At 38.6% G+C, this 243,793-nt stretch overlaps 5 protein-coding genes and 1 long non-coding RNA gene across 6 annotated transcripts; 4 read left to right on the forward strand and 2 right to left on the reverse strand.

Moving 5' to 3' along the window:
* The first annotated feature begins 92,153 nt into the window (after nucleotides 1-92,153).
* On the forward strand, nucleotides 92,154-92,756 carry LOC134661934 (uncharacterized). The gene has a single exon (XM_063518186.1). It carries the CDS (start codon nucleotides 92,317-92,319, stop codon nucleotides 92,746-92,748), a length of 432 nt encoding a protein of 143 aa, XP_063374256.1. The 5' UTR covers nucleotides 92,154-92,316; the 3' UTR covers nucleotides 92,749-92,756.
* A 2,030-nt stretch (nucleotides 92,757-94,786) lies between these two features.
* On the forward strand, nucleotides 94,787-95,991 carry LOC134661568 (uncharacterized). Its single transcript, XM_063517697.1, has one exon. The coding sequence runs from the start codon at nucleotides 94,804-94,806 to the stop codon at nucleotides 95,989-95,991; it is 1,188 nt and encodes a 395-aa protein (XP_063373767.1). The 5' UTR covers nucleotides 94,787-94,803.
* An 11,653-nt stretch (nucleotides 95,992-107,644) lies between these two features.
* LOC134660889 (seizure protein 6 homolog) lies at nucleotides 107,645-202,232 on the reverse strand. The gene is made up of 12 exons (XM_063516742.1): nucleotides 202,119-202,232; nucleotides 179,485-179,670; nucleotides 162,414-162,626; nucleotides 133,351-133,588; nucleotides 132,780-132,974; nucleotides 125,781-125,992; nucleotides 123,123-123,299; nucleotides 120,303-120,482; nucleotides 118,368-118,547; nucleotides 117,295-117,569; nucleotides 116,764-116,954; nucleotides 107,645-108,012 (listed from the first exon to the last, which is right to left on the reverse strand). The coding sequence occupies exons 1-12, from the start codon at nucleotides 202,150-202,152 to the stop codon at nucleotides 107,682-107,684; spliced, it is 2,412 nt and encodes an 803-aa protein (XP_063372812.1). The 5' UTR covers nucleotides 202,153-202,232; the 3' UTR covers nucleotides 107,645-107,681.
* LOC134661520 (uncharacterized) lies at nucleotides 120,733-122,683 on the forward strand. The gene is made up of 3 exons (XR_010097965.1): nucleotides 120,733-120,871; nucleotides 122,184-122,393; nucleotides 122,508-122,683. It is a non-coding gene; the product is annotated as an uncharacterized LOC134661520 (long non-coding RNA).
* Nucleotides 138,819-142,952, reverse strand: LOC134661570 (uncharacterized). The gene is made up of 3 exons (XM_063517698.1): nucleotides 142,772-142,952; nucleotides 139,325-139,751; nucleotides 138,819-138,837 (listed from the first exon to the last, which is right to left on the reverse strand). Exons 1-3 carry the CDS (start codon nucleotides 142,950-142,952, stop codon nucleotides 138,819-138,821), a joined length of 627 nt encoding a protein of 208 aa, XP_063373768.1.
* Nucleotides 202,233-210,599: 8,367 nt separating the features above from the next.
* LOC134660892 (SET and MYND domain-containing protein 4-like) lies at nucleotides 210,600-242,734 on the forward strand. The gene is made up of 18 exons (XM_063516750.1): nucleotides 210,600-211,037; nucleotides 211,899-212,157; nucleotides 213,393-213,573; nucleotides 218,663-218,807; nucleotides 220,098-220,250; nucleotides 223,607-223,738; nucleotides 225,333-225,414; nucleotides 225,934-226,053; nucleotides 227,265-227,330; nucleotides 228,428-228,554; nucleotides 229,655-229,751; nucleotides 232,249-232,306; nucleotides 233,235-233,357; nucleotides 236,526-236,679; nucleotides 238,646-238,783; nucleotides 239,046-239,125; nucleotides 241,364-241,440; nucleotides 242,542-242,734. Exons 1-18 carry the CDS (start codon nucleotides 210,883-210,885, stop codon nucleotides 242,732-242,734), a joined length of 2,340 nt encoding a protein of 779 aa, XP_063372820.1. The 5' UTR covers nucleotides 210,600-210,882.
* Nucleotides 242,735-243,793: the final 1,059 nt, after the last annotated feature.

The raw sequence follows: 243,793 nt of genomic DNA on the forward strand, positions 1-243,793 counted from the left end.
ATACGATTTTTATTTTTTTATTTTTATAAGTCCTAATTTTTTATTTATTTGGCAGGCTGAGAGAAGAGAAAAAACCGATTATTATATATTTTTTTCATATTTTTACGCATATTAGGATCGTTGAAAAATGATGCCAAACTCAAAAATTTATCAAAGTAACCCCGGTTTACGTATATCAAAATATGGCAGGTGTCGCTAATTCGCAAGCAGTACTAAAAATATAAAAAACTTGAAAAGCCAAAATGATGTACTTCAAAAAACATTAGGACTCATTATTTTTTATATAATGTATAAAATATCCAAAGAACGTGTCAATACTCAATCGATTTCATAGTTTAGCAAATAAAAAATAAAAACTGATTTTTCTTTTTATTTATTTCGCAAACAGCAAGCATTTAGGTCATAATATTCAGTAAAATTATATCTTATAATAATATAAATAAACCTGCATAAGAATATTTGAATTTCAACCAGGGGTGATTTTACTACGGGATTCCGGCCAGGGCCTTTATCCACACCTCCTGGGATGGAGCAAACTCGCATAATACGCTTTTGGGACCAAATGAAGGTAAGGTATTAATAGTTATTTGTACATCAAGAGATCAAAGTTTGATATTTCTTCGAGTGCTTATTTTGAGTCCCGTGCAAACGACAGATCCAATAGTAGATTCACGAGCGTAGCGCGTTTTTTGTAAAAAAAACCCATTGTAAGATACGGTCCGAATTGCGGATACTTACTATTTGTAAACTAGTAGAGATTCTTAAAAGTATAATTACATATTTATTTTACGTGATATTCTGTGTATTTTTTAAGTTCGTTATTTTAATCGTACAATAAATTACGTAAAATATAGTGTTTTTATCAAATCTTAAACTTTATTTTCATTAATTAATTATTAAGAATTCATACTCGTATGTGTTTTGGAACGATGCGTTCTGACGTTTTTCGGGGGTCTATTATAAAGCGTCAATATACCGTTGAATGTCGTTTGAACTTTTTTTGTCTCTTTCTTTTTGCTAACGACGTGAAAGCGACAGAGATAATAGAATCCAAGTATTTCGAACTTGTATTAGATCCCGCATGTTGAAATGACATTTGAATATTAAGGTCACTTGAATGTAATTTTGTCTCACTCAGTGAGCAAAATGCGATTTTGCTCACTGTTTTTAAGTAGCAAAGTACCCTTGTTCGAGCTGCTGAGGTGAAAAATGATTTGCAGCTTAATGGGAACTAATTCCTCAATACGCTTTTTTTTGGATCTAATTTGACAGGCCTATTAGATGCTAAAAGGCATGTCCTTTTTTAACCAACTTCCAAATCTCAAAAGGAGGAGGTTATCAAATTCGGTTGTACCTACCTATGTTCTTTTTTATGTTTGTTATACGATATCTCCGTCATTACTGGATCGATTTTGAAAATTCTTTTTTTGTTTGTATGTAGGTATATGCATACAGATTACAGAAACCCCCGTTTTCCCCGTCCCGTTTTTTTCAAAACCTACCAAGTTCTGATGTGGAACTACTGATGATGATCAGAACGGAACTCCTCAATGACGCATAGTTCACATTTGGCGATTTGTCCTCTTTTGTTAAGCATGTTAAGTTTTTAAGCCACATTTTTCTCAAGCTTGAGTTCTAATGATAGTAGAAAAATCGGTTTTTTTCTTTTGAAGGTTATTTAAGATATTATTGATCTCCTCTACAAGTTTTCACCCCATTTTTTTACACCGTTAATGGATGATTTCGGGGATAAATCTATTTTAGTTTATCCTTTCCCACAACTCAAACTATCTCCATATCAAATGTTATTTAAATCGGTTCAGTGGTTAAAGTACTTTGAGTGTGAAGAGGTAACACACAGATAGATAGACAGACAAACTTTCGCTTTTATGATATAATAAATATGGATATATTGTGTCGTAAAGCACTGCCAGTAAGATTGGGCTTGGCGCTGCCCTTTAGGCGGAGTAGGTCATTTTCTAAGGAGGTCACATTCGAGAGGTCACGTTCTGAGGAATTCACTTTCTAAGAACGCCACTTTATGCTAAAAAAGCTGAAAGTGGCTGCAGAAAACAACATCCTAAAGTGAACTGCTCTGCCTAAAGAGCGCTGCGCATAAAATGTGAATGTGTTATCTGCGATATAAAACCCTTACTCCTCTATATACAGGACGTCCTTGCTCCTGAGTAGGACGGCTACCCAGTCTCTGTCGGGGCGTCTTTCCGTGTCTGCCGCCCAGGGCTCGTAGCCGACTTCATGAATAGTCTCGTCTAGAACCAAATATTGTACTTTGGTGGTACAGTCATAGAGAAATATAAGTAAAGAAAGAGTGATAAGTGATAACTCATACATCGGTTTTCTTACCAAAACGCGAGTTATTTCGTAGTCGACTTCATAGATTAGTATAATATGTTATTGGTAGACATCTAAGGTCAAGGTAGTGGAACTATCGTATCGCTACTTGACACCAGATGGCATAGTAAGTAAGTAAGTAAGTAACCATTTATTGTCAGATTGTGCATGTCAGTTTACAGATTTTACAAAATTATTTGATTAGTGAGTGTCACAATCAACCAGTTTACGGTATACATAAGTTTCGCTACTGACGAAAAATACGTCTAATACAATTTACAACTAATATTATAAGCAGAAGGAGTTGAAAATATAGTATAATACTTATAATATTAGCTAAGAGTTGCTATTGAGTTAGTTGCGACATCTGTTGTCAACTAGCAGAACTGATAATGTCCCCTACTTGATGTGCCGAAACTGACTTGACTGCAGTTAGGTACTCTTTCTTTACTTATATTTCTCAATGGTACAGTCAGCGTCAATAGTAGCGGATGAAACAACGCGCAAAAACTATCTGATATTTCGGATAACTTTTCTAAATATAAGTAGATATAGGTACTTTAGGTACAGATATCAGAACAAAAATCAAAATTTTGTATTTTCAGCAGAGGGCATAAACGACAACAGGTAGAGCTAACAGTAAACAATTTGCCTTTAGCTTCGGTCACATCTTATAAATACTTAGGCCTTTGGCTTGATAGGTCACTCAGTTGGGGCAAGCATATCAATGAAATTACAGAGAAAGTACAATGAAACCTTAATGTCTTATACAAGTCTTAGCTGGTAAATCATAGGGCCTACATCCTTAGCACTTACGTAGAATATACATCGCGCTAATTAGGAGCCGAATCGATTATGCTAGTTTTTTATACGACAACAGTGCAAAATGGCGCACACAACACCGTGACATATAAGCACCATGGCATGGTGGTGACATATAAGCTAGATAAAACACAAAACAAGGCGCTGAGGATTGTAGGCGGCTTCATACGAACCACCCCCATCCATAGTATGCAAAGTGAAATTTGCATTCCACCTTTATTTGTCAGGAGGCGATTTCTTGCAATTAAGTACCGGCTGAAAGCTCTTTCCACTTCAAATAACGAAACCAACTCTCTGCTACACAATTTAACTTTGCTCAATCAGAATAGGTACTGGGTGAATAAAAAACCGCCTCTTCTAGTCACCGCTAGTAGGGATGTTGCAGATGAAACCATATTCTCATCTGACCGCCTACAAATGTTTTCTCTTAACACAAATACAAATAATTTTCCATGATGTATTGTCTGTTGGTGATCCCAAATAAATAAAATAAAATAAAAAAATAAAACACGTGGGTATCAAATAATATAAATGTGAATACTCTGGTTTCCTCCAATTTAGACTGTATAAGGGACTCTAAAAATACTTATGCATATAACTGTCTTAAATATATCTTGGAGGAGTTATGTCAAAAGTATATAAGGATTGGCAATTTTTATACACAGATGGGTCTAAGAGTCCGCTTGGAAAGGGTGCTACTTTTTATGACACACGTAATCCTTTATACAGCATAACATGTTTAAGGTTGTAGGAGATGTTTGTGTGATGACAGTAGAACTGGTCGCAATCTCGCAAGCACTTTCCTATATCTCTAACAGGCGAATTAGAAAAGTAGTAATTTGTGCAGATAGTAAGAGTGCATTACAACATATTTCACGATCGATTCGTGGACACAGAGGGGTACCGACTGTTTATGAAATTCTTGAAAAGATCCTTCTTTTAACACAAAATAATAGTGTAGTACGACTGCAATGGGTTCCTTCTCATATAGGATTAACGGGTAATGAGAAAGCTGATCAGCTAGCTAAACGGGCAGCAGTAGACGGAAATGAAACGGTCATCAGACCGAGTTATTTAGAAGCTTTTAGTCGCTATAGGAGCACAATCCATTTGCTATGGAAGGAATACTTTAACGAACGATCTAAAGAAAAGCGGCCAAGTGCGAGTCGGACTCGCCCATGAAGGGTTCCGTATTTAGGCGATTTATGACGTATAAAAAAAAACTACTTACTAGATCTCGTTCAAACCAATTTTCGGTGGAAATTTACATGGTAATGTACATCATATATTTTTTTTAGTTTTATCATTCTCTTATTTTAGAAGTTACAGGGGGGGGGGGACACATTTTACCACTTTGGAAGTGTCTCTCGCGCAAACTATTCAGTTTAGAAAAAAATGATATTAGAAACCTCAATATCATTTTTGAAGACCTATCCATAGATACCCCACACGTATGGGTTTGATGAAAAAAAAAATTTTGAGTTTCAGTTCGAAGTATGGGGAACCCCAAAAATTTATTGTTTTTTTTCTATTTTTGTGTGAAAATCTTAATGCGGTTCATAGAATACATCTACTTACCAAGTTTCAACAGTATAGTTCGTATAGTTTCGGAGAAAAGTGGCTGTGACATACGGACGGACAGACAGACGGACAGACAGACAGACAGACAGACAGACATGACGAATCTATAAGGGTTCCGTTTTTTGCCATTTGGCTACGGAACCCTAAAAAGGGATTTGGTACAAGGCCATTGCAATTGAGCCTCCACGGATTCCTTGGTGCCTTAATGCTGACATGGGTCGGAACTGTCGTAACAGCGCATAGATGGATAACTGGTCATGTGCCCCTCAATAAATTTAGGTTTCTAATGAAGCAGATCGACTCTCCTAACTGCGACATCTGTGGATCAGTAGAAGATGTCTATCACATTCTTATAGAGTGTAGTAAAAATCGCGCCCTTAGGGAGGCGCTCATAACTTCAGCCAATCTAATGCCATATGACATTGGTGCCTTTATACACATACTCAGTCATCCAACATCGGACACGGCACAAATGGTTTTTAGATTGGCTGGAGTTATGCTAAATAAATAGATTTATTTTATTTTTATAGATTTAAATTATTTTAAATATTCACTGAATTTTGTAATTTTTGGAAGTACCTACTCATAAGAAGCGGACCATAGGGGCGATATGTACAAACGTATAAAGGTCCTGTTAAACAATAAATTAAAAAAAAAATAACTTAATACTAAATTAGGTACGTTAAAACTAAATGGAGAGCCTAACGAACTAGTATTTTTTCCCAAAACCTAAAATAAATGAAGTACCTATCACTAAAAACCAAAAAATAAAATATAATAAATAAAAAAGAATAAAAAATTAAAAATAAACAAAAAGAAAACCAAAACAAAATAACTTAATATAATATCTTTTTTTTTTAAGGGAACCGCCTTCAAAAAACCAACCCACTGAAAAGCACAAAATAATTTTTATATGGCACCCCTATACGTGTCCAGTCCCTATCCCGTCGTAAAGGAAATTTCTGCCAAAAAGTAATTAATTCCTAATAATAAGAAAATTAATAATCATTCGGGTAATTTTTTGAAGGCGGTTCCCTTTAAAAAAAAAGATATTTACAAATTGAGGATTTGGGAACCATAAATATCATAATTAAGAATTGATATAAAGTCTTAGTCTTTCTGTAATATTCACCATTACTATGAAAATCTCTAAATAAAATACGCGTTTGCTTACTTAAGGTGTTGCGCGTTAGTATGGAGGATTCAAATCCTGCGCCCCCGATGAGTTTACGGTTTCCGAATTGTTTACTTCGTGTTTATTTAGTGCTATACTTATTCGACAGTCAATATAGAAAGCTATATTTGTGTGTACTTCAATTTTTAAAAAGTCAATAGGCTTTCTTATAAAACGCCTTTTTGTACATACCGCGGTAATCAGTGCCGATTTTAATGGGCTCGTTAATAGGGGTACTTACTGTGACGTTTACACAATAAAAGTGCAATGCGAACTACCTGCAAGTCGACATTCTGTTGTCAACTGTCATGGCGTGCAGACGGGCGCAAAGCACATGACTGACCAACTGAGTTTTATTTATCACCTTGTAATACAAGGGAACCTAGACGTCACACTTACCTTATGTGAATTTTGTTACTTGTCCAATCGGCTCCCCGTTTACTAGAATTGGCGTTGCATTCCGGGCGTGCAGGCGTATCTTAGCTTTCGCAATCCTTCTCTTGCTGCGGCATCGACCTGGTTATAGGTCATCGACTGCAGATGGTCTTGTGTTGTGGCGAGTAAGTAAGCACAGGTCATCAGCGGAGTCAAATATCTTCAATGGTTTTGCCACTGAGCCACCCTTGCACTGGCCCTTTCCCCTTGACTGATAACTCTGCGCATCACATCGTCCAAGACAATCAGGAAAAGCAATGGTAGCAGCAAGCAGCCCTGTTTGACTCCAGCAGTGACGGGTATCGGATTTTACAATTGGCCCCTGTGCATTATTCGGCAAGTTTGGCTTATATACAAAGTTCTTTTATACTTGTATAAAAATAAACTTATTTAAAATGTTCATGGGGGAGACTAAAGCTCACAGACTCCGTTGGTTTGGCCATCTTGAGGGAATGGTTGAAGATCGGAACGTGAGAAGAGCATACCTGGGCAGCCCAGCAGGAAGATGTCCTGTCGGATGCCCCAGGTATCGCTGGTGTGATATGGTGGAGGCGGATCTGCGTGAACTTCGACTCAACAATTGGCGAGACCGAGAGTAGTGGCGCTGTCTTGTGTCCAAGGCCGTCTGATTTTAGGTCGCTGAGTCAGCGGAGTAAGTAAGTGTTCAGTTTTAAACCAGTATGGCTGCCACCAGTTTGACACTGACATAACCGCGCGCGCCCTCCCCCCGCCTCCTCCAAATCATCATCGTGTTTACGCATCTCGTCATCGTGTTTACGCGGATGTCGTCGCCGGTCCGAAAGTCGCATCGAACCGGGTTAGTGTACCTGTAAAGGGTACTGAAGAGCGAGCGGCTCCCAAGGAGAAGCTCCCTGTTGCCAGTGTGGATGAGGAGAATTTCACACTGGTATCAAGAAAGAAGAAGACGCGCACGGCGCCTCGTAAGACTCGGTGTGGTACCGCCGAACCGGCTAATTCTGGCTTGCGGATTGCTACACCGAGTAAGGCGCTGTACGTATCGCGCTTGCATTACACCGCCACGGCTGCTGGAGTGGTGGAGTATGTACATCAGAAGACCGGTTACACGCTGAGGGTGTTCCAGCTTCGATCGCGCCACTACGTGCACTTCAACTATTTTGTGGTGCGCGTGCCGCGACCGCTGCAGGGGGCCATCGAGTGCGCTGACTTCTGGCCGAAGGGTGTCGTGTTTCGGAGGTTCCGGGGCAAACTGCCGAATCCGACACAGGAGCAGCCGATGCAACGGAGCCACGCCGTTTTATCGACTAAATAACTAGTGTTTAGTTTTAAGTTTATAAAATACATATGTATGTTAGTCTGTAAGGTATTTGTAATACGGGCCTTGTTGCCTGAATTAAATTTCTAAATAAAAATAAAAAATAACATAACACTAGCATGTGCGTCCTCCTCTCGTACTCAAATATTAGTGCCAGCGAGATGTGTACGAAGTAAGTTACGCAGACGTTATCGAATATGTCAGTTTGACACTGCTAAGGCTGTCGTGGTAAGGCTACAGTTTACTGAAGCAGCGGTCGATGGAAAAAGTAACAGTATTGATTATAAAAATATTTCGGTGGTAACAACTGAGAATAAAAATTCCCACTGATAACCAACAAAGTGAGTTGGTTGGTGGTTACTAGAGTTAAACCAAGAAAAGACTGCGACGATTTTGATAGCACACGCAGTGCAAGTGATATTTTAAAATAAAAATATGACGTAGGTATAAAAATAATATTTGCACGAAGGCTGGATATGGACTCGACACTCATATCGCCTTTATAGATTTAGAGAAAGCCTTTGATAAAGTTAACTGGAGAATAATAATGAGCATATTGAAAGAAGTAGTAATAAACTATAGAGACAGAAGGATTATCTACCAACTTTACAAGGAGCAGGAGGCGTTAATGGAAGTGGGAGAGGAAATTGGTAATGCAAGGATTAGACAAGGAGTGCGACAGGGGTGTCCACTTTCACCTTTAATATTTAATATACGAAAAACTGCTGAAACCGACAAGGGAGGGGTAAAATACAATGGGGAGAAAATACATTTTATACGATTTGCAGACATAGCAGCGTTTGCAGAAACTTCAACTCAACTAGAACATCTAATATTAACAATGGACACAGTGTTTAACGAATTAGGCTTAAAGATAAACGTAAAGAAAACCAAAACTCTTACAACTTCAAAACGCAAAACTAGTCATCCTCCAATAGTTCTCAACGACACCCCAATTCAGCAGGTTGAAAGTTTTAAATATTTAGGCAGTTTAATTACCAGGGACTCCAAGTGCACACCAGACATCGTTGCAAGGATTGCAATGGCAAAAAGAGCTTTCAACCAGAAGAAACAACTATTGAAATCCCGTTTGTCATGTAGAACCAAGAAGCTACTGATTAAGGTGTACATCTGGAGTATTGCCCTTTATGGAAGTGAAACGTGGACAATGACCCTAAGAGATAGAAAGAGAATGGAAGCATTTGAAGCTGGAGAGACAGGATAACGAATGAGGAGGTGCTAAGAAGAGTGAATGAAAGGAGAGCCACCCTGAACACCATTGCAAATAGAAGCGGAAAAATGATTGGATACTTAATACTACACGACCACTTCTTTAAAACTATCCTGGAGGGGCGGACAGGACGCAAGCGGGGTAGAGGAAAACCCAGACGCAGCTTTCTAGACCAAGTGAAAGAAAAAGTGGGGGTCGTGTCGTATCAGAAAGTCAAAGAGCTGGCGCAAGATAGGGAATGCTGGAAGATACTCCACCGACAAGAGAATGACTCTTAAGTTAATGATGATGCACTGCGTATGCTATCAAAATCGTTGTTTTTCTCAGTTGTTTTTAACAATATGGCGTAAAGGCAGCTCGGGAGTGCTATCCGCGGTGTAGCATTAGGTATGTTACGGGAATTGTGTGACACTTACGACGATGAGTATGAAACACGTTATCGTCTTTCTCCTCCCACCGGTCAAAGTCCGTATAAAATTTGAGTGATTTATCGCGGACCAGAGAATGGACCAACTCTCTGATGACGTCGTGCTCCGCCTCGTTGTCTATAACCAACAACTCGGCCCCGTCTTCGTTGCACTGTGCTCTTGCATCGTTGAAATCTGATTCTTTCTCCATCGCCAAGCGGTAGCAGCTGCCCGTTCGGCTGATTCTGTTGATCCATTCTGAAATTAATAAAGACTGAAATGTCGGTCGGACAGACAATACAAAATAAGAAAAACTAAGAAAAATTTTGGCATTTATTCGGAAAAAAAAATAAAAATAGCAAATTTTTATTTTTTATTTTTTCAAATTATTTATATGAAACCATATAAATTAAATATCAGAATAGTTATTTGTACAACAAGTGATCAAAGTTTGATATTTCTTCGAGTGCTTATTTTGAGTCCCGTGCAAGCGAAAGATTCTATAATAGATTCACGAGCGTAGCGAGTGAATCTAATTTAGAATCTTGAGCGTAGTAAGGGACTCAAAAGCGCACGAGATGTAAATAACTTTGATCTCGTGTAGTACACAACATTTTTCACCTCAGCGCAGTGAGAACATACCTATTAGACAACTTGAAAAATTTAATCCTTCTTCATCACTTAATACCTGCACTCATGTTTTCTTAAGATATACAAACAATTTAGTTTAATTACCGCAATGGAACACAAAAACAAAACGTAATAATAAATTCCAGTAAAATAATATAGAAATAACCAATATTAACTGACACTTCAATCGCCAACTTTGACAACAAAAAAAATCTTTGTAAGATACGGTCCGAATTGCGGATACGTACTATTTGTCAACTATGGTAGAAATTCTTAAAAGTAAGATAATTAATTTTGCGTGATGATCTGTGTATTTTTTGAGTTCGTTATTTTAATTGTACAATAAAATACCTAAAATATAGTATTTTATCAGTTTTTATGAAATCTTAAACTTTACTTTTATTTATTAATTATTAAGAATTCATACTCGTACGTGGTTTGGAACGATGCGGTCTGAAGTTTTTCGGGGGTCTATTATAAACCGTGAATATACTGTTGAATGTCGTTTTAACTTTTTTTTGTCTGTTTCTTTTTGCTAACAGTGTGAAAGGGACAGAGATAATAGAACCCAAGTATTTCGAACTTTTATTAGACCCCGCATGTTGAAATGACATTTGACTATAAAGGTCACTTGAATGTCATTTTGTCTCACTCAGTGAGCAAAATCGCATTTTGCTCACTGTTTTTAAGAATCAAAGTACCCTTGTTCGAGCTGCTGAGATGAAAATGAATTTATCATCCTCGAGTTACACGAAAATGATACCAAACTTGACCAAATAGCAAAACTTCATTTTTTACAAATTTCGGGGGGCACTCCCTTTTTGCATCAAAAATTCGATTGGCTCCCCTTCTTAAATCAATCTGTGAGTCAAAAGGAGCAACTCTGCAAAAGGAAATTCCATCATCATCATTTGCCGTAAATCGCACTTTTTTGTCATGTGCGCCAGGGACTAAAAGGTGATTTTGGAAGATTCTTGGATAGTTTTTTTTATTATGAGTATTAGTTACTATAGCTCCATTTTAAATAGGAATACATTATTTTTGTGGCAGTTGCCTTAAAATCCCATCTTACCCCCCTTTCATCCCTTCTCTCCCCATTCATAACCCAACTCTCCCCGCGAACCCTACTCACCCCATTTTACGGTATTACAAGATGTTCTTATATTTAGTTAATTACATACATGGACCCTACTAGGGCGTGGCAACATTTTAAAACCATAATTAATCTACAGTATAACTAAGTATAAAATATATAAAGTTGCACACAAACATAAAATAAAGATGCGGTTTGGGAATACTTACTCGTATTTTTAATTCTGTATTCGTTCCTGTTGTATACGCCGCATAGGCTGTCATAATTTTCATCTGAAGTGAAAATGTTTTCGTTAAGCCCTTGCTACACGGTCGCCGACAAGCCTTCTAACCGTCTGTCCTTGGTCTGACCTTGATCAGTTTTGGTCAAATTTTGTTGGAAACAAGTGTCTACACGGTCCGTCCAGACCAAGGCCACGCGGTCTGAGGGGCTTGTCGGCGACCGTGTATAAAGGGCTTTAGTTAGCAAAGCAAATATTCTCCGCGCATAAACAAGGACATACGACGCGCACACGTGAAGCAGTGCCAAATATTGCACCCTCAAGTTGGGCCGCTGAAGTAGGTGGGCACGGCCCTGTACGTCATGCGGCGACTAGTGTGACAAGCCCTCACGTTTGCCAATCCAATTACCACTACAGTATGGCGCCGCAAAGCGCCACCTACTTCAGCGGTGTACATAGCGGCTCCAATATTTGCACACTCGCGCGTGTTCCGCATCCCCTTGTCTACGCTGTGAGCAAACGGTTATTGATTGTAGAACAGGTGTGGTCTAAGAAATAAGACAGCTGAACCAGATGGCGCTACACGACGCCGCATATTGTGTAGCCGATGACTTGCCAAACGTCAACTTTTGACAGTCAGAGTTAGCGTGAAGGTATTACACATGGACACAGTAAAGTGTCAGAATACGCGTGCACGGCCTTACTGCCCGTGAGTGAAGGCAGTGTGTCAAATTGTAAGCATCCGCCGTTTATAAACGGCGTCGTCAATTTACAAACTTACCTTTTGAGAACCGCTCCGACGTGGTTTTGTCCTGATGAGGTGTCTTCGTTTGACGACACCTTAAGAGATACAACGGAAACCATCTTGAACGTGTTCTTGTCTGATGACCAGTGGGTGCAACCTTCTTTGCCTGTACGGTATGGTGGCCTGGGTGTACGACGCGCGGGGGACGTGGGCTTGCCGGCCTTTCTAGCATCAGCGCATGGGGTGGTTGACCTTGTCTCTAAAATGTTATATCCTATGGCTACCATTCCTTTCGTTAATGATGCGCTGGCAAAATGGACGGATCAATGCCCAACTGCGGTCGTGTCCGAGGCCCCACAAGTGCAGAGAGCGTGGGATGACGCTGGTGCCAGAAACACACTGGCTCGTCTCTTGGGTGCTGCCACGGGTGTGGAGTTAGCAAGGCTCCGATCGGTGTCAAAGGCAGAAGCGGGAGCGTGGTTACAGGCATTCCCTGCCCCTCACCTGGGAACACTCCTCGATAGTGATTCGATGCGTGTGGCTGTAGCTCTTCGCCTGGGGTGCGATGTTTGGATATCTCACAGATGCATCTGCGGCTCCACGGTGGAAGCTAATGGCCATCACGCATTGAGTTGCGGCCGCTGCGTCCGGAGGGCCCTGGTATCCGCTAACATCCCGTGTGTTTTGGAACCGCCGGGCCTCTGTCGCACCGATGGCAAACGGCCGGACGGCTTAACCTTGGTGCCATGGCAGAAGGGGAAGTGTCTACTGTGGGACGCCACGTGCGTCAGCACTTTCGCCGCCTCACACCTCAGCCGGACAGTGCAGACAGCCGGAGCTGCGGCGGAGTTGGCGGCGTCCAGAAAGAGGGTAAAATACTCTGTCCTTGAGGCGAAGTATTATTTTGTACCCCTCGCCTTCGAGACAACGGGGTGTTGGGGGTCTGACGCCATTACTTTTATAAGGGAGGTGGGACGTAGGATAAGGGAGAAGACCCCTGAGGCTCGCGCGGGGTCGTACCTGGTGCAAAGGTTGGCCATCGCTATCCAGCGTGGTAACGCGGCAAGTGTAATGGGCGCCTTTGCACCCGGTACAGCTCGCGGAGGTCTATTAGAGTAAGATTTTATTTAGTTAGATATATTTAAGTTATTTATTTATTGTGTGTGAACTGTCCTAGTTATATGTTAATTTTAATGTGTGTATTTTGTGTTAGAATGTGTAATGGAAATTTATAATTTGTAACTCATTTAATAGAAATAAAATTATTTGTCTATACTATTTACAAATGGCTTCTCGTTTGAAAGTTGCCGAAGGCATATTGTTAGTGCGCTCAATAGTGTCAACGTAAACGTGATGGTTGTCTGAGGGTGACCATGGTTAATTTGATGTTTTATAGGTTTATATTAACTTTTATACCACCCCACCATCCTCACGCGCGTTTTAACCGTGGCCCCACTGATTTGACCCACAGTGGGTCCACGGGTATTTTTTTACCCGTTGTCCTACCGTTCTAAATAGTGCTTGCCAGTGGGTCTACGGGTAATATAATTTTACCATGGTCACACTTCACTATTTCTTTTCCAAAAACATTTCCTTTACAACTTAACTAGGCGGAGCCCCGCGAACTACCTACCTACCTACGCTTTTTGCCCCAAAGTGTAATGTTTTCACGGACGGCACACTAAAGTCGTGTCGTGTCGTGTCCAATGCGCGCAGCAACATAGACGCATTGATGATCAATTAATTTAATTAATTGCGAAATTAGCGCGGCTCGGCCGCAGCTAGCGAAGTGACGCGATGAGTGCCACCGGACAGAGTGCACCCATTGTGAACGAGCTCCTCGCCTTTCTGCAACAGAAGCTGCTGCTGGAAGGAGTGATGGATACGGTGTCTGCTGTCCAGATCTGTTCGTCGAGTTTTTCTGTCGAAGATATCTGTGCAGCAAAGAAGGTGCTGCACGAGGCCCTCGGGATCGCCGGCACGTATGTACCTCACCGGAGAGGAGATGAAACCGGGAAGAAGACCCTAGAGGACATCATCAGAGTTCTGAGGGAGAATGAAGACCGGATACCGGAGTTTGCGATGACGGGTGCCTCCAGCCTGCTGTCCTATATTCCGGATCATGTCGACGTTAGCTGCTTGTTGAAGGAAATCGTGGCCCTAAAAACAAGTCTAGCGGATGTCATTTCGAAGTTTGATGCGGCCCAGGTCACTATTACCGAGTTACGCAACGAAGTCATCAGTTTGCGAAACATTGCCCTTACTCGGTCGGCGGCGTCGAATTTCAAGTGCGATGCCCGGCAAGCCACGAGCGCCGAGTCGGTCAGTTTGCGAGTTGCTGACACTGTAAAATGTGTCGCCTCAGCTGTGTCGCCGCGCGCGCGCCCTCCCCCCGCCTCCTCCAAATCATCATCTCGTCATCGTGTTTACGCGGATGTCGTCGCCGGTCCGAAAGTCGCATCGAACCGGGTTAGTGTACCTGTAAACGGTACTGAAGAGCGAGCGGCTCCCAAGTTGCCAGTGTGGATGAGGAGGATTTCACACTGGTATCAAGAAAGAAGAAGGCGCGCACGGCGCCTCGTAAGACTCAGTGTGGTACCGCTGAACCGGCTAATTCTGGCTTGCGGATTGCTACACCGAGTAAGGCGCTTGCATTACACCGCCACGGCTGCTGAAGTGGTGGAGTATGTACACCAGAAGGCCGGTTACACGCTGAGGGTGTTCCCGCTTCGATCGCGCCACTACGTGCACTTCAACTCTTTTGTGGTGCGCGTGCCGCGACCGCTGCAGGGGACCATCGAGTGCGCCGACTTCTGGCCGAAGGGTGTCGTGTTTCGGAGGTTCCGGGGCAAACTGCCGAATCCGACACAGGAGCAGCCGATGCAACGGAGCCACGCCGTTTTATCGACTAAATAACTAGTGTTTAGTTTTAAATTTATAAAATACATATGTATGTTAGTCTGTAAGGTATTTGTAATATGGGCCTTGTTGCCTGAATTAAATTTCTAAATTTCTAAATAAATAAAATAAATAAATCAATAGGTAGGTAGACTAATTTTCGTTAAGGTTAGGTTAGGTTAGGTCTTTAGGTAGCTTCAGATGCAGAAATAGGAACCCGCAAAGCGGGGCTCCGTCTAGTGAAGTTGTGAAGGAAATGTTTTTTAAAAGAAACAGTGCAGTGGGACCATGGTAAAAATAAATTACCCGTAGACCCACTGGCGAGCACTTTTTAGAACGGTGTGACATCGGGTACAAAAAATTCCCGTGGACCCACTGTGGGTCAAAGCAGTGGGACTACGGTGGGACCGCTTGGCGGGGCTCCTATTTCTGGGCGCTTTGCCCTTCGGGCATCCGAAGCTACCTAACGAACCTAACCTACCTACCTACCTACGCTTTTTACCCCAAAGTGTAATGTTTTCACGGATTTCACACTAAATCAATAGGTAAGTAGGCTAATTTTCGTTAGGTTAGGTTAGGTCGTTAGGTAGCTTCAGATGCAGAAATAGGAACCCGCAAAGCGGGGCTCCGTCTAGTGAAGTTGTGAAGGAAATGTTTTTTAAAAGAAACAGTGCAGTGGGACCATGGTAAAAATAAATTACCCGTAGACCCACTGGCGAGCACTTTTTAGAACGGTGTGACATCGGGTACAAAAAATTCCCGTGGACCCACTGTGGGTCCAATCAGTGCGACTACGGTGGGACCGCTTCGCGGGGCTCCTATTTCTGAGCGGTTTGCCCTTCGGGCATCTGAAGCTACCTAACGAGCCTAACCTACCTACCTACGCTTTTTTCCTCAAAGTGTAATGTTTTCACGGACGTCACACTAAATCAATAGGTAGGTATGCTAATTTTCGTTAGGTAGCTTCAGATGCCCAAAGGGCAAAGCGCTCAGAAATGGGGGCCACGCGAAGCCCCGTCTAGTTAAGTAATCTGTTGTGAAGGAAATGGTTTTTTAGGGTTCCGTACCCAAAGGGTAAAAACGGGACCCTATTACTAAGACTCCGCTGTCCGTCCGTCCGTCCGTCCGTCCGTCTGTCACCAGGCTGTATCTCACGAACCGTGATAGCTAGACAGTTGAAATTTTCACAGATGATGTATTTCTGTTGCCGCTATAACAACAAATACTAAAAACAGAATAAAATAAAGATTTAAGTGGGGCTCCCATACAACAAACGTGATTTTTGACCGAAGTTAAGCAACGTCGGGCGGGGTCAGTACTTGGATGGGTGACCGTTTTTTTGCTTTTTTTTCTATTTTAGTGATGGTGCGGAAGCCTCCGTGCGCGAGTCCGACTCGCACTTGGCCGGTTTTTTTAAAGAAACAGTGAGGTGGGACCATCCAAGAACTCCAGATTTTATGGACATCCCAGCGTTTTTCATAGTTTTGATGTGCAGCGCCACGCGTGCTAAATTAAAGAACTAATTTGACCAAAATGCCGCGGCAAATTACAAACGGCGCTGTTAATGTCATAACTCAGAAGGCATTTTACAAAATGCGGACTTTTTATAATTTGCCTTCGGCATTTTACAAACGGCGTCGTCATTTTACAAACGGGAAGCCGTTTGGTAACGGCGGATTCGTACAAAATGCCTGCGACATGTATATGTTCTGGCAGTTTGTTCGTGTCGATATAAAACACTTCGACGCAGCACACAATGTGCGGCGCCTTCAGCTGGCACGCTCGGGGCACGAATATTTCTTACACTATACCTTTGCTACTATTAATAACTAATGCTGAGTTTGGTAATGGTATGATCGGGATGAGTCTCCTATTACTGTCGCCACACTCGCTGCGAGCGAGACAGCGGCTGTGGAAATAGTAGCGAGAAAGAATTATGAATAAATGCAAATCAAATAACACTAATATACTTACCTATCAGAATCAGAATGTTTTTGGTAAACGCAATGGTATTTTACATTAAGTATTTTAAAAGAACCCTGCCTGCCTACTGTTGTGTGCCCTACCTATACCTAATACGAGCCTACCTAACAACCCTATAATACCTAACAATCCTACCCTACCCTACCTAAATGTACCGATTTTGCGATGGTTATTATATATACAATTTTTAAATAAGAAAGTGCAAAAATGTATTGTTTTAATACTTGTTTGCACTTTTACAGGATTCTGTAGGAACTAAAATAAATAGTCTTAATACTAGGTGTATTACATACCTAGAGCAGTAAAGTGAGACATGTGTCAGATCACACCAAATTCCACTAAAATGTGATCTGATGCTTTCTTATGTACTGGCCGAGGTGTGTATACTATTTCTCTGTTCGACGGAACCGGAAACCGGCAACTTCACTTAGGGTTTAATGTTGACGTTTTCCGGCCGGAAAACAGAAAAAAGCGGCCAAGTGCGAGTCGGACTCGCCCATGAAGGGTTCCGTATTTAGGCGATTTATGCATGATTTATGACGTATAAAAAAAAAACTACTTACTAGATCTCGTTCAAACCAATTTTCGGTGGAAGTTTACATGGTAATGTTCATCATATATTTTTATTAGTTTTATCATTCTCTTATTTTAGAAGTTACAGGGGGGGACACACACATTTTACCACTTTGGAAGTGTCGCGCAAACTATTCAGTATAGAAAAAAAATATATTAGAAACCTCAATATCATTTTTGAAGACCTATCCTATAGATACCCCACACGTATGGGTTTGATGAAAAGAAAATTTTTGAGTTTCAGTTCGAAGTATGGGGAACCCCAAAAATTTATTGTTTTTTTTCTATTTTTGTATGAAAATCTTAATGCGGTTCACAGAATACATCTACTTACCAAGTTTCAACAGTATAGTTCTTATAGTTTCGGAGAAAGTGGCTGTGACACACGGACGGACAGACAGACGGACAGACAGACAGACAGACAGACATGACGAATCTATAAGGGTTCCGTTTTTTGCCATTTGGCTACGGAACCCTAAAAATACATCACTTACCTGTCTTCTGAAAATAAATAAAGAGAGCAAGACAAGGTTTGCCATTAGTATAAAACAGTATGTTGTATATATAATACATATGTAGGTATGCATATACAACGTACTGTTTTAAAAGTACTTTTACTCTTACTGTGCCGCTCGCGACATCGCAAAAGCTAAAAAAGTCAAGTTAATGACAAAAAATATTTTTATGTAAGTATCTGAAAATAAAGTAGGAGTCTACTGGCCACGGACCATCTCCAATATTAAATTATGGGAGTTGACCGGACAAAACCCTTTAGCTAAGGAGATACTTCTGCGGAAATGGCGCTGGATAGGTCATGTTTTACGAAGGCCAAACAACCACATATCCAAGCAAGGGCTGACTTGGAAAATTCCCGGAAAAAGGAGGCCAGGTCGCCCACGTACCACCCGTACGGTTACCATCAGTTTGTCACCGACATAAACGCCGTCGAGAACGTAATTTACTTTCTATACATCCCGTTTGCACTAATATGCGAGTGCGAGCGAGATGTATAGAAAGTAAATTACGTTCTCGACGGCGTTTATGTCAGTGACAAACTGATGGTAACCGTACTGGAGGCGCACAGTGGAAAAGGAGGCTGCACCAATTGGCCTCGGCTGGGCGGAGCTGGGGGAGGCCGCGCTGGACTGCGAACAATGGAAATCCCTTCTGAGAGCCCTATGTCCCTGATGAGGGATAACAGGATACCATCAGTCCATCATCATCATCATCTGAAAATAAAATATTAGTTAAGTAGTTGATTTGATATCGGTAATATCTTCCGGCCGTCAACTCTCGACCATCGTTACTTACTCGTCTCCTATTACTTACTTAAGTACAAGTGATGCTTTGTAGGCAGCACTTGCATATACCTAGGTACCCAGTACCTATTGTAATTACTAAAAATAATTGCTTTTGATATTCATTGATTGGATTTATAATTAAAATCTACAATATTCAATCACATAATCAATAAATCCTTTTTATTATTTAATCAAAACCAAACATAAAAATGATTGTAACTATATACTATTTTCAATAATAAAAGCTGATTATTTTTTTAACCGACTTCAATTTCATAGAAGGAGGAGGTTCTGTATTCGGGTTAGGCTATTTATTTTTTTATGTACGTTCACCGATTACTCCGACATCCGTGGTCCGATTTGAGTAATTCTTTTTTTGTTTGAAAGGAGCTACCTCCAAGTTGGTTCCATATTAATTTGGTTCTGTTCTGATGATGGCATCCATGAGGAATTGAGGGAACTCCTCAATTTTTAAAGGCACATGCATGGTGATTTGGGAGTTTTCTTAAGCAACTCGAGCATTTTCTCCCGAAAACCACCAATTTGATGAAGTAGACCTGATGATGATGATTGTTTTGATGATAATGATGATGATTTTTTTAAATATACTATGTTCAGCGATTAATCCGGCACCTGTGATCCGATTTGAGTAATTCTTTTTTTGTTTGGAAGAAGTTACCTCCAAGGTGTTTCCGTATTATTTTTGGTTCTGGTCTGATGATGGAATCCATGAGGAATTGAGGGAACTCCTTAATTTTTAAAGGCACGTGTAAAGTGATTTCGGTGTTTCCTAAAGTAACTCGAGCATTTGCTTCGGAAAACCACCAATTTGATGTAGTGCGACTTAGCCTTACCATGAGTTCGACACTACCCCTGATCAGTAGCCATATCACAAGTTTGGCATTGAAATATTAGCTATTAACGTCTTCGTAACTTACTTTTTATGCATCTCGCTCGCACTAATATGCCAGTACGAGCGAGATGCAAAGAAAGTAAGTTACACACACGCTATAGAATATATTAATGTCAAACTCGTGGTAAGCTGGTAAGGCTACTGATCGGGGGTTAGGGATTAAGGGGTCAGGGAATGGCGGTTGAAGGGCTGTTGCTTCAGGGTCGAGGGGTTCCTGGATCAGGGGTTGATGCGCTGTGAGGTTGAGTGATCGGGGGGGTTGAGGGATTGAGTCAGTGGCGGGGCGGAGGATGGATTTAGTGTAGTGATAGTGACAGGAATTATAATTTCCCAGACGGACTCGAGAAAATTCCTGATTACATATTTATTAAAGTAATAGGTAGGTACACGAATTTAATGTTAAACGTGATCTTGTTTTTCATTCATGCGTCGCGCTCTTAACAATGCGTTAAAACTAAAAATGGAAAAATAAAAACTTTTTACAAAAAAAAGAAAACCGACTTCAAAAAGGTTGAAATAAAATATTATCCTTTTTGAAGTCTATGCGTTACCAACTGATATGTTTGAAGTCGGTGCCAAGCCAAATTTTGTTGCATACCATGATTTTGGTGCGATTCAATAATGATGTACGTTGGATTGTCACCACGACGGCATAATGTACATCATATATTTTTATTAGTTTTATCATTCTCTTATTTTAGAAGTTACAGGGGGGGACACACACATTTTACCACTTTGGAAGTGTCTCTCGCGCAAACTATTCAGTATAGAAAAAAAATATATTAGAAACCTCAATATCATTTTTGAAGACCTATCCATAAATACCCCACACGTATGGGTTTGATGAAAAAACAAAATTTAGAGTTTCAGTTCAAGTATGGGGAACCCCCAAAAATAATTTATTTTCTTCTATTTTACACAGAATACTTCTACTTACCAAGTTTCAACAGTATAGGTCTTATAGTTTCGGAATAAAGTGGCTGTGACATACGGACGGACGGACAGACAAACAGACAGACAGACACGACGAATCTATAAGGGTTCCGTTTTTTTGCCATTTGGATACGGAACCCTAAAAACCGGCCAAGTGCGAGTCGGACTCGCGATCCAAGGGTTCCGTACATTAAGTCCCACTCACGCTTGACTGCTCATTTCTAATAGGTTATTTTGGCTAATAACTAAATTACGTAGCAGTATAGCACTTACGCCGATGCTAAGACGTTCCTGTACCGACCTGTACCACATCCGCATCCGCATTAAACTCCGCATCGATTTTATGCGGATGCGGATGCAGATGCGGATGTTGAAAATAATGCGAAAGTTCCGCGGTTGCGGATGCGGATGCGGATGTTCGCAACATCCCTGCTCTTGATATCTATCATAGGTACCTAATATCTGGGTGACCGAGCTTCGCTCGGAAAACATATAAAAACTCGAAAATGCGCGTTTTCCCAGAGATAAGACCTAGCTAGATCGATTTTTCGCCCCCAAAAACCCCCGTATAGCAAATTTCATCGAAATCGTTAGAGCCGTTTTCGAGATCCCCGAAATATATAGGTATATATATATAAATAAATCTATCTAATCTAATACCTTTAAATGAGCAATTCTTGTTTATTTATTTATTCATTTATTTATATATATATATATATATATATATAGGGGATCTCGGAAACGGCTCTAACGATTTCGATGAAATTTGGTAAATGGGGGTTTTCGGGGGCGAAAAATCGATCTAGCTAGGCCTTATCTCTGGGAAAACGCGCATTTCCGAGTTATTATATGTTTTCCGAGCGAAGCTCGGTCACCCAGATATTAAATAAAGGGCGACGCAGTTTAAATTATTTCAATTTTATTGGCACCTCAAAATACCTCAAAATACCACAAATTGTATCAAAACTTTATTAGTTACTACAACAGTACAGTGCAGTTATTATTGTTGAAACTTTGCGATAAAATCTTTTCCTTTGACTGAGGTAACCAAAGCCATTAACCTATGATTCTATCCGAAAGAAATCATGCCTCTTATTGTTTTAACTCATACTACAGCTGGTAAGGGATGATTACTTTGTTAAAATCAATGACCTTTTGTTAAAATATCGATCATGCTTATCACTACGTATTTTAAATTCTCGATGTATTGATTGATACTGAGTAAAGTAAAATAAACAACTATGTTAAACAATTACGCTTTTTTATTAATTTAATGAATTAAGTTTTCGAAGTGTGTACCACCGTTATCAGCACAATTAGTTAGGTTTACAAAAGTGTTCTTTATTTCTTCGGAAGCCGTTCGAATTCTTATTAATAATTCTTCTCCAGAGTTCACTGGTGTTGAGTATTCCTTATCTTTCAGAGTTCCCCATAGAAAAAAAAACCAATGGCGTTAAGTCGGGTGACCGGGCGGGCCAGGTTAGGACGTTGCTTCCACGGCCAATCCACCTCTCAGGGTATTGTTCGTCTAGCCAATTTACGAACTTCTAGACTGAAGTGGGTCCGTCGTGCCGGAACCACATAGTTCTTCGGGTTTCCAAATCCGTACACAATGTGAATATCCGCTAAATGAGCCGGAGGATAATGCGGCATGGCGAATATTATTTATTACAGTCAATGAAATTTTTTTTTTTTTTTGTTAGAATGGCTTTAATGAAATTTTTAAGATTTTATCTTGCGTGACAATCAATAATAATATGAAATATGTCATTTTATTGACATCAATTTCAAACTATCAGCCAGTTATCGTGAAGGTAAATAGTTTGCACTCTCGCGTTTGAGAACAGAACAAAATTTCGGTAGTGAAACCTTTTTGTAGGATAGATACCAAACTGAATTAAGTGAAACTGGCTAATAACCATGCAGTTAATAGTGCGTCTGCGTGTAAAATTAGTTGGTGGCTACGTCACGCATAAGGGTGTGTTAGAATTGAGATTTTTTAACTTGTGATTTGATTTAAATAATTAATATCTGTTAAATTATGGGTTTTTGGACTATATGTTATATAACTTTATATACTCTAATTGGCTCTAAAATCGTTGGTTTAAATCTTTCGGGTTATTAACGCCCACGGTGTATATACTTTTCGGGCAGCAGTTCTAACCTAACCTAATTCATAATATTTTATTTGCAAAAAAAAGGAGTTACAAAAGTTGATTCATTATATTTACAAAACAAAAATGGTTAATAGTAATTAAATTGATAAATTTACGTGAGAGATTTTTTTTGTAGGATATAGTAAATATACAGAGCTTAATTAACATGTAATTATTATGTACACATTAGTTGTTATATTATTAAAAAAAATATTTTTAATAAAGAAAATTATTGGGAGCAGGTTTTGGTGTCAAGCTGGGAGAAAATATAAATACATAATGAGCATACAGTACCTATATTAAAAAATCTCGAGTGTGGGAATTCATGTTATGATATATTTTTCTATTTTAATAATAAAAATAGTTTGGATTTATTAAAAACATATGACATATTTTGTCGAGATTTTTTTTTATATATAGTATTTGCAACATAGGTTATCACATCTCAAAAAATGCCTTCATGTAGAGCTCTCATACATTATGAACTGTGCGGACCCGACTATTTAGAAATAAGGAGTAGGTGCATGTAGGACTAGTACTAAATAAAATCGATTGGCATTTATTTAACCGGTCAACTAATTAATCGAAATTGGATAGTTTAAAAAAATAGACATGGGTACTAAAATTTATAGTTTGGCAACAAAAACGGAGCCTTAAAATATATCAATATGAGTTGTATTTTAATGCAGTTACAGCTTTTCATTATTTTTAGGCGGGTACCAAGTATTTATTTGGCAAATGAATTATTATATTGGAGACTATTTATGAAGCACATAAAAGAAAACGGCTATCTATTATTAAAAAATGAAGTTCTTTTAAAATATTTTGTTTGGTCATTACACGGTCAACCTAACACGCTCCTCCTCGCTTCGCTCGTCGTTGCACCTATCTGTTGACCCTGGCAGAACACAGTGGTAACTATTGAAATTAGTAATTAAAAATTGAAAGATCTAATAGTATAGGTGTTTCATGATTAGGAATTTCGACTATAGGTAAGTATACTGACCATTGCGCATTGGTAAATTAATTTGAGATGTTTTGTGTGAAAAGTGCCCAATATTCATTATATTTAACTGCTTTCGTATTAAAATACTGCCTAGCTGAAACGATATGCTGAATATGATTACTTAGGTGTGAACAACTTGAAGAGAACCAAACTTTATGAACGCTTTACAAAATTAGTTGCCAACCACAGACATAAAATTTTCGCGCTCGCGCTTGACAGACAGCTGAAGTGTGCGAAAGGGAAGCCATCACGTATATGAACATCCCATGAGTGCGAAAGAGTCAGACTACAAATGAGAAAACGTGACCATTTTTGAGTTTGACAACGGCCGCGGACGGCCAAGAGCGTATCACCGTAATTTTAAATTTGAAAAATATAAACAAATCAAGAAGAAAACTATTAAATAAAGTAATACAGTGAGGATGGTGTTTCGTAGTGTGCCGGATTGCAGTGTCACGGGGTTAAATAATCCAAGCAAATACTCATTTCACATGTAATTATGATATTCCGAGCGAAATTTTCTTAACGATATTTTGTCAAATTAACAGCATAAAGAGTGTAAGGAGCCGGTTTGTACAGTTCATCATAAGTTTTTCTTCCGTTGTGTGCTAATATTTTATCATATTAGTCAATAATTTAGAATATTTTGTGTAAAAACATAAACTGTTACTTTACGCTAGGGCTTGACCAAATTTTCATATGACAGTATCGATAACTCGTCGGTATATTAATAGTGACTGAATATTTTGATAGCACACGCAGTGTAAGTGTTATTTATAGGTACGTCATAACGTCGTACAATTTTGACGTAACACCTGCACTGCGTGTGCTATCAAAATTGTTGCAGACTTTTCTTGATCTAACTCTAGTTAAATTTTAGCCGCTTTTCCACGGCTTTGCCGCCAACATGCACAAGGAAACACATATACACCCAACTTATTCGCCCCCGAACACCCCCATATAGAAAATATCATCGAAATCGTGTATGGTATCTATTTCAGTTTATAATAAAAAAACACATTTGAATGAAAAGTAGTCTATAACGCAATCAAACACCGATAGATTATTAATATGTTGTAACACTTGTAACATGACATCACTATTTTTGATCTCACATAGACAATTGACGCACACACTTGCAATTCATTTTTGGTCGCACTTTTTAAGTTTGACAGTTGTTCTATACATTCTATTTCTATGTTGCCAACTTATTATTTTAGACGCCAACTTATCACTTCAAGTTCCCTATAATTTTTTTGGGTGGCTTGACTTTGCTGCCAGTTTTTTTGATAATACGATGCTCATATTTGAGGCTAATAAAATTTTTTTGGCGCTAAAATATTAATGCACATACAAATTATATTATTATTTGACCAATGAAAGTTCCCGTTTAATATTAATAATATAAAAGAGTCCCAAGTCGCATAATGCTCCACTGTGAGGGACTACATTTCCCTACAAATGTGATACAGTGGTAGCTAAAATTGATAGTTTGCCTACCACTGTATTAATAATATCTGTATGTAAATGTATAATGTGTATATGTTGTGTTTATGTGAATTATGTGTAATGCTTGCTTGTATGTTTGTTTTGTATATCTATGTGTGTAAACCACACGAAATAAATATTTTTGAATAAAAACTTTCATCTCCTTTTTAACTTAGGGGTTGAATTTCTCAAAATCTTTTTTAGTTTCGGCTCTGCGTTGGTAAATCAGTCAGTCAGTCAGTCAGTCAGGACATGTGCATTTATATGTATACGATAGTATATAGATAGATTATTTTATGCATTTTCCGGTAGTGAACATATTCCGTTAAAGTTGATTAAAGTTATTAGATTTATAATTCAATTCTGAGTTTAATCATCATAAAAGCGTTATTGTTGTTGGTTCAACCTACGTCCAAGTGCTGACACTAAATGCACTGTGTGATCCTATCATTCAAGATGCTTCTCTTGTTTCTGGTAGTCGCGTACGTCTGCTCCCGTGGTAAGTATAAATAATTTAATATAATGTAATATTTCCTTTATTTATTTGTCTTCTTAGGTTAGGATATTGACAATATAAATAAGTATAAACTTATAGTATTTTATGCAACCGTTGTTTAAGAGAGGTCAAAAAAGGCGAGTGGCGTGAGTTACAATTTGAGGCGAAGCCGAAAATTGTTAATAAAGACGCCACGAGTATTTTGTGACTCAGTTAAATAACGTAGCATACAATACTTTTTCTACGACCAAGCACTTATTTTGAAATAAAATTTAAAATTTAACAAATATTTTTCGTCGTCAAGTGGACACCTACGGTATCTACCTAGTTTTAGTCACTTCTTTGGCTAACACTGATATTTCTTCAGGCGTAGACACTAAGTTTTCGGATTTTATCCATTTTAACTTGAAAGACAAACTGTTTTTTAACACAAAAGAAGTTTTTATTCGGAGAATGAAGGTTACAGACGGGAAAAGAATGAATGAATGAATGAAATAAAAAAAAACATGTCTATGGTTCACTCATTACACGAAGTACCTATGGAAAAAGTGCTAAAAAGATACTGCGTGTATGCACAAATGCTTTTTTGGGAAACAGACTAAAGACTTGTCTTGACAACTATAAGGTAGGGGTTTTAAAGATGTGTGCACGACCCTTTAAATGACAAATAAAAGTACGGGAGTAGAAAAAAATATAAAGTACTAATTATATTTAATTTTTTATATTTTTTTAATTTCCGCACAGACTAAATATAATAAAAAAGCATGCGTCTGTAATATTTAGAATTATGAGCCTAAAGCGGTTCACTAACTCCCACGTTAGGAGCAAGTGTGTGAAAGGCACTCATTGCGAGAGCGCCAATAGTCCGAGGCTGAAATGATGCCTTTCACCCGAGTTAAACACTCTACTTTTCATTTCAAATACGAGATAAGTAATAAATAAACTTCACGTGTTTTTTTTAAAGCATGAGAAAGTAGAATTTTTATAGTACCTAAATCTTGAGAAATACTTTCAATTAACGTTATTTTCAATTAACAAAATTATCGTTATTTATGTAATGGGGAGTTAAATATCAGAATGGAAATTGTATAACAAATCCATTTAAACCTACATTTTTAAACCTTTTAGAATAACAATGACGCTCTTTCAGAGCATGGGAAATAAATATGTAGTAGATTGTTAACCGTGAACCATTTCAGCCGAGATATTTTGGCGCTCGAACGAAGAGCGCCAAAATATCTCGGCTGAAACTTGTATTTAATATTTTTTCTACTCCCGTACTTTTATTTGTCATTTAAAGGGTCGTGCACACACCTTTAAACCCCTATCTTATAGTTGTCAAGACAAGTCTTTAGTTTATTCCCCAAAAAAGTATTTGTGCATACACGCAGTATCTTTTTGGCACTTTGACGATACTTCGTGTAATCACCACTTAAAAAATATTGTATGGAATACATTGTTGCCAACCTAATTTTAATTGTCATTTCTGACAGATGAGTGAACCATAGACATGTTTTGGTTAATCATCATCATCATCATCAATTTTCATCTTCATAGGGCTGTATCTCCTAAACCGTGCGTCCTAGCGCAAAAATAATCAAATTTTCGTTCCCCTTTAAAGAACCCCTAAGTAATATTTAAAAAACACGAAAAATAAAAGAAAATTTAAAAAAAACAAAGAAAAATGTTTATGGGTTGTATCTCCTAAACCGTGCGTCGTAGCGCAAAAATAATAAAATGTTCATTCCTCTGTAAGAAACCCCTAATTAATATTTAAAAAAAAAACAAAAAAGAAATAAAAAAAAACAAAATAGTTATTTTCGATACAAGTTCGAAAAAGGGGAATTTCGAAACGAGTGGCGATAAATTAAAACACGACCAAAGGGAGTGTTTTAAATCGACACGAGTTGCGAATTACCTATTAGCACGTGTAACGAACAACGTTTTACAGTACATATGGCACTTTAAAGTTTCGACATACGCAAGAAAAGTGCTATTTTACGCACTAGTGCGGAAAAGTAGCCCCATATGTACTGTAAAACACTTTATAATGCTGTATCTCCTAAACCGTACGACTTAGCGCAAAAATAATCAAATTTTCGTTGCCCTTTAGGGATCCCCTAAGTAATATTTAAAAAACACAAAAAAGAAAAAAAAAAGAAAAAAAGTAAGAAAAATATTTATAGGGTTGTATCTCCTATACCTATACCGTGCGTCGTAGCTCGTAGCGCAAAAATAGTAAAATTTTCGTTCCCCTGAAGAATCCTACGCACTGAACAACCTATCACATTAGGACCTGAAACAATCATAATCATCCATTTTTATTATTATTTCATTGCATTTCAAAGTGCTTGGTCGTAGAAAAAGTATTGTATGCAACGTTGTTTAACTGAGTCAAAAAATACTCGTGGCGTCTTTATTAACAATTTTCGGCTTCGCCTCAAATTGTTACTCACGCCACTCGCCTTTTTTGACCCCTTTTAAACAACGGTTGCATAAAATACTATTTTAGCATACCTACTGTGTGCCACAGGAGCAAATAGGTTTACAGGTTTAGAACGTGAGGGGAATCGGCCGCGGTATTCGGAAAACAAGATCCGTTGTAGAGAAGAGAACGATACGATATGTACTATTAGTTATCTGGTAGTTTAGATTTCAACTAGATATCTTTTGCAGCTCAATTCGGGCAACCAATGTCACTTTTACGTTAAATTATTGTATTAAGATCGTTTCAAAATCGTTTTGAGATCTTAAAATACATAACGAGACGTTTTAGACATTGTGGAAATCGTTCAATTAATCGGCCAGTTAAATTAAGGGTTTCACCTCTGAATGAGAGATAATACGCTGTGATAGCTAATGGAGTGGACTGTATTGTGGGATGATGAGATGATGGAAACACGTTATATAATAAATTATTTTAATTAATAAACAAAGCACAAAGATGTTGATATTATCACGGTGACAGGCAGACTAACCTGACAATTATAAATCAAAAGGTTTTACAAATAATATATGTTCGAAGGAGGTCGCGCGCCAGCCAGTCGCCAACATACCGGACCCCCAGTGGAACACTAACCACTGGTGGCTACTGGCTGAGGCGCGGCCTCCATCAGGATAAGTTTCCGGGCCGGTCTGCGCAGCATGCCCCCTCTGGTGTGGACGTCTGCCACGCGGACCGCTCCGTCGGGTCCTAGGTAGACCTTTGCTACCCTTCCTAGTGGCCACAAACCACGAGGAAGGGCAGGATCGGCGATTAGCACCACGTCACCCTCACTAAGGTTCAGCGAGTTGTTGTTGGGTCCCCTTGTACGTAGCATCGGTAGGTACTCCCGTAGCCATCGTGCCCAAAACTGATCTGCTAAGCGCAGGGTTCTCCGCCAGTCACATCGTCGGGATAGGTCTGCGTCTGTCAGCGACGTGGTCCATGGAACGACTGATGAGGAGCCGAGGATAAAATGGAATGGCGTTAGCGCCTCTGGTGCATCTGGGGAAGACGGGACGTATGTAAGTGGCCTGGAATTCACTATCGATTCAGCCTCGAGTAGGAGTGTTGTCAAGACCTCTTCCTTCAGTGGTTGATTTGTTAGGCAAGATCTGAGGGCTGCTTTCACTGTCCGCACAAGTCGCTCCCATGCGCCGCCCATGAACGGGGATGCCGGTGGAATGAAGCGCCAGTCGATTTTGTGATTGGTGGCGTACTCTACGACCGAGTTGTCATGTAGGGAGCGCAGTTCGCGAGAAGAGCCAACGAAGTTAGTCCCGTTGTCGGAAAATATGGTGGTGGGCGATCCTAGGCGAGCAATGAAACGTCTGAGGCTCATTATAGCGCTGTCTGCAGTGAGTGAATTCACGACTTCGAGGTGAAGCGCTCTGGTTGTGAGGCACGTATATAAGGCGATGTATCGTTTCTCGCTCCGTCGATATAACGTTACCAGGATCGGGCCAAAGTAATCAAGACCTACGTGGGTGAATGGTCTTTTGTGGTGGTCAAGACGTTCTGGTGGTAAGTTGCCGATCTGAGGTTGTATAGGTTTCGTGTTCCATCTCTTGCACTTTAAGCAAGCGCTTGCTACACTACGGATGGTTCCTCTGGCTCTTAAGATCGAATATCTTTGCCGAAGTTCATTTAGGACGAGCTCATTAAACTGATGTGCGGCTTTGATATGTTCGTGGAGGATCAAGAGTCGTGAAATGTAGTGGCGGCCGTCGAGAATCATGGGTGATTTCATCTCGTCGTTCACTCCCGGTGCTGAACTTATGCGCGTGTTTTGTCGCATTAGGCCTTCTCCATCAAGTGTAGGCGCCAATTTATTAATTCGAATATTCTTGGGCACTGGCTTCGAAGATCGTAAATTCGTTAATTCTTCAGGGAAACTCTCTGCTTGAGCTTGACGGACCAACATCTTCTCCGCTTCTATCATGTCTGACGCGTGAAGCTGGTGGGGAGACGTGGTGTTGTCAATGTAGAGTTTGGAATTTTGATCTATTGGTCGAGACAGTTTAAGCCGGAAAAGGCGTGCGCCCTGGAGAAGACGGGCTGTGGCACGTAGTAAACGTAGCCAGGAACTAAAACGCGTTGGGTCAGGTAACGAATTCGAGAGTGGGGTGTCGAGGAGCAGAACCATCAGATTAGATTTTAACTCAGGGTCTGATGAGATCTCTCCCTCGTCAGTGACGCGCTCGGTCGGCCAAGTGCAAGACTGTTCAACAAGGAACTGTGGGCCGGTGAACCACCGATGAGTTGCGGAAAAGTCAATTCTTTTTGGTTTTGTCGCATCGTCAGCGACGTTGAGAGAGGTAGGGATCCACCTCCAATCGGATGGATTGGTGGTTTCCAATATCTCTCCCAACCTGTGTGCCACGAAAGGTTTAAACGCGCGAGCGTCACTCCGGATCCACTTTAGAACAGTAGTTGAGTCCGTCCAGAAAATGGTTGCGGAGGGCTCAAAACGGTGAGCTTGCAAAATTGTTTGCGCAAAACGCGACGCGATGAGTGCGGCTTGTAGTTCTAATCTTGGGATGGAAACCGGTTTCAAAGGACAGACTCGGGCCTTACTACCGATGAGGGCTGCCGATACAGAGTCATCGCTGTAAGTGAAACGCCAATAGGCGACGCAGGCGTAGGCTTGTTCGCCACCGTCGGCGATTACGTGCAGCTGGACGTCCGACACGTCTGACCTGACCATGTACCAGCGAGGGATTTTTATATTGGCCGCAACCTGCAACTGTGCGAACCAGTCTTTGGATTCGCTTACGTACATTTCAGGTAAGTCCGTGTCCCAGCCAACGCCTGCCCGCCATAATCTTTGGATCAAAATGCGACCCCAGATGACGACCGGCATTAATAAACCAAGAGGGTCATAAACTTTCATGACGTTCGATAAAAGAATGCGTTTTGTCAAAGTGCTGGTTGGTATCTGGGGTACGGCGCGAAACCCTAGGAAATCTTGGCGTGGGTTCCATTTAACACCCAAGACGCCGACGTCACTACTGGGAGGCAGGTAAACATCAGAAGTTGCGTCACTACGAAGTTCTTTCGGGACAAGAGAGAGTGCCTCTGGATGGTTAGACGTCCACGCTCGCATCTCGAAACCACAATTCTTGTGCACAGTGACAACGTCGACGGCTAGTTGAGCTGCGTCAGCAACGTTTGTGTGGCTCCCAAGGTAGTCGTCCATATAGTGGTCGTCAATAATTGCTTTGCAGGCGGCGGCATAGTCGACTTCGTGCCTCTTCGCGTTTTTGTTTTTGATATAGAGGGCGATGAAAGGACTCGAAACTGCGCCAAAAATCATTGAAGACATGCGGTATTCCTTGAGGTCGCCGTTCTTGTCACGCCAGAGAAAACGTTGAGCATCCCTATCCCTTGCGGTAATCTTAATCTGGGGGAACATCTCCCTGATATCGCCATTCAAGGCTACCGCACCTTCTCTAAAACGGAACAGGATGTCGAGTAGGGGAGACAATAGGTCAGGACCTTGCAGAAGCAGACTATTGAGGCTTACGCCTTTTGTTGTGGCAGCCGCGTCATGGACTGCTCTCAGCTTCTTCTTCTGAGGATGATATACGCCAAAGATAGGCAGGTACCAGCGAATGGAGCCATCTGGGTTGACACAAGAGGCATTTGGTGCGGGTCGATGGTGGTAAGTCTTCGAATCACACTCTTCGGCATAGCCCTTACTGATTATGTCGTTTATAAATTGTTGAAAAGCTGCTGCAAACGCTGGGTCCTTTGACATCTGTCGTTCGAGGGCCTTGAAGCGTGAGAGTGCCTGTGGGTAGCTATCTGGTATGATTTTCGGTAGCCCCTCCTTCCAAGGCAGGCCAACTTCAAAATGGCCATCGTCAAGTTGATGAGCGGATGATTCCATGATGTCTACGGCCCGTTGATCCTCGTTGTTCTGACGTGGGGCCTTTTTTGTGATGCCCAAGGCGTCGATGTCGTATTGGCATTTTATAAGTGTATCCAAATCTTCCGTGACGTGATGGATAAATTCAAAAGGCTTCGACGACAAAGAGTGTGCGCCATGGAGTACCCAGCCTAATAAGGTTTTGGAGGCAACAGGGTCGTTCTTTTTTCCGCACCGCACTTCGCGACTTATGGATATATACCAATCAGGCGCGCCGATTAGGACGGTGGGATAAGTACCGTCATGTGCAAGTTCGTTTGCTACACCTGACAGATGATCGTAATCCGTGATATTAATCGTGTCTGGATATCGTGCGCGAAGCCCTAGGGGTTCCACGGCTCGCGCGTGTTCGATTAGGTAGCGATCGGGTCGGTTGCGACCGCGTATATAAAAGTCAACATAACTTACGTCAAGTTCCGCTTTCATATTACAAACACCTTCAATGTGAAGACGCTCCGAGCAGGTTGGCTTCGCGCCGATGCGTTTTGCCACTTCGGCGTCAATGAGAGATGACACGCTGCCGTCATCTAGCATCGCTGTTGTCTCGAACGCGCCGTCAGGACCCTCGACTATGACCGGAACCACTTTCAGCAAGCCGCGGGGACGTGGGCGTGAAGTCGATGGGGAGGATCCTGTTGCATTAATTGAACAATCAGTAGTATTCGCAATTTTGTCGGAAGGTTCGATTTCAGTATTTATGTTGACAGGACATTTAGGGTTGACAGAGGAAGTTTGAAGACAGATGCTCTGACCGCTTGGAGCTGCGCCGAGATTGGCGTCGGATGTCCCTGTGCCGTGGAGGAGCGCGTTATGACGTCTAGGGCATCCGTCGACACCGCAACGTTTCGCGCGGCAATTGTTCCACGTGTGTGGGTTCGACTTGAGACAACGGTAACACACTTTAGTTTCTCGGACCCAGCGCCATCTGTCGTCAAATGTGAGCTTTAAAAAACTCTTACATGTTTTTATCTTGTGAGATCCTTGTTTACAATATGCGCAATGCTCAGATGTATTCCCGCTAGATACCGTAGCATGTATTGCTTCCTTTTTTAACGGGAACTTCGGAGCATTACGTGGCACATTTGAATGCATTGGTGGCGTCGGCGTCTTAATCGTACTGTCAGCAACAAAATTATATTTTAATTGTTTGTCAGCCTCGGCTAAGAGAAATTGTGACAACAATTCAAGTTTTGTTAGACTTTGTTGCTCTGGCGCGTGAGCCGATGCGTAGTCTGTAAAGCGAGATCTAGTGTGCTCACTCATTTTTACCAAAATGCACCGAAGGAGCTCTGGAGACGACAAGTACTCATTTTGTTTGAGTAATGTGAGCGTTGTAATAAAATTTCGCAATTTATTTGCTAGACCATTTAAGTCTTGAGGAGAACTTAGCTTTGGAGTGTTGCGGAGGTCGGCGATCTCGCGGGCGACCAGAAGCTCCGGACGGGCGTACGTCTGCTCCAGGGCCTTCACGATGTCGTCGGGGGAACCGCAGGTCCACATGAGCGACGCGACGGACTGGTACGCTTGACCGCGGACTGCATGGTTCAAACGATCTAAGTTCTCTGCAGCTGAAAAATTGGATTTTGTTCTTTCATAACTACTTTTAAAAGCCATCCATTGTGAAGTCTCACCCGAGAACGTAATTAGCTCGGGCTTCTTTGGCCTGTGTGAGAGTGCGTTTATCGCTTGGGAGAGTTTTGTAATGGGGTCCGAGGAGGAATGTTCAGATGATACTGGTAGTCGTGGTGCCACTGTGTCGTAGTTATAAGTTAAGGCGGCTTGGGTAGGTTTCAAAAGAGTTGCTTGTTTGACATTTGGCACGTTGAAATATACCGAGTTGGCGGTGGCGGCCGGCTGAAAATGAAGTCCTGGAGCGTCGCTCGAGGTGACAACCGGTGCCTCACCAGGCATATTTCCATGAGTTGCTGTAGTCATGTTAGCATTCTGTTCAGATACCCAAGTTGTAGTGCGCCTTTCGGCATCTCGATCAGAAAAATACGAACTACGAGATTTGGCTGACTTATCTGAAGCTTCCAGAGCGGCGATTCTTGCTTGCAGCTCTATCTGTTCCGCCTCGAACTCGAGATTTGCGAGCTTGCGCTCGCGATCTTCTTGTTGACGAGCAAGTTCGCGCTCGCGCTCCACTTGACGCTGCATGAGGTCCGCTTCAAAAGCTAGCTTCTGCGCGCGGACGGTCGCTGAAGAGCGCGTTGACTGTGTGCGCACGGTATGTGATTGCTTACTGTGAACACTAGAAGCGCTTTCAGTTGGTGCCTTGACATCGCCTTGTGCGAGCGTAAGTGAGCTAGTTCGAGCATTTGGGCGTTCGGCAGCGGGCTTAGGTTGTGCCACGCTGGTTGCAATGTCGCCTGTTGTTTGTATGTTCGAACTACCAGGCAATGCCGAAGCACATTCGTTATTCGTGGCTAAATCCGGCCGGGCGCCGCGCGGTGAACGATCACGACGTTCGCGCTGCATCCGGTCGGATTCCGTAGCCGTCGGGTCTGCCTTTGTCTTACTACGTGTTTCCACCATGGTGAAAAATGTACGTAAATAATGTAAACAATGTTTTACAATGAAATGAAAATTTACAATGACTTACGTGAAAAAATTTGACAGCTGAATTACGATGGAAATGGTAAAACTACGGCGAGAATGGACCAAAATGATAGCTAATGGAGTGGACTGTATTGTGGGATGATGAGATGATGGAAACACGTTATATAATAAATTATTTTAATTAATAAACAAAGCACAAAGATGTTGATATTATCACGGTGACAGGCAGACTAACCCAGGGGCAGGAAACTTAAACCTTATGTATGGAAATCAGCGCTGTATCCGCAGTAGCATCATGTCACTGCAATATTTCCTCACCTGATGCTTCCAAATGAATCAAACAGATGGCGCCACCGCGGAAAAACATGTGTTTAAAAAACTCGCATCCAACCCATAATTATTAAAAAGAAAAAAAAAATTGTCTTTGCATTTTTGACACAAATTCCGTTTCAAGTATAAAACGTTTAAAATTTTCTGTAATTTAAGTACCTCACATTTTTTATATCGTTTATATTAGTTTTAATATCATTTTATTTATATGAACATAATATAATCGTTTTTATTAACAACAACTAACTAAATAGATTCGCCAAGTGCCCTACGTGAAAGGAAACGTTAAAACAAAAAAACATAGTAACCGTCAAACTATAAAAGTCAAACAGAAAACTTAAATTTTCTGAAATTATATATTAATAATTTAATTTAATCACTATAAATTGATGAAAATGTGTGCGCCTGGGAGAAAAAAACGATACTGCCTTATCGGCTGTGCGAATCAAAACAAAATTACTCCAAAACGCGTCAATTCTTCGTGGCATGTGCTATAGCTAGTCAAATTTACGTCCAAGTGTGGTCTAAGTTTTAATAGTGGATTTGTTATATTTCGAACTAATTTACTATAAGTGGTAGCCGTAGAAAATATATTTTTTATGGTTTGTTATGCATGTAAGTAATGAAAAATAAATGCCATTTTTATACATCCGTGTTTTTACTTTTGCGACTAAAGTATTCTTTGGTGTGAACATTTATAAAATACTAAATAAATAGGTTGTAGTAAATCGTCACTGCATGAATAGGTAATTAGGTATTACATAATATATTAGCGCTTTTTCCTTGACCGTGTACAGTGTACTACAATGAGGTGTATTCATTTTTCACGTGATTGCTTTGCAATAAGGTGAAAGAATGGAAACCTCAAATTTGTAGTTCACTGTAAACGGTCAAGGAAAAAGGCGCCATAGTTTTATTAGTATGCATGTGTGCACTGTGCACGCACACATACGTAAAGGTTAGTTTGGTCAAATTCCGCTTGGAGCGTTTGTGTAGACGTTTTTTGACATTTATCGCGAGTTGGCTCTCTTTTACTATATATAGTTATTATACTCTTTGGACTAACCTGACAATTATAAATCAAAAGGTTTTACAAATAATATATGTTCGAAGGAGGTCGCGCGCCAGCCAGTCGCCAACACGCTGGAAACTCGTACACACCTTCGTTATGACGTATTAAAGGTTCTCTTAGAAGTCAACGCATATATCGTGTGCGCGTCAGAAGTTATTTAAGGTCAAAGGTCATAAAAATCGGTTTTTTGAGGATATCAAAATTTCTATAGCTCTCATGATATTTACATGTAGGTAGGAGTTGTAGAGCATAAAATTTGCGACACGTTAGGTATGAAACATTTTTTCATGCAATTAGCCGTTTTCAAGATATACGACATAGAAGGCGCGGCGGCCAGCCAAACGCACTATGAAACGCAGAAGGTTCGCTGGTAACGTCTGTGAATAATACGTTCTATTTGTGTCCGCTGTTGGCAGATCTTTGAAATAAAATAATATAAATTAAACATTTGGGTTTAATAGGGATTATCACACATGTTGAATTTTATAACAAAATCTAGTAAAATAGATAGCAAATGAGCATTTATCACAATATTGTGGATCTTAAAAAAAATATGGAAATAACACAAAAATACAGCACCTGAAAGTTTCAAAATTTAAGTTTTTTTTTAACTTCCAAAAACTAAATAAGTAATGATACCATTCGATACCGCTGCGGGCTCAGCACGGTTCCATTTTTATCGACTATCACTATGCCCGTCACTTTCGCACTTACATACTTGTTAGAACGTGACAGGCATGGTGACACATGATAAAAGTGCGACCGTGCTACTAGGGCTGGATACCGCACATTTTATCAAAAAAAAAGATTGTATGGCAACTATATAAGTACAATATTTCAACGACAAAATCGCAATTTTCTTGTTTAGTTCATAGGGTCACTTGTCGAACATTGAAACAATCGTACACAGTGAAACTTTGCGATATCTCGGAAACTAGGTGTTATCAGCTAGTGCCGTCTGTCAAGCAAGGGCAGGCTCAGGAACCCCCAGCACCTCCCCAATACGCGAGCGCGCCTCGGAGAAGGAGCACGTTGCTACGAGCGTTATTGTGAATTCGTGCGACAAAAGTAATATTTTTCATTTATGTTTCGCAATTTTTTACCAAGATATAGATTATAGAGTCTAGTTTGGCGTTATTTAATTTTTTGTTGTGTTCTATGTGTATTAAAGTTACTTTGGAGCTAAATATTTTTAAATTTCTTTCAGTCTTTGGTGCAGTTTTTTTAATTGTTTCAAAAAACACCCCCTAGTCTCACAATGAAACATTTTTATGTAGTAAACAATGAAACATGATGTTCACTGAACACCAGTATTAGTACACAATGAAACAAACTCATAATTTTTTTAATTAATTAAAGACTATGTGCGAAATTTGTGAAACTAAAATACCATGAAAATTGATAATAATTTGTCTATCATATGACAAAATATAAGATACTTAACTTTAGAAATGGCTGACATAGGATAGTTTATATGTTGAATGTTTCATTGATAGCAAGGTTAAGGTCACATGTCTAACATTGAAACAGTCGTTTATAAACACTATGTTGCAAGAAAGTGTATGATATCAAGCATGGAGATGCTTAAAACCCTCCCGTGTCCACCTAGTTGGCAATCATGCTCCGTGGACATAAAAGGCGCCTTTCTCGCAGCATGCCGTAAGTGCCGACCAGATTTTCGATTCACAATGAAACTTAGGTGTGTGTACAATGAAACAAGTCTTTCGCTTTTAGATATTTCAGCAATCTTATAACGATTCCATATTTCGGAAACCTTTTAAATAACAAATTTCAGCCTACCACTATGTTCTCCTTTCCTTTCTCATTAATTGATTGAAAGAATGTATGTATTAATGTAACTTATTTATTACAACGTTTCAATGTTTATTAAGGATGTTTCATGGTAGACTATATATATTACATCTGTTTCACTGTAAAAATTAGAGTGTTTCATTGAAAACATGCACAAGTACACAATGAAACAAAACTCATTTTTCAAAAAAAGCTTTATAATACAGAAACTGTTAAAAATAAGTAGAAACCAAGAACGCCATATAATAGCCAAATAAATTGTTTATCTTCATACGAAATATCACACTCATAACTTTAAAAATACCAGAGATAGGAAGGCTTGAACTTTTAGTGTTTCATTGATCAACAACTAACCCTACTTAAAGATGGACTCTCTGTGACCTTGACGTCACGGTCACATATCGTTTAATTGTTCAGGGCGTTTCGCGAGTAAAGTACGACTGTCGGACTCACAGAACAAGTAGAATGGCGATGCGAGCAGGGTACGTGTCGCCGCCGGTTATGAGCAAACGCTCGCATGCTAGTACTCGCCCGCGCTGACCGAAAAAGGTAAACATGCCTTTTGCGCCACAATAACGTTCAGATTAAGAAGCCAGACATTAAATGTGTCTAAAGGAGGCGTATCCATTCACCAGGCACACAAGTTTTTACTACCGTTGCGCGAGAAATGTGGAAATGTGGAGAGGAACGAGCGGCGACACCGGTTCCGATACTAACTACGCGCGATAGCCGTTCTAACCTCTTTAATAATGTTCTGTGGTCGGACTTTAACTATCATTTTGGACTTTTGTATTGCTTTTAATGCAATGGGTCCCATATTATAGACATTTGATTCTAAAAACAAACCTGACTGATTGATACCATAAATGAAAATTAGTCATCTAGCCTATTAAATTGACGAAATATGCAAAGAGACCAAAACACTATATGTGAAGCAATGTAGTTGAAAGTATCGAAACGACTAGCGCGGTCAGCGGCACCAAAAGTTAAAATCCTCTAATATACCTAAGTAAGAATAGTCGCATTAGGGATTCGCCGCTCTATCGTGCGCTGACGCTGCTCAATGCGCTCCTGACATCGGCACCTGAATGTGACTGTGTACCGTGAATGTCTAAGGTTCTGCGAGTTGATGGATGGCAGGCTGTCCAGCACTTACGAGTATGTTTAATCTACATTTATTGTCTTGTTATAATTATATTTCATTGTGTTTGTATAGGTACTGTGTATTTTGTAATGTTTAATTTCTCGTAATTTCTGTAATGCCGTGTAAATATATTGTTAAATAATAAATAAATCAATATCTAAATAAGGAAATATCGTATTGCAGATGTGAGCGTTGTCGACGCGGCGCCAAATCGAAGACGATTTTATGGTGTACATCCTATTTTTGGTCGTTTAACCCCTTCGCCGGAAATTGTTAAGTTTGTGGATGATTTGGATCATGATGTATTCGGGTAGGTAATTTAGTTATAACAATATACTTATATTCATTATAACCATGTAATGCAACTATTTGGTACCTAGTCGAGACCAGAGGGCTTATCGCCAACAATTTAGCATCGACAACATGTAATGTTGTCCACTGGATCGCAGCGAGGCAGCAGAGCGGCTAGCGAGATAACCAATAGGCAGATAGTAACAGTATATTTCATTACCCGTAATAAATAGAAGATCATAATAGAAAAAATGTTAGTTTAATTCGCTTTCTTTACTTTCCAAAAGGGCCCCAAATTCTTATGTGCCCAGGGGCCCGAGCATAGCTTAAGACGGCCTTGGAGATAACAATCTATCAATATGAGTTTAGAGCAAATTGGCTGCGGCAGACATACGGGCAGTACAGACTCGAGCGATCCTTCAAGGGTTCCTTTTGTACCTGTTTGTACAAAAGGAACCCTTACGGTGCGACTCTGTCGGTCTGTCCGTCTGTCTGTCACATCGCTAAATATCTCAAGAACTACTTAAGCTATCGATTTGAAATTTGGAATAGTTATGAAGAACGTTAACCTTAATCATAGATTAGTATATGTTATTACTGTAATAGATAAGAAACTCTCGGACATTTCACGTTTACGTCTCTACTAGTGCTGCCCCTAGCGGACCTGCTCTCAACTAATGAGATTGTGTATACAGAAACACGCACACATGTACACACACACATACGCACACATGCACATACCTGTGGGCTCTTTACCCTACAGGTAGAGTCTGTTCGGAAAGAGAAGAGTCGTGAAATGTATTGGGCCCCATACATTCCACGACTCTTCTCTTTCCGCACAGACTCTAACAAATTTATTATTGGAAACTGATTTATGTAGTAATCTTTGTCGTTCGTTGCATTTTCACAGGAAACTACATAAATCAGTATTTTTTTTTCAATAAATGAATGAAAACCGACATTAGTTTAAGTATAATATATAATATAATAAAAGTAATTATTTACATACGTTCACAGTAACTAAAAAGCGGCCAAGTGCGAGTCGGACTCGCCCATGAAGGGTTCCGTATTTAGGCGATTTATGACGTATAAAAAAAAACTACTTACCAGATCTCGTTCAAACCAATTTTCGGTGGAAGTTTACATGGTAATGTACATCATATATTTTTTTTAGTTTTATCATTCTCTTATTTTAGAAGTTACAGGGGGGGGGACACACATTTTACCACTTTGGAAGTGTCTCTCGCGCAAACTATTCAGTTTAGAAAAAAATGATATTAGAAACCTCAATATCATTTTTGAAGACCTATCTATAAATACCCCACACGTATGGGTTTGATGAAAAAAAAATTTTTGAGTTTCAGTTCGAAGTATGGGGAACCCCAAAAATTTATTGTTTTTTTTCTATTTTTGTATGAAAATCTTAATGCGGTTCACAGAATACATCTACTTACCAAGTTTCAACAGTATAGTTCATATAGTTTCGGAGAAAAGTGGCTGTGACATACGGACGGACAGACAGACGGACAGACGGACAGACGGACAGACAGACAGACAGACATGACGAATCTATAAGGGTTCCGTTTTTTGCCATTTGGCTACGGAACCCTAAAAAGAAAGGCTTAAGCGCGCTTCTGTGTTTAAACAATCTGCGAAAAGTTATTCATCTCGTCCTCCTGGTCCCAAAATGTGGTTTTCTCCATTAAAATCTCATTTATTTCTCTGCACCAATTATTGATGAAATATGATGCTTCGTTTTAACATAAACTCACTCATAAACTTCGCCAACTCCTCGCCATTTTTTTTCACATGAAAGCACACAGCATCGGCGCGGTTCCATTGCTTTTCTTTCGTCTTGTCCGCGTTGGTTTATGTGTATGGATAAAAGATCAATTTAATACAAATCACAAGGTTGGCTTTATATCACATATAAAGAAATATTGGGAATAATATACTTCTATTAAAAACAATTTTGAAATAATTTAAAAATTTCCTGTCAAACCAAACGTCAATCAGTTTTTTGATGTGAATGACACTGGCTACTGTAATAAACGCCATTAATCAGTTTTTTTTATTCGTCAAATACGGCAATCTGTCATTTTACGGTGTTTGCACTAGGTACATGTTAAAAAAACTACCTACTTACATTTCAAAATTAATTTGTTTCCTAGTTCATTTGCAACGTAAGGTTAGTAACTATCTCAAAACATTTTTTATTAAAGTATATTCTTCTAGATTTAATTAAATACGATTAAGTTACCTGCTTAAATATTTGTTTGGTATATTTTGTTTTCTACCATCTACGTACAAGAATTATGTCTAGCCACACTCAGCCCTCCTTATGCTAAAAGGCGGTATATCAAAAACGAATTAATTGGAAATTGAACTGTATGATTTAAATTTTAAGGTACTTGTTTGCATAACATTTTCAATGCAGATACCGCTTTTTAGCTAAGCAAGGCACCACGGCTGAGGAATAGACTTAGAGCAGTGTTTTTCAAAGTGTGGGGGGTCGCGGCATTTGTCCAAGGGGGTCGCGAAGCTCAGCTTTGAACGACACTTATGGAAAGCAGATTTCATTTTTTTTTAACTTAAAAAAAGTCCAGTCCTTTAAAATTTAATGGTCGTTACGTATGTACGTTACATATCAATAAAACAAAACATTATTAGATAGGTAATCTGTATTTATTAAACAGTTAAATAAATTGGGATCTGTTAGGCCAGTCAAATTAGATTTTTTCCAGGAATTAATTCCCAGCAAGCTGGAAATCGTCGTAATACCTTCATTTGGTTATTATAAATTAGTATAATCCGAGTTTGCTCTATTCCAGGAGTTGTGGAAAAATTGCTACTCTTTTTCAGTTTTTTGCTTGTAGAACAAAAACGGTACGTCCGACGGAAAATTTGCTCTAATCATGATAAAAATTGATATCTGAGGATCCGAAAAGCACCCTTAATATGAATTAGTACCTATTCAAACATTGTAAAAAATGGCCGCCACTTTGTTTTTTACTTTTTTGGAAAATCGTGTTAAAATCCGAATCCGTGTCTGATCCACAACAACCCTTGCTGGTATAGTGACATTCATTTTGACGGTGGGTTCCTTCTATTTCGAGTGGTTTTGTCAATCCAAGGTAAAATGTATCTCTGTAAGCCTTGCTTCCAATATTTATCCACACCTCCTGGGATGGAGCAAACTCAGATTATTCGCATTTAGGACCAAATGAAGGTATTAAAATGATTTGCAGCTTGCTGGGAATTAATTCCTCAAAACGCTTTTTTGGATCTCATGAACCGTGATAGAGTAAGACCAAAGAAAGTCTGCAGCGCTAGATTAAAAGTAGTTTTTAAAAATCAGTATGCGACAACACCACAGAAAATGGATTAAATAGTCTTGATACTTATGAAATTTCTACCAGTCAAGCGCTGGTGGCCTAGCGGTAAGAGCGTGCGACTTGCAATCCGGAGGTCGCGGGTTCGAACCCCGGCTCGTACCAATGAGTTTTTCGGAACTTATGTACGAAATATCATTTGATATTTACCAGTCGCTTTTCGGTGAAGGAAAACATCGTGAGGAAACCGGACTAATCCCAATACGGGCCTAGTTTACCCTCTGGGTTGGAAGGTCAGATGGCAGTCGCTTTCGTAAAAACTAGTGCCCACGCCAATTACTGTATGCACAGCTTAATTTTTATGGTAAAATAAATTTCATTCCAACAATAGATGTCACTATTAATATGTAGACATATACTAATATTGATAAATAATATTGGGAGAATGTGACATTTGGCTTCATCAAAATTAATAAGCTTTTGTAATATCCGCGATGGCGGTAAATAGGTACAGAGGGCCTACCGCGAACACCGAAGTTCTCAATATGCGGGTATCTTTCTCTTTTACTACCATTAAGGCGTAATTAGATTGACAGAGAAATTGCCCGCAATTTGCGAACTAAAGTTTTCGGAAAAACGAAATAAACCATTAAAACAATAAACATATATTAATAATAAATTTTAGCTTTAACTAGTAGGTACCTAGGTACCCATGCCGTGAGCATAAGCATGGAGTTTGTGGGTTCGAGCTCAAAACCCGGCTAGTACCAATGAGTTTCTCGAAATGTTAGAGGAAGTTCATAAGTAGGTATGCCTATACCTATTAGGTGTGTTCAATTTGCTGTGAAACCTTAGTCTAAACCAATATTATAATATCTAAGTAGGTACATATGGTGAAGTATTAAGATGTTTCATTCCACTTACCCGTCATCAACTCCAAATTTTGTAAACATTGTCGTTTTTCAGCTTGAATCGCCTCGTGCTGACTTTTTACAAGTGTAAAATTATTCGTCATGCGGAAAAGTAACTCCCGCACGCCGGTTTTGTAAGGTTTCACCATGTTTATTCCGTTCATCACAAAACACAAGGAATATTTAAACGATTTTGACAAACACATACCATAGTGCATGACGTTTACTGACTGCTAAAAAACATTGCCATATGTAGTTTTTTAATTCGCTGTCAAATTATTGCGCTGCAGACTTTCTTTGGTTTGACTCTAGCTAGACAGTTGAAATTTTCACAGATGATGTATTTCTGTTGCCGCTATAACAACAAATACTAAAAACAGAAAATACTTAATAATTATTTAAGTGGGGCTCCCATACAACAAACGTGATTTTTTTGCCAGTCCGACTCGCACTTGGCCGGTGTTTTTTGTTTTGATATCGACCATTGATGGACTGTGCGGAAAGAGAAGAGCCGTAGAATGTATGGGATCCCATACATTTCACGACTGTTCTCTTTCCGCACAGACTCTATATAGATAGAAAAACGTAGAAAAGGGGATTGGGGGTCGCGAAAAAAATTTATTGGTCATAAAGGGCCGTGACACCATAAAGTTTGAAAAACACTGGTCTACCGAATAAAAAAATTGACTTTAGTATAAAACAAAGTCGCTTCCCGCTGTCTGTCTGTCTGTCTGTATGCTTAGATCTTAAAAACTACGCAATGGATTTTGACGTGGTTTTTTAATAGATAGAGTGATTCAAGAGGAAGGTTTTTTGTATAATTTGTAACCCGTGCGAAACCGGGGCAGATCGCTAGTTATGTATAAATGTGAGTCTGTAATGTTTTTTAAGGAATTTGGTTTTAAATCTTGGCAAATATTCCACAACAAATCTTAAATTAAACATGCCTAAATAAAGACATCGGTTGTCGACAAACGATTGGCTAGCCTTAAAAATACTATATTGTCTTATAGTGCTATTCCTACACTCTTACAGGATTCGGCGGGGTAATCCCGCCATAAGAGATGGTAGTGATGATAGTGGAGAGAGTACTACGGCGGCCATCGTGGACAGCAGCGAAATATTTCGGCCCAAAGATATACATCCTAATATAGGATTCGACCAATACTGGCATGGCGGGGATTGGGTGTACCGGTAAGATCGGCACTGGGTCTATATGTAGGACCGGCACTGGGTCTACAGGTAGGGCAGGCAGTGGGTCTACATCTACAGTAGCACCGTCCGAGCCGACGGACGGGTGTCGCTGGACAGCCAACATTCATGCCAACCTGGGCTTCGAGCAGTACTGGCAAGGCGGCGAGTGGGTCTAAAGGTGGCAGGACCGGCATAGGTCAACAGTCTACAGGTAGTACCGGCACTGGTAGGCAGGTATAGTTCGTTTTTTTAGCATTAGAAAAAAAATCACAAAAAACTGAGAGAGGCTGTGTCAGTGCGAAGGCCGAAGGCCGAGCTCCGTGTAGGGCCGAAGGCCCGAAACGTCCAGGATGCCAGTGCCTAAACACATAACAATAGTATAAGTATCTAAATGCGAAGGCCGAAGGCCGAACTCCGCGTAGGGCCGAAGGACCGAATAGTCCAGGTCAGTGCTTAATCACAGAACAATAATATACGTGTCTAAATGCGAAGGCCGAAGGCCGAGCTCCGCGTAGGGTCGAAGGCCCGAAGCATCCAGGATGCCAGGGCTTAAACACAAAACAATCGTATTAGTGTCTAAATGCGAAGGCCGAAGGCCGAGCTCCGCGTAGGGCCGAAGGCCCGAAGTTTCCAGGATGTCAGTGCTTAATCACAGAACAATAATATACGTGTCTGAATGCGAAGGCCGAAGGCCGAGCACAGCGTAGGGCCGAAGGCCCGAAGCGTCCAGGATGCCAGTGCTTAAACACAGAATAAAGTATAAGTGTCTAAGTGCGAAGGCTGAAAGCCGAGCTCCGCGTAGAGCTGAAGGCCCGAAGCGTCCAGGATGTCAGTGCTTAATCACAAAACAATCGTATAAGTGTCTAAATGCGAAGGCCGGAGGCCGAGCTCCGCGTAGGGCCGAAGGTCCGAAGCGTCCAGGATGCCAGTGCTTAAACACAGAATAAAGTATAAGTGTCTAAATGCGAAGACCGAAGGCCGAGCTCCGCGTAGAGCCTAAGGCCCGAAGCGTCCAGGATGTCAGTGCTTAATCACAGAACAATAATATAAGTGTCTAAATGCGAAGGCCGAAGGCCGAGCTCCGCGTTGGGCCGAAGGCCCGAGGCGTCCAAGATGGCAGTGCTTAATTACAGAACAATAATATAAGTGTCTAAATGCGAAGGCCGAAGGCCGAGATCCGCATAGGGCCGAAGGTCCAAAGCGTCCAGGATGCCAGGGCTTAAATACAAAACAATCGTATAAGTGTCTGAATGCGACGGCCGAAGGCCGAGCTCTGCGAAGGGCCGGAGGCCCAAAGCGTCCTGGATGTCAGTGTTTAATCTCAGAACAATAATATAAGTGTCTAAATGCGAAGGCCGGAGGCCAAGCTCCGCGTAGGGCCGAAGGCCCATAGCGTCCAGGATGCCAGTGCTTAAACACAGAATATAGTATAAGTGTCTAAATGCGAAGGCCGAAGGCCGAGCTCTGCGTAGCGTAGGGCCGAAGGCCCGAAGCGTCCAGGATGTCAGTGTTTAATCACAGAACAATAGTACGAGGGGCGTTCAATAAAAAGTGAGAATGAGTATGTTATATACAACTTTTATTAAATGTTATTTTATTTTTCGACATAGTCACCTTTTAGCATAATACACTTAGTATATCTTTTTTCTAAACTTAAAATTCCATTTCTAAAAAAGGTTTCATCTTGAGTACTTGAAAAATCTTGTATTGCAGCGACTACCGCGTCGTCGTCTTCAAATTTCTTGCCTCTTAGGTATTCCTTCAATCTCGGAAATAGGTAGAAATCACTAGGGGAGAGGTCTGGTGAATACGGAGGATGCTTAAGGATATCGAACCCAGCATCACGTATTGCAGCCATTGCAACGGCGGACTTGTGTGCCCGTGCATTGTCCTGATGGAACAACACAATTTTCGAGAGTTTACCTCGCCGTTTTTCACGGATCTAATTGCGCAATGTTGCTATTTGTTTGGCATATAAAGAGCCCGTAATAGTGGCTCCATGCTCGAGATACTCAATCATTACGACCCCTTTACCATCCCAAAAAACAGAGCCCATGACCTTACCGGCAGATGGGCCCACCTTGAATTTCTTCGGAGTTGGAGATGATGGCCTTTTCCATGTCATAGACTGCAGTTTCGTTTCAGGGTCGTAATGATGGAGCCATGTTTCGTCCATTGTTATAAATCGCGCCAAAAAAAGTTCCCGGTCTTGCTGTATCAGGTCCAAAGCTTCTTGACAAATCTCGACTCTAGTTTGTTTTTGCGTGTCAGTAAGCATTCTGGGTACCCAACGCGCTGATACCTTTTTCATACCCAAGGGTTCATGTAAAATATTATGCACGCTCCCCGTTGAAATCTTTACATTTTCAGCAATAAAACGAACCGTGACACGACGATCCGCCAAAACTAAGTTTTCAACTTTTTTCACAATTTCTTCAGTTACTGCTGTAGTAGGGCGTCCGGAGCGGGGGTGATCCATGGTCGATGTTCTTTCACGTCTAAATTCGGCGCACCAACGTCCGACTGTCGAATACGGAGGAGCATTAGACCTTAAAGTGTCCCGTAAATCTAAATTGACTTGGTCCATAGAAAAAAATTTCAAACACAAGTATTTGATAACGGCGCGCAGTTCAATTTTCTCCATTTTCGCTAACGTACTCAATAGCATCGCAAAGAAATCGCCGTATTTTTTTTTTAAACAAAGAACAGTTAGTTTTTTTTTTCATGGCAATCAGCTAGGTAGATTAGCTTTGTCGGCCAGTATTTACTTTCCTAATATTTAAAGAGTTTGCATCTCATTCTCATTATATATTGAACGCCCCTCGTATAAGTGTTTAAATGCGAAGGCCGAAGGCCGAGCTCCGCGTTGCCTCGAAGGCTCGAAGCGTCCAGAATGCCAGTACTTAAACACTGAATAACAGTATAAGTGTCTAAATGCGAAGGCCGAAGGCCGAGCTCCGCGTAGGGCAGAAGGCTCGAAGCGTCAATGATGTCAGTACTCGGCCTTCGGCCTTCGCATTTAAACTCTTATACTATTGTTCTGTGTTTAAGCACTTACAGCCTGGACGCTTCGGGCCTTCGGCCCTACGCGGAGCTCGGCCTTCGGTCTTCGCATTTGAACACTTGTGCTATTGTTCTGTGTTTAAGCACTGACATCCTGGACGCTTCGGGCCTTCGGCCCTACGCGGAGCTCAGCCTTCGGCCTTCGCATTAGCTGTCCACACCACGTTTCACGTCAACCATAGCGGCTGTGTCCCTGATACAGCCTATCTCCATTTTTAACCATATTGTAACTGTATTTAATTAAATGTATCTTTCCTTGTCAGGAAGGCGGAGCTGGACCGCTGCAACACCTCCGAATACTGCGGTGTCTTCAGCAAGTAAGTTGCTTGCGGTGAACAAATACGTATACCTACAAATAAAAGACTTATTATTACAAAACAAGGTGGTTCTTAGCTATGTTTGATAGGAATCGATTCAGCAGTAAGTATCAGCTCTTTTCCCAAATGATAAGGCACTTTTAGTACCGTAAAATGTGGTGAGTAGGGTCAAAACTGAAATTCAAACCTCGATAACATTTTATTTTCACATATGAAAACTGAATGATGTAGGTATATAATAAGTGTTCCGGACGTTTGTATTTTAGTTTTTATTTTATTTTGGGTAGTTCCATTTCATAACTTTGACGATAAAGAGGAAAACCCACCTCACCCCGTAGTGCCTCGTATTTGGGGTGAGAGAGGATACAAAGTTGATTTTGGATGATTGTTGGATCGATTTTAAATTGGAATACATTATTTTTGTAGCAGTAGCCTTAAAATCCTTTCTCACCCCCCTCTCAAACCTTCTCTCCCCATTCATAACCCACCTCTCCCCGCGAAACCTACTCACCCCGTTTTACGGTATAAAATTGTTTTTGCACCTCAGCAGCTCGAACAAGGGTACTTTGCTACTTAAAAACAGTGAGCAAAATCGCATTTTGCTCACTGAGTGAGACAAAATGACATTCAAGTGACTTTAATATTCAAATGTCATTTCAACATGCGGGGTCTAATACAAGTTCGAAATACTTGGATTTTATGATCTCTGTCCCTTTCACGTCGTTAGCAAAAAGAAAGAGACAAAAAAAAGTTCAAACGACATTCAACGGTATATTGACGGTTTATAATAGACCCCCGAAAAACGTCAGAACGCATCGTTCCAAAACACATACAAAAATGAATTCTTAATAATTAATTAATGAAAATAAAGTTTCCGATTTGATAAAAACTGATAAAACACTATATTTTACGTAAATTATTGTACGATTAAAATAATGAACTCAAAAAGTACACAGTATATCACGTTATAGTATTTTATGCAACCGTTGTTTAAGAGGGGTCAAAAAAGGCGAGTGGCGTGAGTAACAATTTGAGGCGAAGCAAAAATTGTTAATAAAGACGCCACGAGTATTTTTTGAATCAGTTAAACAACGTTGCATACAAAGCTTTGCCCCTAATACCTAGGAAAATATAGTTTGGCCAGGGACTGTCTCATTTCAAACATAGACAGAGAGAAGCATATTATATTTGTCTTAGGCTAGTACTAACACCCAAAAGAAATCGATGAGTAGAGTTTTCTTTGTTCATATTTACTGGCAAATTGGGTTTGCTCGGTATAGTTAACTCTCCGGATTTGACGCTCTCTTTCTGGTTTCCTACCTTGCTTTGTGATATTGATATGGCTCAAAATAGATTAGCAAAAAATGAACAGTAGGTAGAATCTGTGCGGAAAGAGAAGTCGTGAAATGTATGTCGCCCAATACATTCCACGACTCTTCTCTTTTCGAACAGACTCTACTATCGGGATTGTTTATCCTTGGGTGTTATAAACTCCTTAGAACGTAGTTGGTTATATCCTCTTTGCTTAGAACTACTGATATCTGTGACCAAGACATTTCAGTGCAGTGACAGATTTGACGTGCGGTCTGCAGCCGCAGTTGCAAGAATACACCAAATGCGCGAAAATCACCATGCTGCGTGCAGTCCGGCTTGTCATTCATTTTACTATGGAATTTGACAGTTAGACCGACGCGTTCAGGCCGCTGCAGTAGTGTCGGAGCAGTAGTGCAGCTGCGGTCGGAAATACGTTAAAATGACCATATTACATGCAGTCGGTATTGTCATTTAATTTACTATGGAAATTGACAATCACACCGACGCGTTCAGGCCGCCGCAGTAGTGTCGGAGCAGTAGTGCAGCTGCGGTCGGAAATACGTTAAAATGACCATATTACATGCAGTCGGTATTGTCATTCAATTTACTATGGAAATTGACAATCACACCGACGCATTCAGGCCGCCGCAGTAATGCCGGAGCAGTAGTGCAGCTGCAGTTGGAAATGGAATGTCACCTTAAGACTTTCCGGTCGGTGCTACATCTATTGTCAAGTAGCAGTACTGATAGTTCCGCTACTCGATGCTAGATGCTAATAGTCTTTTTGGTACTAAAACTGATGTATGGAGTGAGCACTCTATGTATTTTTTTCTCTATGGTTATGACTATAAGGTTAGCAACAATGTATTTTTTAAGTGGCCATTACACGAAGTACTTATTGTAAAAGAGCCAAAAAGATACTGCGTGTATGCACAAATGCTTTTTTAGGGAATAGACTAAAGACTTGTCTTGACAACTTTAAGATAGGGTTTTAAAGATGTGTGCACGACCCTTTAAAAAATGACAAATAAAAGTACGGGAGTAGAAAAAATAAATAATTATACTTTTAAGAATCTCTACAATAGTTTACAAATAATAAGTATCCGCAATTCGGACCGTATCTTTCAATATTTTTTTTTTTACAAAAAAAAAAGTTGCCGATTCAAATGTCAATCAATTGATGGTCGTTGTTTTCATATATTACCTATTTTACTGAAATTTACTACGTTTTGTTTTTGTGTTTGATTGTGGTAATTAAACTTAATTGTTAGTATATCTTAAGAAAACATGACTGAATAGGTAAGTGATGAAGAAGGATTACATTTTTCGGGTTGTGTAATATGTTCTCACTGCTGAGGTGAAAAGTTTTGTGAACTACACGAGATCAAAGTTATTTATATCTCGTGCGCTTTTGAGTCCCTTACTACGCTCAAGATTCTAAATTAGAATCATTCGCTTACACGGGACTCAAAATAAGCACTCGAAGAAATATCAAACTTTGATCTCTTGTTGTACAAATAACTATTTTTTGCTATATAGCGATAGCGTAAGGTGTTTTTAATGTAATAGTTATTTCAATAGTCGCTAAGTCGCTATGTTTGTTCAATAATATGTAACATTCGGGCTAACTGCAAAGTCAATCTGGCATGAGCTTAACTATAGCAACTATTAGGCTAAGCAGGGTAGGAAGTGATTGTTTGAGTGTTGCAGGGACAAAGTATGTGCGGGCAACCACGACTTGACGGCACATCATACTTTCGATAACTTCTGCGAAGTGGAAGACGCCAATTGCAGGGACGGCACTGTCAGTGAGTGCCGCAGTACCTTCAACCGCGACCTCACCCCACCACACCTGCGACGTGTACAGTAGGGTGGAGCGAAATCCAAAATTCTTGAATATAGCAATGGAACCCCTCTAAAAGGATGTCTATTTTTTTATTATTTAAGGGAAAAAAAATAAAAAAATATATTGGTATATACTTTTAGCCCTCTACTTTTCGATTATATATAGCAATATATGTATATTTTTAATTAATTTAATATATGCTTATTTTTTTATAAGAAGTTTTATTCATTAAATAACATCTTTTTGTTACTGATATACTCGATTCCTATACTTATTTTTGTTTATAACGTATATTTTTATGACACGGTAAAACCACGTAAATCGAAGTTTTATGGAAAAGGCCCTTTAACCCGGATACTGTGCACAAATTGGAGCTTACAACTAATTACAGAACCGTGAACTATTTTGAACGTGATAAGATAATAAAAATACTACTAGTAAAAGTAAATATATGCCTAACATACGTGTGAACATGACCCAAAAAGGGCGTAAGCAACGCCGAAGGGCAAAATTTGACGCTCATTTAAACACATAAATAACCCATTTTTTGCAGTAAAATGATACTTTTCGTAATCAATAACACCGTTATTTTGCCACAAGAACGTCTAAAAAAAAATAACTCATATATTTTTTTTACACTGTAGCATTTTCCTTGTTTTGCATGAAATTGCTGTTTAATATGAAAGTTTGAAATTTTATTATTTCATAAATATTGAAAAAGGCACAAAATTTTTGGTAATAACTTATTATATGCTTATTAAGTATTATATAATTTCATTAAAATGTACACATATTAGTGAAATAGTATATTTAAATAATTGATGAAAATTTACCTTTATTAATTTCTTTAGCGGCTGGGTAGAGGGCTAAAAGTAGTGTTTATTTTGAAACTTGATATAATCACTATAATCTACATGACAAACTGCAACTTTTTGTACCGGTTCCACATTGATAATCAAATTTTTTTTTTCCCATACAACGACGCTCCACCCTAGTGACGTCACCAGCCGCAAGGACGGCACTGTCAGTGAGTACCGCAGTACCTTCAACAGCAAAGTAATATTTTAATTTTATTAAGTAATTTTACCTTGCTATTCACGCTATTTAAACTTAACAACATTCGAAATACATTGCGTTTTTGAATAAACCTTAAAGTATTGTAAATCAAAACACAATAAATACCTATTTATAAATATTTTTTAAAGTCGCTTAACGTATGTTGGTCAGTTTGAGGAGTTCAGTTCAGTCTACAGTCTACGGTTTATTTATTTTGTTACTGCTCAACGCTCCTGTTAGTGGCCCAACCCTATGTTTAGTGTATAGCGCGAACGCGTATACTCGTAATGCATGCTAATATCGAAAATTACGCGCAACTATTTCTGTCACTCTTATTACGCCTTAATTGCAGTAAAAGAGATAGTTACTCGAAATTTTCGATATTCGATGTTCTCGATGGACCCTCTGGCCCCTATTTCACCACGGTGACAGATGCGACAATTGTCGACATCCGCAATTGTGGTAACCGCTTACCATCGGAGGGGCGGTGTGCTAAACTAAAGTAATAAACTCCATATAAATAAGTACTTATTTTGTGAAGCTAATGCCAATTGTCATCAAACACGACAATTGTCACGAAATTCCAACACAGAACACATTTCCTGTCAATTCTTAGAAATCTTGTGACAACTGTCATAAACATCGTAAAAGATTTTTTTTCCGATATGATAAAGTTTTACTCATACTCATAATCATACTCATAATCTTTATTGCATATCACATTGTATCTTAACCTATTTATTTTATTTATATGGAGAACCAACAGCTATAACTATGCTAATAACAACATCAATAGTGACACAGAGCCAATTATAGGATCTCACATATAGCAACATGTTAATATTTAACATTAAGTTAAATAGCACGCACAATGTTACATGGGCACATGCAATAATATGTTGGCAACATTATGTATTAAATACTAAAACTAATTACTTAAGTTGGATCAAGTTTCACAATCAATAATTCAATGACTACTTAACAATTTATATTTTTACATACGAGTAGCAAACAGCAACTGCAGTTATTATGACCAATTAAACAACTTATAGTGAGTATGTTGGACTCAAAAACTAGCACTTGGATAATATAATATCTATATAAACTATATCTACTTCGGGCTCGGGCATACATACCTACCACCTGTCAGTCTTTTCGCTTAAAGCAGCTTGTCACCAATTTACGCCTCGCAGAAGGAATGGAACAGTTGAATATGTAAATATCTAGTTCTCTTGTCACATTATTTAAGCAACGACTGGCTCGAATCAGAAAACTATTTTGCCTATATTTGGATGAAACACATTTAACTGAAAGAGGGGGGAAATGACGTTTAGACCGAGTAGGCGTATTAAATGAAAGCTTGTGAAGCAGTTCGGGGCAATCCAGATTACCACTCGTGATATTGAGAATTAAGGTGATGTCAGCTATCTCACGACGCTTATGTAACGATATTAAATGGTGTTTTTTACAGATATTATAGTAGTAAGTTGAGTTATAAGGGCATTTAAGTTTAAAGCTAAGAAATTTTAGAAACTTTTTTTGAATGCGTTCAATTCTATCAATGTAGATTCTATAGCAGGGATTCCAAATTTGAGAAGCGTATTCCAGTTTACTTCTGACTAGGGAGCAATAGAGAACTTTCAGCGTCTTAGCTTGAGTAAAATGGGCAGAGTTGCGCATTAGGAACCCCAATGATTTTAGGGCACTACTTACAATGTTCTCAATATGGATATCGAAAAGAAGTTTTGGGTCATGTATTACACCCAAGTCTTTCATGAAGCCAACCTTATTTAATACTTGGTTTCTAAGCGTATAAGTAGTAGGGATCTGGTTACGCTGACGTGTGAAAGTTAATGAGAAGCATTTCGATGGATTTAAGTCAAGCTTATTAGCTTTACAATATTCATCAAGTCGCACCAGATCTGCCTGGATAAATAAAGAATCATGATTTGATTTTATTTTGCTGAAAATTTTCACGTCATCTGCGAAGCATAGGAGTTTGGAGTGCATAAAGCAGTCGCTGATGTCGTTAACAAATATATTGAACAGCAACGGTCCGAGTAGCGACCCCTGAGGGACTCCGCTCGGTACCGCTACCCATCCAGACATATAATTGTTAACGACAACAGCCTGTGATCTGTTATCTATATAAGATGAGAACCATCTTAGTAAGTCACCATGAATCCCTAGCTATGTCGCACAGCTTCGATAATAATATGGAATGATCAATTCTGTCAAAACACTTACCGTAATCGGTATAAATTACATCTACTTGAAAGCCACTATCCATTGCTTGAGTGACATAATCATCATCATCATCATCATCATCCTGGCGTCAATCCCAGCTGTGCCCCCGCGCGGGGCGCGAGGACCCGGGGTCCGCCTTCCGACTCCTTCGTGTCCACTTTGCCCGATCTTCGGCGTCCCTGGTGGTGAGTCCGTTGGCACGCATGTCCTCCTTAACGACATCAAGCCATCGCTTCCTGGGCCGGCCTTTTCTTCCCGTACCGGGAGGAGGCGGCATGGCCAGGCATTTGTTACCCACGTAACTTGCCGGTCTGCGCGAGACGTGGCCATACCAACGAAGGCGGCACTCTTGCAGTTTGTCAGCGATGTCACGGACGCCAAGACTACCTCGGATGTGGGCGTTTCGGACGCGATCCTTGCGTGAAACTCCGCACATCCACCGCAGCATCTTCATTTCCGTGACACGCAGTTCCTGCTTGTGCCGCTCTAGTAAAGGCCAAGTCTCGCTGCCGTACAGAAGGGCAGGTCTAATGATGGTCTTATAGACCTGTCCCTTCAATTTAATCGGCATTTTGGGGTCACAAATAACCCCAGTCATCTCCCGCCATTTGACCCAGGCAGCGGATATTCGGGCTTTGACGTCGCTGTCGATGTCCCCGGTAGTGCTAAGTACAGATCCTAGGTACTTAACTTGATCCGTGCGGTTGACCATGTCCCCGCCTATGCGGACGGGTAGAGGATCTGTACTATTGCAGGCCATGTACTCTGTCTTCGCCACATTTAGTTTAAGACCGCCGTTCTCTAGCGACCCCCTCTATCTGTTCACCCGCTGGACAAGTCGGCCCTTATCAGAGTCTGTCAGCGCGATATCATCAGCAAACATGAATAGCCACGGTGGCTGCTCATGGTAGTCTCGGATGCTGGCTGACAGGGCGTCTAATATCACGCTAAACAGAAACGGGCTGAGCACAAGCACAGAGCCCTGATGTACTCCAACGGTGACAGAGAAGGGGTTGGTGTCACCAACAGCGGTCCTGACTATTGAATCGGAATCGCGGTACATGTCCCGGATAGTGTCAATATAGGTCTCAGGTACAGCCTTGGACCGCAGCGCCCACCAGATCATCTCACGAGGCGTGTTCTTTGTTCTGTATCCCTCCATGAGGATCCTCAGAGCAAATACAGGGTCCATCGTTCCGCACCCTGGCCGAAACCCATACTGACATCCCGAGACTGTACACTCCTGTCGGAGCCGAGCATCGATTATGCGCTCAAAGAGCTTCATGGTGTGAGACATAACCTTTATACCGCGATACTTGCTACACTCCCGCACCGAGCCCTTACCTTTGAAAACTGGAGTAATGATACTCAGCCTCCACTGGTTGGGTATCTTCCCGGTGAGGAGTATGCGGTTATAAATATCCGTGAGTATGCTCACACCCCGAGAGCCCATCGACTTCCACGCCTCTTTACGAATCATAACTTAATGCCTCATATTAATGAAGCTACAAGGCAACATACTTGCATTGATAACATAGTAAGTAATTTCAAAAGTGCTGTAGGCAAAATACATCGTCTTGGTCTGTCGGATCACGACACTGCTCAATCCGTTTCGATAAACACGAATAAGGACTTCATTGTTAAAGCATGGTACATAATAAAACGTGACTTTAGTGACGAAAATATGAACAAATTTATAAATTACATTTATAGCCTTAGTTTTAATGAAGTTTTAATGGAAAATGATACTAATAAAGCATTCAATATATTTCATGATTTACTAGTACTGTTGTTTGAACAATGTTTTCCTGAATATAGAGTAAAACGATACAAGAAGGTAAATAAGATGTCATGGATTACAAGAGGAATAAAAAAAAGTTGTAAAACCAAACGAACGCTTAGATATAAATATTACAAGAGCAAAACTGAAGAGAAAAAACTGTACTACAATAATTATTCTAAATTATTAAGAAAATGCTTGTTTGAACTTCAGAAAAATTGTAACGATCAGTATATAGGGCAAGCGCAAAATAAATGTAAGGCGACATGGAATGTTGTAAATAAAGATATAGGTAATTCTAAGAATTCCGCACAAATTGATAAGATCTCATTTAATGCAAATTTTATTCGAAATGGAACTGACATTGCTAATGCATTCAATAATTATTTTATAAATTTAACAAATATTGACATTAATAATACTAATAGTAAGAATGCTACGAATCAGACTGTATGTGACCTTATCCATAACAGTGTAAATAGCATGTTTTTAGAACCCACGACCCCTCAGGAGGTATTCAAAATAATAATGTCATTACGCAACACCAGTTCCGTTCCGCCACCATATAAAGTAAACACGAAAGCCTTAAAGAATGTAGCTAGTCATTTGATGGTACCGTTATGTCACATTATAAATTTATCTTTGGAGCAAGGCGTATTTCCGAACAAATTAAAATTCTCTGTTGTCAAACCACTTCATAAAAAAGGAACAAAAACGGACATGGGCAATTATAGACCTGTCACATTGATTCCTGTCATATCTAAGATATTTGAAAAAGTTTTCTATGCTCGATTACAAAAGTTTTTAGATAAGAATAAAATTTTAGCGATAGAACAGAATGGTTTTAGACCAAATAAATCTACAGCACTAGCCGCCTTTACTTTAATAAAAAAAGTTATAAATAATATTAATGATAAAATTCCGACTGTTGCTCTCTTTCTAGATATGAGCAAGGCATTTGATTTTGTGGATCACAATGTACTCTTAAAAAAGTTGAATTGTTATGGTGTTCGCGGTCCGGCGGAGAATTGGATAAAGTGTTACTTGTCTAACCGTGTACAGGTTACACAAATAACCAAATTAAATGAAGTAACAAATACAATGGAAGATTTTGTTTCTGCTAAAAGAGTAAATAACGTCGGAGTACCACAGGGCAGTATTTTAGGACCCCTATTGTTTATTATTTACATAAATGATCTGCCTCGTGCAATCCAACATCCTACAGTTATGTTTGCCGATGACACAACCATCATAGTAGAAAGTCAAAATGTAGAAAATTATAATGATATAGTGAATAACGTTTCAGAAGAAACCTTAGAATGGCTAACAAGAAATAACCTAACTCTAAATACTGATAAAACTAAATATATTTACTTTCATACCAGGCAGGGGAAAGATCTAAAGTTTAATATAAAATGTAATAGGAAACCAATAGAGAAAGTAGGGTGTCAAAATTTCTTGGGTCTTTATGTGGACGAGTACTGCGAATGGAAAGAGCAAGTTAAGGCAGTCTGCAACAAAATTAATAAATTTGTATTTGCAGTAAAAAAAATTAGACTTGTAACATCACATAAAACTGCCCTGTCAGTTTATCACGGATACGTGTGTTCTGCTCTCAGATATGGAGTTGTATTGTGGGGCAACTCAACTGACATATCAAAGGTTTTCATAGCTCAAAAGCGCTGCATAAGAGCGATATTCGGATTAAAGCCTTTAGACTCATGTAGACCTATATTTAAACAACACAGGATTCTAACGCTCACATGTTTATACATTCTGGAGGCATGCACTTTTGTAAAAAAACAAATGGAATTGTTTCTGATTAAAGACAATAATAATAAGCGAACAATTACACAAAAACCTTTGAACATGCCAGTAGCAAATTTGAGCCTATTTAAAAATAATTCCTATTATATTAGTTAGGGAGGCGAGGTAGCTAAATGGCGTAATTCAACGGCGCCGTCGAGACCTATCAAAATCGAAAGATAAAATAATTTCGAAAAGAAAAGCTCGTATGGCAAAAACCATTTTAGCGGTGGGTTTGGCGTGTACGGTTTTTCAAAAATGTTAAAAAAAACAGTTACTTGGGCATTCTCGAGCGCGTCAGATATTCATACTACGTATGCCCCGAGTGCCTCTGATAACAACGGTATACTAATCTGCCGGTTTGCGTGGTGGGGGTAGGCATATAAAGTAGTCAAAAATGCAAAAAAAAAAAATTTACTCGAGCGCGTCAGATTTTCGAAAGGGGTGTTAAGTAGGCCCCAAGGAAGCTTCCTTTAAAAAAACTGACGATTTCGGCGTGACGATAAGTTACGATGAATTTTTGAAAATGCAAAAAAAAAAGTTTTTTTGAAATACTCGAGCGCGTCAGATTTTCATAGGGGAGGTTTATCTCGGTATCCTGAAAGCATATTTTTTTAATCTGACAAAAATGTTGGTGGGTTCTCTTAATCTGACCGGGAGTTTGAGTTTTTATGATGCTTCAAGTCAAAAAGTTTTAACTTTGGACAAAAATGTAAAGAGACCTTTTTTGTGTAAAATAAAATTACCTTTTTTGTTTATTTAAATTTTTTTTTTGTAAAATGTATCGTTCGCGACTTATATGCCGCAACGCGTTCTTAGGAAGACGAAATGGCTCCTCCACACTTCCGGTCATGCGGAAACCGGCAGATTTTGTATTTTTAGTAAGTTTTAGATTATATTCTTCAAAATAAAAAAATAAAAAATCGCGCTCGAGAATGCCGGATTAACGTTTCTTTTTTTACAAGTTCGCGACCCTATAACTCGGCGGCGTCAAGGACTTATCGTCAGATTAGTTAAATTTAGTCTTTAAACACTAAAATCAACCCCCAATATCTTAATCTGACGCGCTCGAGTATTTCAGACTATCCATTTTTTTTACTAATCTGATCGTCTATCCTAGGCGCGCGTCACTACATATAGAGCTAAATACAACTTTACAAGGTTGTTCTATTAGGTCTAAGGTATCTCTCATATCTTAAACTGCCACGCTCGAGTATTGCCGAAAATTCCCCTATTCGCCTCCCTAACTATATGCTAAGCAAAATTTATAATATAGTGCCGAAATCTATTACTAGTTTAGTTGGACATAAATTTTATATAAATCTTAAGACATGGTTAATTGAAGAAAGTTACTATTCATTAAATGATTTTTTAATAAAAATAACTCATAGAAATTGACATATTCATTACGTATTCTGACATTTAGTATTAATTAGTGGTCAATATGGCTCAATTGCTTACAAGCAATACTATATTATTTATTATTGCTTTATTTCTATCATTTATATAAATTTAGATTTAATAATAGCCAAATTATTAATGTATTTAAATTCATGTTTTTCTTGCACTCAACTCTTAGATAGGTATATTAATTGTATATAAGCTTGTGTACATATTGCAAGAGATTTTATAGATATATATAAGGTGTATATTTTGCATGCTGCAATTCAGCTAAATGTGTGATACTTTGCAATTTGTAATATTTAAGACCTTTTGTTAACCACATTTAACGCAAATAAAGCTTTACTTTACTTTACTCTATAGCGATTCCGTCGGCTCCGACAGCTTTCCGATTCTTCATGCGGCGAAGGGCCGCCTCGACTTCCTCTGGCGTTATCGGTGGCACTAGTCCTTGATTCGGAGGGAGATCCGGAGGCTGCACCTCTTTGTGCTGGTTATTCAGCAGGTTGTGGAAGTAAGAGCGCCATCTCTCCTTTACCGCGCGATCCTCGCATAGCAGGTTACCGTGAGGGTCATTTACGCAGCGGCACATGGAGATGTCCTGCGCCGCTTTGACCCTCGATCGTGCCAACTTATAAATGAACTTCTGCCTCTCAGACGACTCCAACTTATCGTAGTGCCCTCTGCGCAAGTGGTTTCGTCTGGCTCTGGCTACAGCTCGTTTAGTGGCACGTTTGGCATCCCTGTATGCCGCGTGGTCTTCTGGAGATCTGGACGCTTGCCACTTTTTAATGAGGGCTTTTTTCTCCCTAGTCTCCCTCTGGACTGTGGCGTCCCACCACCAAGTCTCCTTGTCAAGCCTGCGACCCCCTTTAGACACCCCCAGCATCGCCGCCCGTGTGATGGCTGCCTGAGTTCTATCCCAGATTTGCTGTACGGAATGGCCATCCGTCACAACACTGAGGTCGTTGACAGCGGCAGCAAACTCATGGGACTTGGTTCCTTCGAGCAGCCACCAACGGGTTTGGGGACGGCACTGCTCCCGGTATGTGCCTCGGGGCTTGACGAGCAGGTCCATCACAAGGACTCGGTGTTGGGCAGTGAGACTCTCTCCCGGTATGACTTTACAGGTGGCTACTTTGCCGATATAGTCTCTCCGAGTGAGAAAGTAATCGATCTGAGTGGCGCTCCTCCCACTCCTGTAGGTGATCAGATGCTCGGATTTCTTTTTGAAAAACGTGTTCACGACGGCTAGATCAGCAACCGTACACGTCCGGAGAATTTCTTCCCCTTCGGGGTTACGGCTCCCGAAACCAAAACCACCGTGAACACGCCCAAACTCCTCACACTTCTCACCCATATGAACGGTCAGATCGCCACCCACAACAACACTCTGCGACAACGGGATGCTACGCAGCAGTTCACCGAGTTGCTCCCAGAACATCGCCTTGTCCGCATCGCTACAACCGGCCTGTGGGGCGTAGGCACTTATCAAATTGGTCACGACCCCTTCGATAAGCACCTCCACAACCATAAGGCGGTCGCTTATACGCTTTACGTCCAAAACGCTATCCCTGAACTCCTCAGAGAGCACCACCCCCACGCCGTTGTCCCCCCTCGGAGAGCCCGTGTACATCAGCTTGTATCCGTTCCCGATGTTCCGGGACTTGTTGCCTTTCCATCGAGTCTCCTGCAGGAATGCCACTGCCACCCTCCGCCTGGCGAGTACGTCGGCTAGCTCGCGGGAACGCCCGGACAGCGTGCCAAGGTTCCACGTGGCAAAGCGGACCTTTCGGGCTAACGTCTTTAGCCGGGCCCGCCCTTGACCCGGTAGCCCTCGCCCACTTATCGCAGGGGTAGGGCGATCCCCCTGCGCGCCGTTATGCGGCGGCGCCCTATCCGTGGTGCGTTTTCTTCTTCGACTTTCCATTTTTGTTTGGTGTTTTGGCTTTTTACGCGCGGCGACTACCATCTGACCCGCGCAACCCGGGCAGAGCCGGGGAAAGCCGTTTCGCCATAGCCTCGTCCGTCTGTCAGCAGGGGGACCGCGAGCAGGTGAGGTTGACTTGGGCCCAGAGGATGGTGGTAGGGCCCCAAAACCCCCCACCACTTCAGTGACATAATCATTTAGAATAATTAGATTGGATACAGTAGATCTACGCTGAAGGAACCCAATACCCATGTTGGTTAAGGTTAAAAGAGTTCTTTAGAGTTTCATATACCTGATTATAAACAACTTTTTCTAATACCTTAGCTAATATGCATAGTTTAGAAATAGGCCTGTAGTTTACTATGTCGGTTTTAGCCCCCTTTTTATGGACTGGGGTAATGTAAGCCGACTTCCATAATGAAGGAACAGTGCATTCTGAAAAAGAACGTTTAAAAAGTAGCACAATGGGTACAACAACAGTTTTAGCACAATTGATTAAAAACTGCGCTGGTAGGTCGTCTGGACCAGCTGACTTGGAAGGGTCTAATTTTAATAAAATATTACTAAGTACTTCTGGGTTAACTTCAAGGTGAGACAAGGTAGCTGTGGAGTTGACTCTAGGGTTACTAGTCTTTGGATTTAGGTTACTAACATTTGTATCACTTGGTGTCGAAAACGTGGTTAGAAAGTAGTCAGAAAATGCAGTGCATATCTTGGCACCAATGTTAACAACTTTATTATCATATTTTTAGCTATTGGGGATACCATGGGAACCAGAGCGCGATCTAATAAATGACCAAAACTGCTTTGGGTTTTTCACAATGTTTTCCTCCACCCGACTCATATACGCATCAAAACACTCCTGTTCAAGTTTACGAACTCTGTCTCTTAAAACGTTATAGGAAAGTAAGTCTGATTTGTTTTTATATATCTTGTATTTTTTTAAATATTTATACTTTTCTTTTATAGCCTATTGCATAGAATTGTGTACAACATGACACCCTGTAGGGCACAGCAAACAGTTTATTCAAGAGGAGATCGAGTTTTTTGTACAAGATTATATACTTAAATGTTATGTATTGTATAGGGTACTTTTTTAAATAATACAATGATGGTGGCAAATAGGAGTACGGCCCGCCCGATGATAAGCGGTAACCGTACCCCATGGATGCCAGTGACGTCATTAACAGTGATGTTTTATAATTGTCGGACCTGTCAACGTGGTGAAATATAGGCCTGGTTTATTAAGCAAATTCTGATAGTACGATCGAAAGTATTAATTTATGACCGATTTCTTACCTTGTCACAGTGACAAACAATATGAAAGTCGCTAGAGACATCATACTACTTAATTGTCGTTGTGACAAGGTACAAAATGGGTTCGAAATTAATATATTTGAGTGTTCAGTTGCTTTAAGTTAAGTGTTGTTGCAGCGGTGTTCACGAACACGTCGGAGCTTACAAACTCCACTATAAGGTGGTACCCCGTGACCACGTCGGGGTATATTAACATGAAAATATCGACGTCAAGAGAGACCTGGTTTGTGCTCGCCCGGAGCAGAAACCTCTATTCCGCATATAAGAGGGTGGTAAGTGGCGCTACACGTAGAACACACACATGCTCCGAGGGGCAACATACTAAGGCTTATTATTAATCGGGCAACTAAAATATTAAACAGGAACTTTCATTGGGCATATAATAATTGAGAAACCATTGGTGCCCTTACACGACGCGTCATACACGACGCGCGTCTTTGTAGTTTCCTTCTCTTCTCGAATAATTGCATGGTGGGCTAAGTATACACTCTTCTTTGTATGTATTTCTTCGGTTGGTACCTTTTCCATGTGCTTCTGTTCAATATAATCATCAATCACCTTTACATATTCTTCTTTGAGCTTTGGCATTTTTAGAAATCTTCTCTCTAGTTGTATTAATCTGTACTGTGCTATTTCTCTTGTATTTCCTTCACATGCTCTTGGTACTTCTGTCTTTAAAGGTAATTTGACGATGTATCTTCCTTCTTCATTTCTTTTGTAGGTACTTTCGTAAATTCTTTCACATGTTTGTTCTTCTTCAGTTAATGTTCTCTTTGTATCTGGTTCTACCTCCCATATAGTCTTCAATAGATCATCAACATCGACTTGATGATGCATCGTAATGAAACATTTTTCTTGTATACTTGTATCCGTCTCTCCATTATCTCCAAACAGGATCCATCCCAAGTATGTTTTCTGAGCACATGGTGTACCCGGTGGACCCTTGATTATTGGTGTACGAGTATCTTCTTGAATGATCTGCGCATATACTTTAAGTCCAAGGAGAAGATCTACTGGACCTGGTGTGTTATAAGTTGGATCGGCCAGGTGTAGATTTTGTATGTGAGACCAGTTGCTTGTATTCATGGTTTTCATGGGCATTTGAGTGGTCAATTGCTTGGAAATCACATAGGCTCGAAGCTGTATAGAATACGACGTTTGATATTGCGACGAAACCTCTAATTGAACCACTTGATTTGCGTTCGCCTTTATATGCCCCAATCCCGTTATGCTTGCTCTTGTTGACTCTCTTTTAAGTTTAAGTAATTGGGTCGCTTTCTCACTAATGAAATAGGCCTGTGAGCACGGGTCGAAAAGAGCTCTCAGTGCAATGGTGTGACCTTGCTCACTCTTCACGTTTACAATCGCAGTTGCTAACAAGCCATCACTATGACTAGCTGTGTGGTGTGATGCAATTGCCATGGTAGCTTGAATTTCTGTTTCAGTCTCGTTGACCTTGGGGAGCGTCGGCTGGGTCTTAGTATCTTGTTCTGCTGTTTCCGGGCTCTTGGTCACATGGACGAGTGAATGATGGCGCTTGCGACATATACGGCATGACATGGGCAATTGACACTTGAAAACCGTATGTCCTGGTGCTAGACAATTGTAACATAGCCTATTGTTTTTTGTATATTCACATCAGCGAACACCGTTGCACACAAAGTATTGTATGCAACGGTGTTTAACCGAGTCAAAAAATACTCGTGGCGTCTTTATTAACAATTTTCGGCTTCGCCTCAAATTGTTACTCACGCCACTCTCCTTTTGACCTCTCTTAAACAACGGTTGCATAAAATACTTTTTCTACGACCAAGCACTTACTTTGAAATAAAATTGTAAATTTAACAAATATTTTAAATTGAAGAAGTAGCAAAAATGGAGGGTACGATCGGGAAAAGAATGAATGAATGAATGAATGAAATTAAAAAGGAACATGTCTATGGTTCACTTAATTGTCAGATATGACATTTAAAATACGGTTGGCAACACTGTATTTCATTCAATATTTTTTAAGTGGTCATTACACGAAGTATCGTAAAATCGCCAAAAAGATACTGCGTGTATGCACAAATTCTTTTTGGGGGAATAGACTAAAGACTTGTCTTGACAACTATAAGGTAGGGTTTTAAAGGTGTGTGCACGACCCTTTAAATGAGAAATAAAAGTACGGGAGTAGAAAAAATACTACAATCAAATCGTTATTCAATAGACAAAGAAGATTTTGGGGGGTAACAAGTGCCGCGCGAGACAACGATAAATAGGCTTATCTTGTTTTATTAAACAACGCATTAAATTATCGAAATGATTAAATAAATTATCTAGAAAATGCTCTTGCAAAATATAAAGCTCGCTTCTGCTTCGGCTTCTGTTAATAATGTAATTTGGCTGTGCATTAATATTTTAGAACCGAAAAATAAATATATTAGCCTCAAATTTAAGCATCATATTATTTAAAAAACTGGCAGAAAAATCAAGCCACCCAAAAAAAAATAGAGAACTTAAAGTGATATGTTGACGTCTAAAATAATAAATTGGCAACTAATATTGTAAAGCGATCATAAAATTTAGTTGTCATCTAGTTGTCACATCACATCACATCACATCACACCTAAGTACCGTAAAATGGGGTGAGTAGGGTTCGCGGGGAGAGTTGGGTTATTAATGGGGAGAGAAGGGATGAAAGGGGGGTGAGATGGATTTTTAAGGCTACTGGTACAAAAATAATGTATTCCAATTTAAAATGGAGCTAAAGTAATACTCATAATAAAAAAAATCGATCCAACAATCTTCCAAAATCACCTTTGTATGAGAAACCAACGCACCCCAAATAAGAGGGACTACGGGGTGAGGTGGGTTTTCCTGTTTATCGTCAAAGTTATGAAATGGACTTACCCAAAATAAAATAAAAACTAAAATACAAACGTCCGGAACACTTATTATATACACCATTCAGTTTGCATACGTAAAAATAAAATGTTATCGAGGTTTGAATGTCAGTTTTGCGCCTACTCACCCCATTTTACGGTAATCAACTAATCATAACTGAGCATGTCGTTTCTACTAATAGGTAGTATTTTAACACGAAAGCAGTTAAATTTAATGAGTATTGGTCACTTTTTACACAAAACACCTCAAATTAATTTACCAATACGCAAAATAGTCAGTATACTCGTACTTATAGTCAAAATTTCTAATCATGAAACGCCTAATGGCCATTATACCATGTTAGATCTTTAAATTTTTAATTACTAATTTCAATAGTTACCACTGTGTCCTGCTAGAGTCAACAGATAGGTGCGACGACGAGCGAAGCGAGGAGGAGCGTGTTAGGTTGACCGTGTAATGACCAAACAAAATATTTTAAAAGAACTTCATTTTTGAATTAATAGATAGCCGTTTACTTTTTAAAATGTGCTTCTTAAATGGTCTCCAATATAATAATTCAGTTGCCAAATAAATACTTGGTACCTGCCTAAAAATAATCAAAAGCTGTAACGGCATTAGAATATAACTCATATTGATATATTTTGAAGCTCCGTTTTTGTTGCCAAACTATTAATTTTAGTACTCATTTCTATTTTTTTAAACTACCCAAATTCGATTAATTAGTTGACCGGTTAAATACGTGCCTTAATTAAATAACGGGAAATAATTTCCCACTTCATTCTAATTTACGAAATATTTTTTATCTTTTTAATGGCAGCACTCAGCGATACCAACCATACAGATTTAAAAATCTTAGTAACATTTTGAATTTTATAAATGGCAACACTTTTCTAATAGCCGCCATTTGTGACCATACGTCAGAGTCAATGTCAGTTGTAGTGATTTTTTTTCAATAACAACAGTTTTTTTAGAGTTTTGAGGTTAAGTGCGAAAAAAAATCTGGTAAGTGCATACACTGAATACTATTATAAACAGAGAGCGAAACTCTGGTGCTGGTGACGTCATTATGACGTTAAGTCGCATATAGGATGTTTTTTTTAAACAACACCTCAATAGTGGTTTTGGCCGAATACCGAATACCGAATATTCGGCCCCTCTCTCGGCCGAATACCGAATATTTGGCGACCGAATATTCGGCATGACATGCGAACATTTTGAGTCACAATTATTATGAAAACTGATCGCTAACTAAGTAAACAAAGCTCAACGTTAGATGACGTTTGCTAAGATATATTTTTGTTGAACAGCATTAATGAATAGAGTCCAACAAAACAGACTCATGATAAAAATAAAATGTTTTTTAATCAACAAATGCTCAAAAAAGGGTCTTCGTATTTAACAACTTAACACATTCTAAAATTTCTAAATATACCTACATCATTTTTGGTTTTTTTTATTGTGCAATTTTTCTTTTTAAGTAGGTGCAACAGATATTCGGTATTCGGCCGAATAGTAGGCAACATTCGGCCGAATACCAAAAATTCGGCATAGTGGCCGAATACCGAATAGTTGCCGAATATTCGTGGCATCTCTAATAACAACACTCTGTATTTAGCTTGACGTCATACGTTTGTCATCGGCACCAAAGTTTCGCTTTCTGATCATAAACTAGACTTATTTTCCCTGTGTTTTGTTTGAAAAGAATTGTGACAACGATATGATTTTAAGGTTTTAGTAAGTGGGAAATTATTTCCCATTGCTTGTTCCTGAACTTACGATTTACCGTAAAACGGGGTGAATAGACACGATTTTCAACTTCAAGGACGATTTTCACCAAGAATCCAAATGATCAAAGTAATAATGTTGACATCATGATTTGAGTCTTGCTTAGTTCTTTAATTCTGTAGGTATACTTATTTTTAATTTCATTTCAACCCGCTGATTTTAGAGAAAATCAAGAAAAACTACCCGATTTCGACAAATCGTAAAACGGGGTCGATAGACACGTCATATGGGGTGATTAGAAAAAACGGTCAGGGCGGTCACAAACTTCAAATTGGTTTTTATTAGGATAAAAGTAAATAAATAAACTGACTTTCACTAAATCACTTTTTTATTAATCAACCATAATAATTAGTAGTCACATACTCATAAATCGTATGACAATTGTATGTAAAAAACCAACTTAGCTTACACTAGAAGCATATTCTTTAAGTACCTAGGTACCTATTATTTAAGGAGCAGTGATAAATATTCATATCATAATACATAAAATCATAATGAATAACTATGATAAGAAAGTGTTCAAACTCAAAACTCATATTTAATACCAAAATATATGAAACATTGCTAAATTTTATACTTTATGTAACGGATAACGGGAAATTATTTCCCACCGCAAAACCCCCCTTTCCCGCCCACTCATATTTTTTAAATATATTTTTTCGTAATCTACGCACCCAAATTACCTAAAAACCATTCTTACTTTTCAAAAATCTCATAAAAAGTGTTCCGTTTGATTAAGGGTTAAATAAAATGGCCCTAATATTACGTTGCCTACATCCATAGTTATGATATTTTTTATTGGGCTATGCCGCCACTGGGACACGCGATAATATTTAAGGTACAGTTATATATTATTTTTAAAGTTTATAATACAATGAATGAAAATATATACATATCTAGAGTCTCCTCCTATGGACTTCGAGTTTTAGCCGTGGGACGTGGGACAGCAAAAATAGTAGTTTATGCAACAGTGATATAATAAGGGTTCTTAAAATTCAAGGGTCGAAGTTACAAAACGAGACGTAGTCGAGTTTTGTAAAAAAAGACCCGAGAATTTTAAGAACCAATTATGAGCTGTTGCATACATTACTTTTTCTATGACAGCTGCAGCAAAAAAAAAAAAAAAAAGAAAAAAAAAAAAAAAGTTATTATTAAAAAAAAAGAGTTATTATTAAAAAAAAGAGTTATTATTTAAAAAAAATTGAGTTATTATTTAAAAAAAAAAGAGTTATTATTGTAAATGAAAACATACCTCTTTCAATCAAGATGATCGGAACTTGTATCTTTAAAAAAAATAAAGCAGTTGTATTATACTCGTAAGATGACTGCTAGCAGTCATCTTATGAGCCTATAGACAAATCATTCAAATGACATTGCTTTAGATATCACTGTCAGTCATTTAAAGTCCGTCAACCAAATCTTGTCAGTAGTAAAAGGCGGCAAATTTGAAAAATCGCGGGTTAGCAACACTGTGTTCAAATAATTCCAAAACGCGTGTCATCTGTGTTTTATCTGTGGAATGTGGATCGTGAATGACAGCCGTCACCTTATTTGTTTTCATTCTGAATCGTTTCTGTTTCAAGAGATATTTCTGCTGTCACCATTAAATACCAATACATTAAATAAGAATAAGCAAAGCTAAGGGGCCTACAATGTACAATCATGCTCGTTGATGGTAAACATTACTGAAACAAACAAACAAGTACTGGAAGAACTCTTTCGAACTTTTAAGATTATGTTCAGTTTTTTTTGTTTTAGGGTTAAAAGGCATAAATAAAATTAAAACGTATGCCTAAATCTATCCAACAAGACCATAAATTGTGTCCTGGAAACCGTCCATAGGCCCACATGTCTAATATTTTCAGCAATCAGTTGTGACTATTTACAAAGGTAAACCTTTTAAACAGTATTAAGAGCCTTGATTATGTCGCCGTTCTTTCGCAATATCTACCTAATCCATACATGTTTGTTGCAGGATTAAATCTTGCCCAATATAAGGCGTTCGTAGTAGGTAGTATCTCTTCAGACAATACTTACCTATGGCGGTTTATGTACGTGTACAACGCAACCAAGTCGAAAAGTGACCCTTATCTTATTTACCTTTAAATTAAATAAACACCGAAATATCAGTTGTTTTATTTTTAATATGTATATTGTACAATATATACCAATCAAAAAAAATACACAGGTATGTCATATTCATCCAGAACAGTACACTAATTTACATTAACAAGTGGCATATTATATTGTAAATAACAAATATATGCACTATCTAATTATCTGCATTTTGATATGATTTTATTTTAGTAAACTTAGAAGACATAGATAGGGAACAAAGAGAATATAAGCACTACGATAGGTAGTTGTTTTTGATATCTTCAAATTTGTTCATCATTTTGATTAACATTGTTTTAACATCGCTTTTAAATTGTCCGTCCATCGTCCATGTTTCAATTTTTTTCAATAAACCGCGAGTGACAATTTGAATTGACGTACGCAGGGCGCGCTCAGCGGAAAAAAAAAATCTTTTGGTTCGATGTACATTGCTGCTTTTCTTAGCGCAATACTGCTCTTTGAGTGTTGCCCTACTTTAGTTTGCTTTACATTGCTACTGACAAGATTTGGTTGACGGACTATAATTGACACATTTAAGTGCTGGAGTAGAAAAAAGCCTATTTGAAAACTGACCCTTGTATAGTATGTACTTGATCTACTTTTACTTTACCCGTTTTATTTTGTTTTAGTTCTTTTACGGATATTCATATATGAAATATGATACCTACCGAAATGTGTGGAATGCGAAGCATACAGCGTGGGTGCGGCTATACAAGAACGACTATGTCGCGACAGAGGGCAATGCAGAGGACATAAAAACGCAGACTGCGTACCGTGAGTATTGAAATTAGAGTCTGGCTAGCCAAATATTGTTGACAGATATTTCCTTAACACTGATTTAAACTTTCACGATTTTTACACATTATTAAATTGTACAACCACCACCACCACGGGGACAAAGCCGTCCTCGAAACGTCGGAGGTAAATCTTAAAACTTGGATACGCGATTAAGTCCCGTTGTACAATTTAATAAGATATTTCCTTGTTGTATCACCAATTGTCTATGATTAAAAAAAAAAGCAAAAAGTCAGTTGTCGATTCATTCAAATTGTTTGCGGTTTATAGGGGGTTTATTTGAAATAATAATAATGTGTATACTGAGTGAGGTCCGCAAAGTATTATTTAAGCTCGTAAATAATTACGACAATGTGCGAAGTTGACGTGTAGCGATGTCTAACGAAAAACTGCAATGTTTACAAGTCCTAAATAAATGTAAACAAATTGGGAGGTTGGTGCTCTATAAATATTTTGATACTTCTAACATTTAGCATATTTGGCATAAGTAGTACCTACTTATGTAAATTTTTTCGATCTAGGTCTTATTTACACTACATTTCATTTTTCGCTTTGTTACAATGGTAGGTGAGACATATGTGTTTATCGTTGACTGTAATAGCTGCTTTGATAGTGCACGACACCTTGCACTTTGTGACTATGCGATGAAACTTGGCACAATTGATTCTTAGCTGGTCTTGAGTTGATAGCTCAGATCATAGAAGTAAGGAGATTTATAACGAAGCATAATTTCAACGAGACTCGGTGTCTCCAACTGTGCCCCACCACATCTTGAGGGCGTGGCCAGACAACCAACTCACGCGCTGTGATTGGCCGAACCGCGCGGGGTAAAGGACAAGAGCGGCGACGCTAGAGAGTAGGACAAGTCGATAAATTTACAACAGCTATCGATATTTTGTATTATGTTCTAAACATGACTTTATTGTTTTGGCATTAAAATGTTTCGAGTAATAATTGCGACTTAATTTATATACCTTTAAACATTTGACCTTATTTGCGAGCTAAGATTTTTAAGGTACGATTAAGGTAAGTATTCCTTAATTATACCTATATTATTCGATAGTATATAATCATTTATTTACAAACAAGATATATACAGTTGTATTACTAAAATAATTTAAAAACTAGCTTAAATCTAAAATAGGCCCTTGAGGCATTGTACCAAGGATGCTGGCGACATTTCCTCACTGTATACTGTAAACGTGTATTTTAAATTTAAAATGTTTTTATTTACTACTTACCGAGACGAACACTTGACGGGTTTTCAACATTGGTATTGCCAAATCAAAAAGTCTGCGGCTTTTATTATGTAATTGGAAACATTTTTCTTGAAAAATGATCCGAACAAATAACACTTTTCTCGCTCGGAAACCAGTTAGGGCCTCTACCTGTAGCATCTATCCATTTTTCTTTATTACTGAGATTTTTCGGGAAACTGAAAAATGACAACGATTTTTTTGTATGGAAAATATTTTTGCAAGCACGAACATATTTAGTCATACCTAGTGCAGTTATTTAAATCGTTGCTAAGAACCTAACTTTAATACCTATACTTATAGGTATAAACTACAATGTAATAAATAATATTTAAAACAGTTTTTTCTTTGACGTACCTACCTACTGCATTTTTATTAAAAATGAATAGGTTAAATTAAAATTAAAATAACAGTAAAATTTTAATTGAAAAATAATTACTTCCATACACACTATATCCAGATATTTTTATCGATAACGCTTAAACCTCAATTATGCACGAGCGCCACTCTAGTTCCTTGCGGAAAGAAGGGAACCGGTTAGCGGTCGTACCAAGAAACAATAATGCCGTTGTGGATATCGTTAGCGGCTTAATGCATTGCGCCGTTGCCTAGCACACTACAAATAGTTTTCCATGCTAAGCCGTCAATGTAGAATGCATATTCAAATTGCCACGCGTTTGTTTGGCAAAATGGTCCGTCTGAGTAAAATCATATGTCACTGGATTTATTGTTTAAAATGTGTTGTTTTATTGACTAATACGTAAAAAAATGTACTCACATGTGGTATGTAACTCCATGGTCCCTATATTTTTTGCTAGAACTCCTATTTCTACACGAATCAACGCTACAAACCGGCATTTTACGTAAATTGACGAGCACATTTTTCTACGACTGCTAAATTGCGACTGTCTTACCGGTCTTACGGCGGAAAGAAAAATGGTCAGCCTGACCATGTTGCGGCGACACGCGCCACGCCTCCGTCAGATATCTAGTACCTTCTATGATCTGAGGTTGATAGAGACCGGGAGCTATCGAGAGCCACCGCCCATTTAGTGGGGGGAGGGGGGAACGTCGATGCTGCCGCGCTTCAATTAAAGTAACATTTCTCTAAAGCTAAAGGTATTAGGGCATGTGATATACCATTTTCAGATAAATTAAGGATGAGGAATCTATTTATAGAACAGAAACAATGCACTTTCTAACAAAAAATGAATAAAGTCGAAAAGACTATAAAATAGTTTTTTTTTTATAATTACCAATTTTTTCAAAGTTTATCAGAAATCTCAAAACAAAAAATATAGTCGTAATAAAGCTACACTTATCTAGTTTACATAAATATATAGTTTATTATATAAATCTGTTGAAACATGGGAGATAAAAAATAATATTCAGCGTTGAAGCCGCGGTCCTGGGTTCGAATCCCAGTAAGGCATTTATTTGTGCGATGAGCACAGATATTTGTTCCTGAGTCATGGTTGTTTTCTATGTATTTAAGTATTTGTATATTATATATATCGTTGTCTAAGTACCCACAACACAAGCCTAGAGCTTACCGTGGGGCTTAGTCAATTTGTGTAAAATGTCCTCTAATATTTATTTATTTATTTTATTTGCATTAAAAACTGTGGCATTTGATGTAGTGGAACTGCTGATGATGATCAGAACAGAACTCTTCAACGACGCATAGTACACGTTTTGTGATTTTGAATTTCGATTTTCACTTGGACTGGGCCCCGGACTCCGGACTCGGACCCGGACCTTGACCCGGAAAACCACTATGATACCTAAACTAAATACACCACTATGATTACAATAAAATGTATACATATTACCTAATAAAGTATAAGTAAGCGCCATTAAGTGGGTTAGGCTAGTAGTTAGTTAGAAAAGTCGGTTTTTTTCTATTAAAGATTATTGCATATCTATTACAGTGCAGCACTTTAAAGATTCTTTTGTATGGTCCTATAAGAGTTCTAAGAGCTAAATTATAGAACTTAAATGCTCTTTAATCTTATAGAACCAAAACGCTATTTTATTATCAGGCGGATTTCATGCAGCCGGTGGATTAGGACTTATACTCCCTAGCTCGCTACGCTCGTGATTTTATAGTTTTGAAGATTGTTTAGTTAATAGATACCTACTTGTCTGAATTTCCAGATTCGCTCTATTATTGCGCGGGGGATGATTCTAACATAATGCAAATGCTGATAGATCGAAAAGTACACCAGTCGAGACTAACCTGGAATGAAAGCACTGGGTTCGTCGAGTTTCAAATGATCAACAAGGACGGCACGTTGTGTGAGGCTGATGGTGGCCACATAAAGCATAATTCCACAGAGCATAAATTCCCCATGAGATACATCGGGCTGGTGGGCGGCAACGACACGCACCCCACCTGGTGGGAGCTCACGGGCCCCGGTAACTTGCTTTTGTTTTCAAATAGTGGCCCCATTAAAGGGCGTTTAGGGGCAGGTATGTCCAAGTGTCAGAAAAGCTTGGTGTGATAATGTCCATCGTCAATTAGTCCGAATGAAATAAACTAATAACGCCGTGATGACGGAAAGTCCAGTGAAACAATATCCATTTGTCAATAAGTCCGGATTTTATCACAATCTAGGTGTCACAATGTCCAAAATGTAAAAAAGTCCTCATGTCATATTTCCCTTATGTTAAATAGTCATGGTGTCAAAATGTCCAGATGTCATATTTCCTGTATTTCCTGGTTAAGGTAACGTTAACATTAACAGGACTAATTGGCAATATATACTTGGTCAACCAGATCTTGACAGTAGAAAAAGGCGGCAAATTTGAAAGATGTAGGCGCGAAGGGATATCGTCCCATAGAAAATTAGAATTTCGCGCCTTTTTTACTGACAAGATTTGGTTGACCAGCTATAATAGTATCATGGTTTTTATTTTCATGATTACATATAGGTTTTCAAGCCAAGTAGGTACATTGTACTTTTCAGTAAAAAAAATTGTTCCATAGTTAAATTGGTAGCAGCGCCATTTTTCTCATATACATAAATATTTGTACCATTTTACAGGAAAGCGAACATTTTGACGTCTGGACATTTTCTCACCTGGGCATTCTGTCACTAGGGGATTATAACATTCGAACTTTTTGACACTAGGCATTATGACATCTGGCCTTCCTGGAAGTGTCGAATTATAACAGTATGACTAAATGACAGAAGGACATAACGGCACCTAGACTTTCTAATCCAGTAAAGTTGTCGAATAATCCAAGTTTGTGACCTCGAAGCCCGAACGTAACTTTGTCAAAAAATCGAAAAAAACCGCGAAAATTTAGTTTTTTTTAGATTTGGACGATTATAACTCTAAAAGACCAGTTTTTAATAGTACCTTTTCAGGGCGTTTTTAAAGAAGACTAAATTTGCTACAATACGATAGTAGAATAATCTCTGTAGATTGAATAGTTTCCGAGATAAAGGCTAAGTGAGTGCAGTGAGTATGCACTTTTGCCTCAGGCGATGCTGCTTGGCACGATTGTTCCTAAGGTCAAACAAAGCCGACATCATAAATAAGTGTGCAAAAAATCAGGGATGGAATCAAAAGTCGTCAAAAATAGATTGAACAGCTCCCAGAGTCAAAAGATAGGTTTCATTTTTGAATTAATAGATAGCTGTTTTCTTTTTAAAATGTGCTTTATACATGGTCTCCAATTGATATAATTATTTATAATACAGTAATTTTATAGTACATTTAGCGTTAGCGTCAAATCCGTTAGTTCTGATTTTTTGCAGACTTATTTATGATGTTGACCCAATGAATAATCCAAGTTTGTGACCTCGAGCGCCGAACGCAACTTTGTCAAAAATCGAAAAAACCGCGAAAATTTCGGTTTTTTTTTAGTTTTGGGCGATTATAACCCTAACGGACTAGTTTTTGATAGTACCTTCCTTAGAGGTTTTTAAATAAGACAAAATTCTCTACAATACGAGATTAGAACTGTCTCTGTAGATTGAACAGTTTCCGAGATAAAGGCTTTCAAAATTTAGATTATTTTGAAATTGAGCTCGTAAGCTAAGTGAGTGCAGTGAGTATGCACTTTTGACTCAGGCGATGCCGCTTGGCGCGATTGTTTCTAAGGTCTAACAAAGCTGATTTGGCCCAGTAGCTACGAGATCGTACCGTGCCTACCCCCCAAAAAGGGCCCCTCCCAAAGGGTCGGATCCCCAGCTCCAATCTTAGCTATATTTCTTACTGCTCTTAGCAACTAGGGCAAGTTATATATGATTTTCATATAATGTAGGGCTTCCTTATTCTATAAAGTATCACTTCAAAGCAGGCAGACATACATTTTTTTTGTATAAATATGAAGCGGATTGAGTGACGATTTCCATAGAAATGTAATTATGGCCAAAGTCAAAAGTTAGAAATCTTTAAAAAAAAGCACTTAATTTGGCGTTTTAAAAGTATGAATATAATGTTTTCATCCCTAAATTATATGAAAATGATATATAAGGTGCCCTAGCTCCTAAGAGTAGGAAGAAATATAGCAAAGATTGGACCTGGGAATCCGACCTTTCCTCTCCCTTTTTGGGGGGGTAGGCACAGTACGATCTCGTAGCTTTTGGGTCAAATCACCCTTGTTTGACCTTAGGAACCATCGTGCCAAGCGGCATCGCCTGAGTCAAAAGTGCATACTCACTGCACTCACTTAGCTTACGAGCTCAATTTCAAAAAAATCTAAATTTTGAAAGCCTTTATGTCGGAAACTGTTCAATCTACAGAGACAGTTCTAATCTCGTATTGTAGAAAATTTTGTCTTCTTTAAAAACCTCTAAGGAAGGTACTATCAAAAACTAGTCCTTTAGGGTTATAATCACCCAAATCTAAAAGAAAACCGAAATTTTCGCAGTTTTTTCGATTTTTGACAAAGTTGCGTTCGGCGCTCGAGGTCACAAACTTGGATTATTATTTGGACCAACATCATAAATAAGTCTGCGAAAAATCAGAACTACCGGATTTGACGCAGAAGAGCCACTTTACAAAATTCTACAATTTTACTGTATTATTAGTCGCCAAATAAATATTTGGTGTTTACCTGCCTAAAAATAAACAAATGAGATTTAAATACAACTCATATTGGTTTATTTTAGGGCTTTCTTTTTGCCAATCTATTCATTTTAGTACCCATTTCGGTTTTTTTAAACTACCCAAAATCGATCCTACGTGACTTAAATGTTTTGCTCTTGTTAGATACAGGCCACACCTGATATCTTCTGGGCTATGAACAGGCTGTTATAAACGGACAGACGGACGCACGACTGATCCTATATGAGGGTTCCGCTTTGGCCCTGTCAGGTACAGAATCCTAAAGAAGCACAATTTTAATTGTCTTTTCTGTTTTGCAGGCATTCCCAGAGGTGAGTTGACGAAAGTTTTATACAAACGTACCTAATTTTAATTTTTAACAAGCAGAAACGTCTGCGAACGATGCTATTAAGCTTAGAATAAATTTAAAAGTAGAAAAATTACTGTCTTGGGTGAGACTTGAACTCACGGCCTCTGGGTCGATACTCCAGCGCTCTGCCATCTGAGCCACCAAGACCTCATCCATAGCCAGCAAATCTTTTCACCATATTATGGGTCAAGGGGACCCTAGCGACATCTACCGTTAGAGTGTTACACTTCTTAAACGGCTACCGGAGTTCCAAGTCATATTGGAAATTCACCAGCCCTAGTAGCACGGTAGCATTTTTATCGTTTATCACCATGCCTGTCACGTTCTAACAAGTATGTAAGTGCGAAAGTGACGGGCATAGTGATAGTCGATAAAAATGGAACCGTGCTGAGCCCGCAGTTACGATGTGCTACCCATACTAATTTTTATTTTTAACAAGCAGAAACGTCTGCGAACGATGCTATCCAGAGGCCGTGAGTTCAAGTCTCACCCAAGACAGCAATTTTTCCACTTTTAAATTTATTCCAAACGTACCTACTCCTCCTTTTCCTCACTGGATATTAATATTATTGAAAATATTATGAATGACACAATTAGTTGTACTTATATCCACCACAGCTATGCCCCTGCGTTTTATTTTATTCGAATTTTTAAATATTAGGTACTTATAATAGCATTTAATTATTTGTATGAAAAGTGCCTCCGTGAAGACATAGAGAAAAAACCGGCCAAGTGCGAGTCGGACTCGCGCACGGAGGGTACCATCAACAAAAAATAGAGCAAAACAAGCAAAAAAACGGTCACCCATCCAAGTACTGACCCCGCCCGACGTTGCTTAACTTCGGTCAAAAATCACGTTTGTTGTACGGGAGCCCCACTTAAATCTTTATTTTATTCTGTTTTTAGTATTTGTTGTTATAGCGGCAACAGAAATACATCATCTGTGAAAATTTCAACTGTCTAGCTATCACGGTTCGTGAGATACAGCCTGGTGACAGACGGACGGACGGACGGACAGCGGAGTCTTAGTAATAGGGTCCCGTTTTTACCCTTTGGGTACGGAACCCTAAAAAATACATAAAGTGCTCACTCCATACATTAGTTTTAGTACCAAAAAGACTATTAGCATCTAGCATCGAGTAGCGGAACTATCAGTACATGCTACTTGACAATAGATGTAGCACCGACCGGAAAGTCTTATGCTGTTGAGATAAGATTTTCCGGTCGGTGCTACATCTATTGTCAAGTAGCAGTACTGATAGTTCCGCTGCTCGATGCTAGATGTAGGCACTGAAATTAATAGTCTGAACTGATGTATGGAGTGAGCACTCTTGTCTTACTATATTTCTCTATGGTGAAGACGAGGAGCAAAGTGAAGCGCGCACTACCGTCACATGGGCGAAAGGTGAACATTTATTCACGCTTCATTATTATTTTTTTAAACAATATTAGCCCGTAGCATAGACTAGGAATCCTCTAGACGGAGTTTAGAGCAATTATTTCATGAAACCGATGCTGCCAAAAATACGGGGGTGCGGGGGGACGAGGTGAGCGAATCCCGTGCCGTGATTGGTCCGTTCATAGACACGGACCAATCACGGCACGGGATTCTGACACTTTTGACTCGAAGATGGAGTAAAATTACCGTATATAGTGGCAGAGGGGGTAGCGTTACTATGCTCAGTCTAGAGGATATCTTGTCTGTGGCCCGTAGTAACGAAACGGCCAAGCCACATATTTTGACTAAGGTGTAAAGTTTGTGAAGTTAGGGCTTGTAGAGTTAGAAGCTTGGCTCTAATAGAGATCTGATAACTTTTTGACAGTGCAAGCCTTGGAGGATATAATCAAACGGAGACGCCATGTCTGTAATTTTCTGTACAAAACAGTCTGCCGATTTTTGCGGGGGAGGGGAACGTCAAATGTATGCGTAACGTAAAAATAGCCATGTCAGATAAACGTCAGTCCATACATTGTGTATGACCGTTGGTCGCCTATTTTCGACAGAGGGGAAAGCCTGTTAATGGCTACTCCGTTTAGTTGTATCCTCCAAGGTGCAAGCAGTGGTTTCGTGTGTGGAAACATTTTAAATAAAAAAAACCGGCCAAGTGCGAGTCGGACTCGCGTTCTAAGGGTTCCGTCCATTAAGTCCAACTCCCGCTTGACTGCACATTTGCACGGACCTATGTGCATTTTTTGTCAGACATATCCTAACTAAATATGTTAATTTTATCACAATTATAATAACTCTATTGGCGAAAGTGTTCTCAACATCTTTATTTATATGAATTTAAAAGTGGAAAAATTACTCTCTTGGGTGAGACTTGAACTCACGGCGTCTGGAGTTCAAGTGTCACCCAAGACAGTATTTTTTCCAATTTTTAATTTATTCTGAGCATAATAGCATCGGTCGCAGACATTTCTGCTTCTTAAAAAAATAATTAAATTGTATGTGTATATATATCTAGTCCAGAAGTAATTTATTAATGTTATCTACAACCAGAGCCCGTACCATGAGTCACTGACAGTGTCAAAACTGACATATACGCTATCCAGAACGTAATTTACTTTCTATAATACATCTCGTTCGCACTAATATGCGAGTACTAGCGAGATGCATCGAAAGTAAATTACGTTCTCGATGGCGTTTATGTCAGTGCCAAACTGATGGTAGCCGTACAGAAGCATAACAACTTATCAGAAATCATCTAATATATAGTAGGATAACTGGGCTATTCACAGGTATTTTTAGGGTTCCCTACCTCAAAAGGAAAAAACGGAACCTTAGGGTTCCGTACCTCAAAAGGAAAAAACGGAACCCTAATAGGATCACTCGTTTGTCTGTCTGTCTGTCTGTCCGTCCGTCCGTCCGTCTGTCACAGCCTATTTTCTCCGAAACTACTGGACCGATTAAGTTGAAATTTGGTACACATATGTAAGTTTGTGACCCAAAGATGGTCGTGTAACGTAAATAAATGAATTTTAAATATGGAGGCCATTTTTGGGGGGTAAATTAGAAAATTAAAAAATAAAGTTTTTCTAACTATATCGTGTTACATATCAAATGAAAGAGCTCATTGTAAGAATTTCAAATGTATTTTTTTTATAATTTTAAAATAAATAGTTTAGCGGTTATTCAAGAAAATAAGCAAAAAATGACCATCCCCCCCCCCCCCCCCCTTATCTCCGAAACTACTGGGTCTAAAATTTTGAAAAAAATACACAAAATAGTTCTTTACCTATAGATGACAGGAAAACCTATTAGAAATGTGCAGTCAAGCGTGAGTCGTACTTAATTACTTAGTCTTTGACCCTACCCCTACTGGTTTTTTTTAATGTTCTCTCCGAAACTACTGGACCAATTAAGGTGAAAATTGGTACACATATGCAAGTTTGTGACTCAAAGACGGCCATGTAACGCAAACAAATGAATTTTAAACATGGGAGCCACTTTTGGGGTGTAAATGGGAAACTTAAAAAGTAAAGTTGACAAAAAACAAATATATTGCATTGGGTGTGTTTATCGACCTCAAAAAAGCATTCGATACTGTTAGCCATGACATCTTACTCAATAAACTCAGTAAAATAGGAATAACCGGCACCGCCTACAATATTTTTGAATCTTACCTCAAAAACCGACAACAGGTAGTTAGGAGTGGAAATCACCAGAGTAAACCTCAAAACATCACATTCGGTGTGCCACAAGGCTCCATAATCGGACCACTGTTATTTAAAATATACATTAACAATATACATGAGGTAGAACTCAATGGTCACTTATCTCTTTACGCTGATGACACTTGTCTCTTTTATTTTGGCGCCTCGATCGCTGACTTGATTACTCAAGCACAAGAAGATCTTGATAAATTATATTCCTGTACGGATATGATGGTCGTTCTTGTCTACGTGACAGCGTGATAAAACGGTGTCCGTCACTTTCTTTCCCACGGTGTTAAACAGTGACAGTTATTTTATCACGTGGATAAAGATGGATAAAGCTATCCATAATAGGCTGGCTGGTTTCGTTATAATCTTCTTACAGTGAATACTTCCAAAACATCTTACGTTATATTTAAATCGAAAAATAAAAAAATACCGTCACATTTGCCTCTTAAAATCGATGGAGAAATACTACAGCAAAAAACAACCGAAAAATACTTAGGCCTTACATTAGACACCTTTCTAAATTGGACAACACACATTGAAAAAGTAAGGTCAAAGCTATCATCGCTGTTAGGCTCACTTCGAAATATAGTACACTGCCTTCCGCATCGAGTACGCCAGACAATATACAACTCTCTTGTCAAACCCCATCTAATGTATTTAATTGAAATCTGGGGTAATGCATGTAAAACGAATCTAAAACCACTTCAAATTGCGCAAAATAAAATCATAAAAATGCTTTTTCATTACGACTACCTATTAACACCCAGTAAACAAATCTATACGGAAACAAAAATTATGAATATTAGACAACTATATACCTACAGTACATGTATACTAATAAAAAAAATTCAAAGTAATATGATTAATAGTCAAATCACATTTATTAAAAAACACAAAATATCCCAACGCAATAGCCGACGAAAGGATCACATTGTTCTGCCACAAATAAAAAGTGCTCAGGGTAAACAAACGATAACTTTTGCAGGAGCACAGTTATATAATAAATTACCTGATACTATAAAAAATGCACACACTTTCAAAATATTCAAAAATAACTTAAAACACCATATCCTAAATGACGAAAGCCTTCTGATTAATAACTGACCTACTGTCTTACTGTTCCACTATGTACACCTTGTTTGTGCAACTTGCCCGTTGCAATTTTATGCCTACCTCATTTTTAATGTGTAATTTCTGCATCTCTCGATCTTATAGTTACCTATGTATGATAATTCCGTGAATTACAAAACATGTAATTCTAGTGATACTCACGGAAGAAAGAATGGGCGCGCCGAGTGATACTGCATGCTTAGAAATAGTATTAGTACTTAGAAATAGTAATTATAATAATTATTGTTTTCAATTATCGTATTATAATAATGCATGTTTGTCGAAGCAAACATTAAATATTGTAAAATTTAAAATCTTTATCTACGCAATTTATAAATAATATAAAATTTTATGTACCTATTCATCAAATGTTATTAAAAAATGTTTCTCATATAAGTGAAATGTAAATTTCTTTTTCAGAAAATAAAAAATTCTTTAACCCGAAAGTTTTTCAAACTATGTCTTGTTACAATTCAAATGAAAGAGCTCATTGTGAGTAACTCAAAAAAAATTTCGGTTATTTTAGGATAAATAGTTTAGCAGTTATTCAAGAAAATAGGCAAAAAAAACCGGCCAAGTGTGATTCGGACCCGCGCACGGAGGGTTCCGCACCATCAACAAAAACAAGCAAAAAAACGGTCACCCATCCAAGTACTGACCCCGCCCGACGTTGCTTAACTTCAGTCAAAAATCACGTTTGTTGTATGGGAGCCCCACTTAAATCTTTATTTTATTCTGTTTTTAGTATTTGTTGTTATAGCGGCAACAGAAATACATCATCTGTGAAAATTTCAACTGTCTAGCTGTCACGGTTCGTGAGATACAGCCTGGTGACAGACGGACGGACGGACGGACGGACGGGAGTCTTAGTAATAGGGTCCCGTTTTTACCCTTTGGGTACGGAACCCTAATTACCATTCTCCCCTTTATCTCCGAAACTACTGGGTCTAAAATTTTGAAAAATATACACAAACAAAATAGTTCTTTACCTATAGATGACAGGAAAACCTATTAGAAATGTGCAGTCAAGCGTGAGTCGAACTTAATTACTTAGTCTTTGACCCTACCCCTACGGGGTTTTTATTTAATGTTTTCTACGAAACTACTGGACCAATTAAGGTGAAAATTGGTACACATATGCAAGTTTGTGACTCATAGCACGAGATCTTAGGTCCACCACCTTGCATTTTGGAGACAAAGCAAACCGCTTGGAACAGGTGTTCCTGGGGGTGATGCCTCCGGCGCGCCTCACTCTAAATTTTATATCTGCATACATCTAGCAACTATATCAAGTTTGTTGTCTTTTTCGTGTAACTCGAGGATAAGGAATTCATTTCTGTGACTAAATTTTCACTCACCCATACAAAAAATACGAGAAATTTATAATTCATAAAAAATCTTTACACTTTTTTTTACGAAACTCCTCTACAGAATTAAAAGTATGGGGATTTGCTCTAGAAAAAAAATACCTGTGAATAGCCCAGTTATCCTACTATATATAATAGTAAACTTATCAAACATTTTTCTTTTATAACTCTCTTAAAAAAATGTTTTGTGTCTCACGGCGTACCTGCATTGTAAGAGCGGTAAGCAGCTTTTAGGATTTTTAAGTATGTTTAAATGATTTCTGATAAGTTGTTATGCTTCTGTACGGCTACCATCAGTTTGGTACTGACATAAACGCCATCGAGAACGTAATTTACTTTCTATGCATCTCGCTCGTACTCGCATATTAGTGCGAACGAGATGTATTATAGAAAGTAAATTACGTTCTGGATAGCGTATATGTCAGTTTTGATACTGTCAGTGACTCATGGTACGGGCTCTGGTTGTAGATAACATTAATAAATTACTTCTGGACTTGATATATATACACATACAATTTAATTATTTTTTTAAGAAGCTGAAATGTCTGCGACCGATGCTATTATGCTCAGAATAAATTAAAAATTGGAAAAAATACTGTCTTGGGTGACACTTGAACTCCAGACGCCGTGAGTTCAAGTCTCACCCAAGAGAGTAATTTTTCCACTTTTAAATTCATATAAATAAAGATGTTGAGAACACTTTCGCCAGTAGAGTTATTATAATTGTGACAAAATTAACATATTTAGTTAGGATATGTCTGACAAAAAATGCACATAGGTCCGTGCAAATGTGCAGTCAAGCGGGAGTTGGACTTAATGGACGGAACCCTTAGAACGCGAGTCCGACTCGCACTTGGCCGGTTTTTAGGGTTCCGTAGCCAAATGGCAAAAAACGGAACCCTTATAGATTCGTCATGTCTGTCTGTCTGTCCGTCTGTCCGTGTATGTCACAGTCACTTTTCTCCGAAACTATAAGAACTATACTGTTGAAACTTGGTAAGTAGATGTATTCTGTGAACCGCATTAAGATTTTCACACAAAAATAGAAAAAAAACAATAAATTTTTGGGGTTCCCTATACTTAGAACTGAAACTCAAAATTGTTTTTTTCATCAAACCTATACGTGTGGGGTATCTATGGATAGGTCTTCAAAAATGATATTGAGGTTTCTAATATCATTTTTTTCTAAACTGAATAGTTTGCGCGAGAGACACTTCCAAAGTGGTAAAATGTGTGTCCCCCCCCCCCCCTGTAACTTCTAAAATAACAGAATGATAAAACTAAAAAAAATATATGATGTACATTACCGTGTAAACTTCCACCGAAAATTGGTTTGAACGAGATCTAGTAAGTAGTTTTTTTTTTAATACGTCATAAATCGCCTAAATACGGAACCCTTCATGGGCGAGTCCGACTCGCACTTGGCCGCTTTTTTTTTCTAGAGCAAATCCCCATACTTTTAATTCCGTAGAGGAGTTTCGTAAAAGAAAGTGTAAAGATTTTTTATGAATTATGAATTTCTCGTATTTTTTGTATGGGTGAGTGAAAATTTAGTCACAGAAATGAATTCCTTATCCTAGAATTACACGAAAAAGACACCAAACTTGATATAGTTGCTAAGGCGCGCCGGAGGCATTTCCCCCCATTTTTGAGTTACTCACAATGAGCTCTTTCATTTGAATTGTAACAAGATATAGTTTGAAAAACTTTATTTTTTAAGTTTCCCATTTACACCCCAAAAGTGGCTCCCATGTTTAAAATTCATTTGTTTGCGTTACATGGCCGTCTTTGAGTCCCAATTTGCATATGTGTACCAATTTTCACCTTAATTGGTCCAGTAGTTTCGGAGAAAACATAAAAAAAAAACCCGTAGGGGTAGGGTCAAAGACTAAGTAATTAAGTACGACTCACGCTTGACTGCACATTTCTAATAGGTTTTCCTGTCATCTATAGGTAAAGAACTATTTTGTGTATTTTTTTTTCAAAATTTTAGACCCAGTAGTTTCGGATAGAAGGGGGGGAATGGTCATTTTTTGCCTATTTTCTTGAATAACCGCTAAACTATATTTGAGATTCTTACAATGAGCTCTTTCATTTGATATGTAACACGATATAGTTAGAAAAACTTTATTTTTTAATTTTCTCATTTACCCCCCAAAAATGGCCTCCATATTTAAAATTCATTTATTTACTTTACACGTCCATCTTTGGGTCTTAAACTTACATATGTGTACCAAATTTCAACTTAATTGGTCCAGTAGTTTCGGAGAAAATAGGCTGTGACAGACGGACGGACGGACAGACAGACAGACAGACAGACGAGTGATCCTATTAGGGTTCCGTTTTTTCCTTTTGAGGTACGGAACCCTAAAAATATACATATGTACATGGAATCATACAAATACGTAGCTCTTTCAGAAAACATATCAAATTCTTACAAAAGGAAAAGAAAATAAAGTTATTAAAAGAAATGGGAAAACATATTATACAAATCTGATTGATCATTATGACTTACCATCACTGCTACCACACAAAATTTCAAGACTCTAGGACTTTAGGAACCAAATTTTTTAGGTTCAGGAAGTAGTCTGTATTTTCTATGACACGAATTTCATATGGCTCGGACGGTGAAAATTAAAGTATCTGTAAAATCCATGTAAAATCTAAAGTATAATAGCTAGCCTAATAAAATGTAGTATTTTTAATAAATCTACTAACTACATGGTATCCTAAAAAAATCGGCTCTCATTATTCACTCCCAAACTAAGACGGCTCTAAAATACGACGAAACGTGCCGAGAAAAGATATGCACTGCCTTTTGCTGTGCATTTCCCTAGTCTCGTCTTGGCTGATTATAGCCTAACCGAGTTGGTTTTGCCCCGATCCATATAATTCGCTCGTTTTATAAAATTATGCTATTCATTTTGTGACAGTTAATTATTTCATACTTGAATTGCGGATTCATTATTATGCGCAATAGGTAAGTGTTATGCTTTTTTATTATTATGCCTGTTTAATTTCAATGTTATGAACAATTATATTATGCCAAATCTGTTATGCGAATTCATAGTATGACAATTAATGTTAGGCGTATTAAGGACACCCGTTTTTCGCTCCTAATTTTTACAATACCTACTTAATCAAAAAATCCAAAAAAGTACTAGTTAATATCCATCAAATTATAGAAAATAGTTTCCATAATGTCAATATCCAGAGAGGAAAATGGGGACTATGGGCCCGAATCGGATTTTGAAATAGACATCTGTTAGATATCTTTTAGACATCGCCAAGATACGATAACGATGTTTAAGAACTAACCTGTCAAATTTGACATTTGCCCGATTCTGGAGATACTCTTGAACGATTTCCACAAGACATGGCTACATCTTTTAGATATCTAACTCTATCTAACGTAAAAGTGACATTGGTTGCTCGAATTGCGCTGCAAAAGAGAACTAGTTGAAATCTAAACTATAACGTATCTAGAATGGATCTAGTACGTGTCGTCTCTTGTGAATATCTTGAAGTTCGAATCAGGCAGTATTACATTTGTATGGAGTAATGGCCGTCCCCTAAGACTCTTAATTTGCGACTCCACATTGAGGCTTCTTCTTCTTAGCCCTTTTAGATCTGAGAGATGTAGGCCTCCTTCAATGTTTGCTATTCTCTTCTATTTTGCGCTCTTTGTACTTACAAAGCGTATAGTAGTCATCTCTCTCTCTCTCACTCTTCCACACTAGTGACAGTTGCGTTGGTTGCGTTTCATTCGCTAGCGGAGCGTTAACGATTGCACGTTGGTTCCGCACCCATGGTTAGTGTCGTCCCACCAACACGTTTTCGGCTTTTCTACTAGGCGTGACTCTTCCAAGGTCAGGGTCAAGTTCACTCTGCCAGCTTCACGCACCTCGCCCGCACACATTGCACATTACGGGCCACACGTACCTACATCCTTAAGTTTCACTATCACAAAGGGCACGAATTTTTAATTTTGATTGGGTCAAATAATGGCTTTTGAAAAACAAATTATACCCAAATTGGAACTAGTAGGTACAGTATTTTATGCTAGTGTGCGTAAAGCACCATAAGGTACCCAAAGGTTCATTCACTGACGCTTTATTCAAAATGTTTTCTTTTCCCAAAAATGAAAAAAAAAAAAAACCGTCAACCGCGGGACATACTTCATAGCACTGGCGGTTCACGAAAAAACGCTGCAAATGGTGTTATATGTATGAAAATCGGTACGATTGATCTTTAGGACATCTGAAACAATTTGACCCGAAGCACCAACAAATAAAAAGTTATGACGTTAATTTTTTAAATTTTACAAAGTGTAATACCTAATAGCCCTACCGAATTACCTACTCAATACGAGAATAATGTCATTCGGGTAAAATAAGAGTAAGTATTGAAACTTGGTTTACATGTTCCTTTGGTAATGTCTAAGCTGTAAGTAAGAAAAAGTTCTGATGAGTGCGGGGTGGAGAACTCGGGGAAAGCGGGGGGCGTTAAAGGTGAGTTTTTTCAAATAATTAATTACATAGACAATTTTTACTACGACTTATAGATTCCGAGATATAAGCAACTTTCTGAAAAATCCGTTAAATATTTTGTAAAATTGAAAGATTATAAAAAATAACTAAATGTAAATATTTTCGAAATTGCTTTATTAGGGTTAGATATGAGGATATTAGCTATAATTTGAGCTATATTTTACAAAAAAATATTGAACGGTATTGTATCTGGAGAAGCCCAAACTTAATATGTTTCGAAAATTATTTTTATTATAATTTTTGAAAAATTACTGAAATGTAATTATGTGATATATTTTTAGAATCGGATCAGAAAGCCCTTTCGTTTAATACCACACACGATAGGTTTCTAAACAATTTTGTTTTAAATTCCATACAAAAAAAAGATGACTTCATAACTCCTCTCGTTTTTTTTTTATTTGTTGGTGCTTCGGGTCAAAATGATTCAAATGTCCTAAAGATCTATCGTACCGATTTTCATACCTTTAACACCATTAGCAGCCCTTTACTGATTTTCGCCGTGTACCGCCAGTGCTATCATGCTAAACGTTGCGTCAGAGGGGAGGGGAACCCAAGTAGCATGTAAGTGTCGGCAAAATCAATATACCAGCCAATTTAGAACTTAGAGTAATTTAAGGGACGTATAAGGGTGTCAGAAAAGATTTAAGCTGTATAAAAGGTATTTTACGGTTATTATACAGCTCAAGCTATATAAAAGCATTATAAAGGATACTGCGTAAGCATGAGGTGCTTTATCAGAATATAAAAAATCTACTATAAAACTTTAGGTGTTGTGTGACACTACAAGCTAATTCTATCCTTAAAGCTGTATACAGGCTGTATTGTAGTATCACTTGGCACTTGTAGCTGTACAAAAGTGTCTGTCAACTCCGTTTTAAAACTTTAAGAGTTGTGAGATACTACAAGCTAATTTTAGCGTAAAAGCTGTATATTGGCTGTATTGTAGTATCACTTGGCACTTGTAGCTGTACAAAAGTATCCGTCAACTCCGTTTCAAAACTATTTCTTATGGCGTAATTTTACTCTCCTATAAGTATAGTAGTTGTATAACTTCTGCCTATAAGGGTATTATAAAACTAAAAGAATAAATGATAGGTATAGTACAGCTTTTTTCTGTGTTACTGACAGAGCCGATTAAAGCAATTTTGTGGCGTAATTTGACACTCGTATAAGTATAGTATAGTTTTACGAGTTCTCACTGAGTGTAATATAAAACTGAAGGATTATACCTTATGTAAGGAGAACCAAAATACAGCCAAACGATTAAAAATATTCTATTTTAAAGCTGATTTGAATCCAAAAGCTATAAAAGTTACTCCACTAATTACATAGTAAAGCTACTAAGATCATAATGCTCTCCAACTATCTTTTAGGCTGTTTAAAAATTGTCACCATTTTACAATGAATAAAAACGTATTTAAAAATGTAATTAAAGAAATACTTGCAAATATTTAGCAAAAACTAAAGCCGTTTTAAGATTACCAGCTTAAAATAAATTGACTATAATGACTATAGCAAAAGACATTATATTTAATAAAAAAAAATACATTCTAACCTTAAAAACAAATTCTAACTTAGCAATTTTTTTTATTTTTCTTGTGTTTCTCTTGATTATTTTGCAGGCGCGTGAATATTTTGCCGGTAAATATACACAGGTTCACAATAAATATTAATCGGCACTTAGGTACCTATATAATATCCGCTCCCAAGGTCCTTTATTCATATTTAAAGTCCCTTACTTATCATCCACTTATAACATTTGTCGCCATTACAAATATTACGAATGAACAAGAAGACATTTTAGTTTCTTAAATTATTTTTATTCTCTTGTATTTCTTTTTAAAAACTTATTTACAACTTATATTCTTAAATCATACTTATAAGATATTATCTGTAGTGTTAAGGTTTCCTTTACAGCTATAATACAGCTATTATACAATTTATACAGCTTATATACAGCTACTCTACAGCTCCAATAACGCGAAAAGCTGTATAATTTGGGCCCTTTTTTAACTTATAAGGGCTGTATAAGCGCTTATACAGACTTTGTACAGCCTAAGTGTACAGCTTATAGTATACAAATAAACTTATATACAGCTTTTATACAGCTTGAAATGCTACTTGGGAAGCTAGTGCGCGTAAGTGTTTAAGGCCTGAGTGGACGCTCGAGTTGGTCGTGCAGCGGGGCGGGGCGTGCGGCGTGCATGTTAAACAAATGCAAGCGTATAGGAGCGGCCTTAGTGCACGCTGCTCAAATCACCTGAGAGCCCGACGCCACGCTGCACGTCCCGCCGAACGCTCCGCGTCGAGCGTCCACTCAGGCCTTACACTAAAGCACTATACCCAAAGGTATCATAGTACAACCGTTTCAATGGAACCGGATGTACTTGATTAGTTTGTCTTCTCCATACATTAGAACATAAGTTAACCGAATTAGCAGTGACGTGTTCGCATCGACAGGCTACCTGCTGGCGTACCGTGGCAAGTGCCGCGAGGACATCCCGCCCATTCCAACGGAAACGCCCATCAAACTGCGCCAGGACCTCGACATCGACATGTACAACTTCGCCGAGCGCATGGACGAGTTTGGATACAACTACTCGCGCGTGCCCAACGACACTGCCTTCTACCACGATGAGGACTACGACCACACCTACACGCCGCCGCCTAATACGACAAAGCATAGGAATCTTAAATAAAATAAAAAATAAAAATAAAAGGAAGCTTTTATTCTTGATTAATTTCAGTTTTATTGTAATAATCGCTTGTTCACAAGAAGAAAATATACGATATATCTTTAAGTGTAAGGCCTGAGTGGACGCTCGAGTTGGGCGTGCAGCGGGGCGGGGCGTGCGGCGTGCATGTTAAACAGATGCAAAGGTATAGGAGCGGCCTTAGTGCACGCTGCTCAAATCACTTGCGAGCCCGACGCCACGCTGCACGCCCCGCCGAACGCTCCGCTTCGAGCGTCCACTCAGGCCTTACGCTTAGTCTTGCCTCCGAAAATTGCTATCTGACAGCCATTAGAAAAAGTCAATTCACCATAGAGTACAACCAGAGAGTTTATAGGCTAGATGCATAAGACATGGTATGACATAAAGCTACAGTAGAATCCGCTTATAATGACATCAAAGGGAAGTGGTAAACACGTCATACTAAGCGGACCGAATTAATTTCGAATCCCTTTGTAAATTCTAATGAACTATTTGAGGAGATTAACAGGTTTCACTAGAGTAAAAGTGGTATGTAAAGAACCTTATTTGCATTATCTTACTACTTCAGGTAATTTGCGTCAGTTTTACGCCTTAATTTTCCCACACAGTGGCCTCAAACAAGAGCAGTGATAAAATTTATGTAAAAACTGTCACTCTTTAACCTTTTTGCAGCTTATTATAATTTTGCGTGTTTTATTTTTCTCTTATTTCGTTAAAATGGAATAAGATCTATCAAATGAATCCAATTTTACCGAAATCGGTTAATGGGCTGATGAGTAATTACTAAATGAACACTGAAAATAGGGGTCATTTTAGCGCCTATTGCGTCGTTTCTAGCGTAGAATCAGCGCCATCTATGTCAACGGAACATGCATTTCCGAGTAATGGCTACTTTCCTCTATACACTGATGTTATAACTACACATATAGATATTACAGTTACAGAGATATAAGCCACCGCGCCATAACACTTTTCGTTACACTTGGTTTTTGGTCCGGCACCTCTACTACGGGTTTTTAAAGACGTTTCACGTCAAAAAATCATAAAAATAGTGCTTAAAAAACTCATTCAAACAAAATTAAAACAAACTTGATAAGTTAAGCCGTTTATGAGTTATCGCTAAAAGTCTTCCCTTCTTATTTTATTTAAAAGCCTGGCAACCCTTATTTGTGACCGGATTTTCGCAGGCAGCCCTATGCCACTGTATTCGCAATAAGATTACCATCATTTTGAAGTATAATTCAAGCGTCAGATGAGTGCAATTATCGATAAAAAGTCACCTGTTTAAACACGGCAACCACAAGTGACCGGAAAAAGATAGGCAACCTAGTTGATATATGTTGTACAAGTTGTATACTTTTCATTGGAACTTATTTCGTTTGTCAGACAGATCGGTAAAATTTGAAGAAAAATTTTTTTTTCAAAAATAATTAAAAATAGCCTTGACCATATTTCTTTAGGCAACCCTATTTATTTATGTTTAGGAACATATTTTCTTTCATAACATGTAAGTTTCATCCGTCAGACATATCGGTGAAGGTCGACCATATACGCCGGATCTCCTACTATAGTCGGAGCAAACACCTACAAAGGTGTGGATCATTTTTAGGTACCCTGGTTGCACAGTAACTGATACCAACCGAAGGGAGGAAGAGATAGATATTCGAATCCAAAACGCCCTAAGATGCTCGGCAGCCCTCCATCGAGTCTTAGTGTCCAAGCTGATCAGTAGACCGACCAAGATTCGAGTCTACAAAACTGTAATTAGACCAATTTTGATGTATGGGTGTGAAACTTGGACGCTGACTCAGAAAGAAGAGAGCAAGCTCTTAGTGGCGGAGAGGAAAATCTGGCGGAAGATTCTGGGGCCTATCAGAGAGAAAGATGGAACTTGGAGGCGAAGGAAAAATAGGGAGCTAGAGGAGCTGGTTGCGATGCCCAATATAATTGGCGAGATCAAAGCCACACGACTCCGCTGGCTTGGTCACCTGGAGAGGATGGGGGAGGATCGTGCTGTGAGAAGAGCGTATGTGGGGCACCCGAGTGGAAAACGTCCGTCTGGGCGTCCCAGATACCACTGGAGTGACGAAACCCAAAAAGACCTGTCCGCCCTCGGAATACCCAACTGGCGCGAAGTGGCACAGAATAGGGCAGAGTGGCGCTCTCTTGTGTCAGAGGCCAAGATCCTCTTTGGGTCACTGAGCCAGTGATGTATGTATGTATAATATTTCTACTCAGAATCAGTAGCTTTCTCCATTCTTACTGAGAAAAAATGTCCCCAAGTGTTTGGTGCATTTGTATGAAATTTTGGGGACACTTTTTTTCTCGTATTAGGGTCGAAAGAGCTCGTGATTCTGACTGGAAATAATACAAGAAATCACAGTTCTGTGTAATGCAGATTGGGGGTAATCTTCATAAATGAAGTTATAGTAGGTACAAATGCAGTACCAAAAAAAATTACTTAGTATGTTTTTTTTATATTTTTAATCATCAAAATATCAAAATCATATTTATTTAGATCAATTGTCGTATTAGTTCGGCAAACGTAAATACGTTTCAAAATTGGAACTTTACGGTTACCATCAGTACCCCGAACTATGAGTCACTGACAGTGTCAACACTGACATATACGTACCCATGTAATTTACTTTCTATAGTACCTACATCTCGCTCGCACTAATATGTCAGTAAGAGCGAAATGCATAGAATTAAGTAAGTTGCGTAGACGTTAGCGTATATGTCAGTTTTGATACAGTCAGTAACTCGTGGTAAAAGTACTGTTGACGCTTGACGTTTACGTTTGGAATTTGACACAATTCTAGGGATTGACCACAGACTTGTCATTCTCGCGCTCGCGCTTGACAGACAGCTGAAGTGTGCGAAAGGGAAGCCATCACGTATATGAACATCGCATGAGTGCGAAAGAGTCAGACTACAAACGAGAAAACGTGACCATTTTTGAGTTTGACGACGGCCGCGGACGGCCAAGAGCGTATCACTGTAATTTTCGATTTGAAAAATATACACAAATTCGGAAGAAAACTATTTGATAAAGTAATACAATGAAGATAGTGTCTTGTAGTGTACCGGATTTCAGTGTCACGGGGCCAAATAAACCTAGCAAATACTCATTTCAGAGGAATAATGATATTCCGAGCGAAATTTTCTAAACGATATTTTGTCAAATTAACAGCATAAAAAGTGTAAGAAGCCGGTTTATACAGTTGATTATAAGTTGTTCTTCCTTTGTGTGCTAATATTTTATTATATTACTCAATAATTTAAAATATTTTGTGTAAAAACATAAACTGTTACTTTACGCTAGGGCTTGACAAAATGTTCAGATGACAGTATCGATAACTTGTCGGTATATTAATAGCTATGTAATCATTTCTTCACAAGACATAATTAAGATATTAACCTTGATAACCGACTTCAAATAATAACGATTGTTATACCCTTTTTGAAGGTGCAGATGTTTAACAGTAAATTTAAACTTCACTTTCCAACTTCCAACACAGTAAGAGTTAGACTAAGATAAGGCTGTAACGATTTTGATAGCACACGGTGTGCAGGTGTTATTTTATACATCATAATGTCGTAGAATTTTAACGTTTAAAATAAAACATTTGAAAAAGTAGTCGATAAAGTAATCAAACACCGACAGATTATTAATATGTTGTAACATGACATCACTATTTTTGATCTCACATAGACAATTTACGCACACACTTGCATTTCATTTTTGGTCGCACTTTTGAAGATTGACAGTTGTTCTTGTCTATTCTAATTCTATGGGATTGACAGAGCAATCTATGCTGGCGCCATCTGCTAAATACTTTGACCGGCCAATCCCATTGATTACCGAATCTTAATTACTTAATTTTTATTTTAGATCCTTATATAATTCTAAAATATTATTGCAGATAGGTAGGTACTATTTTAATGTTTATGGTTCAACAAATCACATCCGTTTGCGTAAAACATAACCAAAATGATAAAAAAACCAAGGTCGGGATTACTCGGGATAAAGTATTTCAAATGAAAGCAAAAATAAAAATACTGCAGGCCCTCTATTGGTATGTAAATTGTATGCCATGTAATATTTTGGGACATGTAAGTTATGCTTAATGATACATTTGATTAAATAATTGTGATGTTTTGTCGATCTACCCCAAGTCAGTATTAAACTAGTGTTGACTGAGTGCGGTCGTTTGTCTTTCACGCCACATAGCCTATTCCTATACTACATCTTGGCGACGAGGATGGCGAATTTCGTCGGTAATTTAGGAGTGTTTGATCACAAATCACAGGACTGGCAAATTTTTCACAGCCGACTTAGCCAATTTTTGTTACTGAATAGTGTAAGTGACGATGCAAAAAAGTGCGCGGTGTTGCTAACTCATTTCTCCGAGGAATCATATAGATTAACAATCAACTTATTGCATCCCAAGAAGGTGGAAGACGTAAAGTTTGCGGATCTAGTGAAAGTACTCAATGAACATTTTACTCCGAGGAGGTCGACGTTCGCTGACCGAGCGAAGTTTTATGAGGCGACCATAAAGACCGGCGAGAGTCTCGAAGATTGGGCGGCTCGGCTAAGAGGGCTCGCGGTGTATTGCGACTTCGGGACGGCGCTGGACATCTTTTTACGTGATCGTTTCGTGTTGGGGTTGAAGTCGGGTCCTGAGCGTGATCGGCTTTTCGAAAAGGATTCGTCAACGCTAACCCTGGCGCAAGCGCTGGAGGTGGCGCAGCAGGCGGCGTGCGCTCGGGCAGCGCGCGCCAACGTGGCGCAGGCGGAGCCGGTGCAGGTGAAGGAGGAGCCGGTATTCCGCGCCAGCGCAGGCCGCGCTGGCGGCGCTCGCGCTACTTCGGGCAATGGCGGCGGCGACGGCGCGTCTTTGTGCTCCGTCTGCGGCCGCAAGAATCACGATACAGCAAAGGGCCGGTTTAAGGGGTATCGGTGTCAAAGTTGCGGTCAAAAAGGGCATTTGAAAAAAGTATGTGCGAAAAGGGGCAGTGGCGGCAAATCTAGGCTTCACTGCATACAAACGGAATCGGACGACTCCGATGGGTGTAAAGAATGCGAGGTTTTTAATGCAAGAAGGTATGTCGATAATTATAAACCTATTAAATTGCCTGTTACTCTTAGTGACGTACAAATTTTGATGGAACTGGATTCCGGTTCGGGAGCGAGTGTTATTAGTGACGAACTTTATTCAAAGTTCTTCAAAAAAAGGAAATTATATAAAACTGATCTGTCAATGTGTCTTTATAATGGCCATAAGATTTTACCGTTAGGATATTTTAGAGGGAGAGTTTGTTATATGTCAACCGTCAAACATTTGAAAATGTATGTAGTTCAAAACGGCGGTCCTCCCTTGCTTGGCCGCGACTTCATGGCAAAGTTTAAAATTCGGTTGGTGTGTGACAATAACAAATCAATGTGATAAATCAAAGCCTTCGGTGTATAATAGAATTACTTTTATTCACGTCGACACTTCTACAGTAGGTACACAATCGTAACAGTAGCCCAAGTAATTGATGTTGCTGTTCCAAGCTCCATAGCGAGAATGAATCTCCTCGGCACCCACCACGCTACTATACGCTTTAATAATTTAAATCTGCGGGTAAGCCTGGAAGGTCATTCTCGCGACTACCTTCATTAATTCGATTACAAGTTATCGTTAACACAAATTACATTTTAAATTACTATCCACTAGACATAATATTTTATAATCATCGGGTAGGTGAGAATAATGTTTTCTCCACCTACCGGCCGATCAATTTACAAACAGGGTAGATACAATTAACGTCTTAACGTTCTACCTACTCATTTTATTAATTTAAATACGCATGAATTACTTTTTATTCGATCAACTATCATGAAATATCACATTAACTATAACCGCATATCGATGAGTTGCCACAATTACTTAATGATTTTCCAGATGTTTGGAAAGACGAGTTAGGGCGATCTAATAAATTTGAGGTCGATTTGTTTTTGAAGCAAAATTCGGTACCTAAGTTTTTCAAACCGCGCTCAATACCTTTTGCCCTGAAGGGTAAAGTGGAAGAGGAACTGGATAGGCTTGTCAAAGTAGGTATTTTAGTTCCGGTTAACTTCTCAGACTACGCGACGCCTATAGTACCGGTCTTAAAGTCTAACGGTAAACTTAAAATAGTTGGAGATTATTCGTGTACTTTAAACAAGGATTTAAAAATTGATAAATATCCTTTGCCAAGGATAGAGGAAGTTTTTGCCAAAATAGGGGGAGGGGAGCATTATTCAAAATTAGATTTAAGAAATGCCTACAATCAACTCTGTTTATCAGAATCATCTCAGATTCTAACAACCATAAATACCCCTAAAGGATTGTTTAAGTATACCCGGTTGTTGTATGGCCCCGCCCTGCTACTGCTTGGGAGCGTATTCACATTGATTATTGGACGTAGTTACAGGTAAAAGATCCAATCCACAAAAAGTTGAACAAAAGTTATGGCAGTTTAAAGTTTGAATCGGTATTCCTCTATACTGGTAGATATTTTTTATACTATGTGTTTGGATGAAAAACGAGCCAATTCGCCTTTTATATATTTATACATACATTGTTCAGTTTCATGCAACATTTGTCGAGATATTTGACCAAATGTGGGTTGGATCCTTTTCATAAAAATACACTTTTCATGGACTCTCGTTTTTTTAAAAATTATGCATTAAGGATCCATTCAATAAAATTGGATAAAAATCATAAATATATTATTATTAAAAACGATTGAATTAATTATTATGTATTATTTTACCATAAAAAATGAAATTAGTTTTGCTAAACAGTATTAAACCTAATAATGATCACAAAATTTCTTAAAAATTACCTATTACCGTTGTAAATTTAGAGTTCATAATTAAAATAAGTCCGATTCACGCTTGACTGCACATTTCTAATAGGTTTTCCTGTCATCTATAGGTAAAGAACTATTTTGTGTATTTTTTTCAAAATTTTAGACCCAGTAGTTTCGGAGATAAGGGGGGGGGGGGGATGGTCATTTTCTTGAATAACTGCTAAAATATTAATTCTAAAATTATAAAAAAAAATTATTTGAGATTCTAACAATGAGCTCTTTCATTTGATATATAACACGATATAGTTTGAAAAACTTTATTTTTTAATTTTCTCATTTACCCCCCAAAAATGGCCTCCATATTTAAAATTCATTTATTTACGTTACACATCCATCTTTGGGTCATAAACTTACATATGTGTGCCAAATTTCAACATAATTGGTCCAGTAGTTTCGGAGAAAATAGGCTGTGACAGACGGACGGACAGACAGACGAGTGATCCTATTAGGGTTCCGTTTTTTCCTTTTGAGGTACGGAACCCTAAAAAAAACATAATTACTGTCTCACGATTAAATTTGTCAATGCGCAGCAACACTATGACACGAACAGTGTTGCAAGTTACCAAAAAGAGAACAAATTACCAAAGTTTGTGACTTTTATAGCCATTTCCGTCAGTAGAAAAAAGCGGCAAATTTAAAAAACGTAGGCACGGAGCGTTATCGTCCCATAGAAAATTTGAATTTCGCACCGTTTTACTGAGAAAGTTGTTTGACATACTATGTATAACTTGCTAAAAACGTAGAAGACGAATTCAAAATATATTTAATTATTTTTGCGTGTTTTATTATTTATAAATGATCAAAAACGATTCATATGTTTAAAATCCTATTTTATTATTTTAATGATAATTTAACAGTTATAGCTGGTCAAACAAATCTTATCAGTAGAAAAAGGCGCGAAATTCAAATTTTCTATGGGACGATAATCCTTCGCGCCTACATTTTTTAAATTTGCCACGTTTTTCTACTGACACGATTTTGCTTGACCAAATATAATACCGCGTTGGGTCGTTTTTATGTTTACCGTTAAATAAAAATTGTAAGTAGTGTCAATAAAAAAAAATGGTTTGGGTTGTTGCACATTTTTACAATTATTGCATATTGGTCCAAGCCAATACTTACAGTAAAAAATTAGCAGTGAGGACTTGATCATAATAGTTAAAAATAATGCCATTAGAATTTAGAAAGGAATCTTAAAAATATAGCTGGTCAAAGTGATCAAGCAAATCTTGTCAGTAGAAAAAGGCGGCAAATTAAAAAAAATGTAAAGTCAGACCGTGAAAAGTCTGCAGCGATTTAGATAGTCCACGCAGTGCAAGTGTCATTTTAAACGTCAAACTTACACTGCGTGCGCTATCAAATCCGCTGCAGACTTTTCTTGGTGCAACTTTAGACGCGAATGGTTATCGTGCCATAGAAAATTTGAAATTCGCGTCTTTTTCTACTGACAAGATTTGCTTGATCAAGTATACCTACATGGATTGGCTTAAAGGGGTCGTAAGGGGCCATAATTGTTAAAAAAAATACTTGCATGGATCGTTTGTGCTGATCATTATCACACCAAAGTAGAATAGACAACATCTCTTAACTTAGTGATCCAAGTGAGATGAATTCTTTTTGCTGTTTATCTAAAGGATTTTAGTGTAGTAAATTTTATTTCTCAAAAGGATCCAAATGAATTGGATCATTTTCGTTAATAATATTTAGGATAAAAAGTGTGAATTACATTTTCTAAAAAATGATCCAAGCAGGTTGGAATTCTTTCGATAAAATAAATGTGGAGCAGTTCCGTAATTGATCGAATATAACTAAAAGGTTCCAAGAGAAATGGATACTTATTAGCGAATATATATTTTAACCCGTCCTACATGTGGGATGGTATCCCATGTTGATTAAAATATGAAAACGCAGTGTAAACTGGGCCTGTTTTTGCTGAGTGAAAATAGACACCATAGAGACCTCTCTGGTATACTTAACTCATGTTTTGGTAATTTTGTGGATTGGATCTTTTACCTGTAACTACGTCCTTTATCTATAGGACAAAAGGTATATTTAGTCGTAATTGACGCGTTCAGCAAATGGTTAGAATGTGTTAACATGGATTGTGGCACCTCGACGAATGCACTAATATCGAAATTGAAGTATATTTTTTCTAGATATGGACTTCCGTGTACTATTGTTTCGGACAATGATGTAAAAATTTGTTCTTCGGAATTTAATGCTTTTTGTAAAAATAATGGCATTTTGTATCTCACATCGCCTATTTACCACCCGTCTAGTAATGGGCAAGCCGAAAATTCAGTTAAAAGTTGTAAAAAAATGATTCGAAGTATTTTATTGTCAAACAGTAACTTAAAACAACATGATTTAAATGAAAAATTATTAGGGTTCCTTTTTGATTATAGGAATACTATCCATTGTGCTACAGGGAAAACTCCAGCGTCACTTATGCTGGGACGCGATTTACGATGTACTTAGATTAGATTTAGTTAAACCGTGTAAGTTTACACGCAATGTTGAGTCAGATAATCAATTAAAGCTAAGTAGATGTTTTGAATTGGGCGAAACAGTTTGGGCTAAGTGTTTTAAAGGTCGTAAAGGTTATTGGTCGAAAGCGACAATATTAGATTGTATAGGTAACCGAATGTTTTCTGTTAAATTTCAAGATAACGATCTTATCGCGAAAAGGCATATCGATCAAATAATTAAATATGTAGGAAATAAGAACCAATCGGAATCTATCGAGCCAATTTCCTTAACGCCGCCTCCCTTGTTAGACCAACCAACATCCTCAGACCCCATTCTACCGGCCACTGAAGAATCGCAAGAATTGAGCTCAGACACACCTCCTCAGTTGGAGGTTAATGTCGAAACGAGAAATAAGGAAGGGGAAGAGAATGATGAGTGGTCGGAGGCGACCGACCAGCCGACCATGGACGCTGTGTTATCAGGGTCAGGCGGCCAATCTCAAGGTGGTGAGATGGCACTCCCTGAACAAAGTGTTATAGATAAGGAGTCAGGCGTGCCTATCGATTGCTCAACAAAAGGTCGCCCTAGAAAAAAAGTTGACTATAAACAATATTTCTAAATTATTTCTTTGTTTGTTATAGGTCTCAAAATAATGGTGAAGGTATGTGATGTTTTGTCGATCTACCCCAAGTCAGTATTAAACTAGTGTTGACTGAGTGCGGTCGTTTGTCTTTCACGCCACATTAACCTATTCCTATATACTTCAATAATACTTGGTAAAATGAAACTTGACCAAGTAATTATTTGCTATATTTGTATTATTTGCTAAACAATAATGGATGGATGAGATTAGCTCAGGACCGGGACAAGTGGCGTACTAGAAGAGAGGCCTATGCTCAGCAGTGGCGGGCGAAAAAGGGCTGATATGATGATGATGATGAAACAATAACTTGCCAAAAAAGACTATTGCTAACTGAAGAATTGCGATAAGTTGTTTTGCCAAACATTTTTTTGGGAAATGATAATTTGGGAAACATAGTTTACGATGTGATACTTTGGGAAACGTTTTTGGCCCATTCGTTAGTACCTACTTATAATATACTTATATTATTAACTTAAATAAGGTATTCAATTAAATAGAGATGCCTATTTGTCAAATTTGCGAAGTGACAATTTGATCAAACATCTTTTTGGAATATAATGTTAGCCAATAAAAAACGTTTGCTAAATAAGTTTTTGTCCTAATAACATTTGACAAAGTAAAATCATGCCAAATGATAATTTGACCAAATACATTATATGCGAAGTGTAACTTTGCTAAAGGTTCCTTTGGAAAATGAAACTATTGCGATATGTTTGTTGGGAAGTGAAATTTGGCGAAAGGTATTTTGCCCAAACGAAAGTACACCCTTTCTTACAAATACATAAGTAAAAATGACAGATAAGGACAAACAATTATTAGCTAATAGAGGTTTGTAGCGCGTTTATGAATAAGGGGGTAAGTTGTTCTGAGATTTAGGACATATAAGGACAGTGGAATTATACTGGATCAAACAAATCTTGTCAGTAGTAAAAGGCGGCAAATTTGAAAAATCGCGGGTTAGCAACACTGTGTTCGAATAATTCCAAAATCGCGTGTCATCTGTGTGTTATCTGTGGCATGTGGATCGTGAATGACAGCCATCATCTTATTGTTTACATTCTGAATCGTTTCTATTTCAAGAGAAATTTCTGCTGTCACCATTAAATACCAAGATTATGCATGACCTCAAGCAAAGCTAAGGTGCCTACAATGTACAATCATGCTCGTTGACGGTAAACATTACTAAAATTTGAGGTTATGATAATTCACTCGAACTGACGTATGAAGGGCGGAAAGATAAACACGTTTTGGTTCGATGTACATTGCTGCTTTTCTTATCGCAATTCTGCTCTTTGAGTGTTACATGGTGTTACCCTACTTTAATTTGCAGTACATTGCTACTGACAAGATTTGCTTGACGCACTATGTATGATATTTAGGTGCAACAGAACCAAAGCGATATTATCGATATTAATATATATAAGAAAAAAACAAATAGTGTTTATCACAAAATATTTAATTCTACAATACTCTGATATAAGTTGGACATCTATACAAACGTAAAATCAAGTAAGTATTACACAGGCTGGTACAGTCGGTAACAAAAGTATTTTGATGCTTTGTTATTTTTATGCCATCATTACCGCGCTAGTGCAGTAATTAGCACTTTACGTGCCTATATCGAACATATAAAGGGCCATATCATAGGTATGTACTGTGAAACGTTGTACGATACACGTGCAAATACGAGTAGGTAATTCCCAAGGAGTGGCAGTAAATTAAAACAACCGAAGCGAGTTCCTACTTTTCGCACTTGTATAGCTATGAATCGATTTACAACAGTATGAACTGCCTATTATAAAAAAACCCTCGAAGTAGGTAGATAAATTATTGAATTCAGTTTCTTTTACTAGTTATCACAAATTACTTTTACAGTACGTATGGTCCTATTTTCCCGCACTAGTGCGTAAAATAGCACTTTTCGTGCGAATGTCAAATTTTAAAGGGCCTACTACTACTACAGTAAAACGTTGTACGATACACGTGCGAATAGGTAATTCGCAACTCGTGTCGATTTAAAACACTCCCTTCGGTCGTGTTTAAAGTTTAAATTTATCGCCACTCGTTTCGAATTTCCTCTTTTCCGCACTTGTATCGTAAATAACTATTACAGTACACATGGTGCTACTTTCCGAGCTAGCGCGGGAAATAGCACTTTCCGTGCGTCTGTCGAAAGTTTAAAGTGCCATATGTATAATACTGTAATACGTTGTACGATACACGTGCGAATAGGTAGTTCGCAACTCGTGTCAATTTAAAACACTCCCTTCAGTCGTGTTTTAATTTATCGCCACTCGTTTCGTATTTCCTCTTTTTCGCACTTGTATCGTAAATAACTATACCTACATATAAAGTAATAGGTATACCTATTGTTTAAAGTTTTAATTCAAATAATATACATCAATCGCCAACTGTAACCAGTGAAATTATTTACAAATACATCTATTCGTACACAGTAATAAATTATTACACATGATCGCCTTACGTCATGTCTGCCCGTTCATGGCACATTTTCATACAAATTGTTTTTTTCATACAAATTCAAAATAAGAGCGTGACTTGTACTACTCACGAGTCGATTTAATTAATATTACTTTGTACCACACTTGGAAGTGGAAGTGTCAAAGGACATCATTAAAATAAGATTATTTTTTTAACGGTAAATACTGTAACTGTGCCCATCTTTGTCGTAATACAGATAAAAAATATCATAATACCTTTTCATTCTTTATAATTCAACTGAGTTTAAAATGAGAGTTTCCTATAAAGAAACTGGCCGCGTAGCCAACGTGGCAAACGCTTACGCTCCGTAGCGATCAAAACGCATCTGTCACTGTCACACTAAATATGGAAGAGTGACAGAGAGACACCAAGCGATTCGATGGCGAAGCGCAAGCGATTGTCACCTTGGCTAGGCCGCCTGGCGTTGTTCATCAATGGAATGTAGGTAACCTACCTAAAATTTATTTTATTATTCAATTCGATTACGCTGACGTTGATTTTATCACCGGAGTAAAATACATGAACTAACCGTAAGCTGACTGTTGGGTGGAGCCGGCTCAAGCTAACCGTAAGCTAACTGTTGGGTGGAGCCGGCTCAAGCTAACCGTAAGCTGACTGTTGTGTGGAGCCGGCTCAAGCTAACCGTAAGCTGACTGTTGTGTGGAGCCGGCTCAAGCTAACCGTAAGCTGACTGTTGGGTGGAGCCGACTCAAGCTAACCGTAAGCTGACTGTTGGGTGGAGCCGGCTCAAGCTAACCGTAAGCTGACTGATGTGTGGAGCCGGCTCAAGCTAACCGTAAGCTGACTGTTGTGTGGAGCCGGCTCAAGCTAACCGTAAGCTGACTGTTGGGTGGAGCCGGCTCAAGCTAACCGTAAGCTGACTGTTGGGTGGAGCCGGCTCAAGCTAACCGTAAGCTGACTGTTAGGTGGAGCCGGCTCAAGCTAACCGTAAGCTGACTGTTGGGTGGAGCCGGCTCAAGCTAACCGTAAGCTGACTGTTGGGTGGAGCCGGATCAAGCTAACCGTAAGCTGACTGTTGGGTGGAGCTGGCTCAAGCTAACCGTAAGCTGACTGTTGGGTAGAGCCAGCTCAAGCTAACCGTAAGCTGACTGTTAGGTAGAGCCGGCTCAAGCTAACTCTGGCCATTTCCAATGACATAGTGTGGCAATTGCCATTAATGTCAACTTTCTATAAAAATATGGGTGTTGGTTTGTACACTCCCACACTTAGTTCTGTTCAAATTGGTGCAAAGTTAGGTTAGCCGGCCTCCGTCTAGTTTTGTTCCTGGGCAAAGTTTGCAAAAGATGATAATTAAAAATACAGATAGCTTAGTAAAGAGCGGAACACGATGATTAACTTCAATCTAGTCTTACTCAACTTAACCTAGAATATGTACAGTGGAGAATAAATGCTTACCAACTAAAATATGTAAGTACCTAGTTTAATTGAGAAATATAATATAAACTAATAAACAATAAGAACAGATCAAGGTAATCATAGTCGTAGCGTTAACATACCTATATATATTTTTACGAAATATAAAGTAGGTACCTATACTTGGTCAAGCAGATCTTGTCAGTAGAAAAATGCGGCAAATTTGAAAAATGTACGCACGAAGGGATATCGTCATCCCATAGAAAATTTGAATTTCGCGCCTTTTTTTACTGCCAAGGTATTTGCTTGACCAGCTATAAATAATACCTAAGTAGGTATTTCTTATGGTTTCTCAAATCTTCACATATTATCGCAGGCGATTTGTAATAGGTACATTACTGAATTTGGCCGACCGAACTCGTTGCCCCTATTTAGCCAGCAATAGGGATTACTGCAATGTTTAGCCGCCAGAGTGCAGCACTAGCGCCTTTCGTAAACCATAAAGTAACTTATACATACTGTGCCTTAAACTGTTTTTGACAAGTTTTCACAGACAATTTATGACGGCGATATAATATATACCTACTGCATATATAAATTATTATTTTCTTTTGTATCTTTTTACTGAGGTGTGACAATAAAGACTTAAAGAGTATTATATCTATCTATAATTATTAAGAGCCCGGTAACGATTTTAGAGAAAAAATGTAAAATTGATAAAATTGATACCGCGGGCTCTAGTCGATTATTATAATTACTGATTGTCAATTACTGAAGGTGAGAATATCACTAAGTTATATTCCATGAAGTAGGTATATACAAATAATAATAAAAAATACCTGTGTACTACACTACAGTAATAAATATCATATCAATTATGCCAGTTAGAAGTTGGAATGTAGATATATGGGGTGTGGCCTGTAATACGAGCAAAAAATTTAACTGTAGGCTGTATCCTCATACTAACCAACAATTGTTCAGCGACTTTTAAAAATAACTTGTGTTTTGATTTTTAATACACCTTAAAGTTTTTTCTGTCGCAATGTATTGCGAATTTTGTTATGTTTAAGACGTGACAAGCAACGCCAATCACAATGATAATGGCGTACATTGAAGATAATATTTATTTTTTATGAAAAATACGAAGACTAAAGGATGACTCACGCTAGACCAGGCCGTGTCCGGGCCGACATGTCATTTTCTATGACGGCTGATCGGTGATCACGTGGTGCTTTCCATAGAAAACGAAGCGCCGGAAGCTCCGGCCCGGCCCCGGCCCGGTCTAGTGTGAGTCATCCTTTATTTCCTTTAAGTCTTAATTATTTTTTTAAATCGCTGAACAAATGTTGGTCTGTTTCAGGAGTATAGTCTACAGTTTAACTTTTGCTCGTATTAGGCCAGGGCCACACCCGGTATAAACAGTCTCATATCTTTAACTTCGTTGTATGCGTTATGTAATCATTTATTAACAATAAATATAAATTAATGTTCGTTAAATCCGTTATATTAAGGTCTAAATATAATTAACAAATAACAATTCTGTAAATAGCTATTTGGTTCAGTACTAGACTTTGAACAAAGCACCGTCAGTCTAGTAAATAGGTACCTTCAGTTTTTCCTTTATCATTAAGTAAACAAGTAAGGCACCTATATATAATTAAATAATTAAATCAATAATATATACATCGAATAGTTTCAATTCCCTCTGCCTAGAACTTTGCCAGTGACGGACAGACAAAAATACTTTATTTTTTAATTTTTTCGTTTACCCCACAAAAGTGGCCCCCATGTTTAAAATTAATTTGTTTACGTTACATTTCCGTCTTTGGGTCACAAACTTATAGATTTGTAACAAGTTTCAACTTAATTTATTGGTCTAGTGATTTCGGAGAAAGGAGAAAGGCTATGACAGTCGGACAGACAGACAGACGCAAGAGTGATCCTATAAGGGTTCCGTTCTTTTCCTTTTGAGGTACGGAACCCTAAAATATCTTTCACTGAAGTCAGCTTGAGGTTAAGAGTAAATATATGAAAATAATTATAAGTAAATACTGTAGGTATCAGCCCAATAATACGACGAATACATAAAAAGGCAATTATTGAATTCTATTAAATATGATATAGAGTCATAATTGTATATTCGTTACAAAGTGGGAGAGAGAGACATGTTTGCATATCGCTGTGTGTCTTGAAAACGTGTTCAATTTTTCAGAATAGAAAACATATTTTACAAAAAAAACACTGATTCATATTTTTGTCAACTGGTCCAAAGTTAAGTACCTACTAAATAAATATCATATGGACAAAGTTGACAGTCCTCACGGTATTTTATGAATTTTATCATAAACTATATTAATTACATTTAATTACGCACAAGTTTACAGTACTTACATATGCTATTTAGTGCTAGTTAGGTAATGCTCCGAAACATAAAGAATACAAATTAGCTACCTATGCTTTAGGTAATTCTATTTTATTTCGTAGATGTGTCTTCTCATCATAAATAATGGTGAAATACTAAGTTTATACTTAAATATGTATAGGAAAAATCGTTACACAAGAAGATCGATAGACATATATAATATATTATCTACTACGAGACGGCCAATGTTACACTAAACTGTAGGTACTATGTAATTATGAACAGACGAGCTTTGTACAAAATCATGTCATCCTATTTTTCGTCACACTGCGCTTTGTTGACCCGATATTTTCCTCTACCAATAGGACTAACACAGTCATTCTACATGCATTAAGCGCACGGTAATTATTTAATAATTTCCATGACTTTTCCCTATGGCTAAGTATCCGGTCAACAAAACACATCTGACATTTATTTATTTATACCTACGTTCATCATCTGTAGAGTGTACTGTAACGCCATTTCAACCCACTGGAAGCAATATTTAAATTACGGTGTCTAAAAAAACAATTTCAGCCTTAGCGAATCATTGCAACCTTGCATTTCAGTGAGTGTCGTAAAACGTCTAACTTTGCACGTGTAGATTTATATAAAAGGCAGGTGATTAAGTGACCAACCTGGCGTTAAAATTGCGTTGCGTCAAATTCAATCATAGTTAAATATTACCTCTTTTCAAATTTGGCTATTGGTATTTGCTTAATGAAAATAACACATAAAGTGCAAAATTCGACTGTTTTACCTACTTCCCATAGGTACCTGAAACACGGGTGTGCTGTGCACAAAACACACTAATGATAAACGTCAGAGAGAAACGATTTTTACAACTGCTAATACCGAGGCTTATGATTGTGCTGCGGACGATGCGGCGAATGCCAATCCGGATGCCGCGGCTGGCGGTGATGGTGATGATGATGGTGTCTCCTCTTGTCCTTCGGAGCCGGGTAGACGTCGGACACGACAAGTTCTGACCCGTCTTTAGGAGCTTCCCTGTCGTGTCTTCTCCCTTTACCACCGGTTGCTTCGTGTAGCTCTTCCCAAGCTTGTCTGTAGTACCTGTTCAGGCCCGAACGCGACTCTGATGAGGAGGAGTCGAGGGAGGCGACCGTGTTGCAGTCGGGGGACACGTGGTGGCGGTACCGTTTGCCGTCGTGGTGCTTTCTGCAAGGAGAAGTGTGCGTTAGAAGGGGAAGGATTGGTTTTAAAACATGACTGCGGATGCTGTGTTGTGGCCAGAACCTATCGCGTTTGTATGTGACAGGGTAGTTTTATTGTGTGTCATATATATACGTAGGTATATACGTACTGGGTCATCAGATTAAACTTTATTACTGTAAAAGGTGGATTCATTTTTTAATATTTGATATGGCTGTATCCGAAGTCATATAATAAAACCTTTTTATGAGAACAAAAGATGTGCGTACGAGTATCAGCAACGGTGCCTAACAAGAATCAGTAAGTTGCTAAGTACTTATAGGTCAAGGTATTCTTTTTAGGGAATAAAATAGAACGAAACGTTGCGACGATGCGAAGCTTGGTGATGTAGTAAATAGTTCTGAACGTTTGTGCGATACATAGTGGTCCTAAAAATATGCAGAACTGTCAAAAATGTGCGTAAACGTATACTGTATGTACAAATGCAATAAGTGTTGTAAATCCGTGGCTACCATGTGCTTTTTGTGATTATTCTTTGAGTATTTTGTGTTGCGGTGAGCTGTCAACGTGTAGGTAGTTTTTTCACAATGGCGTGTGAGAGGTGCTTGTCTGTGCGTGTGCAGTGGCTGACATGATGGCTTTTGTAATTGTAAAAGCGCTTTAGTTGTTTCTAGAGATCGCGAATAAAGGTACAAATTGCCTAGTTTTGAACGCACGACGTTTATATTCTTTATTATCGACTACGATACATGATGTATATACTGCGTTTGAATACCTACGACGGCGCCACCCGGCTTGTATATAATGATCGATGAACTTGCTAATTAGACTTACTTAAAAACTATTTCTTTATCTTTTTCTTTAAATTGGAATGCTTCTGTTTGTCAAAATCAGCCACCATGTCAACCTTACACACTGTAAACCTAGAGAAAGGCACGTCGTTCATGGAAGCGACGCAACGGCGACAAAAGAGCGACATAAGTATACGACACTTTCTTTCTATGTATTAGACAAAATTGGACTTTATCACGACAGACAAAGTGACATTCTGTCGCTTGTCGTGCCGTTGCGATGGTGACGGGCCGAATCCCTCGGTAACTTATGAATCACCAATGTATCGAATAAATATTAGGTCAAAAAGTTACGTGTTTTTTGCAAAAAAAAAAATCGTTAATTCTATTAAAGACTTTTGACTTTTCTCTTTTCTTCGAATCGCTAGATGAGTAGTAAGGTATTGTCAATTTATTACATTCATATGATATGACATGGGTACATTAGGTACGTACCTATCACATGTTGCGACAAGTTGTCAACAATTACAGTTCAAACGATACTGCATCAAATCATCAAGCTAAATTGGTCGCTTCAGTCTGTCTAAGGTCTAAGCCAACTCTAAAATGTGTGCAAGAGTCATTATATACGTCCTATATTCATAGAATTTTGACATTTATAATGGCATTATCTCACTTTATCATTACAAATGCTTGATCTGACTGTGCGCACGGAAACCTCAAAAACGACATCAATGATCCATAAGCTACCGATTACCCAACAACTTCACTAGGCGTGTCACGCGACTCCCGGTTGAAGCTTCTGGCGTATGAACGTATGGTGGGCGTTTACTGTCCTGGATAAAGGCACAATTGGTTAATGACAGTCAAGTATTTAGCTACATGTGTACGGATATGATCGTCGTCTCTTGTCTATGTGACAGCGTGATTAAACGGTATCCCTCACGCACTTTCAATCGAGCTCTATTAGAAAGTGGCGGATATTTTGTCACGTGGATAAAGCCACGGATCATATCAATAGGATAAATTCCCTGGTGGGAAAAGTCAAACAAAATGGGCAAAGACCAGCAATTTGTCAACAGACCTGTCTATAAATGTTTTATGTAGGCTAAATATAATAACGGTTTGTTCGACTGGGCAAAGATAAATAAATAAAAAAATAAAATAAATGGTTGTCTGTAAAGTCGGTTTACGGACGATAATTTTGCGTGATAACGTCATAAGGCAACATTGATGAAAGATTGCATACTTTTATTAATTAATTGAATTGAATTATTATCGTCATTCACAACGTGTAACGTTTACCATGGAGATCTGTCCACAACGTTACCATGGAGATCTGTCCACAACGTTACCACTTTTTCATGCATGCTACCGGTGTTCATCGATTTATAGACGTTATCACGTCAAAACGTGTATTTTAGGCTGATGCGGCAATCGTAATACGAGGCAAACAGAGAACCAAATAATTGTGCTAAATACTTAATTCTCACGATTACGAGTTGTAGCTTGTTCCAAACACGTAAACGCGACCATCATACGCTAAAGGTCATCATTTTTTATGCAACTTAAAAAAGAATTACCTATTGATTTTAGAAATAAGTGGAAGAAAAAATGTTGCTCCGAATTTGACAGTTGATATAGATGGCGCTGTTTGGATACGTATCATGCGTTAACTCTGGTTGTCAAAGTTGACGTTTGACAATCCAGTAATAACCATAAAACATAATATAATTTACCTAATTTAGGGCTTAGAGATTATTCATAGGCTTATTTGAAAATTGAAATTTCTCGAAGCATCTTCATATCACCTCTAGGCATCATAGTGACTGGCTATCGGACGGCGGTTTGCCGTAAAAAAGGAGTGTATTGTTTAAGAATTGCTTAAAGAATTGACAAATAAATAAACAGAAAAGCACATATTTTACTTTCCCGTATTCGTAAATTGACGTCTAATATCGGGTCGATTGTAAAAGTATCGGTAATAAATGATATAAACATATACTTCTGGACCAAATGAACGGATGCAATTATTTTTAGTTTTTTATCTGTCAAATTCTGACACAACTTTACCTTTCTCCTGACTGCCACAGAACGCAAGTGACGTTACAATAATTAACTCTGAGACCCCGCCAGTAGCTCAGTATGTACCTCTACAGCGGGTTGCTGAACCGTCCGGCGCGCACATGGCGGTGCGCACGTGCGAACTCCCTCCGCCCAACCTGCTGGTCTGGGAACGGGAGCGCCAGCAGCGAGCACCAGCGCGGCGCCGGCGCCACCGTTCGTCGCGCGCCGCCGCTAACCAATGGCCGATGTAGTTAAGGTAAATGTCGCTAGATGGTGTTGTTTTACAAATATTCGCTACGTCACCGCTAACCAGTGAGGACTGTATGGGATAGTTTGGCGTAAGTGACAACGCACTCGGTCTCAATACGAGTACTAGGTGTTTAGGTATAAAGGTTGGATTCAACCAGTATGCGGCGCGTGCGGCACAAGTATGTTCAGTACAAAAAACAGGCCAAGTGCGAGTCGGACTCGCGTTCCAAGGGTTCCGTACATTAAGTCCGACTCACGCTTGACTGCACATTTCTAATAGGTTTTCCTGTCATCTATAGGTAAAGAACTATTTTGTGTATTTTCTTCAAAATTTTAGACAGTAGTTTCGGAGATAAGGGGGGAATGGTAATTTTTTGCCTATTTTCTTGAATAACTGCTAAACTATTTAATCTAAAATTATTAAAAAAAATATTTGTGATTCTTACAATGAGCTCTTTCATTTGATATGTAACATGATATAGTTAGAAAAACTTTATTTTTTAATTTTCTCATTTACCCCCCAAAAATGGCCTCCATATTTAAAATTCATTTATTTACGTTACTCGTCCATCTTTGGGTCACAAATTTACATATGTGTGCCAAATTTCAACTTAATTGGTCCAGTAGTTTCGGAGAAAATAGGCTGTGACAGACGGACGGACAGACAGACAGACGCACGAGTGATCCTATTAGGGTTCCGTTTTTTCCTTTTGAGGTACGGAACCCTAAAAATGCTTGAGCCTCACAATGGTGGAATCCCCGCAAAAGGCAAAGACGTACCTTCGGTAGCGTTAAATTCAGTATAAACACATATACAATAGAGGTATGCTGTTGATTTTAAAACAAAATACGGAATTCATGTCTGATCGCATTTAATATATTATGAGGTGTTCCGTATGAAAAATATCAAACTAAATGTAGTTAGTACTTACTAGCTAAATTTCGTATAATAATCATAATGTGTGATACTGATAATACTGATAATGCATGCATCGTTAGAAGACATTATGTGTTTAGTTAGGAGATGTTTGAGAAGGTATACTATCGCATTGTTCATATTTATTTGGTGGTCAAATTGTAATAAGTATTTTTTCTACTCCCGTACTTTTATTTGTCATTTAAAGGGTCGTGCACACACCTTTAAAACCCTACCTTATAGTTGTCAAGACAAGTCTTTAGTCTATTCCCCAAAAAAGAACTTGTGCATACACGCAGTATCTTTTTGGCGATTTTACGATACTTCGTGTAATGACCACTTAAAAAATATTGAATGAAATACAGTGTTGCCAACCTTATTTTAAATGTCATCTCTGACAAATAAGTGAACCATAGACATGTTTTATTTTTAATTTCATTCATTCATTCATTCTTTTCCCGCCCGTACCCTCCATTTTTGCTACTTCTTGAATTAAAAAGATTTGTTTTTTCAATATTATTTCAAAGGAAGTGCTTGGTCGTAGAAAAAGTATTGTATGCAACGTTGTTTAACTGAGTCAAAAAATACTCGTGGCGTCTTTATTAACAATTTTCAAACAATTTTCGGCTTCGCCTCAAATTGTTACTCACGCCACTCGCCTTTTTTGACCTCTCTTAAACAACGGTTGCATAAAATACTATATAGTCCTCCTCATCGTTTTCGATGACGGCGACCCCAAATAAACATCATGGACGTTGTCTAGCGTGAGCCCTTATGTGGCTGGCCAGGCCGAACTTGGTCTTAAATACTCTATTGCACGTGTGACAATAAAGTTGGCCAGCTGCGTTGAGCGTGTACACGTAGGAGGGCTTAGGTCTCTCTTTCCGTGACTGGCGTTTTGTGTCTAGGCTTGTGAGGCGGTTATCCTCAAACATTTTGACACCGTTATGGATGGTAGAACGCCAAGATGACCTTCTTCCAGCAAGCTCCTCCCAACGCTCAGGGTCGATGGCGCAAGCACTCAGATGCCGTATAGATATAGATACTATTATATTTTCAGAGTAAATTTATCATGTTGACAAGTCCAGCAAGTCAATCAATGGTGATATAGTTTTAATAAGTACGGGCAAAATTAAAAGGACAGTATAATTAATACATAACTACATCCTATACTTGTATAGAACATAACTAATAAGTATATCTCTTATTGTTTGTTTAAGTCTGCGACGTCTATTTAATTATAAGATCTAGATGTAGCGAATGTATAATGCGAGTAGGTACTTATACGATTTAAATCTTCAGTTAAAAAACAGAAAATAAATTCCTATATCTTAGCCGGGCTGATAGTAACAAACATAAGCGTAGGAAAGAAAAAGAAAAAGATATCGTAATAGGCGTTTTAAAAGTACAATACACATAGTTTATAGTTTAGTTTTTAATTTTAGTGTGTAATTATTATTTTAATGCCCTTTATTGTTTATTATTGCTAAATAAGTAAATACTTAAAAGATATACTATTTCTTTCGCCTGCATATATTTAAATTATGAAAGTAAGACTAAAACAGTGAGTGGATTGCCAGAGTTATCTGTCATCCATCAGGATGACTCACGCTAGACTAGACCGGGCCGGAGCTTCCGATGTTTCTTTTTCTGTGGAAGCACCACGTGATCACCGATCAGCCGTCATATAAAATGATAAGTCGGGCGCATCGGCGCGGGCCCGGGCCCGGCCCGGTGTAGCGTGAGTCATCCTTGATTGAGGGAACTCCTCACATTGTGTATGGTAACTAAACACTTTTCACACGTTTTATAACTCAACACAATATTGTGGCCGTTACAAGTTACAATACCGAAATATTTTTGAAATCATTGCTATGGCTTTTTAATATACATATTTGGGTCATATAGGTACAATACACATAGTTTACGTAGATTTCGATTAATTACCAAAACTTAAGAATGTTGGATGTTGGTGAAAATCTCAAAATGCGTATGCCGTAAGGCGCCACACTCGCCACACCTAAGTATGTTGGACAAATAAATAATTTTGTATTTGTAACTTTTGTTGTTCAGCGGCAAGCGCTGGTGGCCTAGCGGTAAGAGCGTGCGACTTGCAATCCGGAGGTCGCGGGTTCGAACCCCGGCTCGTACCAATGAGTTTTTCGGAACTTATGTACGAAATATCATTTGATATTTACCAGTCGCTTTTCGGTGAAGGAAAACATCGTGAGGAAACCGGACTAATCCCTAAACGGGCCTAGTTTACCCTCTGGGTTGGAAGGTCAGATGGCAGTCGCTTTCGTAAAAACTAGTGCCCACGCCAATTACTGGGATTAGTTGCCAAGCGGACCCCAGGCTCCCATGAGCCGTGGCAAAATGCCGGGACAACGCGAGGAAGATGATGTTGTTCTGCGGTATATGACTAGGGATTGCAGAACCGGTACTGTTTAAAAGAACCGGGATTTTCGGTACCGGGCAAAAATGGAACCGGGATTTCCCGGTATTTTCGGTACTTTCGGGACTGCCTTCAAAAATCAGTTTTCACATCAATTTTCAGTAAAAAAAAGCGTAAAACGACCACGAATCTTTCTTAAAACAATAAAAAAGTAGCACAGTGAAGGTACACACTTCTTTTGTACCATAATATGTGTCTTTAAGTCACACAATCATTAATATAACTTTTTTTTTCTCTACTACATGATATTTTTACTATCTTTGTTGATTGGCAAAAATTGAATTGTGGCTCAGTAATATCATCATTTTTTTAAATATGTAAGACGTTTTGTGAAAAAGGATAAAAAAAATTATAATTTTCGCATGCGTTCAAAATGGGCTGTGGACCTTCGAACATATAATAACAGAACTATCAATACGACAAATCAAGAAATTATTCAGCCAGAATAATTAATTCATTTAAAATATCATTATCATATGTGAGTTTCTTATACCGTGTTTGAATTTGAATTAAAAGTAGTATTTTATTAATTACAAAATTGTCTCTATTTTTGCTTCTAGTTAGTTAGTATACAAATATTAAATAAATAACTAATTGTTCGTATAAAATTATTTATTGTACAAACATTTATGCCCTTAAAGTATCAAATTACGCAATTTTATTTTGTCGTCATTGGCAAACCCATTGCCTTTTTTTTTAAATTTATTTTAATGTAGTGGTCAGCCTTAAAAGTTTTCTTTTTATTTTCTTTATAAAACATGATATTTCATGCTAAGTAACAGAAAACAGTCAAATATTGTACCGAAAATTTTAGTACCGAAAATCCCGGGAGTACCGGGATTTTAATTTTGAAATCTCGGTTCTTTGCTTGGCTCTAAATCCCGGGAATTCCCGGTACTTTCGGTACCGGTATTTCCCGGGAGCAAACCCTATATATGACGTATCTATGTATATTTACCAAATATTCGTAACTGGCCACCTGTTAGTAACTGGCCACCCTAAACTAAAAATGATTCTATTCACCTATAAACAGAATTAATTTTAGTATACGGTGGCTAGTTATTGAAGGAACCATACATAAATGAATTATGTTTATAGGTGAATAGGATCATTTTTAGTTTAGGGTGGCCAGTTCAAGAATGAGAATATATGACGTATCTATGTATATTTACCAAATATTCGTAACTGGCCACCTGTTAGTAACTGGCCACCCTAAACTAAAAATGATTCTATTCACCTATAAACAGAATTAATTTTAGTATACGGTGGCTAGTTATTGAAGGAACCATACATAAATGAATTATGTTTATAGGTGAATAGGATCATTTTTAGTGTAGGGTGGCCAGTTACTGGCGAATTACCCTATCTACGTTATTTACTATCTTAGCCACGAGTATTAGTGTAGGTACCTAATACTTAATGTATTATAATCACTGTAATACTATTGTTTCTATCACTTAGTAACCACTGTAAGCCACTGTATGTGGCGGTGACCGAGTGGATTTGACGTCCGACTTTCAATCCGGAGCGGAGGATCTTGGCTCGTACCAATGAGTTTTTCGGAACTTATATACGAAAAATATAATTTTATATTTACCACTAGCTTTTCGGTGAAGGAAAACATCGTGAGGAAACCTGCATACATGTCCGAAGATATTCAAAGGTGTATGTGAAGTCCCCAATCAGCATTGGGACAGCGTGGGGACTATAGGCTAAGCCCACTCGCGCACGAGAGGAGGCCTGTGCCCAGTAGCGGGACGTAGGTATACAGGCTGATATTATTATTATTAACCACTGTAGAGATCACAAACCTCTCCATTCATAGTTTTTTAGTGTCACGTATAATATTAGCTGTGCAGTGAAAGTCAATGCACTGATCATTATGATGGTTTAAGCAATTCATAATAAAACATTTACTATTGCGAGGAAACGCAGCCAGTCTTGTGAGCACACTCCCAAGTGCCAGCGATATAGGAGATATTTGTACATATAATATAGACCCCATAGGTAAAGCTGAATTTTGTTTTAGTATTAATTAATTGTTAAGTTTATTTATAGTTTATTGTTATTTTATTAAGTACCTAGATTTGTTTTGAAATAAAAATGTATTATTATATTTGTTAGTTGCACGGAGGTTACGGCCTTCATGGTACGCTCGCGCTTCTTTTACTGAATCACCTCTACTCCCCTTTACACGATCGAGCCACTCAGTACACACTGTGATTCAACTTCTACAACACAGTTCAAAATCCCGCCGCGCCGACTCCGTTAAAACTCACCTCCGCACCAATATGACGATGGTAGTGATGATCGCGACGAGGAAGACGATAGTGCCGAACGCGCCGAGCGCGACCACGGCGCCGAGGTTGAGGCGCGCGCCGACCGTCTCCCGCCGTTCGCCGTCCACTGATTGAGGCACGTTGACCCGCGGGGTTTGCTCGGCGCGGATGTTGTTGCCGCTGCCTAGGATCTGAAGAGGCGTTACAGGTGTTTAATTAAAAATATCTGGGAGACCGTGCTTTGCTCGGAAAGCATATAAAAATTCGAAAATGCACGTTTTCCCAGAGATAAGACCGACCGACCGGATCAGTCTTATCTCAACAGCATAAGACTTTCCGGTCGGTAGATCTATTGTCAAGTAGCAGTACTGATAGTTCCGCTACTCGATTCCAGATGCTAATAGTCTTTTTGGTACTAAAACTGATGTATGGAGTGAGCAATCTATGTATTTTTTTCTCTATGTTCGAACACGATATCGATAATGCCCTAAAACGGATCCCCACTAATTTTGCAACACCCTTTATACTTACTTGGTTCTCCCTAGGGTGACTGGCCACAATAATATGCGGCACATGGCTGGTCGGCGACTCCTGCGCGTCCGTGACCTTCGTCTCATATCTCGTGGTCGGCCGCTCGGTGGTCTTTGGTCGGGGACGGCGCGTCTCCGGCGTGACGAATGGCGTCGGCGCGGGACGCGGCGTGGAGCGCGGCCGCGTCGGCGGCGCGCGGGAGGTGACGCGCGTGGTGGGGGCGGCCGTGGTGGGGGGAGGGAGCGTTGTGGTGGTCGTTGTTGAACGCTCATCGGCTGTGGGAGACATAATACAAGTTAGTACTCATGATGGTTTAATGGTGCAAGATTTCAACGGAGTCATGCAAAATCACTTGCCGTACCGAGTAATTACGTAGTCAGGTACATATAAGTACTTTAGTTAGATTACGGATAATCCCGTACTATAAGTTATAGACAAAACATGGCTTGTAGCTGAATAATTATTAATATTGTACCTACACCTAATTACTTTATAAATAAAGGTATGTATGTGTCTAATTGTCTACAGGGTGCTTCCTGTAACAGGAGCAATAAATTAAACTAAAGGCTGTACTCCTCAAACTGACCAACACTTGTTCAGCAACTTTTAAAAATTATGAATCCTTTAGACTTCTTCTTTTTCATACAAAATAAATATTGCCTTCAATGTACGCTGACATCAGTGTGTTTGACGTTGCTTGTCACGCTTTATACATAACAAAACTTGCAATACATTGCGTTTTAGAATAAACTTTAAAGTGTACTAAAAATCAAAACATGAGTTATTTTCAAAAGTTGCTGAACAAATGTTGGTCAGTTTGAGGAGTACAGCCTACAGTTTAATTTATTGCTCCTGTTACAGGAAGCACCCTGTATATGTTTAGTTATAAAAACCAACTTATGTATAGTTAAGAGGTATCAAAACATTCTAGACCGTTGTATTTGAACAAATTAACCTTAAATTGATAATTTTGTAATGATTTCTGACATATTTTTCTGTTACCTTCACTTCTAAGTCCTAATGCATGTGTCGTAACGTTTGACTCTTTCCAGAGTTATTTCCTTAAAACTCACGTTGACACTTAGGCGGTTGCTGGTCCCAGACGCCGCTCGCTAGACAGCTCGCGCGCCGGGCGCCGACGAGGCGGTGCCCGCGGGTACACGCGTACTCCGCGACGGCGCCGAACACCGACGCGTTATGGGACAGCGTTACACGCCCGTTGGCGACCTGCGCAGGAGGCTCGCAGTGCACGACTGTAAATCAAGAACACATTATTTTAACTCTGTGTTTTTATGTGTTATTTATCGTGGCATCACCGAATGGGCTCTACGGAAGAAGGACGTACTTAAGAGCCCATCAACGTGCACACTAGTGCCACTGCTAAATAATAGTGATTATTTAAATTTAACGAAATATATTTAAAAAAGGGGGCCGCTACGTACCGTATCGTGTATTAATAGTATTTTATGCAACCGTTGTTTAAGAGAGGTCAAAAAAGTCGAGTGGCGTGAGTAACAATTTGAGGCGAAGACGAAAATTGTTAATAAAGACGCCACGAGTATTTTTTGACTCGGACAACGTTGCATACAATACTTTTTCTACGACCAAGCACTTACTTTGAAAAAAAATAGTAAATTTAACAAATATTTTAAATTCAAGAAGTAGCAAAAATGGAGGGTACGGGCGGGAAAAGAATGAATGAATGAATGAAATTAAAAATAAAAACATGTCTATGGTTCACTTATTTGTCAGAGATGACATTTAAAATAAGGTTGGCAAGACTGTATTTCATTCAATATTTTTTAAGTGGTCATTACACGAAGTATCGTAAAATCGCCAAAAAGATACTGCGTGTAAGCACAAATTCTTTTTTGGGGAATAGACTAATGACTTGTCTTGACAACTATAAGGTAGGGTTTTAAAGGTGTGTGCATGACCCTTTAAATGACAAATAAAAGTACGGGAGTAGAAAAAGTACCTTTCCCATGAAACTAGTTTCTATGTTGCCAGATTCGTCAATCTATGAACTCAAAACAAAAACGGCCATTTTAACTTTGGACGCATAATAGATTGACGAATCCAGCAACATAGAAACTAGTTTGATTTTCAAAAGGTATGCTTCCTTATGCTGTCCTTTTGGACCATTTTGTGCTGGAAAGCCACATATAGCGAAAACTATGTCCAAACAAAATGTATTTTTAATTAATTGTTAAGATGGGCAACGTCAGTCAATAAATACTTTGGATTGTAGATATACTCTGGCAAACCAAGTTTGTCAGTAGAAAAAGGCGCGAAATTCAAACTGTGTATGGAAGTCTTCGCGCACATATTTTTCAAATTTGCCGCGTTTTTCTACTACGGTAATAAATAATAGTATTTTATTGTACTATACCTGGTCAAGCAAATCTTGTCAGTAAAAAAAGGCGCGAAATTCAAATTTTCTATGAGACGATATCCCTTCACGCATACATTTTTCAAATTTGCTGACAAGATCTGCTTGACTAGCTATAGATGTCGTATTTTGGGTAGGTACCTAAGCTACATGACGATATATACACATAATAATGATAAAAAAATATAGTTATATATAAATACTTATACACACGAAAATATCCATAACTCAGAAACAAACGTGATAAACACACTTAATTTCTAAAGGTCCAAAGATTCGAACCTGGGACTTCCTGATTCGTAGGCTCACTACTCACTACCGACTGGCTAGGACACCTATTATATTATACCTACTTATGTATTATTTAATTACTTACTTACGCTACCTCACTATTAAATATAGTTCCGTCACAGAAGAAATAATAGTACCTGTTAGGTACAGAAGGTTCACTCTCTAATGTTATTGACAAAACTGATTCGCCAGACTACTTATTCAACCTTACTTAGACGATCGGTCTGGCCTAGTGGGTAGTGACCCTGCCTATGCAGCCGATGGTCCTGACTTCGAATCCCGGTAAGGGCATTTACAGCTGACCATCTGACCAGCATCAACGTACCGTCGCACCGCGGCGGGGGCCCGTTCCACCTCTCGTCTATGTCGCACACTAGCCGTGACCTGCCCACCATCTCGTGGCCCTCGGTGCACTCGTACTGCACGTGCGACAGGTACGACACGGAGTCGTTCAGCAGCGTGTACGACCCGTGCGCGATCTCAGCTGGGTAGCCGCACTCGATTCCTGGAACGTGACATGGCATTCTTATTCCTTTGGAGACCATAGGTAGACTCTGCGCGCTGACAAAGTGTGGAGGTACCACAATACACTGCCATTTTGTCATTGCTAAATCTGTGCAGTGCTAGCCTCCGCCTCCGACCCTATACGAAAGTTGTTACCGGCAGAGACATTTTTACAGGTAAGTTACGACGACGATTGCCATGCATGTTCTATTTGTGAAATAAAACTATTAAAACGGATTATATCGCGTATATTATACGCAAAACTAGTCCAGAACCGTAAAACAAACCTAAATGCACTGGCTAACTCCAACAAAGTCATACTTAGATGGGTACCAGGGCACTCCGACGTTAACGGAAACGAAGAAGCGGACGAACTTGCAAGAAACCCAGGTAGCAAATTGACGTCAGCGACGCACAGGCGACGTCATTTATAGGTCATAATAAGGTCGGTCATTTATTCGTCGAGAATAGACGTTTTACTGACGTCCATTTGGGGTCACTATCAGGACGTACCTTTTTGTCACAAAATTGACGTTTTAATGACGTCTATTTAGGGTCACTATCAGGACGTACTATTTTAGTCACAAAGTTGACGTTTCACTGACGTCTATTAGGGGTCACTATCAGGACGTACCTTTTTGGTCACAAACAAGACGTTTCAGTGACGTCTATTTGGGGTCACTATCAGGACGTACCTTTTTGTTCACAAATACGACGTATCACTGACGTCTATTTGGGGTCACTATCAGGACGTACTATTTTAGTCACAAAGTTGACGTTTCACTTACGTGTATTTGGGGTCACTATCAGGACGTACCTTTTTGGTCACAAATACGACGTTTCACTGACGTCTATTTGGGGTCACTATCAGGACGTACCATTTTAGTCTAAAGTTGACGTTTCACTGACGTCTATTTGGGGTCACTGTCAGGATGTACATTTTTGGTCACAAACATGACGTTTCAGTGACGTCTATTTGGAGTCACTATCAGGACGTACCTTTCACATAATTCATTTATAGATTATGGTTATTTTTGTTGGCAATTAACTCTAAAATATTTGTAAAATAATTTGGAATAACATGTTTGTAATATTTTGCATTAAAATTCACAATTTAGCAAATGTAAAATTTTGTTGTTATAGAAAATTTATTACCAAATAAGTCAAGAGATGGCGCTTTGTTCCCAACGCGTCTGTTCTACAACGCGGTGTTAAGATTTTTCCGGGCTTATATATAAGGTTCGAGGAACCATAGGTCGTCAATTCAAAAGCATTAGTGAGTGTTGTACAGTGTACAGTAGTGTAAATAGTAAATGAAGTGGTAGTTTTATACAGTGTTATTTTTGAACCTCGTACATGGTCCTTCGAACCGGATAGTTGGCTATTCGGTCCTAGGATTCGACAGCAGAGCGCGTTACTCCAATTTCTTGGCTGCCCTAATACGTACGGCCCAGTAACGTCCCTATGAATCCAGTATATGACGTCACTCCAACGTCAGTGGCTGCCCTAATATGTACGGCCCAGTAACGTCCCTATGAAGTCAGTATATGACGTCAGTATTACGTCTGTAAACTGACGTCTTGAGGCTGTGACAAATTGACGTCATCTGCTGGGACCCCCCGACGTCAAGAAATGACGTCTCTTACGTCGAGCAGTACCGTAAACGGACGTCATAATGACGTATAAATGCTACCTGGGAAAGGGCGCAGACACACCCCTGGTCGGCCCAGAACCGTTCTGTGGAATCACAAAACGGGATGCATATTCTCTGCTCAGCGACTTATAAAAAATGAGAGCAATCAATTGGTGGAAGTTCGCTAAAGGACAAGAACACTCGAAAGCTCTAATCAAAGGGTTCAACAGCAAAATTGCTAAGGAGCTTCTAGGGCTCAAAATGCACAAAACCTGCGCGGTGACTAAAGTCTATTTTTTTATTCCGTAGACTGAAATGACATTTCTTAGTATGAACATCATGTGTCATCTCATACTATGAAATGTCATTTTAGTCTACCGAATAAAAAAATAGACTATAGAATACTGACTGGACACTGTAAGTTGAACAAACACATGTTTCAAATTGGCAAAAAACAAGATGCGACATGCAGGTTCTGCCAGGAGTCAGAGGAGACTGCAATGCACATTCTCTGTTCCTGTGGACCACTAATGTCAAAAAGAAGTACCTATTACTTAGGGCGACACGTATTGCAACCCTATGAGGTACAAAAGTTTACGGCCCAAAGAATCTGTAATTTTCGGGCAACGGGCATTAGTAATGAACTTTAAAGGGCCGTCACAATAGATCAATGCTTGGTCGATGCGACACTCAGAGGCCCTGTACCACCCTAATAATAATAATAATAATCGCGTATATTGAATATATTCTACATCCCAATTTTGCATGTATAATTGGCCTTAAACTGTATAGTTTATGATGGTTCATTATTTTGTAAGTGGGTAGATTTGCACAGTGTAATTTTTCCTCAATCACCCGTTGACCACGAACGCTGTAAAGGGCTCGAAACGTCGGGATGTAGAATAAATTCAATATATACTCGTAATCCGTTTTAATAGTTTTATTTCATGAGTAACTATCGCGGTAACCGAAGACAATATAATGAATGTTCTATTTGGTTTTACTCACGTTTGCATACGGGCGGGAACTCCGTATAGAACCCGGTGTCCAGACATGTCCGGACTGTGGGTCCGACCAGCAGGTGCCCCGGATCGCAAGCGTACTGCACCGCAGCGCCCACTTCGAAGGACTCGGTGCTCATGGTCGAGTTGGGGGGCTGCTCTGGCCGCCCGCAGGCCTTTGGCTCTGGAAAGAGGAGATTGAGACATGAGTAGAGGCCCTAATTTTGAACTCCTATAGCAAACTAGGGGCTCAGTGAGCTGTAGGGGTTCCAGAAAAGTGTCGGCTACTTAACAGTTACATGTAACACTTCTGATAAAGCTAACAAACCGATATAGCGCGTTATACCGATATATACGGCAGCGGGGCAGCTTCCGGTGGTTAGGACCGCAGAGTGAGGAACCGACGTGCTGTTATACATTTATTTATTTATTTTATTTATTGAAGTGAAAACTTCTTTAGCGGCGCTGTGCACTTTTTGTGATGGGGAAAAAATGTTAAACTCGTAACAGGTGTCACGTGACCGTAAGACGTAAGACGGACACGTGACCTGATCGAAAAACTGTTACTTCAATGTCATTGAGTTTTTCTTTATTGATTTAAATGCCATGTAGTGAGTTTCCCTCTAACTGGTATTAATATAACTCGAGTACTAACAGTGATGTGGTTAGGGGTTTCAAGTAATGCGACGAAATAACGCTAGATGGCGTTAACCTCAATTATAGTGATATGCTTAGGGGTTTCAAGTAATGCGTCGAAATAACGCTAGATGGCGTTAACCTCAATTATAGTCATATACCTAGTCATATATTTATTCAATAAAACAATACAGGTATTGTGTTTGAAATATACATAGTGCTGCAGACATTTTGCAATAGTGATTGAGTTTTCACTTCTGCCGGCACTCCCTGAGTGCAACCCGTTGTTTTTTTTTCTTATCTACTCGTAAACGTTGCTCGTTCTATATACTAGCTAGAGTGGTCGCCCCCAAAATTGTGTGTGTTTTTTGTAACTATTTTGAAAACAAGTATGAAATTCACACAGCTATTTTACATAATTGTTAGGTTACCTATATAAAGGTTTGGCGTAATACCTATTGCACTATAAAATAGTTAATATTATCTCAACCACTTTATAGATTGATAATCAATCAAAGCGAATTGATGTATTATTTTATTTGATTTTTACACTTTTAATAAAAACATATTTTTACAAGCAAACCTGAGTGATCACAAGTATATAGAACAAGCATCGATAGTTGAGTTTATCTATATAGGAAGTCCCTACCTGTCAAGAAAAAAATTCCCCGTGGATTCCCATGTCAGAACATGATTGAAGCAGAATTCTCAACGACTTTGAGGTTAGGAATTTTGCCTTAATGGGTATTATGATCGTACGGGCCATGTTAAATATTGTTATGCCTTATTACAGGGAAAATCTGTTGGGAACTGCGATCTGCAGAGGAAAACAGCCGCACTGCTGTACGTAAGAAAATTTTGCCCAAGCTGAAATGGAGACGCTTCGCTCACGCTCGGGCGATTATTAGGGAGTCTAGGGAAAATGGTGATAAGCCCGTTTTACCACGTTACGAAATTACTGTTTTTTTAATTCAATAGTTGGGAAAAAAGTTGGAATTTGCGTATCTTCTACAATGTAGATTCTACATATACACAATTAATGCATAAATCATATATGTAGGTATACGTCTAATAGAGACGATTTTTCAAAAAATAGATAGTAAAATTGCCAATGAAATTAACAATATAAATAAAAAAGTCGCATTAATACAATCGCAAAATCGCAAGCGCAGCACATAAAATACATTCGTCAGCAAATAGAATAAAATCATAAGAAAGGCTAAAAGAAACTCACACAAAAATTAAATTAAAAAAAAAATCTTTATAAGCTTTCCCCACAGTCTTACTTACGAATATCACTTTATTATTTTTCTTAGATTGGTAAAAAGCAGAGTTTCGCTTAGAAACTACTAGTTTCTATGTAATCTCATCGCAAATTGTCACACCAATATACAGTTCCCAGTATTTGAAAGAGTGGAGTTCGTAATTCTATTATTTATAGCGAGAACTGATTACCGATGGTCACTTTAGTTATTATTACTATGTACATCTTTAAGACCAGGGGCCCTCGTAACTTGTAATACAAGCGGATGTCACTTTTTGACAGCTTTTATTAGAAAGGGACTTCCACTTGTATCACAAGTTAAAAGCTTTTGAGAAACGGGCCCCAGAGCAAACTGAGTACGTGTGCGTAACACGTGCGCGTACACTAAAATCCTGGAGCCGTGCACGCACACATCACGCAAGCGGCGTGTCATCTCTCACAACTGTATATGTGACGTTATATATGAAAAAGGACCTTACTGTCGTTATTAACGATACTCCGATATAAATACAATGCTGCGCGACGCTGTGCGGCGTAAGCGTAAGATAATGGCCTATATGACAATGCGCGTCTACTATGCACACCGTACACATCCGGTATGCACAGGCCAGGGGCCCGTTTCTCAAAAGCTTGTAACTTGTAATACAAGCGGACGTCACTTTTTGACAGCTTTTATTAGAAAGTGACTTCCACTTGTATTACAAGTTACAAGCTTTTGAGAAACGGGCCCCAGGTCTTTAGCTTTATTTAGTGAAATAAACTTACGGTGCTGGCAGATAAAGTTCAGTTTGGCCTGGCAGTCGGTGTCCGCCCACAGCCAGCCCTTGGTGCCGTCGAAGCGCGCGCAACCCTCGCCCCCAGCAGGCACGCTGCTCCAGAACGACACCGTGACGTCATTGCCGTTGACCCACTTCCAGTTGTTCGGGTCCTGGGGGTCTCGGACGGCGCCTATCCAGTACTGGCTGCTGCTGTCGCTCCTGGAATACAGTTAGGATTATAGGTGCTGGAAAATTATAGACTAAAATAGATGTCATATGATAGAGACAGCAGCAACAGTCAGGCGAGACATAGAAGCCTATGGAGGAACCGATTTTTTAATTTCGAGCGCTCGATTTCGTGTGGCTCCCTTCAATACTGTCTCCACTGCTAGGCATTTATACAGGGTGTCCCTAGCCATTGGACAAAGCCGAAATGTACATATGCATTAGGGTATTTAGGGTATTTAGAACCAGTATACAAAGTATCATAATAACCGGTGTAGCGATTACAAAGAAATTAACGAATTACGATTTTTTACTTTGGAGCAGCATGTATGATGTATGTGTAAGTAGCTCCTGAGGTAAAAAATTGTATGAAACCTTCTTCGACCTTTTGATAATCTTTTTTATTTATGACACTAATAATAACTGTCTGATATATAATAATCTGACTTTTGACAAATGTCATCATTGCCGCACTTTTTTGAACAAATTGTCAAAAGCACTGCCAATGATTAATACAGTATGTTTCTTTTTGTTGTCGATGTGGATTATTGGAAATAACTTTTGTTTGAAAAGTTACTTTTTTATCTTTTGTTCTATTTACAAAAAAAAATGTTAGAGCATTCCTGAGGAGTAACCCTACGTGGGATTTAAGGCTTTGTCCAACGGCTATAAGGTCACCCTGTATTTTACTAATAGAATTGAAAGGGAATGGTCAATACGTAGATTCCCAGTTTCCGCTCGTCTCATTAATTTAGTCATTTCGCCACAGATTTTCGAGTGACAAAATCGAGCGCTCGAAATTCAAACATCGGCTCCCTGCCGGCCTAATAGCCAAGCTGACAATCGCTATCGCTTTGACAACTAAACTAACTAGACAATAATTGACCAAGCCTTCCCATGGTCGAGGACGGAATCGAACCGGCTCCATCAGCTTACGCGGCACAAACACTACCTCACCTCAACCTCACCTCAAGTAAGTACTAGGACTTGCCTCAGCCACGGAACTCAGCAAAAAAAAATTACCCTCCCATAGAAAATGGACCAGCCAACTTTTTTTTTGCGATTTCGGGGTTGGTCTAATAGTAAAAGTTGCTCAGTATAATCCCAAAACCTCCCTGGCAACGGGAATGCAGCTATTTTTTAGCCACCCTGTATTGAGCACATAGGTAAATGTTTTTTTTTATAAATGCATGGAATGACATTTTCAGTGTCGTATTTATTACATTTTATATCCATATATATAACTGTAAAAATATAAATTAAAAATCCTACCTAATTATGACAATTTGCAAAAGAGCTGATCCTCTTCAAACTATTGGATCGTTTTTTATCATAGCTAAAAACCACCACAACAAAAAAAGTAAAAAACCCCATCAAAATCAGTCCTTCCTCCGTTTAATAGCTACGACGCCACAGACACACGTGTGGCTGGCGTCAAACGTATTTATAACACCCATCTTTTGCGTCGCGGATTAAGGCAACAGGAGTGGTCATTTCTCCATACAAACGTACTCGACTGTTTCCTCCGTGGGTTTCGAAGCTAGAGCAATGATTTTTTCAACACAGATTAATATTGTCAATATCTGTGCCGGACCGTTTTGCTTTTTTTGATATTTTTGTTTTTAAGGCGCTAGAGCCTTTCAAAAATGGCCAAAATGGCCTAATGCCGCAATGAGAGGCGTGGTATTCAAAACTGATATCAATTAGCCAAAAAAGCAAAACAGTCCGACACAGATAATTTCATAATCATTTAGATTTCCAAATTTGGTTACGATTGGTTAAGTTTTGGAGGAGGAAACAGTCGAGTACGAAACCTCGATTTTTGAGATTTTTACGCAGGATTTTTCGCCTTGTCCTTATCGCACTAGTTTTAGGAGCCGCTTCCGTTAGCGAGACGGTTATATTTACCTAAAATATTTAAATCTCAGCTCCTGTTTCGTCTTAAAAAAAAATACTTATTTCAGTACCTACATGAAACTTTTAAAATCTACATTTCGACTCCTGTGGGCTACTTTATTAACAAATATCTGGGAGACCGAGCTTTGCTCGGAAAACATAAAAAAACTCATGCGCGTTTTTGCAGAGATAGAACCGAGCTAGATCGATTTTTCGTCCCCGAAAACAAAACCCCCATATGGCAAATTTCATCGAAATCGTTAGAACCGTTCCGTTCCCGAGTTAAATAAATAAATTTAAAAAAAGATAAAAATCGCATGGAAAAAATTATAAATAAATTCGCCAGATACATAGGCAAGGTACCTACAGTTAAAACGGCTAATTAATACAAACTATTCACAAATTAATTTTAAAATGCGTGACGCTGTGCAAAATATTGTGTGTGAATGTCATGACAGATTAGTCACCTAGGACAGATTAGTCACCTAGGACAGATTAGGACCTAGGCGCCTACGCAATACAAACGATGGTAAAGTCTCCATGGTAAAGTTGTGGGCAGATCGCCATGGTAACGTATAAAGGTATGCAATTTTTCATCAATGTTTTGTTATAACGTTATCACGCAAAATTATCGTCCGTAAACCGACTTTACAGACAACCATTTTTTTGGGCCTTCATCTACAGTGGCGCCAACTGGTGAGCACAAAAACCGTAGCCCTCATTTCAGGGGGCCTCGTTTTAAATGTAATAGTACAGTCACCTGCAATAATAACTCTTCGAAGGCCGCAAAAATATGTGACACGCTCTTATATTATGGATCTACAAAATAAATAAGATCGTGTTAGATATTTTTGCAGCCTTCGTTGTGTTGTTCATTAATACCTGTACAGGGTCGTATAGTGTCGGATTATACAGCTACAACGCCAAATTTGCTGCCACTATATTCTGTGCTATTTGAAGTTTGTCTATGGCAACAAGGAGTAATAAAAATCGGATATGCCTTTTCGCTAATGCAGCTCATTAATTCGCAGAAGACAATACGGCGACAATTCGCATGTGGTTACAAAAGGAAATAACATAATCAAATCCATATAATTTAAAATCTAATTAAGAGTCCATAAGGTTTAAATTAAAATGGATTTCAAGTACAAGTTACTTCTTTTTGGTGCAAGTAAAGTATTTCGCAATGCATTATGGTTGTAAAGTGTATGAGTGTGATATTTTTTCTTCGAAATCGATGCAAGTGTAATGACATATGTAAAGCCTTGACTAGTAATTTATGATCATTGTCAAGAGGGCGCTGTTATTCTCATTCTTATAGGGTGACAGTTCAGTATTTATAGTATGGTTAAATAGTTCCAGTGAAATTCCGCAACATGGAGCGTGATCATATATTTCTGGTCAGGATTTAAAAAGGATAACATATGATAACTATCTGTAATTGTATAATGACGTATAAAATGTAAATTTTATGAATAAATAATTGAAATTGAAATTGGTGAGAACGTTGCTGTGAATTGGTACCTATTAGGTACATACAGTGCAATAATTATTAATAGTACATTACGATACAAGTGCGAATTATCTTTTCGCACGTGTATTGTACAACGTTTTACATTACGTACATATGGCTCATTAAATTTTCGACATAGGCACGTATTGTGCTAAGTACCGCACTATGGCGGTAAAGTAGCACCATATATATGAACTATAAACAAAAGATTTAGACACTAGAATTTAAAGGAGCTAAACTTAAAGGAAGGTCTCAAATTAAAGTATTGATTTTTTTAGATATATACCAAGAGACCGAGCTAACTTCATAGACTTTGCAGTGACAGAGTGTGGCTGTGTCACTATAACTATAACATTTCTGTGAAAATCTGCCACTATCACTTTTGTCACGTCAAAGTTACAACTGTGTTTTAGCTAATAAAACTAACTCGGCGTTTGAAATACTTCAGAGTAGATTATTGGGTCAATTCTTTTTGGAGTCTTTTTACGCTTCTTTTTTATTTCGAGGTCTTTTTTTCTAATAATTATAATTTGACTCGAAAAAAGACTCAAATGAAGAGTACCTATAGGTACAACTCGAAAAAGCTTTTGACCAATTAATCAATTCGTAACATGTCTATTTACGTCACACTAAGCCCGTAAGTGGGATTTTCTTCCTGCTACGCGAGAAGAAAATCTCACTTCTTGGCCAAGGCAATTACGTAAAACTTTATACAAACCATCGGGCGGTAATTTGTAAAGACCCACACCTGTGATCTGGAGCATTTACGAATTCACCTCCTACCTATTACATACCTAGTATGTAATGTACTATTCTGTGTCTCGTAAGTAAAACAGAATTGGATTTTAGATTTAGGTAATATGCTAACATACCCAACAGTCCATAAATTTGACATGACTCCAATTCATCCATAACGATGTTGGGTATTTAAAATACGGCTTGTTTTTACTAGCTAGCTAACTACACTACTTTTTTTATCAAAGATTTAGATTTAGATTTATTTATTTCATAATATGAAATTACATTATAAATTATTCTAAGCTAATCTATACGAATTTATATTATGATCGTCAACTATTTATTATGTATATATACAAATGTCAATGCAGATAAACATCATCATCAAATATCAATAGCAAAATAAATTCATCACAAAGTCAAATAAATATTGGGAAATAAATATACAATGTCAAATTTCCTGTTTCCGCTACCCAAACGTTATCTAGAATAGGTATATTCCTTCTTTGGCGATAAGACCGTCTATTGTCTGCCTCTTTAATCAATAGGTAGTTCATTCCTTAATAGTTGTATTCCAAAGAGAATTTTCGAAAATTGCAAAATTCTCATGAAATGTTCTCGGTATTTTTTCTGCACGTATATTGCCAAATCTACTTATTACAGACTAGTTACGATTTATCTGACATATGAAAATAAACTCCAATGAGTTACGAAAACATTAAATGAAACTGTCGTCAACAGTTATTAAGAACCTAATAATACCTAATCTGAACGGGACTTTCTTTGAAACTTGAATTGAGAATTTTTTCATGAAAGTTTCCAGAAATTACGGAAATTTTAAGAATGTTCCGCAACTTGCACATCGCTGGCGCAAGTGTTGGGTAGGACTCGAGTCCTTTGAGTCCTCTGCTTCAAGACTCGAATCAGTTTTTCAGACTCTTATACTTAAGCCTAAACTCGAGTGACTTCAACTTGATAAAGACCCGAGACTTTTCTAGAGACTTGAGTCCTTTTCAGAGAACTCTTGTTTTTTTTTACAAACAATTACAAAATTCATTGTCTGTATGGAAAATTTGTGGATTAAGTATGTACACAAACCATACAATAACGCCTAATTTCTTCACTGTTATTTAGGAAAAACCTATTAAATTGTTGACGGAGTCTCTATTCGGAGGCTCGAGTCCTTTTGAGTTGTTCTTATTATAAAAGACTCAATAAAGAACTCGACTCGGGACAACGGGTAAAAACGAGCTGAGTTCTTCAAATTCGGACTCAAAGGACTCGAGTTCTTGCCAACAGTATCTAGCGCCCGGTGCTAGGCCTCATTCCATTGCTAGGTTATACGGCAAACATTTTTGCACTTGACTGCACCTAGCCTAGATCTATGAACCATGGTATTACACAGTAACTATGCCTATGAACCGAGCCATAAAACCGGCATGCGAGCTAACGTTACTGCCAATTTGCTTCGTGGCATATCATCGTATCGGTAAAATGTCCGTTAGGTACGTCTAACGGCCGATTTACCGAACTATCTTTAATATCTGACGTATTTGTGACGTATTCGTGAGTTAGGTATGACAGATGTGTTACTGCGCTTATGTTGTGCCGTTAAACTTTGCGCTTTGATTTGAAGGTATTATTTTAAATTAAGTATAAATATGTAAGTTACATTACGTATGTCAGTTTTAATGACTCAGGTACATTCCTTCTCCTAGAAAATCACCGCGCATTACTAATCACTTGAGACTGCATAGTTCGGCATCAGGTTTATTAAAACTTATTACTTTTTGAGGTTAGCTGGAAGAGATTCCTCATAAGGATAGGTTCGCCTTTGTAGTTTCAATTCAATATCTGCTGTTACCTAGCCTTGTTTCGTAAATTAAAATGTTTATTACTTACTTAGTAGATTGGCATTTTATCTAAAAGTGGGGTATTTGCTGTGACGTCATAAGTCCGGCGGTACAAAGTTTTTTTTTTCTATTTTTAAACATACCATGTGAGGTATCAAATGAAAGGGCTTTAATACTCGCAAAGAGTATCTAACAGCTTTAATTTTCTGTCGAAAGATGGCAGTAAATGTACTGTGGCTACATATACTGGATCAACCAAATCTTGTCAGTAGTAAAAGGCGGCAAATTAGAAAAATCGCGGGTTAGCAACACTGTGTTCGAATAATTCCAAAATCGCGTCTCATCTGTGAGTTATCTGTGGAATGTGGATCGTGAATGACAGCCATCATCTTATTGTTTACATTCTGAATCGTTTCTATTTCAAGAGAAATTTCTACTGTCACCATTAAATACCAAGATTATACATGACCTCAAGCAAAGCTAAGGTGCCTAGTGGGTGCCTACAATGTACAATCATGCTCGTTGACGGTAAACATTACTAAAATTTGAGGTTATGATAATTCACTCGAACTGACGTATAAAGGGCGGAAAAATAAACACGTTTTGGTTCGATGTACATTGCTGCTTTTCTTAGCGCAATTCTGCTCTTTGAGTGTTACATGGTGTTACCCTACTTTAATTTGCAGTACATTGCTACTGACAAGATTTGCTTGACGCACTATAGTTTACCATGACAGTAAATCTCTATACACTCTATACTCTTAAATAATGATAAACATACCTATGTCTCCTCCAAAGCTCCCAACTGATGAACCCTTGCAACGCCGGGTTGCTCTCGTCAACCAGCGACCCTCCTCTGCCGCGGCAGAACCCGATAGCGTCGCGGAAGTTGGTGGGCTGGCGGTCGTAGAAGATGTAGCATTTGCCGTTGTAGGTTGCCGTGCTGCCGGGCGGCTGGTCTCTGAACTGTGGGCATCTGCATAAGAGAGCCAATGGATGAGTATAGGGTATTTTCCTACTAGTCAAATCAGTTTCTTTTTTAGAACTGTGAAAACGATTTACTAATATGGAATTTATATGAAACATTACATCGTGACGTCACGGTTAACCGGAAAGTCTTATGCTCAACAACATACAAGACTCTCCTGTCGGTGCTACATCTATTGTCAAGTATCAGTACAGATAATTCCGCTACTCGATGCTAGATGTCGACACTGTCGACATAATAGTTTTTTTGGTACCATGTATGGAATGAGCAATCTATGTATTTTTTTATCTATGCCCATAGACATTTTAACCTCGAAAAAAACGGGTTCGTAAGACACAAACGATGCATTTATACGTAAACTCACCTTTCTATAGGCAATGCTTGATCTGTGTACACGAAAGCTTCGCATATGGACAGCTGGCTCGGCGTAGACGCCTCGAGATGCACGCTGACGAACGCTCCCGGCATGGGGGGGTTGCAGGGTAGGAAGAGGGGTTGCCCCTCCTCGAGGAAGCCGGTGAAGCGGTTGCAGATGGGGTTGGTGCCGAGGTCTGGTCGGTTGTTGCCGACGCGGACCACGATTACTGCGGGCTTGTTGGCTCCTGGGGGCAACAGGGTAGAGTTTAGTTACAAAAAACCGGAGTCGGACTCGCCCACTAAGGGTTCCGTACAAATTCAACTTTTTTTATATATATATTTATTTTTTACAAATTTACATTTTTTAGATTTTTCCCTGTATTTGTAGTGTAATACGATATTACTTGTCAACGGGAAGTACCGTATCAATTTTGATTCCCTTTGAGTATCGAAATATACGTTTTATGCGGCATAAACGGCCTTATCTTTTTTTACGTTAACTTAGAAGTATGATTTTTTTCACAGCTTCAAGGGACCGTAGACTTGAGTAAGGTAAACGTACTAGTGCTCGACATGCTATAATGCCCAATAGACGACACCCTGCTGTCACCTCTATTGACAATTACTTAAGTTTTAAGATGACATGTACTGGGACCGCGTCAAGCACGTTTACCTTATATGGTTTAAATTTAAACTCGATACCTCCACGCGTTTGCAAGCTAAAGGGTCTTATTAAATAATACTATTAAAACGGACTATATAGCGTATATTGAATTTATTCTACATCCCGACGTTTCGAATCCTTTACAACGTTCGTGGTCAACGGGTGACGAGGAAAAACTACACTGTGCAAATCTACCCACTTACAAAATAATGAACCATCATAAACTATAAATTTTAAGGCCAGTTATACATACAAAATTGGTTCACAAGGCTAGTTCTACATTACAACTATTTTCAAGTAAAGATAAAAATACGCGATGAAGCTACGCCGGTTCTAACCCTACACCTCTGACCCGAGAAGATTTAATTCCCCCCTAAATTGTTGGAGGGTATCCCAATATGGGACCGGCAAGAAACTCGGCGGGACACATCTTTTCAAAACATTACATCTTATAACTAACATGCATTCAATTAAAATACATTTGAATTTATTTGGAAATGAAAACTAATAATACTATATTAACAATGTCCAGCATCATCCAACACACAAGGTCTCGCAGTCAATGTCAGAAATCAATGTCGTCTGGATGTAGAATAAATTCAATCCCATCAAAAACATTACATGTAAAAAGGTGCAAGTCTCGCAACGCTTTTACTACAAAAAAGTTTTGAGATGTAATGTGAAACCAAGTCGGTTATTTTAATCAGTGCCAGGGGGTGTTAAAACCGTATCTTTAATTTTTAATACGTATAATGACTTGGCCATCGCACGGCTGCATAGTGACATAAGGATCATTCGTCACCTATTAAAAATAATTCTAATTGAACATAACGCTAGTGCTAATTGTAATTGTACTTTTTATTGAATAACCCATTGTATTCAGTGGACGAATATATGGAATTAAAATTGTAATAATTGTTTGAAATTGTATACCTACTTTGTTTATGTAAAATTGATTTTATTTGACATTCGTTCTGATTTATTATTCTTACCGCTCTTAGTATAAGTATGACGATCATTATGAGATACCTACTATATATATTTTGTTTGACATGTATTCCGTTATTTATTTACGTATTCTGAAATTTCTGAACTTATCTTATAAATTGTTAGTGTTAATAGTTTGTATTGTTTTTTGATTATCATTGTTGACATTTTATAATTATACGTTTGCATGCTACATTATTGACGACCATAATGTAAATTCATATAGATTAGCGTAAGAATAATTTATACTGTAATTTATCATTATGAAATAAATAAACTAAACTAAACTAAACTATTTTGAGCATTACACATATTTACGAGTACCTACGGTACGAGTAAAATATTATGTGCCATTGTCAAGTCATTATATGTATTACAAATTAAAGATATCTTATTGGTACGGTTTTAACACCCCCTGGCACTGATTAAAATAACCGACTTGGTTTCACATTACATCTCAAAACTTTTTGTAGTAAAAGCGTTGCGAGACTTGCACCTTTTTACATGTAATGTTTTTGATGGGATATCATCTCTTTTTGTAGGCAGTCCTTCTTTTCGGGTACTCATACCCATACTATGTATACACATATCATAACTAAACACATCTTCATTCATACTCACATCGTACATCGTAGTGTACCTTTACTTTACCTACTATTTGTAGGAACTGCAACAGTAACTTTGTAATAGCATATATTTATATGGGATTACAAATACAAACTTACTTATGCAGTTTTTATATCTTTAAAACGTGACTGATATTGTAATATTTTTAGTTTTCTATGGCTTGATAAGCTGAAAACTACTTATGTTTAAAATTTGAAGCTTGTGGGTATGCTAGAAGTATGAGATCGTGTATGATGATCGGTGAGTGAATGAGTGAGTGAGTGAGTGTGTCAGTGTCGAAACTAAGGAACTTTGACGTACAATAATTCTTAAACTACAAGTTCAGATTCAATGTTTTTGAGAATTTAAAGCATGTTAAGCCCTATATGTCACTGAAAATTCAGGGTTCTAGCTTCAGCCAGCACAAAATTACAGGACGTCGAAAATTGCCTGAATCGCTTCGAGAAAAGGATGGTACGGCCGTGCCTCTTTGTTTTGCTCGACTTGGCGTTGCCCCCAGATATACGCGATATAATCCGTTTTAATAGTTTTATTTCATGACTTTCATGAGTAACTATCGCAGTAACCGAAGACAATATTATAAAGGGTCTTAATTAGTTTTATTACCTCTAGACATTATTAGATACTTAGGGCCAATTACACCATCCCACTAACCCGGGGTTAAGCAGTTAAACCGTTAGCCCAGTCTCAAAATGTACTGGTAACCATGGTAACTCCAGGTTTAACCGGGTAACCCCGGGTTGGTGGAATGGTGCAAGTGGGCCTTATTTAATTTATTATGGAATAGGGATGATGACACATGTTGAATTTTATAACAAAATCTAGTAAAATAGATAGCAAACGAGCAATTTATCACAATAATGTGGATATTAAAATAAAATATTGAAATATTACACAAATACAGGACCTGAAAGTTTCAAAATTTAAGTTTTTTTTTAACTTCCAAAAACGATAAAATTAAGGGTACCATTCGATTCCTTACATTTCATCCAAAAAAATGTTGTATAGCAACTATATACATAAACGCAATATTTCACCAATAAAAACGCAATTTTCTTGTTTTGTCCATACTACAATATGGGCGATGACGTCACGGCCTCTGGCCGTTTTGTATAGGGCGTTTCGCGAGTGAAGTGCGACTGTCGGCCTTTGATCACAATTTCCGACTTTTGTGTTACTTTAATGCAATGGGTCCCATATAGACATTTGATCCTAAAAACAAACCCGATCGATTGATACCATAAAAAAATTAGTCATGTAGCCTATTGCATGGAGCGTAAGCGATTGGCACGTTGGCTACGCGGCCAGCAGTACGTTTACCTTAAATGAAATGTACCTAAACCACGTAAGGGCCCGGCCACATGTGCGCGTTGCGGCGCCGCCGCCGCCGCGCGGCGCGGCACCGCAGAAATCTGCGGCGCCGCAAACCGCCCTGCGGCGACGCCCGCCGCAACGCAAAATTTTGCGGTGCCGCGCCGCGGCGCCGCAAAGCGGTGCGCGTCGCCGCGCGCGGTGCCGCGCGCGGTGCCGCAGAGCGGTGCGCGGCGCCGCGCGCGGTGCCGCAAAGCGGTGCGCGTCGCCGCGCGCGGTGCCGCCGAGCGGCGTGCGATGCCGCACTGCATAGTAAAGAATAAAATTCGACTACCAGTGTTTGATCAGACATGGATCCCTTCACACATGTTCTGCTCTTGCTGTTGTTAAGAAGGCGCAGAAATAGAAAACAATCGGAAAGAAAATTTTGGGTGAACCCATATCTTCGTATAATGAATGAAGATGGAAATCATTTCAAAAGAAAATACGAGGCGTTGAAGATGACTGAAAATAAATTTATTAACTATTTTCGAATGTCTGTGCCGTGTTTTGAAGAACTTTTATGCAAAATATCACCTCGAATAAAGAAGAAACACATATTTAGAAGACCCGTTGGGCCTCTGGAGATGTTGGGATTAACAATAAGGTAAGAAATGATAACTATTTTTGTATATAAATTATTTTAATTCTTTAGACCATAATTATTAGGAAATTTTCAATAGGTAAATAAAAAAAAACATGTAGGTATATAACTATATAAGTCTTTTACAAAATCAACATTATATATACTACTACTATGGTTAACATTGATGTTAATAACTTATATTATACCTTATTATAAGATTGCCGTTATTAGGAGGTACCTATATAAAATATGTTTATAATTGTAGCTAACTAAATCAAAAATCAACAACTTTTATTTTTAAATCGTCATTTTTTATATACTAACATGACTATAATTTCTTATTCAAAATACTATTTTTTACATAAATGTTTTATGAAAATCAAAAACTTCCATGAAAATACAGTGGAACCTCGATAAGGCGAATTCCTCGTTAACGCGAAATAAAATGCCATTCCCTTCCCTTCATAGTCCTAAAACTCCATAACTCGAAATATTTAACCTCACCAGACGAAGTAAAACGGCGAACGACGATTCCCTTCACGACTATAACTCGAAAAAGATAATAAAACTGTACTTTCTCAGTTTCTACAATTACCTCTCTCTAACACTAATATTTCGTGCGTGTTTTATTACCTCTGTAACTCGAAACCTCTTTAAGACGAATAAAACCCCACAAGAACTTTCCTAAGTCGGTGCCCTCTATAAGACAAATCCTCCTCGTTAACACGAATTTTTTGGCATTTCCCATGAGATTCGTGCTCTGGAGGTTCCACTACATACATAACTGTAATCGTTACTGAAAATCACCACTTATAATTCTAAAATTAATGCCACCACCATTTTACAAAATGATAAAGTTTTCTTAGCGCGTAAGTAGCGCTATATTTTAATAATTATACAAATGTGTAATCACAATTTCAACAATCGCTTATATAAATATAGCTATACTGATTTCTTGCTAATTCACCAACTTTCATATATGCTTAATAGGTATATAATCTCAGAAAAAAACAAGTTTTCATATCGGTACAGTCGAGTTCACAAACATCTTTACAAGTCAACATTCCAAAAATAATAATATATATAGGGATATATCTACAAAAATCAACAATCGCTTATATAAATATGGCTATAATGATTAGGTACTTGCTAAATCACCGACTTTCATACAGGCTTAATATATCTTAGAAAAATCAACAGTTTCCATATAGTTACAGTCGAGCTCAAAAACATATTTACAAATCAACATTCCATAAATAATTTACACACCTCTAATGGCTCTAATACAATGACAATCAGGTCACGTTGATTTGTAAAGCTGTTTGTGAACGCAACTGTACATACGAGTACATATAAATAAAAGTCTCAATAAAAATAATATACCTAATCTATGTATTATACTACAGAAAATTACCTTTTTTGTATAAACAACAAAGTCTTAATAAAATCAAATTTTAGTAAAAGTACGTACTTACTCTAATTTACCTATATGTGCTTCCTATTTTTTTTTTAAGAAAAATCAAATTCATATTCATTGTTTGATTGACTGTCGCTTTCGTTGGAGACTGGTTCTCAGGTGTTTGTAAATAATTAGCACCTGATGAAGGGACTGTTGGTGGATGATTATTAAATGTTTGTTGGGGTCTTTGGTAACCGGATTCGTATGCTGACGAGTTGGGTCTTGGGTTACCATCTTGGTAAGATGAGCGGACTTGGTAAGACATTTGGTAACTATTTTGAAATGAGCTATGGTAACTATTTGGTGACGGTTGGTGGAGATCAGTGAGTACTTGTAAGACGCGACTTTGAAATATTAAAGTTTGATGATCGTCTAATTTGTTTAGCGACGGTAAAATAGCTTTGAAAAACGACAGATGTCTATTTTCTGCCTCTTTTAAGGCCTGAAGTATGTCTGACTCAAATTGGTCGGTTGCTTTTCTTTTCCGAGAACAAGGCTGGTACCGAGATCTTGCAGTTTCATCTTTCTGGCCATCTTCGTCACTTTCTTGGTCCTCAACTATGCTCGAGTCCGTTACGTTTGCAGCATTTTTTTTTAAAAACATGAGTTGCTTGTAGAAATGGTACTCTTTGACTTTTGTTGCACCAGCGCCCGATTTATTTAAACTTTCAAGCCTTTTTGCGTATTTTGTGAAATTGTCTTTCATATTCTTCCATTTTTTTAACACCTCGTTTCCTGAAAAATAAAAACCATTTAAAACATTTTAAATTGTCAATAAACAAAACATCTCTAATTCAGATTATTAGTGACTGTTTGCAAATTTTCGACCTTTGCATTAAATTACACATGTACTATAATAATAGGAAACTTTATTAGTAAATATCACAGTCTAACTGGAAATTGTTGCATACGATATTCATTATCTTAGTTTCTTTTTACATATTTATTTATTTATTTGTTTCCTAGTTATGACATTTAAACTTTTTTTACACATTAGGTATCTAATAAAACATAATCAATAACAAATTTACAACAAAATGTATATAATTTGTACTGGACGGTTGTTGTCACTTTGTATGGCTGCGTAACTATATTGGGTCAACCAAATCTTGTCAGTAGAAAAAGGCGAAAATGTAGGTGCGAAGGGATATCGTCCCATAGAAATTTTTAATTTCGCGCCTTTTTTTACTGACAAGATTTGGTTGACCATCTATATTAACTTGCATATACGAGCCCCGGTGCATATGTTTTCGTCTAGTCAGACCATTTTTTGAGGTTCTCGCGTTTGTACAAAAATAATGTTTTAGTTTCAAAATCACTAATATTTAATTATTATACTAATGTAGTTTAATTTTATATGGTAATATTCTACAATAACTAAATCCAAATACAAGAAATACCGTTTCTACTCTAATGAAAAAAATAACGAATTTTATTTATTTGACGGGTACCTAGTAATATAACAGATGTGATAAGGGCTATTACTAGGGAAAGCAACACGGCTCTGCCAATGTACTGACAATTTTGTTTCGAGCCCATGCATGCAGCAGTGCTGTAGGAGAGGACAATATGATTTGGACAACGTTTTTGAAAATTAAATTTTTTCAGCAATAAAAGTCTCCTGCAATTTTATTATACGATCAAAATAAACTAGATTAAACATTACTATTATGGTTCCCATTGCTGGGTCATTTTATTTTCATGTGTAAAATGTATTAGAATAAACCAAATTGTTGTGTGGAACTAGACGAACTAATTTGCATCGGGGGTCGTATAACTACATAATACAATATATAACTAATACAACACATAAGCGCTGGTGGCCTAGCGGTAAGAGCGTGCGACTTGCAATCCGGAGGTCGCGGGTTCGAACCCCGGCTCGTACCAATGAGTTTTTCGGAACTTATGTACGAAATATCATTTGATATTTACCAGTCGCTTTTCGGTGAAGGAAAACATCGTGAGGAAACCGGACTAATCCCAATACGGGCCTAGTTTATCCTCTGGGTTGGAAGGTCAGATGGCAGTAGCTTTCGTAAAAACTAGTGCCCACGTCAATTACTGGAATTAGTTGCAAAGCGGACCCCAGGCTCCCATGAGCCGTGGCAAAATGCCGGGACAACGCGAGGAAGATGATGACAACATATAACTAATACATGCATATATGTAACCTATGAAACATTTATTTTCAGGTTTTTGGCGACTGGGAGCACATTCAGAGATATGGAATTTACAGATTATCGTGGAAGAAGTACAATCGGAAAAATAGTTAGAGAAGTCTGTCAAGCTATATGGGAAACCCTTCTAGGTGAAAGTATACCTAGAATAACAAAGAATCTACTAGAACAAATCGCGGATGAGTTTTTTAAAAATACTAACTTCCCCAATTGCATTGGGGCCCTGGATGGTAAACACATTCGAATTTGTAGTCCCGATCACAGTGGCTCTCTTTTTTTCAACTATAAAGGTTACAACTCTATAGTGTTGCTGGCACTTGTTGATTCCAATTATAGATTTGTATATGTGGACATAGGAGCTTACGGCAAGGAATGTGATTCCACAGTTTTTCACAATACGAAACTGAATGAATTATTACAACAAGGCCAGCTTCCCGTACCAGCAGCAAAGCCGTTACCCGGTTCTCAGACGTCAATTCCCCATGTATTTGTAGCAGACGAAGGCTTACCTTTAACGAATAACATAATGCGTCCATATCCAGGAAAACACTTGACTATACAACAAAGAGTTTTTAATTATCGCTTGAGTCGCGCAAGAAGATACGTTGAATGTACTTTCGGTATTCTAGCAAATAAGTGGCGCATTTTTCATCGACCACTGAATGTCCAATATAACTTTGCAACAGATATTATAAAGGCATGTTGTGTTATTCACAATTTTGTTATTAGTAGAGATGGAATTAAACAACCTGAAGAACTACTGATTGACGACGGTTTTTCAGATTTACATCATTCAACAAATTATATGTCCTCGACAAACCCAGTTAACATAAGAAATGAATTCTGTAAATACTTTTCTAGTGATGTGGGAGCCCTTAGTTGGCAATTAAGTAAAATATAATTTAATATTAGTATATTTAGGTTTTATTTCCATTCGCCTGTACAAAACTATGTATTAGCTTAGTATACTTGTATTGTATTATCCACTTAACACTTAAACATATTTGGAAGATGAGTTTCCATGCTACATATATGACTAATATGACAACAACTATATAAGAAACAGGTAGTAATAATGTTTTAAATAGTTTATTAATATTTCTTATCCATATGCCTATAAATAAATGAGATGAAAAGATTCAGGCAAAAAATGCCACGTTGTACCACTGTCAGTTTTCAAAGACTATTTCACATTACATCTTGATGGCAGGGCTATAACCGCGAACATTGAAGTTCGTAAATTTCAAATACCTATCTCATCTCTGTCACTCTAATAACGCCTCAATTGGCGTAAAAAATAAAGATTCCCTAAATTAGCGAACTTCGGTGTTTGCGGTAGGCCCTCTGTAGTATTAACAACCGGCAATAAGTTATTTTTTGCTTGAAAACGGGACATTGGTAAATTAATAATATTAATCAGTAACAAACTTCTCACATTTTACTAATTTTATGTATCTATAGGTAAAAACAAGACAATCGATGTAGGTAATCTATGTAGTTAGTTGGCTAACTCTGGAACGCGCAAGTGGCCCTTAACGAAATGAATAAATAGTATGCGAAATAAATAAACATCCTTACCGATTTTTGTTTTTTCTTTATTAGTTTGCTCGTCAAACGTCGGAAAAATGCTTCGGCAGACCTCCTTCCATGCACTATTTTTCTTATCTTTGTCTTTATACTCTTCTATGGTTTTATCCCAGAGAACTGGACGTTCCTCTACGAGAGATATCAACAAATCATTATCAATATTATCAGCCATCTTCCCCAAAAGCAGCGTAGGCACTGACAAAAAAACATCGCATTGGCAACCGATGTTAGCAAAAGTTTGCGCGACGTTGCCTGCCAGTGCATTCACGGGACGCGGCACCGTACCGTGCGTCGGCCGCCCGGCACAACGCCGTGTTCCTGCACGACGTGGCAACCAGCATCTCCACGGCGCACATGGGACATAACATAAGATCTAAAGGGAGTAGGTATATTATATTTGCTGTATTTATTTACGCCTTATAGGTAGGTACTATTTTTAGATTAAGTATATACTTTATATGCCACTTTTAGCTTGCTCAACGGCCTTGAAATTTTGAAAACTTCATACGAACCTAAATTTACAAATGTGTGTTTTGCAGTTTTGCCTAATCTGATGTTTTTATATGATCAAACTATGCAATTAATAAAATATTATTTTAAGATTAAATTAAATAAATCCAAGATTTATTTGAACCCGATATTTAATTTTATACCTGTGCCACACCATGAAACTCTTCGAGCACGTGTTCGACTCAAGGCTCCGGCAAGAGTGCACGGTCTCGGAATGTCAGTAAGGGTTTCGTCCTGGATGTGGCACTATATAGATATGGGATCTAATCTTTGCCCTAAGAATGCTAGTCGAGGCCTACAGAGAAAAGAAAAAGACCTTGCATATGGCTTTTCTGGATCTGCAGAAGGCTTTCGACTGCGTACCGCGCCAGGTAATCTGGTGAGCTTTGAAGGAGAAGAATGTGCCATAAACCTATATTGACTTTATCAGAGACATGTGCTTACCACAACTCGGAATCCATAGTAAGGACCGCCGTTCTTCTTTTGTGAAGAATAAGAACCATTTTCTCAAATCACAGATGAGCATTATTCAAATAAATAATAATTCACGATTTATTCGCGAATAATTTATCCGCGTATAAATCATTAGAGCGCTTCTCAAATTATTAATGATTTATTCGTTATTTCATTTGAATAAATCAACGAAATACATTTAAGTTGTTTGGCTTATTCTATGCTAATAACAAAACTAATGTTTATGTTTAATATGACTTGTATTTACTGTGTATTTTTTCTAACACGTTAAATATTGTTAAGAGTTAAAGGATAAGCAGGTATTATAATAAACAAAATTAGCGGGAACAACGAATTACTTACGCACACCGTTAGGAGGAACGAAGTTAGCTAGAACGTTACTACATTCTAGCCTGGCCTAGAAAGAGATAGCTATATATAAAAGAGTAAGAAAAGAAAGCAGAAAGCAAACGGGGACTGGAACCTCAGGTGTATGAGCTTTCTCTGCCAAAAATGTGGGAGGTCGTGCCGCTCACACATTGGCCTCCACAGTCTGGTGACCTTAGAAAGAGATCTTAGAAAAGCGCTGTAGTAGTGCTGTAGTAGCGTTGATCAAGTAAGTTAATAAGTGACTATTAACCATTTGATTACTACTGTAGGTCCATATCCCAACAAAAACATAAATGTGAAATGAGAGCCAAGTTCAATATTAAGAATATGTGTCGTTGTTATTGATCTAGATAGAATGCCAAGATCTGTGCTGTGTAGAAAATCCTGAAATTATAACGGATTTGACTTGGCTAGTTTTTACCAACAAACCAAATTTTAGAAAAGTAACATAGATAAATATAATAGCCTATACGTAAAATCTAGCCAAGACAAATCCTTTATAATTTCAGGATATTCTACACAGCACAGAACTTGGCACCTATCTAGATCTCAATTCTTTTGTCGGCGAGTCAACAACGACACATTTATTTTTAATATTGAACTTGGCTGTTATTTCATTTTTATGTTATTGTTGGGATATCATTACTTCTTGTTCAGAAATTACTATAATATTCATCATGAAACCAGTTTGCCTAAGCTGAAAAGGAGACCCCGGCTAATGCGCGGTCAATTACCAAAAGTTTCAGTTTCCAGATTTTTTTTTTGTACATACATATACCCATCTTCCACTCCCTGTTCTTTTAGCGTAGTCCAGATACTTGCATGTGATACGGAATCGAAGGCTTTTTTATAGTCTATGTATGCGACATATAGAGCTCTCCTTCTCTCTTGATATTTTTCAATCATAATCTTTATATACACCTAATAGTCTACCTTGATGCCAAATATCAAGTTTCTAAGTGATCTAGAAGTGGGTTAGGTTTTTGGTCTATAAGTCTTAATTAATCTAATAATAGGCTAGATGACTAAATTTTTTATGGTATCAATCGATCGGGTTTGTTTTTAGGATCAAATGTCTATATGGGACCCATTGCATTAAAGTAACACAAAAGTCAGAAATTATAGTCAAAGGCCGACAGTCGCATTTCACTCGCGTAACGCCCTATACAAAACGGCCAAGGGCCGTGACGTCATCGCCCATCTTGTAGTATGGACAAAACAAGAAAATTTCGTTTTTGTCGGTGAAATATTGCGTTTATGTATATATGTAGTTGCTATACAATATTTTTTTGGATGAAATGTAAGGAATCGAGTGGTACCCTTACTTTTATCGTTTTTGGAACTAAAAAAAAAACTTAAATTTTGAAACTTTCAGGTCCTGTATTTTTGTAATTTTTCAATATTTTATTTCAATATCCACATTATTGTGATAAATTGCTCGTTTGCTATATATTTTACTAGATTTTGTTATAAAATTCAACATGTGTCATCATCCCTATTATCAATATATTGTAGCCAATAAGCCTGATTGTGATAATAGATCGATCGCAACGTCGGGCCGTGCTCGTTGACATCACCATCCCCCATGATGAGAATCTCGTGAAGGCCGAGAATTACAAGTGCAGTAAGTACCTAGACTTGGCTCACGAGATAACCGCCATGTGGGATGTTGATTCGACGATCATTGTCCCGATAGTCGTTTCAGTGAACGGTCTAATAGCGAAGAGTCTCGACCAACATCTTAAGATACTCTCGCTAGGTGGTTGGATCAAGGGTCAAATGCAGAAGGCGGTGATCTTGGACACGGCGCGAATAGGCCGCCGGTTCCTCTCTCTGCAGCCCTGACCACTAATTTTAGAAAAACCAAGCAATATCCGTGAACCGTGAAGTTCGGTTTTAAGTGTAGTAGTAGTAAGATTAAGTAAATATTGACAAAAACTATGCGTTTTAACTAAGTATGTACGTTCAGTTCTAATTTAAGTACAGTGTTTGATTTGCTTGTTAATTCATCGGTCACCATAACATGGCACACATTTTGTTAAAATATATCTTATTATTTCCGAGTAAAATGGATGTGACATAAGGACAGACGGACGGACGTAGGTACCTAACGAAACTAAAAGGGTGTCGTGTTTGCCACTATGGCTACGAAACTCTAAAAATAGTACCTACCTATAAGGCGTAAATAAATACAGCAAATATAATATACCTACGCCCTTTAGATCTTATGTTATGTCCCATGTGCGCCGTGGAGATGCTGGTTGCCACGTCGTGCAGGAACACGGCGTTGTGCCGGGCGGCCGACGCACGGTACGGTGCCGCGTCCCGTGAATGCACTGGCAGGCAACGTCGCGCAAACTTTTGCTAACACCGGTTGCCAATGCGATGTTTTTTTGTCAGTGCCTACGCTGCTTTTGGGGAAGATGGCTGATAATATTGATAATGATTTGTTGATATCTCTCGTAGAGGAACGTCCAGTTCTCTGGGATAAAACCATAGAAGAGTATAAAGACAAAGATAAGAAAAATAGTGCATGGAAGGAGGTCTGCCGAAGCATTTTTCCGACGTTTGACGAGCAAACTAATAAAGAAAAAACAAAAATCGGTAAGGATGTTTATTTATTTCGCATACTATTTATTCATTTCGTTAAGGGCCACTTGCGCGTTCCAGAGTTAGCCAACTAACTACATAGATTACCTACATCGATTGTCTTGTTTTTACCTATAGATACATAAAATTAGTAAAATGTGAGAAGTTTGTTACTGATTAATATTATTAATTTACCAATGTCCCGTTTTCAAGCAAAAAATAACTTATTGCCGGTTGTTAATACTACAGAGGGCCTACCGCAAACACCGAAGTTCGCTAATTTAGGGAATCTTTATTTTTTACGCCAATTGAGGCGTTATTAGAGTGACAGAGATGAGATAGGTATTTGAAATTTACGAACTTCAATGTTCGCGGTTATAGCCCTGCCATCAAGATGTAATGTGAAATAGTCTTTGAAAACTGACAGTGGTACAACGTGGCATTTTTTGCCTGAATCTTTTCATCTCATTTATTTATAGGCATATGGATAAGAAATATTAATAAACTATTTAAAACATTATTACTACCTGTTTCTTATATAGTTGTTGTCATATTAGTCATATATGTAGCATGGAAACTCATCTTCCAAATATGTTTAAGTGTTAAGTGGATAATACAATACAAGTATACTAAGCTAATACATAGTTTTGTACAGGCGAATGGAAATAAAACCTAAATATACTAATATTAAATTATATTTTACTTAATTGCCAACTAAGGGCTCCCACATCACTAGAAAAGTATTTACAGAATTCATTTCTTATGTTAACTGGGTTTGTCGAGGACATATAATTTGTTGAATGATGTAAATCTGAAAAACCGTCGTCAATCAGTAGTTCTTCAGGTTGTTTAATTCCATCTCTACTAATAACAAAATTGTGAATAACACAACATGCCTTTATAATATCTGTTGCAAAGTTATATTGGACATTCAGTGGTCGATGAAAAATGCGCCACTTATTTGCTAGAATACCGAAAGTACATTCAACGTATCTTCTTGCGCGACTCAAGCGATAATTAAAAACTCTTTGTTGTATAGTCAAGTGTTTTCCTGGATATGGACGCATTATGTTATTCGTTAAAGGTAAGCCTTCGTCTGCTACAAATACATGGGGAATTGACGTCTGAGAACCGGGTAACGGCTTTGCTGCTGGTACGGGAAGCTGGCCTTGTTGTAATAATTCATTCAGTTTCGTATTGTGAAAAACTGTGGAATCACATTCCTTGCCGTAAGCTCCTATGTCCACATATACAAATCTATAATTGGAATCAACAAGTGCCAGCAACACTATAGAGTTGTAACCTTTATAGTTGAAAAAAAGAGAGCCACTGTGATCGGGACTACAAATTCGAATGTGTTTACCATCCAGGGCCCCAATGCAATTGGGGAAGTTAGTATTTTTAAAAAACTCATCCGCGATTTGTTCTAGTAGATTCTTTGTTATTCTAGGTATACTTTCACCTAGAAGGGTTTCCCATATAGCTTGACAGACTTCTCTAACTATTTTTCCGATTGTACTTCTTCCACGATAATCTGTAAATTCCATATCTCTGAATGTGCTCCCAGTCGCCAAAAACCTGAAAATAAATGTTTCATAGGTTACATATATGCATGTATTAGTTATATGTTGTCATCATCTTCCTCGCGTTGTCCCGGCATTTTGCCACGGCTCATGGGAGCCTGGGGTCCGCTTTGCAACTAATTCCAGTAATTGACGTGGGCACTAGTTTTTACGAAAGCTACTGCCATCTGACCTTCCAACCCAGAGGATAAACTAGGCCCGTATTGGGATTAGTCCGGTTTCCTCACGATGTTTTCCTTCACCGAAAAGCGACTGGTAAATATCAAATGATATTTCGTACATAAGTTCCGAAAAACTCATTGGTACGAGCCGGGGTTCGAACCCGCGACCTCCGGATTGCAAGTCGCACGCTCTTACCGCTAGGCCACCAGCGCTTATGTGTTGTATTAGTTATATATTGTATTATGTAGTTATACGACCCCCGATGCAAATTAGTTCGTCTAGTTCCACACAACAATTTGGTTTATTCTAATACATTTTACACATGAAAATAAAATGACCCAGCAATGGGAACCATAATAGTAATGTTTAATCTAGTTTATTTTGATCGTATAATAAAATTGCAGGAGACTTTTATTGCTGAAAAAATTTAATTTTCAAAAACGTTGTCCAAATCATATTGTCCTCTCCTACAGCACTGCTGCATGCATGGGCTCGAAACAAAATTGTCAGTACATTGGCAGAGCCGTGTTGCTTTCCCTAGTAATAGCCCTTATCACATCTGTTATATTACTAGGTACCCGTCAAATAAATAAAATTCGTTATTTTTTTCATTAGAGTAGAAACGGTATTTCTTGTATTTGGATTTAGTTATTGTAGAATATTACCATATAAAATTAAACTACATTAGTATAATAATTAAATATTAGTGATTTTGAAACTATAACATTATTTTTGTACAAACGCGAGAACCTCAAAAAATGGTCTGACTAGACGAAAACATATGCACCGGGGCTCGTATATGCAAGTTAATATAGATGGTCAACCAAATCTTGTCAGTAAAAAAAGGCGCGAAATTAAAAATTTCTATGGGACGATATCCCTTCGCACCTACATTTTCGCCTTTTTCTACTGACAAGATTTGGTTGACCCAATATAGTTACGCAGCCATACAAAGTGACAACAACCGTCCAGTACAAATTATATACATTTTGTTGTAAATTTGTTATTGATTATGTTTTATTAGATACCTAATGTGTAAAAAAAGTTTAAATGTCATAACTAGGAAACAAATAAATAAATAAATATGTAAAAAGAAACTAAGATAATGAATATCGTATGCAACAATTTCCAGTTAGACTGTGATATTTACTAATAAAGTTTCCTATTATTATAGTACATGTGTAATTTAATGCAAAGGTCGAAAATTTGCAAACAGTCACTAATAATCTGAATTAGAGATGTTTTGTTTATTGACAATTTAAAATGTTTTAAATGGTTTTTATTTTTCAGGAAACGAGGTGTTAAAAAAATGGAAGAATATGAAAGACAATTTCACAAAATACGCAAAAAGGCTTGAAAGTTTAAATAAATCGGGCGCTGGTGCAACAAAAGTCAAAGAGTACCATTTCTACAAGCAACTCATGTTTTTAAAAAAAAATGCTGCAAACGTAACGGACTCGAGCATAGTTGAGGACCAAGAAAGTGACGAAGATGGCCAGAAAGATGAAACTGCAAGATCTCGGTACCAGCCTTGTTCTCGGAAAAGAAAAGCAACCGACCAATTTGAGTCAGACATACTTCAGGCCTTAAAAGAGGCAGAAAATAGACATCTGTCGTTTTTCAAAGCTATTTTACCGTCGCTAAACAAATTAGACGATCATCAAACTTTAATATTTCAAAGTCGCGTCTTACAAGTACTCACTGATCTCCACCAACCGTCACCAAATAGTTACCATAGCTCATTTCAAAATAGTTACCAAATGTCTTACCAAGTCCGCTCATCTTACCAAGATGGTAACCCAAGACCCAACTCGTCAGCATACGAATCCGGTTACCAAAGACCCCAACAAACATTTAATAATCATCCACCAACAGTCCCTTCATCAGGTGCTAATTATTTACAAACACCTGTAGAACCAGTCTCCAACGAAAGCGACAGTCAATCAAACAATGAATATGAATTTGATTTTTCTTAAAAAAAAAATAGGAAGCACATATAGGTAAATTAGAGTAAGTACGTACTTTTACTAAAATTTGATTTTATTAAGACTTTGTTGTTTATACAAAAAAGGTAATTTTCTGTAGTATAATACATAGATTAGGTATATTATTTTTATTGAGACTTTTATTTATATGTACTCGTATGTACAGTTGCGTTCACAAACAGCTTTACAAATCAACGTGACCTGATTGTCATTGTATTAGAGCCATTAGAGGTGTGTAAATTATTTATGGAATGTTGATTTGTAAATATGTTTTTGAGCTCGACTGTAACTATATGGAAACTGTTGATTTTTCTAAGATATATTAAGCCTGTATGAAAGTCGGTGATTTAGCAAGTACCTAATCATTATAGCCATATTTATATAAGCGATTGTTGATTTTTGTAGATATATCCCTATATATATTATTATTTTTGGAATGTTGACTTGTAAAGATGTTTGTGAACTCGACTGTACCGATATGACAACTTGTTTTTTTCTGAGATTATATACCTATTAAGCATATATGAAAGTTGGTGAATTAGCATGAAATCAGTATAGCTATATTTATATAAGCGATTGTTGAAATTATGATTACACATTTGTAAAATTATTAAAATATAGCGCTACTTACGCGCTAAGAAAACTTTATCATTTTGTAAAATGGTGGTGGCATTAATTTTAGAATTATAAGTGGTGATTTTCAGTAACGATTACAGTTATGTATGTAGTGGAACCTCCAGAGCACGAATCTCATGGGAAATGCCAAAAAATTCGTGTTAACGAGGAGGATTTGTCTTATAGAGGGCACCGACTTAGGAAAGTTCTTGTGGGGTTTTATTCGTCTTAAAGAGGTTTCGAGTTACAGAGGTAATAAAACACGCACGAAATATTAATGTTAGAGAGAGGTAATTGTAGAAACTGAGAAAGTACAGTTTTATTATCTTTTTCGAGTTATAGTCGTGAAGGGAATCGTCGTTCGCCGTTTTACTTCGTCTGGTGAGGTTAAATATTTCGAGTTATGGAGTTTTAGGACTATGAAGGGAAGGGAATGGCATTTTATTTCGCGTTAACGAGGAATTCGCCTTATCGAGTTTCCACTGTATTTTCATGGAAGTTTTTGATTTTCATAAAACATTTATGTAAAAAATAGTATTTTGAATAAGAAATTATAGTCATGTTAGTATATAAAAAATGACGATTTAAAAATAAAAGTTGTTGATTTTTGATTTAGTTAGCCACAATTATAAACATATTTTATATAGGTACCTCCTAATAACGGCAATCTTATAATAAGGTATAATATAAGTTATTAACATCAATGTTAACCATAGTAGTAGTATATATAATGTTGATTTTGTAAAAGACTTATATAGTTATATACCTACATGTTTTTTTTTATTTACCTATTGAAAATTTCCTAATACTTATGGTCTAAAGAATTAAAATAATTTATATACAAAAATAGTTATCATTTCTTACCTTATTGTTAATCCCAACATCTCCAGAGGCCCAACGGGTCTTCTAAATATGTGTTTCTTCTTTATTCGAGGTGATATTTTGCATAAAAGTTCTTCAAAACACGGCACAGACATTCGAAAATAGTTAATAAATTTATTTTCAGTCATCTTCAACGCCTCGTATTTTCTTTTGAAATGATTTCCATCTTCATTCATTATACGAAGATATGGGTTCACCCAAAATTTTCTTTTCGATTGTTTTCTATTTCTGCGCCTTCTTAACAACAGCAAGAGCAGAACATGTGTGAAGGGATCCATGTCTGATCAAACACTGGTATTCGAATTTTATTCTTTACTATGCAGTGCGGCATCGCACGCCGCTCGGCGGCACCGCGCGCGGCGACGCGCACCGCTTTGCGGCACCGCGCGCGGCGCCGCGCACCGCTCTGCGGCACCGCGCGCGGCGACGCGCACCGCTTTGCGGCGCCGCGGCGCGGCACCGCAAAATTTTGCGTTGCGGCGGGCGTCGCCGCAGAGCGGTTTGCGGCGCCGCAGATTTCTGCGGTGCCGCACCGCGCGGCGGCGGCGGCGCCGCAACGCGCACATGTGGCCGGGCCCTAACACACGCTAATCGTCATCGACTACGATATTTCCGTCTCATCGCTTTACGTAACACTTACGTAACGTGAAAGTGATAGAAGATTTTCGCAAATCACCATAATTATTGACAGTGAGTCACGCTTCGACATCAGGCATAATCTTCATGTGTTGTGTTAATGTACTTACAAACAGCAACGCTCTAACTGTACACCGGTGGACCTTATTACAAAAGGCATAAGGTCCACCGGTGTACAGATAACAGTGTGGGCGGTGGTACGGTGTCAGTGGCGAGCGAACAGCGGTGCGGAGCAGGGATGTTGCGGATGCCGATTTTTTGACATCCGCGGATGCGGATGCGGATGCGGATTTTTCGAGGCTCACATCCGCGGATGCGGATGCGGATGCGGATGCGGATGTCAAGATAGGTACATAAAAAACGTCAAATATTACATTTTAGTAATTTTTATTTCAAAAAACCGGCCAAGTGCGAGTCGGACTCGCGTTCCAAGGGTTCCGTACAATAAGTCCCACTCACGCTTGACTGCTAATTTCTAATACGTTTTTTTGGCTAATTACTAAATTACCTAGCAGTCTAGCACTTCCGCCGATGCTAAGACGTTCCTGTACCGAACTGTTCCACATCCGCATCCGCATTAAATCCGCATCGATTTTTTGCGGATGCGGATGCGGATGCGGATGTTGAAAATAATGCGGAAGTTCCGCGGTTGCGGATGCGGATGCGGATGTTCGCAACATCCCTGGTGCGGAGGGGCGTGGAGCGTTGCGTCGAGCGCCCGGGGTGCCTCGCCAAGATTCCAATCGTTTACGCTCCGTAGCGAACGATACGCATTGGACGCGAACGAGACATTGGTCTCGGTCGCACTAATATGGAAGAGTGCGTGCGCTAAAGCGCGAACGACTGGCATCATGGGCAGAGGGCAGCATGTGCATTCAGCTCCGCGATTTCGTCGCTTTGCTACAAGTAGCTAAAAGAACACTCGTTCCACACTGTTCCACACCAATTTTGGTGGCTAGCCATTTAAGCCGCGCGTGGCGCTGTCGCCACCTAGCGGCCATATCTGTCCTGATCGTAACAGACGCGTTTTGTTAGAGAGTGAGTCTTCTGTACCTAGTACTATTATTTATTCTGTGTCATGGCTAGGCATTCAGAAATGGACGCATGAGAGGGTCTTGCAGCAAGGTACGAGTAGCGTCTCGGCGTCCATGTTATAGCGAGTACCTACATACATTTTGAATGTAATACTAAAACGTATTAAGGTTAGCTAGATACTATTAGCGTACCTAGATTATAGGTCCACCGATGTACGGTTAGGAGTGTTGGTGTTTACATGTACGTACCTATATCCCTAGCCGGTCATTTTGCATTGATCTTTGAGCTATACAGTATCTAAGAATGATAAACAATAAACTTTTCTATGACAATGACAGGTGATCACGTGATGTTTTCTATAGAAAACGAAGCTCCGGAAGCTCCGGCCCGGACACGGCCCGGTCTAACGTGAGCCATCCTTAAGGCGGCGCTGCAGTCAGATAAACAGTTGGTATCACTTTCTACAATTGGCGGGCACTGAAGCTTGTCCACAAGTAATTCTGATAATGGCATAGAAAAGAGGGCTTTAACTTAAGGTTTCTAATATTATACCTACTGTAATACATAGCCTATTATTGCAGCTAGAATGTACTAGAGGTACCATGGAAGAAAGTTTTTAAGATGGATGCAGATGGACGAACTTTCAAACTTTCAATCCGGAGGTCGCTGGTTCAAATCCTGGCTAGTACCAATGAGTTTTCGGAACTTATGTACGAAATATCATTTGATATTTACCACTAGCTTTTCGGTGAAGGAATTTAAAACATCGTGAGGAAACCTGCATACATCTGCGAAGAAATTGGTGTATGTGAAGTCCCCAATCCGCATTGGGCTAGCGTGGGGACTATAGCCCAAGCCCACTCGCGCATGAAAGGAGGCCTGTGCCCGGCAGTGGGACGTATATAGGCTGAAATTATTATAAACTAGCTGAGGTACCCGGCTTCGCTCCGAGAGTTGACATGTAATTGTATGGTAGTTGTAAAAAAAATGGCCCCTAATATTCCAGCATATTCCACAACATTCGAGTTGCACGATGATGTGGGATCCTGGATTCTAGGCTATATACGAATATTCGACAACATTCCAGAATATTCTGGGTCGTTCTCGAACATTCGAACCGCATGACGGATCTTGCTTTATACGCCTACCAATGGTAGCTCCGCTCCGACCCTACAAAAAAGGCTTCGATGGTCTCTATTCCAGAACATTCGAAAGTGTTCTGGAATGTTACACAATGATGTTCTCGAACATTTGAAAACATTCCAGAATGTTCTGAAATGCTGTGAAATGCTCTTGAATCCTACCGAAGGACTATTCTAGAAATGTCTAGCCTCCGAGACCCGAGACACCACACCAGGTACACATTTTCACGATCTATTCTGAACATTCGTCTATTAATGTTAAGGTTCAATATTCAATAACAATACGACTGCTTCTGGGTCTGGGTCTGGGCGAAACTTACAGCCCTTATATCTTCAAAAGCACACGCTTCAGGTAAAAACGGGAAACTTCTTCATGGACGGGAGATAGAGGGCTACCACACCATATAACTTCCTTGATCGTATCGAGGCTCGTTTCTGAGTTTTAGCGGCACGCACATTGTATACTTGCTTTATTATAAATATTGATTATTATATGCAGTTGATTTGCGCGAATATATACTACTTTTTAACCGACTTCCAAATCTAAAAGGAGGAGGTTATCAATTCGGTTGTATGTTTTTTTTTATTTTTTTTATTTTTTTTTATGTTTGTTACTCCATATCTCCGTCATTACTGGACCGATTTTGAAAATTTTTTTTTGATTGTATGTATATGCATACAGATTGGTCCCGTTTTTGTCAAAACCCAGTTCTGATGATGGGATCCATGAGGAATCGAGGGAACTCCTCAAATCTTAAAGGTATACATATAGTGATTTTTGTGTTTTTATCAACAAATCAAGCATATACATTTAAAAAAGTGACATTTGATGAAGTGGAACTGCTGATGATGATCAGAACGGAACTCTTCAACGACGCATAGTACACGTTTGACGATTTGTCCTCTTCGTTATGTTTGTTAAGCAAGTTAAGTTTTTAAGCCACATTTTTGTCAAGCTCGAGTTCTGATGATGGGATCCATGAGGAATCGAGGGAACTCCTCAAATCTTAAAGGCATGCATATAGAGATTTTTGTATTTTCATCAAAAAATTAAGCATTTTCATTAAAAACTGTCGCATTTGATGCAGTGGAACTGCTGATGATGATCATAACGGAACTCTTCAACGACGCATAGCTCGCATTTGGCGATTTGTCGTTTTCGTTATGTTTGTTAAGCAAGTTAGGTTTTTAGGCACATTTATGTCAATCTCAAGTCCTGAACATGGGATCCATGAGGAATCGAGGGAACTCCTCAAATCTTAAAGGCATACGTATAGAATTTTATATATTTTCATCAGAAAATCAAGCATTTACATTACAAACTGTGGCATTTGATGAAGCGGAACTGCTGATGATGATCAGAACAGAACTCTTCAACGACGCATAGTACACGTTTTGTGATTCTGAATTTCGATTTTGACTTGGACTGGGCCCCGGACTCCGGACTCGGACCCGTACTCGGACTCGGACCCGTACTCGGACTCGGACCCGGATCCGGACACGGACCCGGACCTTAATCCGGAAAACCACTATGATACCTAAACTAAACAAACCACTATGATTACCATAAAATGTATACATATTACCAAATAAAGTATAAGCGCCGTTAAGTGGATCCAGGCTAGTAGTTAGAGAAGTCGGTTTTTTTCTATTAAAGATTATTTTAACCGACTTCCAAATCTCAAAAGGAGAAGGTTCTCAATGCGATGGTTTTTTTAATGTTTGTTACTTCAATAGGGTATTTGACATTTTTTTATGAATGGTATCAGTCGATCAGGTTTGTTTTGAGGATCAAATGTCTGTATGGGACCCATTGTCTTAAAGCAATACAAAAGTCACAAATGATGATCAAAGTCTAGCACTCGCACTTTTCGAACAAAATCGCAATACATCGTGACGTCATCATATAACGTTAGAAGCCGTATCAATGTATGGAAAACAAGGAAATTGCGATTTTGTCGGTGAAATATTGCGTTTATGTATATGATTGCAATGCAATATTTTTTTTATTAAAATGTAAGGAATCGAATGGTATCATTTTTTTGTCCTATTTGGAAGTTAAATGAAAATATATTTTTTTTAAACTTTAAAGGTATTGTATTTTTTTTATTATTGCCATGTATTTTTAAAATTTCCAATGTACCGATTTAGTTATAAAATTCAACATGTGTCAAATACCCTATTCTGGGCCAATTTTGTGAATTATTTTTTTCATTAAATTCTTGAACAAAAATAAGAAAGTTTCTGTGGAGTTAGCCTAATTTAACTTTGCATTAGCACTAACTTGAATAATACAAAGTGGGCGAGTAGAAACTTATGTACCTACTATAACTACTATAAGTTACTCTGAGGTTTACAATATGTGCTAGTGCTGCACTCTGGCGCCAGATCATTGCAGTTATAGGTGCAAAATCCCCCCCCTCCCCCCCCCCTCTCGCCAAGAGAGGGATAGGAGCGGCGAGTCCCACACACCATGCGTAAATGCATTCCCACTCCATCGAAAAAATAACCTCTTGACCGTAATGTAACAGCAAATATCGATCGAATATTCAAAACCCAATATCAAGCTCCAGTGAAGAGGAAAGACGTTTTTTATCAGTGTCCGTATGACCCGGTTAGCGAAGATACTGTGACATAACAGCAGTATTTAATAGCTAATTTACCGTATGTAACACTTGATACCTGTCTAACTAGATTTAGATAGTAGGGCTGTCAAATTCAATCCGATTACCAGCAACGGAATGTATTTGGCTCTAATAGACGAAACTCTCATTGAAAACGTTGAACACAAGCACACACACACACACACACACACACATTTTTGTTATTATAAGATTTATAAGCTTCTATAGTTTCTTAACACATAAATTCGTTCATTTATTTTTGTTAATTAACTAACACGACGGAAAAGCAGGATCTCCTGCCATAGGTAATGTCTATACTATACCTACTACCTACTAAGAGATCTCAACCTTTATTAATAGGGAGTATTACTGCAATGTTTTGCCGCCAGAGTGCAGTACTAGCGACGTAAGTATACCATAGACTATAGAGTAACTTATAGGTACATAGTCTCGCTTGCGCACATACACGTGGGTCTTTTCTATGGAAAGCATCACTTGATCATCATCTGGCATAGAAAATAAGCGCCGGAAGCTCCAGCCCGGACACGGACCGGTAGGCCCGGTCTAACGTGAGTCATCCTTAAAACTAAAAATGGTACCCTATTAGTAAGACTCGTCCGCTGTCCGTCTGTCTATCACCAGGCTGTAACTCATGAACCATGATAGCTAGAGAGTTGAAATTCCCATCCAAGAAACGTCCTTTTTTGCCGTTTTTTGCGTAATGGTACGGAACCCGTCGTGCGCGAGTCTGACTCGCACTTGGCCGGTTTTTTTCATAAGTTATATAATAGTTATTCTAGTTCATTGTGATGGATAAATACAGCTAAGCAAGTGTCAACCTTAATAGGCAGACCAGGTATGCGCGAAAAAAGGCGCCACGCTAGGCTGGCGCGAAGGCGCGTGCGGCGTCCCCATGCGAATTCAGGGTGAATACCACACATGGTCGATTTCCAAATTTATTGTACAAAACACTCTTTCTCTCGGATCTAACTTAGCAGGTTTTTTACCTTTTGCACAATAGTGAGTAAGTATTACTGCAATACATATTTTGCCGCCAGAGTGCAGCACTAGCGACGTAAGTATACCAAAATTGGTGTGGGCCGCATGTACTTGTAGCGACGCGACGAAATCGCGGAGTGAGTCACGCCTGATACTTAATGCATGGAAATAGTTACGTGAATTTCGCTATCTGATCTATCACCTTTTTTTCCCCGTTTATCGTTTGCCGATGTAAGATTGTCATCTTGGCCCAGGTATTCACGTGGTGGCCACAACAAACGAGTGTATTCAGTGTCACAGAAAGAATAATAGTACTAGGTACAGAAGACTCACTCTCTAACAAAACGCGTCTGTTACGATCAGCACAGATATGGCCGCTAGGTGGCGACAGCGCCACGCGCGGCTTATGGCTTTCCCCAAAATTGGTGTGGAACGGATGTACTTTTAGCTACCTGTAGCAAAGCGACGAAATCGCGGAGTGAGCCACGCCTGACAGTGTATTGTCCGCAGTTATATCAGTTCTGTTCTGCGAACTAGTAGCGTCGTCCCACATGCTCGGCCGACCTCGGCGTCTCAGTTTCCATCAATTTGATGCCGCTTTCTTATCGCCCTTCTCGGCTTACTATAAAATAACAATCTGCACTTGCTTATTGTTTGTGTGCGACTTCGACACAGTCTGAGAGTTTATACAGTAAAATCCGCATACTATCGGTGATGACATTGAAGGGAAGTTGTGACAAAAACGTCATACTAAAGGGGCCCACTGATTACCAGTCCGCCGGATGATATCGGCCTGTCAGTTGTTCGGAACTGTCAAATTTTTGTTCTAACTGACAGGCCGATATCGTCCGGTGGACTGTTAATCAGTGGGCCCCTTAAGCGGATATGATAAAAAGCATAGTGGATTAACTTCTTATTTTTATTAACTTTTCCAAATTAATCTGAAATTCCTTTGTGAGAGATGAGTTTTATTAACCTTATACCACAGAAAACCTCGCACCAATTATCAACTTGTACCTGAGAATCAAAACTAAAACAATAAGTACACGCCACGCACGCATAGGGTTGCCAGATGGTCGGGATTTGGCGGGATTCTCCAGATTTTTTGCATGTGTTCCCGATTCCCGACCAAGTCCAAATTGTCCCGAAAAACAGGTTCACGTTATAAAACAATGATTTCAAGTTCCGAACTGTCGTCGAGGGAGCGCGCGGGGCGTGCGTGGCGAGAGATTGTGCGGTGAGGGAGCGATGATTTTTTTTTCCCGACTTAAGTCCCTAAATCCCGAAAAAATTATATATTTTCCCGATAATAGCGCCTTTCGATCTGGCAACACTACGCACGCACGAAACGTCCTCGCAGGGAAAGACTTGCGAACGGCAACGATAACCATGACTCAGAAACAAATATCTGTGCTCATCACACAAATAAATCGAATCCAATACCATCGGCTTCATAGGCAGGGTTACCGACTAGGTAAACCGGTCGCAAAATTTACCTTTTAACCGCCGTATAATTTTTCATCAAGCATGCTCCATGCCAAATGCTCGTGTCGCCGGCGGTACGAAGTTAAAACACATCAGACCGCGGCCATAGAGAAATATAGTAAGAATAGAGTGCTCACTCCAAACATCAGTTTTGGTAGTAAAAATACTATTATTTTCGCAGTCGACATCTAGCATCGATATCGATATGAACTTGCAGTACATAATTTTCTTCAACATACAAACTTATTAAACACCTATTAAGCCTACGAAGCCTCTCCTTGTCCGCTATTAGAAGTTACACAACATGGCGTTACCTTGGTCCATAAAGTTCCGGCAAACGTTATAAGTTTATAACAATTGTACTTACATACCTACTGTTATGGGCAATAACGCATCCACAGTAGGGATAGTACGAGATGATTGTTCATGAATATAAAACGCATATAACGATCATGAGTATAGTGATTGGTGTGGCTACCACCAGTTTGGCACTGACATAAACGCTATCGAGAACGTAACTTACTTTCTATGCATCTCGCTGGTACTCGCATATTAGTGCAAGCGAAATGTATAGAAAGTAAATTACGTAGACGTTAACGTACCTATATGTCAGTTTTGACACTGTCAGTGACCTCGTGGTACGGGTAGAGGCTCGGCCACACCGCTCCTTAAAACGCATCGTAAGCGTAGGTACCGTTTTAAATTTTTGCGTGCTATCCACACCGCTGAAATACGCTGGAGGTGCGGAATCCTTTTTAGAGGGTTCCGTGGTCAACTAGCAACCCATATAGTTTCGCCATGTCCGTCTGTCTGTCTGTCTGTCCGTCTGCCCGAGGCTTTGCTCCGTGATCATTAGTGCTAGGAATTAAGCTGCAATTTAGCATGGATATACAAATCAATAAATCCTAAAAAAGTGGTACAATAAAATGTAATAAAACAATTTTTTTAGGGTACCCCCCTACACGTAAAGTGGGGGTGGAATCTTTTTTCGCTTCAATCCTACAGTGTGGGGTATCGTTGGATAGGTTAGGTTAGGTTTGGTACGCAAAATGAATAGGAGTCTTCAACAAACATTTTTTGATAAAGTTTGTATTTTCATAAATAATAGATCCGAAAGAAAAACAATGTCCCCTCTAAGTTTTGAACCATGAGTCCAAAAGATATGAAAAAAATCGTACAAATAGAGCTTAAGAAAGACATTAAATGAAAGCTATGGCGAACATGATCAGTTCAGCCGTTTTTGAGTTACTTAAAAAGTCTCCCCTTCATAGTAAAAAGACGTAATTAAACGTTATTACGTCATTATAAGGGGTTTTTAAGTTATTTGGGATTTTTCATGTAAATAAAGTAAAATGTATCTTGAGGTATAATCAGAATCACAGAATAAATAATAGTACTAAGTACAGAAGTGGTGACGTGGCCCTTACGGCCACGTTACCAATCTTCTCCCAACAAGAGCAGTCGCTGGTCACAAGGTCGACCAAACTGCATACTAATTAAAAAAAAAAAAAAAAAAAACTAAGTACAGAAGACTCACTCTCTAACAAAACGCGTCTGTTACGATCAGCACAGATATGGCCGCTAGGTGGCGACAGCGCCACGCGCGGCTTATGGCTTTCCCCAAAATTGGGGCCGAACGGATGTACTTTTAGCTACCTGTAGCAAAGCGACGAAATCGCGGAGTGAGACACGCCTGGTATAATTATTATAATTAAAAAAAAATGACTCAAATGTGAATGATGTGATATATTTTTGGAATTGGCTCAGAAAGCCCTTTCGTTAAATAGGTACTACACACGATAGGTTTCTAAACATTTTTTTTAATTCCATACAAAAAAAAGATGACGTCATAACTTCTCTCGTTTTTTTTTTATTTGTTGGTGCTTCGGGTCAAATTGTTTCAAATGTTCTAAAGATCAATCGTACCGATTTTCATACCTTTAACACCATTTGCAGCGTTTTTTAGCGAACCGCTATCGCTAATTGCTTTCCTGACGGTCTAGCATGACTCCATACAGCAAGCGAGAACGCAACTTATGCTAGACCGCCTGGTATTCGATATGAAAAGTTATTGTTTAACTCGGGTAAAGGCACCAACAAGCATCATTTCATCCCTTTGTTAACAATCTACTATACGAATCGCTCTAGTTTAGCCTATTGTGAAAGAAGGGTAACTACGGAACCCTACACTGAGCATGGCCCGACATGCTCTTGGCCAGTTTTTTTTTTCATACAAATCTATGTCAAATTTCTAAGAATATATGCACTTCCACACTTTATGATGTCAGAGTTAGCTTAGAAGGAGTAATTATTAAAGTTATTATTAAAATTATTAATTTATTAATATCTATATTATTCAAGTCCAAGTAGTTATAATAAGTCCATAAGCGTACCAACTGCACCAACGGTCCCAGTAGGTTGACGTACAACCAAGGTACACTCCTCCTGCTTCGTCAGTGTACACGTCTCCGGACTGTATACTAAGTGCTGCCATCTAGCGCGTTAAACGAACAAATTGAATAGTAGGTTAAATAGCGACTCACCACAGCAAGGCTTCCCGAAGTCTAACCGTACCAACTGCACCATATACGGCTCCAGTAGGTTGACGTACCACCAAGGTACACGCTCCTGCTTCGTCAGTGTACACGTCTCCGGGCTGTACACGGAGGAAGTGCTGCCATCTAGCGCCCGCTGGGGGACCCCGGAATCTTCGGTGGATGCTTGCATGGGCGCTTTGCCCGCTGCCACGTTTAGAACTGAAAAGAAACGGAAATTAGTAAAGTTTGCTTGCGTGTACAACATGGTATAATAATATACTCCGCCCGGTACTCCCTTCCGAGATTCGCGAATGACCTAACTGTCACTTGCCTACGTCATCATGCTGTTTACAGGTTTTCAAACTTTAAAATGTGGGAGAATTTTAACCAACGGTGAAAATTATTTTAACGGCATTAATTTTAAGTTATTCATGTAGAAACATAGTAAAATAAAACAAATCTATACTGCACTTTTCACTCCTACTCTTACAGTTCCGAATAGAGCAGCCAACCATTTTCGTAACACAACATTAATTACCAAGCTTACGACGTGAAAAGTTTGGAAAACACTGCGACTGCTGACACTGAGCGAGAAGGAAATAACAATTAACACGCGTTCGACAAGGATGACGGTCAGGGACAAAATGGCGGATTGTCAAATGTGACAGCGCTATCCTGTGTTGCCAGTAGTGTAAACAGAATTACCCGAACGTCTGAAATTTCTTTCGTGAATCGGAAGATATTGCTAACGAATAATTAAAAATGACGTGTTATTGTAAAATTTAAGATAAAATACATATAAATGAAAATTATAAAGAAATATTTTAACTTATTAACCATAGATATAATGTACCCATGTAACATGTTATGTTGAAATAAAGTGGCAATGTTAATGTGACGTAGGCAAGTGACACTCTGGGAAGAGAAGACCATGTTTTATTAGACCATGGTGTACAACATGAAACACAAAATTGCAAAAAAAAATTCGGAGACAAAAGCTTAAAAGTTATTAATATACATAGAAAAAATATCTATCACTCAAGATTCAATATTCTACTACATACAGGGTAATTTTTTATACCTATGTAATATATTTCGGGGATCACGGAAACGGCTCTAACGATTTCGATGAAATTTACTACATATATTGGAGTTTTCGGGGGCGAAAAACGATCTAGCTGGGTCTTATCTCTGGGAAGACGCTAATTATTGAGTTTTTGTATGTTTTCCGAGCAAGCGTTAGCGCTTGCCGTATTTTTATCGAAACGTATTTTTAGAAGGGTTCAAAAATTTAAACACATTAACGTTTTTAGAAAAAATAAAACGCGTTCAGTCAAATGTAACATCGGGCAAACACATTTCGAAGTTGCGGTACAGTCGCCATCAGGTAGGTACATCGCAGCGGCCGAGCTGCTCACAAATATCTGAGCAGGCACTGTAACCCTTTAGCAATAGAGGCGTTCCGGCCTTCACCACTGGAGGGCTTCCTCACTTTTTAGGGTTCCGTACCCCCAAAGGGTAAAAAACGGGACCCTATTACTAAGACTTCGCTGTCCGTCCGTCCGTCCGTCCGTCCGTCTGTCACCAGCGAACCATCATGAACCGCGATAGCTAGACAGTTGAAATTTTCACAAATGATGTATCTCTGTTGCTGCTATAACAACAAATACTAAAAATAAAATAAAATAAATATTTAAGGGGGGCTCCCATACAACAAACACGATTTTTTTGCTCTATTTTTTCTTGATGGTGCGGAACCCTCCGTGTGCGAGTCCGACTCGCACTTGGCCGGTTTTTCTTTAATATATGACATCTATTTCAGTTTATAACTTAAATAACACAAATCAAAATGTTTAGTAAAATAATTTGATTTGTTCCCAAAGTTGTGAATAGAGGCGTGTTCAGATATTTGTGAGCACCTCGGCCGCTCTGGCATATCCGATAGCGACTACCTATTCAACGTGTTAGCAAGACACGTCCAATTAGATGTTGTTCTCTAATCGGTCCCGTTGTGCGGTCGCCTTCGGGCCGACGAACTCTTATCTGTCCTATAAAATACCCCAACACACAAAAAAGTCGTAACTGCGCGCGCGTGGTACAGTTTCGATTTTGGACTTTGTTGACAAGGGAATATGGTAGAGGGCTGAATGAGTTTTCCAATGGTTGTTATGATGGCTTATGAACTTATCATATGTACGAGATTGCCCGCACCTGTATTAAGCGCAGAATACACAGTTTTTATTAACCGACTTCAGAAGGAGAAGGAGATTACACCGTTTTATGAATATTTAATGTATAGGTACCTAGTTCTATAAACTTCTATGAAATTGTGACGTACCTATAGGTATAAAGGACACTTGCACTGCGTGTGCTATCAAAATCGTTGCAAACTTTTCTTGGTCTAATCGCTATGAAGCCTAAAAGTACCTAATCACGTTTTTTTTAATTGTAGTCTGCTTCTTTCGCACTCATGAGTTCATACACGAGTAAGTGTTGGCTTCCCTTTTGCACACTTCAAATTTATCTCATTCAATACAGAGTACAGACAGCATCAATAGTAGGTACATATATAGCAGATGAAACAACGCACCAAAACTATCTGCCATCCTGTAATACTCTTTCGAATAGAGATATGTGGCTTTCCAGCGTAGAAGGGTCCTTATGCTTTAAGTTTAAAGTCCTTTTTATCGAAATATTCCAATACATTGTGTTAAAATGCTCATTTTCTATCTAACTATGTTTTGTTACAAAATTCACAACTACAGTACAATCACAAATAACACCAACAACTACAAGGTTTCGCATCGCCAGGTAAAGCAGAGACGCATTCTAGATAGATTTTAGTACATCGCCCCGTCTGTTGCTATCTCTATTATACGCGCATAGTTATATTGCTGTCCCTCTCACGATGCAGGTTGTCAATGTAACTGTGCAATGTGCATACACACCCGAAACAACGCGTATACCGATAGCGCTGCGTTTCCACAAACAACACTATAAAAAAACAACGGGTTGCACTCAGGGAGTGCCGGCAGAAGTGAAAACTCAATGACTACTGCAAAATGCACTATGTATAATTGAGGTTAACGCCATCTAGCGTTAGCGTCAATTACTTGAAACCCCTAAGCACATCAGTGTTAGTACTCGAGTTATATTAATACCATTTAAATCAATAAAGAAAAACTCAATGACATTACATGTAACAGTTTTTCGATCAGGTCACGTGTCAGTCTTACGGTCACGTGATCGCCTTACGCTGTCTCGAGTTTATCATTTTTTCCCCACCTCAAAAAGTGCCCAGCGCCGCTAAAGAAGTTTTACTTCAAAAAATAACAGCAATATAATTATGCGCGAGCAATAGAGATAGCAACAGGGTGGTGAATGTACAAAAATCTATCTGGAAAGCGTCTCTTGTTTAGGTAGCTGTGTGAGTGCTACTAATAAAACGTTGCCGTTCACACATAAAACATTAAAATGCGGTAAATGTCGGTTTAGACACATATTTATTTCTCGTAATAATTGCGTAGTAAATGTCAATTTTATTGCGGAATATAATTATTAGCTTTGTGCACTTCTCATAAAAGTTTTCTTTTATAGGTGGTACCTACTACTATTGTAATTATTTTTACCACGCAAGTTGGCTTTCATTCTACTCATTGGACAAAAATATTATTAGATTATACAACAAGGGCTTGATTATACTTTATATGTAACCCATTTTATAAGATGAAAATCAGGTCGAAGATAAAATGGGCATTTAATTATGCCCGAGTTATATAGTTATTCTGCTTTTTACTTCGATTACGAGGTAAGCTTTCAGAGCCCATAGTGAAAAAATGCAATTACAGTTTGGTTTACGAAGTTTTAAGTTTGGTATTCAACCATTAAAGTCGACAAGTAGAAAAAACCGGCCAAGTGCGAGTCGGACTCGCGCACGGAGGGTACCGCACCATCAACAAAATAATAGAGCAAAACAAGCAAAAAACCGGTCACCCATCCAAGTACTGACCCCGCCCGACGTTGTTTAACTTCGGTCAAAAATCACGTTTGTTGTATGGGAGCCCCACTTAAATCTTTATTTTATTCTGTTTTTAGTATTTGTTGTTATAGCGGCAACATAAATACATCATCTGTGAAAATTTCAACTGTCTAGCTATCACGGTTCGTGAGATACAGCCTGGTGACAGACGGACGGACGGACCGACGGACGGACGGGCAGCGGAGTCTTAGTAATAGGGTCCCTTTTTACCCTTTGGGTACGGACTCCTAAAAATAGCCGCTAGTCGGCGGCACTGTCGCGCACACAGTCAATAGTGTAATTTAGCAGCCGTTTCAATGCTCAAATATAAGCACCTCATTCTACCAAATCTGAAATAATTTCGACAAAATCATCATCTTACGTTAGCGTAAATAAACAGAGATTACCACTGAAGTATACAAACATTAACTTTAAAGCTTTACAAATAAAGTTCCAAACGCTATGACATTTTCGGTGGCGAAGGAACTAGGCTAATGCGCGTGATTTGAAACCTAAATAGGGCATAAGCGCCATATAATTCTGAAAGAGCTACGATTTTGTATGATTCCATGTACATATGTATATTTTCTAAATCAAATTTCTATTACACCTTATGTGTATAATTGCATGAATTCTATAGTAATTTAAATTGTATTTTTTCCCTTATTTTCTCGTAATGCATGTTAATTATAAGATGTAATTATTTTTGAAAAGATGTGTCCCGCCGAGTTTGTTGCCGGTCCCATATTGGGATACCCTCCTCCAATTGAGGGGGGATTTAAATCTTCTCGGGGCAGAGGTGTAGGGTTGGAGCCGGTCTACCTAGCTTTATTTGACGTTCATAAGCGCATTGTAATTATGCCTACTTGAATAAACTATCTTTTATCTTATCTTATCTTATCTTATATTTCTATAGTACTTAAGTCCTTTTATATGGCCATTTCCAAAACGTTAGATACTTTTACTTTCAAAATGTTTTCCTTTTTTAAAGGGGTTTATTGTCATATTGGAATTGTACGGAGATCTGAATGGGGCTTTTATTTATTATAAACATGAAAGCCACTATGGGAACCTTCTTTCTACACTAGACACTTGATAAAGGTATTTTCTCTTTTCATATACGCCACAGTAACAGCTATTGTAACTTAAGGAAAGGCCACGCACACACGTCTTGTATAGATGTATGTAATCAATTAATAACGCTGAATAATAATAGATTAGGTAATAATTATAATAATAAAGTTTGTCGTTGAGTGACCTGCCTGAATGGCTTTTGGCACTGGCGTCTAGTACAACTCTAACATGAGATGTTGCTATGTCAGGCCGGATAACTGTGTTATGGGGGATGCAGTAGCAAATGTGACTTTTGACAATACAAGGCCTTAGGCCCACTTGCACCATTCCACTAACCCGGGGTTAAGCGATTAAACCGTTAACCCAGTGTCAAATTGTACTAGTAACCATCGTAACTCCAGGTTTAACCGGTTAACCCCGGGTTACTAAATGGTGCAAGTGGCCCTAAAGAGAATAAGTTAATAACTCATAATCATCACACGCCTATGTACCTATATTCACAGAAAATTAATGGTTCCGAAGTAATCACTGATTTTATATTAATTATGTTAATAATATTGTCATTTTCTTCTGTTTTTTTTAACCGTATGGTTTGGATGCTGGCATTTAACCCAAATAGGTACGGTCCCTGGACTCGAACCAACCTAACTCTGCATGGCATTTGCAATGACGAAGTCTGTAAATGTCATCAACAATATCAAATAATAATAATGATCATATAATATCATAGATGGTAGGATCCTAATAGATGTGCTATAGAAATAGAAAAGATTTATTTGTATTAATTGTACATCGTCAGATTAAAAAAATATTTACAATTAGAAGAACAAAAAAAATATTAAATTAATAATAGGTCCATTTATATGCAAGTCAATATGTTTTTATGTAAGTAATAAGTATACGCTTGCGTCCATGAGGGACAAAACATACGCAATGTGACACTATGATTAGTCGAATTTATTTGTTGCCCACTATAATAACCCATACTAAATTTAGGGCGGGAAATAAAAAAAAATGTGAGACTGTGACAAGGACAAACAATAATAGCGCTCTCGCTGCTAATCCTACTGAAAGATACATAAGACTATCCCGTTCGGTTATTTCCCCCCACCCCTAATGCCTGATCCAGTTATACTAGATTCTTGATAATGACACTCCCTCTCTATTGTTTCTACTCGCCGACGCCAGTGGCCACTTAGGTCATCGCGATCATGTCATTGTTTGATAACTTGACAATGACATTGACATTGGAATCTTTCTAGCGAGACGGCCTCTAGCTGTTTCACCACTCAGACAATAGGCTACATGACTAATTTTCATTTATGGTATCAATCGATCGGGTTTGTTTTAGGATCAAATGTCTATATGGGACCCATTGCATTAAAGTAACACAAAAGTCAGAAATTGTAGTCAAAGGCCGACAGTCGCACTTCACTTGCGAAACGCCCTATACAAAAAGACAAGGGAACATGACGTCAAGGTCTCTGGGAGCCCATCTTGTAGTATGGACAAAACAAGAAAATTGCGTTTTTGTCGGTGAAATATTGCGTTTAAGTATACAGTGTGTGGCCTATATAACGCGGGCGAAAAATTAAAACGTAGATTCTACTCCTCAAACTAGACAATTTTTGCTCAGCGACTTTTAAAAATAACTTGTGGTTTGTATTTTAAAACACTTTAAAATTTAATCGAACACGCAATGTATTACGAAATTGATTATGCCTGTACGGTGACAAGACTGACGGACAATGTCAATTAGACGGAATTTTAAGTACATTGAAAATATTATTTAGTTTGTTTGAAAAAGGGACAATTTTAAGACTACATAATTTCAAAACGTTGTTGAACAAAAATTTTATTGTTTGAGGAGTAGAATCTACGTTTTAATTTTTCGCCCGCGTTATAGGCCACACACTGTATGATTGCTAATATTGCTATACAATATTTTTTTGGATGAAATGTAAGGAATCGAATGGTACCCTTACTTTTATCGTTTTAGGAAGTTAAAAAAAAAACTTAAATTTTGAAACTCTCAGGTCCTGCATTTTTGTAATTTTTCAATATTTTATTTTAATATCCACATGATTGTGATAAATTGCTTGTATGTTATCTATTTTACGAGATTTTGTTGTAAAATTCAACATGTGTCATCATCCCTATTGTCACCTGACAATGACATTCACCGTAAATGGGGTCGGCCGGTCGAAGTATTTAGCAGATGGCGCCATCATAGCTTGCCCTGTCTATCCCTAGAATTGTCAAATTTTTGTTTTTTTAATGCCCTGGATTATATAGGGCTGGCACCTATAAGCCAAATCTCATAGAAAAAGGGGCAAGCTATGATGCCATCTATGCAAACCTTTGACAGTTGTCACCCCATTGCTGGCCTAAGAAGTAAGTAGGAGGTCTCCTGCCACCATCTTGGTGGGAAGTGGGAGTACTTACTTACATCGATTTTTCTTGCTAATAATGTACCTCTATAGGTATGACTGTACAGTCATACCTATAGAGGTTTAATTATTTATTCTTAATATAAGCGAGAGCTCAAGATGCCAGAATATTGTTCTCTACACCTAGTTTCTCACTCTTATATGTGACGTTATCTATGAAAAGGGACCTTATTGTCGATGGCGGTTACGCCATTATTAACGATGCTCCGATATAAATAAATACAATGCCGCGCGACGTTGTGCGACCGTGCGACGTAAACGCCATCGACAATAAGGTCCCTTTTTATAGATAATGTCCCATATAGTTGGTCAAAATTTGTCAGTCAGGAAGAACCAGGAAAACTATTCAGGTAAAATGTAGTTAACAATTTAGTTCAGTAAAAGAATCGTTATTTAAGAAATGGGGAGTTAAAAATCAGAATGGAAATTGTATATAACATATCCATTTAAAACCAAATTTCAATTGTTTATAAAAATAAAAAATCGCACTTGGAAAGTTAAATGCTCTAGTGCAGAAACGTATCATTTTCTGTACACCATAAGGAACAACAATGACCCTCTTTCAGAGCATGAGAAATGAAAACCTTTAGGTATTACCTTGCTTGGGAAGTCGGTATGGGACAATGAATGAGCAGATTCCTGGGCCCCTATTCGAGATGTACAACTGTCAGATTTCGCGTCCACTTCAATTCAACAGTTGATCAGTTGATTGAGTTGCAAAAAACAGGTATTTCTCTTTCGAAGTTTATGATGATGATGATGACAATTGTCACACGATTTAATAGAACTTTCGGTAATTCTTGACAGAAAATGAGTTCTGTATCGGAATTTCGTGACAATTGTCGTGTTTCTTGTGACAATTGTCATTAGCTTCGCAAAATAAGTATTTATTTACTGGCGATATACTGGAGTTTTTTTTTAATTAATATGTTGGTGGCAAACAAGCACACCGCCCGTCCGATGGTAAGCGGTTACCGTAGCCTATGGAGGCCTGTGACGTCAGTGACAGTGATGTCGACAATTGTCGCACCTGTCACCGTGGTGAAATAGGGGCGGTAGTAGAGTTCCTTTGTGTCGGGAGTTACGTCAGGAATGCGCCAGTAGTAGCCATTGAGGCTGCGTACTACGGCGCCTAGGGCTGTCACCTATACCCGCGTCGAATGATATATGACAGTTAATTTTTGTACGGCGTAACTGTCCCATAAATTATTTGAAGACATTTCTGTTGTTTAAATCACTAATTTATTAAGAAATATATGTAACATTTATGAGTAAAACCTCCTAAGTATATTCCAATACTGCAACTAAGGTTCTCAAGTTCAAAACGAATGTTCCTTTTGGTTCACTCCGAGTTTTTCTTCCATTTATAAACACATGCCTTAGAACTACAAAAAATACAGTAAAAGAAACACCGGAACAAAAAAAGGTAATTCTGGACCATATTTGCGAGTTTTGGACTACAGTTGGGAGGTTCTACGTAAGCAATAAAAATACGGTAACTATACATAGGTAGAATAAGAATAAGAATAAAGAATAAAGATCAATTTATTTCAGCAAATAGGTTACAGATATACCAGGGGTCTCCGCACTAGGCAATGCCTGTATCGCGGGGAACCAAATTACAATTAAATATCGGAGCTGTTACATTTAGTCTAACATTTAGTAAGAAACTACTTACGACTAGTAATCTTAACTACAAAACTAAAGCTAACCCTAGACACAATATTGAAACTAGATCCTGTCAAATATGTCTTCTGTCTCGGCATAATTTTGCGAGTGCAGCAGTATGAAAAGTAGTTTTTTCGCTTCCATTTGAGTACAATCCCTGAGGTTACATAGTTTGTTTATTGCATTGTATGTAGACGCTCTGATGCAATCACCAAAACGTTTGCCAAATGCTGAATTTACTCTTGGAATGGGTAAATTGAAAACGCGTTTTTGTGTTAACTTATTATAGTCCTTTAATAATTTAGACGATTTATGTGTTTGCAAGCAAATTTTGTGAATAAAAAGTTGACGAACGGACAGAACTTTAGCTTGAGCAAAGAGATCAGCAGTTGGAAAACGGAAAGGTTTTTTGAACATTACTTTCAGCACCGAACGTTGCGCTCTTTCAATTTCTAGCATGGTAGTCTTTGCTGCACTGCCCCACACCCCAATGCAATAACAGATTACAGATTGGCACAGTGCGACATAGACCAGTTTTAGTAAAGATTCATCTGCAGCAAGACGGAGTTTCTTAAATATATAAATAGACTTTCTGATTCTACCAGAGAGTTTGTGAATGTGATGTTTAAAATTTAAGTTTTCATCTACAAAAACGCCAAGGTATTTTATAATGTCAGCGCGCTGGATTCTATCACAATTACAGTTACAGAGATTATCTGGGAAATCAGTACACGAGTGGATTTTTATGGTGGGATCGAAAGATGGTTTTGTCAAAGCAGTTTTATGAAAACATAAGAATTTCGTTTTATCACTGTTAATGGTCAGAAGATTGTCGCGAAACCAGCGCGCTGCCATTTGCATACCTCTTTCAGTGACAGCAATTACTTTCTCCCAGTTAGTATCGTTAAACAGTATGACGGTGTCGTCCGCGTAACATATAATCTCAGAATTTGGGATATTAAGATTAAGAATATCGTTAATATAGATTGTAAATAGTGTCGGGCCGAGAATGCTACCTTGAGGAACCCCGAACCCGATGCGCTCATAGTCGCTATTAAAAGAACCCACCTTAACGAACTGCCTTCTCCCAGACAGGTAACTTGTGAACCAGGCCAGTGGCACACCCCGAATGCCTATATTATATAGTTTCCGAAGCAGAATCGGAAAGGACACCGTATCGAAGGCTTTAGCTAGGTCTAAAAAGACCCCAATACATTTTAAATTTTTGTCCAAATACGACGATATGAGGTTTGTAAGAACTAAAGTGGCATCTTCCGTGGAACGGTTCCTTCTAAACCCGAATTGTCGCTCAGATAAGAGATCAAATTTATCTAAATATTTTACCAATCGTCTGTTAACAAGCTTTTCTAAAATTTTTGAGAGGTATATCTGATGATTATTTTTAAAGTAAACTACCTACTCAGAGAGTGGTGCCTTTATAAAAAATAATCAGGAGACTTGAATCTACATCACACTAAACTTTCGCGACACTTGACTGAAAGTACTTTTCGCCTATATATCTGCGGGACTGCGGGTAAATATTGTATACTTTGTTATGTTCGTATTGTCTGTGTTTTATAACATCTTCATTGCACACTTACTTATCTCAGTACATACTTGTTATTGACGAGCTATAAAGAATATTGAATTGTATGTTGTATGGTATTTTGTATTGTTTTGTATAGAACTTTACCCAGAGTACACTTAAGAAAGAATGTAATTGTAGTATTTTTAAGTAGGTATGCGTTTTCTTAGGTACTAGTTATATTGAGTTATTTGTATTTGACTTCTGAATCTGTTAACATAATGTACCTACTTATTTTATATTTACCGTGTACCTTAGTGGTTTTGTACTGTAAACTTATATTAGGCATATGTGTGAATAAATGACATTGAAATTGCAAAAACAACACAGTGGACAACCCTACGAGTAACGGGGCCAGTAAGTGTGCCAGCACTTGTCGTTAACGGCTCGACCTGCGTGTCATCGACTCCCCTCCCCCTCCCCCCCCCCCCCCCTACTCGCCCGAACAACCACGATCGGGTTAACGTGTGAACTTTCTGCTAAAATTCACATTATTACAAACACACTTAGACCCACTTGCACCATTCCACTGCCCGGGGTTAACCAGTTAAATCTGGCGTTACCATGGTTACCAGTACAATTTGACACTAGGTTAACGGTTTAACCGCTTAACCCCGGGTTAGTAGGATGGTGCAAGTTAGGCCACTTGCGCGTTCCAGAGTTAGCCATTAGCCGACTCGAAGATAACTGGGTAGGTATTATAGGTGCAGGGTTAAGTTGTATTGTTAACTCCAAGTTTAAACAATTAACTCCGAGTTATTATACTCGACGAGCGTATCTAATTTTTTGAGTTGCGTAAGTAATTTGCGTCGCCGTGTGAAACAAACAGGCGCTAGACATGGCCACTAATGTCTAATACTAGGGTCGTCGATAAAAAAGTGGCCTCCATATTTAAAATTCATTTGTTTACGTTACATGTCCGTCTTTGAGTCACAAACTTATCTACATATGTGTGCCAAATTTCAATTGGTCTAGTAGTTTCGGAGAAAATAGGCTGTGACAGACGGACAGACACACGCACGAGTGATCCTAGGCAGGGCTCTCCAAACCCCGGCCCGCGGGAGCCAGGCTCTCGGATCTCTAAAAATAGACCCAAAGAGTTACTTACTTTCGCTATTACGCTTACCTCCTCTCCTCCTAGTCCCTGCGTACAAATTTTTGTACATATTCCAGAAAATATTTTGAAGTTTCATTGACTAACTAAGGATTCTAAATTCAAAAACAAAACAAATGCTTCTGGGTCTCAGGAGGTTATTAAATTACCTACTATGGATTTCGTACGTGCCTATGTTGGTTCAGTTACTAGCTCGTATCACGCACCCAATCTAATTTGGACTCTAAATAGTGTAAAATAAGGTTATTTTTTATACGCGTTGTACTACAATTCGTATTCTGTAAACATTTTATTGAGACCGCTATTACGTCTATTAAATAAATGGGTTTTACTACGTGCTTCTTCATTTGCCTGCACTTATTCTTATTATTATATGTAATTCTATTTTATATTTAGCTATTAAGGTGTCATTTTGATTTCTTTTAATGTGAACTGTCACAATAAACTGATTTTTTCGACTTAAGCCACTGCGATTCTATTAATGACAATAAATGATGAGTCACGCTAGACCGGGCCGGGCCCGGGCCGAGGCGTCCGACACGTCATGACGGCTGATCGGTGATCACGTGATGCTTTCCATAGAAAACGAAGGCCCTGGCCCGGTCTATCGTGAGTTTCGGGATGTTTGTTGTTGTTGTTGTCCGGTACACTAAAATAAGTCCATAAAATAAATTGTCGGCATTCATGAATCTATAGTATTTTAACTGAATCAGGCATGAGGGGTGGGGGAAATGACCGAACGGGATAATCTTATGTATCTTTCAGTAGGAGTAGCAGCGAAAGCGCTATTGTTGGTCCTTGTCACAGTCTCACAAGCAGTGGCGGATTTCCCATAAGGCACAGTAGGCTCGAGCCTAGGGCGGCGAGATATTAGGGGCGGCAAATTGTGGCAAAAAATCGCTGATGATAACAAGAAATAACACAAAATTATTCATATATAGGCAACAAATTCTCAAAAAAAGGTATAGAGAGAAATGCTTGGAACACAATTTTTGACTTCGTAACTTTGTTTGAACTACTTAGGAGGTGAACATATCAAAAGTCTCCGGCCGTAGCTAATGAGCCGGGGAAAGAGGGAGATTTGAAGGTCCCATTTTTCGGTTTTTCGCTTATACTTATCTCGGAAACTATGCGTTCTAACGACTAATCATTGTACAAAATGAAAGCTGATTAAATTTGCTACAAGTTTTATTTAGTACAGTTTTTCGATATCATAAGCATCAGCAATCATTGCCGTAGATAAATTACAGTTAAGTCGATCAGCTGATGCTTTTCAGCCATCTTGGCGCGAAGTAAACTGCGAAATCACCGAGAACTTTGCGAGTGTGGAGTCATACGTCAACGTCGCGATATATTCGCTCCGCGAAGTCGAGCCGCGATTCACGCGCAATAGTCTGAAGGGGGGCTTGTATAGGGCCCTCCACACTCGTGCACGAAGCCGCGAACGCGAGTGTGGAGTCAATTTCGCAGATCTGCTACACTGTTAAAATCTTTCGGGTTCCTTTCCTCGTGAGCACTGTGAATATTATTGATGGAAATTTAATGCAAAATTATAGACATTCAAGAGCGGCTTTCTCAATAACTAAACAAGATACCTATCGAAAAACTCGACTGTATAAAACTTGTAGCAAATTTAATCAGCTTTCATTTTGTATAATGATCATGTCACAAGGACGCATAGTTTCTAAGATATTATAAGCGAAAAACCGAAAAATGGGACCTTTAAATCAAACCCCCCACCTCCGCTCAAGGGCTACGGCCGGCGACTTGATATTTTCACCTCCTAACGAGTCCAAACAAAGTTACTTAGTAAAAAATGTGTCCAAGCATTTCCCTCTATACCTTTTCGTTGCCTGACCTAAATGCAGTCAGTATGATAGGTGCTGATACTGAGAAAGGGGCGGCTACAGGGTCTGAGCCTAGGGCGGCAAAGACTGCAAATCCGCCACTGCTCACAAGGTGACAATCGCTATCGCTTCGCCATCGAATCGCTTTGTGTCTCTCTCTATCACTCTTCCATATTAGTATGACAGCTAGTGATAGTTGCGTTTCGTTCGCTACGGAGCGTTAGCGATTGGCATCTTGGCTACGCGGCCTGACCTGCCAAAATGTATGATAGAGTATTTTTTAACCGACTTCCAAATCTCAAAGAAGGAGGTTATCAATTCGGTTGTATGTTTTTTTTATTTTTATTTTTTTTATTTTTTTTTATGTTTGTTACTCCATATCTCCGTCATTACTGGACCGATTTTGAAAATTCTTTTTTTGATTGTATGTATATGCATACAGATTGGTCCCGTTTTTGTCAAAACCCAGTTCTGATGATGGGATCCATGAGGAATCGAGGGAACTCCTCAAATCTTAAAGGCATACATATAGTGATTATTATGTTTTTATCAACAAATCAAGCATATACATTCAAAAACGTGGCATTTGATGAAGTGAAACTGCTGATGATGATCAGAACGGAACTCTTTAACGACGCATAGTACACGTTTGACGATTTGTCCTCTTCGTTATGTTTGTTAAGCAAGTTAAGTTTTTAAGCCACATTTTTGTCAAGCTCGAGTTCTGATGATGGAATCCATGAGGAATCGAGGGAACTCCTCAAATCTTAAAGGCATGCATATAGAGATTTTTGTATTTTCATCAGAAAATCAAGCATTTTTATTAAAAACTGTCGCATTTGATGAAGTGGAACTGCTGATGATGATCAGAACAGAACTCTTCAACGACGCATAGTACACGTTTGGTGATTTCGAATTTCGACTTTGACTTGGACTGGGACTCGGACTCGGATCCAGATCCGGACTCGTATCCGGATCCGGTTCGGACCCGGACCCGGACCTGGACTCGGACTCGGACTCGGACCTGGACTAGACCCGGACTCGGACACAGACCCGGACCTTGACCCGGAAAACCACTATGATACCTAAACTAAATAAACCACTATGATTACCTACCATAAAATGTAGGTATAAAGTATGATGAGGCCAAACCCCTCCCGCTCAAACCCCCGTACACCGCACCGCATATGCGCTGTTAAGTGGGTTAGGTTAGGTTAGAACTGCTATCCTCACAGAACCGAACAAAAGTGGGTTAGGTTAGGTTAGAACTGCGAGCCTTACAGAAACGAAATGCTACTAAAAAAGACTTGTTCGACATCCGCATCCGCAAAAGCTCCGCATCGATTTTATGCGGATGCGGATGCAGATGCGGATGTTGAAAATAATGCGGAAGTTCCGCGGTTGCGGATGCGGATGCGGATGTTCGCAACATCCCTGGTATGGACCGAGCACTCTACTATGTATTTTTTTCTCTATGGTCTGACTAAGTGGAGTGGAAAGTGGCCGGTCGCGGGTGACCTCCAACTTGACCCACTGCGACCCACCTGTCCCAGTCATCGGGCCTTTACCTCGTTCGCACTTTAAAAAAAACCGGCCAAGTTCGGCCTGGCCAGCCACATCCGGGCCCATAATAGCTGAGGTCGTAGTCATCGAAATCGAAGTGGAGGACTATTATATATATATATATACAGGGTGACCCATTTAGATCGGTCAGTATGGAAAAATCTGAAACTATAAATGCTAGAGCGATAGAAAGGTGCAGATAACCAAAATTTTGACTCTCTCGTTTGCGGTAGATCCTTAGATTGTCACTTATTGTGGGAGTGGCGCCCCCTACGCAGACTTTCGCGTAATGTTCCCTATTATGTCATTATAATTTTCAAAAATTGGCCAAGAGCATGTCGGGCCATGCTCAGTGTAGGCTTCCGTAGTTAGTTAAACTTTACTTTAATAGCGTGACGTGCGTTCGCGTTTCGTTTTCTATTATTATATGGGATTTTGAACAGCGCGCCAAGCGGAATGTTTTGGAAACTAAAAATCCCATACAAAATGACACTTAACGCAAACGCTTACGTCATGTCACGCTATCGAATGAAATTTACACTAGGAGGGGGTAGGGGTAGGGGTAGGGGTATGTTACCGTGCCTAATTAGGTCGCTAAATGCCTTCGCAATCGCTATAAACTCGCGGCAATGATGCCTGCACAAGTAGGTATACATAATCAAGCAGCCAAGGTAAGTGGTCCAAGAGCAAGATAAGCAATATAAGAATTAAAGGAAAGCGCATGACAATCGAGAGAGCCGTGGGATGGGAGCTTCCGTCTCTTTACCCGAGTTTCGCGAGAAAGTAAAAGCAGGCCGCTCTCTCGAGTAACGTGGATCAATGTAACACATTATGCGTCTGTGAGCACATCTTGATAAAAATATAAACATGACCTCGAATTTTTACTTATCTGCCTCGCTTTTAGTTCGTTTCCTACTGTGTAGTTTGGCAGTCATTAGGGAATATTACGCGAAACTCTTGCGTAGGGGTAACTACCACAGTTACTCACAATCTGAGGGTCTACCGCAAACGAGTCGAAATTTTGTTATCTAACCTCTCTATCACTCTTGCATATTCGAGCGATAAAGAGGCAGATAGCTGAGTTTCGATGGTCGAGTTTCCCAGTAGACCCTTTGTAAACCGGGCTCTGGCCCGATCTAACGCTTTACTACTACTTTAGAGCTTCCGGCGCTTACTTTTCTATGACAGATGACAGGGATCACACGATGATTTCCATAGAAAACGAAGCTCCGGACGCCCCGGCCCGGACACGGCCCGGTCTAGCGTGAGTCATCCTTTAAAGGCCGGCTGATGGTAATGAACTTATGTTGTGTGTGTGTTGTGTTGCAATGCAACCGTCCATGGGCTACGGTGCGGAAGAGTACTTCGGCGTTCCTGGGACCTCGCCGTATAGCAGCGAGGCGGCAACAGAGGGGTTTTAGTGGGTAAACCTGGGGTCTCAGTAGCCCACAACAGGGAGTCCCACATAACCATCCCGGCCCGTCCCCGCGCCGGGAGGTAAGCGTAAAGCATTTCCCCTCTTAAAAAAAAGGTATGTTTTGTTTAGCATCAGGCGATCTATCAACTCGTTTGCCTCCTATATCATTAAAAAAAACGGTGACGTCAGTTGGAGATTGTACCCGCAGACGCAGACCCGCCTCGCGGGGCCTAGTATCTCCAAGCCCCTTTCACAAGCGTACATGGTAATAAAAAGCCCTTATTGTGGGCCTCGACAGAGAATGTGACGCGCATTCGTAATACACTCCGTTAAGTACTCACCGCAGAATGGTATTCCATCAGGACTCCACCTCCCATTGTCCCCGCAGGCCCGCCTCGCGGGGCCCAGTAGCTCGAAGCCCCGCTCGCACGCGTACGTGGCGACGGAGCCCTCCTCGAGGGTCTCGTCCGAGAATGTGACGTGGGAGTGAGCGGGGGCGCCCGGGAACCGACATGTTGCTGACGCGCCTGAGGAAAAAAGGGGACTGTTAGGGACAATTTTATTTACTGAAAAGGATCACTATTCGTTTTCTATGGAAAGCATCACGTGATCACTGTCATCTGTCATAGAAAAGTAAGCGCCGGAAGCTCCGGCTCGGACACGGCCCGGTCTAACGTGAGTCATCCTTAAAGTAACTAGTAAGCAGCCTAGCGTGCGACTTCCAATCCGGAAGTTCCGGAACTCGTGGGTTCAAACCCCGGCTCGTACCAATTTTTCGGAACTTATGTACGAAATATCAGTCGCTTTTCGGCGAAGGAAAACATCGTGAGGAAGCTGGACTAATCCCAATAAGGACTAGTTTACCCTCTGGGTTGGAAGGTCAGATGGCAGTCGCTTTCGTAAAAACTAGTGCCGACGTCTCTTGGGATTAGTTGCCACGCGGACCCCAGGGTCCCATGAGCCGTGGCAAAAAGCGAAACACTTCTCCATAAAAATATGCCCCGCCTGCAGATTCAAGCATTACCTAATAAATAAATTCCCGGTCACTAAAAATAAAACTTTATTGGCGTTATTCATAAACGGCTGCTAACTTAATCAGTTGATTTTTATTAATCAGCGCGCTAGGCGCACACCGCGCAGTACCAGTGGGGAGACACTCCTGACTTTGGGCTTCGCTCAAACTTCGGTTTTGTAGGAACTAGTAGGAAGTATCCTCTCTGTACGGTAGTACTATTACTTATTCTAGTCGCGCGCGATACAATAAACGTGTGGTCATTTTTAAGCTCGTAAAGTACGCGACCATATGTTTAATCCATATCCATACACATATATAATTTATCAACCTCCTCCATTAACAATAGGTTTTGCCACGCTCGGATAAAAATATGGAAACAGTTTAAGAGCTACGGGCAAACAAGTAGGGGAAAGTGACGCATGACGAATGCGCCGACGACCAGATTCGATATGATCCATAGATCAGAGAAAGCGTGCATTCAGACCAGTGTTGGCTATGGCCCGAGTCTTCAGGGCCCCTATTCGAGAGGTACAACTGTCCGATTTCGCGTCCACTTCCATAGGGAATATTACGCGAAAGTCTGCGTAGGGGGCGCCACTCCAACAACAAGTAAACAATCTAAGGGTCTACCGCAAACGAGAGAGTCGACATTTTGTTTTCTGCACCTCTCTATCACTCTTGCATATTCGAGCAATAAAGAGGCAGATAGCTGAGTTTCGATTTCGCGTTTCCCGGTAGGCTCTTTGTAATCAAACCGCCTTGATATATCAATGTCATATTTGATTGTCTGTCAAAACTTGTCAAAAACAGTTTAAGGTACAGTACCTATGTATAAGGTAGGGGAGATGTGGGTATAATGATCCCCTTAAGGGAGAAACTTTACTGTGTTCACAGTTGGAGACCAAAACACAAGATTTAGGTCTTTATGAATAGTCCATTTACTTAACTAAGCAACTGCAACTTATTTCTCGTGTTTTTTTAAAGTAGAGTAGAATTAAAATAATCACAGATGATTCCTTTGTAATATCAAGATTTCTTCGTTTTAATCATTTAAGTCAGTCGATTCCAGCGTTTCTTTATTTTCAGAAGATGAGTGCTATTAATTTTTTTCTATTTTGGCCTTATTTTTTACGCCGTCAGGGGCACAGATTTTGCTTGTTATTTTAAAAGGCAATCCATAATTTAATCGCATTAAGAGCCCTTAGCATTTCTTCCTAAGGTCATTTTTTCGGAAGTAAGTGGCTTTGCGCACATAAATTCGCGACATGATACGTTATGGTCTGTACAGGAAATGCTAATAGTAAATTACTTAGGGATAAAATGATTCCAGGGATCATTTTACGCCTACGAAAAGGGGTCATTTGACCTCAAACACCAAATTTGAAATATCGACAAAAATACATATAACTTTCAAATTCAACTTGCTTCAGTATAAACATCCTTAAAGTATAGATAAACATCATTAAGATCCGACAGTGAAACATAATTTGAATAAAACGCAACATGCTAAAAGTAATGGAATTCGGAAAATAGGCTACCGTAGATTAGACGTATGTTTTAATTATTTTCTAATAAAATCACGCTACGTGCTCATACCGCCATGACACTAAGAGGCAACTGGCGGGGTCACGGGGAAGACGTTTAATGCATATTTAGATAGATGGTATCAGTAGTTGCTCAGATAAGAGGGGGGATCATTTCACTTTAAGGGATCATTATACACCCATCTCCCCTACTCAGAGTAGGGGAGAGACAGTCTCAATGTTTTGCCGCCAGAGTGCAGCAGTAGTGACTTAAGTATACCATAGAGTCTATGGTCCGCGGCAAAACATTGCAGTAATATTCCCTATGCTTATTCTTGTAGTCTTCAGCTGTTCTGTACTTAAGCCCTTGATTGGCGTTGGTTTTACTGACACCCGATATATGTTTCTTGCCGTTGTGTCTATTTTTTTAAAGTATACCTAGGTATTCGATGGCAAACAATTATGCACTACATCTGTATTTGTTATTTTGTCACAAATTCAGAATGTTAGGCTAAGACATAGATGACATCACATCCGTAAACACTACTCTCTCGGGTCAAATGACTAAGAAACGTATTTTCCTTAATGACACACACTGAGCGCGCCCTCTATCGGGCTTCGTCACTGCTTTCACTTCACACGCAATGTAGAAAATATACCGTATCAACTTTATATTAAGGTCTACATCAGATTAACTGAAGATGAACCTGCAGCCCTACAAGATCTGAGGGTCTACCGCGAAAATCGAAGTTCGCCTTTCTCTGTCACTCTAATCTAATTACCTACGCCTTAATTAGAGTAAAAGAGAAAGATGCCCGCAATTTGCAAACTTCTGTGTGTTCGCGGGAGGGCCTCAGGTGCCAGCTATAGTATATGAGTGAGAAAGTAATATAAGGACGTATTCCCATCTCCTTTTAGCAGGATCATATTGTCTAGGCTTAATGAAATTTTAAAAAAATACAGAGGACTCAATGTCAAGGGTGTAAAAGTGAATTTCGCATGGCGAGTTTTCATGGGAAGCACTGTTTATGTAATTTCTAAGTTTGTAGGCCATGAGGGCGTTGACCTTTGTTTATATACATAAGATAAGTATAAATTATTTATATTACATCGTAAATGTGTTTATTATTTAAATTAAATGGTTGTTAAATAGCTCTTTACAAGACATTTGCGCAGACCATAGAGTCCTTAGACCTTAGGGGAAAGCCTAGAATTACTTTAGGTTTCTCTATAAGACTCACGGTTTACTTACTCTGCTATTAGCGAAATCAGAAAAAAAAAAACAACGGGTTGCACTCCGGGAGTGCCGACAGAAGTGAAAACTCAACGACTAGTCTAAAATGTCTGCAGTACTACTTATGTATAATTGACCCATCCTCCTTTCTATTGAAAAACTTTAGTTCCGAAATTGCTGGCCAGTGAGCTTTTGTAGCGTCAATTGTTTAAAATTCGAATAGAAATTGTAATGTTACCTTGCAGACCTCGCATTCTAAATATATTTGGTCATGATATTTTGAGTTTTATTCACCAGTACTAAAGTTCACTTTTATTAGCGATTTCATCAAGATGTAGCTTTATTGAATTATATTGGAGTGATATAAAGTTAGAATGCTTAACTGTGAAATCCTCGTATTTCAGCCCGTACAAGATTTTGCTTTATTGCTTAATATAAAAGTCCAGTTTTAAATAATTGACCTGATTATGATACGTTATGACTAAAGTTCTTTGGTGAATAAAAACGAAACAGCAGGCTCAGGCATACATTTTCGCCGCGCGGTAGAAAGAGAGGGTTACGACTTACGCCTTACGCTGTCTCGAGTTGAATATTTTTTCCCCACCTCAAAAAGTGTACAGCGCCGCTAAAGAAGTTTTCACTTAAAAAATGGTTATTTCATTCATTTTGGCTGGTGGTGTTAATATTCTCATTGGAAGAGCCAAGACGCGAAAGTTTTAAAACCTATATACTTACTTTACTCTTTGGTTTTAAATATCGTACCTACAGACAGAACTGTATTTATTATAGAATAGAATATAAACACTATTAAAAACAAATCATGTATTGCCTCTCTCACAATAAAGTGCAAACTGCGAAATGCCTACAATTCCGTTCTACCAATAACTACAATTACAATGCGCTCCACATCACAACCTTTCTCAATGTTAACCTTAAACCTTCGACTTAAAGTCGCAAATATACGACACATTCTAAACCGACGGCAAACTAAAGTGGTTGAGGTCAACACTACGCTTTCTTAACGATGTAATCGCCCCGACTAAACGCATAAATATGTGGACAGTTTGCGACTTTAACTCAATGGATTACGGTGCAAGGGTGTGTACATATTTATGGCAAAGGCGTACGTTCGGAATTGAATACGAGAAGAGAAGTTCGTTTTATCAGAGAAAGGTCGTTTTGTGCATCATAGCTGCAGAAATGTCTAGGCGGGTGTAGTAGCAAAACAATCTACACACGTTCAAATATGTTTATTAGAATGTGCTTTAAGTACTTATGATTGTAATTTGTATAAAAGGGTCATACTTAATTTTTAGACTTTCCTGTAGACATCGCAAATTTAAGGGAACCTAAAGGGAAGTCAAAGTCAAATTGTGACGGTATGAAAAGGGGCCTTATTGTTGTTGGCGCTTACGCCATTATTAACGATGCTCCGATATAAATACAGACAATACAGTGCCGCGCGACGACGCTTTGCGGCGTAACGGCATAAGCGCCATCGACAACAAGGTCCCTTTTCATAGATAATGCCCCAATTTAACTTGCAAGATTTGTATTAATTTAACTTCCAAACATAGGTACATATTTATTTGTATAACTACATATTACATTGTTAGTAATTAAATAAAAGCATGTACAAACTGACATACGAATTCCATTCGCTCAATATACCGTAAGTACTGAAATTAGTTTAGGTAAGTAAATCTCTTTTTTTGCGTTCCTCTAAATTTGTCCATGAGTATACTTACATATAGTTGGTCAAACTGACCATAATGACTTAGGAACCGCCTCAGTTAAACCTCCCGTCCCCATATGATATGATATGATATGATTTACATATTTATCTCACAATATACAATTTCACTTAAAATTACACATGGTAGATTATCAGGGATATATATTGTGATTGTCAGTTTTTTTACATTACGAATAATTGAATAAGTACAGTGAATAAGTATGAAGACGATAGTGACCAAGTGACGCATAATCGCAGCAATACGTATATCCACAACATTCGTTAATAATTTGACAGGTGAAAGTGAGGTTAGTATTTTTCACTGGCACGGAAAAATGGCTTTCATGGTTAGTTACGTAAACTTGTACGAACCGATTAAGCAAATGGTCAAGATGGCAAGTAAGAAGGGTTCAAATTCAAACCACAGAACGTAATAACATATACTAATCTATGCACAGAACCGCGTCTGCGCGAACATTCGTCAGTCGTCAAGAGTCGCCAGCACGCTCGGCCAGGCGTGGCTCACTCCGCGATTTCGTCGCGTCGCTACAAGTACCTATAAGTACATGCGGCCCACACCAATATTGGTGTATATGTCTAGCCATAGTATTTGCCGCGCACCGCTACGGAACGGACGCCTGCTCGCGCTTGCGCCACCTAGCGGTCATATCTGTCGCAATAGACGCGTTTTGTTAAAGAGTGAACCTTCTATACATAGGACTATTATTTATTCTGTGGCTCGGCCGAATTTCACCTTCCCATACAAATGGAGTTTCATTCTCATTTTAAAACTACGTGTTGGATTGTAATGAAACTTTGCAACTCTCAAGATTCAATTTTTCGAACCATATCGGACCATACAAGAACCGAGGGGGTCTTGCCCCCTGCTACCAGTCACCTAAATATCAACATTTTGAATTCCAACACGACCAATAACAATCGTCTTGATTTTGTATTCAAGCAGTTATTATATTCGGACTTTACCATCAATGGGCCTTAAGTCGTAGCAGTAAGGTTTAAGATCGGATAAAATACACGAAGTGGCTTAAGGGTCTTTTATTAATAGTTTGTGGGACGTTGGAAACGGACCGTTTGGCTGACTCATCGCGACCAAAGACCCTGCAATAACAGAGATTGTTACTGGGGTCTACCGCGAAAACCGAATTTCACAAATTGCGGGGATCTTTCTCTTTACCTAATTAGAGTGACTGAGAAAAATGCCCGCAATTTAAGAACTTAGATTTTCACGTTTATGGCCCTGCAACAATTTCACCTTACGTTCTATATTACAGTACTTTTTCTACTCCCGTACTTTGATTTGTCATTTAAAGGGTCGTGTACACGCAGTATCTTTTTGGCACTTTTTCGATACTTCGTGTAATGACCACTTAAAAAATATTGAATGAAATAGGTACATTGTGGCCAACCTTATTTTAAATATCATCTCTGACAAATAAGTGAACCATAGACAAGTTTTTTTATAATTTCATTCATTCTTTTTCCGCCCGTACCCTTCATTTTAGCTACTACTTGAATGAAAAATATTTGTTAAATTTACAATTTTATTTCAAAGCAAGTGCTTGGTCGTAGAAAAAATATTGTATGCAACGTTGTTTAACTGAGTCAAAAAATACTCGTGGCGTCTTTATTAACAATTTTCGGCTTCTTCTCAAATTGTTACTCACGCCACTCGCGTGAGGCGTGAGTAAATATTTTTTTAATAAAGACGCCACGAGTAGTTTTTGACTCAGTTAAACAACGTTGCATACAATACTTTTTCTACGATCAAGCAGTTACTTTATTTTTTTACTTTATTTAACAAATATTTTTCATGTCATCTAGTGGACTTCTACCTACGGTATCTACCTAAAAGAATGAATGAAATTAAAAAAAAAACATGTCTATGGTTGACTTATTTGTCAGAGATGACATTTAAAATAAGGTTGGCGACAATGTATTTCATACAATATTTTTTAAGTGGTTATTATGCAAAGTATCGAAAAGTGCCTAAAAGCTACTGCGTGTATATGCACAAATGCGTTTTTGGGTAATAGACTAGAAAGACTGGTCTTGACAACTCTATGATAGGGGTTTAAAGGTGTGTGCACGACCCTTTAAATGACAAATAAAAGTACGGGAGTAGAAAAAATATTTTTACACAATTTTCAATTGTGGCTGAATGTCGATGGGTCTGTCTGTGCCTTCGATGCCTAAACTGCCAAAAAAGCTCCAATATCGCAGACGAATGTTTGAAATTTGAAATGTCACCGCATTTAAGAATGATTTCGTTTAAAATTTAGTTTTTTCTTCGCAAGTGTGATGAAACATATTGTGAGTAACTCCGGGGGTAAGAATATTGTTACTCGAGTCTTTAGTGCACTCCAGCCTGCGGCTGTCGTGAATATATGTATAGACTCTTACAATATTTCACTTACCCCCCACGTTGCACAATGTACCTACTATAAATTGATGTCAATGACTTTTAACTGAATGTCAATAGGTTAAAATTGTCTCTGAATGTCAATTTACTAGTGATTTGTTTACAATAGTTAGCACAAAGTTCCCTAGAATCACACTTTACAACCAAAACTATGGCATCGACTACAGTGCAACAGGTAAGTTGTCTTTATTCTTAAAGTATCTCTGCGACCTACTGTTCCGTATAGGATAGGTACACCTGTTTGCCGCGGGCTATAGAAAGTATTCGTTCACTATACTTACATAAAAAAGGTATGGACAATTTTATGAATTGAATGTGTTTTTATGAACATTTGTGACACGTTTTGGGTATAGTGGGAATTGGGACGCAGAACTTTAGCTGGGGGCCGATTTCACTTGTCACATTGACGGGTGACATCCATAACATAGCGTTTACATTATAATCTCCGTGAACAACATTGTATTCTCATTTGTTTTTAGATATAAAACTACCTATAATACAATGCTGCTTATTATGGGGCTAGGTCAATTTGAGTAAGCAAGCCCTAAGTATAAGCAATTGAGTAATAATTATTTTATTTTAGATAAAATATCTTATCCTAAAAATATTCTTACACCGTGTTGCGAATTTTCAGTGGTACCAATTCATTTAACAACAGACTAAAAGTCATCGAATATTACCGATGTAATGCACAACCAATGCAATTGACGACCGGTCTGGCCTAGTGGGTAGTGACCCTGCCTGCTAAGCCGATGGTCCTGGGTTCGAATCCCGGTAAGGGCATTTATTTGTGTGATGAACACCAATATTTGTTCCGGAGTCATGGATGTTTTCAATGTATATAAGTATGTATTTATCTATATAAGTATGTATATCGTCGCCTAGTACCCATAGTACAAGCTTTGCTTAGTTTGGGGCTAGGTTGATCTGTGTAAGATGTCCCCCAATATCTATTTTATTTTATTTTAATGCAAGAAAAATGAGTATTACAAAATATATATACATATATTTAATTATTTACATCAAAAATGGCACGCAAGATTGCGTAGCATAAGCATTCTAATAACCAATGTTTTGAAGTAGGTCATTGACATGACCGGTTGTCAGATTTTACATACCTAAGTACTAATTATTCATCTCCCTATAATTACTTCATCAAAATATCAGTTTAATCAGTTAATATCAGACGCTAGTTAAGTTACATTATACTATGGAACTCCCGTACCAGCGTAACAGTACCTAACCTACGAGCATTCCCCGCGGCACCGTTACGTGTCCAAGGCGCAGTTAGCTCGCAAACATTATAATCAGGTCAACACCGCCCCAGCGGTGTACTTTAGACACAGAGATACTTCCGTGACACACCTGGGTTGATAATCTAAATAATATAAGCGCGTCCAAACTGGACAATCAAATTGCCAATTTGATCTCAAATTAAATAGTCAAATCTTCCGGACATATGAAAGCATATTTACCTCTCCTAGCCGTGCCCATCCTATGTCAATTTTATTGTAATTTATATACACTAGGGCTATAATAGTAGTTTATGTGACTGCTACATAATGAACGGCATTAAAATACGTGTGGGTTTGTGATACAAAATAACATCACATGACTGAACAGTTTCCCACTGCTTACAGTCTGTCTCTGTGTGGCAGTAGGTAACTCAGCAATAATTAGCCCATTATTATAATTACACATCGCTATAGTGTTAAATTTTACGCGCACGCTTGAGCGGTATCACCCCGACCATCGCTTGCGCACGCAATCTGATTAGGGAACGAAACTAGAGATGCCCCGAATAGGGGTTTAGCCGAATACCGAATATTCGGCCCCTCTCTCGGCCAAAGCGCCGAATATGCGAACATTTGGAGTCACAATTATTGTGAAAACTGTTCGTCAACATATCACTACGTTTGCTAAGATATATTTTTGTAAAACAGAATTAATGAATCTAGTTACAGTCATGTTACAGTCAATCAAATCAGATCCATGATAAAAATAAAATATTTCATAATCAACAAATGCTCAAAAAGGGTCTTCGTATTTAACAACTGTCCAATTAATAGATTTTAAATATTAAATAGGTAAACGGAAATTTTGTAATTATTTCGTGTAGGTAATTTTTAGGTATGTGCAACAGATATTCGGAATACCGAATATTCGGCAAAGTGGCAGAAAAGGCCGGATACCGAATAGTTGCCGAATATTCGTGGCATCTCTAAACGAAACAGCAAGCTTTACTTTTTAGAAAAAGTGATAATTTAATAAAATCAGTGACCCTATGAGCTGTAGACCTCGCAAGCATAGCTTAAAACTTGTAAAATTATTAACTTGCTCACAAAATTTCACGAAAATCGGTTGATAATTGCAACCAGCTAGCACGGTCGTATTTTTATCGCTTGTCACCATGTCTCTCACGTTCTAACAAGTATGTAAGTGCAAAAGTGACGGCAATCCATACTCCATAGTGGCTATTTGTAATGTCCAGCTAGTATCAATTAACTAAAAGCAACTGCCGAACAACGCACAATTTATTAGACACTTGTGCAATCTTCGGTAAAGATCGATGCCATTTATAAACCTTTTGGACGCCAATGACCGATATATCCGCACCGTAGGTTCACCGCCAAAGACCGATTAATTGATCACAGACCACAGACATAAAGTTCAATTTCAGTTTTAACACTTCGGTGACGTGGCGTCAGCGTGACAGCTTTTGTGTTTGACACGGCGTCGAAAAGGTTAACCCCGTAAGACCCACCATATAAAGTATTCAGATTTTTAACTTGAACCTTATTCTATACATATGTAAATTATAACGAATTTCGTTTGTTTTAAAAAGCAATTAAACAATAGAAATGCTACTGTATTTGGGTCATGAAAGGTTCAAATGAATTGTTTTTTTTTAACAGGTAAATGTACATTCATCAATAAATAAACTAACTTAACTAAATAAAACTAAATTAAAACTAAAAACTAATACTATATAAAATTAAAATAAATCTAAAAAGTTGGACCCCTTTGGCATGGTGCCGAAGACGCTGGCAGCATTTCCCCGCTGTATAGCGAGGCTAATACGCTGCGCGAGAATTAGATTGCACGAATATGTACATTAAGTCTCAGGGGTTAAAGGAATATGGCCAATGTTAGCTTGGTCTGATTATACAGTGTGTAAGTCCAATACGGGCAATACATTAAACCAGATCACAGAATAAATAAAATTTGGGTGAATCCACCTTTTCTTGCCACTCGTTGCCATGGTTACGTTCCCCTGGGTCACTCTTTATTTTCTAAACCTGTGGCGTGATTCTGAGTAGACAGAAATTCACAAATTTAAAAAAGTGGGGACAACTTTAAATAAAATGGCCCACTTACGTCTTGGGACAGCACGGTACCTAATGTAAGCGCGTACGCGTCGCTCGAGCGGTATCACACGGGCGATCGCTTGCGCAACTGATTTCTAGGGGAAGTTGCAACCGATTCTTTTTAGGTCATTATTTACGGTTCTGAACGTGCTAGAGGCCATTTTTAGGGTTCCGTATTCAACTAGGAACTACTATAATATGTATCTCAATTTCTATTGATAAAGCGACAAACTGAACTAATAAATGGTTCTTTACATGTATTAAGCTCAAAACACACTCACCATTACGTTTTACGCTTTATCCCAATGTATTATAGTGTAAAATCGTACATTATTAAGAGTAACATAAGTTTAACTAATGTTATACCTTAAGGCTTTCTATTAAAGTTTAAAATAGTAAGTGAACAGACGATGGCCGAATTCGGCAACGCAAGTAAAAGTAGAGAAAGTCCTAATTAGTCGCGGTTACGACACATGTCATTCACCTGTTTGTATGGCCATACATGATACGTGACAGTTCACATGTCATACAATCTAAAGCAGTGGTTCCTAACCTGGGGTTACCCCCGTGGGAGTAAAACTAGTATTTACAACAAACGTACACGTTATATTTTTTAATTACCATTGGGAGGGGTAAAATCAGGTTCCCTAGATAGTAGATAGGCATAGGGGTGATCGGACTGAAAAGGTTAGGAACCACTGAACTAGGGGCTATGTTTTGGTGACTTAGAGCTGTGAAGATGGCATGGTGCGAAATATATATATACCTATACAAGAATTGCTAGTTTAAAGATATAAGATATTATTCTATTTTTAGTATTTTTTTGTTTTAGCGGCAAGAGAAATACGTCATCACAGTTCATGAGATACAGCCTGGGGACAGACAGACTAACAGTCTTAGTAATAGGGTCACGTTTTTACTTTTTACCCTTCGGGTACGTAACCCTAAAAAAGCAACTTACAAATGTTTGTTTATAAACTACTTATTTAGTTTAGTTGTATTGACACTATCTAAGGCCAAATTAGAATTCTAACCAACCTAACCTAAATACATGCAGTTTATACGGTAAAAACCTCTTTCTCTTAAAACTGCTAAACTTTGACCCGTCAGAATGCGAAAATGTTTTATTAAATACTAACGGCACAGAGCATAGAGCGGGCATCGAATACTGGTCCGTTCGGAAACCGGTGCCGTCCCGGTACCGTTATAGTAAAACCACAGAATAAGTAATAGTACTACCGTACAGAAAGGACACTTCCTACAAGTTTGACAGCGATTCAGGGTCGAATCATGATATCCCTTTCTAACTTATGACACTATCCCTTTCGCCTATTTAGGGTTGTCAAAATTCCATGAAGTTATATTTTTTAAACTGGAGCGAGTTGTCACTTTTTTTGCCATACTAATTTGAACCTTATCACCGAGACAGAAAGTTGTTCGTACCAGACTAGAGAAAATGGTCCACTTGAGATAGAAAAACCCGAGCCCTGTGTCTCACTCGCACATGTTGCCAATGTTAAAAAGATACCATTGTGGTAGAAATTATATCAATAAACTACTGAATTTAATTACCTTCTTATACAATTTTAGTGCTATATTCAGACTACAGTTCTGATATCTTTTAAGTAATTTGTAAATAATTATGATGCCAATATTATTAACTGATTAAACCAAGCGCATACACAGCAAAAAAAAACTAAATGTTAGTATGGTAGAATTTGTAGTAACTTTAAATATTAATTGGTATCCCCAACTTGATGACATTTCTTCAAAACACGTGTATGCTAAATTTCTTAAAAATTGTGAAGAAATGTTGTGTTAAAGGTTGTTGGAGTGAAATAATCGCTAATTGTGGAATATTGTTTCACAAGAAAGCCACAATGATTACATTTTACTATAAAAATACAAGACATTGTCAAACTCATTAGGGTGACTATGATGTCGGCACGTTTTGAATCGGTCTCACAGAATTCTTATTATTAACGTAGGTAATGTAAAAGTAAGTTTAACATAATAGGTACCTTATGTTTTTATTTCGGCATGTTTAATTTAAGATTTGTTGTAGAATAATTGAAGGGATGTTTACAAAAACAACATAACTGCTTAGACCGGTTGACACTTTTTTAAGAACATTGTTAATCGTTTCAGGTATCAACCAGTGTAGTCAGGTATGTTGTTTTTGTAAACATCCTTTCAATTGCCAAAATTTAAAACCAAAGTGCTTAACTCCTTAAACATTACAGACTCTCATTTATACATAATATTTTGTTAGGTGTGTCAAATTGATATATGACATTGATTCTTTATAGGTAGGACACATTTCCGTCAATAGAAAAAAGGCACCAACTTTAAAAAAACGTCATATTTGCTAAACAGATCTTCAATGACGCTTACACTTAAAAAAAGCTGAAGTGGACAAAAGGGAAGCCTACCTTTATGAACATACCATGAGTGAGAGCGAAAGAGGCCGACTACAAATGAAAAAAAAACCTGACCACTTAAAATTTCACTTTATTTAGAAAATGACACACCCTACTGATATATTCCATGTTATCCTAATATCCCACATACAGATGTCTTATGGTCACCCTAATTAGAACGAGATGCAGGGCTCTAGTTTGACTTCTCATGTGGACACACTTTTTGGTCAATGTACTCGATCCAGTTTATTAACTCTAAATCCGTGCAAAATTCAAGTCATTATCTTGGGATGCAACATAACCTTCATGTTTAGAAGTCGGTTATCATTCTGACTCAACTCAAAGGCATTTCAAAAACTCACCCGCGTCCGTCCATTTAAACGGCAAAGTTCCAAAAGGTACTAAAAAGCATCGCTGGTCACCCAAATCACAAACAACATTAAAGCAAAGCAAAGCTCGTATCTCTATATAGCTTCAGTGCCAAGATACGAGGTTGCCAAGATTACTGTCACGCTATTGTAGGGTTTTGGTAATATTCTCGTATAGTCGCTAACGCCCTTTGTCTATGGACGGTGAGATCGTGCCGGACCCTTTTTAAGTGGTCGGGGATTTTTTTGGGGGCAATTTTACGGGATGTATCCAGCCAGTCGTTCCTAATGCGTAGAGAGCATTAGTTAGTGGTAGAAATCTACCACCAACCCCTAAAATCTATAGCTAATACATTATTTAATAACTATATCGGGTGGAACAGAACGAAGGACTTTTACGCAAACTGGAAATAGTACAGGCTACGTACCTACTTATTTTATTTTTCACTTAAGTATTAAATCACGTTAATATTTCTAACCGTTTTTAAGTTACAGTTTGTTTAACATTAGTGAGACAATCTGCATGTTTCAATTCAACCCTAGCAAGTAGATCCGAGCATCGAATGTAAATTGTAAAGTCAAGTTAATGGCATGTGACAGTTTAAAATGTAAATAAAATAACTTTGTAATAAGGATGTCACTGACTGATATAAAAATATTTAACTTTAAAGATTTTGTTCTACGATTGTAACAACTAGATTATATGTAGATCAATTAGATAACACTATCCTTTCAGCTCAGTCTCTATAAATGTTCCACCCTGTATATTATATTACCTACGAGAATGTTCACGTCAATTTTTATTATTTCAGAATATCGTTTTAAAATGAGAGCGTAACTTGGATTGTATTGCCCACTAGAGTGTGACGTGTGACTAAAGTGGGTTTTACTGTCAGAGTAGCTCACAAATATCTGAACACATATCAAGCCGTTTTAGAGTGCGTGTTCAGATATTTCTGAGCACCTCGGTCACTCCGATGTATCTGATGTCGATAGCCGCCATTAAAACATCTGTGAAACTATTAGTCGCTTATAATCGGGAGACGTTGATAATATAATAACACAGCAGGTTCGACGAAGAATGCGTTTTTTGTCGGGTTGTCCTGGATTACGTTTCATTCGAAATACTTTCGGTTTTACCCGGCGGACTGGGGCTGATTCCAGTATTTTTCGAATGTATCTTAAGGGGCCCACTGATTACCAGTCCGCCGGACGGTATCGGCCTGTCAGTTGTTCGGAACTGTCAACTTTTTGTTCTAACTGACAGGCCGATATCGTCCGGCGGACTGTTAATCAGTGGGCCCCTTTATACCTTTAAACAAGCAATTGTTGTATATTTTTTTATACAATTTAAATAAGCAAATTTCATCGAAATCTTTAGAGCCGTTTCCGAGATCTCCGAAATATATACAGTGTGTGGCCTATAACGCGGGAGAATAATTAAAACGTAGATTCTACTACTCAAACAATAAAACTTTTGTTCGACAACTTTTTGAAATTATGTAGTCTTAAAATTGTCCCTTTTTCAAACAAACTAAATAATATTTTCAATGTACTTTAAATTCCGTCTAATTGACATCGCCCGTCAGTCTTGTCACCGTACAGGCATAATCAATTTCGTGATACATTGCGTGTTCGATTAAATTTTAAAGTGTTTTAAAATACAAACCACAAGTTATTTTTAAAAGTTGCTGAACAAACATTGTCTAGTTTGAGGAGTAGAATCTACGTTTTAATTATTCTCCCGCGTTATAGGCCACACACTGTATATAAATAAATAAATATAGTTGGTCAACCAGATCTTGACAGTAGAAAAAGGCCGCAAATTTGAAAAATGTAGGCGCGAAGGGATATCGTCCCATAGAAAATTTGAATTTCGCACCTTTTTTTACTGACAAGATTTGATTGACCAGCTATATTTATTTATTTATATATATATTTCGGAGATCTCGGAAAGCTCGGTCTCCTAGATATTATATTTAAACATACCTATTTAAAGTTAAGGGTTAAAGTTCGTAGTTTTTCCACCGTAGAGGCTCCAGTGGCCGACACAACTCCAATAATCGACATTTTAAATCATAATGCCTTAGCAATAAAGTTTACGGACCGAGGACCGATACCTATAGAAAAAAAATTGGTATGGAGATAGTTTGAGGCCCGGGGAATGATATAGGATAGTTTTTATCAATCGTCTACATTTTACATTCCATGATTGATGGATTAAAAGCGATTATTTTGAATAAATTCCAATAAAGGATGACTCACGTTAGACCGGGCCGTGTCCGGGCCGGAGCCTCCGACGCTTACTTTTCTATGACAGATAACCGTTGATCAGTGATCACGTGATGCTTTCCATAGAAAAAGCTCTGGCCCGGACACGGCCCGGTCTAACGTGAGTCATCCTTAAGATTTGTAAAGTGTTAGGGTAACATTCCATTTCTGACTACTGCACTGCACTACTGGTACTGAACGCGTCGCTGTTACTGTCAATTTCCATAGTAAATTGAACAGTAGTGCAGCTGCGGTTGGAAATGGACTGTCATCTTTACAGCTACCGAGAATGGTTGTTGTCTGTCCTAGGGCACCCCGGAGGTGCATAGGGCCTCCACAAGATCCTTCCACGCCTTCCTGTCTTGAGCAACCGTCTTGGCCTCGTTCCAGTTCAGCCCTAGTAGCACGGTCGCATTTTTATCATTTATCACCATGCCTGTCACGTTCTACCAAGTATGTAAGTGCGAAAGTGACGGGCTTAGTGATAGTGGATAAAAATGGAACCGTGCTGAGCCCGCAGTCCTACGGCTGTCAGCTCGTTCTCGTTGCCGAGAATGGTAATAACCAGTAAATAAAAGAGACCGCTCAGATATGACACCGGAAGTAAGGGTTCTGTACGCATTTCCGGTTTCTTTTCGGCAGGGGGAGCATATGTCCCGAAATGTGTTGTTTTTGGGACTAGAATTTAAACTCGATTACGAGTATAGGTATATTTTACAATGGGGTCCCTTTGTTTCACATAAAGTTTTAAGTCATAAAGTCATAAGTGGAGTCCAAACGAGACAATTTTTCGCCAATCTGCTGTGCGGACGCAAACGTCAATTTGATTCCCCGATCAAATCAGAAGGTGCGGACACAAAAATGTCAATTTTCTAAGTTAGTATCTATGGAATGCAAATTGGTGATTCAATTTGTGTACGTGTGGACCACTGTGTGGACGCTAGATGAGATTGGCGCCTATTATTTTCCTGATCAAATCGGTCGATTTGCCCAGCTAGTCTGGGCTCTACTATAATGTATTGATTGTCATAAAGTAACGGATATTTTGTCACGTAGATAAACCCATCTTTTAAGAGGCCTGCAGCTCGTCACAGATCGTCGATCCAGCTGCGGTATAATAGTCGCATAATTTTTATCACGCACCTGTCATGCCATGCGTCACTTTCGCACTTACACATTTGTTAGATCGTGACAGGCATGGTGACAAATGATAAAGAGCCGACCATCTTAGCACTACTGATAGTAGTGATCGTTTTATTCAGTTAATTATGCTAGGCATTTTCCACAAATAGAGAACCAAAATTATGTCTATTTCGCGTGAAAAACGAGGTAGTCCTACTCTAACCAGCCAGCCTATTATGGATAGCTTTATCCATCTTTATCCACGTGATAAAATAACTGTCACTGTTTAACATCGTGGGAAAGAAAGTGACGGACACCGTTTTATCACGCTGTCACGTAGACAAGAACGACCATCATATCCGTACAGCACGCATTTTTATCGCTTGTCACCATGCCTGTCACGTTCTAACATGTATGTAAGTGTGAAAGTGACGGGCATAGTGACAGGCGATAAAAATGGAACCATGCTGAGCATGCCGAGTAACTTAGCAATGTTATGGTTGCTAACTGCCTCTTAGTATGTCCGGAGTTCCTATATAGTTATTCGATCATATGCCTACTGTTTACAGTATAGGTAAATATGTTTTGTTGTTTCCTTCCGTCTCAGAGCATCGGCATCTAGTCAACTCTATGGCTGCTGCTCGACGCAACGTTGGCGCAACTGCGCGGCGACGACATTTTCCATAGCGCTGAGCTGACTACCTATAAATAGACGACAACGCTCAAAAGACGCTATTGTAGGATGGCGCTTAGCATTACTAGAGCTTTAGCTATATTCCTCGTAATTTGTCTGTCTTTGCTGATTGACTGACTATAAGTAGTGACTACACATCGGCAGATGAAATGTAACGCGCAACGGCGCGTGGCGCGTTTTTGCGCGTGCACCGGTGCCGTCATAACGGGCGCAATAATAACAGGCCGTGTAGATATTAATGCACAACCGGCCAATGATGCAATATGGATGCTGGAAATTATATATACAGTAGGCACTCGGTTACGGCACCTAATTATTTCCCCTTATTTTTGGAATAGGGAGTATTAATGCAATGTTCTGCCGCCAGAGTGAAGCACCATAGAGTAACTGAACCGTACGGAACCGTAGATTACTGTGCCTTAAACTGTGCCTAAAACGCGAGAGCTATAACTTTATGAGCAAACATTACTTAAGGGGCAAACGGCCTCACGACTAACTAAACCATAATAAAAATACAGTAAATGTAACTTTTGAACAGACTATCATGGCTAAATATCATGTCATGTCTCTCCGACATTTACCTAAAGTTTCTCGAGCGACGAACATATTTGCGGTAACTTTCACTACACGCCGTAACTATAACTATTTATTAAGTGTTTATGTATAACTGTCGCGAGTTGTACCTATGCTTACAACGCGGAGATAAAGTGTTTCTGTATAATTTGGTGTTACGAGGTTAGCTGAATCATGCTGAATTCATGGCGGGTTAGACTTTTAAACATGACACACAACATTGGAAATTATATCCTCCTAAGACCCTGCGTACAAATTTTTGTACAGTAAGTATGTTCCAAAATTCAAAGACAAATCAAATGCTTCTGGGTCTCAGGAGGCTATAGCGTAAGTATTGAACAACCAATTTAGATAGGACCCTAAATGGCGCCACAATCGCGGGGCGTGATGGTACTACCGTTTTTGAGGTGATTGGTAGAAGTTTTTAATGTTTTTATAGTCAATGGGCTGGACCAGGATATAGGGTAGGTGCGTCAGTTTTCGTCCACTTGACGAAATTTTAATATAAACCTACATTGCTGCACAAATTTGGCCTTATTACAATCCTTAATGTCTAAACAATATATCTACCTACATAAAAATGATATTTCGCCAGTAGCAAATTAAAAATCAAATGTATTATTCGCTAATCTGACAAGTGGACGAAAACTAGAACATGGACGGAAACTAGCGCAATGACCCTACGTCAGGATTTCCCCTAACATGTCAGGATTGTTGATCCCTTGTCAGGATTGTTGATGTTGGTCCCTGTCAGGATTACAGGCTGGGCTTGGCGTATGTTGGTTTTTTTTTAGAAACCTCAACTAACCACTAGAAGCTATAAAGTTTGGAGAAACGATTCGATCCATCAAAATGTAAAAATCACACGAAATAGGAATATAAAGGCGTTACGATGGCCGTACTAACGTAAAACTATAAATAATATAAGCTGCTAAAATCATAATCCTTAACTGTGGGCAGTGGGCAATATTGATTTGTGATTTTCTCCAGAAACATCAGCTAAACTGTGCAGTAAAATGTCACCCACGGTACAGTCACCTGCAATAATATGTCAACACAATGAAGGCGGCAAAAATATCTGAGGGCCTACCGCGAACCACGTTCGACGTGTTGTCTCTCTGTCGCACTTGTAGATTCGTACGTAAGTGTGACAGGGAGGCAACACGTTGAACGTGGTTCGCGGTAGGCCCTCTGACACGATTATTAGTAGAGCCATAAGAGCGTGTCCCATATTTTTATGCGGTCTTAGAAGAGTAACATATTGCAGGTGACTGTAGGTACCTATTTTCAGACAGTGTCTGTGAAGACAGTGAAGATGTTTTCAAAAAAAAATTAATTCCTCTCTGGGTTATTACTGAAAAAAAATATACTTATGCGATATTTTTTTCGGTGAAAGCCAGAGCAGTTGTACATATTAATCCGTTTCACAGTCAAAAATAGACACAATCGCAAACGGGTCAAAAATAATACTGTGTTCACGTCTTTCCCGTGGACAAGAGTTAAGGGCTATAATAGTTATTTGTACAACAAGTGATCAAAGTTTGATATTTCTTCGAGTGCTTATTTTGAGTCCCGTGCAAGCGAAAGATTTTATAATAGAATAGAATTTAGAATCTTGAGCGTAGTAAGGGACTCAAAAGCGCACGAGATGTAAATAACTTTGATCTCGTGTAGTACACAACATATTTCACCTGAGCAGTGAGAACATACCTATTAGACAACTTGAAAAATGTAATCCTTCTTCATCACTTAATACCTGCACTCATGTTTTCTTAAGATATACAAACAATTAAGTTTAATTACCGCAATGGAACACAAAAACAAAACGTAATTATAAATTCCAGTAAAATAATATAGAAATAACAAACATTAACTGACACTTCAATCGACAACTTTTTTTGTAAAAAAAAATCTTTGTAAGATACGGTCCGAATTGCGGATACGTACTATTTGTCAACTATGGTAGAAATTCTTAAAAGTAAAATAATACATTTTGCGTGATGATCTGTGTATTTTTTGAGTTCATTGAGTTCGAACTTTTATTAGACCCCGCATGTTGAAATGACATTTGACTATAAAGGTCACTTGAATGTCATTTTGTCTCACTCAGTGAGCAAAATGCGATTTTTTTTAAGAATCAAAGTACCCTTGTTCGAGCTGCTGAGGTGAAAAGGTTAATTTTCTTATTTAATCCTTAATATCCTTATCCACGTGAAAAGGTTCTCCTTTTATTTAGAGAACTATAATAAAATCATTACTTACATGCCCACAAGCTGTTAACTATTGCCCACAGGAGAGAAAAATGTACAGTTCGCGCGAACACACTAGTTTTCTCTCCTGTGGGCAATAGTTAACAGCTTGTGGGCATATAAGTAGGGGAAACTGTTGTACCTTGGACATGGTTTTACCTCGGACAGATGGCAATATTTCCACATTGCCACGGTTATTGAAATATTTCATTTATATTATTTGAAACGTTATTATTAAGTATAAAAAACAAGCTATCAACGAAACTTAAGAGCGGCTGGTAACACAAGAAAAAAAATTAAAATATAAATTGTGTTATGAAAAGTCAGTATTTCGAACTACATCAAGGATGATTATTTCATGTTTTGCTAATAGATAGTAAAACTTAATATAATAAGTTAAACTTAAGTTAATTAGGTACTCGATGGTAGGATCATTTCAGCCTAATCTCAATTGGAAGTGCTAATTACCAAGCTTACTTGTCCAAAAAGTTGCTTTGTTGTACCTCGGACAACGAAAATAGGTTGTACCTTGGCCCGTACTTGCTACTTACTGAAAATATTTTTTTTTAACTTAAGGTTTCATATTTGCCGTATTTATAATTATTAGTTATATACGTTATAAGTTACCAAGTAATCAATTTTAGAAACAATGCATAAAATGTTTTCTTAGGCAAAAATAAAAAAAATATCATTGCTAAGTATATTTTTAGAAGGTAATTGTACTAGAAAAATCTATTCAATGGCGTAAATATGCTAAAAATATCTGTGATTTCATATATAAATATTTTTTCTATGATTAAATTATAAATTAATTAATTAAAATTATCATGTCCGAGGTACAACGGGAAATGACCAAGGTACATCAGGGGTGTTGTTCCTTGGACACTTTTCCCTTTTTTTCGTCAACGTATCCCATCAAAATAAATAAACTGATCTTTAAATTTTATATCGTAATAGATAATTTATTAATATATCTTATAAGATTCGGATAAACAATAATTCTACAGCCATTAGTTTTTTTTCTAAAATTCATAAAAGAAAAAACTGTCCGAGGTAAAACAGCTTCCCCTAATGATTTTATCATAGTTCTCTAAATAAAAGGAGAACCTTTTCACGTGGATAAGGATTAAATAAGAAAATTAACCTTTATAGCCCTTAACTCTTGTGTATGTCCACAGGAAAGACGTGAACACAGTATTATTTTTGACCCAAACAATTCTTTAACAAACGTCCCTTTTGTATTTTTTAAATCTTGATTTTTCCCTTAAAGTACTACTATTCTACTATTTTTTTTGTTATTTTTAATTTGTATTTTTGTAAAATAAAGAGTTTACTACCTACTACTACTACTACTACTACTACTTAAAGTCAAATAAAGGCATTCGTAAGCAAAATTACAAAGTTATTTAAGTAGTACTTACCCCTTAATATCCTACAAAAAACAGTTTGTCTGTCAAGCCTTGTAATAGGTAGCACACATTTTTATTATTTATTTTACGAAATTATACTTTTTGAATTTTAAGAAACTATTTAAAACCGAAAAGTACTTATACCTTTTTCTACTAAAATTTGTAAAAGTGCATCCATAGAACCATCCTAATTAATCAACACTTACTATTTATTAAAAAAACATAAATTATTTAGTTAAATACTCTAAAAAGTTTATTGCACTACTCTCTACCTACTCTTCAAAACTCAATTGAAAAACTTTTGCAATTAAAAGAAACCGAGAAATTTACAAGACAACCATAACACTGTCCTTAAATAGTAAAAAAAATCACTTATTAATAAATAAATCCCTAAAAACAATTAATAAACCCGGTAAGTATTCACCCGAAACACATTGTGTCATTTATCCTCAATAGGAACTTTCTAACATAATTTAAAAATAAATTAAACCCTAAAAACACGAAAACCTCAACATTTTTTTTAATGTACAACCACTTGTTATTTTAAAACACACCTGCAATGAACAGCAACGCTAATCGCACATCCATGATCGCAGCAGTCACAACACTCGCGGCATGACGCGCAACGGGCGGCGGCGCACTGGAGCCACTGGCAGGTGCGCGGGCGCAGCCCCGAGAGCTCGAAGGGCCTAATACACACCTCGCTCGCCGATAATGGGGTTGGCCGGTAGAAGTATTTAGCAGGCGCCGTCATAGCTTGCCCTGTCAATCCCTAGAATAGGGTATTTAACTACTAGTCAAATCAGTTGCTTTTTTCGAACTGTCAAAACGATTTTGCTACCTATGTAATTTATATGAAACACTTGCATGTGATGTCATAATCAAATTACCTACTCTTTGATAAAAGAAAAAGATTAAAATAGAAATTGTGTCTAAAAAGAACTGATGTTGGCTACGTTTTTCTATTAATCTCTTGGTGCTTTATTTCATGCATGGAGTAATAAAATACATAATTTATTTGAAATACAGTCTATAGTGTCATATTTATGTTTTATGAATGCCCTGGATGCCCCAGCCCTTTAAGCCAAATCTCATAGAAAAAGTAGCAAGCTATGATGGCGCCATCTATGCAAACCTTTGACAGTTGCCAACCCTATTGGACCATTTAATTTTGAGTCGGACCAAGCTAACTCTGCATGGCAATTACAATGACAAAGAATGGCAAGTTCTGTGAAAATTTGACTTTTATATAATATATATTTTTATTGTTATTTGTTCTGTTCAAGTCTGTACAAAATTAGCTTAAACTACTAACTTAAGATTTTTATTTTATATCTACTCATAATCACAAAAACTGGAGAAAAACTGACCCAAAAAAGGCTGTCTCTTTCATTCTTTTTTCCTTCCTTCCATTCCGTTACAGTCATGAAAAATGAACGGATAATATGAAATAATAATCTTGGGACACTCTTTCTTCGATTAAGATTGAAAAACCCCGTGATTCTTAGTAGATATGAAAAAAATTACAGTCACCACCAAACTATTAACCTTTCTTTTATAACTTAACTTTCAGTGTATGAAAAACTTAAACTCGCTGTAATTTTTAACTATGGTATTCTAAAGACATATACTAATTAGGACTAGATATACCGTATCCTATTGTAAGTACAAAGTTTCAGAGCAATCTAGCTAGTCGTTTTAAAATGAGAGCGTATAACTATACGTTTGTATAGAGAACCGAGCTTGCTGCGGACTAGATAGGTATGACGCTCTTTTCTGGAAGGTTTGGAGGTCGTATCGGTCCGGAAATACCGCAGGAGACGGTTATTTCTAATATCTCGCCCCCTCTTAAGTATTAATGTCAAATAAATTATTTCAATTATAGTCTGCCGCCTATTACGGATTAACACAGCCAAATCGGTAAGCGTTTATAGGGCAACACGCATGTGTCACTATATGCGCACGTTCGATCGCGCGCCGAATACGCGATGCGGCGTACTGGGTCACTGGGGCACGGGTTCGAATCCGTGCTGTGCACGATTCGTTAAGGATGACTCACGCTAGCCCGGGCCGGGACCGGTCCGGAGCTTCCGGCGCTTCGTTTCCTATGGAAAGCACCACGTGATCACCGATCAGCCATCATAGAAAATGACATGTCGAACCCCGGGTGCAGTGTTGCGTGATGAAATAATTGTTCATCATCCTCATCATCATCATATCAGCCTTTTATCGCCCACTGCTGAGCATAATAGGCCTCTCTTCGAGTACGCCTTTTATCCCGGTCCTGAGCCAATCTCATCCAGAAGTGACCCGCAAACTTCCGAAAATGATTGTTGGTTGACTGGAAGAGATCGTTTTTTAGCGGTAAGACCGCGTGTTGTTTACCTCGGCTTGTGTTTCTGTTATCTTTTGTAGTGATTTATTTTATTGAGGTGTGCACTAAAGATTATTTGGAGTAGAATAACGACTAAAGCTACCATGCACTATGGCTCCGTAGGGTTTTACTTTGCGACTACAAGTAATAGAACAAAGTGTCATTTTAAACATATGTTTTTTCATTGATATATGGTATTAATGACGACATTGCCACACTTTGTCAATGCAAACGTCAAGCCGACTCAACCTATTTTCATAGCTTTGATTTTTATAACAAATAAATAAAAAATATCTGGGAGACCAAGAGCTTTGCTCGGAAAACATGTAAAATCTCAAAATGCGCGTTTTCCCAGAGATAAGACCTAGCTAGATTGGCTAGATCGATTTTTCGCCCCCGAAAACTCATCGAAATCGTTAGAGCCGTTTCCGAGATCCCCGAAATATATAAATAAATATGCAAGAATTGCTGGTTTAAAGGTATTAGGTAGATCATTTATATCAGACGTAAGTATGATGCGGTGACCATAAAATGTGTGAAGTGTCTAAAAATAAAAAAAGCAAAATTAAGAGGGCTTCGGTTGCACAAGCAACCAGCGGCGCGGGCGCAGCAGATCGATTCTCGTAGAAAGCAGCACGGATTTGCGATCAAAAGTATGAAATTAAGTCTTGTTAGCGATCGTCGCGAAAAAGGCAGCCATACAAGTTATAAACTTAAACACAATGTAATTTTAATAATAAAACTTCCGTGAGACACAGACATATTAAATATCCCCGTCACCGTTAACGCAAGCTCCTGATGATGCTACTCGGTACGGAGTTAAATATGGTTACGACTTAAAATACGCGAGTGACCCGTTTTTAATATATTTAATATACAATGTACACTCCATTTTAATCAATCATAAACCAAATAAAGTAGCATTTCTTTTGTTTCATCACATTTTAAAACAAACGAAATTCGTTCTAATTTATTTATTGAACAAGGTTCAAATTAAAAATTAAACCCAAGACAAAAACCAAGGTTTTTATATCCATTGCGTTACCATTTTTCATAGACTTTGTATGGCGGTAACGGAATGGAAGTAACGAAAAAAAAATGATCGAAATTTGGGACACTTTTTAGGGTTCCGTCCTTCCGTCGTCAATTAGGAACAATTATTATTATAGTTTCACCATGTCCGTCTGCCTGTCCGTTTTTATTCTGTAAGAGCTCGTGATTCTGAGTAGAAATAACATAAAAAAGTCAAAATAAAAAAATATATTGTACAATTTTAAATAAAATGGTCCAGTTAATGTCAAGTAATTGTCACTCAGGAGGCTCACACAGGATAGAAACAGAGGGCCTACCGCGAACCACATTCGACGTGTTGACTCTTTGTCGCACTTGTAAATTCGTACGTAAGTGTGACAGGGAGGCAACACGTCGAACGTGGTTCGCGGTAGGCCCTCAGGAAAACCCTAGGATGAGAAGAAAAACAGTCGTACAATACCTTTTGCTAAAACTGAGGGCCTACCGCGAACCACGTTCGACGTGTTGCCTCCCTGTCACACTTACGTACGAATTTACAAGTGCGATAGAGAGGCAACACGTCGAATGTGTTTCGCGGTAGGCCATCTGTACACTGAAAATTATTATTTTTGTACTTAAAATGTGAACGAAACGAAAATCAACTCTATTTACCAGATAATTTTGTTTCAATTTCAGTGGCTGACACTGAGTATCGGCAGGACGAGGCTATACAAGTAAGTATGTACTTATACCAAATTTTATCTAAATTAAAAGAATAACAAATCGACAACACGGGAAAAATCGGTGCATAATTGCATATTTTCATTCATACAAAAAGCCATATAATGGTAACCAAATTTCTATTTTCTAAATTTGTTTGTATGGCAGTCGGAATAAAGATGGCGGTGCCAAAGCCCTAAGCGATGAAATGGTGTAATTCGATTGGTTTCCATTGTTAGAGACGCTCTATAAAATAAAACTGTAATTATTTCACTCATTTCTGTAGGTACTCTTTGGTACTACAAACCAATGTTTTTTAACTAAAGTAAAACAAATTAGTACAATTTACTTCCAGAATTCGAATCTTTTTTCGACGTTTGAGTAGTAAGGGGTCAAAATAGTACATTACGATACTAGTGCGAAAAGTAAGAAATTCGCAACAAGTCGCTATAAATTGAAACACGACCGAAAGGAGTGTTTTAAATCGACACGATTTGCGAATCACTACCGTGCCCCCGCCAGGACGAGCATTACCTTTTCGCACTTGTATTGTACAACGTTTTACAGTAGGTACAGTATATGGTTCTTTAATTTTTCGACGTAGATAGGCACGTATGCGCTAGTTACCGCACTAGGGCGATAAAGTAGCATCATCTACCTGCTACCATCATCTATCTAACATCTACTTACTGTATACAATAATTTATAACTCAAGATAGGTTATAGGTGTTCCAAAATTGAACCGCTTACCTTGTGACAAATTGTACAAGTTGCCTTTAGTCGCGGTTGGTTAAGCGAGAAATGTGCACGTGCTAACGCGCTCCCGCACACCGAAAGAGAAAGAGACGACCTTATGTAACGACCTAAGTATGACAAAGATGGATGGAATGAGAAAATTAATCAAAGATAACAGATTTCTTCGTAGGCACAGAAATAAATATGGAAGTATTTTTTGTGCTCCTCAAGTATGAGTATAACCTATCTATGGTTATATAATATCATTGACTGTAAATAAGCTTCCGGACTGCCTCATTAGATGCCTTTAGATTAGTATTTGTATTGTAATACCCTCTGCCTGTGCCTCTGTACATTAGTGACAGCACCAGTCATGAGATATTTAAGAGGAAATTTGGAGTAGTAATTTTGAGATTTTCACCAACATTCTTAAGTTTTGGCATGTTTTGGTAAATAATCGAAACCTGTGTAAGTACCTAATATATTCGAAAACGTTCGTCATGCTTCTTCAATCAACCTCAGTACCTACTTTTTGTACTGAGACAGGAATAGCTAGACACGTTCGTACGTTTCCGTGCAAAATACGAAGGAAAATAATTATGCACCCCATCTATTTATTATATTAACAAATGGATGAATTCAATGATAATTTAGCAAAAGCTCACGTTTACGTGTTCACATTTTATTACCGCGAAAACCGAAATTCGCAGATTGCGGGGATCTTTCTCTTTTACTCCAATGAAGGCGTAATTCGAGTGACAGTGAAAGATGCCCGCAATTTTCGAACTTCGATTTTCGCGGTTATAGCCCAGGTTATGACGTAGCAAGCGGGGCAGTGGGGCGTGTCGGACTTTCTCTACCTGCACTGAGTACCTGCTGCTCCGTGGCCACAGATAAATAATAGTACTACCGTACAGAAAGGACACTTCCTACAAAACCGAAGTTTGACAGCGATTCAAGGACGAATAATTATGGCATACATTACGGCACTATCCCTTTCGGCTATTTAGTGTTGTCAAAATTCAAGTCATTATCTTATCTGTGGTCGTGTGGTCGTGCACGCAAAAGGACGTCAAGTGGTGCCAATGCCAATGCCAATTGAAGGGATGTTTACAAAAACAACACTGCTAGGCCCACTACTTTTTCTAATATATATAAATGATTTACCACAGATTACACAATGATACTTTTCGCTGACGATAGCACGATTATATTTACTGGAAATAACCCTCTAGCTTTAGAAGCTACCATAAACAAAACTTTAGAGAAAGTAATTGACTGGCTGAATAAGAATAATTTGCGCATAAACCTAAACAAAACCAAAATTATGAGCTTCAAACAAAGAGTTGATAAATTACCAAAGCTCACTGTAAAATATAAAGAGCATCTTATTGACGAGACAGATTTGACGAAATTTTTAGGGTTAAGTTTAGATAGTAAATTGACTTGGAAAGATCAGATTGACATTATATGTACAAAACTTAATAAATTTTCGTATGCTTTATATAACCTGGCTAAAACTGTCAATGAAACAGCAGTACTAACCGCCTACCAGGCCTATGTTACCTCAACTTTGAGATACGGCTTAATATTCTGGGGAAACTCTACAGACCGAGAAATGGCCTTTAAGGCACAGAAAAAATGTTTACGTTCAGTTTGTCGAGTTCCACAAATCGAAACCTGCAAACCGATTTTCATTAGGCTCAGCATACTGACATTACCCTGCCTGTATATTTACGAAGCAGCGGTATATGTTAAAAATAATATTAGCCAATTTTCTATTACCAATAGTGCTCGTCGTTGTAACAAAATTTATACAAAATCAATAAAAACGGTTTTTATGGCCAAAAGTATTTTCGGAATGGCCCCTAAACTTTATAACAAACTGCCAGACGATATTACTAAATTAGATGACATAAGACTATTCAAGAAGAATCTGTTTAAATTTTTAGTTAGGAAAGCGTACTACTCGATCGGAGAATACCTGTCTGATTCAGAATATTAGTTAAGTAGATATATGTGAGAATGTAAATTATTAAATTATATATACATATTTTTTTTTTTTTATAGATTAAGTTTGTAAATATGCATGCACCATCTGGTAAATATTTGTATGCCCTATAGCTAAACATAGTGATACCTTATATATACAATTGTGTGATCTATGAAAACCTATGTTTACAAATAAATATATGATTTATGATTTATAACATAACTGCTTAGAGCGGTTGACTGACACTTTTTTAAGAACATTGTTAATCGTTTCAGGTGTCAACCAGTATATTCAGTTATATTGTTTTTGTAAACATCCCTTCAATTGCTCGGAGCAACGCTGAGGGGCTACCGCAAAAACCGAATTTCGCAAATTGCGGGCATTTTTCTCTGTCACTCTAATTAGAATAGAATAGAGTAGAGAGCGTTTATTCGTGACAAAAAATAAAAGAAAACAACAAGTACTTAACACAACAACATAATAGCCGCTAAATGGTCCCGACTCAGCATGGTGCTAGCAAATAGCAGTAATAATTACGCCTTCATTCGTGTAAAAGAGAAAGATCTCAACAATATATGCGAAATTCGGTTTTCGCGGTAGCCCCTCTGAGCCGAATGGAGCCGAGTTTGCCCGAAAGAAGGAGTGTCTCCCCACTTCCGTGTATAAGTGCTGCCGCGACATTCCGAGTGGAGATAAGAGTCCAACGCTGTTTTGAAGCAGTACCTTTGCTCTTAGAATATTGGTAGAAAGGCAAAACCCACACAATAATAATTAATTTTAATTAAGAAAACGAGAAAATAATCGCAGTAAAAAGTAAGTAGAGTGCTTAACTCGGGTGAAGGGCAGAAATGATATTTCTGCCGAGGTAGAAATGAGTGCCTTTCATCCCTTGGTTAACAATCCGAATCGTACGAAGAGGTGATGCCTTTTACGCAAGATTGTAGTTTTTATATTTAATTGTGATACGTAAATGACATGACAAAGTTCACACGGAAACTAGAGTAGGTACCTATACCTATATATATTAGCAAGGACAGCAAGGTTTAAGTTGGCCTGATAGAATAAATCACGAAAACATGTACCTATAATATTCATTATTTTTGTACCTGTGTCGTGTCGTTGCCCTGCATACCATATCACTATAAATATAGAATACTTGACCCCATTCATCCTTACAAGGATTAACTACCACCCGTACCCTTACTATCGTAGAAACTCACCCACATATGATTACCACCAATACATACTGATAACCATACCATAATCGTTAAAGGATTCCATGACAATCCGTCAACCATTTTGAAAATGTGGCAAAGATACTTTTGCAACTCACACCAATCTTATTACAGAACTGTTAAAGTTTAAATTCGAATGTCAATTAAATAAAGTCATGGCAGGAAAGTTAATAGACTTATGCATCCTTTAACTACGCTATTGTAATGAAATAGAGTTGAAGATCAAAAAGCGAAAGATTATTCTCTGATGGTCATAGTAGCTTTTGTCCACTATATGGTACCTAAAGGTATGCATGCATGAAAGTATTATCCTCAGCGCATCCATAGCAACCAATAACTCTTGATCCCCAAACATGCATAATTTTCAAACATTGTGGGATCTAAATACAGCGGTTAATACAAAAGTAGCGCTTTCTTTTAAAGGTACATTAGGTTAGCAATCCTGATAAGGGTTAATGGTTTTGAATATAGTTCTAAAGTGGTACCGAGTCGGATAAGGGAGGTACCATTTGTGTTAATAATCATTGTGTATACGACGACGATAAGGATTGATGATGATGGCCAAGTAAATGGACTGATAATGTCTTGGAGGATATAATCAAACGGAGACGCCATGTCTGTAATTTTCTGTACAAAACAGTCTGCCGATTTTTGCGGGGGAGGGGAACGTCAAATGTATGCGTAACGTAAAAATAGCCATGTCAGATAAACGTCAGTCCATACATTGTGTATGACCGTTGGCCGCCTATTTTCGACAGAGGGGAAAGCCTGTTAATGGCTACTCCGTTTAGTTGTATCCTCCAAGGATAATGTGGTGGAGTTTAGCAACTAGTGACGTTTTAATGATAGGAGCGTCTGCCTCTCTATCTCTCTTCCGCATTCGTGCGATAGAGAAACAGATAACAAAATATCGATTTTCGAGGTAAAGCCTCCGTGTGCCATGTCGATGATCTTTACATTTTAAGTGCACTGCACCTTGCGAGTAACGAAACGCAGTTGTGTCAAATCAATAAACCCGACCAAAATAAGTAGGTACGTTTTAGCTTAAAGTTTCCATATAAGCAATGCCTACGCAAATAGGTAGTGTTACACAGTAGAAATCGACAAATAATAACACTTGAATTATTGAATATTTTTACTGTTAGCTTAAGAATTGTATATAAATAAAATATGCAATACAAACCAACAATATAGTGAGAAAATAGTGTTCGCTAAGTATAGATCCAGTTATAGTGCCTAATTTGTACAAAATGAGTGGAGCGAACAGTATGGAAATGCCGGAGGATGTATCGAAACAGTGGGAAATCCTTCTCCTTCTGTTGTCTTCTGAAGAAAAGAAGATAGACAGAACGTGTGACTGCGAAGTGGACACGATGAACTACTTTTTGAAGAATGAAGGAGTGAGGTTAGTTTATGAATAATTCTGTAAACAAGTTGTAATACCGCGAGATATTCGACTAAGGTTTCACAGTTCACAGTAACCTCTCTTTTAGACTCGTCGTAATCCGATACTAGTATTCTTATGAGTTTCCTTTGATTTTTAACTATCCGTAGAGTAAAATCAAGTAACCAAGCCCTGTTATCAATATTGCAATTCTTTGAAAACAACTGTCAACTCTATCTGCGGGAGGAAAACCTAACTTTATCTTTTGTGCCCAACTTTGCCCAAAAATAATATAATGAAAAAGCCCGAAATAGATATCCATTGAATTCACAATTAGCTGCGGAAACATAGTTATGCTGTAATATAGTATGGAATCTAAAATACCCTAACTTTACCACCTATCTTAGTTTCATTTGTTATCAGAATTAAACTATAACTTATTCCAAATCCTAGGTATATAGAATTACTAAATGCCCATGATACAAGTTTTAGTGAAATTTACATTGAAAGCTAATGCAAATTTATAGTTTTAAATTCTTTAAACTGTGACATACTCTGTGTGGTGTACTCACAGGAGTGGATTTTGTAAGTTATATCATTACTAGTGCAACATTATCCTTTACATTAAAAAAATAAACTAAGTTATCAAAATAAAACTAAATTAAATCTTAAAACTAATACTAAAAGAAATTAAATTAAATCTAAAAAATTGGACCTCTTTGGCATGGTGCCGAGGACGCTTGCAGCATTTCCCTGCTGTATTGCGAGGCTAATCCCAGAAAGCTTTTGCGCGCGGGAGCTTTCTGGGAAAGCTGCCAGCTCTTCGGTCACCAGTGAGGTTGATCAGTGTTTTCAACATTATCCTTATATTTTATTCAACAGAAAAATCCTACTCCACTGGCTCGGCCAAATGCGCTCAAGCTATGCCCGTAAGACCAGCGACTCGGACACCACCCTCAAATGCGACTCCGTCTCCCTGCTGTGGCGGCAGCAGGGCAACGAAAAGTTCAGAGCCAGTCTTCTGCTTGACAGCTACGAGTGCTATAACAAGAGTGTGCTGTATGCCACACAGGATGGAGATATGTTCCCTCTCGCTCTGGCTAACAGGTCTGCAGCGCTGCTCAGGATGAAAAGGTTTAAGGTAACCTTATGTGATATTGTTAAAACGAGTCTATGTCTATAGGGCTTCACTCTGTTTTTGGCTTGATATGAACTTATTATAATATAATAAGAGTATTATAAGTCTCTGACTATGCTATGACGTAAATATGTAATAGGTTCTAAGCTATCTAGATAACAAGTTAGCTATAAGACTAAATATTTGTACACCTATATGGTAAATCACAGTGTACTGTATCAACTCACTATCATCTGTATATAATCACACCTGTGTTTCACAAATAAAATATTACTTACTTACTTTGCACAAACTTAGCAGAAAAAATGCCTCCTCCCACCCCATCCCCAATACACCCAGCACTTGCTCCACAGAACGGCGCCAAGTAGATTTAGGGCGACCCTTTTTCCGTGTGCCGGGCATCTTCCAGGCTAGGGCCACTTTGGATAGGTGGGTGTCAGGTTTCCTGAGGATATACCCAATCCAATGCCATTTCCGCGTCTGAATCTCTTTGTGTACGGGTGCTTTTCCGGTTATTCTCCATAGGTGAGCGTTTGTGATCCAGTTAGGCCAAAAGATACGTAGGATATACTCATTACCGCTCATTAATCGCTACAAACCGAATCTTCGGACACTAATACAAAGAGACCCAATTTCCTCGCTCTTAAATGTGTAATCAAACTAGTTAGTACAGGGTGGCCAAATAAGAGGTATACACTTTATTTTTGAAATTTTATTCTATAAAACATAAAAAAATATTAAGTATTCCTTGTTAAATATAATATGTAGGGTCAGCAATTACACATGGAAAATAATGTCAGACAAATGTCCACCTCTAGCAGCATGGCAGATGCTTTTCATCGCGTTTTTCATCACTTTTTCACACATTTCTGGCGTTATCTCAGCGACAGTGTTTCGAATATTTTGTTTTAATTGCTGAAGGTTCGTTGGCCTATTAGCATAGACACGTCCCTTTAGATAGCCCCACAGAAAAAAGTCAGGAGCTGTTAAATCAGGCGATCTTGGGGGCCAGTCAATGTCACCGTTTCTCGAAATTAATCGACCGGGAAACGTTATTTTTAATGTTTCTATTTTTTTAATGATTAAAACACGTTGTTCCGTCGTAAAACACTCCATAATAAATTTGCCGTATCTACACAAACTAATTTTCATGCAATAACTGCCATATTTACCGCCAAAATAAAATGGCGGCAAAAAAAAGTTGTATACCTCTAAGTTGGCCACCCTGTATCTTTCAGGAATGTCTCTCCGACATATCCCTAGCCCTGTCGCACGGGTACCCGCGCGAGCAGCGTCACAAGCTGCTGCTCCGGCGCGCGGACTGCCACGCGGAGCTCCGGGCCCGGACCGAAGCCCTGGCGGCGCTGGATGAGGCGCGGGCCCATGCGGCGCAGCTCAGACTGTCCCCGGCTAGTACTGGTGAGCAGACTCTTTATAAAGTGGCTCTTAAAAGGCTGGGCCAACCAATAATCTATATATATAAATGCACGTGTCCTGACTGATTGACTGACTGACTGACTGACTGACTGACTGACTGACTGACTGACACATCAACGTAGAGCCGAAACTACAAATGCTAGAAAGTTGAAATTTGGACACTAGGTTGCATTTATAAAACGTATAAGAGCTAAGGAGCGATTTTGAGAAATTCAACCCCTAAGGGGGTTAAAAAGGGGATGAAAGTTTGTATGGGGTTCAAGTTTTATTTTGAGCTAGGAAATTGAAACTTTGTAAAAATGTACTATATTAAAAAACAAGAAAATTAATTTCTGCGTTTTCGAAAATTCATCCCCCATCCCCGTGGTGAAAAAGGGGTTGAAAGTTTATATGGAGATCAAATATTTTTGTGAGTGTTGGACTTGAAACTTTGTATATGGGGATATTATTATAAGACGGGAAAAGTAATTTCAGCGTTTTTGAAAATTCATCCCCTAACAGGGTTAAAAAGGGGTTGAAAGTTTGAATCCATTACAAATGCTTTGAAACTTCTTAGAAAGGCATAATAGCCGATGACAAAAAAAAGTAATTGCGACGTTTTAGGTAATTCAACCTCTAAGGGGGTAAAAAAGGGGATGAATCTTTGTCCTGGGGTGCAAATTTTATTTTAAGCTAGGACCTTGAAACTTCGAAAAAAGGTATTAAATTAAAAAACAAGAAAACTTATTTCAGCGTTTTTAAAAATTCATCCCCCAAGGTGGTAAAAAAGGGGTTGAAAATTTGTACGGAGATCAAATATTTTTGAGAGTGCGGGACTTGAATCTTTGTATTTGGGGATATTATTAAAATACAGGAAAAGCAATTTCAGCGTTTTGTAAAATTCATCCCCTAACAGGGTTAAACAGGGGTTGAAAGATTGAATCCATTACAAATGCTTTGAAACTTCTTAGAAAGGCATAATAGCCGATGACAAAAAAAAGTAATTGCGACGTTTTAGGTAATTCAACCTCTAAGGGGGTAAAAAAGGGGATGAAACTTTGTCCTGGGGTGCAAATTTTATTTTAAGCTAGGACCTTGAAACTTCGTAAAAAGGTATTAAATTAAAAAACAAGAAAATTAATTTCTGCGTTTTCGAAAATTCATCCCCCAAGGTGGTGAAAAAGGGGTTGAAAGTTTGTATGGAGATCAAATATTTTTGTGAGTGTTGGACTTGAAACTTTGTATATGGGGATATTATTATAAGACAGGAAAAGCAATTTCAGCGTTTTTGAAAATTCATCCCCTAACAGGGTTAAAAAGGGGTTGAAAGTTTGAATCCATTATAAATGCTTTGAAACTTCTTAGAAAGGCATAATAGCTGATGACAAAAAAAAGTAATTGCGACGTTTTAGTTAATTCAACCTCTAAGGGGGTAAAAAAGGGGATGAAACTTTGTCCTGTGGTGCAAATTTTATTTTAAGCTAGGACCTTGAAACTTCGTAAAAAGGTATTAAATTAAAAAACAAGAAAATTAATTTCTGCGTTTTCGAAAATTCATCCCCCAAGGTGGTGAAAAAGGGGTTGAAAGTTTGTATGGAGATCAAATATTTTTGTGAGTGTTGGACTTGAAACTTTGTATATGGGGATATTATTATAAGACAGGAAAAGCAATTTCAGCGTTTTTGAAAATTCATCCCCTAACAGGGTTAAAAAGGGGTTGAAAGTTTGAATCCATTATAAATGCTTTGAAACTTCTTAGAAAGGCATAATAGCTGATGACAAAAAAAAGTAATTGCGACGTTTTAGTTAATTCAACCTCTAAGGGGGTAAAAAAGGGGATGAAACTTTGTCCTGTGGTGCAAATTTTATTTTAAGCTAGGACCTTGAAACTTCGAAAAAAGGTATTAAATTAAAAAACAAGAAAACTAATTTCAGCGTTTTTAAAAATTCATCCCCCAAGGTGGTAAAAAAGGGGTTGAAAATTTGTACGGAGATCAAATATTTTTGAGAGTGCGGGACTTGAATCTTTGTATTTGGGGATATTATTAAAATACAGGAAAAGTAATTTCAGCGTTTTGTAAAATTCATCCCCTAACAGGGTTAAACAGGGGTTGAAAGATTGAATCCATTACAAATGCTTTGAAACTTCTTAGAAAGGCATAATAGCCGATCACAAAAAAAAGTAATTGCGACGTTTTAGGTAATTCAACCTCTAAGGGGGTAAAAAAGGGGATGAAACTTTGTCCTGGGGTGCAAATTTTATTTTAAGCTAGGACCTTGAAACTTCGTAAAAAGGTATTAAATTAAAAAACAAGAAAACTAATTTCAGCGTTTTTAAAAATTCATCCCCCAAGGTGGTAAAAAAGGGGTTGAAAATTTGTACGGAGATCAAATATTTTTGAGAGTGCGGGACTTGAATCTTTGTATTTGGGGATATTATTAAAATACAGGAAAAGTAATTTCACCGTTTTGTAAAATTCATCCCCTAACAGGGTTAAACAGGGGTTGAAAGTTTGAATCCATTACAAATGCTTTGAAACTTCTTAGAAAGGCATAATAGCCGATAACAAAAAAAAGTAATTGCAACGTTTTTGGAAATTCAACCCCTAAGGGGGTTAAAAAGGGGATGAAAGTTCGTCTTAGGGTGCAAATTTTATTTTAAGCTATGAACTTGGAACTTTGCAAATAGGTATTAAATTAAGATACAAAAAAAACAAATTTCAGCGTTCTTAAAAATTCATCCCCCAAGGTGGTAAAACATGGGGTTAAAAATTTGTACGGATATCAAATATTTTTGAGAGTGCGGACTTAAATCTTTGTATTTGGGGATATTATTAGAAGACAGGAAAATTTATTTCAGCGTTTGGTAAAATTCATCCCCTAACAGGGTTAAAAAGGGAATGAAAGTTTGTATGGCGTTCAAATTTTATTTTAAGCTAGGAACTTGAAACGTCGTAAAAATATATGGTATTAAAATACAAGAAAACTAATTTCAGCGTTTTTGAATATTCATCCCCTAAAGTGGTGAAAAAGGGGTTGAAAGTTTGTATGGATATCAAACATTTTTTCGAACGCGGGACTTGAATCTTTGTATTTGGGGATATTATTAAAATACAGGAAAAGTAATTTCAGCGTTTTGTAAAATTCATCCCCTAACAGGGTTAAACAGGGGTTGAAAGTTTGAATCCATTACAAATGCTTTGAAACTTCTTAGAAAGGCATAATAGCCGATAACAAAAAAAAGTAATTGCAACGTTTTTGGAAATTCAACCCCTAAGGGGGTTAAAAAGGGGATTAAAGTTCGTCTTAGGGTGCAAATTTTATTTAAAGCTAGGAACTTGAAACTTCGTAAATAGGTAGTTAGGTAGTAGGTTTTATTAAATAGAGGACATGAAAATCTTCTAAGGGGGTTTAGAGGGATTACATCGAGGACAATTTTATTCAGTTAGGGGCTTGAAACTTCGTAGGTTGTGAAAGACAAGTCTCATGCGTCGTATAATATTAATAATTAAGAAATGATTAACCGTCCTACCGCAATCTCTTGCTGCATAATGTTCTAAGCTAATGTAGAATATATAACCACCAATATACAAATCCACGCGTACGAAGTCGCGGGCAACAGCTAGTATTATATAACCATAGATAGGTTATACTCATACTTGAGGAGTACAAAAAATACTTCCATATTTATGTCTGTGCCTACGAAGAAATCTGTTATTTTTGATGAATTTTCTCATTCCATCCATCTTTGTCACACTCGTTGTTAAACATAAGGTCGTCTCTTTCTCTTTCGGTGTGCGGGAGCTCGTCAGCACGTGCACATTTCTCGCTTGTCCAGCCACGACTCTTTTGTCCAATTTGTCACAAGTTAAGCGCTTCAATTTTGGAACGCCTATAACCTATCTTGAGTTATAAATCATTGGGGCCAACCACATATGACAGACCGGTCAATATCACTCGGCAGAGAACTATGAAACTCTTACACAATAAAATTTTACGAACAATTTAACGGTGACAGACGGTTTGGTGCAACTAGCCCTTAGAGGCTAAAGGCCCCAGTACACAATGGGCCATCGCCGGCCACTCCAAGGGACGCAGCCATGCGGTAGAATGAGATAGCAATATCACTTGCTCCCTCTAACGCATAGATGCGTCCCTTGGAGTGGCCGGCGATGGCCCATTGTGTACTGGGGCCTTTAGAGTCCCCGGCAACATGGCGTTACTGAGCGGCCCATAGACCTAGGGCCAGTTGCACCAACCACATTTGACAGACTGATCATCGTCAGCCCGCGCGCCCCGGTGCTTTACTATGAAACTTTCCATACATACAAATTCAGCGAACTCTTTAACGATACGAACAGTTTGGTGCAACTGACCCCTAGTGTCACCTAGTATTATATAGATGTGCTATACGTGTGTGTCCGTGAGGGACAGAACAAACGCAATGCGACAAAATGATTGGTCGGGTTATTTGTTGCCCATCATAAACCATACTAAATTTACGGTGGGGAATAAAAAAAAGTGACTGATAAGGACAAACAATAATAGCGGTTTCTCTGCTACTCCTACTGAAAGTTCCACAAGTGCATCTCGTTTGGTTACATGGCCAAAGGTTATGGCGCCATCGTTCGAAAAGATTGCACCATACCTTTGGCCTACGCTTGGCTAGATGGTGTTAATTTCAATATTTACAAATTAACACATATCAGAGAAGGATCAAGTTTTAATCTTCTGTGGCTACATAATATACCATGGCAGTAACTCTCAATAAAATCTATTCTCTTTGGTATAAGTGATAGATTAGTCGTATTTTTTTTATCTGTAAAAGTCAATGTGTAAGTAATTAAAAAGTTAGGGATGGTCATTTTGTGACATCAGCACGGGATCTGGTGGGTGCCCTCAGTTCCCCATAAAAAAACACTTTAATTACTTCGCTTAGCGTCACTTGCACAATTTCACTAACCCGAGGTTAACCGGTTAAACCTGGAGTTACCATGGTTACCAGTAATATTTGACACTTGATAAAACGGTTTAACCCCTTAACCCCGGTTTAGTGGTGTGGTGCAAGTGGGCCTTATTGGTTTTTTCACAGCGGAGTTCGAGCGACTTGTGAAAATAATGGAAACCAAGATGGCCGCCCAACAGGAAGCGGAAGTGACGAGTGAGGGGCCTTTGCCCGAGCTGTATATGGGCGAGAACCCCAACTTTGTGTCCGCTTCTAATGCTATAGAGTTAAGGTACTGTTTTAGTTTTATTGTACTTTTAATTTAACACGTGATTTATTATTTCCTTATGATAAAGTTACAGTGTAATATTTGTACCCTAGGACACAGGATAAATAATACAGTGAAACCTGGATAATTGCAATCTCAAGGGACCGGCAATTTTTTGTCAATTAACCAGGTTTTTCAATTAAGCAGGTCGTGCCAATTAACGAGGTTCAAAAAATCGTTGTGTCAATTATATGTAGAGGTTCTCAATAATAGAGGTTGCGTTCTGACAAATTGCTTTTATAGAGGTGCAAATAACAATTGAAAGAAGATTTACAAGCTTACATTCTGGGTTTCTGGTCTATATATTATGTAACTTGCACTTTTACACTACATTAATCACTACTTTATTTTCTTATAGTATAGGGTTTAAAAAAATCCCTTGAATTGTAGAAGAAAGTTTAATTGGAATGTAAAAAGCATACTATGTTTTTGATTTAATCAAAACTATGTCACCTACTATACACCCTGTGATAGATAGCCAATAAATAAATTAGATTCCGGATGAAGATTTAAAATAAAATTATCATTGCTATTAAAATATTGTATCTGCTCTCTACAAGTCTACATTCTTTCAATTACAGAGGTAATAAGTAAGACTTGTTTCAATAATAGAGGTAATGATAAGAGCTAAAATAACGGATTTTTTTAGCACAGTGTCAATTATAGAGGTCTTAGTTGCAATGTGGTCAATTACAGAGGCAAAATTCCGAAAAGCAATTAAATCTAAATTGCAATTATAGAGGTTCCAAAATTTCAATTACAGAGGCCTTTTGGTCTCAAGGGACCGGGACCGGACCTTTGGTTGCAATTATTGAGGTTTTGCATTTATCCAGGTGTCAATTAACCAGGTTTCACTGTAGTACTAGGTACAGAAGATTCACTCTGTAACAAAACGCGTCTGTTACGATTACGACAGATATGACCGCTAGGTGGCGCAAGCGCCACGCGCGGCTTAGCCACCAAAATTGGTGTGGGACGGATGTACTTGTAGGTACTTGTTGCGACGCGACGAAATCGTGGAGTGAGCCACGCCTACCTAGGATAACGCTTACATTTTATAATTTTACATTTTTGATAATTAAACGATTTAAATTAAACACATACAGAAAAACTAATAAATTCGCTTAATTTCGCGAAAAGTGAATAATGTAAAACATGGAAGATATTTCGATTAGTTTAAATTACCCCGCATTCTAAATTGTCCCTCAATATTTTAATCTTAAATTAAAGTTAATTGTAAATCTTAAATTTCAGGCAAAACGAAACAGTAGGTCGGCACGTGGTTACGACCGCGCCAACACGTCGAGGCGACGCGCTGTTCTCGGAGGAGCCCTACGCGTGGGTGGCGCTTCCCTCGCCCGAGCCCGTCTGCGAGGGCTGCGGGGCCGCGGCCACCAACCCTGTGCCGTGAGTACCTACGGAAACTTTCAGTATGCACCATGGTATAGTTTGTAGCTTTCTAGTAGACCCCGAAGGCTTATCCTATTGTCTATTGTTCAGTAAAACCGCACGTGCTACTTACCTGCAAAAAAGGGTCCTAATTATTCTATTTGGCACCTGAGCGCGGGCTAGTCCGACGCTCAAAAAACCAGTGTAGGTGCGCTCTCCGATAACGCGCCTTTGTTACGCATCTCGATGACACATTTTAGACTGGTTCTGTAGCGTTCGACTCGCCGGCACTCAGTAACCGAAGTACCGATTTTTTATGCAGGTGGTTGTGGCACGTGGCACGAGCGGTTTTTCTTAACAATAGACAATAGGATTAGCCTTCGGGCTCTATTAGAAAGCTACAAACTATATAATAATATACTCCGCCTGGCCCCTATTTCACCACGGTCACAGGTGCAACAAATGTCGACATCACTGTTACTGACGTCACATGCCTCCATAGACTACGATAACCGCTTACCATCGGACGGGCGGTGTGCTTGTTTGCCACCAACATATTAATTTAAAAAAAACTCCATTATATCGCCAATAAATAAGTACTTATTTTGCGAAGCTAATGACAATTGTCACAAGAAACACGACAATTGTCACGAAATTCCGACACAGAACTCATTTCCTGTCAAGAATTACCGAAAGTTCTATTAAATCGTGTGACAATTGTCATCATCATCATCATAAACTTCGAAAGAGAAATACCTGTTTTTTGCCGATATAATAAAGTTTTTTTAAATAATACAATGATGGTGGCAAACAGGAATACGGCCCGCCCGATGGTAAGCGGTAACCGTAGCCCATGGATGCCTGTGACGTCAGCAACTGTGACATTTGTCGAATTGTCGCACCTGTCGCCGTGGTGAAATAGGGGCCTGGTACTCTCTTTCGACCACGTGACTGACACAAGCCTACGTCATCATGCGACAGCGCTATATGATAATATGCAATAGCGCTATAAAGTGGCAATGTTATTGTGACGTAGGCTTGTGTCACTCTAGGAAGAGAAGACCATGTTTTATTAGACTATGGTATGCACTATATTGGGGCGAGCTGAAAGTTTTTGAATAGGGTAATTGACACATGTTGAATTTTATAACGAAATATAGTTAAATACATAGAAAATGAGCAATTTATCACAATACATTGGAAATAAAATAATAAAATGGGAATAATAAAAAAATACAAGGCCTTAATGTTTAGAAAAAAAAATTAACTTCCAAATAGGAAAAAAATAATGATACCATTGCATTCGATTCCTTACATTTTATTATTTAAAAAAATATTGTATAGCAACCATATACATAAAGGCAATATTTCACCGACGAAATCACAATTTCCTTGTTTTCCATACATTGAAACGGCTTCTAAATCCGATGTGATTTAAACAATTATCGAACGGAAGTACTTTTAAGTCCGGCCGCGCACGGGCGAGCTCTCCGCGCGACCGCTCGTGCACGGCCGCTCTAATCTTGTGCCGAAATGCTTTCTAATACTTATGTAATCATATTGAATATTAAAGGTTATTATTTAATTATTTATCTATAAAGTTAACCAACCGAGTTGGAAAATAATAGTCCCATAGGCATGGAGGTATATGTATATTTTTAAATTTATACCTTTAAACGAGCAATTCTTGTATATTTATTTATTTATATGTGTGTATATATAAATATATATTGAGGATCTCGGAAACGGCTCTAACGATTTCGATAAAATTTGCTATATAGGGGTTTTCGGGGCCGAAAAATCGATCTAGCTAGGTCTTATCTCTGAGAAAACGCGCATTTTTGAGTATTAATATGTTTGTCTCCCAGATATTTTTCTCTAATAACTTTAATAATAATGTATATATAAAACTGTAAATTCATTTTTGTGCACTTATTCATTATAACGGGTGTATCGTCGCCGTATAATGTCACAATACACTAATTATCTTAGATGAGACGTCGGTTGATGAAATTATATCGCGTTAAAGTTACTTAATAGCATGGTGTTTAAATTTTATGAGTTTTTCGGAACCTATGTACAAAATATCATTTGATATTTACCAGTGAAGAAAAACATCGTGAGGAAACCGGACTAATCCCAATAAGGTCTAGGTTCCCCTCTGGGTTGGAAGGTCAGATGGCAGTCGCTTTCGTAAAACTAGAGCCTACGTCAATTCTTGGGATTAGTTGTCAAGCGGACCCCAGGCTCCCATGAGCCGTGGCAAATGCCGCGATAATGCGAGGAAGAAGATGGTGTTTAAATTTATATACAGCCACCACACGGGATTATTACGCCGGGTTCTAGCTAAATTGAACATTCCATAGCGTAAGTGTAAGGCCTGAGTGGACGCTAGAGTTGGGCGTGCAGCGGGGCGGGGCGTGCGGCGTGCATGTTAAACAAATGCAAGCGTATAGGAGCGGCCTTAGTGCACGCTGCTCACATCACAAGTGAGCCCACAGCCACGCTGCACGCCCCGCCGAACGCTCCGCTTCGAGCGTCCACTCAGGCCTTACACTAAGTGCGGAACAACGGAACATGACTGTACATAATGACTTCATAATAATAAAAGATGTTAATATTTAAACACTATATTATTTATGTAAACTTTATGTCACAATAAAAAAAAGTACAAATGGCGCACTTTTTGCCTTAAGGCATTATCTACCAGTCAACCATAGGGCAAATTCATTGTGTGTCCTATATATGCATGCATGTTTCTTATTATTCCACAGGACATTATTAATTGTTAATAAGGTTTATTCTTATTAATAAATATTATTTTTCGTCTTATGCACTAAGGCTTGAAAATTGATACCACATAATACAATGTGTCAGGTACTTGTGAATTTTTACGTTGACTGTACATTTTTAGGGTTCCGTACCCAAAGGGTAAAAACGGGACCCTATTACTAAGACTCCGCTGTCCGTCCGTCCGTCCGTCTGTCACCAGGCTGTATCTCACGAACCGTGATAGCTAGACAGTTGATATTTTCACAGATGATGTATTTCTGTTGCCGCTATAACAACAAATACTAAAAACAGAATAAAATAAAGATTTAAGTAGGGCTCCCATACAACAAACGTGATTTTTGACCGAAGTTAAGCAACGTCGGGCGGGGTCAGTACTTGGATGGGTGACCGTTTTTTTGCTTGTTTTGCTCTATTTTTTGTTGATGGTGCGGAACCCTCCGTGCGCGAGTCCGACTCGCACTTGGCCGGTTTTTAAATAAAATTCTTGCATTATTCTTGCATGTACATGTTCAACTAACATATTATGGATTTTTTGTGGTCCGAAATAAATGATTTTTATTTTTTATTTTTTATTTTATTAGGTGCGTCACATGTTCCCGCTCTATATACTGTTCCGTGGAGTGTCGAGTCTCGGCGAGCCACCATCGCTGGGAGTGCCCTGGAGCGACCTTCAGCCTCTACCCCACTATCGGCATCGCACATTTAGCCCTCAGGTCAGTGTCATCCTGTATACTACTGGGTAAACTTTACCCACTACATCTCGGAGTCAAGTGTTGTGAATAACGCTTATTTTTAGGCTCTGTCGTGTCTTGAAGACTCGACTATATTTGAGAATTGTATGTATTTATTTAACGCGTATGGATGTCAGAAATCGTCTTTGCCGCCTTTGAGACGTTAAGCCTCGAGAGTCTTAAAGGTTTGAGTCTTTAAGCCTCGAAATGAGCGTTATTCACAACACTCGTCACTATTCTATACTCGGAGTGTTTTGCCATTGGCATTGACACCTCTATTGGCATTGCCCACTTGGTCCTAACTTCCTAAGGTTAGCGTCAGCCTGTATACTACTGGGTAAAATTGACCCACTACACCTCGGAGTGTTTTGGTGCAGTTTTTAAGCTTTATAATACCACTCTTGGCATTTCCCACTTGGTGCTGAGGTTAGCGTCAGCCTGTATACTACTAGGTGAAATTGACCCACTACATCTCGGAATGTTTTACGCAGTTTTTAAGCTTTATAATACCATTATTGGCATTTCCCACTTGGTCCTAAGGTTAGCGTGAGCCTGTATACTACTGGGTAAAATTGACCCACTACATCTCGGAGTGTTTTGGCGCAGTTTTTAAGCTGTATAATACCACTATTGGCATTTCCCACTTGGTCCTGAGGTTAGAGACACCCTGTATACTACTGGGTAAAATTGACCCACAACATCTCAGAGTGTTTTGGCGCAGTTTTTAAGCTGTATAATACCACTATTGGCATTGGCCACCCGGTCCTAAGGTTAGCGTCAGCCTGTATACTACTGGGTAAAATTGACCCACTACATCACGGAGTGTTTTGGCGCAGTTTTTAAGCTGTATAATACCACTATTAGCATTTCCCACTTGGTCCTGAGGTTAGAGACACCCTGTATACTACTGGGTAAAATTGACCCACAACATCTCGGAGTGTTTTGGCGCAGTTTTTAAGCTGTATAATACCACTATTGGCATTGGCCACCCGGTCCTAAGGTTAGCGTCAGCCTGTATACTACTGGGTAAAATTGACCCACCACATCTCGGGGGTGTTTTGGCGCAGTTTTTAAGCTTTATAATACCACTATTAGCATGACCCACGTGGTCCTAAGGTTAGCGTCAGCCTGTATACTACTAGGTAAAATTGACCCACTACATCTCGGGGGTGTTTTGGCGCAGTTTTTAAGCTTTATAATACCACTATTAGCATGACCCACGTGGTCGTAAGGTTAGCGTCAGCCTGTATACTACTGGGTAAAATTGACCCATTACATCTCGGAGTGTTTTGGCGCAGTTTTTAAGCTTTATAATACCACTATTGACATTGCCTTAAGGTCCTAAGGTTGGCGTCAGCAAAAGTAGGCAATATTCGGCAAAATGGCCGAATACCGAATAGTTGCCGAATATTCGTGGCATCTCTATACTTGGTCAACCAGATCTTGACAGTAGAAAAAGGCGACAAATTTGAGAAATGTAGGCGCGAAGGGATATCGTCCGATAGAAAATTTGAATCGCGCCTTTTTTTACTGACAAGATTTGGTTGACCAGCTATAGTTATTATACGTATTGCAGGGTCCTGCTGGTGGGCGCGGAGGCCGGCTTTCCCCCGCTTCCCCCCTCAGAAAACCCTCAGACCGCTATGGAGCTTTTTCAGGTACCTAATATTCAATATATTATAAAAATACTTACAATGTAGGTAACATAGTCATACTATATCTATCTATCTAATACCTTTAAACGAGCAATTCTTGCATATTTATTTATTTCGGGGATAAGAGCGTGCGACTTGCAATCCGGAGGTCCCGGGTTCGAACCCCGGCTCGTATCTCTGGGAAAACGCTAATTTTTGCGATTTTATATGATAATGTTATTTAAGATTATGCCTTTTACTACATAGGTATGTATATTAAAAAAAACCTACGCTATATGCCAACAAAATACATATATTATTTATTTATACTTTAAAAATTACACACAGTGATCACACTAAAAAATATATATGTATAGGTATCAAAGTTTGACGTTTAAAATAACACTGCGTGTGCTATCAAAATCGTTGCAGACTTATCTTGGTCTAATTGTACAAACGTTAGAAGCGACCATAGCTTGTAGACGGTCTTACCTGACAGACGGTCTTCACCACATTGAACTTAATAAAATAATCATCTTCCAGGGCTACGCGCATGTGCAAGTGCCGCTATATGCGCGCCAGACGCATCCCTTTCACAGGATGTTTGGGCTACTCAACAATTTCGACAAAATGAACAACACAGACTATATACAATACGCGCTGGTAAGACACTATATTATTTCAAACTAGATAAGGTGAGGGGGGGGGGGTGCGCCTACCATTAATTAATACCATTAATATATTAAAAACTGCTTATATGATATACTAGTAATATTACTAGTAGCTTGCAGTTTTATTAATAGTAGTAGTACTGCTAGTACTAGTGTAGGGTCTCTATTGTTTCCCAAATAGTTTTAAGCCATAATGTATTGTTTGCCCGAATTTTCGTTAGTCATAATTCATTTGGTTCAGAAACGCGTCACTTTTCAGGATTGCCATAAAACAAACCTAACCTAACCTATCTATAGGATAACCTAACGAAAATCCTGAAATGTTAACGGTTTCAGTTTTATGACTAAATAATGATAATATGACAAACAATACACTGACTTAAAACTTTATGATTCTCTCTATCTATGTTTGAAATGAGACAGTCCTTTGACAAACTATAGTAATATTAGTAATTTCGGTTTTCGCGGTAGACCCCCGGGGCGAAAAATCGGTGTTATCTCTGGGAAAACGCGCTTTTTTGAGTTTTTATGTATTATGTTTTCAGATATATTTATGTGCAATTTGATTACTAGTAGTTTTGTAAACTAAAGCACGCGAACCCCCCTGGCTCCGCCATTTTTAGGGTTCCGTAGCCAAATGGCAAAAAACGGAACCCTTATGGATTCGTCATGTCTGTCTGTCTGTCCGTCCGTATGTCACAGCCACTTTTTTCCGAAACTATAAGAACTATACTGTTGAAACTTGGTAAGTAGATCTATTCTGTGAACCGCATTAAGATTTTTACGCAAAAATAAAATAAAAAAACAATAAATTTTGGGGGTTCCCCATACTTAGAACTGAAACTCAAAATTTTTTTTTTCATTAAACCCATACGTGTGGGGTATCTATGGATAGGTCTTCAAAAATGATATTGAGGTTTCTAATATAATTTTTTTCTAAACTGAATAGTTTGCGAGAGAGACACTTCCAAAGTGGTAAAATGTGTGTCGTCCCCCCTGTAACTTCTAAAATAAGAGAATGATAAAACTAAAAAAAATATATGATGTACTTTACCATGCAAACTTCCACCGAAAATTGGTTTGAACGAGATCTAGTAAGTAGTTTTTTGTAAATACGTCATAAATCCCCTAAATACGGAACCCTTCATGGGCGAGTCCGACTCGCACTTGGCCGCTTTTTAATATGGTGGTTTTAATTTTTAGACTGCGACTATGCTGACGTTATATTTGGAGAATTACACAAAGTTCTTCAGTTACCTGCCTTCTAGGGTAAGTAGCACGGGTAACACATGTAGGTACAGTCACCAGCAATAATATGTTTTTTTTTTTTTACACAAAAGGTACATGCTCACAAACAAAATTTATGATGTCGCCAAACTGTAACCAGTTTGTTGGCGAATGAAGCGCTCACTTAACTAATCGAATCATGCACCTAAACAAAACAATTAGTACAAAACAATAGCCTTTAAACAATAGGTAATCCTTATTATAATCTAAAAACTAACATGCACACATATGCTTAAAATGTAGAGAAGTCACCACGAATATTCGGCAACTATTCGGTATTCGGCCACTTTGCCGAATATTCGGTATTAGGCCGAATGTTGTCTACTATTCGGCCGAATGCCGAATATCTGTTGCACCTACCTAACACACAATAAAAAAATCTTAGTGTTGACACAATCTGATGCTTAAACAGATTATTTAAGCTAAAAAATAATGTGCAAAAAAATGTAAAAATAGTGTGCTAGAACAGAAAAGTGTTACTTTGATCCCTCCTAGCAGGGAATAAATAGTAGTTTGTGTTACAAGGGATCAAAATGATATATTTCCGTCAAGGGCGTACATTGAATCCTGAATGAAGCGATGGATTCTAAAGTAGAATCCTGAGCGTAATGAGGGATTCAAGTGTTAACGCCCAAGACGAAATAATTTTGATACCGTGTGACACATACTGCTTTTCACATCAACTATGAGGAAAATAAAAAAATCTTAGTGTTGACACAATCTGATGCTTTTTAAACAGATTATTCAAGCTAAAAAATAATGTGCAAAAAAATTTAAAAATAGTGTGCTAGAACAGAAAAGTGTTACTTTGATCCCTCCTATCAGGGAGGAAAAGTGCCACTTTGATCCCTCCTAGCAGGGTAGAAAAAGCTCTTTTCCGAATAGGTGGTGTGAAAAAGCTCTTTTCCGAATAGGTGGTGTGAAAAAGCTCTTTTCCGAATAGGTGGTGTGAAAAAGACCTTTTTTCCGAATAGGTGGTGTGAAAAAGCTCTTTTCCGAATAGGTGTTGTGAAAACAGCTCTTTTCCGAATAGGTGGTGTGAAAAATATTTGGAATAATAAGTGAGTTGATTGTTGTAGGTGCCTTACCCGTTGTCCCAAGGTCAGCTGCGGCTCTTCGCGGCTGCGCTGCTCCTACGGGCCCTGGGTCAACTGGTCTGCAACGGCCACGCCACGCTCAGCCTGGCCACCGTGGACCACGAGGACGGTGAATAACCACATTACACTTTATTTACACACATTACGTGACACTTTATTTTCAATATGTTCTTTTTAGGGTTCCGTACCCAAAGGGTAAAAAGCGGGACCCTATTACTAAGACTTCGATGTCCGTCCGTCTCTCATGAACCGCGATAGCTAGACAGTTGAAATGTTCACAGATGATGTATCTCTGTTGCCGCTATAACAACAAATACTAAAAACAGAATAAAATAAAGATTTAAGTGGGGCTCCCGTACAACAAACGTGATTTTTGACCGAAGTTAAGCAACGTCGGGCGGGGTCAGTACTTGGATGGGTGACCGTTTTTTTGCTTGTTTTGCTCTATTTTTTGTTGATGGTGCGGAACCCTCCGTGCGCGAGTCCGACTCGCACTTGGCTGGTTTTATTATTTATTGGTACGTAGGTAATTTATTGTCGGTAAACATTCAAAAACATTAACTTAAAAACAAAATTTAAAAATAAATAAAACTAATCGCAATCACTTGCGTCTTACATTTTTCTTAATACCACCGTAACGCGCAAGTTCCCTACAGGCTACAGGAATTCTAATAGGCTACATGACAAATTTTTATAGTATCAATCGATCAGGTTTGTTTTTGGGATCAAATGTCTATATGGGACCCATTGCATTAAAAGCAATACAAACGTCAGAAATGATAGTCGAAGTCCGACAGTTGTACTTCACTCGCGAAACGCTCCTAACAAATTGATATGGGAACGTGACGTCACTGTCACTGAGCCCATCATGAAGTATGGACAAAAGAAGAAATTTTCATTTTTGTCGGTGAAATATTGCGTTTATGTATGTAGTTGTCGTACAATCTATTTTTGGATAAAATGTAAGGAATCGAATGGTATCCTTACTTATTTACTTTTTGGAAGTTAAGAAAAAACTAAAATTATGAAACTTTCAGGTCCTGTATTTTTGTATAATTTCCATATACTATTTTAATATCCACATTATTGTGATAAATTGCTCATTTGGTATCTGTTTTACTAGATTTTGTTATAAAATAAACATGTGCCATCATCCTTATTGTAGCTTCAATATTTCCGCATAAGTTTCAAAAAACATTTATTCTTTAGGGCGGACAGTGAGCGAGCGAGAGGTGCGACGTGCGACAGCTATATACCCTTCGGCGGCCATGATGAATCACTCGTGCGACCCCAACATTATCAACACGTGAGTATATATACATATATATACAATATACATAGTTGGTCAAACCAAATTGTCAGAAATTAAGAACAAATAAAACTACGTATAATCATACTTTTCTTTTGGGTGCTAGTACTAGTGTAATACAAAGTGTAGTGTCTATGTTTGAAATGAGACAGTCCTTTGACAACCTACAGTGTGGAAAGATAAGTCGGGCCCTGGAGGGAAACTACCTTAAATCCTTAAGCTGGCTCATTTTACTTAAAGGAGGCATTCCTTTATTAAAAAAAAAAAAAACAAAACTGCATTCAAAGATTTTCTAAAACTCGCTTGCTTCGCCCGGGACTCGAACCGACTAAAAATTCCAAAAAATAAAAACTCGCAATTTTATTCTACTAGTCGGTACAGTTAATGTTAATGATAACATTTCTCCAAGAAACATTAGGTCTTACACTCGTCTGTCGTATAAAATATCCATAAAATCTAATATTTAGTACTCAAGATTTTTTTAGACAAGCCAAATTGAAGAAAAAAAGAAAAATACTTTGAATGCAGTTTTGTTTCTTTTTAAAAATAAAGGAATGTCTCCATTAAGTAAAATAAGCCAGCTTAAGGATTTAAGGTAGTTTCCCTCCAGGGCCCGACTTATCTTTCCACACTGTATATTATCGTTTCCAGAGTTTCCTCCGTGTCCACACGAAAGTCATGCTAGCACGTTCTCTGCTAATTACCCTTCTTGATTACGCGGACATTGCAGTTCTTGATCTCGCGGAGGAGCTACTTGACAAGCTTGAGCGTTTGCAAAATGTTTGCATCAGATACATTTTTGGCTTACGCAAAGATCACATTTCATCTTTCCGCTCCCAACTCAAATGGCTGCCCATTCGGCGTCGTAGATACATACATGTATAGTTTGTAGCTTTCTAATAGACCCCGAAGGCTAATCCTATTGTCTATTGTTAAGAAAAACCGCTCGTGCCACGTGCCACAACCACCTGCATAAAAAATCGGTACTTCGGTTACTGAGTGCCGGCGAGTCGAACGCTACGGAACCAGTCTAAAATGTGTCATCGAGACGCGTAACAAAGGCGCGTTATCGGAGAGCGCACCTACACTGGTTTTTTGAGCGTTGGACTAGCCCGCGCTCAGGTGCCAAATATAATAATTAGGACCCTTTTTTGCAGGTAAGTAGCACGTGCGGTTTTACTGAACAATAGACAACAGGATTAGCCTTCGGGGTCTATTAGAAAGCTACAAACTATACTTTCGCTTCTATTTAACGTCCTTTTAATAATCTCTCTCTGGCTATCCCACCACACAAACACCGGTCCTATGACAAGTCTTTTACTGTGTACTCTGTCAAATTATGGGATTCCTTACCGTCTTCTCTTCGAAAGTGTCAATCGGTCGCATCGCTAAAGGCGAATTTAAAGAAGTCATGGCTTTCTGACGGAACTTGAATCTAAAAGATGTATGCGGTTAGGTAGTTATATTATATATGTATTATATCGTATCTAGAATGTATTATATGTATTATATATTTCAAATATATATAGCTGTTTACATATTTGTTATATTTCATATCCCATACTTTGTATATACTTATAGTAGGATATAGGTTTGACCTATCTTGTAGGATATTAAATCTTTTATCTTTATGCCGATTAGTACAGCTTTTATGTCTACCGTTCTCCAATTCTCCCTCAATTGCTCAAGGGTTAACTGGAAGAGATCCCTGAAAGGGATAAGTTCGCCTTTGTACTAATGATGTGTGTTCTTTCATGTTTTATGTTTCTTTTTGTACAATAAAGTATTTTACTACTACTACTACTACTATATCGACACCAGAGTTGGGGCCATACACTCAACATGTAAGGACCACTTGCACCATTCCACTAACCCGAGGGTCCAGGTCTAACCAGTTAACCCCGGGTTAGTGAAAGGTGCAAGTGGCCCTAAGGGTAATATCACGTTTTATTGTATACGTCTACGTATACGTCTTTCCTGTAGACGTCGCAAAGTTAATAGAATCCATAAAGCTAATTTTCACGCTGCACATTTACAGGCAGGACACATTTTTTCAGTACTAACGGCTCATGGGAGCCTGGGGTCCGCTTGACAACTAATCCCAAGAATTGGCGTAGACACTAGTTATTACGAAAGTGACTGCCATCTGACCTTCCAACCCAGAGGATAAACTAGTCCTTACCGGGATTAGTCTGGTTTCTTCACGATGTTTTCCCTTAAATGAAAAGCGAATGGTAAATACCCCTGTCCTTGATTCTGGGAGTGGCGCCCCCTACGCAGAGCTTCGCGTGATATTCCCTATTTACCCGAGTTTGAAGTTAAGCCACACATATGTGACGTTATCTATGAAAAGGCCTTATCGTCGATGGCGCTTACGCCATTATTAACGATGCTCCGATATAAATACAATGTCGCGCAATGCTGTGCAGCGTAAGCGCCATCGGCAATAAGGTCCCTTTTCATAGATAATGCCCCATATTCCGTTGTTCCCCAGGTTCTACCGTAACCGGTTGATAGTAGTGTGTGCGCGGGAACTGCCAGCCAATACCGAGGTTAGTGATTTTATTCTTTTGACATTATTAACAGAGCTCGGCGGGGGTGAGCTATTTTCCTTATAATATGACGTAAGACATGTCATGAGTCTAACTCAGCGGATTCCTTAACACCAGTTAATCATACATATATCACAAAGGATGTGACTTCAGGCAAACTATCCGTTCCTAGAATTAATAACTACTACGGGGATAGAACACTTAGAAAAAGAATTCGAATAATCTCGAATCGAATCGAATGGTATCCTTACTTATTTTCTTTTTGGAAGTTAAAAAAAACTTAAAAAGTTCCTGTATATTTATTTCGCTCGCGTTTACTCCACCTAGCGATCACACCTGTCGTAATAGACGCGTTTTGTTAGACAGTGAGCCTTCTGTACCTAGTATTTATTCTGTGGCCAGGTGTTAAACTGCTACGGGCCCGTAATAGACGCGTTTTGTTAGACAGTGAGCGTTCTGTACCTAGTATTTATTCTGTGGCCAGGTGTTAAACTGCTCCGGGCCCGTAATAGACGCGTTTTGTTAGACAGTGAGCGTTCTGTATAGTTTGTAGCTTTCTAATAGAGCCCGAAGGCTAATCCTATTGTCTATTGTTAAGTAAAACCGCTCGTGCCACGTGCCACAACCTCCTGCATAAAAAATCGGTACTTCGGTTACTGAGTGCCGGCGAGTCGAACGCTACAGAACCAGTCTAAAATGTGTCATCGAGATGCGTAACAAAGGCGCGTTATCGGAGAGCGCACCTACACTGGTTTTTTGAGCGTTGGACTAGCCCGCGCTCAGGTGCCAAATATAATAATTAGGACCCTTTTTTGCAGGTAAGTAGCACGTGCGGTTTTACTGAACAATAGACAATAGGATAAGCCTTCGGGCTCTACTAGAAAGCTACAAACTTTTTTTTTATACCTAGTATTTATTCTGTGGGCAGGTGTTAAACTGCTACGGGCCGGCGCGGTCCCGCGAGCCGGCCGCGCACCGGCGCGCGTCGCTGCGCGCACAATACATGTTCACCTGCAACTGCGACGCGTGCACCGATCCCCAGGACGGGGTGGTACGTACTCCAGGTTACCCCGGGTCACACATTACCTCAACTTCAACATGGAGCATATATAGCTGGTCAACCAAATCTTGTCAGTAAAAAAGGCGCGAAATTCAAATTTTCTATAGGACGATATCCCATCGCGCCTACATTTTTCAAATTTGCCGCCTTTTTCTACTGTCAAGATCTGGTTGACCAAGTATAGTAATATAATAATAATAATAATGGCCCGCAGGATTTCATAAGGATTGAGCGAGGAATATTTCAGGGTGATAGTCTGAGTCCCCTATGGTTCTGCCTAGCTCTCAATCCCCTCAGCACCCTGCTGAAGGATTTGGGACTAGGTTGTCGGCTTCGGAGAGAGGGTGAAGTCATTTCTCACCTTCTGTACATGGATGACCTCAAATTATTTGCACCAAATAACCAAGACTTGAAGGAGCTACTGAAAACCACCGAAGTCTTCAGTAGTGCCATCAACATGGAGTTTGGTGTCGATAAATGTGCGGTTATGCATGTACAGCGGGGGAGGGTTGTAAATTCAACAAATTTACAACCTTCTGAGACAATGTCTTTCAGATCTATCTCTGAATCAGAAACCTATAAATACCTTGGTATGTCACAGTCGTTGGGTATTGAGGACGAGGGTATTAGACGGTCGGTGAAGGAGCGCTTTTTTAGTCGGCTCACAAAAGTCCTTAACAGTCTTTTGTCAGGAGGCAACAAAGTGCGCGCCTTCAACGCCTGGGTAATGCCCCTACTCACATACTCCTTTGGCATACTAAGGTGGACTCAGACCGAGCTGGACGCCCTGGATCGGAGGGTCCGATCACTGCTCACCGCACATCGCATGCTACACCCACGCTCGTCAGTCATGAGATTGTACATCCCACGGAAATGTGGAGGCCGAGGCTTCCTAAACGCCAAGGATCTCCACAACCGCGAGGTGTACAATCTCAGGAATTATTTCCTTAACAACGAGTGTGGGATGCATCGTGATGTGGTGGCAGTAGACAGGAACCTCACGCCGCTCTCCTTGGCAAACGAGAACTGGCGCAAACCTGTGGTACTAAGTACTGCGGATCGCAAGGCGGCATGGGAGAGTAAGGTGCTACACGGGCGGTTCTACAAGGCCCTCACGGGACCCGATGTGGACCTGCTCGCGTCGGTGAACTGGCTACGATTCGGGGACCTCTTCGGAGAAACCGAGGGTTTTGCCTGTGCAATTGCGGACGAAGTAATGATGACGAACAACTATCGGAAATATATCCTGAAGGACGGTACGGTCGACATTTGTCGGGCATGCCGCCGTCCCGGAGAGTCACTCAGGCATATCATTTCCGGTTGCTCTCATCTTGCTAACGGCGAGTACTTGCACAGACATAATCTCGTAGCCAGGATTATTCACCAGCAGCTTGCTCTTCTATACGGCCTTGTGGACCGCGAAGTACCGTACTACAAGTACTTACCTGCGCCTGTTCTCGAGAATGGTCGTGCCACGCTCTATTGGGATCGATCTATTATCACTGACAGGACTATTGTAGCCAATAAGCCTGACATTGTGATAATAGATCGAGCGCAACGCCGGGCCGTGCTCGTTGACATCACCATCCCCCATGATGAGAATCTCGTGAAAGCCGAGAAGGACAAGTCCAGTAAGTACCTAGACTTGGCTCACGAGATAACCGCCATGTGGGATGTTGATTCGACGATCATTGTCCCGATAGTTGTTTCAGCGAACGGTCTAATAGCGAAGAGTCTCGACCAACATCTTGAGAGACTCTCGCTAGGTGGTTGGATCAAGGGCCAGATGCAGAAGGCGGTGATCTTGGACACGGCGCGGATAGTCCGCCGGTTCCTCTCTCTGCGGCCCTGACCACCGGCAGCTTGGGCCTTGCCCCGCTGCTGGCGGCACCCTAGGTTAGGTTTTTTATAATGTGTTTATATGTATTTTTTATTGTTTTGTAAGTGTTTTTATATTTTACTTTTATATTCATATTATAAATCACCTAGCCTAGAGAGTTCAAGTAAATAAAGAGAATAATAATAAATCATTTATTTCAAGTAACTTTGACTCATAAATATTGTTAGTATGTACTTACAGCTATGTTAGTGTTTACACTTATCACTATATATACAGATTTATTGTTAAAGAATATAATTACAAATTGATTAAATAAAATAAAAAATAAAATAATGTTTCTAGAAGTACAACATCGTTTAGACATAATAAGCCCGCACCCGGCGCACCAGGGATGTGCATCGTTTGCGCATATAGTAACCTCGCAGTCAGCGACGTTTATTTTATTTCAAATATACACATTATTTAAAAATATCTGCATAAATGGGTCTATTAGATATTGCCTAGGTAATAAGGGTGACGACATTTTGACTAAAATACCAATATCTCAGTTCTGCAATGGAATTCCGCTTGGTACCCATAGAACGAAATGAAGTACAGAGAAATACCTATCTAAGGACCTAACTCTCAACTCTGTTGGTTTTGGGACCATTTTGACGCATAGTCCTTTAGCCAGTCTTCTCCGAGACCACGCCGCGAAACGTGGGAGGTAAATCTTAAAACTTAATTACGCGATTAAGTCCCGTTGTACAATAGGCTACATGACTAATTTTTTTTATGGTATCAATCGATCGGGTTTGTTTTTAGGATCAAATGTCTATATGGGACCCATTGCATTAAAGTAACACAAAATTCAGAAATTGTAGTCAAAGTCCGACAGTCGCACTTGACTCGCGAAACGCCCTATACAAAACGGCCAGAGGCCGTGACGTCATCGCCCATCTTGTAGTATGGACAAAACAAGAAAATTGCGTTTTTGTCGGTGAAATATTGCGTTTATGTATATAGTTGCTATACAATATTTTTTTGGATGAAATGTAAGGAATCGAATGGTACCCTTACTTTTATCGTTTTAGCAAGTTAAAAAAAAACTTAAATTTTGAAACTTTCAGGTCCTGTGATTTTGTAATTTTTCAATATTTCATTTTGAATATCCACATTATTGTGATAAATCGCTCGTTTGCTATCTATTTTACTAGATTTTGAGAGACTGTTTGTTTCTAAATAAATAAAAAAAAAATAAAAAAAAAAAATAGATTTTGTTATAAAATTCAACATGTGTCATCCCTATTTCAATAATACAGATGGTTGTTGTTTGCCAGCTCCTGTTTTCCGCGTACCTGTGCCAGTCGTGCAAAGGCCCAGTAATATGCAGTGGCAGTGCCAAGCGGGCGCAATGCCAGCAATGCCACGCGCCATTCCAACTGCAAGGGGCTCTGGACACTTTGGAGCGTGCCAACGAGATGCTATTACAAGGTGTGGCTATTGCCATCCTCAAGAGCCATAGCTTTTTGTGGCTTTCCCCATTAGTGTAAGGCCTGAGTGGACGCTCGAAGCGGAGCGTTCGGCGGAGCGTCCAGCACAAAATAGATACAGTACAGAAATCAATCTACATACAAAGTGCGCTCGAGCAACGCACACATAGACACTGCTCACGGACACGATATCTCGGACCGGTTGGGACCAGTGCGAGCGCGAGTGCCATCCGCTTGAGACACGCGTCTGTCAACTTTTTTGTGCAATAATGGAGAAACTAAAAAAAAGTTATTATAACTGTTCAGTGGACGGTTGTTTAAATTCAACATTAAACGGTGAATTGTCGTTTTTTAAGCTACCAGTGGTTTCAGGGAGGTAAGTAAGTATCTGCTTGTATTTCGATGGTTCGTTTTAACGTTAAACAGAAAAGTTAGGTAGGTAGGTATAGGTAAGCACCCCGCCCCGGCCACTACTAGATACGAGTGCCACTACCACGATAGTTTTTTGTGCATAAATCATAGTTGACAACCCTAGAGCGACCGCCGAGCGTAGGTATGAAAAGTGAAGTACATACATGTGATTGACTTCTGTACTGTATCTATTTTGTGCTTCCAGCGTGGCTGTGCGCTCACTTGTGATGTGAGCAGCGTGCACTAAGGCCGCTCCTATACGCTTGCATTTGTTTAACATGCACGCCGCACGCCCCGCCCCGCCGCACGCACAACTCTAGCGTCCACTCAGGCCTTACACTTATAGGCTAGATGACAAATTTTCATTAATGGTATCAATCGATCAGGTTTGTTTTTAGGATCAAATGTCTATATGGAACCCATTGCATTAAAGCAATACAAAAGTCAGAAATGATAATTCAAGACTAAAGTACTACAGTCGCGAAACGCTCCTAACAAATTGATATGTGAACGTGACGTCACGGTCACATAGAGCCCATCTTGTAGTATGGACAAAACAAGAAAATTACGTTTTTGTCGGTGAAATATTGCGTTTACTGTATTGCTATACAATCTTTTTTTGTATAAAATGTAAGGAATCGAATGGTACCCTCACTTTTTCCTTTTTGGAAGTTAAAAAAAAACTTAAATTTTGAAACCTGTATTTTTGTCCTGTATTACTTTCATATATTATTTTAATATCCACAATATTGTGATAAATTGCTCATTTGCTTTCTATTATACTAGATTTTGTTATCAAATTCAACATGTGTCATCATCCCTATCAAGGCCGGCCAGTAAATCGCAGTTACAGGTGTAGCGCATAATAGTTTTCCATCGTATTTTCTCGGAAACATTCGTATGTGTCATGCTACTTCAGTCAATGTCAGTACTTCTTGTACCGAGACTGACTGAAATAGCAAGACACCTTCGTGAGTTTCCGTGTAAATGCGATGGAATATAATTATGCCCTACATATGTATACTTCTACAATATAATTAGAAATAAATAGATATTAAGTGATTTTGCTACTATACAAGTAAGGTAAACGTACTAGTGCTCGACATGCTAATGCCCAATAGATGACACCCTGCCGTCACCTCTATTGACAATGACTTAAGTTTCAAGATGACATGTACTGGGGCCGCGTCGAGCACCAGTACGTTTACCTTATCGAGATAAAATTCTACGACACTAATATAGCGATATTTTATGTTCGCTCCAAACAATCATATTAAACTTTGTTTAAAAATATAAAGTCATCTATATTACAGCTATAGACTAGGAATCCTCTAGACTGAGTTTAGAGCAATTATTTCATGAAACCGATGCTGCCAAAAATACGGGGGTGCGGGGGGACGAGGTGAGCGAATCCCGTGCCGTGATTGGTCCGTTCAAAGACACGGACCAATCACGGCACGGGATTGACTCGAAGATGGAGTAAAACTACCGTATGAGTGGCAGAGGGGGTAGCGTTACTATGCTCAGTGTAGAGGATGTCTTGTCTGTGCTTACAGCGGATCGCGCGCCATCAGTAGAGGCCCGCATCGAGCACGCCTACGCCGCGTACAAGCTGAAACAGCAAGTGTTGCACCGCCACCATGCCTCGCTGCGCGCCGCCGCCGACCGCCTAGCTAGACACTACGCCGACGCCGGTAAATGTTACAGTGACACCACGCCGCCTACAAGCTGAAACAGCAAGTGTTGCACCGCCACCATGCCTCGCTGCGCGCCGCCGCCGACCGCCTAGCTAGACACTACGCCGACGCCGGTAAATTATAAATTATGTTATTTGTAACTGGTGATGACCATGACCCCCGCGATACAGGCCATGCCGAGTGCGGGGTTCACCGTAACGTGCCTGTTAAACTTTTGTCAATAAAAATATTGTTATTGTTATTATTGTTATATTTCCAGGCGAGTTCACTAAGAGCGTGGAGCTGATCAAGCAGAACATCCAAACCCACGAATATCAATACGGCTCCTTTAGCGTCGAGGTTCGTATTTTTTCTACTAACTACCTCTAGGGGCTATTCATAAATTACGTCATTTCAAAATCGGGGGGGGGGGGTCTGGACATCGGATGATGGTAGCATGACGTAGGAGGAAACGGGGTCAATCGAAGCATGATTTTTGGATGTTTTTAGGGGGGGGGGGTCAAAAATACTATTATAAAATTACTATCAATGACCGAAGCCCTTATTTCAAATATCTTAGAGACTATTATACACATAAATTTCATAAACGGGCCATTTTATTTAAAGTTGTCTGCTACACTTTTTTTTAATTTGTGTATTTCTATGTTATTTCTACTCAGAATCACGAGCTCTTTCTATCCTAATAGGAGAAAAAAGTATCCCAATATTTTTTTTCCCATTCCGTTACCATTTTTCATCCGTCACTTTGGAAAGATCGAAAAATGTATGGAAATTTTGGGACACTTTTTTCTCCTATTAGGATCAAAAGAGCTCATGTTCTTAGTAGAAATAACATACATTGTGTTGTCACTGACTTTTACACACCAACACAAACATACCAAGCATTTCAAATAAGACACGCTAACCCTGTACCCCAGCCCACTGTAAGAGGTTGTACAATACTCGTCCGAATAGGTACTTAATTAAAAAAACATAAAAGATTTTTATTCGTGGCAATCACTAAACATGTACGAACATGTACCTACTCGTGTCGATTTAAAACACTCCCGTCGGTCGTTTTGTTAAAATTCGCCACTCTGCGTTGCGATTTTCCTATTTTTCGCACTTGTATCGTAAATAACTATTAGGCAACAGATCGGGTTGGCTCCGTTTAGTCGCAAATGTTGGTAGGTTGGCATCAATCTTCTATAAAATTGTCCGTTCCCGGACACTCCTTAATATTTTTTTATCTTTTGCACCTGACTGCGACTTATTTGCCGACCAAAGTCATAAACTTTTTAAAGATTTTTTACGTTTTTGCGAATCAAACATGCAATAGGTAGCTTATTAATCGCTTTATTATTACTTACTTAATTTTACAGTGCACTGGTGTTAGCTGTAATGCTGTAAAATTTGATTTCAATAAATATCAAATAAAGATTAAACTAAACATCGACCTTAATAAATCACAATTGTGTACGTACAGTCAAGTGTGAAAATATGGGTGCACTCATCATACTCAAAAATATGTCCCGTAGCTCTTATGTCAGCGAATTAAGGGGACATATTTTTCTGTAAGTCGTATGCACCCATATTTTTACATTAGATTATACTTATAATAATACGGAATTAAAAGGTACTTTTCTCAAAAATGGACGGCAAAGTCGACGTTGCCGGTTAAAAAATAGGTCGCGAAGTGCGTAGTTTATGGTCATTCAAAAAATTAAAAAGTTAAAAACATTGCAGTCTCGATTTCGGGACTGCAATGTCGCATACAAATTCCATTATTTAACGAGTTCCAAACTTTTTAAAACTTTAAATGGCCATATCAAATGAAGGCATAGGTCCCTTAAACAGCCAAACAGATGATCAGCACTTATTATTATAAAGCCTATAACAGACTATCGCACCGCACCGCGACCTTGGAGCGTCGCACCTATAAGTGAGAGCGAGAAACAGATATCTCTTTCTCGCTCTCACTTATGGGTGCGACGCTCCAAGGTCGCGGTGCGGTGCGATAGTCTGTTACAGGCTTAATGTTGGTACCGCGACTATTTAGGTGTCTCAAATAGGTTGGCGTATTTTCAGCAGAAAAATACACTTCTTTTTTTTTTTTAAAGGCGGCAAGCAAATTTTTTTAATGGTTGTATTTTTTTCTGTGAAAATTAGAACGTTGCTTCTGTAAGTTCTGTAAAATATTTCTATTTCTTGCACCATTTTTGAGAAAAGCACTATATATGACTCGGCTGGAAGGCTACTTGCCGGCTTCGGATTCAATTAAACGGACTCCCAAGGTCGTCCGTTTAAAACGAATCCTCAGCCTGCAAGTAGCTACTTCCGAACCTCGACAATAATGTACTATTACAGTACATATGGTCCTATTTTCCCGCACTAGTGCGTAAAATAGCACTTTTCGTGCGATGTCAAAAGTTTAAAGGGCCATATGTACTGTAAAACGCTGTACGATACACGTGCGAATAGGTAATTCGCAACTCGTGTCGATTTAAAACACTCCCTTCGGTCATGTTTTATATCGCCACTCGTTTCGAATTTCCTCTTTTCCGCACTTGTATCGTAAATAACTATTTTGAGTGTCAGGTGGCGCACGAGCTGCGGAAGCTGTCGGACGTGATGCTGGAGAGGGTCTTCAACTCGCAGCAGAACCCAGACTACCGGTGAGACACTATATTTCAATATTTGGAGCATTATCTATGAAAAGGGACCCGGGTCCCGTTTACCGGGTCCCACGTTTTTATTTTAGTCTGAGAAAAAAATTCCGATTAATACTTAATCCACTGACATAGTGTCGAAAAAAGGCGTTTAGAATCAGACTCGAGAAAACTACATTTTGCTACACGTTTTGCATGATTATTGTCCAGAAAGGAAACATAGGTAATACATATATAGAACTCCGATTAGTATAATAATTTTTATTTTCTAGTTTTTGGTACACTTTCTGATTAAAATAAAACCGTTTAACTTAAAACTTTTTTACCTTAATTTTATTCTAATAATTATCTGGTGCTTTATTTCGTGCACGGTGTGAAATAATTTATTTTATGTAGAGGAAAGTACCCGATTATCATAAATTTTGACATGATAACGTCTTATAAATCGATGAACACCGGTAGCATGTACGGAAAAGTGTCACGTTGTGGACGAATCTCCATAGTAACGCATGAAGTACGCAATTTTTAGGGTTCCGTAGCCAAAGAGTAAAAAACGGGATCCTATTACTAAGACTTCGCTGTCCGTCCGTCCGTCCGTCCGTCTGTCACCAGGCTGTATCTCATGAACCACGATAGCTAGACAGTTGAAATTTTCACAAATGATGTATCTCTGTTGCCGCTATAACAACAAATATTAAAAATAAAATAAAATAAATATTTAAGGGGGGCTCCCATACAACAAACACAATTTTTTTGCTTTATTTTTTGTTGATGGTGCGGAATCCATTTAGATTATTTTTGTGATTTTATTAGGTAATTCAAAATCACCCTGTATTTATACTCTTACTATTTATACTGTTTTTATTAGTATTTAACTTTAACAAAGTTTTGGTGGTAACTACTGGGAATAAAAATTCCCAGTAGTTACCACCGAACCGAGTTGGTGGTAACTACTGGGAATAATTTTTCCCAGTAGTTACCAGTGGTAAAAGGTGGGAAAAAAATTCCCAGTTGTCACCACTGGTAACAACTTGGTGGTAACCAGTGGGAATAACCCCGTAAAACTATCGTCCGTAAACCGACTTTACGGAACCATTTTTCCGCCAGAGACTGGCTCCTGGAGACCCACAAGATCTTGAACAAGGCCGTGCAGCTGACCTCGCTGAACTACGGGTCTTGGGAGCCGCTGGTGGCGCGCCTGCGGGCGCACGCGGCGCTCGCGGCCGCCCTGCTCGCCGAGAGCCGCGAGCCGCATGTGCACTCCGTGCACCAACAGCTGCATTACAACCTTAAGATATAGCCTGTCGCCGGACAACACGGTGACGGCGTTGCAACCAGAGATGGGCAAAATTTATTCGAATGACGAATAACGAATAAGAATAACAAAATTTATCCCGAATGACGAATAAAAATGTCGGATAATTATTCTTATTTGAGTAAATTATTCGTCGAATAATTTATCCGCGAATAATTTATTCGTCGAATGAATTGCCACGAATAATTTGTTTATTCGAATTTTTTTTTAATAAATAAAACGTTTATTCAGAGATCTTTCTTATAACTAATCTTTAATTTCTGAACAAATAAATATACAGTAAAAACAAGTCATATGAAACGTGTTATTATTCGTGTTGTTTATTTGAATGGAATAAGCCAAAAAACTTAAATATTCTTCGTGGATTTATTCGAATGAAATAACGAATAAAACATTCGTCATTTGAAAAGTGGTCGAATGATTCATCCGCGGATGAATTATTCGTGAATGAATCATCCGCTGATGAATTATTCGCGAATGAATCATCCGCGAATAAAGAAATCGTGAATTATTGTTTATTCGAATGATTATTCCGATAAAAGTTTATTCGAATGATGCCCATCTCTGGTTGCAACCACTAAACTCGCCGTCATTAGAACTTGTGAACTATGTAAACAAACAATGTAACTTTGTTTTGTGACTGTTTCTCCTTGAATTTTCACCACATCAAAGACAATTCAAACTATACACATATACACTATTGAAACGGTCCGTTCCGTAAAATACATAAATATATAACTGTATCTTGCATATTTAATTAAAAGTTTAAAATGGTTTCATAAGTTAAGTTATTAGGACCTGATGGAATGACGTTTTTGTTTCTTTTAAATTCTACAATTGTCTATGATGGGTAGTGTTGTGACTAAAGTTTGTGATATAAACCCGTTACACACTACCCAGCTCACGCTCTGTACCTACCGCCGTGGTTGTAAAATACATCAATACCAAGTTCTTCTGGGTTCTTAAGTACCAATTTGTCTTCTGATCGTGATTAAACAAATAAAAAATAAGTAACTACTTGTTTTTTAATTTTGGTATTTTATT

The sequence above is a fragment of the Cydia amplana genome, chromosome Z (assembly GCF_948474715.1).
Source record: "Cydia amplana chromosome Z, ilCydAmpl1.1, whole genome shotgun sequence".
Lineage (NCBI taxonomy): Eukaryota > Metazoa > Arthropoda > Insecta > Lepidoptera > Tortricidae > Cydia > Cydia amplana.

Excerpts from the sequence above, each read along its gene's own strand:
- LOC134660889 (XM_063516742.1), bottom strand. The coding sequence starts at position 202,152 with ATGGATGTGCGATTAGCGTTGCTGTTCATTGCAG. Across the intron at positions 179,671-202,118 it reads AGCGTTGCTGTTCATTGCAG|GCGCGTCAGCAACATGTCGG; the intron begins GTGTGTTTTAAA and ends TTTTTTCCTCAG. Across the intron at positions 116,955-117,294 it reads GTCACCCTAGGGAGAACCAA|ATCCTAGGCAGCGGCAACAA; the intron begins GTAAGTATAAAG and ends ACGCCTCTTCAG.
- LOC134661570 (XM_063517698.1), bottom strand. The coding sequence starts at position 142,952 with ATGGCTGATAATATTGATAATGATTTGTTGATATCTCTCGTAGAGGAA. Across the intron at positions 139,752-142,771 it reads TAAAGAAAAAACAAAAATCG|GAAACGAGGTGTTAAAAAAA; the intron begins GTAAGGATGTTT and ends TTTATTTTTCAG.
- LOC134661934 (XM_063518186.1), top strand. The coding sequence starts at position 92,317 with ATGTATGGGTGTGAAACTTGGACGCTGACTCAGAAAGAAGAGAGCAAG.
- LOC134660892 (XM_063516750.1), top strand. The coding sequence starts at position 210,883 with ATGAGTGGAGCGAACAGTATGGAAATGCCGGAGGATGTATCGAAACAG. Across the intron at positions 220,251-223,606 it reads GCGGCCACCAACCCTGTGCC|GTGCGTCACATGTTCCCGCT; the intron begins GTGAGTACCTAC and ends TTATTTTATTAG. Across the intron at positions 223,739-225,332 it reads ATCGCACATTTAGCCCTCAG|GGTCCTGCTGGTGGGCGCGG; the intron begins GTCAGTGTCATC and ends TACGTATTGCAG.
- LOC134661568 (XM_063517697.1), top strand. The coding sequence starts at position 94,804 with ATGGCGAATTTCGTCGGTAATTTAGGAGTGTTTGATCACAAATCACAG.